We start from the raw sequence: 288358 nt of genomic DNA, 5'->3' as shown, positions 1-288358 counted from the left end.
ACTACTGATGTGGAGGAATGGTTATATGAAGGCAAGCAGTGCAATCAAAATATTGCATTATCAATGCACCCCTACAAAACTTGCTTTCTGACCAGTCTCCTCATGCACCCTGCACCACAGCAGCACCCAGCCTGTTTGCTGAAGCTTGCTAATGCTCAAAGGAAGCAGTTGCTAGTGTTTATATTCCACATTCTTCCATTACTCAATACCCAAATATTTCACAATGTAGAGCCAGTTTCCAAAGTTCATCTAAGAGAGAATTCTTGTTCCAAGCTCAGTTTCCTGTTGCAGTCTGAATCCCAGAGCAGGTCATGTGAAGCAGTTGGCTCATGACTCTCTGGAGATGCTGCACTACTGATTTTATAAACAATATCTTGTAGTAAATGGAGGAATATGTTTCTTATTCAAATAAATTAAATCTGGCAAACGTAATTCACTCCAATGAGAACACCCGTTGCTCATGGTTTCCAGATCATGCTATGTAGCTCTCCCCAGGGAAATCCAGGGACAAATCTGTCTCTACACAAGCAAAACTCCTTTGGACGTCTGCTGGAGTAACACCCAACAGAGGCAAGCATTTGATCCTGGAGACTGATTCCCCACAGACCAGGGATCAAACTCTGCCCCGAATAACAGAAAGCAGAGAGGAGCCTCTGGTGTGACAAAGACATAAAACTTCAGTCCTGACAAGAGCTGCTGCCTGGATTGCCTGGTATGTGAGGGGAAGGTGAGCACGGCCATGCTGATGGTGGTTCAGGAGGAGTTCATGTACCAGATCCTCATGGGAAGACAGAATTAATTCCTGCTGGGGATTCCTCCCAACAGCCTCAGGAGAGTGTGGGATCACATGTGGGTGTACATCCCTGACCATGCTTTGCTGGATGTGGCCTCTGCTCAGTTTTCCACTCCAATACTCCTGACTCTCAAGGGCTCAGTGGGGTAAATCGTCTTGTTGGCCCATGTGATGAATAAATCAAAGTTCAAAGGTCTGTGCTCCAGAGCCCTGAGAACGCAGGTCTTTACCAACTAGCTCACAGTGCCCTGTCTCCAGTACCTGAGGGTGGTTGGGGAGGTGCCCAAATGCATCAGGAGTAAATAGACACTCACATTTCAGAAGAGCATAGTCACTCTCAGCTTCTGCAAGACCCTTCTGCATGGTTAAAGTGGAGTTAAACAGATTTTTAAACAGTTAAACAGTTCTGTTGCCACCTGAGCTCTCTTTGCCCACACTGCTGTATTCCCAGGGGACAAGCAGCTCACTCCCCATCAGTGTGCCTCAATGCCTGCAGGTCTGAACATCCTCCTGACCTCTGGAAGTGAGGAAATCTCCCCAGGCTGAGAATGGCCCCAGATCCAAGCCTCCCACATCCCTGGTGAGTGCACACTCCAGAGAATGTGGGTGGCACCACAGCACTGTGTCAATGGAGATGCCTCAGGGGAAGCCCAGAAATGCCTCTGATTTTATTTTAATTTCCTGGCTTTAGCTTCCTTCACCCTTGGTATGTGAGTGCACTGCGTGGCCTTAAAAGAGGTCTTTGACTCCTTAAGTAGTCAACAGGGAGATGTATGCTGGTCTCCAGCTTCTTTATTATCTTCTTCAGAGATTTTCAGTTATGGAGGAAACTTGTGATTTGTCCAAGTCTGAATTTAACATTGAAAATGGTGGCTAGTATGAAAAAAGGATCATCTGAAATTTCTGCAGGGGTGTGATGTGGTTGATCCAGCCTGGATTTGCTGGGGAGCTTGGATGAATATGCCAGTGCTGGTCATCCAGTGACCCCAAGGGAGTTTCTCCTGAAATGGGTGTAAAAGAGGTCAAAATTAAGAGAATGTCCTACAGCAGCCTCATGCCAGCCAAAGGTCCTTCTGCTGACAGTACTTCCAGCCCTGTCTCTCTCCCCTGACTTTCCCAGGGCTGCCTGTACAACCATGGCCCTTCTGTGGCCACTTGTGATTTGCTTTTAGTGAGCTGCAGAGATTCCCAGCACAGGGTAGGGGGAACAGAAACCTGGAGGCAGCACCTGGACAGCATGGCAGGGCCACCCCTTTTCATGTCAGACTGCTCTGAAAGTAGCTTAAATTTTCCATGGGACTGCACCCCAGCCTCACGAACTCCTAAGGTTTTATTCTTGTTAATTTCCTATTTTTAAATCACCAATACAACATTTCGTGTGTGTACCTGTTTGTGGGTGGGTGAGTGTGGAGGAGGAAGGTTCCAGCTGTATTGCTTGCATGCAGAAACACACACACACACCTACAGACACCCCTGACCCCAGTTATGCCTCAGGATACACCCGTTCATCCCCAGGAGCCCAATTTATCCCTTATTTGTTCACAGGAACACAAATCCATAGCACTGTGACTTCAAATCAGCTGAAGAAAGTTGAACTGGCAAAACCAAACCCAGAGGGTGTTTGTTTTTTGAAGACTGTCTGGAAGAGAATAACTCTTTAATCTTTTAGCAACCCAGCTTTTGGCCTTTGAGCACTGCAGCCTGTGCAACTGCATCACCTCCACTGGGAAATAGAGCTTGCAAAATTTTTGCACTCTTTCCCAGTATTATTTGTTCAGGCATTGAATGATACAGACTTAAGGAATGAGAAATAAAAAAGCAGAGTATCCCAGTTGGCACATCCTGTTGACATCTCAGTCTAGAGAAAGCTGTTGCCTACAGACAGTGGTGGCTTACAGCCAGTGTTAACATGACCTTTTGACTTGCAAGCCTATGGAAATCTTTTTCTGTCTTTCCCAGGAGGTGTCACTATAAAGTATCACTTTACTGCCATACAGTTCAGAGGCCTACAGGGCCTGGCTTGTGGATGAAACCAGCTGCCAGGGACCTGGCATGTCATTTTTCTCCAGCTTTCTGTCTGATGCTCAAAGAAAGAGCGAATGACTGAGAGAAGAGAAGGCCTAAATATTTATCTTGCATTTTGGCCTCAAGAGCCTTGAAGTTCAGCTGGGTTTTCCACATCCAACAACCTCTCTCCACTGAAGAAATACTGTGAGTATCTAAGAGAAAAAGAGGAGTCTATTCAGTATCTGAAACAGTTTGTAAAATCCCCTCAACAGTGATGTGCCTGTACTCCCATACTCCAATTGCTTTACTGGAAAATTAGCCTCTCTTTGCTGCTCTTCTCACCACCTTGTCATTGGATTTCACCTCTCTGCTTCCCCATTTCCCTCGTTCCTCTTGACTCCTGGAGTTCTGCAAGCTGTTTCTCACCACATACCAGTGGTTCTCATCAGATGGCAGTGAACAGCAAAACAGGGCCATGACTGCTGTTGAGATACCAACACCAGCCCAAGTGGTTCTGATACCAAATAGACCAAGTGGTTGCTAGTAACAATGCCTTTAGGGCTGCACCAGCAATATTTCTGAGGAGCAGAACTCAGAAGAAAGCATCTTCCATCAGCATCCAAGTCCCCTTTCAGGTCCTGAGCTACTTTCTTGCTCACAGAAGTAGAAGATTTTGCCTCTCTACTGCTTTTTTTTGCTTCACATAAGGCTACTGAGGGAAAGTTCTGTGTTATTTGAATGCACCATTGTTTATTTATAATTTTGTTCTAGATGTATGACAGATTCAGCATGTGTCACCCTGTAAGAAAACAGCAGTAAGCTGGAGAGGTAACAAATGCACTGCAGTGAAGCCAGATGGCCTGTTTTCATGAAGAGTCTCTGAAAGGTGTTCTGTTACATAGACTTTTCTATTTACCTTTTGGGTCCAGGATTCTCAAGAGCATTTTGACTGCATGTCACCTGACCCCCAGGAGCATCAAGGTTCCACTCTTCAACCTGTATTTTGTCTCACACCCACTGTGTTCAAAAAAACGTGAACTGATGCTCTGAATCAGCCCATCATCCTTTGTCAAGAAGTGGAGCCCATAAATCACAGAATCAGAATTATAGTTGGAAAAGACCTCTAAGATCACTGCATCCAACCATCAACCAAGAAAAAAAACCTAAAACCAAAACCTCCTCCCACTAGAGCATGTCCTGAAGTGTCTCATCTATATGGTTTTTTAATACCACCTTCCTGGGCACCCCATTAAAGAAATTCTTCCTAATATCCAGTCTAAACACCTCCTGGTGCAACTTCAGGCCATTTCATCTCATTCTGTTGTTATTTTCTTGAGAGAAGAGGCCAACACCCACCTCCCTACAACCACCTTTCAGGTAGTTGTAAAGAACAAGGTCTTCCCTCAGCTTCCTCTTCTTCAAACTAAACGTTCCCAATTCCCTCAGTCTCTCCTCACAGGACTTGTTCTCCAGACCCCTCAGCAGCTTGGTTGCCCTTCTCTGCAGGCTCTAGAGGAGCCTCTCAGTTTCAGAGCACCAGGGGCACTGAGGTGAGGACCTCAGGGCTTTTGCTCTGCCATGAGGCCTGTGGGTGCCCAAAGCCTGGATGGGGTCCCTTGCACAGTCAGATCCCCCTCTCCACAGTGGCTGCTGGTGCAGTGCAGCCTCAGATGCTGGCACCAGCCTGCCTGGTTCCCCCTGGGTGTCCCCCTGTCTGCTGAAAATTCCCTGCACACCAAGGGGACTCATTTCATTGCTTATCTCCTGGGAAAAAGCTGACCTGAAAACATCCTCAGAGTCTGAACTAATAAAGACGTTTTCTGCAGAAGTATGTAGCTGCATTTGCATTTTCCCCACAGTACCTTTCCTTTCCTTTCCTTTCCTTTCCTTTCCTTTCCTTTCCTTTCCTTTCCTTTCCTTTCCTTTCCTTTCCTTTCCTTTCCTTTCCTTTCCTTTCCTTTCCTTTCCTTTCCTTTCCTTTTCCTTTCCTTTCCTTTCCTTTCCTTCCTTTCCTTCCTTTCCTTTCCTTTCCCTTCCTCCCTTCCCTTCCTTCCCTTCCCTTCCCTTCCCTTCCCTTCCCTTCCCTTCCCTTCCCTTCCCTTCCCTTCCCTTCCCTTCCCTTCCCTTCCTTCCCTTCCCTTCCCTTCCCTTCCCTTCCCTTCCCTTCCCTTCCCTTCCCTTCCCTTCCCTTCCCTTTTTTCTTTTTCCCCAGGATATCATTACAGAATCCTTAATCTTCTTCCTTATTTTCACATCTCTTCCTCCTCCCCATTGGAATATTTCCCACTTTCACAGAGCTGCATACTGTTTCCTTTGGAAACTGTTAGTACCAGTTTCAAGAACTATCCTTGAAAGAGCTGGGTGAGTTTTTCTTTCATAAACATTTTACAGGCTCATGAAAAATGGGGCAAGATCTGATCTGATTAGGTACTTGCAGCATCATTAGACCAGAAGGCTGGGTAATTGAAGGAGAGGTGGGCAGACTGATTGCTGTTATACATCAGAGAGCAGCTTTTGTTATGATCAGCAAGGAGAAAGTTGATGCTATTGATCAGAAATTACATTAACCATGAACTGATTTATCTGCTCAGCTTTCAATTGCCTGTCTGAATGCAAAGGGTTAAATAAAAGCTCAAAATGGCTTTTTAAAGGACTGAACAGCTAAGTGATTTATTATATGGATGAGACAGCACTAATTGCATCTGTTTGAGGATGCTTTTGTCATCTTTTCCCCATCACTGCTTCAGGAGGAGAAGTTATATGCACCCACTTCAGTCAGCCTAGAAGACATTATTCCTTCCAAGGCCAGACACAGCTAAACCTGAAACTACCAGGAAAAAGGAGAGATTAGTGGTTATCCAGGGGAGATATTGGAAAGCCTGAAACACAGGACAGCAGAGGATTGCAGGGAGGACTTCAGTACAATGCAGAGATAGCAGAGTTAACTTTAAAGGGCTTCATGGGCACTTAAAACAGGTATTCTAGAAATGGAAATAGCTATCTGTGTCAAAGATAACCAATGTGGTGTCAGCACAGACACTACAGGCTCTAGGAGCCACTTCCACTTGTCAGAGGTGAGCTTAGAGAGGCCCAGAGCAGCACACATGGAAACAAACTAGGCTGATTATTTGAGGAAAAAATAAGTAATGTGTTGTTTTGAAGGCATGAGATCTACGTTTCCACAAAGAGATGGTTACATGTTCTTGAAGGAGAGGACTGTGTTGATTTCTTTAAAATTTTTAATTTACCTTGGAGTTTGACAACAAAACATAAAAACAAAAAAAGCGTATGTGTATAAATATATATATATATATATATATATAAAACTTGAGTTTGAAACACAGGGCGAAGCCAGTTAGAGGAGGTGTATTTGGTAACTTGAACTTATTATTGGAAGTTGGCTTTTGTTCAGTCTCAACTTTTAAAAACAAATGCAAAGGAATTAATTCAAAAGGAATTTGGCTGTCATGCACAAAACAAGTGAGGAGGTCAACAGCAGCTGTCAATAGCAATGAAGAGAAGAAGGCCAGAACTGATGCTTATCACTGGAGTCTAGTGGCACCAATTGGCCTCAGTCCACACTGTTTAGGGTTAGTGCTTTCCATAGCAGATTCTTTTTAGAGGGAGGTCATCAGAGACAAAAGAAACCAAGGGACCAAAACAACAATTTAGATTTGTGGATGATCAGAGCTTGGGTTCTTTCCATGGTCTTATTTTATTTGGCAGCAAAGGTGTAGCCACCATTGTTCCCCTGCTTTCATATGAAGCCTTATATTTGATGTGCTTACCTAGGATATATTTAAATTATTTTGCTAATTGCTTGAGAGAAAATGTTGGATATATCCTTATTCAGAAAATACCCCAAATCACTATTGTGGGGTGAACTATTCTCAGTCAGTCCTGCCTTTCTATTGAGGCTGCTCTGTTTTGCATTGCAGACTTGGTTATGTATTGGATATCAAAAATGCACAAAAGAAAAAATGGAAACTACACTGTGACCCAGAGGGAATGGCAAATTGTCAAAATGTTGAGAAACAGGAATTCTTGGTAGTGAGACCCACTTAGACTGAGGCACAGAAAAGAATAGCAATTGGGTCTTCAGGCAAAGATCTTTAATATGTGAATATCAAAAACAGATCTGGAAATGATCAAACCAGGTCTCCTGACATTTCCAAAATGCTGGGGGTGGGGGTGGTTAGTTTTGGTGTTTGGTTTTTGTTGTGTTTTTCTAGTTTGTTTTGATCTTGGTGGTTTTGTTTGTATGTTTGTTCAGATTATTAATAATTTATTCTATTTTGGGGGAGTGATTAAATCTCCATTTAAGCAGAGTTTTAAAATGAAAACCAGATTTTTTTTCCAATTGGTTAAATTATTCACTCTGAGCCCTCTTCTTTCCCACTACATATTTCCCAGCCTTTTTGCTAGATTCAGGGCCCTGGTGGCTTCCAGTTTTTCACTTTAAGATATAGGGACAGAACTACAGTCAAGATATAGCTCCAGGGAGAGGAGAATGTGTTTGAATTGTAAGAAATGGAAGATCCTAAGGGAAAGAAAAGACCCTTTATGCACAGGCATGGGAGCAGCTATTCCAGAAAATTATATACCCAGGTAACTGCAGGTCCAAATCTGCCAATATGGAAGTTATCTGGTCCTTTCTTCACCAGAGAGTGATATCACCCATATGTACCTTTTCCTTGGAAATTTAACAGCTAATAGTTACCTATTTGTTATTTCAACTAGAAACAGTGATTCTATAAAGTATTCCTGTTTCTCTATCTTCTTTTCTTTGGACTAAACAATTTGATTCCCTTCGTTCTCCCCCTAACAGTCTTCTTTTGGATCCTCACCTTCACGGTGTGCAGGATCCAGCAGACACAGCTACTGGCCTTGCCAAGGAGAGTGGGGTAGAAATAATCTTGGCAGCATCTTGGAGCCTACATTCCTGTTTCCCCATCCTTCTTTGTGTTATTTTTCATCCTCTGCAAGACACTGGTGAACCATGTTCAAAGCCTACTATAAACCTCAAGAGAGAACCTATAGCACAGCTTCAAACTGGAAATGCTTAAGCTATGAAAAGCCAAATGTTTAGATGGGCCCTGCATCATATATCTCTCTTAAAGTGCACATTTATGTTCATCTGATTGGTGTAATTGTCGAAGTGTTCTGGAAATGTCTTCAGGGCATTTGTCCAAGTAATGCACATTTATGTGGAAAAAACAGGGGATAGTCCCTAAGTTTTTCAACAGTCTCACATCTCTTTCTGTCTCTGGCAAAGAGGAAGAGATTCAGGAAAATTTGTATAAATGAGAAAAAAATAGAAATATTCATGGTTTTATCATAGGTATGTGAGCTTGAGTACACATTGAAAGTCAAATGAATTTCCCATGATGTCAGAGACAGATAATTAATGTCTAGTTTGTTTCAAAAACAGGCAGCTGCTAAATAAGAATGAAAGAAAACCTAAGACTATTTCTTTTCATGTTCCTTTGTATAAATCTATATGTATGCGTATGTCGACATATATACATGCACACATATGTATTAGTAGAAGGGATCTGGGCTATTCTGTAATGTGTGTTCGTATATGTATTGGCAACATCAAGGATTTGGTTTAGTCAGAAGCTTTCTCCACCTTCACTGTAGGCAATCATTCCACAGTGTATGTATGGCAGCTGTACTGCTATCACAAGGGTGTTTATTGTAAGAGCGGCTGTAGTGTGTCAAGATAGTGTTTCAGGCATGAAATAAACTTAATATAATTCATCCATATGCTTCCAAGTAGAACCAAGGAAGGTTCTTCCTTCTTTGAACCAAGCATCTTCCTGGGAAATACAAAATAAATATTGTTGAGACTGTTGATCGCATTTACAATTACATGGCTTCTATGGGTCATTCCAGAACACCACAGCCATAAAATTATCTGCATAGAGATAAGAAAACTTTGTACAGTTAATACTTATTCATTTTTTTGTGTTGATACCCACCCCCAAATGAATTTTTTTTAAAAAAGTGGTTTTTATCACTTTTTTCTGTATTGACTCTGCTGCTGCATCGGCTCCTTGGAACACCAGGACATGGGAGGAAAACAGTGGCAGACAGTCCTAGCTAGTGTCTAGTTTCAGCTTGTTCCTCATGTTTGTTTGGGGTTTCTTGTTTTTTTGGGTTTTTTTGTGTTTTTTTTTTTGTAACAGTGGAGCTCACAGTTTTAGCCAACAGAACACAGAGCAGATTAACTTTCAATGGTCCCCTGTATTGCCTGCTCAGCTGCACGTGTCTGCGAGGCAAGGAAAGAGAGAGCATCCAAAGGCTGAGACAAGCCACTTGAAAGCTCAGAGGCCATCCCCTACATGTTACTACTTCTGCAAATGAATTGTGAAAGAATTCATCAAGATGGTTTCCTTCCTTTGCCTTCAAAGGGGAGATTCTGCACATTTTGGCTGTGTCTAATGCTGCGTTTGCAGAACAAATAAAGCCATAGAAAGCAACAGAAGGTTCACTGGTATGTTAAGAAACACTTTTGTTATCAAAGTTGGCATGAATGTATCTGTAGTAGGTGCTTAAACATAGCTTCAGCTGGTACTAAAATGCACATCAGAGAAGATGTACCTTTTGCACTGTTCTGAAAAATTCCAGGGAAATAAAAGGTTGAGACAGACAAGGACAACTCGTGTGTCTGATATGACTGGAGTCACTGGTTTCTCTGCCTCCAAAGGCAGCCTGATACCTGTAACTAAGCCTGGTTCCCTTCTTTTTGCATGAATTTGTTTGGCTGTGCTCTTTATTTTCTGCCTTATTTTATTTGAAGATTGCTTTCTTAAATTACTCAGGAAAGAAATAATTGAAGGGGAGTCAACAGTTTCCCTCTTTCAGCTTGTGTAGTCATCCCTGAGTCCAATTGTTCAGGACCTTATTTGTCTCTCTGTCTGTGGACCACACAACTCCCCCTTCTATCTCCATGGAACACCAGAGGTGTGTACATACTGTCCAGAGAAATAGTCTGGGTTATAAGTGGTCAAACACAGAAATTGAATTGCTGCTCACTGCAGGGTGGACAATCACCAAACTGGGAATTCCCAGCCTGGAAATTCTTAAGCCTTGATATACCTGTCTTTGCTTCATTACACTTCTTATAGCCCATGGGCCTGGGAAGTGTACTTTATGTCACAGAACTTGGATTCCAAGACTAAATAACATTCACGACCACGTGGATGGTTGTACTAGCATATAGCATTATATTTCATTTCATTAATTCCTCCGAGGTAGCACAGAATTATCACACAGAAGCAGCATATCTCCAACAGGACTTGGGGTAGTGTACAGTGTTTGTATCTGTTTCAGCAGATGGTGCAAGAAATCTTCATAGATGATAACTGAAGAATAACTGACCCAGGCAGTTTTGTCTCTTCGTTCATCACTTTGTGTACTTACACAGAGATTTCAACTAAACACAAAATCTGGCTGTCAGGGTGTAATTAAGTCTGAAGGCTATGGTGTGATTCAGAGAAGGCATTCAGTCATGAAAGAACAGCATCCTGCTGTTTCATCTTTTTCCTGTTCTTATATTTAAGCTGATCTACTTCCACGTACCATAAAATTCAAATTAAATATTATACCAAGCTAGAGAATATACTCTGTCAACTAGAATTTGGCAGCACTCTTTGTTTTCATAAACTCATTATTTTATGAGACACATTTTTTTGGATGATATTTTGTCCAAACACAGAACTTTGGGTGTATAATTTGAAACAGAGTAGGGGTAGGAAGAAATAATTCAGTAAAGCAGTTCCTCTTCATAAACAACCATTCATTTCTGATGTTCATTTCATTGCTTCCACCTGGAGCAGTTGCGTTTTCTGTAAATAAAGAAATAAGTAATATTAACTAGGTGAGAAAGCAGCTGCCTGCAGAACCTGGAGGCTAGGGCACACATATGGGCTGAGGGAAATGTCCCTATGTCAGTGAATATTTAATTGGTTATGCAAAGTGAAATGAGTCCAAAACACATCAGGAGTTCCTCTGCAGGACTGGAAAAAATCCAAACCAGGAAATTATTAATGAGATACAAAATCTGCTTTCTATATTCCCTGCAATCCGGCTGCTCTCTAATGGCTTTCAAACCTCACAGGTGCTGATAAAAATAGCTACTTTCTGAACTTGGAACCTATAAGATCTTATTTTAGATACAATGCTGCTTTAGAAGTGGTAAGCTATGAACATGCAAAAAAGGATGAACTGCACAGTGTATTTTCTATTTCCATCTTCGAACACTGTAAACTGAATAAAAAAGTACACATGACCACTTAAACAGTTTGAAAATCTGCAGCTTGCTTCAGGCCTCTCCACTCTGCCATAGCTGTCATATTTTTTCTTAACTCCATTTGAATGTCACCACCAGATAGTCCACTAAAGCCATCTCATGTTCACCTGAGGTGTATGAATTGCAACAGGTAGAGCCAAGGAAGCAATACACAAACTGAAGTTGCAGGTCTGGAGTTCCCACCAGGAAGATTGCAGCCCTACACTGCCCAATGCTGTCCCCAGAGTGGGAGGGCAAAGTTCCTGGTGAATCTTTCTGCAAAAAGGTTGAACTGCACAGTGTATTTTCTATTTCCATCTTCTAACACTACAAACTGAATTTAAGGTAAACACGACCACTTAAACATTTTAAAAACCTGCAGCTTACTTCAGGCCTCTCCATTCTGATAGCTGTCATATTTTTTCTTAACTCCACTTGAATGTCACCACCAGATAGTCCACTAAAGCCATCTCATGTTCACCTGAGGTGTATGAATTGCAACAGGTAGTGCCAAGGAAGCAATACACAAACTGAAGTTGCAGGTCTGGAGTTCCCACCAGGAAGGCTGCAGCCCTAAACTGCCCAATGCTGTCCCCAGAGTGGGAAGGCAAAGTTCCTGGTGAATCTTTCTGCCTTGCCAATATAGAAGTGTTACTTTGATGGTACTCAGTTGATTGAGGTTTTACTCCCAACAGGAAGAAATGGCACGTTATGATTCCCAGGAAACCTGCTCCCTCTGAGAATATTGTACCTACAAAAAGGTTTTCTGCTAAAAAATTACATGTTTGGGGTTTTTTACTGAGCATGATGGAAGTCTGCAGCCATGGTATTTCTGGCTGCCAGGTTTAATTTAGGCAAATAGTGCTACTACAAGATTTTTCAAGCTGTTAGCCCTGTAATGCTGCATGAAGGCTTCTGTCAGACTGGATTCCTCCCTATTTGTACCTAATTATCCATAGCAGAGGCTCTATAGCAAGCTCTCCTGTATTTCTGAGGCATCAGTCCTGTCTTGTAGAAGAATAAAGTCAAAGAGAAAAACATATAGCTAACTCTAGACAGTGTCTTCAGTCTCTGCTCAAACAGGTTTTCATCTCTACAGTCTAGCAAAGTGTCTTCACTGCCATAAAACCAAGACACTTAAGACACAAAAGATGTCATGTTGGCTACATAAGTATTATCAAGAGGAGACCGGTTTTTCCAGCTAGCAACTCAGAAGGGACTGGTATTCCACAACACCATCCAGAGAATCTCAGTCTCTAGTTACAAATTTAAAGTTTCTCCAGTGGAAATTGGGCACCAAACCCTATAAGTAACTTCCCCTTGAAAGTGTTCAAGGCCAGGCTGGATGGAGCTTTGAGCGAGCTGGTTTACTGGGAGGTGTCTACATGATTTTTTTTCATGTCTACATGGAAATCAAATCCAAACCATTCTATGATAAATTAGGTGCACAACTAGCTGAATATTCAGGGTAAGATTATGTTCCATTCAGATGGTGAAAGATGTGTATTCCAAATGGGAATCCCTATTGCCTTACAAATTTCTGCTGAACTGTGGGTATCGTGGGTATAAAGGATATGTGTTATACCTTGGATTTAATAATGACTACATATGAAAGATTACATTGAAACATTAGTGGGAGAGGAGTGTTGTCTCTTCTAAAGAGAAGCAACACAATAGGTGTTTATGTCTGTGAAGCTGGGGACAACTTCTGCCTTGTGAAAAAAACCAGGAATATGTCTTGGTGCTGGGAAATGAATGGGATACAAAGGAGGCAATAAGGAAAAGGCATGGGCTGATTGAGTTTTCTTGCAAAGGTGGCATTCATCATACTCCCACAAACAAGAGGTGCTAACTGTGTATCCAGAGGACTTTCTCCTGGACAGCAGACTTCTTAGAAGAAGGGGGCTCATAGTGAGCAAACATCACTCTCCAAAACTAAGGGAAAACAGGATGAATGCAATCCTTCAGTGCATCATTTCAGGACTGACTTGTAAGCACAGGAAGAGAATTTTATCTCTGTAAAGGAGCCTTAAGCTATGGCTTCCTATTTATCTCTATGCTCCTCCTAACCCCAAAGTTTTCCCCATCACTGCAGTAGGGCAAGTCTTACACTCAACATTCAAGAGCTGTGATAGGGCATGTGAATTCCTCTTAGCCACATTATAGAGAACTGCTTGGCAAGTAATCTCTAAGTATCACTAAATTCCTGATAAGCTGCCATACTTAGCCCAAGGACAAGAAACTGTATGGACATTTGCATATCAACTTTCTACCACTGGTTTTTGCAATGGGAGCTGGAGTTGGGCAGCAGCAGCTTAGGTTTATAAAGCTTACAGCTGTGTTTGCTGATAAGATAAGAGATTCTTTTGTAGGGACAACAGCAAAAAGCTTTGTCAGTGGCTGAAATGACACTTTTATCTCATCATGAAAGATGCCCCTTCCAGTGAAAGTTGAGCTGGTGTGACATTATCATTTGAATTGGGGTTTTTTTCCATGGAAATGTGAAGGCAGAATCTTGATCATTTATGAATTAGTCTGTCCTTTCTTGTTATTATTTGTAGCATTAAAAGAAAATTAAGTGCAACATGAATATTTTATATCCATCTATAAACTTTGTTATTAGCATCCCAATATTATTCAATAAATAAATAAAGCACATAACTCCAGAGATGAAAATGGAAGATCTAATATCACTATACCACAGTAGAGATATTCTGGTTATGGCTGAGCAAAAACTTTCATTATAAAGATATTTTTAATTATTACTTTGATGTTTGCTTTTCTTTTTAGAGAAAGACTGGGAAAAATCTGCCTCAGAAAATTACAGAGACACTTGGGTGTTAATTTGTTATGTCCGTGAAGTGTTTCTTATCAAAAAGAAGAATGGAGAAATCACCCCAAAATTGTAAAGTCGTCCATTTAGGAAGGATTTTGTTGTTTTGATATGCCATATAAATTTATTCTTACCCAGCTGCAAAATGGGTATCTAGTTTAAGCTCATCATTCATCTCCAGCACTAGTGACTGACAGACAGGAACCTGAAGAGGACAACTCTCTCCATCCATTCTGTCACCTGTTTTTCAGTCATTTCTGAAGTCTCAATTTTGAGCTCAAATGGGCTGGTGAGTTAATAGATAGTGTGAACTCCATGACATGAATTCCACTCAGAGTTTAAAGAATGATCTTGCTTTCAACTTGCAGGGGAAGGGTCCAGAACTTCTGTCTATATAGTCTGTTGCAGAGACAGCAAACACTGATGCAATCATGTTTTATGTGGGCTCTTAGGGGATGTAACCTTTGATCATGTTTGCTTCAGCCTGTCAGGCAGGCATCTGATGCCTGGAGGGTGTAGCTGAGACAGAATTTTTAATTGTGAGTAATTAAGGAATGGAATGACTTATCAAGAGTGGTGATCAGTTCTTCACTACTGGCAATTTTTGAGCCCTAGTTGAGCTGGGGTTTTTTTTACTGTTTTGTGTTGTTTCTATTTAATTTTAAAAACAATTGAAAGAAGAATTAATTTCAGGAAGAATTTTGGTCTGTTATAATTCATATAATCTGTTATTATATGCTTTCTTTTACCTTATATGAACCCAACATACCCTCCACCTTTGAATTAATGGCCAGGGTTACTTCACTCAGCTAAAACAGCTTCAGGGTTGGTCAATCCATGTTACCTAGGAATAGGTGCTTTCAGATAGATATTTTGAATATAATTTTTGATAGATACAACAACTGCTGATGCAGGTCACTGGGCTCATCTGCCTGGACCTCTGTGGAAACAATAATTCACATGCATAAGCTTTGTAACAACAGAGACTCTAAGGTAAAAGCTTAAAGTCACAGAAATGGTTGAGACCCATTCCCAGGGCACCTTCACATAGTGACAGACCAGCTGGACCACTCCTCAGTGCTGGGTTCCAAAATCACATCCCCTCTGCCTTGGCAGAGCTTTAAGGAGGATCTGCTCCATGATCTTGCCAGGCACAGAGGTGAGACTCAGTGGCTTGCAGTTCCCCAGCTCTTTTTTACCTTTTTGAAAATGGGGGATATGTTTTCCTTTTTCCAGTCAGTGAGAACTTTATCAGATTTCCCTGACTTTTCAAATATGATGGATGGCAGCTTTGCAACTTCATCCACCAGTTCTTTCAGGAGCCATGGATGGATCTTGTCAGGTGTCAGGACTTGGGTACCTCAGCATGGAGCTGACTATTGTGAAATACAAAGGACAAGTAATAGTGTGCCTCATTATTATACTCTTACATTCAGTAACAAGATAATTTACCAACTGTGCTCTTCTTCTGTGGCACTCACAACATAATTAATCTATGTATTAGAAATCAGACCATACCTCTTGACCTTTAATTTCAAGATCTCAGAGTGCTGTTCAAGTAGGTAATACCTCAGTGGGCCAGCTATGGAATTTTCATCCGTAAGGATACAGGAAGAAAAAAAATCCATCTTTGCAGCATATCCAACAGCACAGGCCTGAGGAGCATTGATTTGGCCTCCCTTACTCTGGCAGTAGAATTATTCCCCTCAAAATGATGAGGGGAATACTACTGAGTTCTAGAGTTCACACTTCAGCTAATGGCTGTTTTTTAGAAAGTTATCTACACAAAATTTCAAAACTCCCTCCATTCCCTGGGTGAGTATACTGCCAACTGCAGTCCAGCTAAGCTTACCAGTGAGATTTCATGTTACATATTTATCTGTTCTCAAATAAGCAAAATACCACATGCTTTGCTTCAGCAAAAGTCCTTCAATTGGGTGTGGAAATTTTCCAGAGTAAGGAGAGTGATGTTGCTGAGCAATGGCACTGCACATCAGACACTGAACTAGAGCTTAAGCAAAAAAGGGAATTCCTTTTCCACCAGTTTTGACAATTTCTTCCCCTTTAAATTAGGCCAAAAAGGTGAAAGAGCAGAACAAGTGCTAAAAAAGGATATGAAAACTCCTGAAAGTTTTGGGGTACTTGGTTTTGGGTTTGGTTTTTTAAATTATTTTTAAATTTTCGCTTGTTTGTTTTTGTGGGGTTTTTTGTTTGGTTGGTTGGTTGGTTTTTTGTGTTTCTTTTTTTGTTTTGTTTTGATACATACAATTGCAAGGTTCTGCTGTCTCCAGATTGAAAAGTTTTATTTAAAATTAAGGAGACATTGAAGTGCATCTTCCCAAGGAGCCAACACACACATCATGATTGCAGCTGTGATGCTCATTCTCCCCTTGGATGAAGCTACTTGGCAGATTATTAGCCCTATATACTAAAATGAGATGCAGAGCTCAGTCAGCAAGATTTACACCATGTTTTAACCTCAAACTTCTCATCTCAAAACACTTCAGTGGATCACATTGGTTTTTATTTTTTGAGTAAAATAAATTTTGGCTCTAAGCAAAATATCTGAGGTGTATTTTTTTTCAGGAGAAAATTAGGAAGGCAGAGGAGTTTAGCATGGAAAGCCAGACTTCCTCAGGAAATTATTTATTTTTCTGAAGCAGCATTATCTCTAGAAAAAAATCCTTTCGGTGGAAAATTCACAATATTCAGAACAAGGCAGAATGCCTTTTTTGATGCTCTCTTCCCAGAAAGAAATGAGAGACTAATTCATTCCCAAGAGAACTGAAAAGATTTGTTATTTGTTTTGGTTTAAAAGGAGGATATATATTCAGTCCCCCTGGAATTGAAAGAACATCTCAGACCTGAATAAAGAAGCATTCCAAAAGATGTCAAGAGGAAAGCTTTTGCAGAGCCAGCCTCTTCAAGAGCTTGTTACAGCCAGTGTTTTCTACCAATAGCTTTAATAAGAGCTGAATTTATACATAAACATTTAGAAAGCAAATAAATAAATAAATGAAGGGGAGAAGAGAATTTCTCAGCATTTGGTTTAATATTACGAGCACAGCATTAGAGAAAACCATGCATCTGTTTTATAGTTGGTTTATATTCTTCTCTCGTGTGTGCATTTTATGCACATAAAAATTAACAGCCTTTGACTACCCATTTGTATTTATAACATCTGCAGTACCAATGGGTGTAGTTCTAGTTCCTCTGGCCCAGGCTTGCTAAGCATCCTAATTTGGAAAGAAAATGCCAGATAACTCTCCAGGGGAACATTCGTATTGTCATCGTCACTTGATTCCTAGACATCCTAATGTCACCAATGGGAAGTCTCTAATGAAGGAAATCCCACTGGCAGTGAAGCAGGGTAGAGATAGAAATGCTGGTCTTTGTTTTTTCTGTCTGAATTAATCAAGGTATAACTAACAGCAGTCTGAGATTGGAGGGTTCTTTCTGCTTTGGGTTTTGATTCAGTATTCAGCATATTTTGATTCAGTAAATGAGAAAGATCATTGAACAATATGAACTCAGAAAACTATATTTTAGGCTGTGACTGCTCCAAAATGGTCCTAATCAGGGCTGGGTGGATTACCCCAGAGACCTGTCATTTGTGAGCACCTGGACAGTAAGGGCTCTCGGGTTTCTTCTCTAGGGACATTTGAGTCTACCACTTCCTGGGAAAAAACCCAACAAACATACACACACAAAAATAAAAATAAAATAAACCCACACACCAAATAACTAAGGCCTAGCAAAACTCAACAGCAAAACATCCAAAGGCACAGAAAGCCCTGAATTCAGGTAGCGGAACTATATTGTGATATTTTCAAGAGAAATTTAAAAAAAAGAAAACTGCAATTTCCTGTTCAGCTACAGATTGGTGTAGTGAAAACGTTCCAGGTGGTGTGCAGCTGGTTCAGTTCAACTATTTCCATTTGCAGATAGATTCTTTAGCTGTGATGAATTTGCTAGGTGGTTTTATTTTTATGATAAATTCAAGATTTCTTTTGAGCCTGCTGTGTTGTGGGGGAGCAGGGGAATATCTCCAGAGGGAAAATGGCAAGTTTCTGATGAGCTGCATCCAGTAATGCAGTGAAACTGCATTTGCCTGGGATGGCCAGCATCCACTTTTGACATTAGCCCTTCCTCACCAGAAACAGACAGAAGTGAGCGAGTGGATCATGATGGAAAACTGTTTTCAGAAAAGCAGGGGTCAGGAAAAGGCAGTATTACAAACTTCAGGTGAACAATGCATCAGCTGAGCTGGGAAAGCCTCTTCCCAGTCTGTGGGGAAAGGTCCTGTATGCCCCAAAAGTGCATTGTACAAAACCAGAACATTTGATCAAGTTGTCTGGGGCTGCTGTTGAGACTGAATGTGCCTGAGGTCTGTGCCTGTACTCAGGCACTGGGGAGCATCCTGGGGCTGCCTGGGGAGCACAGAAGGTCTCAGAGAACTCCAGAGGAAAAGCAAACCTGGAGGCAGACCCGCAGTGAGCAATGAGAAAACAGCCAGGGTATCCATGTGACAAAGAAATATGAATTTGGGCAGAATTTCCTTCACTGGAGTCCTTCTTGCTGGCCATGAAAACCTTGCAAGTCTGCTTAGTTGTTACAGAAACTCTCCTCCACAAGACCAATGTCTTCTTTGAAGATTTTACATTAGAGAAATAGGAACTATATTTCATTTAGAAAATATGTTTTGCCATGCAGGAGTTTCTGGTTTTTTATTTGTTTGTTTCAGGAAGATGAACAGCTCCCAATATGAAGCCATAAGCTTCATCTATTTATTTTGTTAATGTTTGCTGCACTGGAGGCTGAGTTTACATCAGCCACCACATGCTCACAGGAAATGAAATAAAAACTGCATGGACAGGAATATCTCCAAAATGAGGAAAGCAGTAGAGATTGTTCTTAGCAGTCAACACTGGTTGTGTGCAGTAGTGGGAAGGATCTAGGACTCACTGCTATTGTGCTTCCTCTTGCCTTTGTCTGACTTACAGTTAATGTTACAGAAAAAAAATGCTGAAAGAAAAAAACAAAGAAAAGGGATTTTTCTCAGAAAGTATAGAAATGGCTGCTCTGTAGAGGTTAAATCTCCCATATTATTAAGAAACAAAGAGAAATGACTGCCAAAGAGACAGAGCTGAGAGGTGATGTAAATTGTCAGTACCTGAATTCAGAGCCCACATATGAGTTCTGAGGGTGCTGGCACTAAAAGCTGCAGTCTCATCCCTCCTTCTAATCCCCTAGTTCACCTCTCTGCAGTTCTTCAGATAAAATGAACAGGTTTTTTTCCTTTCCTTTCCTTTTTGCCACATTAATGTTAAGTTGAAGAAGGTCCTTCCACCCCTCTCAGACCCAGGCTGTAGAAACTGCAGGGCTGGAGTGAGCAGCAAAGCTTTTTTCAGACTGGACCCATCTATGCTGCCTTCAAGCGTTTGTCAAGCACAGCCTCACTTCCAAAGTCTTGCAGGCTTGGACTCTGACTCTTAATTACTCTGTGTCCCCTTCAGGCAATTCTGGCAGCACAGGGCTCCTTTGCAGACTCAGAAAGTTACCAAATGGAGTTTATTCAATGACAGCAATATAGAAGTAATTTTTTTTTCCCAACTCTCAAGAATTCAGGTTTTTCATTATAATGGGGTTATCCATATAACATTAATGCAGAGACTTATGTCTATAAGAACATTAGTTTCTCACTAGACCTTAAGGAAAACTAAATGTTCCTTTACAATAAACTTTAGGAAGCAGGAAACAGTGTTTAAGACACTACTTCATGTTTAAGACAGTACTTCATGATGAGCTCAGCAGCTAGCAAAATGTATACTTTTATAAAGTTATGTATAAAAGAGCAGTTATCAGAATTAACCTTCTCTGTGTTACAAATTACATCTTTTGGAGTGTGCTATTTAAATAACTTGAGAGAAATTCCATGCTCATTTTTCTATTGAAGCGAATGAGGTCAAACTGTACCTGGTATGATTTGTGTTACAAAATTCTGGGAGAACCCCTTGAGAAAACTTTGCCAACTCTGCAGAAATCTTACACACAATTACACAGTGTAACAGCTCTGCTTTTGCACTCTCTGCATTTCTGAACCTTCCTCTTCCAGAAGTACAAAGTTGCATTAATTAGCCAGCAACTTCAATCACATGCATGTAGCTCTTTCAGTGTAATTTTCTTCTGGTGCTTTCAAGATGTTTTATTTAGATTGCAAAATGTTGTATTCTGGTCATCAACCTAGCCAGACAGCCAAAGTCTGCTTTTGGTCCCCAGTTTGAAATATCTAAGCTCCATCATTTTAACCTTTTGTTATCAACTTTTGTTATCAACCTTCTTGACAATAAACTTGAAAAGTTTAAAAGAAGTTGCTTTTACAGTCTGCCCTTTGCATGATAAGCCAGGATTTGGGGGCTGTTGGCAGGAAACCATGAAAGCACCTACAAGGCAATTCAGTGCCACTAAGATTTGTTTCTTGACTTCAGGGTATTTTAGAAATGACGTGCCACTCATATACAACAGAATAAGAAAAATTGATAGCTCTGTATTGCACTTTGAGATCCCACTATTCTGACTGCAATTGAGTTAAAAACTACTTCAGACAACTGAAGTGGATATCAAAAGGATGAACACGAATTTCTGAAGGGAGAATACAGCATATTTTTTAAAAGAACAAGCTTCAAAAGTTCTTCTGTGGAAAACAAGAACCTCTCCTAGGCTTTCCTATATAAACCAGTGCTTTTGAAAAGTCATGCTTTTAGATTTTTTCACCCCAAATCAAAGTTACTTTACTTTGCCAGGCAGGAGTTGGCAACTCCAGCAATTTTCCCCACCCATTGAAGCCAGGAAGTGTGAAAGCTAGGGAATTGTTTCACTTTAAAGTATGTTTTCGACAATTCACATATGTGGTGTTCAAGATATGGGCAGCAGTCTGCTTTGCTTAGCTGAGTATCAGAACTGGGCCTACTGCCACCATCACAGCTTCATTAACTGGTTTGGTTCAAGTTTTAAAATGGAGGAAAAAAAATTGTCCTAATTTTTATGTCCTGTGAATCAATATTTGACCCAGGGTCTTACCTTTGGCCACAACAACCCCAAGCAGCGCTACAGGCTGGGCACAGAGTGGTTGGAGAACAGCCAGACAGAGAGGGACCTTGGAGGATTGACAGGAAGCTGAACATGAGCCAGCAGTGTGCCCAGGTGGCCAAGAAAGCCAATGGCATCCTGGCCTATATCAGGAACAGTGTGGCCAGCAGGTCCAGGGAAGGGATTCTGCCCCTGTACTCAGAGCTGGTGAGGCCACACCTTGAGTACTGTGTCCAGTTCTGGGCCCCTCAGTTTAGGAAGGAGATTGAGGTGCTGGAGTGAGTCCAAAGGAGGGCAACCAGGCTGGTGAAGGGACTCGAGCACAGATCCTATGAAGAGAGGCTGAGGAAGCTGGGGCTGTTCAGCCTGGAGGAGGCTCAGGGGAGACCTCATCACTCTCTACAACTCCAGGGGGGAGGTAGGAGTTGAAAGGAGGGGGTAGCCAGGGGGGTTTGGTCTCTTTTCCCAGGCAACTCTCAGCAAGACAAGAGGGCATGGTCTTAAGTTGTGCCAGGGGAGGTTTAGGTTGGATATTAGAAAGAATTTCTTTACCAAGAGGGTGATCAGACATTGGAATGGGCTGCCCAGGGAAGTAGTGGATTCTCCGTCCCTGGAGGTATTTAAAAAGAGACTGGATGTGGCACTCAGTGCCATGGTCTGGTAACTGCAGCGGTAGTGGATCGGGGGTTGTACTTGATGGTCCCTGAGGTCCCTTCCAACCCAGTCGATTCTATGATTCTATACCACCCTGGGCTGCAAACTGTTTTAAGCACGGAGAAAGATCATTAAAAAAAAACAACTTAATTCCTGGATAGCAATTTAATTATGGCATAATCTTCACTCAGTGACATGAATAAAGTCCAGTGAACATTTTGAGAAGCAAGGTTTTGCCAGTTCTGCCACGTGTTTCTCACATTTTCAGTGACTGCACCATACTCGTGTCAGAAATAACCTTAAGGAATGTGAGTACCTCAGGCAATACAAGACAAGTTTTCACGTGGGTCTACAGTAGCTTTTGGAACAGAAGCATACTCCTAGCTGAGAGCCAGCTAACTAAAAATCACTCCACCTTTCTCTTAAACAGGGTTTTTTTACTACACCAGACTACAGTAGATTCAGCTGAAGTCTTTGAGAAGACACAGCTCTCATGCTTCAGATAATTAAGGCTCAGACCAGAGGCTGAAATCTTACTGGAGCTTGTGTAGACTGAGATCTTGATTCCATACAATTTGGAAGAAACTTTCATGATGTTTCAAAAGCTTCTTCTGTTCTGGCAGCACACCAGACAAGAGAATCCATGAAAGTGAGTGTGTGAATGTTCTGCAATGTACAACAGCGGTGGTAGAGGTGGGTTTTACTATACGAAAAATTCTTTTCAGTACTGCAGTCAAGGGAAGGTCCTTCCAGGCAAGCCATCTTTTTTCTAAAAGAGTGGAAAACAAGCAAGCAAAGCCCTTTTAAACAGAAAAAGAAGAACATTATAAACAGGGGCTGGGCTGATAGGGTGGGATGAGGCATTTGTGGGTAACTCAGCCTCAGAGCTGCTCAGACACTTGCCAGCAGATGCAAAGCTGCTTCACCCAAACTGTGCTCAAGTAAACTCATCTTTTCTGAACATGAAGCTGTCTGTGCTTTATTATTACCATTTTGAATTAAAGTCGAGTGTGGAGACAAACTAGGTTCCAGTTGTACTTTGTTTCCATCTGCTTTCCAGGCCCCTCTCCACTTTGGGCCTCCTGGAGTCATGGTTCCTGTTTTGCAAAAGCCATCCTGGTGTTAATTCATTGTCAGCTTCATTTTTCCAGGACTCTCAGATACTTCTGCAAAGATAGCTGCCTGTTTTTTCTTGTCATGGTTTAACACTGGCCCGACAATTAAACTGAGTAACAAATGCTCTCTATTAATCTCTCTCTCCTCCTTGATAAAGAAAGGAGAGAGAATAAGGGAGAGAGACTTATGAGTTGGAAACTAAACTACACAACTTTAATGAAACAGTAATGATAAATAGGAAAAATTACTAAATATATACAAATATACAGGAAAATGGATACCACATTCCTCCCTCCTTTTCCCCTAGTAACTCTCACATCACCAGTGAGGCTGCAGGGCAGCCCTGGGAAAGTCCAGGCTGGAATCCTGGAGTAGGCAGCAGTCAGGAGCTGGAGGCAGGAACACACAGATATGGGCTGAGATGGATCAGGAACACAGGCAGAGGAATGGACGGAATCCTTCCAGGATGCCGGGTGAAGGAAGGGAAGCAGGAAAGGCAGGAAGGGCAGGCAGATGGAAGTGGAAGCAGGAAATCTGGCTTGGCCCTCGTGATCCCTCAAATTTATACTGAGTATGATGTATATGGGATGGAATACTCTGTTTGGTCAATTCTGGCATCTATCTTGTCCATTCCTCCCCAAAGCAGGGCTGCAGGTGAGACTTCTTTCTTCCTTCTGGAGGGTAAAAGTTTTCCTCAGAGCTGAGCAGTGTCCTTGGCTCTGCACACCAGTCTCTAGCAGTAACTATAAACATCAAGTGTTATCAGTTCTAGAAGCACACACTGTCTGAGAAACTTACTGTTAATTTCAGCAAGTGTAACTACTTACAAGAGACTTAGCTAAAAGCAAAAGTACAAGACAGAAAATCACCTTTATCCTGGTCCAAACCAGGGCATCTGTTCCAGGATTTGCCCCTCTTACTGTGTGAGTAAAGCTTGTCCTTATTTCAGTCCATCAGTTTTATCTCTTTGAACACATTTATCAAAATTTTTGAATGTTAATCTTTAAAATTTTTTTCAGTCCTTCTCAGCTCACCTACAAAATGTCACAGACCTGGTTTATAATCCATCATACAGGTCACCAGTGAAACCTTTGAAGATCTCCTGAGAGGGCTCATTGCAGAGCCCTGGTCACCCTTCCTGACACCGAGCCATTAAAAATGTTGCCTGCACTTCATGGCACACTTTGCTCCCAAACTGCAGGAGGATCTTGCAGTCTATATTCAGTAGCTTTTCTTTTAGAGTTGAGAACAGGTAGCTCTGATATCTCAGTTCCTTTTTTTTTAATTCTGACCTGTGACCAAGATAAAGCCTTTAACTATATTTGTCTCACCCACTGTCAGAGAAACGTGGGCATGTTCTGTGCCTCACAGTTGTGCTGCAGAGCTTTGGCACTTGAACGTAAGATGCTCTGAATAGAACTTCATCAGGAAGTGCCCCAAATTTATATAGGTCCTATATCAAATGGAAAGCATCCATCTATGCAGAGGGAGAGAGCATGATTCATCTTTCACCTCCTATGAAAGCTGAACTGTTTCACTTCATTACTTCAGGAAGTACCAGCAAGAAAACAAACACTAAAGAAATTTTTAAATCAAGGCAATATTCATGCCCTCCCTATCAGCCACAATTCAGTTCAGCTGCAGGGACTGCAGAAATTCTAAATGCTTTCCTTTGCCTCAAAACTCCACTTCTTTATCAATTTTATCTCTCAGAACTTTAAGATACTCCCCCTCAGTGCACTGGCAAAGACTTTGCACTGGACTACTCTGTCCCCCTCTGTCACTGATTTAGAGCATAACTTCATGAGTGACAAGCAATGACCTCTCTCTTGCTTCCTCGATGGGCTGCTCTCAGCTGGCTTGTTCAGCACAGTTATGGCCTTTATTGCATAGTGCTTCATCTTTATAGCTGTTTTCAGACATTTATATCACTTTCCTTGTATGCTGGGTATTATTGGCAGAGGGTCCATTGTACAATGCATCAAACATATCCTGGAAAATTGCTTTTGGCAATGGCAATGATTTTGCTGGGTTTTTGTTTATTTTTTTTTTGTGGGTTTTTTTTTTTTTTTAGTGGTGGTGGTGGTGTTTTTTGGGGTTTTTTTGGTTTATGTTTTTTTGTTTTGATTCAGCAGTCAGGCTATAACAGACACGATTTCTCCTTGCTGCTTTACATGGGCTTGGGACTCAAAATGCAGAAAGAGAACCATACTTTTTAAAACAGAAATCTGGAGTTACTCCTTAGTGCTACAATCTTAGGTTGGTATGACTCAGAATGGGATCAGATGTATAGAGATCTGCACTTCCCAAAATATGTGTTGTCTAGATGACAGTTTTCATACACATAAGGAAACTTTCTTAAAATATAGGTCCTTATCCCCTTGTAAATCAAAAATCAAACTACCAAAATGATACCTGCTCCTTTAGCACAGCTATCACCTGCACCAAGGAGCTTACCAACCTGTTTCTTTCTGCTCCCTTTGCCACACTGAGGATTAAGAGGATATGTACATAACATCACCATGGGCACTCGAGAACACTTTCAGTGCAGATTGGACTCCTTCCTCTCAAACACTTTTCTGTAGCAGAAAACAGTACCAGAATCTTAGACAGTGACATTGGAAGGAACCTAGGAAGTGATGTGGCTAAACCTTTTGAGCAAGGCATGGATTATCCTTCAATTCCCTGCCCATGTTAAATCCACCCCACAGTCTTACTGAGCCTTGCTTTAGATCAAAAGACCCTTGATGAAGTCAAAGGCAGATGAAGTCAGTTTGTTCTAGCAATTAATCTAAAAATCCATATTTGACTCTTAACTTGAATTTGATTGGCATTAACAGCTTTACATCGCTTTTTATCATGTCTTTTTCTGACAGGTTTAGAAAAATAATAAGAATAACTTGAGAATTTCCTTGTCATAGTAGAATGTAGGCTGCCTCTTGATGTTGTCTGCTAAGAGCAAAGGGATGCCCTTGCAGCCTCCTGGTGGTGTCTGCAAAGAGCAAAGGGATGTCCTTGCACCTCTCATTATAAGACATTTCTCTATTCTTCAAAAATTGTTGTCACTGTTATCTGAGTTTTTACAAGTCTTCACAGATTCTTTAATATATGAGCTACTTACATGGGTATTTGTTTCTGAGAAGCATTGATGGTACCTCAAGCATTTTTTTTATATTCACATCATCCTCATTGTTGAGAGTTGAGGACTGGTAACTGTTAAGGAGCAGATCATAACTTAGTTGGGAGACTTCATGCATCTGGGCTTTATGGACAGCCCAGAAGAATTAGGAAGGACAAAGGTGTCCTTCCATAGGTCTCCATCATCTTCCTCTTCCAACAGGTCAGGCATAGAGACAGAAATGAGACACTGACATTTTCCCATACTCTCTGCCCTTTCATCGTGAGGGAAAGAACTTTGGATCCCTGTCCCACCTGAGATGCTTAGCTGCCATGCCCAAAGGGTACAAAGTATGAAGCCTCCATCACAAAAGACCAATACCCACCATGCCTGTTTTTCCAATACTTCACTCTACAAAAGAGATAGTGTCACAAAATTTTGGCTTCCAACATTACATTTCAAACAGTGCACGAAGGCAATACATCTAAAATATTCTACTAAAATGTGTCTCAGTCTGGTCCCTGTTCCCTGTCCTTTCCTTGCTCCTTCCATTGCTTTGCCTACTCTAAATTCTGGTTGTGAAGTCTTTGGGAGAGGTGCTTTTTATGTCTTTTTTAGAGGAGCTGGCACAATAGATCTGTCTGATCTAAACAAGGCTTTGAGTGATACTGCAAGGCTCATGAATAGTGATTATTTCTTCCAACCACTGGAGAACTCAGCAGATTTTCCAGGGAAGTTGACCTACTTAAATTGTATATCCAGGTAGTGCTTCCAGCATTTTATTGAACTGCTCTAACAAACAGTAAGAGAGAGAAACAGGGAGGATACCCAACTAATCTGCAGGTCAAGATGTGCACCAAATAAATGCCTGCAGTTACAGCACGGGATCTGAATATTACTGAGAGCTTGAGGCTACCCTTACAGGAGCAGAGGACTCAAAGGTGAAGTACTAACACTGAAACTCATGCCCAAGACAGTGACTGGTTTGCTGGACTAAAATAGCTGGGAAATTAACTATTCAGGGCATGTCTATCTTGTCAAGCATTGTTAATATGGCCTAGATCTAACATAAGTCCACATGGTTTGACAAGGATTTGGCTTCAGCTCAGTATTTCTCTGACCCTCTGTCATTCATTCCAAGGATTTCAGTCTCCCAGTTCATCTTCAAGGCCCCGAAAGGAGCTTCTGAGATTTTTGGAAAAAATTATACAGTGGTCTAGATCTAGGGTTTTTAAATGCTGATAGACAGCAAATCCACTTATGGTCTTTCAATCTGCTTTTCCATTCCTGAATTATATCAGAAGACACACGCACAGACACACACACACACACACAAAAAAGGATAAATAGTAACCAATAAAAAATTCAGATGCTAAAGAACCCTCTTTTATGAATTAGGAAATTTTCAGAAAGGTAGATGTAAAAAACAAGTAAGAAAAAAAATAGCCAAACACTTGCTTTCCCTCAAAACATAGAGTATAAATTAATCATTCTTGTGAATGTGTTATATAAACTCAGTGGAAGAAAGAAAAGAGACAGATGTCATAAGGAAAAATAAACCACTTGGGTGCTTATCAAAAGTGACAATACTCCTACAGAAAAATATTGCTGCTCTGCTGCAACAGACAGTAGACTGTATTTCATAAGTAAAAATAATTGTCTTGATATTTAATGTCAACAACTTACTACCTCCTACAGAAATGTCAGCAAAACGTTTTTCATATGAAACACAAAAAATATAAGTTAGAAAAAGAAGTATTTAGCCAGATGAAATGGAATGTCTAAAATGCTGTGTTAGAAAAAAGCTATTGTTGAACCAAACAACTACACTTATAATCACAGGATGGGATGCATAGGCTGCATCTATGCATTTAAATAGAACAGGGCAGGAAGACAAGGTCATGGGGACAAAAGGGATGACACCCTTAGTATTTATGTGACTGCAATCCTTTCCTCTCCTAAATCAGTAGGTCCCATCCACTCTGTGGATTATATAGAATTATTATAAAGAATTCTTTATGGTCTGTGCTGTTTCCCAAGATGTGTCTCAATGCTTCCTGGGACAGTATGAGTTGGTAGGCTCAAAGATGGGCCAGGGAGTGTGGTATCCATCAACAGCAGTTATACATACTCAGGCATTCCTGACATATTAAACTTCATATGGAATCCACAATCAAGCCAGAGCTGGCCACCAATATCTTCATTATTATGCAGTAAGAATTGTGGGTGCAAAAGACCCATAAGCACAGAAGTGAAGGTCACCTGTGAGAGCTCTCTCTCCAGACTGTAGTTATAATGCATGCATCTTCCTCTGGGCTGGATTTTCAGGGTTCCATTCTCAGTCAAACTGAATCAGACATGCTGAGCCCAGGTGGTCATGTGAATGGAGGTGGTGTTGGTGAAGCCATTTCTTTGCAGAGATTTAAACAGGGACTCCACATACAACTGCTTTGGATGTTTATCTGTGTGCCTGAAGGGAGATGATAAAACTATTATATTAACCCAAGATATCAAAAAATTAAAAATGAGAAAGGGAGATTTCTGGTAGCCTGTTTCTAAAATATGAAAAAAATCATGATTCTGGAAAAAATGTCTCTTCAGAGGTTTAACACATAGTAAGCATTATTCTGTCACTCAACAAAGCAAGAAACCACAAACAATGTTAAGCAAGTTTATTTTAAAATAACAGTGTCCTGAATATACTCAGCCCCTTTCCTGCCAAAAAGTGGACTATAATTGGCCGTGAACAGTTTAAAAATAAATTTTTCACAAGACAATAACAATTTCCTAAGTACTCAGGATTAAAAAGAAGAAAAATATCTGCATGATTGCTGTGGAGCACAAGTTCAAGTGAATCACACTTCTGTCCATACTGTTGCAGTAAGGGAAGCTCAGGTTAGGGTGTGGTGGTAACTGGAGATACTGGAAAAATTAAATCATACTTGATGCTCAGCTGAAGAGTTTATTCTGCTAAAAAAAAAAAAAAAAAAAAAAAAAAGCAGACCTTCAAGACATAGATATCTGCAATACGATTTTGTTTCCCTCACTTCTTTAGTGTCCAATGTTTTATTTCACAGGGGTAGGGTATTTTTGCATATTAGCAAAAACCTGAGAGATAAAACGTGGAAAAATTTTCTTGCTTCTAAAAACTGTACTTCAAAGCTGCAAGTGAAATGCCTCTCTTGAGTATAACAGGGCTCCTGTGTTTCCATACTGTGAAAAAAAGTCAGACCTATCTTTCTATTTACAATAATTTGGCTGTATTAAATATGTGGTGATATGGCTGAGCAATTTTTTTTTTGTGGTGTTTTTGTTACAGAAAAATTGAAAACCATAATCAACAGCAAGAGATAGAAAATATTAAAGGCAGGAAGAGGGGCTCTGCAGAATGGGAATCTTCTACCTTCTCAGTATGCAGCCAACGTATTAATCACAAGGCTACGTGGCCTTTGGCCAGGATCCAAGGATGAAAGATGCATCCCATTTACCAACAGGGGCTCTCCACCTCTCCTGGCTGGGAATACATTAAAAAGAAGCTGAGGATGGGTCTAAGAGTATTAAAAGCAACACGACTGTACTAGATTTAACATATAAACATGACCATCCATGGCACACACCAATGCTTCACAGTAAATATTATGGTTTATTTTCAAAAAGTGATTAAAGTATTTAACTATGTGCAGAGCATTTGTTACAAAGAAAAAATGATTAACTGTTAGGAACACAGTGATCTATTTTGCACACAGATAATAAAAGACATGGATTTTTTCCAATGACACTGCAGATTTTGGTGTAATTTGGATTTACTTTGACTGCAAACAGTTTAAACTCTAATGCTGGGGGGGGATGGGCAGGCTTTTCTCCTCTGTTAAAGAAATCTGTCAGAATGAATGGAATTGCTCTGGATTTCCCCCAGATTCAGTTAGAGCAAGACCTAGTCCATGAAGTTCAATATGGCCATTTATACAAGTTTAAAAAGAAGCTTCAGGAAGATATCTGTATTTTCTTCTATTTTATTATAAAACTATATGAAACTGAGAAAAGCTACAGCTAGGTTTTCACTGGAGACTAGAGATTTTAAGAGAAGAGCTGTTCATTTGTATGTTTTAGACTCTCATGTTCAAATCCAATCAACTTTAATTTAATTGTAATTGTTTTTTAAGTTTCATTAAGCAACAAAGCAAAACCAGCACTGGTCTAAAAGCTCTCCAGATTTATCCTTCTACTACGCAGGTCAATATCCATTTTTCTCCAGAGACAACAAGGACAGTGGGAAAAAGCCAAATCTCTGTCTCTGCAGCCCCAGAATTTCTCAGCTTTAGTTTCTGATTAAAATCCCTCAGATCCAATTTTAGGTCTTCTTTGGAGGAGCTGAAGGATGAAAAAATGCTAATTGATAGCCAATGACTTCTGTAAGATTTTTTTGCTTCTATCCAGAGCTCATCTTTCATAGGACCTGACTGTCTTTGGAGAACACGACTCTTGTAAGAAATGTGTTGGGGGGGGAAGGCTTTCCTTCACAGATTTGGACACTCATCTCTCTTATTGTGTTATTTGGGATGTCTGCCACCAAAAGATGGCAGGAGAGAGGGAGAGATCCTGCTGAGACCTTGGCCATTTCCTTCAGCTGAGGATAATTGTTATGTGTACCCTGCCTATGTGGCATCTACCCTAGAAACTGCCTACTGGAGCATTACAGAAAATTTACAGTAAAAAAAAATTAAATATAATGATCAGATTTGGCTCTGGAACTCTTTTGGAATGGATCTGGATGGCAATGTGATGTGACACCATCTGGGTTTTGCTCCTGTTTGGACATAGAGTGGGTGGATGCTTTGGCATTTACAAAATAAGAATGTTATCAGAGCAGTCCATGCTGACACTTCCTCAGTGAAAGCTGCTGCCAAATTTCGCTGGGTGCAATCCTGGCCCTCTTGACATCAACAGGATTTTTGCCATCAGTTTCAGGATGGCACACATTTTCTTTCTATCTTGAGTTAGCATAAGCTCAAACCTCCTATTTGGACTAATGTCACAGGACAGAACCTGATGGCTCAAGATAGAGCTTTTTACATAGTTTTCTGGCACAGGTAAGACAGCAAGAAGCACTGTTCTCTAAAAAAGCACAGGTGTAAACCACTTATTTGAAATAAACTTACTGTATAGCCTTTCTGCTAAGCAGTTGATTTTGTGCACTAACTTGAAAACAATTGAAACCAGACACTGAAATGTACATATTTGGGTTAATTTTCTTCATCAAGACTGGTGAGCCAATAAAGAAAAGTAAAAGAAAAAAAAAAGAAAAAAAGAAAAAGAAAAAAAAAGAAAGAAAAAGGGAGAAAAGAAGAAAAAGAGAAAAAAGGAAAAAAAGGAAAAATAAAAAGTAAAGAAGAAAAGAAAAAAGAGAAAAAAAAGAAAAAAGAAAAAAAGAAAAAGAAAGAAAAAAGGAAAAAAAGAAAAGAGAAAGAAGAAAAAAAGAAAAAGAAAAGAAGGAAAAAAAAGAAAAAAAAGGAAAAAAGAAAAAGAAAAGAAGAAAAAAAAGAACAAAATGCCCTTAGTTGGCATAACAGCTGACAGAGTAATCTCAAAAAAAGATGAAACCAATGAGTAGTGCAGTGTATTCTACTTTTCCAGTTACATTTGCCATTTACTTTGGCTACAGGCACTCAGCACCAATGAAGGTATGACAGAGAAGCAGTGATGAGTGATGGATGCTATGGCAGGTGGGATACATTTGAACTTTCCAGACATCAGGCAATAATCTCTCACACAGAGCTGTGGAAAAGATGATAAAAAAGAAAATCTGTCAGGTCAGAAGGTGCAAAGCTCTTAAATTTGAAGAAAAAACTGCAAAACACACACACACACACACAAAGAAGATTAATGTGGGTCTCATTCTGGTAATAAATCTGCAGATGTGAACTCTGAATATGTCACCAGCTAATTAGCTACATCACAGCAGTGCAAATCATCTGCTGCAAAGTAATGCTTGAGAAATCTCTTGCTGTATCATGGGAGTTGTAAAAGCATATATAGCTAGTGAAGGAAATCCCAGATTTGTGTTCCTCAGTGGCTTCTATTGTCATTAAGAACACACCATTAATTCTGGCACAAAGGAAAGGAAAAAAAGACTGAAATATTTAGATGAGTATATTCTTACAACAACAAACCTTGGTCAGATCATTTAATTGAAAACATCAGCCACTTTTCCATGGGACTGGAAAAGAGAAGGCACTGCATACATTTTAAAACTGACTCCAGAAATGCTCCAAGAAACTACATTTAATGATTCAGATGTGGGAATTTGGTTCAGCTGATCATAAAGCACAGAAGGCCACAATTCCTCACTGTCCATACAAAAGGCAGCAGCAGATAATGTCTTACAGCTCTTGTTGCCCTCAAAATGTTGCCCCAGCACTGGATAAAAACGTATAATATAACAATTGACATAGTGCCATACTTTCTATTCCTAGTGCTTCATGATGCAACGAATACAGATCAAGGAAAATAACATGTGAGAAATTAAAAATTGCTTCTTTACACATATTTGAAAAGACTGCCCTGGGAATTTGCTGAGGCCAGGACAACTCAGAGGATCCATTGTACTCAAAGAGCAGGAAGAGTTGGACCATTCCAAATTAATAGCACTGCAGCATTTGTAAGGTGCATTGGCATCCTTCAAAACTGAAGCTGATAGCCAAGCTTGAGAGACAAGTACAAATGAGATTTATGCTGGCAGACAGTGACCATTTGCCTCTTTCAGTGACCATTTAGTGCCTCTTGCTGAAGACTCCATGTGCAAAGCCAGGGTTGGAGACTGATCAAGGGTGGTCAATGGTCAGATCCACTGCAGTGCTGTAGCTGTGTGCCATACACACCCAGCAGAGCCTTGGGATGCCAGCTGCCAGCATCTGCTTTTGGCATTGCTCAGGTGATAGTGAGTTGAGGAAAGGGGGATGGGTCACTACTTTTCTTGAACAAGCATGGCCTAAAAGACCCCTCACAGGAATGCAGAGTTGACCATATCCAACCCAATCAGAAGGAGGGCTGCTACAGTTTCATCCACATTTCCAAGAAATCTAAGTACATAAAAAGACAGTTCTAAGCCCCAAAGTAAAAAGATCTGAAGTATACATGGGCGCTGAGCTCATGATATGCCCATGTCCATGTCAGTTCTCTCTTTGCTTCACTAAAGCTCTCTTATCCCCATATCAATCCTCCCAGTGCCAGCATTCCTTCACCCATGTCAGTCCCAGAATCCTACCTGGGTAAAGAGCAGGAAATTGCAGGCTGGCACAAACCAAAACCACACCAAGGAGCCTGCTAAGAAAGGGCACAGGCAGACCCCTATCAGAACCTGGGGAGGTGGCCTGGCTGAGGTTTTTTCACATGTGCAGGTGGAGGGGCTGTGACCAGGTGGAGAGGTTATCTGATAAACACAGTCAATTTTTTTTAGAAACATCCAGTCTCCAGGGGGATAGATGAGGTAATATTTCATGTCAGCCTAAGGTAATGACTTAAATTAGGACCTAGTCCTTGAAAAGCCTATTTCTCTTCACTCACATAGAAGCAAGTAAATAATTACTCAGAAGTAAATATTTATAACTCAGACACTTAAGAGTTTAGCAACATGAATGTGACTGTATGAACCAAAGGTCCATGATTTTTCAGACTTGGCTCCAGTGTTGATGTCACCTCACTCTGCTTTGCTTCCTCACTTAACCTGCCTGCAGATGCAGTTAGGAAGGGCTACATCCTTCTGAAGCATTGGACCATAATAAAGATTTGTTAGTGCCTGTGGCTAATGATAGGTTTGCAGAGCAAAGAGGTTATTAACCAAGTCTGATACTTGATGCAAGTCTCTTCTTTGGCTTTAAATACAGGAAAGCACACAAGCAACAAAATGTGGGAGCTGCAGACATGAAATCAGCAACTACCAGTAGACATTTGCTCTATGTGCTCTCTTATTGTGACTTCCTCTACCCCTGATATGTGCATTTGTTTTAGAGGTTTATGTGGCCACCAGTATTGGATTGACAAGGTTCAGGCTCCTTCCTCTAAGTGAAGGCATCCACTCCTTTTAACCTGACCTCACCCATCCACATAGTTGTTGGCACTTCCTAATGAACCCATCCATCTTTCTCAGTGAGAATTCAATCATGCCAGTTCTTTGAATGGGAGGAAAGACCTTTAAAACATTTAGGATTGAATGCAAAGCAGTAGGGTAGCTTTGCTAGGCTAATAAATAACCAGCTGATTTTACAAAAGAATGGGAGGAAAGGGAAATACACAAATGCAGTCAGTGACAGCTCCAGTTTTTTACAACATTGGGTAGAAATAGTATTATTTATTTAGCACTTTAGTTCAGAATTATTCTAAAACATTTCTGGCTGCTGGAAAAAGGGAGTAATCACCATGAAAAAAATTGATGAAATATTTTTCCCTTGTCTGGCTCTTGACACATATGGCCCATGAGCATGAAGCAGGTGATAGCACTGGGGAGGAGTGGCAGAAGTATTGCATTTTTCAAGTCCACTGAATAGTCCAGTTGTTAGGATTTGGAGGGTGTTCATTCACAGCTATTTGCAGAATGCTGCCACTTGTCCCAAGGCAAGGAGCCTCGGTCAAAAAGCAGAGAAGAAAACTGGCCTGGTGTTACATTAATAAAATTTTTAGAAAGGCTTCACTGGGGAAAGGCAGAAAAAAGACAGAGAGATGCTGGTTTAGAAGGGATATGAGAATAGTTTGAGAATGATATGATTTGTAAAATTTTTAGCAGCACTAGCTAAAGGAATTGGATGATCAAGATTCTGTGTATTGTTTTGAGCATGGATGCTTTAGGTACAATTCTCCAAGAGATGCAACTTGTCCTGAAAATGGAGGGTCCTAACTATAGTCACCACCAATAGGGATATGTACTTCCATAGGTTGCTTGCATTGCCAGTGAAACTTCTGTGGCAAAAATTTCCTCCTAAGGTACCTCTACTTCACTGCAGTATTATAAAGAGATGTTTTCTTCTGCAGGATGATGTGTTAATGTACAGAAACTTCAATGAAAAACACAAATCTATGAGCAATCTGATGGCTCAGAAGAACACGTTTTTTCTGTGTCTTAAAGTACTGTAGGACTCTGTAAACTTTACTGATATTTCTGAAGTCATGAAGAATAAAGGAAATATTTTATTAAGTCATTTGAAAGCTAAAAATATCTTTTTATTATCTAGTACCCACAGAGAGGAGGAATCTTAATGGATACATTCTTTTATCTATTCATTATTATTACTCCTGCTGTTTTTATTGCCCTTAATGTTGTATTGCTATTCCTGTGTCTATTTTAAACCACAGTCAGGACTGAGGTTTCACTGTAATTTGTATAAATGATCCATAAAATCTACATAATAGATTACTGGTACTGCAATACATCAGAGTATGCACAAAGGGAGGTGGGGGAGCTTTTCACAGTGGATGTTCTCTCAAAGGACTCTGAGAGAGGTCCCATGAATGAAGTGTGAGCAAGCCTCCTGCTCTCATTGCACAGCTTTATGGTCCTGGAGGACAGCTTGTTGGGCAATGCTTTATTCCAATTTTTTCCAGTCATTAACAAGGCTGTGTTTAGTGTACACTTGTAAGAAGGTGGGAAAACAGACATCTCTGCCTGCCTGAACACAGATCAAGATAGTAGGGCCTGAGATTTCAGTGAGAGCAGGGTCTTTTCAAGGGCTTAACTCTTTTTGTACTGGTTGTAAAATCCCCTTTCATCAAGATGGGCTGGGTTGCTGCTACATAAATCATAGAATCATAGAACTGATGTGGCTGGAAAAGACCTTCAAGATCATCAGGTCCAACCTCATCCTAACTGTGTCCCCAAGTACCACATCCAGATGATTTTTAAACCTATTTAGGGATGGAGACTGAACCACCTCCCTGGGGAGCCTGTTCCAGTGCCTAACAACCCTTTCTGTAAAGACTTTTCTCCTGATATCCAATTTAAATCTCCCCTGATGCAGCTTGAAGCCATTTCCCCTTGTCCTCTCAGCTGTCACCAGTGAGAAGAGACCAACCCCTAATGTCTCCTCAACCTCCTTTTCCTCAGACTAAACAGCCCCAACACCCTCAGTCACTCCTCATAGGGGATGTTTTCCAAACCTTTCACCAGCTTTGTTGCCCTTCTTTGGACCTGCTCCAACACCTCAATGTCCTTTTTGTATTGAGGTGCCCAAAACTGAACACAGTACTCAAGGTGGGGCCTCTCCAGTGCTGGGTACACGGTCAGGATCACTTCCCCAGTCCTGCTGGTCACACAATTTCTGATACAAGCCAGAATGCCATTGGTCTTCTTAGCCACCTGTGCTCATATGCAGCAGACTGTCAATCAATACACCCAGGTCTTTTTCTGCCAGGCAGCTTTTCAGACACTCTTCTCCAAGCCTGGAGCATTGCCTGGGGTTGTTGTGACCAAAGTTCAGGACCTGACACTTGGCCTTATTGAATGTCATACAGTTGGTCTCAGCCCAATGATCCAGTCTGTCCAGGGCCCTCTGTAAAGCCTTTCTACCAGCCAGCAGATCCACATTCCCTCCCAGCTTGGTGTCATTTTTGAACTTACTGAGGGTGCGTTCAATGCCCTCATCAAGATCATTAATAAAGATATTAAACAGGAGTGGCCCCAGCACTGAGCCCTGGGGGGATACCACTCATGTCTGGTAACCATCTGGACCCATCCATCCATCCAGTGTTTAACTTAGCAGAGTACATGCCCACCCAAGCCATGGGCAGCCAGCATTTCTATGAGGATGTTCTGGGAGACAGTGTCAAAGGTGTTACTGAAGGCCAGACAGACTGCATAAACAGCCTTTCCTTCATCCACTAAAAGGGCCCAAGTCCTCCTGTCCCAGCCTAAGGCTGGCAGCTGGTCAGCATGTGTTGTGGCTCCTGCTTGGAGGCTTGTGTGAATTCTTTTGTGTGGAAATCAAAATGTATTGCAGCAGGGGAAAGGGAGAAACGTGCCTGTCCTTGCCCCAGTAAAGACACATCTGGGACATCTATGTGGAAGGGAAGATGCTCCCAGGTACTGCAGTGGAGACAGCCACTTTGCTAAGTTATTCACCAAAAAACATTCTGATAGGTGACTTCTTTCCACAAACCAATTCTCTTTCTATGCAAAACAGGCCACACCAAAGCAAAGCAGGGCAAAGCACTTGGCTCTTACCTTACTGCTAAACTTCTGGTGCCCATGCACTGAGTGTGTTTCTTTCTCTGGTGGGAGGATACAGAACAATCAAACTCCTTTCACTCAGGGGTAGGCCAGGACCATTAGCCTCCACAGCAAGAAAAAAACGAGGTAAAAAATTTGTTTCTAAAACATCATGTCTTTGATGACACTATTTTAAATGGGAACACATAGCAAGACCAGTTTAATTTTGTGTATTGTTCAGCCTTAGGCCATTTAAACCCCCTTGCACCTAGGTCATATAAAAGTGCCAAATCCCTGTTAATCCTCAGGAACAACTCTCAGAGACAGGTGAATAATATTGCTAGGTCCTAAGTGGAAAAGCTATAGTATGGAGATGAATTCATAACCACTCAAACAGAGCAAGGAAAGATTAAAACTGCAGTGGCTTTTAGAGCCTACCCATCTCTTTGAAGTCCAGAATCCATGGGATACCTAATCCCTGGACTACCTACTGCCACGAATTCAAAATATCTGCAGTGCTGGTCTAGCACCCTTTGACCTCCTGTGTGTGACAAATGAATCTCCATTGCCTGTATGATAGTTTTGAATGAGATTTTGTGTCTGGTTTATCTGCAACTTGGTACTGAAGCCTCCATGGCACTTGCTATGGTTTCCTGCCTTGTCCAGATTTCACTCCCTTCTGTGTGCATCAACAAACTGGCAGGAAAACTTGAGACAGACTGAGAGACCCTCACTGACTTGCCAGGGCTGGAGAGCAGCCAGTCCTGGAGCTGTACACAGAGGCAGGACAAGCTCTGCCATGGCCATGCAGTCCTGGACTCACCTGACTTCAAGGAATGATAGAGAGGAGAGCTTGTGGTCCTCTCTGAGCACAAACCCATGCATGATCATAAGATGAGCTATTGTTGCTTTCATGGGTGACCAGGGGCAGAAAGGAAAACAAAAAAAAGGAGATATTACAATACTTGCCCTCAAGATTTTTTTAACAACATGTTCTTTATACAGCTTAAGAAAAGTCACGTTGAAGCTGGAGATACAGATGTGTTTCCTGACAAATGCAGAAAAAATATTTAAAGCATAGCCCAGCATCCAGCTGGTATATTGGAAATGTTTGACAGACATCACTGTCACATCCTTCTTGTTTCATCATAAGGCCTTGGCAATTCTGTCCATGTCTGAAATCCTGAGTGTCCTCAAAAAGAAAAAAAAAAAAAAAGACCAGAAGGATGATAGTCCCTGCTCAAGCCACTGTGAGAAGTACCTCATTTTTCAGTCCTTGGACACTAACACCAGAGTAGACTGGAAGCTCTCTATTGATAGCTACAACCCCACACTCTTTGCAGGTCCTCAGTTTACCTCTGTTCCCCTCTCCTCACTGGTCCTCTTTCAGTAGTTTTCCCTCCTGGTTTTTGACAGGGAAGAAATTCCAGGAAACCCAGTCTGCCGATGCATTTCTGCTGAATTGGAAGCTCTGATCAAAACTACCAGCACAAAAAATATTCAGTAAAATACGCACAAATCCATTGCTGGCTATGTGGGTCACAATATAGGCAGAGCATTCACTCCTTGCAAAGACAGTATATTGGGTCTGACCCTCACCAGACCCAGAGGCAAAGAAACCTGATCAGCATTGATGACACAGAGCTAATCAAACATATCAGCTGAGGTTTAAACAGGACTCACCTTCACTTGGGAGCCAGCCACCAGGAACCAGAACTCCATGGACCCACTTCTTACTTACATGGACCTCTTCCTCCCATATAAAAATAAGCAAGTTTATAATATCCATAGAATCACAGAATTGGTTTGGTTGGAAGGGACCTTGAAGATCATCTAGTTCCAACCGTCTTGCATGGGTAGGGACACAATATTCAGCAATAAACCTTCAGCATGGAAGTTTTGCTGTTTGGAACCTGGCTAGACCAGACATGGGAAATTGTTGCCAGTGGCACCTGAATTGCAATGAATTCTGAGCAAAAAAATGATCTGAGAGAGAGCTGACAGTAGATGGAGGAAAGGGCAAAGAATCACAGTCCCTGTATTTGCTGGCAGCTGAAAAGGCATCAGAAGTCTTCATAAAACAGCTTTCCCTCTCCTGGTTGACACAGCGCTGTCAGATCCAAAGGGCACAAACGCTGACGGCGCTGCCTGACATGCACCAGCAGGGAGAAATGCTGCAGCCTTCCTTTGGCAGGGTGATTTACTGTCAGAGAATTTCATCTCCTTGGGGTGCAATTATCAAAAGCTCTGGCTCCTGCCATGTTCAATCTGTGTTTAGGTCCAGGGGAAAGGCGGGTACCCAAGGAGTGCCCAGTGAGAGCAGGGAGGGCGGGATGGTGAGAGCATGGGATGCCCATCCTGCCCCATGCAGAGGGAGTGAAGTCAGCACCAGAATGGGAACATGGGCTTGTGGAGAGGCAGTTTTTACAGGTAGTGATAGGACAAAGGGTAATGAATTCAAACTGAAAGAGGGTAGATTTCTGTCAGATATTAGGAAGGGAATCTTTGTTGTGAGGGTGGTGAGACAGGTTGCCCAGGGAAGTTGGGGCTGCCCCCTCCCTGGAAGTGTTCAAGACCATGTTGGATGGAGCTTTGGGCATCATGGTCTAGTGGGAGGTTTCCCTGACCGTGGTGGGAGGATTGGAACTAGATGATCTTTAAGGTCCTTTCCAACCCACCATTCTATGGTCCTATGGTGCAGGGGTCATGGAGCAGGCAAGGGAAGCACTGGGCCATGTTTGACCCAGGTTGGCTGCTAAGCCTCAGCAGCTGCCTGAAGGCTGAGAGAGTAGGGCTGAATAATGAAAACATGGAAAAAAGACAATCTGAAGAAGAAAGAGAAATGGATGAACAGTGCAGGGCCTGGCAACCTTCCAAAGAAAAGGGGTTTAATATGGAGCTTTGTTTTTTTCAAATGGCTTTGATCCTTTGGTGGGAAACACATAAGGGGGCCTCAAGGCTTCCCAGGGGTGCTAGACATGTGGAACAAGTTGTCAGCCCATCCATCTCATCTGCTGTTCTGGGCTGGCTTGCTGCCTGCTGTCCACAAATGGAATGAAGAAGCTGTAGCTGTGCTTACCTTAGCCTGGTTTATCACTGAGTTTTAACAACATGAGGCTTGGCAAAGTGTCTTTGCTTTAAGCTGGTCAGACACAGCTGATCCACCAAGGTCCTATCAGCAACCTTGGCCTTTACAGGTGTAAGGACTCCTAGAAAGACATGAAGACAATGCTTTGTTTTTTAGACAAAGCTGCCACAAAACTTGTTTTTCTTTTACATTCTATGAGGCTGCCTCTGGATGAAGCTAGCACTCTGTCCTGTGTTCAAGTTCTCAGTTCCACTGCACACTATCCTAATCTCATGTAAAATCACTAAGCAAATAACATATCAGAACATGTGTCCAATATTTTTTTAATACGAGGGTCTGAAAAATTTAGACAAAATCAAAAAGAAAAAAAATAAAAGTGAAGAAAAGTCATCAATCAATTACGAAACCTCAGGAGATTATTTTTGCCTGTGGAATATGCATAGAAAAAAACAGGAGCAGCTGACAATCATTTTTAGACTTCCTTTACTGAACAAATCCTGCACTGATGAGTGATGTTACTAAATATAAAAGTGGATCTCCACAGTGGCCACATTAACAGATTGCTAAATATTTTGAAGCAAAAGTGTCAGTACAGAGTTGCAAAGAGCAAAATACAATGAAAACTTTGGAATCAGACAGAGATGACCAGCGGGACCATGAGTCAGTTGTCACAGTACATGAAGTCAGAGCCAGCACAATCTGGAGGAACCAAAACAAACACTGCAGTATTTTTGGAAGGGGAAGGCTGGCAAGCGTAGCTTTACCTGGGCAAGATGAAATGGAGCAGATGGGAAGATCCTGAGGGGGAGAGAAATTCAAAGGTGGGAAATTAAGCCTCATGGTCTTTGGCAGTCAACCAGGATGCTGAGAAAACTGAATTGAAACCATATGACAACAGCTGCAGTTTCCCTCCACATATGCACCCTCTGAAGTCGTGCCCTGAGCTGATGCAGCAGTGAGAAGAGATGCAAGGCACAGCCTCAGCAGAGCAGTAGCTGCCCCTTCCTCACAGAACTTGCTGTGGCAGGCAGCCATCCCTCTCTTCCTTGGCACTGGGAAGCTCCTCCCTACAAGGAGCTCTGCTCACTGTGATACAGTGTGAGGCCAAAAATGAGAGTCATGGGAGAGACTTCTGTTTTTTCCAAGACTTAAACCATCCACACGGCTTGCCAGAGGCTACGATGAATGATCCTTGCATAGCTGACTGGTTACTTGCAGGGCAAAGCTGTTGGTTTAGAGGAGCCAGTTTTGCCTTATGGCTTCTGGAAAGGATAGAAGTAGGTGAATGGCTATTTCTAGTTTGGTCATTATCTCAGCTGGCTTCCCCAGTAAAGATGAGCTGAGATCTACCCTGAAATCAAACCTCTGTTGAAAGTGAGGAGGGGAGAGCTACAGGGAGCTGTGGTAGTCTTGAGAGTTCAGGGATGGGAAAAATATAAAAGAGCAGTGACAGTACTTGAGTCAGATATCAAAAAACAGGGACCTGAGAAGGGAAGATAAGCAAAGCAGCATCCTTTACACCCTGGTGGCCATCCAAAATATCTAAGGAGATAGTTAGCTTTGCCCAACATGTCTACGCCCAGAGAAATGGCAATGGTAATAAAAGCAAACAAACATCAGAGTTACCAGGATGAACTGGACTCCTTTCTCTCCTCCATCCACCTTGCATCAGTTTCATCCCCTTGCTGTGAGCTGAGGGCAAGGAACTCAGTCAAAATCACTGTGGAAAGCAAATCAAGCAGAGGGTAGAACAAACTGACTGGAGGAAGGAAAGCTATTAACATGCAAATCAATGTAGATAAGTTGGGGGGCAAAGGGAATCTGAGTTTAATTCATTTAACAGAGCAGAGATGTGAATACCAGATCTGACCAGAATTTTAAGAGAGAGAAAATTACTATGTGAGTGTTATGTGTGTTTGTGTGCTTAAAACTGGCAACAGGGGATGGTGAAAGAATATATATCCCTATGGGCTATAACATTTTCTAAAATGACTTTTCTCAACACCTCTCAGTGCCCACTCCTGCACATGCATGCATTTTCCCAGCCTATCCCAGTTCACATAATGGGAAAATTACCCAGCAGATTTTTTAGGAGGAAGGTTTATTGCAACTACATCCAGTTAAGAGCACTTAAGCTACATTTATTTGCCAAGTAGTGTTGACTTCCTGATTTTTATGTGAAAGAGCTTTTATTTCAAAGGCAGGTCATAAAAGTAGATTCCCCAGTCTCTCTTCCCAGCAGCCAAAGCAGTACAGCACTACAAATCTGTTGTAGAATGAGGTGGGGCTATTTTTTCTGAAAACCTGTTGTTCATATATTGGCAGCACAAGGCTGCTTTAGCATCACTGATTCCAAAGAAAAGGAAACGCAGGCATGAGAAGATTACAAGACTAAAAACAGAAGCATACTTTGATTTCCTGGAAACTACGTGATATGCAAGAGTTGTATTTGTGGAGGATTGGCAGGACAAGGATTCACTCAACTGGGAGCAGCTGTCATGGCAACCATATCCAGGCAAAGAACTGGTGTCAAGTCAGATGTCACCTGGAAGGAAATTTCCCCACCCAGAGGAGCACTGAAAACTTTGGAAGCTGTTGGCTAAGGCAAAGATGAAGGCGAAGGGCTCCCTTCCAAAAGGTAGTGATGCTACCTCCACAAGAAGGGCAATGATTAGAAAAGGCAACCTGGCTTTCTCTGCCTTTCTCTGCTTGCATAAGCAGCTCTAAGCAAGACAACAGGAATGTCTGCCTCATTTTTCCTATCTCCGAAACAGGGAGAGCCATATACCACCTTTGCAGAGCCCGCTGAGGCCTGCCAATAGAAAAATGCTGTGTATGCTGACATGAGCACCAGGAAAGATGCTCAGGTCTTTCATTAATGACTTCTGGTTTTTTACCAGGTATACACAAAGATATAGTCAGCAGTGTCTTTTGCCTCCCTTGTGAGGTGGCTTTTGCACTGTCCCACAGTGCAGTGATGCTCAGAGATACTCACCCGTGACTGCAAAATAGGTTTCCTTGCTGCACTTCCTCTTTTCTCTAATGGTACAGGGCATTTCTAGAGCCTCAGCAGAGCTGTTTTCAGCATGGACTGCCTGGACTAAGTAAGGCAGAAGGAAAGCCATGAGCTGGACAGCAGCCCCCATTCCCCATGTGCACTAAACCCACAGGAGTCCCATGGCCTGGAAGAGGGGAGGGCAGAGGCTGAGCCTGGGTGGCTCTGGTGACAAGCACTGTAGTGAAGCATCCCCCTGGCATCAGAGCCTGGCATTGGGCTCACCAAGTGGGGGAAAGAACCCACTGGGTATGGCTGTTTACCCTAGGAACAAAACCAGCCCCAAATAAGCTCCAGCCATGCAAAAACTCACATTTACCCATCCTGCCTTGGCTGTGCTTGTAGTGGTGTGTATATCCTGATACCACTGTGGGTTGTATCACCCACCTCCACAGATTCACTTTCAATTTGCATGCTCTGGTCCCCTTGGAATGCCAAACAAGAAACAGATCTGAATGGTACTTTATCTCAATTCTCAGAGTGCACGTGTCCAAGGCCCTGAGTCACTGTTCAGCCATGTCTTGGTATTGTTCATTTAATGCATTTAACTAAGCATAGCTGAGTGTATAAGATAGAGTATTATGAGGAATCTGGTTTCCTTTAAGTTCAACACATGAAGAACAAAAATGTTTTAATTATGCTCAACTGTAGGATGCTAAGAATAGGTACTTTGTCACCAGCAGTAATACTGTGGAAGTCAGTCCAATCTTCCTCTTGCCTCCTTCAGGTTTCTTCTCCACTGCTAAAGCTCCCCAGTCTGTCCTTTCATCATGTTCTGCTATTCTTAGAAGCCACTTCTCCCCAGGCAATTGATCCACAAATCAAACAAAGCTATGGAGGCTCCCAGTGTTATGGAGATTTTCAGAGGTTTAGTCCTGAACTGAGATCAGACAGCTGAGAATTCCTTGACTTTTTTTCATTAGGCATGGCTCACAAGAGGGAGCCCATGCTGTGCCCATAATCCAAAACCTCCTTAAGAAACCTCAAGATCTGTCATATCCCAAAAAAGAAACAACCTCAGACCTGAGGAATAATAATGTCATGGGGCCCGTCATACTAAAGCCAACTTTTGTATTTTGTACAGAAAGTGTGCGAAGAATCAACCAGATTCTGATTTTAATACTGGTAAAGTCAACAGCTACATACTCAAAACACAGTATCACGTGTAACATTTTTACAGCAATTTTCTGTTTCACTTGTATTAATTTTTGATGCAGCAGTGTAGTAATAAGGAGCCAAGGAACACAATGGCAGACTGACAGTGTGGGAAAGTCATTCAGATATCCTTCAGCTACTTGAGGAGACATTGTTTTCCTACAAAGCAAATTGCTTATCACAGACTCCATTACTCAGGAGACAGTAAACAGGTTCCACAATGCATATATCTTAGGCACTAAAAGGATCTTGAAGAGCAGTCAGCTTTGCTTGATTTTTGGGGGGAACCCTTTTTATGCTGGTAAGCATAACTTCATAGAATATATGGAGAGACATAAATGAGTTTCTGCTTCTTTTTTTAACCCATTAAAAAACCACAGGTGGCAAGTGGATACTGGTGGGGGCTGGATTAGTAAGGAGATCGGAGAGGGGTAAACAGGTCCAAAGCTAGAGGTAAGCAGACTGGGAAAAAAGTAGTGTTAATAGGGAAAACATACCCTTCTTATTTGGAAGGTGACCTCTTTTTGCTGTGTCCTGGAGATCAGGTGGTACTCAAGGAAGTTAGGGTGGCAGACAGGGTTCAAATCTATTGCCTTAGTAGCTTAGCTGCTGGCACTGGCAGAAATGCTGTTCAGGATGTGCAGAAAAAATTCTCAATCATCTATTTTACTGGCTTATCTCACATGCCATATTAATGCTTGGCAGTCATAGGTGCCAGGGACTTGGTTTCTCCTCAAGCCCATGATGTCAAAAGCCCAAGATAAATATCTATTTTACCACCATTCCTGAGATCTCTCCCACCCATAGCTGATTAAGGCTTCATGAGAAAGTCAGCATGAAGGAGCAAGTCCTGTGCTACCTAAAACAATGGACAGCTTAAAACCACCTCCCCAGAAGCTGTGTTCTGAATTGCTGTATTTCTTAAGCAATGCATTTAAGGTCTTTCAGCACCTTCACTCTGCATTGCTATGAAAGGAAATAAATGTTCAGATTGACTGAAATGGTTCCAAGCAGCTCAGAATATTTTATAATTGTGCTGAAGGCAGCTCTGAATGGTCCTGCTGTCTTAGTGGCAATGAAAAAGGAACAGCATGCTTTGGTTCTGAGTACATTCACTTCTTGACTGTTGAAATAATCTGTCTGAACAAGGCTCAGGCAGCAATGTTTCCTAATTATGAAGGCCAGTGAAGTACCCTGCACCGACTGCTGCATTCACAGGAGCTTTACTGTGGCTCCCAAAGGAAACTGCATGTGAAGTAGTCAGCTGAGTCTTCTGTGAAAAGCATTTGCCTATTTTAATAGCCTTGAAATATCTACATAGAGACTAATGGTATTAATGGCATTGGATATGATGGCTTCCACCACGAAGATCAGTATCTTGTAGGTGTAGAATTAGGGAAGAAGGGGAAAGGGTGACAAATAACAAATACTTAATAAGACCTCAATCTTGTTAATATTGGATAAGATGGAGCTCTACTTCCTGGAACAGATATTACTGAAAAGAAAACAAGCAGCAGCCATATTCTGCTTGTGCAGATGAGTCTTCTGATGAGGCTTTGGGGAGTTCAATATCAATTCTTTCCATTCAAGTTGTGTTATCAATATTGCTTAAAAAACAATATTTCAGCAATCTTATTAGCAAACCCCTATCATTTTCCAGCAGTTTCTACCTAGTCATCTTTTAGGTTGTGTCTTTCTGTTTGTCTTTTTGATTGCTTGTTCGATAGCTGCAAGTTAAGCAGAGCTACCCAGCTGGCCACAGGTCACATAAAATCAGCTCCTCAAAAGTTATGCTTCAGTGATCTGACATCATTAGCTAAAATCTCTTTCAGATTCCCCTTGAGAGATAGATAGCTTGGCCTAGAAAGCTGCCCTATAATTCACATTGCTCAGTGTTTATGGTATGTGCGGGCATAACAACCTACAGAGTGAGGGGAAGTGAAACTGCTCACCAGTACCTGATAAAACCAGAATCATTCTTCAGAGAGGTGAATGCCACTATCTATATGTTGATAAAAAATGCTCAGCATTTCATTACAGATCTGAGGAGTTAATGTGCCTCTGTGGAATGTCACTGCACATCTGAGCATGGCTGGCTTTATTTTTGACATGCTGCTACCTTGTAAAAAGGTAATGCCTTCCTTCTTACCATAGATGGGTCTGGCACCTGCAGTGTGCCTCTTCTTGTTATTTTTGCCCTCAGGACTTGAAAGAAAAAAAAGTAAAAGTATGAGCTATGACTACTGCTACACTGATGTTGTTGCATGGTCTGCAAGAGAGTGGGATGTTAACAAGAAGGTTGGAAATGAAACAATTCACTGTGGTGTACTGTGGCATCACTGATAATGGATTATCCTGAAATGAGGTACTCAGATAGTTAGTAAGAAACAGCTTGAAACCTTCCAGCTGTGACTGCCACGCTCTGCAGCATCAAGTTGTAACAAAGGGCTGGAAAATGTGATGTGGGGAACAGAAGCAGATATTCTACTCACAACAGGATTTTGAGAATAGTCAGGGTCAGGAATTTTCTAGGCTGGCTGTAAGGAACACAGATTTGCTGAAGTCAATGTGCAGGAACAGAATGAAATGGTGTCTGTGGAAAAGGAATTCTCATTTTAGCCAGAGAGAGGTAGCTGTAGTAATGCACTCAGTCTTTTTAATTCCTGTGTCACCATAATTAGGTATTTATCTCAGAAATGTAGAAAACAAATGATATGTTGATAGCTACTTGAAAACATGCATCTCACACTGTAACTCTTAATACGGCCACTGAGCTCCAGGAAACAAGTATTTTATCCTTTCAAATGTATTGTCCTAAATACAGCTTGTGTTTTAACTGAGATTTCCTTTCTCTACCCAAAAGATACTACCATTCAGTAAAGGTTCTTTACTAATCCTTAGTCTTCCCATAAAGTTGAGTTACTTTACAATGGGATAGGACATGGAAGAGAATAACCCAAATAATTCATATGGAGAGGTACTGAGGCACGATGAGTGACAGGTGCAGAGCACCCACTACCACCCTGTAGTGGGGTTTCTCAGCAACCCTCCCAGCACATGGCCTCATTTCTACATTCTGGTTTTTGTCCTTTTCATATGGTAGTAGAAAGAGTCCCTTTGGACCCACTCAGCCTGGTTATATCAGCTATGAAACTCAGCCTTACATCATAAAACAGATTTTACTTTATATCCTTTGAAATGTTTATTATATTGGTTAATCCACTTTTCATTTTCTTCCCCTGGAACAGGCAAGATAAGGATGCACAGCTGCCTTGCTTCACAGAAAAAGTGCTTTATTGTCCAAATCCATTTGCTTTTTTGTCTGCACAGGCAATACAAAACATTTTTTTAAAAAGTTTCTAATCTTTGAAGACATAACTCCTAAATAAACACTACTTGCCAATATTACATGCAACATAGAGTTTGCATTTGTAGGATCTTGTTTTAGTTAATTCTCAGATGACAAGAACATTTAGATATGTACAAAACCAAGAAAAATATAGGGTGGGTTTTTTGCTTATACAATGTGTGTATGTGTGTATACATGTGGTTTTTTTCCACAGGAAAAAAGATGGACAGTTTACAGGAGCATAATTTATGGCTGGATATAGAATAGTTATATATGGCATTTTGCCCACTGAATCTGTGCCTGACTTAAGTCAGTGGACTTTTTGCCATTGGCTCCTGTAATTTTTGGATCAGGCTCATGGAGTTTGGTCCAAACCCATGGAAGTGACTGGGATTCCTAACAGAAAATAAAGTAATTACATGAACTATTTGCTTTCCCTTTAGTAGCCACCACATTTTGAAAAACCCAAGGTTTTGAAAACCAGTTACATTTGACAGAGGCTTAGGGGGCTGAATAAAATTATTGGGCTGAGGAATTGTAGGGAACAGCCAATTCAGGAGTCCTGTGTAGGAAGATGCCATCCATTACTTAATGAAACATTCGATTCTTTGATGATGAGCTGGAGCCAAAGTGCTTTGCAGTATGACTCTCTCTACACAGTCCAACAACTTTTATTTATTAAGTGTACTTAAATATTGATTTTTCTGGCCAATGAAAAGAGAGCAAAAGTTACCTGTAGCTTAGGAGAATGAAAGGAGGATGAAGACATTTTCTTATGCAGAGCAGGGCCACAGGCAGTGTTCAAATGCACATGAAGCATCTTGGTTGCTGCTGTTGTCTTTACCTTCTGCTTCCAGAGCTGAGGCTTGGTGCAGGGGTCTCACACATCAGGGATGCTGCAGAAGTTATACATGAGTTTTAACTCTGCCCCAGGTGGGACTGCTTGTCAGTGGGACAAGAAAGTCTCAGTCTTTAATGTGCTTTCTTTGGGAGTTCAGGCTGTGGCTTTGGTAAGTATCATGTAAGAACAATGTTTGGAAAATTAGCTGAGTGTTTACAGATTTACAGCCTCACTCCTAGGGCTGCTAAGTCATGCTGCAGACAGGAGCTGACAGCTGCTTTCCATGGTGACAGGAAACTTCTCTCTCATTCCTGTAGATAGGGTGAGGCAGCAGCTTTCTGACTGGTATTGTAGAGCTGTAGGCTTCTGGTGAGAGGTGTCTTCCCTTTGGTCCAGCATTGCTTTACCATTCCCACTCTGAAAAGCCAAACTGATTTATCACCACCGAGGTGACAATCATGCTTGGAGATGATTTTACTCCTAGTGATGCTCAGTATGGCTCACAGTGCCTGTTAGGGAGGCATCTGAGGGCCACAAGATAACCCTTTATGATGGAGGACACTTGAAGCAGAGCTATATTTTCCTTTCAGGTCATCATATTCCCTGTGGTGGTGAGATTTAATATGCTCAGCATAACATAGAATACCCCTAACATACTGATGTTCTTAGCAAATAGTTCTAGCAGACCAAAAGGTCACAAAATTGTCAATGAAAGTTCAGTTAAAACATCCATATAAATTTAAATGAACATATTGCTTCTTGGTAAGAAACATGAGGAAAAAAAGGCTATCTATTTATATTTAACCCAACAATAATCCTTTCTGGCACTATAAGAACTGGACCTGAAACTGTTTTAGAATTTTCTTAATTTTCTCTGATTCATCTTTATTTAAATAATAGTAGTAAAAACACTTATGTTTACTTGAAAGCATATATGTAAAATCTTTTCTGTTTAAGGGATTACACTAAAATGTCACTTCTAAAAAAAGACATCTAATTCCACCATTGTCTTCCTGAAAGGTTAAATATGTAGAATAGAATTAATGCTTATGTTGATGTACAGATTATATGTCTTGTCATTCCATTTGATATTTTTCATAGACAATTTCAAACTCTGATGACAGACAAATTGCAGTTGTAACTAATTTCTGAATTTTCTATCATGAAAAAAAAAAAAGGATGGGTTGAACCACCTCAAGAGCTATCAAATTCTCAAGCCATTTTTAAAGTTTGGGTTTTTTTTCACATATATTTACTTGCATTTTGGGGAGGGAACAAAATCTACAGCATGTAGTGAAAATTAAAGTCGTTTGTTAGCATGTAAGTCTTAAAAAGTAATGATTGTTTTTCCTTTTCTTTTTTTTTTTTTTTTTTTTTTTTACAGGAATAGCATAATGCCTTCACGTACTCCAGACAGTCCCTTCACATGTCTCATATTTATGCATAAAAGCTTCTCACTGACTTAATTTTTGAATGACAGAATCTGCATTTTCCCTCTCAGGTAATACTGTGTTGTTTCTCAGGACAAGAATCCTGGCACTGCACATTGCAAAAGAAATTCCCAGTTTTTTGGGCTTTCAGCTGAAGATACTTGGAGTGTTTCAAGACCTGATGAGATAAAACCCAGAGCAATATGTTGTGGCCTCTCATCTGACCATGCCTGGGGCTGGAGGGTAGACTACAGACTTCTTGAGATTCCCTTCCCACCTGAATTCTCCAGTGGTGCTTAGACAGTTTCTTATAATGAAGAGTAGTCTGTGACCATATGATCTGAAGCACAAATACAGGCTGGGAGGGGAATGGATTGAGAACACCTGGAAGGAGAAGGACTTGTGGGTGTTTGTTGATGAGAAGCTCACCATAAGCTAGCAACGTGCACCAAAAGCAGCATGGTCAGTAGGCTGAGGGAGGTGATCCACCCCTCTGCTTCACCCTCATGAGACCTCACCTGGGGCACTGTATCCAACTCTGGGACCCTCAACAGAAGGACATGAAACTGTTCGAGCAAGTCCAGAAGGTCAAAAAGATTGTCAGAAGGCTGGAGCATCTCTCCTGTGAACACAAGCTGAGAGAGTTGAGGTTGTTCAGCCTGCAGTAGAGAAGGCTCCAAGGAGACCTTAGAGCAGCCTCCCAGTACCTGAAGTTGGCTTCTATGAAATCTGGGTAGCACTTTTTACAAAGGCATGGCATGATATGACAAGGGACATAGTTTTAAGCTGAAAGACGGCACATTCATATTAGACACTAGGACAAATTTCTTTAGTGTGAGGGTGGTGAGACACTGGCACACGTTGCCCAGAGAAGCTGTGGGTGGACCCATCCTGTCCCAGGAAGTCTTTGGGGACAGGTTTGATGGGCTTTGAGAAAACTGGCCTAGTGGAAAGTGTCCATGCCCATGGCAGGGAGTTTGGAACTAGATGATTTTATGGTCTCTTCCAACTCAGACCATTCTTTGATTCTATGGCTAGATGGTTTGTTTCTATATAACTCCTGCATTAGGAGTGATGGATTAATCCTGCCACACCCCGAGTATCTGCTGGAAGTGGACTGTGACCTCTGACATATGTGTTGACAATAATCTCCAGAATACATGGTTGTCCAAAACTTAGGAAGTGTTCAAACACCCAAAGAGTGAGATTTTTGAGTAAATTTCCCAATGCAGTTGTAGGGGGAAAACTGCTTAAATAAAATACAGCTTGATAAATTTATGAACAGGATTGTGTGATATGATTGCCAGCAATGGCAAGGATAGAATTCAGTCACCTGGGAGCCTGTGCAAGCTTATGCCTTTTGTTTTGACAAATGGAAGGCCAAGCTCCCTATCTTCAAGAATAAATAAGTGGAAAATTAAACATAGCAAATATTGTAAATATCTCATTGACAGTTCATATTGTGAAATTTAAAGCAATCTTTTGCCCGGTTCAAAGCTATTAGAGTTTGTGGCTGTTAGGCTTGATAACCACGATAATAAATGATATTTATATTGTAGTGCAAAATGGATATCAGAACCAAACTGCACAAATATGGACAAAGCCAGTCAAGCTGTGATTGCTTTATTCATATCACTGCAGCTGAAGGCTATATGATAAACAGCTACAAAGCAGATGTAGCATATATCATTGGCTTAATTATTAAAAATTGACATTTTTTTCAATTCAAAAGTAAAAAAACATACAAACTTAGTCAGTCATGTTATAATTGCATTGTATCATAGCAAAAGTCTGATTTTCTTCATGAAGAAATCACGTAGTTCCAATTTGTGATGATAAATCAAGCCCGTAGTGAAATAAGGCAACCAGGTGCCACTAATTGCCAGGGAGTGAGCATGATCTTGTGTCAAGCCCACCTGTGCCTAATTAGGGCGGGCCCCCACTGCGCATGAGCAGGACCAAGGGGCCAATAAAAGGTGAGTCCAGAAGCACAGGCTCAGCTCAGTCCTGAGCATGTCTGCAGAGAGGTCAGTTGCTCTTGGAGCACTGTATTACCTTCATTGTGCCACTAGCGCTCATCACCCTCAGGGTGAGGCTCTGAGGAGTCTCAAACATGGGGCCTTGGCATTGCAGTACTGGGTCTTAGCCGGCTGCACCACTCAAGCCTCACCCTGAGGGCAATGAGCGCTAGCGGCGCAATGAAGGTAATACAGTACTCCAAGAGCGACTGGCCTCTCTGCAGACATACTCAGGACTGAGCTGAGCCTGTGCTTCAGGACTCACCTTTTATTGGCCCCCTGGTCCTGCTCATGCGCAGTGGGGGCCTGCCCTAATTAGGCACAGGTGGGCTTGACACAAGCTCATGCCCACTCCCTGGCAATTAGCGGCACCTGGTTGCCTTATTTCACTACACAAGCCTGAACCTAAGAAGAGCAAAATCTAAAAAAAGTCAAAATTTTCTCTGTGATGCATGGGGCAGGATGCAATCTACAGCGGCTCAAATTTAGAAAAATAACATTTATATTTTTATAGTCTAGTCACTGAATACAGCAAACTGCAGTTTCAGGGGAAGGATAGGCATGTTTCCACAGTAGCATACTATACAAAGGCAGCATTTTTCTGTTGAGATACCTGCCAAAGATTTTACTGGAGTCAGGGGAACCACAGCCAAAGTTGTGTTTATGACTCCTTTGGTTTTAATCAAGCAGCAATCCATAACTCTATATTCCCACTTACTGTGAAGGTATATATGGAATGCCACTGACTTCTCTCAGGGGGTTTGGGTATGGTCCTGAGTGCTGATGAGAAGAGACAAGCCCTGAAACCTGAAAGCAGGAGCTAAGAGTTTCACATTCTGCTGCTGGTGGAGCATGCAGGGAGGCAAAGCCCCCACAGCATCCTTGATGTGCTTCTCACCAGAGTTGCAGTCAGATCCATTAGGGCTATTATGGACTAATTTGGGATGGGTAGGGTACAATTTTGTTTTCGCTGCACAGCACTATAAAGCAAATAAATAGTGCTCAGTCTGTAATGAAACTCAACAAAATTCAGTTCAGTGATATCAGGACTGATCACTTTAAAATGATACTGATGTTTCCACATGCCTCAAAAACACTGCCCAGCGTAATGTACAAAGTAACTACAGAATTTCAGAGTTGCAATATCTGTGTTATTAACCAGCAGAACCAGAAACAGATGAACACTTAGATGATAACATGACAGAAATACCAAGAACAGAAAAACAAATCTGAAAAGGAGTAACATCAGTAATGCCACAGTTGAAAACCTTTCCGAAGTTTCGATGTTCAAAGTTCAAATTTTAATTCTTAAGGAAAATAAAAGATTGTTTTTTGAGTTGTGTGTGTGTGCAGGACCAGTGCTTTGTGTAGGATACACTGCCTGGTAGGTATCTGATCAATGTTGGTGCTATTAAGAAAGGAAGGGGCTGAATTCAGTTGCCTAAACAGGAATATCCAGTGCTGTGTGAGATGACCAGTCAGCAGCAGCTGGGCTAGAATGGGGAAGGTCTCCCTGAAGTCATGCAGGACACAAAAAAAAACAAACCATGGGATAAGCTAGAATGCCTCAAATGACATAAGATGTCTATCCTCAGGCAATGTAATTGAACCTCAATGTGTGGATTTTATTGGGAGAAAGGACACAGTGTGGTTAAAAAAGTCATGATTATTTCTGAGGATTTGTCCAAGGGGGATCTGGGAAAGGAACTTCTTCATCTGGTGACACACTCAGGCATTGCAAGTATTGATCAAGGAAAATTTATTTACAGTGATTTTTCAAATACAAACATAAAATAGCACATATTATATATATTTATTTTTTTTTTACAAAAATGAATATTGAAATAGTAAACATGGTACAGCACAATACAACATCAATGAGCTAAACATAACAGCAACAGAAATCTATGTCTGGAATAAGTTTCCTGTTAGTCGTACATAACCAACAGAGCTCTACAGTACCATGAGTGGAATTTCCAATGGACAGAAAAACGTCCATTAACTGCACTTAATAAAAGTACTATAAGGAAAGGCTACATATGCCAAGTAATTATGTTGCATTTCTGTAATAATGCTGAAAACACAGAGGCTTAATAAAAGTTATATAGGGATGAATAAGCAGTGGCTAAATGTTTGGGAAAGAAAAAATGTGTAGAGGATATACAAAATACTGATAAAGTGGCTTATTGGTCCTTTTATTAAGTTCAACGTATAGATTAAAAAGTGTTGCAACACTGAATTTTAAACCACTAGAGAGAAGTAAAAAATAAAAAGGAAAGGAAAAGAAAGAAGAATCGCATGAAAAAATGTTTCCTCTCTACTTATTTTGTGCCATGGTCAACATCTGTGTGTGCTTTTGGGAGTGCTGTGCCAAGGGGCTGCCAGGCACTACCCCAACCCCCCGGCACTCCCACCCCCTCATCAACCTCTCAATTAACCGGTGCACGTGGGATTTCACCATTTCCCAAAGTGGCATTTTCCTTAAAAAATAATTTTGAGGAGCAGGCAGTGGGTGGGCATAGCTGAGAAAGCCTCTCCCTGTCCAGCCTGGCCTGGTAGCTTTGCACCTCCATTCACCCACCTCCCTGCCCTCCCTGGGACTACCCGCTGTCCCACCCCACACCCACTCCAGAGAAGAAGCACTTCAAAGTTTTCTTTGTTCCTTTTCGTTATCCAGAAGATGCCAGCAAGAAGGTGTCTGGCAGTGCCCGCTCCCTGGGGTCATCTCAGTAAGGGTATTGCTTCTGCTTCTTGCCCGAGAAGCAGGCCAGCCAGGTGCACACCAGCATGGCTGCCGCCGCGCCCCCGCCCGTGCAGTAGTAGGCCCAGCCGATGTGGCAGGTCCCTGCCAGGGAAACAGAGAGACATGGCACAGAGTTAACCAGGGGAGGAAATGCTGCTGCCACCCTCCTTTCCTGCCCTTTCCAAATCCCTGCCCACTTGGACATTCTCCTAATACAACAAAGTTGGTGTGTAACCCATGCTGTTAGAGAGGCCAAGCTGTTTGAATGGCTCCCCTTAATTTTCTGTAGGGCTGAGCGGAGAGGCCTCTGCTCTGCCTTGCTTGGCTGGTGGTTGCTGTTGTTGCTGTTTTCTACACAGGTGAAAATTCCCCCAGGAGCTGGAGCAGAGGCACACACACACCATGAGTGTGCCAGCCATGGGGTGGGTGTCCATCTGCCCATCCAGCCCACGCAGTACCCACCACACCACGCCACACCGCAGATGCAGCAGGAGGAGGGTTTTCCCCACCCTTCTCTTTACTATCGTCCTCAAGGCAGTGTCTGAGGATTTATTTTTTATTATTATTGACAGATTTTGAGGGTTTGCACATAACATGGGACAGGGCCTGCTCCCTCCAGGAAGAGCTGGCTGGGTCCACCTCTGCCATCTCTGTGACAGGAATCCAAACTGGACCTGTCGGCCAGCCACTGTGTCACCCTACCCAAGGATGTGGCTGCAGGGAACTCGTTCATGTCCTTCTCACACTGTTTGGCAGTTTATCAGGAGTCATTCTGGTTGGCATTTTGATGAGATTAGTCTTGATACATTTAAGGACTGTCAACAGGGAAAAGGTGGTGCTGGTGTGGAGGGTGATTTTGGTGATGGAAGTAAGTTTGATACATTTTAAACAGAGTAAACTATGCCGGCACCACCTCATGCTAGATTGGATATAATTTTGCTGATTCAAGAGGCAATTTTTTATTTTTAATGTATCCACATTACAGAGGATCCTGGTGGCTAAGGATGATGGTTGTTGGCGGTCCACCTGCACAGAAGCTACCATGAGAACAAAGTTTACAAATGCAGAAAAGGGGAAATTTCTCTATCCTTGCGCAAGGTCTCGACTCATTGCTTGAAAGTTCATTGATCTTTTGTCTAAATGTGTTTCATAGTGTCACAGCATGGTCTTGAGTACATTTAATGGCCAGAGTGTCACTATACAGCTAAACTCATCACCAGAGAATGGCATTGGGGAATCTCATGGTGTGCCACAAAGAGGCTACTCCCTTCAGGCCCCGCTGTGTTTGCAGGAGCAGGAGAGAACAGGCAAAGAGCATCTGCAGCAGGGAGTGATATAAACAGAGTGATATCCAAAAGCAAGGAGATGGCTGCTGTGGCTCCTCAGTGCCTCCCTCATTTGGGTTTCATCATCTTAGTCATTTTGATCTTGAGTGCCGAGGACCCAATGTCACCATCTTGGGTGATATGTCCCTGCTCTGAGCAATGAGGACTCTCAGTAAGGCACACACAGCACTACAACACTTCCTTCTCACCCTGTGGAAAAATCAGAAAAAACCAAAAACATTCTCCCCTCCAGAGAACAGAAGGTAACATCAGAGTTTCCATCTAGAAAGACAGAGCTGGAACAGGTGGCATGTCCGTACTCTGTCCCAATGGAATCCGGCTTCCTGTTCAGGCAGTCATCAACTTGGATAATCCTGCCTCAGGCACAAGACATACAAGGTGTCTGTACATCTCAACATGTCCAAAGCATTAGCATGCCTCAAGGCAAACAGCACATCCATTGACTGTCTGTGGGATATTGTCAGGCCATCTCTCAGGCTGACACCACAGCAGGAAGCATCGTACTTGTTTCATTTTTTTCTTCAGAACCCCCAAAATTTTAATGTAAAACAACTCCCACTGAAATAAAGATCCTGACGAGATGAACCAGAGGAGTTGAAGAGCTGAGGCCTTGGCTTGAGCTCATTGAACTCTCTCCTTAATGTGGTGGAGCAGAATGTTTGACTTGGTTTTGTAATGTGATTGTGTTCTGTATTAAAAAACACCACTCTTGGCTCCCTTACAGAAGACCACAAAGAGGGCCTGACTTCCTAAAGGGAAGGCCATCAGAAACCATGGAGAGATGACAAGTGCTTGGCAATGCCACTGACCTTGATCCTTGCCCATTTGCACAGCAAAATCAACCCTGGAGAGACCTGTCTCTGGGCTGCCTGTTGCTTTGTCTGTGTACACACATTGTGCACTGTACACAGTGTACACTGTAGCTTCAAAGCAAGACACAATCATACACCAAGTGTCCAAAACCATTTAGTTGCTTTGAAAATGATCCCATTTATAGCAGGGTGGGGTGTGCTACAGCATTTCTTGTGACAACATGGACTCCATCTGATAGGTCTTTTTTAATTGCTAAGTCTTCCTCAGAGTACTAGAGAACTGTAGTTGTGGCTTGAAAAATCTCAGCATTATACTTCCAGGTAGAGAAAATAAATGTAAAAATGATACTTTAGACAGAATTTAAACATTCATGTGACAGCACTGCCCAAAGCTGTGATCTAAGTGGGACAGAATGAAGTAAATTTGAACTTTCATGTAGTGTGATTTCAAGTTTTGTGCCTTGGCAGTAGGAGAGAGGGAGAGTGTACCTGATACATATTAAGAAGACAGAACTGTTAAATCAGTGTCAGAGTTGTACTCAACAGATACGACACATACATTCAGTCTTGGCAGAAGAGAATAACATTTATTTCTCCATACCATGCTCCATTTACCCTAAGGACCACTGCCCTACTTAGTTCTCTGAGGCACGGCAGGCAGCCTCTTGATCTGACAAATGCAATGTAGTTCACAAGTGTGAGCTGGGTCAAGATGAACAAATGAAAGAATGGGAGAGTGCAGGAGAATGGATGAAAGAACCAGGAGCCTGACCTTAGAGCAATAATAACACAGCAATAAACCTGGCCATTATTTCCAGTCTGTGTCAGGATCAATGGGAAGCCTTGGATAAAATAGCTTGATTTGTACTCGGATGATGCTGAGCAGAGCAGCATTTCAAGCTATTGTGCTGAAGAAGAGCCTGCAGAGGGGAAGGTATCTGAGGGTATAGGACTTAGCTGTACTTTTCATTGTAAATATGGATAAGTCCTAGACCCATAGCCAACTATAGCTCTAAGGCCAGAGATAATCCACCCCAAAGGTACCTGATGCAATGAATGCCTACACCACACAGCCCCATGTCAAAATGAAAAAAAAAATGCTTCCCCTTTTATAATCCTGCACTGAAGAAGGAAATAAATGTTTTGTAGTTAATGTTTCTGCTCTGGTGTTCTCGTTTTACTACATGAATGAGCTATTTTAATACACTGCACCCTGAAGAAAGATTGTTGATTGTCAATAATTGGGTATTTTAGATGCAATTTAATTTGTAACATTACTTCTGCTTCACTTTGATATTAAACACTCATATTACAAGGAACGGGAAGCCTTAAAAATATCAGGGTTGATGACTAATGAAATGTAACATCAAGTGAAAAGAAATACACCTACAGAAACGTTGTATGTTAGAGACTGTTTTCTAGCTCTATATTTTTGTATTACAATGATGGGTACCATAGAAGAAACCTTTACCATGTTCAAATTTTATTATACTGACATCAGTGGGACAAGTCATGTATTCAGAGGTAAGCAAATGGTTAAGAGTGAAGAACAAGACCACCTGATTACTTGCTAGAAATAGAACAACTAGTGAAAACATAGCAGTTTTCACACACACACAAAGACATAAAAGTTGTTTTCCTTAGGGATGCACAAGAATACACACATAAGGTAGAAGTGTGCCAGTCTATTGAGGGCATGGAGATGTGTGCAAGAACGCAGGACATGTTCTTGTACATATCATGGTCTGAATCTGGTTTCATGCAAAACTAAATTCCCCATCACTGAAGTGTTCTTCCAGCTGATAGAGATGACATGCATCACAACAACCTCCATCTCTGCCCAGAATTGGTGCTGCTTTTAACAAATCAGTATGGAGGGAGAAGCTTTGGTTATAGTGATTTATTAGTTCCAGATTATTTTTTATTTATTTAATTGGGGTATTTTTTTGGTCAAGGAAAATTCAAATAATTGGAGCTCCTGGTTGCTGGGTGAAGAAGGACTATCCAAGTTGGCTCAGGTAGATTTGTAGGTAGCCACTGAGAATTTTGTTTTCACATTTGTTTTATGGGGATTGGCAGCAAGAGAGTATCTGGATAAACTCTGAAATCATAGAAGAACAGACTTTGAAGCTATAGGGATAGATGAACATTTTCTGAGCAAACAAAAGATGAAAGAATGGAAACACTACATTCCTCTCTTTTGTAAGAAGTTTGAAGGAAATTACAATTCCTGAGGACGAAGGATAAAAGAAAGGTGAGTGAGGACACTATCAAAAAGAACATTCAGCAGAAGAGCATGACATAGAACATAAGAAAATATTTGCTAAATCAAAAAAAAAAAAAAAAAAAAAAAAAGGGTAATTTGGCTTAAGCTTATTTGAAAACACTTCCAGACTTTTTCCGGATTTCTAACATGATCTTTAAGGCTGTGATAGCTGTCCCCTAGCTCCCCCCTCCTCTTCAATATATAAAGCAAATGAAGATTAAGAAAAATTTGGCAGTGAGTGAAATCTGGCAACAGAAAATCTGCAGATCTTGAGTGGAGCTGTGCCAGGATCCAGTTGCCAAAACAGGGTTTTACCAGGATTTCTACTCATTATACCTTATAAGTAATTAACACATGTAATTATCAAGGTCCTGGGAATAACATATGAGTTTCATCTAAAATAACCGATAATTGACACTTATGCAAAAAAAATATCCAGAATATGAAAACATCTTGCATGCAATCCTGTTAATGGCAAGACTTAGTATCTTAAATATTTGTACTGTCTTTGCTGTTAATATTAAGGCTACACTGGGCTTGCAGCCTGGAGCATTTGGGAAACTCTAATAATTTAACCCTAAGTATAGCCTATTTTCCCAGATGAAGGGAAAAAAGGTTTCAGAATTAGCTGAGCTGAAGAATACAAATAATATATTCTCAAAAATAAAAACTACAATTCTAACTTGCAAAAAGTTGTGCAGGAACTCTAATTAGAAGCTTCACGTGAAAGACCAGTACTACAGGGAATGTGAATTCATGTAATCAATCAGGGTGTTGGAAGAGTAATCAGAGAAGAAAAGTAAGGAGTGTGCTGCTAAGGGATGTACAGGGATTTGGAGATATGAAAGCCACAAATGAATGTAAAAGATAATCTGCTAATTAATAAGAAGGAACAATTATTTTGAAACAAAGCCAAGATACATTAAATAGCTAAAGATTTTTTCATTACATGGTTGCACTGAAAAACCATCATGTGAAATCAGCTACAAAAGCACGAAAAGAAATTAAAACTTGGAACATATCCAGGAAGGATTAAAGTAGTTTTGTGAAACAAAGAAAGAGCACTATGTAAGTTAAAACTGCAGCTAAACACATAGCTTGATACCAAACAATGAATTTAGCGATGCTGGTTTCTTTGTCTGCTGCATGGATATGACTTTTACAATACTTTTCTCTTTTTAAAAAATGTATTCTTTCATATGCATGCACAGATGAAGCTATTTTGGTTACTTAATGGTCAAAGAAATTGCATGGGTATTTTGGCCAGTCATTAATAAATGCATAAAATCTCATAAAGTTCAGAAGTGTAAAACAGAAGCAGAAAAAGAAGTGCCAACTCGAAATTCTTCATTTCTCCTGAATATTGGGACTCACTCATTGGTCAGGATGCTTCTTTCTTTGGAGGATCACATACTTCTGTTTAATCTAACCTCAAATTTCTGTAGGTATACATTTGTCACAGAACAATGAAGGAGAAAGCAATAGTTAGTGCCATTTACAATGCTCAAATTCCAAGAGCAAATGGCTTATATCCAGCTAGCAATGAGCTCTCCCTGCCTTCTGGAAGAAGTCAGCAGAAAGCTCACCTATAGCAAGAAGTGACATTAATTTCACCTCTGTTTGGACATCCACAGTGCAGAGATCCACAATGGACTAGACTGCCAGACTCCCTCTGGAGACAACAAGAATAAAAAGTCACTAATAAAAGTCAGTTGTATTTCATCTTAAAGCAGACATCTAAAGCACAGCAGGTGAACCCTGCTCCAGTAGCACTTCTTTTTCTCCCTTTACCTATGAAAGGGATTTCAAACCACCAGTTTCCCTGCCCTTTTTGAGTGATAAAGAGCATGAGCTACTTGCTCCCAGGAGGTCTTAGTCCCTTTCCAAATTCTCCTGGTTATCTCCATCTGGTACAGAGGATCCTGGCATGACCATGTTTTAACTGGCAACAAAGGTACTGCCTTATGTGAGACAGAACAAATGTGGACCTTGATATTGTCACCAAAGGCTAACAAAGATTTAACAAAGGAAGTTATCTGAATAACACTAAAGAGGAAACGTTTCTTGATCAAACACTTTCTTTACTAGCATGTAGGCTGATTCATTCAGAGATCTGAAAAGTCAGAAGCTGCAGCTCAGGTGCACTCATAAGAGATTCTGCTCAGCCCCAGTCAAAAAACCTGAACTGCTAAAATCTCTGAGCTGCTTGCAGAGGATCTGTGAAGAAAAAAAAAAAAAAACAACCCTGGTCCTGTCAGCTAGATTTCTCATAGAAAAATACACCTTTGAAGTCTTTGCCTTTAATAGGATTCTAATAAATTGTCCTACCCTCTAAATCCTTTTCTTGATGGTTTTGGCACTGTATGTCAACACTCAGCCAGATGCTGAAATGTTGCCACCTAAGGCCAATTATCTAGTTGACAAAACTTTTTTAATATTCACTGCTTTCTGAGGGGGTTTTATATTGATGTTTTAGTGACTGCACTGTTTGCTTTTCAAGTGCTTTAAAGGTCACTTACTTCGATATTTTTACAGTAAAAGTGATTATCAATTCAACAGGTCTCTATAAGATACTTCAAGCTCTCTAAAAGTGGCTAAGGGGAACCTTAATAATAATGATCTTGTGAATCAAATATCCCCCAACAGAGAAGTTTCTGAGAGCTTCTGAGGGAAATTCAGCTGCTTGTTCAGTTCAGGGTGGGATCCAACCTTCTAAGTCACTCTCCAGAAAGCCACTTTGGCCAGGAGAGCCCTTTCACAGGGGTGCACAGATGGATGGAGGACAAATCCCTGGAGGACAAATGAAGGTGAGTATTTCAAGCCATCTGCCTTGGCTGCTGCTGCAGCTGGACCCTTAGACCTAGGAAGTCTCTGTGTGTCACAGCCAGAGAACACAACTGGACAGGATCTAGGAGGACCTGCAGAAAAAGAGGGCAGGAGGCTGTTTCCAGCCTCACAAGGATGGCACAAACTCAAACAAGAACAGAATGCATTTTGTGGGTAGGCAGGGCACAGTATGCCAATGGCCACACCTGAACCATGCAAGCCCTTACTGTCAGATCTAGGATTTTCATTACCTTTAACAGCAAAGAAAAGCATCATGAAAGTCAAATATGAGCCTTGATGGCAGCTGCATACAGCTAACACTGAGGCAAGTTTGCAGGATGTTTCTTAGCACAAACGAACAACCAGGAGAATAACAAAAGTAGGTCCTAAGGAGGAAATGCATGACATAACAAGTAATCTCTCACAAAAAAGGGTAGGACTGAAAAATTCCAGAATATTGATCATTCAGGCTGAGCTCTGACTGTCCAAACACACCATCATCTCCTCAAGGAAGACAACTTTTTTTTCCAAGTAAAAAATAAAAAATTTGAGTTTATCTTAAATCTCATTCTTCCAGGTTAAAAGATCAATATGTAATACCATTTCATACATCTAGTGGCAGAGAAGTGGAAGTTGAAGGCCAGATGAAATTTCCTAGGGCACCTGCAATGGCATGAGTTACCTATGTTTAGATAAATGAATCTTACTCTACATAACTATTTTGCTGTTCAGACTCCTGTGCTGTTTCACCAGATGCCAACTGAGGCCTGACTTTGTGAGTTAAAATGATCTTCCAGGGGATTTTGCTGCTTCCACACCCACCACAACAGATTTGAGCATGCAATGACTGAGCAGCCTCCACATGCACATCTGGGGACACCTGTGACTTAAAATGAAGGTTCTTACTGAACTAATTTTAATGTATTTATATGCATACACTCACATTGCCCTTTAGAAAAGATGTGCAAGTTCAGAAGGTTTCTTCACAAGGTTTTACAAAATGTGGAAGTTTTTGCAAACATCTGGTGCAGTCTTCACTTTAATGCACAATTTCATTTTAGTGCAATGTGCCTCACTTTAATTAATTCCCTGCTAAAATCCTAATTTTTCAGCTGCTGTTCTTGTGGGGTATGTTTAAAAATGAAAATAAAAGCATATTGGTGCTTCTAGCTCAACAAAACTGAATGTGTGCTATATGGTATGCTACAAAGATACTGGCTTTTGGCAAATTGCCTGATAATTCCTTTTGCAGACCTTGGGATTGTGTAGATATCACTCATTTTCACACCCTTCAGTCAGTAGCTCTGTACTGCTGTGCCATATCAGGGCTGTCCTGAGTGGGCCCAAAGGCAACTCCATAGTATAAATAATGCAGCATAACAATAACAGCTTGTGCAGTGATAAGAGAATAAGATGCTTTTGATCCATCCTCAGATATTTGGTAAAAGGGAAAGGGAGTCCCTTGGAGTACTTCTGGTTTGTAATTCCAGTCCCCACATCAGGCATTTGCCTGCGGCCAAATTACACCAAGGACTTTGACTTGGTCACTTGGGCAAAGAACAGCACTAGTTTAAAACATATGCATCTCTTTTCTCTTGCCCTCATTTATTTATACTGCCCTACTTCTAGGAGTTAACACCCTAAAAACAGTGGCAGAAAACTGTTCTACTTCATAGTCAAGAGTTCTGGTGGGAACTTTGCTCCATCTCTGATCTGAGATGGGACACTGCAACATGGAGCAGAGCCCCAGAACCTCCATACAGACCCTGCTGACTGCTGGGGACCTGGGAACCATAAGTGAAGGAACATGGCATAGACCTGTCATGGCCTTCCCCCCCCAGCCAGATTTGTCAGAGGTTGTTTGTCAAAGCCCAAATCTATCACATCTATGCTTTTGTTTCATAATGGCAACAGGTTGGTAGAGAAGAGCTGACAGCAGGTCCCCCTACAGGTGTACCAGTCTCTCTGTCTGCCTATTTAGGGAAGCTACTCCCCATCCTCACTTGAAAAACAGCTCATCTATTAAACTCAATCTGATCAACAAGCAGGGCTGTCCTTGGCAGGGTATCTTCAGTTGAAGGATGACTTCTCTTTGTAGGGATCGAGTTGTACGAACACTTTCATTTGATTGAAAAAAGAATTAGCCCAATTAAATAGATAAATGTTTAAGTAAACCCTTTGGATATAGCTCACTTAATAAAAACCAAATAAATATCCAATTTAAAAAGAGCAGCAAACTGCTGGGCTTTTCACAATGTCAGCTCAGGTTTTCTAAAAATAATATCCAAATCCACTTATACGTAAATTAAAGGCATGGTTATTTTTCCTGCAGCCTTTTTAAATATTTCTTTGCAATGTACACAGAAATGTGTGTGTCTGGTGGGGGCAGAGGAAGGGGGTCTCCTCTTCACAATATGGGTTATCTCAGCACTATTTGGAGTGCCTATTAGTCTAATGCCTTTTCAGACCGCCTGAAGACATAGAGAAGCACTTCTTATCTAGCAGAGCCACTAAGGATTAGGCTTTTTTATGGGTTCTTAGGAATGCTATTTTTTTATTCTGTCTAGCTCTGAGCATGTTGTGGGATGGAGATTTCTCTTGTTTTGGTAAAAAAAAAAAATTAATTTAATTGCTAATTCTGGAATATTTCCAGGTAGCATTACATTTCATGGTGCACAATTCAGCTGCTTCTCAAGTGAGATTTTGCTGTCTCTTCTCTGCACCTGCCTCTTGTCCTTCTCATTCTCCTAAAATGTAGATTTCACTTCCTGGCTTATCTTTTCTATCTCCAACCTCAACCATTTTTCCCCCTCACCTTTGGCAAGTTCAGAACAAATCTCAGTGCTGGACCTCCACCTTTGCTACCTCTGTGATCAAAACTGGTGTGGCTCTGACCCTTCTTTCCTAACCACACATGTTCCCTGTTGCCCAAGCTGCAGGACTTGCTCTGCCATCCTCGAAGAAGAGGCTGAATGCTGTCTGCTGATCACCATCCCTTGGAACACCCTCTCCTTTGAGAGCAACCACATCTGCTGCTTTAGGCTTTCAGAGTCACCTTCTCCAGCACCCACAGAGCAGCAGGAGGTGCAGGACCAGCACTCCCACCATCACTATTCCTCCTACCAGCAGCTCAGCTTTTCTGAGGGCAGATTTTGAATGGAGCATATATATGTGTGATTCTTGAGATAATTCATTTCACAGGCTCCAGGAATAGAGAGCATATCATTACAGCTTAATCAAATTAACTATTCAAATGCAAGAAATAATGACTTAAATTTGTCTTGAGACTCAGTGAGATTAAGTCTTTGAAACATCATTTTTGGCCTGTAGGCTATAATGAGTAAGCCAGTCTCTAATGATTCTGAAAAGACTATAGGGTTCGGGTCATCAGCAACAAAGAGGTATTTGTGACAGATGATGAGTGGTGTGGTTATTAAATGGCCTTTGGATAGGACCTCTTCAGTACAGATAACTTCATGAACACAGCATCAACCAGGCAGCGACATCAAGTGAAAAAGAAATAAATCCTAGCCAAGCATTGAAATTCACTGACAATGTATGTGGAAAAGAGACATTTAGTGACAGAACAGCCTGGTAGAAATTACTACTGCAAATTTCAGCTCTCGTTATAATCTGTTAATTAATGTGTTAGCATATGATCGAGCAGATCGGCTAGACCAGCACTCCTGTCAAGTCTAGACATGCATAACACATACCCTGCGTGCTCTGTGTCCAGAAAACACATTAAGAGTCCATGCTTTCACACTCACTGTAATATATCTCATGGCCCTTATGTCTACCTGGAAGGAAAGCTGTCAGCTGAATCTTTTTGCCTGAGTTTCTTCACTGACTGTAATGGCAGAATGATTAAATTCATGCACATTCATGAGTCAAGACTGGGATGGTGAAGTTGGTCTCAGAGACTCTGCTCTGACATTGCAAAGTGCCACTGTGAGTTTCCAGGGAGATAGCCTGGAGAGGTAACAATTTTTTGCATCCTGGGGGGAGCACCAACTGAAGCCTGGGAAGAAGCAGGCTGTCAGGAGACACCATCAGGAATCACAGGAGCAGAGCTGCTCACATGCTTGGTGTGGAAGAGCAGGGATCAGCATGCACCAGGAAGGGGTTAGCCAGCCTTTTCAATGGGGGTGCTTCTAAATGGGCTGGCTAGGAATTACCTCTGGCTTCAGCTGAAAGCACAGGCTTGACCATGGGCAGTGATGAACCTGACAGTCACTGCAGTGTCTTGTCAAAGCTTCCTACTACATCCTTTGAGATGCCTTTCCTTGCAGCTGGGGATCTTAGTTCTGGGACATATTTTTCTGCTAGTTAACTATACAATTCTGTTCCCATTGCTACCTCTCTCCTAGTTCATATCTTTCAATTATTAAGTGAATAAAACAAGCCACAGGATCTTTTTATACTTCATTGAAAATAAAATTTAATATCAGTAGCACAGAAAGATGATACAGATCAGAACAGCAAGGCAAAGCTTCTACAGCATGTTACATGGCCCTTGGGCAACACCCTCAGTGACTGCTGATACCATCAGTGGCCATGATAGAGATAGGTGCTGATACTGGTAGCAACTGCTTGGTCCCACGTCAGATCAAATGCACTCCAAAACACCACAGGAATGGTGTAAGGGAGGGTGACCTAGAGCACTTCTGGTAAAGCAATATTATTTTACCTTTCAACCTCAATTCATTTGCATATTTTCACAGGAAACATTTCTAAGATGAAATCAAAACTCCTTGCTCCCGAAGCCTGAGAGAATGATCAGTATAAAATTAAAAGATATTGCAGTAGGTTTGTGTTTAACACTAGGAGACCATTTTGTCCACTGTTCTTTGCACTGGGATTACTGCCAAGCTACCTTATGTCCTGCACACACAGCTATAATGGAAACTAACAGAAATATTTAGCTCAAAGGGGCTAGAAATGGGGAGCTGTAACTCCCTGTTCTTGGGAGTGGGTGCTCTCAAGCCTGTGGAGGGTCAGGGTGCTCAGTCTCTCCTACACTTTCCTTTCTTTTCCTAGACTTTTTCTCCTACACCTCAGTCTCTCCTTCTCTTCAGAAGGATTCCAGATCCTCCTCTTCTCAGAGCACTTATAGAATATGGTATCAGCAGCTGCATAGATACTTCTAGAAAGCAAGGACCTGGATGTGCATTCAGACATCAGATCCTGATCATCCACACTGCTTAATCCTCAAGTTACTGCTGTGCCCTTGGAGGTCTCTCCAGAGGTGGTTTGCCCACACTGCATGGGTGTGAGCCTGGCTCAGCCACATCCCTGGCTCTCATTCAGCACTCAGTGAGGTCATCAACAGTAGCTTGTTTGAGAGAAGGCTGACATAGGGATTAAGTGTTATTTACTAGCTTCCCAAGGATGTAAGTAACCAAAACCACACTCTTTAGTCTTTGGTTAGAAGGCCATAAACATGCCAGACTTCAAAGACAGCTAATTGCACTCATTGTGAACTACCCCAAACTGCACTGTGATGTGTTGCCTCTGCCTACCTTATCAAGATCTCCAGGAATGTTACTTCAAGTCTCTTAAATCTGATGTTTTGAATACATATATGCATATATAGATACATTCCTTCACTTTCTTTTATAATGTTCTTCTGTAACATATTTCCACCTGAAATCTCCTGCCTTAGCAAGATGAACAGCACACACAACTGGGCTGCTTCTCCAAGTGTGTGCTCATGTCTTCCTTTGCTTTTATGGACAGCAAATTAAAGAGTCTAATGTGGCTGAGATGCTCTAGTAACAACTCACCCAATTCAAACTGGCTGGAAAGGTTACCACAGGTTTGTCTGACTTCTTCACTGTCCCAGCCAAGAGGATAGAGGGCACAACCAGAGCCGATCAACAAACCTATGGAGAGAAAAGAAAGCAGTTGCCATTAGTTTAAAAACAGGCTGCCATTTGGGAATTAAAAGTGTCAAACTGCCAGTTTGGAATCTCAGATAAAAAAATTAAAATCTACCTCTCCTAAAACCAGTAGAAAATGATTTGGACTTCTACTGTTGCAGTCTACTTCTCTGTTTTACAGCTGGTCTGTGGGCTGGAAGCAGCCTTGGTGGTTCAGTACCAGAAGCCATCCGCAGCCTCTGGAGCTTCTACCTGAGAGCTTTTAGACTTCCCTGCTACTCTGCAGAACTGTTACATGCACTGTTTGGAAAACTCACTGTGGGGTTAAATAGAAGCTGTGTTAATCACAGCATTTACAAGCTGATTGCTTCTGATTAATTAAAACGACAATCAACCAGCATTTGTCAAGGAGAAATAAACTGACAGTTGTGCTAATCCACTGCCAATTTTCCTTTGTTTTTCACCCTCTCAAAAGCCAGGGAAGAATAGTGCCATGTCACCTGATCAATTCATACCCCAAGTACACATCCTGCAAAGTTTTCTCAGATCATTTCAGCTAAAACAACTGAGGTCTTGAGGCATTTTCCTATTATTGTGCTTGGTTTAACATTCACAACATCCTTTGCTCTTCGCAGACCTCATGCTGCCCCAAAACAGATGAGTTTTGGCAAAGTCTTTCTTTTCACAAGATCTTGCTGGGAATCACCAAATGGCCCATGATTATTTTGCAGAAGTGGCATTTTTATCATATTGCATTCTCAGCTGTCACAGCAGCAGCTGCCAAAAAGCGGGTGTAGCTGGCAATGCTTCTCACACAGGCAGCCTAGAGAGAATGTTTTAATGCATGCTACAGCATTTAAATGTTACCTCCTTTGTGTCAGATCTTATTTATAAGGTTGGAAATTAATCGTTACGTAGATAATGGGCTGGGCATGCCTGAGACTTTCAATCTGTAAAGGCAAACAAGTCCTCAAAAAGTTTGCAGTGTGGGATTTTGGCGGAGCCTTTTAAACCATTACACAGAGCACAGGACTGGGACAAAGTTTCAAACCCTATAGCTGTCACTGGCTGACTTTGGGCATCTCCCTTGACCTCTCACCACCTGGTTTTTCCTCTCTTGACAATGAGAATAAGGCCAATATGCTGCCTGGCAAAGCACTTCTGCTGCCATGCACCAAGTGCAGGAAAGCCCTGGGACTGTGGATATTGCACAGCAATCCTGAGAATGATTCTGAACTGGGGCCTGGAGCTTGCTGTTCATTTCTGCCATCTCCATCCTCAAGATCTCTATTTTCTTGTATTTCTGACACACCTGTAAGACACAGAAGCCACCTTAGTATGTTCTCGTTTGAAGACATCCCTTAGCAAGACACTGAACTGCAGAAGTATCTCATCTTTCTCCAGAAGATGTTTAATGCTTTTAGGATCTCAGCTGTTAGCAAAGTAGCTCAATAACTCCTCTGCTGCTCCTGCAAGCACATCTAGCCTAAAAGGTTTTAGGCAGCAGATATTAGCTCCTTAGATCTTCCTTCACTAAGTTCAAATTTCTTCCTCCTGCTCAAGTCTATTTTTTCCTTTCCTTGTTGAGCAGTCACTGACTGCTCCTCTCTCCATATCTACACCACATAATGAAAAAGAAATCCCTGAGGCAGTCCTCTCTTATGGTAAGTTCACCCAACAGCTGTAAGGGGAGAAAAACAATTAAGGGCACATGAATGCTAGGTATTTTCATAATTTTGCCTGACCTGGATATACTTTCTTTTAATGTCCTCACTAATGGCTCTCACAGTTCATCTGATTTTTTCCCCCTAGGGCCATAGAGCTGATGGGAGCTGGCAGAATCTATGTAAATCAGAGTTGCTTCTAATTTAAATTCTCAGAAAGGATGTTTCTCACAGAAGAGACCTTAGGCCAAAACTGGGTCTACATTTGTTAAAGACAGCTTAAGACTCTGAAAAGAATCCGACGGATTCTCACTTGAATTGTTAAAGCAAGAAGGGCACTGTGAGGTGCTGACAGTGCAGATAATGCTCTAGGAATGGGCAGGACTCCATGGGGCAGGGAGGACCATCACCACAGATGATGACAGTGGCAAGGGAAGGGAGAAAAAGCACCTAAATGCCAGAGACAGACTTACAGACCAGTGAGTCGTGGCAGCCTTGGCCAGTCCTGGATGTGGTTCTGGCCCTTTCTAACACTGGGCACTGTGATGCTCATGGCCAGTCAGTCCAGGCAGACCACAGCTCAGAAGCTGCTGAGGCCACACATGAATCACCTTGTCTGGGATGGTTTCAATCAACTTCTGTCTTTGAACAGAGTCTCTGGGAGACCTTGCAAATGTTTAAGGAGCTCCACTGTGAGGGGCAGGGAGGCGCATGCAGGGGTTAGGAGGTTAAGCAGGCTTGAAGCCACCAGTGTTGGACCAGTTGAAACAGCAGGCAGCCCTTCCTCACAAATAGCTCCTGGGAAACCTCCTGCCCCATTCTTCTGGCTTGTGGAAGGTCCAATACCATAATATCACTGCCCCTTCAAACCCACAACAAGCTCTTACTCAGCACTTGCCCATTGCTCTCCTTAGGTAGCAAGAGTGCCTTAGTGCCCACTGTCTTCACACAGAACTGTTTGTTTTCACTTTCTTTAGGTTTTCATTCAGTAACAAATTGTTTAGGTTTTTTTCCCCTGAATATTGCTCAAGATAATTTCTACTCCCATGCTCCAAACACAGCTCATCCTTTTCCAAACACAGGTACCTGTTCACTCTTCTGATGCTATGCTGGATACAGTGGCTCCAAGTCTTGGCAACTTCCTTCCTTAGCCAGACCACTTCATCCCCATCACACCCTCTTTCCCATTTCTATACATCCATCTTTGCAAGTCTGAATCAAAACAAATTCTGAGGTTCAGTCAAAAATTCATTATCAATGCAATATACTGGAATGTTAAATTGCTCCAAAGGAGCAGCTGCTTCACTCATAGATGGGTGCTTGCCTTTAAGTCCAGTCCACACTGCCCAGTAACCATCTCACAACACCCACCACTGAGCCTCACCATTATCTGGGTCTCCTACATAGAAATAAACCAAATAAGGGGAAAATAGTGTGCTAGGTCAGAAAAACTCCCTACCCTGGCAACAGCTGGGTCTCCAGTTGGGCATGGCCTTTAGCAGCACTGATTTCACTTATGGAGTACCAGTCATAGAGCACTGTGGTGTCTTCTCTCCTCATGTGACAATGAGATCAAATGGAAAACTGCTGCCCAAAGCTGATGCAGCCACATGGCCCCAAAGCATGAGCAGCAGTATGGTTATATGTGAGGGACAGGGTATAAAGCCATCAGCAAGCTCAAAAGTGCTTCCAGGAGCATGGAGCTAGGCAAAAAGGCTCACTCTTATAAACACCAATTTTGTCACAGGCACCAGCTCACCACAAGTCCAAAACTGTTGATTTGACATCTCCTTTGATATCACTGGTTTTCTGCTGGTTTTGACTCACCTTCAAATGTTTCCCCATAGTGGTGCATATGTGTCTGTTGTGAATTTAGCTCTACAGAAAATGCAGTTGTGTTCCCCAGTTCTTCCTGCAGGCAAGGTGTGGGCCAAACTCAGGGATTTAGTGTCAGTGTTAAGACATCCACAAAGACTTAGAGCCATCTTCTCAGTAAGAAAAAATTTCTCATGACCTGAGGTCTGTATATATATATATGTATATATATATATATATGATTCAGTGTATGTAACATCCCATTGCTTTCAGCAGGATTCTGCACGACTGCAACTGGACTGACACTACCTCAGTCTGGATGGGTAGTGAAGCTGGGAATTGGCATTTCAGCTCCCTTATTTTATTCAGTAAAAGTGTGGAGTGTTACTCAAAGCCCAGGGTGTTAATAGGACTTGGACAAAAGCCCCCCAGCACCTTTTTCCCTGATTAGAATCCATCCACCTCTACTTGAAAGCAACTGTATGTGTGGATCAGACCCTGCAAAAGTAAAAAGACTACCTACTATTACTGCTAATAATTCATACATGTTCACAGCAATTTGTTTAATCACAGATAATGTAGATCCTGCTGAACAGCTGCAACCTCCATTTCAACATCCAAATTCAATCCACAGGCTGCAAACCCAACAGAAACCCTTACACTAATTCTGCAGCTTCAGTAGAGAGCAGCTACTGGTTTAGCTCAAGGGTCACATCCCGGCCTGCTCCATAGTTACTGTATTTAGCCAGCTATGTTACTCAGGGCACCACACCCATCTTTACAGCTGCTTAAAATGCCTAAGATGCCTGGAACATCTCTTAAGAAAGTAAAGAAACACAGCACCCACCCACCCCCAAACTTTAATTACTATAATCTGTCCTCTTCCATTATGCACTACAGTTGTTAGAAGAAATAGAAAGGGGAAGGAAATGTGCAGGTTTATTAAAGGCACTGTCACAAAAGAAGTTGCAGCTTTGAGGTACAAAGGAGGTGGTCAGCAGGACAGGGCAGCCAGCAGCTGAGGGACAGGGACAGAGCAGAGGGGCTGACTGAAGGCAAAGCTGGATTCAAATGCTTGGCTTCTGTACTTAACAGGGTCCCATTTAGCCACTAGGCTCTTTGCAAAGTCCGTGAAGAGCCCTGGATACCTTCAAGAAGTGAGGTAAAACCAGGCAATGTGCTAAGTGAGGACGTCCCCAGACTTACAAGTTGCAAAACTGCAAACCTGAAAGTTGCAAAACTAGAAACCAGGGGGCAGAGGGTGGATGCTTCACTACTTAACTACCCACAGTAATCCTTGTCCCTCTTGCCCACTTGAAAGATGATCTTGCCTGTCTGGAGTGAAGCTTGTGATTGTAATAATTGCATTTAACAGGTTCTGCATATGGCAGATGTGGCAGGAAAGGGACAGTAATTACATTAGTGGCTTGGCACAGATCTAGGTTTCATCTTTGAGATGACAAAGAAATGATTTGTGGCATGCAGCAATCAGCTTAGTCCAAGAGGTAAACCATTAACAATTATTAATATCTCCAAGAACAGCTTGGATATAGGCAAGACTCAAACAATAAATACAGAATGATTAATAAACCAAGGGACATTATAACCAGATTTTGCTGTGGGCAAAATGTCTGCATGCAGAAAGACCACGATGGATCTGCAGAAGTCAGTGCCAAAAGAAAGAAACTTGCAAATTTCCATGGTGGGCAGTCCTCAGACTGCTGTTATGGCTTTAATGGAAACCTTCACACAAAAACCTGATGTGCCTTAAATAACTCATGTAGACATCACACCATAAATTAATTGTAACAGTCCTGACAGTTCACAGCTAGCAAGTCCTGTTTTACAGACTCAGCTCTTCCTCTCCCTTGTTGAGATCACAGCATGCCCCTGATTGCTATATGGTTAATTCCTGTTTTGTTGTCAGCCCATTTGATCATTGCATCCTCAAAAGTCTGTTAAATAAAGCCAAATGTTCTCAGTGTCTTTCCTGCTCCCTTGCACCTAAGTATACGATTCAGATACCCTCAATGAGAAGGCCATCGTTTGGATTAATAAAGAGAGGTAGTGGTGGCAGTAAGTGAGACACAGCTGTGGATTCAGCATCTGAGTCTTAATGCTAGAAAATGCATTTTCAAATGTGTACTAAACCAGTGGTGGCTGTCCTGGTTTGGGCCAGGATAAAGGTGATTTTCTGTCTGGTAATTTTACTTTCAGATAAGTTTCTTTTAGGTAGCTGCACTTGTTGAAATTAACAGCAAGTTAATTTAGTTAGTTTAGTTTCCAACCCATAAGTCTCACTCCCTTATTCTCTCTCCTTTCTTTATCAGGGAGGGGGATTAAAAGAGAGCATCTGTTACTCGGTTTAATTGCCAGCCTAGTGCTAAATCGTGGCAGTGGCTTTCCTTGATTATGGGCTTTTTAAGACCCTTCTACATGGGCACGGGAAACTATTCCTTTTTTGCACATCCTCAGCTCCAGTTGCAGTTATAAATGCAATGAAACCACTGCCCAGGCACCATAAAGGGCCTCCTTGGCCAGTGGTGAAAACCCATTTTGTACTTCCACTTCGAAAAACAGAAGAAATGGGTCAGGCTTGATATATGCAATGCACAGAAAATAAAACAAGATGTGAATGCTGCCTTCTGTATAGTCACTGTTTAGTGCAAAAAATCTTCTTCAAAATATCTTCCTCCTTTCTTTTCCCTCATCTTCTACTTTTTTCCCTTTCATTTACAGACATGATAGAAAAGAAACCTTGCCTTTTTTTTTTTTTTTCTTTTTCTTTCTTCTTTTTCCTAGGTATTTGTAGTGAATACTGTTCATCTGACAGATATTCAGGCCATCTGGAGAAGCTGACAGACAATGATTTAGAAGTCATCCCTTTCAAGACCATTTTAATGATGATTTTTCCTTTGACATTTTTTCTCTATTAGCCCATCTGAGTCTTCAAGGATGATAGAAATTTTTCACATTCCCATCTGCCACTTGAAGGTAATCTCTACAAGCAAAACAAAACCAATTTTTAAATGCAGCCTCGACTTTGACTCTCCGGTCCTTATGATTTAAAAACTCTCCTTGCTGTAGTGGGCTTAAAGTATTTAACAGCAATAAAAGTGAGCCTGCAGTGTGAAAGTAAAATTGAGCTGGCACTTGAAGTTGTCTGCTGCTTTCAGGCATCCCATAGCCAAGATACAGTAGGGTTAAAAGAAGAATTGGTTAAAAACTGTGGTGTGAAATACTACAGTAGACACAGCTTATAAAATCCCTGTTCAAGAAACTCTCCAGGAGCTGCAACCAAGCAACAACTGCAGAGTGACAGAAGTTGGTCTTAGCAGCTTCACACAAACAACAGGGCCTGGGCAAAGCAGCAGGACCCAAAGAAGCAACAGGAGGAGCAGAAGCCATCCTGGCTGCAAGGAGCCTGGCTCCTGTGTCCACAGGAGTCCACCCTGGACTCAGTTGGGAAGGTAAAATGCTTTTGTACTGGCAGCTCTTGGCAATTCACCCAGAAGCATCCCTTCCTGAAGGTCACACTCCTACTGTTTCTCATGATATCATCACCCTTTTTTGGTTTCTCTTTTGTTCTTTCATGAGGGAAACATTATCTAACTGGTCTCTTCCATAACTTTGTACCTGACCCTCAAGAAGCACAGGCATGCACCTGACCTGGGCTCTTATTAGGCTTAAACATGAAACAGCACTTTGGGCAAAAGTTCGCTGTCGAGTTAGAGGTCACTAAACATGGGGCATTTGACTGGTTCCTTAGTAACCTGAACTGAAAGTGCATCATTTGAGAGAGGGTAGAGTTGCCTACAATGTGAATAAATGCAATAAGGGACTCCCTTGTGCAAGTTCCCAGGCGCACACAGACAGAAATTGCATTTATGATGCATTTATTCCTTCCACTGCTCCTTGCAACGGTCAGGGATGGGAGGCAGCAAGTCAGTTCAAGGCTCTGATCAAGGTTAAGGTGTTTCTGCCACAGGCTGCTAGACCAGAAGTTAGAGGGACTCTCGAGGCAAAGCAAAATGAAAGAAAAACAACAGAAAAGAGAGAGGAAAAAATGCTACAACCTTCAGCTTTGTAGACTTTGCCTTCACTAATGCTGCTTCATCTGGAGTGTGATAGAAGTAGTACTCACAGGTTTTCAGCCCCACCACCTGCTACCTTCTGGTTCTTATCTCAGGGTTTTAAGTCAATGCATTTGGCTTTGCTTAACTCCCCTCTTTCTGACTCTGAAGCCCAATCCCTCAAATGAGACTTTTTTGTGTTATTTTGGGTTACTCCACATCATAAGCACTCAGTGCCTGGCACCTGCTTGGCTCTGAACCTCAGTGAGCAGCCACAGCCAGGACATGCCACCTGCTTGCTATGGTGGCAGAGGAAGCCTGGAAAAGGCACTGCAAATGCCTGCCAGCATCCAGCACAACAAAAGGATGTGTCAGGGGAGAGTCACAGTCCTTGCTTTCTCCCTGACTGTGGGCACAGTGGAGGTTTGTAGGTGGGATTTAGCCACTCAAATATGTCACCTTCTACCAGTTTAAGCACTCTTCAGTATCTTGCTGGGACACCAGCTGCCTCTCCAACATCACCAGTTTCCTCCAAGTCCTCTGTCCTCTGTCAGACCACAAAGAGGTCTGCGGACCCTGGGTTATCTCTAAGAGTGCAAAGTATCTTAATTTAGGCTAATGAGTTTCACCCTAGCTATCTTTTGATCTTAATGTAAGCTTAGAAACCTACCTCAAGGGCAAATACATAATTGTAAACAACTTCAAAAAGTGTATGAATCTGTAATTGAATCTGTCCAAAAGTTACCTACACTTTAATTTATCCCTTATTTTCTGTCCTTCTGCTCTCATTCTGCCCTTAAGCTGCAAATGTCTCAATTCCAGTCACAGATTCTGACTTTTCTTGTGATAAAAGACCTGAACGTTCAGGAAAAAGAGAAAATCAAAGGAAAAATTTTCTTGCTTCTGAGTGTAAACCTGTATACTCTACCTTAAAACAAAGTTATTTCTATGGAAACAAGTTGCTGCTTTAAAATGCCCTTAATCTGCCTCAGGTACTACCACAGAGCTCTACCACTCAGGACGAGCTTTGGTGAGTCTGTGTTTGTTTGTGTCCCAGAATTTGTAGCACGATTAGATTATCGACATAACTTGTTCTGAAAAGGATGTGACATGGTCCAATTAAAGGTAGAGTGAATCTGCAGAGTGGAACTGAAATGCTTGAAGAACTCCAGAAAATACTCTGGAATCTGACTGCCAGCTCATTTTTGTTTGGCAAGCCATGATCACTGCTTGTACATTATAAGCTTTGTGGGGGAAAAAAAAAAAAAAAAAAAAAAAAAAGCCCAAGTGTTATCACATGCCATCAGACTTCTTTACGTGACAACCCATCTGTGTGCTCACTCCATCATTTTGTGGCTCAGAATCAAATGCCTGACAGTTCAAAGAGTCTAGAGCAGCATATGGCATATGACACAGTGTATTTAAATAGAAATCGCTCCATTAGAAACACAAGGGTGCCTACTGTAATTAATAGTAGGTAGTTTAATAACTAACTTCCCAAAATACATAATTCTCCATGTAGTCATAGCAGATAAGGCATATTCCTTTTCATTACATTGAATTTGAATAGCAACTGCAGACTGGATGAAACTAGCCAGAGCCTTTACAGAAGCTCCATGCTTGAAGGATTTCTCAGTATGTGAACTGATTTCATCAGAGGCCACAAGGAGGAAATGAAGGAAAGATATTCTGTGTCAGTGAAGATGCCTAAGCAGAAAAATGAAGAAAAAGGACAGGCACTGCCTTATCTTTCCAATACAAACTGGACAAGCTAAGGTTGTTATAAGCCTTAAGAAGTCTGCAGCAGCAGCCCAGCTCCTGAGCATCAGTCCAGTGATTTCACCACTAGATTGTCCCAACCTTTGGAAATACTGAGATATGGATTAAATACCAAAGGATTGCTTTTTCATGACTGTTATTTCACTGATCTGTGAACAAACAGTAGTTTATAGATGCTGGGTAAAGGAACAAGGATGTCCAACCAATTCCTTCACTTTGGTGGCATTTACCCAAAGTGACAGGGGAATTGGAACTGATGCAGCACATACATCCAGTGGGCAATCTTATCCTGCATATGAGGCTTGCCTTTTGTTTTTTGTTGTGGTTTTTTTTTTTTTCCAGTTTATTTTACTTAAGTCGAGCTGTTCAGGTATTAACAGATCAGCCACTGCACATCTCAGTAAAACCAACCATACTTAAGACTTCTGCAGAGGGATCTGGACAGGTTGAATCAATAGCTCAAGGTCAGGTGTATGAGGTTTAACAAGACCAAGTGCTGGGTCCTGCATTTCAGTCACAACAGCCCAGGCAACACTGAAGGCTTGAGGAGGAGTGGTTGGAGCTGCCCAGCAGAAAAGCACCTGGGGGTGCTGAATATGAGCACAAATATGCTGAATATGAGCCAGCAGTTGCCCAGGTGGCCAAGAAGGCCAACAGCATCCTGGCTTGTATCAAGAATAGTGTGGACAGCAGGAGGAGGGAAGTGATGGTGCCCCTGTACCCAGCACTGGTGAGGCTGAATCTCAAATACTGTGTTCTGTTTGGGCCCCTCACTACAAGAAAGACATCGAGGTGGAGTGAGTTCAGAGAAGGGCAACCAAGCTGGTGAAGGGTCTGGAGAGCAAGTCCTGTGAGGAGAGGTTGAGGGAACTGGGAATGTTTAGTTTGGAGAAGAGGAGGCTGAGAGGAGACCTTGTTGTTCTCTACAACTACCTGGAAGGAGGTTGTAGGGAGGTGGGTGTTGGCCTCTTCTCTCAAGTAAATAATGATAGAAATAGAGGAAATAGCCTGAAATTGCATCAATGGGGGTGTAGACTAGATATTAGGAAGTATTTAGTTACTGAGGGACTAGTTAAGCATTGGAGTGGTCTGCCCAGGGAAGTGGTGGAATCACCATCCCTGGAGGTATTTAAAAACTGTGTAGGTAAGGCACTTCAGGACACTTCAGTGGGCATCATGATATATATAAATATATATATAAAAGAATAACTAAATAAATAAAATAAACCATATATATATGGGAGTCTATTTTTTTAATTCTTTTAAAAATTTATTTATTAAAAGAAAACAAGAATTATTTTACTGTGGGAGGGGGAGGATATTGATGGTTGGACACAGTGATCTGTAAGAGGTCTTTCCTAGCTCTGACAATTCAGTGATTCTGGGAATCAAAGTAGCATTTTTCAGTACCTGATCTGCAGACACTCAATCAAGTGAAAAAGTACTTCCAAGAAAGTATACACATGTAATTAGGTAAGCTGGAAAATAGACTGAAGGGTCCACGTTTGTACTAGAGAGTCTGTAAATCCCCTCAAATCAAATGTGTTTGGAAAACACTTCTCTAGATAGAAAATATAGTAAGATAAACTGCTAGAATTTTGTAAAAGTGAGTTGCAGTCACCAAATACAGCTGAGAACCACTTTTCCCTTTATACTATTTTCACTTGTGCTTCATGGGTTTAAACCTTCCTCTGCTCTGCAAAAAGATGTTCACAGCAGCTGGGTTGATGCACAGGCCTGCAGCCATCCCTCTCTGTACAATGTAGAGCTCCCTGATGGTTAATTCATGGGCAGCTAAGTGCTGTGAAACACATGGGAAGTGATGAAGGAGAGGCAAATTTAATTTATTGTTTGCTGCTGTAGCTGCAGGACTTTTTAGCATCTTCCAAAATACCCTCTGCATCCACAAGGCTACTTGCAGAACATGCACATGAATTATTTTATGCATGAACAAAGGTGTATGCAGTGCAGCTTGACTTTGTGCTGCCTTAAAGTGTAAAATCAAAAGAAATGGAGTCAAATCTGAGCAATCACAGGCTCTACATGACATTGTTTATTCACATGGCTTTCTCAGTTAAAGTGAAATTAACTTATACCCGATTCCTGGCTACTTTATTTTCAGAAAGAGAGATGATAAGATATGATAAGAGATATGATAAGGCACAGCTGCAGTGAGAACTGTGTGACACTCAAAATACTGTTTCCATGCTGTCAGACTGTCTGTATTTTGTTTTACATGATTTTTACACACTCTAAAGTTTGCTTTGTGCGATACACTCAACAATAGGGTATTAAAAAAACAAACAAAAAAACCCAAAACAAAAACCAAAAAACACCTCACTCACAAACAAAACAAAACAAAAAAACCAACACAAAAAAAGAATTTTCTGTGCTTTCTATCCAAAGGCACTAAAACTCAATAACTGACCCAATTTGCAGAGGAAAACAATACTCTATCAAGTCAATTTCCCTCAAGTAGGTCCCATTTTTCACTTTGCCACAAAATGGGATAAATCATAATTTTGGATAGGAGCTGCAGTTTGTTACAAATATACTGCACATCTGCAGCTCAGAAAAATTTGGCATGGCCCCTTATCCTCTCCAGAGAGAATCCATATGGACAACCTTACCAACATCTCAAACACACTTAACTCTTTCTGGTAATGAAGACTGGTGTGTGCAAGGGAAAAACTGAGTTGAAAGGTATCCTCCTCCCATGATCAGCTCATGAGCCCAACTCTGATCTCATTTGCATCTCTGATCTCATCTGCAATCCTCCTCTCCTCAATCACCTGTGTGCTATCCTGAAGCAATGCCTCAGCACCATCCAGCTTTTTATGTTAAGAGTCTTTTGTTTCAAATCTTCCTCCTCTGTCTTTTAAAATTTTTTTTCTTTATGCAGAGAGAATGGTTCAAAGACAAAAAGAAGTCTCAGCAACCTGGGTTGGAAGGGACATCAAGAATCCATCCTTCAGTCTCAAAGTCACGATAAGCTCTACTTGTACCTTTCAAGAGCAATAGCTGTTTAATCTGTTCTTAAAAAGCCTCTCACAATGAAGATCCCACCACCTTCTAACACAATCTCTTCTTGTGGCTCTACCTCTGCAACAGAAGGTTTTCATGTTGTCTCTCCTATACCTTCCTTGTGTTTATTTAAGTTCGCTCCTTAAACCATGGACTTTGCTTAGCCCCCAACAGGGTCTGACAGAAGAGCTTATTTTCTTCCCCCTTTGCAACATTTTTCTATCCAATGGATTAAGGCATCCAAATTTATTCAGGTTTTCCTGCTAGATTTGGCAATTCCATACTGCCTTTCTATCCAGAGGATTTCTGTGGTTGCTGGCTTTGGCAATCTGTTGGAATTTTTCCTTTAAAAAACAAAAAGCAATGCCAAAATACTATCAGAGCAGCTGAGTAATGAATCAAACCCATTGCTTTCAGCTGAGAGAGAGGAGGGAGAGTTAAATCAAGCTAAACAAAGACCTCAAAGGTGGTGGTGACACTAGCTTGCAAAACCCTAAAATGCACTGTGTGACTCCTGGAGCTCATTGCTGTTGTATCTTCCTAGAAACTTTTCAGAAATTATGTTTTATGAGCAACAGAAGACTCTTCAAGTACATCTTTGCTATAAAAGGCAGTTGTTGAAAAAAGCCCATCAGTGCCTTAATGCCATCCCCAGCACCTAATATTTCTGCTCCAATTTACGAGATCATTGGCTTAATGGATTAATATTTGGTGACTGCTGGATACAAGAATGAATTCTTATCTGGACCTTATAAGGTGCAATAGTAGCACTCGCTGGACCACCTACAAGGACTGAGAGAATGTAAGCGAAAAATGGAAACAAACAGAAAATGAACAAGCTATGAGATGAATGTCAGATGGCTGAAAGCAATCAGAAAAGGCACTTATAAAGCCTTCAAAGAGGAAAAGTCACTGATTTTCAAATCTCCTGGTACACTAATTGTTATTTGCATTCTTCACTCAGAACCAGCTGACTGCTTTGACACATGCAGCTCCTCACTGGTCACTTGTGCCACTGATCCCTTCTTGAAACCCTTCAACTTATACTTTAGGTATGAAATGAATGCCCTGTGTTTGCTGTGAGGCAAATAAAACCACCAGCAATTTTTACTAAGCCAAAGTTCCCAATGCCCCTTACAGAGGCTGCAGTCCCTCCATTGCTCTTGATCCTTGCAGTTGCCTCCTGCTATAGTTTTCACACCACTCTGTCCATACAAACTGTTGATTTCATGATGTATTCCAAAACATGAATCACAGAATCACAGTTCACTTTATGGCTCAGGCAGAGGCTGATGCAACTATGGCAGCATAAGGGCTATGGGATGTATTTTCCCCTTGTGAAAGCATTACACTTGAAAGTATTACACTTAATATGCAAAAGCCCAGGTGATCTTGCAGGCCCAGTCTTGTAACCTTCCTCATTAGAGTAGATCTAATGGGGGACAACTGCCCCTTGCAAAATCAATCAGTTTTGTCACTGATTTCAGTGAGGTCAGAGCTTTAACCTGTCTTGAGCTTGCTATTTCTGCAGGTAATATCTTACGCTGGAAATTATTCAAAACCGAGTATATTGTACCATGAATGAATCTGTCTTTTCTTACTTTCTACTTAAGCAGAGAATAACACCCAATAACTGCTTTAAGGTAAGGGTTATTCCTCCTCCTAGATCTGAAAAGACTTTACCTTGTCTAAGTTATATACTACAGGGCCACATCCATTGTAGCACAAATTATATCCAGAAGCATTAGAAGAGCCCTATAAGTAAGTCAGAAACATGGAGGTCCCTTTCATCCTGGCTTTTCTGAAATGTAAATGTTCATTTTAAAATTATAGTATCACAGTTTTCAGGACCAGCTGTTCATCCTTTTTCTCTTTGTATTTTGCTGCCACTGAATCCTCGTTCTGAATTACCAGAACAATAATTAGATTCAGGAAAAGGAGGGGCAGGCATTCATATCCCCCTGAGAAAAAGACATAAAAGTTTCATTTCTGAAAGCTGATGTGCCAACAGTGGATAGTGGAGAACTGGGATTCCTTCTTAACTGCATGGGAGAGTTCAGTAAAGTTTATAATTAAAACAATTTAGATAAACTGCATTTATGCATTATTTGTACAAGTATCTTGGCAACTGCTTATTTAGCATCTCGAACACATCAGGAATTTTAAAGAGGACTGAAATCTTGCCCCAAAGTGTAAAAGCTTTGACAGAAGTGGATCTGGGAAGTAATGAGAGTTTTTTTCTTCTGCTGCTTCTCCTTCTTTTTCTTCCTCCAACTAAAAACAATTTTCTAACATCTTTGGCATAACTACTATAATGAAGCATAATTTATTTGATCCTTACACAGCCCCCTTAGGATTGCTTCTTGCAGATAGCCAATTATAAACTCTTACATACTTTATAGCCCTCATTATGTGTGACAGAGGCACACTAATAAATAATGCAAAACCCCTTTTATACTCAGTCTACCTTGCGAGAAAACAGGGGTCTGGTATGGAGGGAAAAAGCACATTGTAATGCATTCTGATTTCCAAATGGACTGGAAAGGTTTCCAGCTTCAGTTTGCTTCCTTGGGACACTTCCTTTTTTTCCCAGACTGGACTCCTGTGGCTTGATTCATTACTAGACAAAAATCAAGTTCAAATAGAAGTGGACCATGACACACAAACTGTCACTGCCCTGTCACTTCCTCGTGACATCCTGTCAGCTGCAGACAAGAAAGGAGGTCTGGAAGCAGAACAGCCAGGTTGAATACAAATGAATTGAAATTCAGTTGTATGCTTTTCAGGGTAATGAAGCAGAAAGGGACAAGACCCAAAAAGCACATTTCACTCTGCCTGCTCTGCCTTTCTGGTGCAACTTCCAGGCACTGCTTGTGCTCAGGTCAAGGCTCTGGAGGAAAGCAAAGCAGATCTGACTGTCTCTCAGCAGTAGGATTCAAAGAGCAGAGGGAGCAACTCAGGGAGGACATAAGGTTAGATATGCACATATAAGGTGCTGATGGGCTGCTTTCTTTTTGTCTTTAATTGACACGATTCTTTTTGAAGCAAAAAAGCTAAAACTATAAGGACTGAGAAATGTTAGTAAGATTTCTATGGAGACCTGAGCAGTCACAAAGGCTACAGCTGACTTTTGTCCCCACCAGAGAATTCTGTACAACCATTACATTGCTCATATTGTCCCTTGAAGCCTTCTCTTTCCTACATGAAGATGAGGAGATAATAGCTCCAGAAGCTACAGGGATTTCTTGCATCTGTGTGGTGCTTGGAGACCTTTATGGACTGAGGGTAGGAGCAGGAAAAGCACTCATGCAAGGTTTGAAATATTGCAACCCAGAACAAAGGTAAAACAAACAACTGGATGAATCATGTAATTTTATTGGCAGACTTAGTCTAGTCTCAAACTCATTCAATTTTTTTCCCTTCTATTTAACAGGGAAGGGAAGTACTTTATAAAGGAAAAGCAACAAGCAAATAAACAAGCCCAACTTTTCCAAAGGCACAGCCCTCAGCCCAGGAGAAGAGGACACAGCTATTTTCACAGTCTCTGGAAGCTTGAATGTAACTGTTGGAACCAAAATTAAGCACTATTCACTAAATGACACATCTCCCCAGCTAGCTTGTAGATAGCTGCAGCTCATTACCCTGTCTGAGATTCCAACAGACATATGAGCCTTCAGCATCTTCCAACATCACCCTGTGGCTTAACACAGAGGTGGAACAAGTTCACAGAAAGAAGGCAGAAGGATAGAGGAGTGGCTGTATAACCTTAGATATGATTAAGTTAAAGCCCTACATAGCTAGCTGTGGGAATGGCAATGAACAAAGGAAACATTTGCCTTTGTGTTCAGCTACAAAGAAATTACCTGGCATTTTAACTACAGGGTTTGTACACTGAAGCACTCACCTTCAATTAGCCATTTAATACAGCAGATCAAGCTGTGATATGAAAAGGCTGAGATTTAGGTCAGTAATCCTCTTGCAGAAGTCATGAGGACTGGGCAGAGGATGGAATAAGCAGGTATAATCCAACAGGCTGACAAATCAGATTGGGTAGAGAATGGATAGAGAACAGCCCTGAAGAAGAGGACTTGGTGGTGTTGGTTGATGAGAAGTTCAACAAGAGCTGGCAATATGCCCGGAAAACCAACCATATCCTGGGCTGCACCAAAAGAAGTATGAGCAGCAACTCAAGGGAACTGATTCTACCATTTACTTCTCTCTCATGAGACCCAACCTGGAGTACTGTGTCCAGTTCTGGAGCCCCTGACAAAAGAAGGACATGTTACTGCTGGAGCAAGTACAGTGGAGGACCATGAAAACGATCAAGGGGTTGGAGCACCTCTCCTGTGAATACAGGCTGAGAGAGTTGGGTTTTTCAGCCTGGAGAAGAGAAGGCTCAGGGGAGACCTTGTAGTGGACTTAAAATACCTGTAGGGGTCTGCAGGGAATCTGGAAAGGAACTTTTTACAAGGGCATATAGAGATAGGAAGAGGAGGAATGGCTATAAACTTCCTTGCCCAGGGAAGTTGTGGCTTTCACCTCCCTTAAAATGTTCAAGGCCAGGTTGGATGGGGCTTTGAGCAACCTGGTCTGGTGGGAGGTGTCCCCTGACCATGCAGAGAGGTTGGAACTAAATGTTCTTTAAGGTCCCTTCCAACCCAAACTGTTCTATGATTGTATGATCCTAAGTCATGACCCAGGAATGAACAAAACCCACACTACCTTTTCCATTTTGTACACTCCTCTAGTTACAATAATCTCAGTGCCTAACTACCTCAGTTGGGAACGAAATGTCTCTGGAAAGCAATGCAAAAGAATCAGTTAAAGATATGATACTCAACCTAATGTTTTATGAATGCATCTTTTTTGGGGTTTTTTTTTTTGCTTTCAAATAAGTGAAATAAGCATAAATTAAATATGAGATACTTTTTGCAGTTTGCAGGCAGCAACAGCAACAAAACTTTACAGTGTAAACATCTGCTATTTTTTGTTAAAATGTCCCTGGAAATCAGCTTTTACGTAAAACAAGACAAGGTTTTAGTGTCTACAGTTGGAGGCTGAATCTTTCCCCTGAAAAATATGTTAGAAGTGTCAGGATAACTTCAACAAGGTCAGCAAGAGGAAGGAGAATAAGAGCATCTTCCCACCTGGCTGTCATTGAGGGATGGTTTGAGAGGCTTCCTTCTCCTTGTATGTACCCTTCTGCCCACAACTCTCCCATCATCATTTCTTCCTGAACTGCCCCAGCAGGATATTGCCATGAGCATTTATGTGGCTGCTTGGGAACTGATACAGTAGAAAATAAGCATTTTTTCCTTTTCAGGGGCAGCATAGAGGGAGGAATGAGAGGTTGGGAAGTGATAAATACTTAAAGCAACCTATGCTATCAAAAAATAAAAACAAAAAATTGGTACCACTGTACTCTGCAGCAGATAATTGCGTTCCAGGTCTCTGAGTCTAACAGATCCAGCAGAGCTGCACATATTGGAGATGGAAAAGGACAATTTGCACCCATTCCCCTGCTCAGGAGGGGCTCTTCATTCCCTGAGGCAGAGTGTTGTACTTTGCTCCCTGAAGCACACTGCTTTCATCTGTGCTGAACACCATGGTGTGTCCAGTCCAATTTCAAAGGTCTCCAAGCAATAAAGGTTTATGACTTTCCTGGGGCAACTGTTCCAAATAGATCACTCTGCTCTGACTGCAGGGGAGCAGTTAAATGGAGGCTTATATCTATGTCTCACCAGGAAAACACATCTGGTCTTAAGTGCTTCTCTAGAACAATTTGAGATATATATATATATATGAAGATAGTGTTGCCTCCCAGTGCTGCATGGTCATTTTCTGTCCCATCACATTAACCTTCATTCTCTTTGAGGTTACAAAGACTCAGCTTTCCCCCATCCTCACATTCACCAAACACCACACTGTGAGGACTGGCAGCACAAAATGACACAGAGGGTATCCCCAAGCATAGCAGCCTCTAGAGCACAACACCTCACCCCTGCCTTTGGAAAATTTTCAGTGCCACTTGCCATGATCCCATGGAAAACTGAGTAATAGGCCTTCTCCTTTCCTTGGGCTGACTTCCAGGTGCTCCAGCTCACCACACGCAGTGTGTGATCAGCTGCACCAAGAGGGAGAGAGGGAACCCAACAAGACCACTCCTTCCCGAAGCAGCTTTCTTATGTTGGTCAGTGGGCTCCAAAATATGACTTTGGGATGAGTTTCATGTCACAGTTGAGTAGATCTGTGCCACCTCTGAAAGGGATGGTCAGACACTCTATACATTCCCATCTACGTCTTCTTGCCTCTTCCTTCATGCAATTTCAGGCTAACAAGAACCAATGCAGGGAGCTACAATGGCCAAAAAAAAAAAACCCAGTGCTTTTTATAGGGTTATTATTCTGCTGGCATTAGCTCTTCAGATTTGCATACTGATGAGTAACATAAGTGGCATATCAAGGGCAAAGGGCCACCACTTCCCAAGGAGCCAGTAAATCAGCTTGGGCAAATTCAGGTTGTTTCAAGGGTAATGTCCTCCACACAATGATCCAAATGGGTCAGAAGTGCAGCCTAGACACAGCAAGGGAACCAGGGGCATTCAAACAGTGGAATGGCACCTGGAGAAGTGGGCAGAGCTGAGGGGACCTGCTGTGCTGACCATGGCTGACAGGGACTGTGGAGCAATGTGAGAAGCAGGGCTGAGGATAAAGGGTTGGAGATAACTGCAAAGAAATTAGACAGCCAGGGAACTGAGCTCTGCAAATGTGATATTGAGAGGCATTCAGAGACCTATAAAATAGGAGCAGGATGAAAGGTGAAAGCTAAAGAAGCACAAACTTTCAAGATGATGGGAATAGCTTCTATATTAAAGGCAATTAAAAGCCCAAGGAAGAAAAGATTGTGATAGGAGCCATAAACTCAGATTACTAGCATCAATAAGGAGAATAAGCTGTTGTGTAATACAAAGGGGCCCTGCAGTCAAAAGGCAATTGGTATTGGAGGTTTCTTAAGAGATTACCCCTTCTCAGTTCTCTGATATACAGCCTTGCTGCTACTGTACATCTCACGTTCATTCATTGCAGGGATCTGCCTAACCACCTCCTAAGCATCATCCCGTCTGTCATCAGAAAAGGAGTTCACAACTGCAATAAAAAGCTTGGATGCAATTCAGCACTCGAAAATGCCAGGGCTCTAATTTATTCATTCATTTAGTTTTCAGTGGTGCAATGACACTGGCCACAATAGTATTACACGAAGCTGGTTTAAGTATCCAGGAGAGCTCAGGGAGCAGAAAATTCAATTCCCATTGCCATGGTGAGCAATGCATGCCACCAAAGGGAGCTTAACTCCCAGGACAAGAAGGGTGGTCTCCCTGCAATATTCCTTGGGAGCACAGGCACTGGATTCACAAAGAGCATTATCAAAACTCAGAACTCATTACTCTGACTGAGGGTGAAGATCTCTCTGAATCTCATTTGGGTGAAAGCTAATCCCAGACAGCAGCAGAACAGCAGAAAATATGCTGCTGGCAATCATCAAATAGATTTACTGGATCACACATTGAAAAAGTCCTCTACAAAGCTGTCCAAAGGCTGCATTTTCTAATTCCTTATGAGCTATCTCAAGATGGGCCTTCCAAGGACTCCCCTGTCATTACCCTCATTACACTTTGCTGACAACAATTCAGATGATTTGGGATACATCCCAAAGGCAGAATGGCGTAGACCAGAAACAACTTTCTTTATTGACTCTTCACACCAGTAAAAGGATTTGGGTGGAGAGTATGCAATTCAAAGTCCCCGTGGTAGGTACAGCTTTGTCTTCCCATTGATAAAAGGTGTCTTTCCCATCCACCTTCCTGTGTTCATTGTGATGAGATGACCCTGGAAGCAAGGGTGCACCAGACAACACTGGGACTCACTGCATTCCCAGAGCCTGTGTTGTCATGAATCAAGGGGGAGCTGCTTTGTACCCAGCTTTACACAGCTCCTGACAGGCCTGTGAGCACAAGTCAAGAGGATGTTATTCATATAATTGTAAAAATAGCAGCGGCTTGCAAATGTTTACATGTTCAATTATATATAAGCCTTCCCCAGTGAGTACATCTGTCTCTTTTGGCTTTTCTCTGTCAGCCAAAATGTCTGCTGAATGCAGAAGATGAATGCTGGAAATGAGTGAGGAAGATGGATGTAGGTAAAATTCTCCTTCTAGCAGCATCCGTGAAAAGTGAGGACAGAAAAATTGGGATTTCTGTTGTCTCCTGCAGGGTTCTCTGGGCTGGAATTGCCCTGGCTTGCAGCTTGCCCTTTTTCAGAAGCTCTTTTTCTTTGGTGATTTTTGTTTTCTTACAGCATTAGAAATCAGGGACACTCCTTGGTCTGTTATCACTACCTAGAGCCAGACCTCTTACCTCAGGCAGATGCTTTTACAGGCAGAGTCAGAATGCTGATGCTTTTTGATGGGAGTGGAAAGAGAGAAAGGTTTTTCTTGACTAAAATACCAGCTTGAATCAGAAGGTAGGAGTGAGCTGCTAGCAGGAACAATCTGCCTCATCCCACCAGGAGAGACCATCAGAGGAGGTCAAGGTAAGGGAAACTGTTTTGCATTTGTGGCAGGTGAAGGGCTCATCATGGGTCTGCTGCAGCTCAGCTGATAAGAGGGCACCTAAAGCCCTGCAGATTTAATAGTTGGTTGATGCAGTTCCTGCATTTTATGGGTTTGTCCAGCAAGTTCATTCTGTAGCCTCTGGGATCACAAGAAAGGGGCTAACAACACCCAAAGCCTGAAACAGACAAGAGATTTCTATGTCCCCTTGTGCCTGCTCATTTTTCACTCATCTACCCCAGCTATGAAGAGAACATGGGAAACTGCATAATCTATGTAACAGTATTTTCTAGATGAAATTTCAAGGTGCAGGTGTCCAAGAACAGGCTGACTTAGTCCTCGCATGGCAGGGAAGGTAAGGGGGTCATATCTGCTACTGGCAGCTACTACTTGTCAACAAGAAATGAAATGCTTAAGACATTTGCTTATCAGAGAGTAATGAAAAATTCAAATTTTGCCCACAGTAGAAGAAAACCAAAATCATCACAATGTTTCTTGCCTTAAACTGTCATTTTTATTTTAATAATGATAGTTTTTCCTGAGTTTCAGTGCAGGAAGATCTTAGCTGACACATTTCAGGTCAGCTAGTGCGACTGATTTAATAGAGATGGAGGAAGCTAGAGATGAAGAGGAGAAAAAAATAAGACATTAATATACAGTAAACCCTATTTCAGGTCCTGGGAAGAATATTGCTTTCTCCAAGTAGCAAATGAAATGCTTATGTCAGAAAAAGAAGACCCAAAAATTTATTCATGGGTCTCCTTTCTCACCTCACCAGCAAAAAAAAAAAAGAGTTAACACTGCTGCTTGGCATCACCTTTATAGTTATTATCATGATCCTCTTATGGCTGTGCAGCACAGCAGCACCTTTCCTGAAAGGCAGGGATCTGGAGGTAGTGCCAGGATGGGACAATCTTGGTGAGCAGCCCTGCACTCTGCTTTGTGAAACCATGGCCAGCCATTTGATGGACAGAGCCAAATTAGGTCAGATCACTGCACCAAAGCCAGGCAAGAAAAAAGAGTGCAAATGAGGAGCAGTGGCTGTGTGACCAATTTCAGGGGGTGTTGCAGTGTGTGCAGGGGTGGGGTTAGATTTTTGCTTACACTCTTGGAAGAAATACATTGTTTATTGGTATTATTTAAGAATTACTTTAATACCATATTTATCACTGCATTAAGCAATAAGCCTAAGATCTGTGTAATGGAAGAGGAAGACACTTGCCTGGTCTCAGGCAGAACATCCAAGCACGGCCAGGTCCTGCTTCTCCTCCCCAGAAGTTCATTAGTGAATGAATTGCTCCCAACAGCTCTCCCTCCCTCTTTCTTCCCCACCCTCCCCCTTTCCAGTCTTGAACTTCCAGCAGAGAATTGAGTCTTTGTTATCAGTCAGGCTGTTGGTGAACTATAACCCTCTCCAGCAGCCTCCTGTGCCCTATGGACCACTCCCCTGCCCAGCACTGGGAGAAAAGAGCTGCCCCTCCATCCTTCCAGCAGGACCAGGACCCAGGACAGGACTGTGCCTAGGTTTGGGGATGTTTCAGGGATCTTCAGGACAGGAATGGGCTGGGGATCTCCACCCATTAAAATGGTATCATCAGAAGATTTAACTCATTACTAGGAAGAAGAATGAATTTAATGGATGTTCCTTTGTTTCCAGGCTCTCCATCATAGGGCAGCCCAGCCTTGGGCACACTGGCAACGAAATTGTGGGAAGAAGTGGAAGAAGCTTTGGTGACACTGAGGTTTTTCATTAATGGAGGTTGTTTGTTTTCTTGTGGTTTCCGCCTCTGATCTTCTAAAGGGCATTAAAAAATTACATTGGATCCTAATTTCCTTTTCTAGATGTGGAAACTGGTGTGAGGGGTACCTGCCATGCAACCAAATTACACTCCTAATGCATCTGTGGAGTCTAATTCAAAGACACATTTTCACATACAAGTCAGAAGGATCAAAATGCAGTTTATTAAAGCTGTTAAGGTGAAGATATTGTGGGGTCAGTTTGTACACTGTAGTAGCTTCAAGGGTTCAGTAGCAATGAGCTGGACTACAAGGATGGAGAAGCTTTTGTCAGATTTCAATGTACTTTGGATCATGCCTGCATTAAAAAAAGAGATCACAATGGTTCTCATCAATGGTTGTGGAAGCCAGATGCCACTGTTTGGTTATTGAGGTTTTATTTCCAGGAAGCATGTAAATCCTCTGTTTTATCAATGCATCTCCTTTTAATAATATGAGTGACAGATGGAGTAAGTGGGAATTGCATAGTAAAATGAGCAGAAGCAGATATCAGTTTGAATTTGTTCAGACACTGATGATTATCTCGTGCTTTGAATAAGACATCTGCACGCCTCTCATTGGAGTGGGAGTCTTTGAGCTACCATGTCACAGCTGTGAGTTTTCCTAAGTTTTCCAAATAAAATAACTGGTTTAACCACCAAAAGCTCAGTGTTGTGGCTTCTCAATAAAATGAAACAGCCTTGCTTTTTCAGGACTCACCAGCTTCTTTCCATTAACATCAAAGTCCCACAAAGGCAAAACCCACTGTGGGATTTATAGCATGTAAACAGTCAGATTAATCCGGAGCTGGGTGAGAGATTAACACAAAAGGTGCAAAGCACATTTTAATTAGATCATTATATTCCACAATGACCAGCACATGCATTACAAAGATTCAGCTTTATTAAAGTCCTGGACTATGCTTAGTTTGGGAGAGAGCTGATACTCCCATGTAATATCAAGTTCACTGAGTAATAATAGCTTTTATTCATAGAATCATAGAATCATAGAATTGGCTGGGTTGGAAGGGACCTCAGAGATCATCGAGTCCAACCCTTGAACCACCGTTGCGGTTGCTAGACCATGGCACTGAGTGCCACATCCAGTCTCTTTTTAAATATCTCCAGGGACAGAGAATCCACCACTTCCCTGGGCAGCCCATTCCAATGACGGATCACTCGGGAGTCCCCATGTTTTACATTTCCAAGCACTCAAAAACATTGAGTATAAATAATTCAGCTAAAGTAAGAGCTAGTGTTTGGAGATGGGAGAGAGAGAGAAACACTCCTGAACACCATCAGAGAGATCCAGTGGTAAATCAGATCTGCTTACAGGTGATGTGGGCCCATGTTGTTATTATCCATGAAATCCAGCTGGGGCTGTGATCAGTGGCTGATAGGCAATGAGCTTAATGATAGAATCATAGAATGGTTTAGGTTGGAAGAGTACATAAAGATCACCTAATCCCAATCCCCCTGCCATGGGTAGGGACACCTTCCCCTAGAATCTTACTTTCTTCACCTCTTGAGGGCTGCTGGGGCCAGTCAGTCATGCCAGACTGCTAGCTAGATGGGCTTCTTGAGCAATTTTAAGAACAAAGCTTTTCTTCAGAATAGCTTTAACCAAACGTATTAAAAGTCACAAAAAACAGGTGCAGTTTGAGATGGAGTTATGGGCACAAAACCCAAAGGGATGGATGAAATCAGAATACTCGTAAGCTAGGAAATGCACCTTCCATGAGCCAAATGGTAATGTGATGTGAGATAACTGGTGTGAGCTAGCAAGGACATGGAGTGATGGAGAGGAGAATTCATATGGGAACTTTCAGTGAGGAAATGGAAACAAAGGATGGGCACAAACCAAGTGTCCACTCAGTAGATTAATGAAAAGCCAGGAAAGTAAAAAGCAAAGGATGCTTTTTTTTCCTCAGAGAGATAAAATAAAATGCAGTTGCCCCACAGGTGTATTTACAGGCCTAATCATGCTAGTTAATAAATCCCATGTCAGGATGCATGGTGGGTGTCCACACTGTCCACCACTCCATAGCTTTAAACCTTTCCACCTGGGCCATGTTGCTTCCCTTATCACCAGCTCTGTACAGTCCTTAGGGGAACTATCCAGAAGCCTGTCCAACAACCTCTTAGAACTCTGGTGGTACTTCTATGTGATCATACAGGACCTTTATGCCTAACTGGCTGTTCCTTAACTCCATCAAAACGGAGGGAAATATTTCTAATGCATGTAAAATTCAGGCCCTGAGCTGCTGCTTCAAAGACCCCAGTAGCTTGGTTGCTATGAATCACCCTGTTATGAGTCAGTATGAAACCTGAAAGGCTGCTTTTTGTTTATCTAAGAACAATCAAAACCTTCATCACAGGACTCTCTTTGTGCAGGATCTGTTGGTGTATTGAGCAGCTGCATATTGTGACATGAAAATTTTTTCTGAGAATGCTTTTTCTTGTAATAGAGTATTAACTGCATTTGTACAATACAGAAGTACATTATTTTCTGCATGTTTTTTTTTCCAGACACATTACCAGGCAGAAAAAAATACTTACCATTCACAAATATCAGTTCTGAAAAATAGTTTTAAAGCACAATAAATCATACAATGAAAATGCTGTAAGAAGGCCCCTTACTGCTTCATTCATTCCCTGGAACTTGCTGATCATTACAGATAAAACACATGCTTATTCTAATAAAATGCATTAAGATTTTATGGCACAGTGTCTTGAAATCACTCAGAAACAACCCAGAAATGTCATTAGTGACATAGTTATGACTGTGCCATGTGAATTACAGCTTTTGCCCAGTGTATTAATTCATACTCTGAGAAATTTGATTGACTCAAATAATAATTATTTTCATTTTCATCTGAACATTAACCCTGCTCCATCTATGGGTGAGTGACTAACCTGGCTGCAAGTTCATTCCCCTTGGAGAACAGAGCACATGCCAGCACATAGGAAAACAAAGAGCCAGAATCTGTTTCATGTTAAGCTGAAAACATCTGGCAAAACACTTCTTTTTATAGTTGGTACAACCTGAAAGGCTACTTTGAGATAGGGCGAGCACCAATATCTCAGAGGAAAAAGGGTAATAATGTTTTATTTTCTCACTTGACAAAGAAGATGCTAAATAAATCATGCAAATTATTCGGTGCTGAGGGACACGTTATATTTAATATTTCTGCTCTCTGCTCTGTTTGACACGACTTTAGTACACGTAGAGGTGAGAGAAAAAAGCTTTTCTTTCTCTCTAAAGTGTGGCTTCCTTAACACTGATTGCAAATTGGGTTCTTATGGTGAACTGTCAGAATCTGGGGCAGCTGGAGCAAGGGTGAGGAATGACAACACAAGGTTAAAGCAACATCACCCTAAAGCCTTCTTTACAACTGGACAGCTCTTCCTCATTTTCCTTCTTCCTTCCCACGTCTTCCTGAACAGTATCCTAAGCTGAATGCTTGTGTTGGGAAATCTCTTTACACCTTTATGTCACTCCAGAAGTCCCAGTGGGAACAGTTGCTGTGCTTATGTGCAGCCAAATCCCACTGGAAAGAGCATGTGGAGCTTGTGCAGCACAAGCAGCCTTCTCTGGGATATTTATGCCTCCCTACTCAGAGCTCATTTCTGACAAGAATTATGAGAGCAGCAAACGCTCTATCAGAATAGCAATAAACATTCACTTATGCAACAGAGTGCCCGACTTCCATGCAGCCTTTCTTCACAGGCACTTTAAACAGAGGATTACGGTCCCCTTGACGTAGCATAAATCCCGGGTGACACGTTGGATGCCATGAATCAAATCCCCACTCCAAAAGCAGCCTCCAGGCAGCAGCTGGCTCCTGAAGGCAAGGAGTGAGGAACACGGGAGGAACGCCCCTTCGCTGCCTCTCAGTGCTCATTCAGTGCAGGAGCTACAAGGCCACTGAGCTAATCACCATCATAAAAACATCACTTCAATGTCCCCAACATGTGATGATAATCTTTGCTATGCTGCCCTGCTAATTTGTCTCAGCTGCCTTCTTCATTCTTCCACACTGTCAGGCATACTAGATCCATGCTCAGCATCTCGGTTAAATCAATGCCCTTTTGTCCTGGGACACGTGTCTGTCACCAGCTGAGCCAACCCAGTGACTCCATTCACATCTGTCCACAGATCCACACTTTGGCCATGGGATGGTGAGGACTTTCCAGCTTTCCCCTCCTCTGAGTGTGACTTCTGCTGTGTCCTGAGAAGGATGCTGGGATGAGGATGGGTAGGCACATCCCTTTGCTTGATCCAGGGGCACAGGTAGGAAGGGTAATCATGGGGCCAGGACCTGACAGTGCATTGGAAACACCACTGCTCTGCTCATAAGAGAGGCTAATCTCAAAGAGCTGAGGGGCACTGAGGAGGGAACCAGGTGGGGGTTTGGTCTCTTTTCCCAGACGACTTTCAACAAGACAAGAGGGCACAGTCTTAAGTTGTGCCAGGGGAAGTTTAGGTTAGATATTAAAAAGAATTTCTTTATGGAGAGGGTGATCAGACATTGGAATGGGCTGCCCAGGGAAGTAGTGGATTCTCCATCCCTGGAGATATTTAAAAAGAGACTGGATGTGGCACTCAGTGCCATGGTCTGGCAACCACAACGGTGGTTCAAGGGGTGGACTCGATGATCTCTGAGGTCCCTTCCAACCCAGCCAATTCTATGATTCTATGATTCTATGATTTTTATTATTTCACTGACATTTATTGTTTTCTCAAATGTACCCAACCACACTCACAAACACATACTGAGTTGTGTTCAGGGAAGGACTCAGCCTCTCCTCAAAGGTAAGAGTTTTGTCTTACATGCAGTACACACTTTGAGATGGATGTTGCTTCGAATGCAAGCTAGGCCAGATGTAAACTGGACCAGAAATTGCAATGTCAACTGAGAAAATTTCAGGTGTTGTCACTGCTCCTTATTTGGTTACCTGGATACCTGGATGCCGCTTCTTTGGCAATGACAGCAAAGCAGAGTATTTGCAATAGATAAACAGAAATAATTCCATATAACACAAATTCAGGTTGGTCAAATGTAAGTAAATCAAAATGAACAGCTACTTGCGTTTTGGGAAAGGCTGCTTGTCCTTTCTAAGAGGTTGGACAGAGTATCAGCCAGATTCAGCCTTCTTCCTTGAAGTCTGGTTGACAAAGAATTGAATAATGGCTCAAAATACAGCTAAATGCTATACTCATATTGTTTCTCTCTACATTATAAGCTTAAAAATTTGAGACATCACACAGGTACCATACACTGTTGGTGGGAAATAAAAACTTGTTTAGTCCATGTGGACATTGGCAAAGAATTTTTATTTTTCAAAGGTATAAAGCCTTTCTATACATCCTACATGATGTTGCATAGACATAAAAAAACCCCTCACCTAATAAACTAAAAAGAAAGAAAATATTTTAAGGAAAATTTAAACGGAGGAAAAGATTCAAAGACCTGTCAGGAAATAAGTAATCTAGACACCTCTAGGATCACAAATGCAAAAAATAATTTCAGACATGAGAGAAACATGGTCTCCAATCATAGCTATGCAGCTGCATAGATATAAAAATGTAGAGATACAGAATTCATATTCTAGTGTCTTTTCCACTTGGAAAGATGCAGTTAACTTCTGTCATATTTCTTTCATTAGAAGAATGAAAGTAAAAAACCACAAAAATATGTCTCTAGGGAAAAGTAGTACTTAAATATTATCAGCTTAGGTGAAAACTAAGTAAGAAAAAAGTAAAGAAGTGATGATGAAGGGCAGAAAAGATGATAGAAGAGCAGAATAAGTTTAATTCAGCAATAATGGTAGGCTCATATTGGTCTGGAAATAAGAAATCTGTCATTCAGTCCTTCTGTGGTGATGGTACTCTTGATGATACAATAACCTTGGAGCAACCAAGACCTGGCACTCAATTACAAACACTAGAGTAAAACAGATTGAAGGAAATGGTTTTCTATTGGAATCTGTAATTTCTCAAAAAATAAAGGGTTTTTTCTCCTCTTTCATTCTAAAATATTTCTTAGACTGAAGATGGAACCACTGCTCTAAAATGAGGGTGAAAGGCTGTCCTCTGCAAGGAATGTCCCATGGTAAATTTATAGAACACGTGAACCCCAAAAGTTTAAATCATCTTTCTCAGGGATAAGCATCCCATTAGTCAGATTACAGACTCATACCAGACTGATTTCTCTCCTTTTAGCATTGCTTGATCTTTCTGATCTACAACATAAAAATTTCAAAGCATCACCCAATGCTCACAGCTCATTCGCCTTTCATTTAACCCGTGTTCTTCTTGTTTTTGCAAAATCTCAAAAAACTCTTATAATTCAAAGCATGAGAATTATTTTGAATTCTCAGAAATGGAAATTAGGAACCTATGTTGCAAAACAGGAAGCTTTCTTCCCTAAACACAGCAGCATGTCAGAATAAGTCCCAACAGACTGAAGTCAATTTAAACTCCTTTTACATTTTTTATCAGACATGTATTTCTGGGCTTTCTAAAGCAGATATTGCTTAATCTTCCTAGTTCTTGCTTCCAGGCTGCCATAGGGGTTATTGTGCTAAAATTCTTGTGGATTCCTCACTATTAGGTAGAAAAGCTCATTTTTCTCTTTATTGAATTACCTACAGAAAAGACAGAAAATCTTTTACACTTAACAATTTATAGTCAAATGCAGTGAGATGCCATTTTATAGAGCATCCTTTACTAAATGAAATCCTAACAAATGAAAGTCCTAACAAATCCTAACAAATGCATCTGTTCAAACTGTCATGTGAAAGCTTTTGCCTTTGTCTTCTGTTTTATCAAAGTTCCCTCTTATATCTAGAGCTACAAAGATTGATCACCCATGTTAGAAATGGACGAGTCCTTTAAAAGCCTTCTCTTTTAAAATCATTTTATGTAGTCTTCAAAGCAATAACAGCAGAGATATTAGCAGCCCTGGAGGCTTTATTTTAAAGACCACATAGAAAAAAGGAAATATTTTAATATTAAAAAGTCTTTTACATAACCCTCCCCAGTCAGGCAGTGGGGGGAGAATCTCTGCTAAACCTTTTCAAAGGACTCGTGATTCAGCTTTTACTGCAGATCCTGGAGTCTCTCAGGCTGAGTGTCAAATTGCATTAGCTCCCCTTCCCTTGTTCCATCCATGAGGAGGGAAGCTGAGGATGTTACTGCTGATGCCCTATGGACTGAGACAGCACCAGTACAGGAAGGTCCATCTTGGAAAGTGCAGCAGCCAATATGCAAAATATAGATCGATTACATTTCTTTGTAGCTTTAGTAGCTGTTCTCTGCCAGACTGAAGCTGCTCAGACTTGGTTATGCACTCCTGATAGCACCTGGGTGATGTAGTAGGACTTGCTTTCCATAGGCATTACCTGTCCTCTGTCAAACCACTCTTCACCTTCCTGAGAAGCTGTTCACATGGCTTCACTCCCAGTAGCCACAAGCTTTTGTGAGGAAGCACACTACCTTGTTGCAGGTGAACTTCCAAAAAGAAGTATTTCTCCATGACTAAAGAGTTATGCAGTACCCAAAGCAATGCCAAAGTCTGAGAATACTGAAAGATTCCCAGAGCACTCCTTAAGACTCACTGGTGGGGACATTTGCTGTTTTTTCAATGTTGCGCAGGGCAAAAGCTCAAGGGTCCCAGATCCTGAACTTGAAGTAAGCTCTAACTCAGCCACGTTTTCCTTGATGACAGGATGGGAGCTCTGATGTGTTGGAAGTTACTTCAACTTTCAAGTATTTTCAAGAAAAAGATAGTGAACTAGTGAGAATCAAAGCAAACAGTTCCACCAATAGTGGCCTGAGAAAATTAAAAGGGCGGTTATACTGATTTCCTTCCATTAAATCAGGTAGCCTTTCCTAGGCTTTTTTTTTCTTTTTTATTTTTTTTTATTTTTTCCTTTTGTTTTAATGCCAGACAATGTCACAAAACACCTGCAAGTCAGATATAGTAAACAAATTTGTAGAAATGCTCAGTTAAAGTTTCTCTCTAGCAAGTTAATTGGTTACTGCTGAAGAAAGAAGGAAAGCATCTTCTTTGCCCCACCTCACCTGGTGTTTAATATATGTATAGTTTAATATGTGTATAGTCCATGCACTGGGAGTAAATATCACAAAAGCAGTAGGAGCTGGGGTGAGTAAAATGTTTTGTCATGGACATTCCCCAAACAGAGGGAATTGGTTCAAAATTATTCAAGTCAATCTGCAGGCCTTCCCAGCCTCTTCAACTTTGTAACAGATGCAAACATTACTCTAAAAAAAATGTATTCTAAAAAGGATTTGAAATATAATAAACTTCTATGAACAGCTTTAAAGTTAGATTCTACATTTACGACACTTTAAATACAACAGATGGATCCACATAATTAGCATCCTATCTGCATATATTTGTAGATAAGAAAAGAATTCTTGTAATAAGCAAGAGGGGAGACTATATTTCCCTAATACTCCAAAGTCTTTGGGCCACAGCTCTGTCTTTGCACCAAATATAAAATTTCTGTTGACACCAGAAGCAGCAGTGCAGCTGGAGCGTGCCTTAATCCTTTGAAAGTGAAGGCAGCTTTTAGATGCCCTGGCTCCCTCACCACCCCACCCCCTCACTTTCTATAATTCAAAATGTAAAAGGAAAAGCCAGAACAACTTTAGGAAAGAACTAACTTCACTTCAAACACTGATAGAGTTAATCAAGAGATTATATGTGCTTATAAAAAATGCATAAAGGAGAATTTATCCTTGATTCTTGAATATTCAAATTTTTCTGCTTTAAACTGACCAGAGTTTGAGCTCCCATATTAACAGCATTCATACACTGACAAAATGACCCTATAGTTCATTAACTTTCATTTACCCCACCTTGAACTATTTATGCAACTGAACAAAAAGTCATAAATCAATAACAAGCTGGTGGAGTGATAAGAAATAGCTATAATGTTGTCCTGTCCTTACTCAAACAGGAAGAATATCTACCTGAATGGTGGTTTAGGTCACTGTTCCTGAATTACCTCCCCATAAGCACTGTGAAAGCCCAAAGTATTGAGAAGGCACTGGAGGACATGAGAACTGTGAACTGGTGAGCAACTTCCATGAGTGAAAGACATGAAGGAAACACTCCTAATAGCTGGGAAAAGATGTGGAAAGAAACAAGTGGAACCAATTAAAAATTAAGATTTATCACTCTTGTAAAATCTTGTAATGCTCTTTAGATGTGTTTTGGGTTTTGTTTGTGTGTTTTTTGTTGTTTGTTTTTGTTTTGTTTGTTTGTTTTGTGGTTTTTTGTTCAGGATTTTTGGGTTTTTTGTTATTGTTTTTTCTGTATTGTCTCTTCATATTTTGACTTGGAAACTGGACTAAGTTTTTAGCTGACGATTTAGTAAAAATTAATTTATATTTGACATGGTGAGTTTGATTGTTTCTGACAAACTTTAGAAGGAAAGTCAGATGTAAAGTTCAAAGTTGAATAATGCAAGTACTGAGCAGCAGGGACAAGCAGTTACAGACATAATGTGTTGAAGACAATAAAAGTCAGAAAGATGAGCCTGCAGCTTCAGCATGGCAATTCTTTTGCCATTTCTTCCTCTGAAGAAAATTAAAGTAGGCACCACATGTATTCTTTCCTTCCTTCCTTCCTTCCTTCCTTCCTTCCTTCCTTCCTTCCTTCCTTCCTTCCTTCCTTCCTTCCTTCCTTCCTTCCTTCCTTCCTTCCTTCCTTCCTTCCTTCCTTCCTTCCTTCCTTCCTTCCTTCCTTCCTTCCTTCCTTCCTTCCTTCCTTCCTTCCCTTCCTTCCCTTCTTTCCCTTCCTTCCCTTCCTTCCCTTCCTTCTCTTTCTCTCTTTCTTTCTTCCTCTTTTTCTTTTCCTTTTTCTTTCTTCTTTCCTTCTCTACTTCTTTTGCTTCCCTTCTTTTCCCCTTTCATTCTCTTTCTTTCTTCCCTTCTTTTCTTTCCTCTCACTCTCCTCCTTTCTTGTACTCTCTCTTTCTCTTTCCCCCCTCGCTGGTTTTTCTCAAAAATCCCTCTAACTAAGAAGTTGTTCCGAAGGAGCAACTGAACAAAAGGAAATACCATGCCCAAAGTATATCATGAAGTTTGATGGTTCTTGTTATTGATTCAGCAGCACTTGAATCTATGCACAATCTGTGAGTTTCAATCTATTAAAATTCTATAGGATTAAAAAATCAGAAATTTTTGCTTGTTTTACCTTCATCTCTGATTTTCTTTCAAGGCATAAAAGATAACGATTATCTTTTGCATCCAAAATGAATTAATTTTACAGGGGGACTAAGCATATTGACATGCCTTTCCCAGGGAACAGAAGAAACCAGAGCTAACCCACCACAAGAACCCGCAGCACTTAACAGGGGTATCAGCTAACACTTGATAAGGCAGCGGGTGCTGTGTCTGCCAGAATAAAACCAAGGCATGTGTTTTGAATGAAAACTTTTTGACAAAACCATGAATATGGAGTGCAAACCTATGTCTGGCCTGTGCCATGCTGCACCTTTCCGTTGGTGCTGAGCAGACAGAGCCCAGTGATGGGAACACAGGAGCTCTCATGGGGCTCCCACTCAGTACCAGTGATACCACCACCTGCATGGCCTTGCCTTTATCTAACAGTGCAGAAAGTTCTCATGCAAACATCCTCTCTCTTAGTAAAAACAACAAATAGAATTGTTTTCTTGTAAGAAAACCCTGTGAGGGGTCAAATGACCAAAATGACCCTGTTTCAAAATGACTTGCAACTAGTGAAAAGATCACATATTTCACCCTCTGCTCTACAGCCCTATCAGCTTTTCTTATCTTTTTGCAAACAAAAAAATAAAAAAACAAAAAACAAAACAAACAAACAAAACAAAAAAACAAAACAAAACAAAACCAAAAAAAAAAAAAAAAAGAAAAAAAGAAAGGAGATGAAAACTAATGTAAAGAAAATGGAGAGAAAAAGTCCTTTTCCAGAAAAAATAGCAGAGACCAAGCTGCTGGGAAAAAACCCACATCTGCTGCTGGGTTTCATGTTGACATTTCTTCCCACAGGAAAAGTTAAATTCTTTCTGCCAGGACCAGGTGAGACACAAATAATGGTTAGAGGAAAGGGGAGACACACTGCACTATTTCATTTGGCATTAACAGTTGTGTTACCCTCCCCAGTGACAGTAAAACACCTGGAAAGAGATTTGCAGCAGAAGAGAGACCTGGGCTGAGCTGCCCTGCAGCTGTGTGTACAGGTTTTTAGGGTTCCAGAGGGGGTGGATTTGGTGGTAATTCCTCAGGATTGGGTTACAGCCTCCACAGCTCTACTTACCTCAGGGGATCTCAAATCAACAAATGTCCATGGCATAAGTAGAGAGCTGGCAGATTTCACTGGCAGGCTTGTCAGGGTAGGGAAATAAACATTAAAAAACCTTATAAAGTGCCTTATTCTGCTGGTGAATGTTCAAGCAGGGCCATAGAGCTGACATCTCAAGCCCACCATCCGTGTTGCTGCCCCACAGCTGCCACCTCTAAGCCTTGGACCTTGCTTGTTTCCCTATATATCCTTTTTTTCCTTATGTATGGACAGGCTGTGACATAGAAGGTAGAAGTTCTCAGCTGATGGCTGCTTTAACCACATCTCCTGGTGACTCTGCATATCTCATGTGAGTTGATTATATGGGGGCAGTTTCAGGAGAGCTCTGTTCCAGCAATACCAAATGCCTCTGAAGATATTCTGATCCTCTCAAGGATGCTGACACCTTCATACACTGATGACTCCATATAAAAGTGACCTAATTCACCAGGCTCAAAATCACCTGTAATCAGAGTTCATCTAAAACCTTCCATTTACTTCACTGACAACTTTCTACCCTAGTAGTCACTGAGTGACCCTGTATCATTCACACAGTATCTCCATCATTCATGAAAAATCTGATAGATAAAAGTTTGCCACTAAACAGGAAAGAGGTCAGATTCACCTGATATTTCATCTACAACACAGATGAAGTGCATCTACGAAGAAAAACTCTAACGAGACACAGTAAGCAACTTCCAGGGTTTCTATATTTCATTACATCTTCCAGCTGGTCTGAGTCAAGTTCAAGAGGCACAAATGACTTGCCAGAGGGGTCAGACATAAAGGAAATCAGTAACTCAGGCAAGACCAAGAACCAGCTCATGGAGAATCAGAGTATTTTCCTCTGGTCAGTTAAGAAGACTTGGCTTGTGAAATATTGATGTGGATTCATGAAAAAGAGGAGTTCCTACATGAAATATGCAGAATAAAGATTTTCCAGTTGTCCAGAATATTTAGCATGCATAAACCCTCAAAAACTAGAGATGCTGACAATGATGTTTGAACAAGTACAAAGAGAGTTTTAGTTCTCTCTTGCTGACTGATGTATTTTCCTTTCAGCATTCAGTTTCAACAAAGACTGGAGAGCCATTAAATGTCAGCAGAGATCCTGTTTTGGAAATGAAGATGTCTGTGTGGGTGTAAGATTAAATGTTCCCCCCACCTTTCAAATGACTCAATGTCTGAAAGACCCAAATGCAATATTTTGGTTGAAACACTGCTTAATCCAAGCCTAGCCATAATTTTAACCATTCATAAAGGTCTACAAAAGGGCAAAGTATGCTACCTGTCATTATACTGAATTAGGAGATTTTATATCCATTCTGTTCAGTGCTTGGTTCTCTTGTCTCTGTTGCCAGGATCAAGCAAAACAACACAGAACAGCAGGATTCTATAATATCCTTGACATGGCTGCTACCACCTCTAGTTATTATTGGAAAGTTATTTGTCTGAAGTTACAATCTGTTCAGCAAATGACAGAAACACAGAGACATAAGAGAGGAAGGCAGGATAATTTTTGACGAAGAACAAGAATTGTGGCTCTGGGGTGCAACTTGTACATTCAGAATCTGAAGTATTCTGTGGGATTAAATGTGGGCATGAGTCCATAAGACTCTATCCTGTTTTAAAGCATCAGAGTGAAAACTGCAACAGCCCCATGAGATAAAGTACTGAAGAGGTAAAACCTCACTACAATTATACAAATTTGATAAAAATTTTGAAAGCATTACATTTTCCTCAATGACTTTGTTTCAAAAGATCTAAATCACTTAAACTTCAGGCTGGACCACCTGATACCTGTTGCCCAAAAGCCAGAACAAAACTCAATGCACACCTTGGCAAATTCAACAGGAATATGACTGTGATTTAGTGCCTGTCCTGGATCCCTCTGGTACAGCCACATGATTTTTAAGTGCAAAGATCAAGAATTAATGAATGCAGAATGACGACCTGATTTCTGCCCTGATAACTAATTGGTGATGAGCAGGGCTGTTCCCCCAGAGCACACAGGGACACATGCTGCAGCAGGTATCACTAATGAAATGAGCAGGGCTTAACACGCTTCAGTTGAGTTTATCCCTGGCATTAAGCACTCAACTTCTGAAATTCAACCTTCTGTAAGAAGATCTCCACCCTCAGTGAGCCCATATAATCACTGGATACTTTTGAAATTATTGACCATGAGTTATGCCCTCTGGATTATAGGAGAAAACCCAAAACAACCTGTGACTGTGATTTGTGGTGAGCTGCCTTCTCTAAAACCACTGCAGGCCCTGAAGATTAAAGCTGCCTCAGGAACTCAGCAATTCACCCTCGAGTTAATCTGATGGATGGAGTGTATTCTTCTGACTGCAGGATGGTGTTGAGTCACATTCACCAAACTCCAGCAGCTACTACCTGGAGTAGGTGAGAAGGAGGGACTGTGGAAGTGGGGTGAGATTTTCCTCAGAGTAGAGGAAAGCCCTGAAGATGATATCCCAACCCCCTTGACAGTCACAGCTCTCCGTGAACTGGTGTAGGGCTTTCAGACAACACTGCTGCCCCAGTAAAAGACCCAGGGAGCTGCCACCACCCAGCTGTGAAGTCACAGCCCATCCCAATGGGTAGAGCCAAGTCACAGCTCCAGGGTTCAGCTATGACTCCCTTTTCCTCTCTGGGAATGCAGAGTTGTGCTTCAGAGTTTCCTTGGGGCTGTGGGAAGGCAGTGGGGAGAAGGAGCTCAATCCCACAGACTGTGAACCTCAAAAGTCATCAGGCAGTCAGATTATGGAAACAATTTGTTTCCTTTCTCCAGGGAACAAGGCTCTCAAGTATTATATTACCTTTCTTCTAGCAAACCCCATAGTATTTATTTTCTGTTACATAGTGTATACATTATCTGCATTAATCATTAGTGCTAAACATCATTACAAAATGAGAAAGCAGATGACAGTGTTGTTTAACAACATTAAGCTATAAAATGAAGGCTGCTTGTCAAGTGAGTAAAACACCAGAGCTGAAACTGAAACAATACAGCAATGAAAATATTGAGAGAACTAATTATTGAGTAATCTCCTGTATTATTTCTAGCAGGGCTACATCATAATTGGCCCCTACATCTAAAATGAAAACAACACTGGCTTGGAAAAAAATATTAAAAAATCAGATTAAGCCAAAAATATGTTTCATTTTTTCAGTATTTGTCAATTAATCAAAACCTCAGAGATTCACTTCTCTGGCAGCACTTTGAACAACAGCAAAAGCCATGAAAAGCTCATTTTTGGCGTATTTGCACCAGGGCAGTGCCAACAGCCCATCAGCTCATGCATCCGCCCAGGGTGTCCCAGCAGCAAATTCTGTTCCCTCACCACCTCCCCTGCCCCACACTGGGGCCATCCCAGCCAAGTCCTGGAGCTTGGACTTGCCCCTCCTTGCATGGAAGAAATATCTGTTCTGTGAGACAGAGTGAGGAGACTTGTACTCTGCTTGGGAAGGGGAACTCCTATTTTTTCCATCCCAGTGTAATGACTGTTTAAGTAGTTTATACTTAATAAAACAGCTTCCACAAGTAGGGACAAAACCAGACCCCCAGACAAATTTCAGCTGCCAGAGGGGACAGCGAGGGCAGAGCCTTGCTCGAGGTCTCAGCTCCTTTCAGAGAACTGCGTCTCCTCACCACCCCCCTTGGTGACCCTCATCCTGAAAACACATTCAGCAATTTCAGTGTAAGCTCCCAAATACTTTCCAGATGACTAAAAGCCCTGCTTTTCAACACAGCAGCAAAGGGGAAGGGGTAGGAGGAATGCTGCTTGATGCAGAGGCTTGCACCAACCGGAGCGAGTGCTTTTCCAGCCTGGTTTTGTCATCGACTGCTTCACTGGCTGCTGGGGTTTCATTAAGCAACAAAAAATATCACCCTTGGCTAATTTGGAAAAGTCGATCTGTTATGAGCTTTCACTTGCTAGAAATGAGGCTGGATTAAGAGATCAGAGTGGATAGATTGAGTTTTAAAAAAACAATCCTTGGGCAGCAACCTACACTGTCAGGTGTCAGACAGCAGAGGAGTCCCCTGCTACTGCATCTCACAACTAAATCTTCTCCTGACCCCCCCCCACACTGCCCTCACTGTGACATTTATCTACATCACTGTTACTGTTTTCCTGACAATTCCTCTAGCCGTCCAAAAAGAGAATTTAAATGTGCTACTGTTCCTCTGATAGTTTGTCCTTTGAAGCACATTAAATCTTACTCAGCTGTGTGTACCTTAGAGAAAATAAACTGCTCTGCCATGATTAATCATCTCGGATCCAGATATATTTGTGAGGTGGAGATGCACTGAGAATGACAGAGGATGTTGAAGGCTATTAGAGCAAATTGAAAGAGAAAGAAAAAAATGAAAGCCTTTGTGCACTAACTAGAAGGGAAAAGGAATAAACAACCAAAAACCATGATTAAGGAAAAAAAAACAAAATACAGAAGCACAACCCAAACAAAATCTCTTCCTGCTGCTTGCAAAATGATTTAATTGAACATCTACTGCTCTTAAGGAGAGGGGTGAAATGAAAACACATGACAATGATTAATCACTACAGTGATGACTGCTGTGCCAGGAAGGGAAGAACGTGGAGCTTCTATGTAAAAAAGTAAAGGAGAAAGTGATATGATAATAAGGAAGAGACTAAAAGAGTACTGGAGTACTAAAGAGTACTAAAAGAAAGAGGGAGCACTAACTATAAAGATCAGATTCTTCTCCTTTTAAAAAAAGATCTTGGTTTGATTGTGCCTGGCTTTTAAATATCCTGGGTCCAAACCACTATCATCCCAATTGACATTGAAATTGCATTTTCCAAGCAAAACCCACTGCAGGAACAGCTGCTTCTGGAAAATATATGTGCCTGAAATGTCATATACCTGCTATGCTGATCCAGTGGCAGTGACTTAGCAGAGAGGCCACTGTGGAGTGAGACAAGATAATATAAAAATAGGAAGTTTGTGTGCTTTGGAGGTTTTTTTGGGGGGAGAGGGTTGGTTGTTTGTTTGGGGGTTTTTTGTTTGTTTGTTTTTGATTGGTTATTTTTTTTTAATAAAAACTGAAGGAAAGCAGAGAAAGCTAGGGAAAGGGAAGGGAGGGAAGGAGGGAAGGAGGAAGGGAGGAAGGGAGGGAGGGAGAGAGGGAGGGAGGGAGGGAGGGAGGGAGGGAGGGAGGGAGGGAGGGAGGAAGGAAGGAAGGAAGGAAGGAAGGAAGGAAGGAAGGAAGGAAGGAAGGAGGAAGGAAGGAAGGAAGGAAGGAAGGAAGGAAGGAAGGAAGGGAAGGAAGGAAGGAAGGAAGGAAGGAAGGAAGGAAGGAAGGAAGGAAGGAAGGAAGGAAGGAAGGAAGGAAGGAAGGAAGGAAGGAAGGAGGAAGGAAGGAAGGAAGGAAGAAGGAAGGAAGGAAGGAAGGAAGGAAGGAAGGAAGGAAGGAAGGAAGGAAGGAAGGAAGGAAGGAAGGAAGGAAGGAAGGAAAATCAGAGCAACCTGGAATCAAGGTAATCCTATTCTGCACACAAATAAAACATTCCCTGCTGATAACATGGACATCAAAGGCATACTCTACTTTTTGCAGTTTACATGGGTTTGTTAGCACAGGTTACTTCATACAGTGACTTTTCCTCAGTTTGACTTCTCAGACGACATCGTATGGCTTTACTACCAGGTATCTGAAATGAGAAATCACTAAATCCTACTTTTCAGTTGTAAGGTTTCTCTCACCCTTTCTTCCTTGTTAGGCAGTTTTCATACACAGGTTTCACTCCCACAAGGAGTGCTGCTACCAAATAATTTAAAGAGTTTTCTATACAACCAAGGCCCAAACATATTTTCCCACAATCATTATCAATTCTATGGTGTTATCCCAGAAGCAGATAGAGTCCACATCAGACCAAAAAGTCAAGAATGATCTAAAGTCAAATACAAACCTCCTCCAAGCCACGACCTTGTTCTCTTAAATCTTGTTGTTTTCCCTCTTCTTTAGGGAGAGACCACCACAGCCTCTCTTATGTATTTTTTAAAGTGGCCTGAAAGAATCCCAAGTCCAACCAAACCCATGCTGCCTCTGGTCCCAGTGTGGGCAGCAGCTGTGAGGATTGCTGACAGCCACTGATCATGCTGTCTGGCACAGGACCAGCACCTTTTGTCTGGTTCTGTTCATAACTTCACAAAGGGCCTGGGTGCCTCTGGGACACAGAATCACATCAGAAAATAAGATCAGACTAAAAGGGTCAGGGTTGGTGCCAAAGTGAGATGCAAACTATTCTTGAATACCTGCAATCGGCTTAAATATTATAAATCAGCAAGCTGCATCCTAATCTCCAACCTCTCTCCCACTCCATTTATTTTACATTAAGCAATAAATTCCTTCAGTTACTACCACAATCCTTTCTCTGAGCGCCATAACTAATTAATCCCTCTGCAAATGGATAGTGTTGTTCCAGAGAAACTGCAAATACGGTGCTTGTCAGTTCATTTGATAGTGCTTGATACATGTGGCAAAGCCTCAACTTCATGATCAAAGTTGTTTCGACACTTATCCAAATGAAAGCCCTCTTAGAGCTACAGAGGAAATATGTCCAAGGCTATAAGCAAGAAGATGAAAATGACTCTGTATGTATTGATTTCCCAAGCTGACACTCAGTTCCACCTCTCTCACAGACATGCTACCATTGCACATGACAAAGATTCTTCTTCTTCGGTTCCACCTTTCGCTCAACAACAGCCTCCTTGGCAGTAAACAGAGGATGTAAAACATGAATCCTATCACGCATATATCAGGAAAAAGGCATTGTCCCCACTGGCCATCATGCTGCAACTTTCAAGAAGTCCCAGGAACGCCAGGATTTTGAGGCCAAGAATTGCTAAATGATTAAAACTCAACCAGATGCACCGTACAGAAACAGCAGCCCTGTGGAAAATTCACGAAGGTTATCCTTTGAAAATGCTAATCAAAAGAAAAATTATTCGCTTTGGTACCAGCCACTCTTTAAAATAACAAAGAGTGTGCTCATTTGGATTGCAAGACTATTTGTGTAAAGACAGGAAGTACATGGGTTTAGCATAATGATGAGGTCATGTTGTCAGAAGCCAACCCAGGCAAATGTGTCCCAAGGGGCAACAGAAAGAATCATCATCCTGGGCTGCAGGGATCATGGTTTTTTTTCCACTCTGAAAACAGCATGCTTCATTCTGCTTCACTCTGCATTAGTGACAACTAAGGTACAGAGTGCTTTTTCACAATTCAGCAGTATGTTAGCTTTGGTATTGCAGAGTCCATACAATTTGCTAAAGCCCAATGAATTTATTGATAGGCATTACAAGAAGGACAAGTGCACCATTTCAACCAAATGTATTTGGTTTTGAGATCCAGGACTGTATCTGAGAACACATCCCAAAACATTTAAAACATTATCTTTGTTTTCTAGTTGTTAACCAAGAAATTCCCAACTTTTTCCATGCTTCTTATTCTTATAGTTGGATGGAATGGACTGGAAAAGAAGAAAAACCCTGCTCACAGATCACAGCTTGACCAATATTTGGAAATTACTTTTAATACAGAGCTGTCATAGAGGTCATGGGTTGGTAATTCCTTAGGTTGTACCTACAGAGGCATGAGACAGCCAAGAACAACTTCACTGATTGTCCAAGGATGCACAGCAGATTAAGTCTGAAACTATTAAAATATGATACTGTATGAACAAATATTGCTGAGAGAGTGCAGTTTTCATAAATAAATCTTTGCAGAGATGGAGCAATGTCAACTCAAGATGCCCAGAGAAGATGTGGGCTATCCATTCTTGGAGGTATTCAAATTCACCAGGACATATTCTGAACAACTTGCTGAATCTGCTTTGAGCACAGACTTGGACTAAAAACCTCCAGAAGTCCCTTACTAGCCATATAAGCCTGTGACTCTTAAGCACAGGAAGAATGGGCTGCAAGCCTCTGTACTTGTGCAAATACATCTGTTTTATATAGGAAAAAAGAGAAGAAGACACCGTTTCAAACAGGAAAACCCTCACAACCTCACCTTTCTGATTCCACTCGAGCCAGGTAGGTATTGGCTACACTTTACAATTCAGGGAGCTGAGTCACAGAGGACTAATGTACCCAAACCCCCACAGTAAATCATTGGACAGTCCAGGGTCTGAGGGAATTTCAACTGGTGACCTTGCCCTTCATCTTTTATCCCATGCTATTTCTCAGAAGAATGTGCCAGTTAAACAGAAAAAGGTTCATATTTTGACCTCATTCAAAAGAGTTCTTTGAAGTGATTAATTTGTTTGTGCATTATAATTTCATTTACACACAGTTCAAAGGTGGAGCATTCTCCTTTTTTTATGGAAGCAATTAGAGCCTGTGCTTTTTTTCCAATTAAGTGACCCCCCGTCTCTTTCTACAGGATTATAAACCAAAATTAAGATGATTCTAGGGGGAAAAAATCTATAATAGTAATTCATGCTAGTTGGCCCCTGATGAGGTACTGAATTCAGATGATGAAGTGAATTCCCCTAAAAAAGGGTCTTATTCAGCTGAGGTGTGGGAATACTCTCCTGTGATAAAAGCACATATTAGTCAAGAAATAGCTTTCAAGGATGGCTGCCGCCAACCAGCATAAATGAAGGACTGCAATTGATTAACTAATTTAAACACTAAAGACAGCTTTGGTTGCTATGACAATAAAAGAAAGGTCAGGACCCTGATGACCTTGGAGGCTCATGATCCTCTGGAGATTTCAGAAACGAAAGTCTGGAAATATATTAAAAGATATAATGGTAGCCAGATTGCCTTGTAATGGCATGGCTGGTTTGTCAGCTGGAAGACAGACTTCACAGCATGTTTCACACTCGTCTCCCAGTGTGCAGCTCTCTCTGACTATCTGGTATCTTTTCAGCACAAAAAATCAGCTGGGACATCTGAGAGTCTCAAACATTTCCTTTGAGCTCCACTGTTGGCCTGTTAGTCTCAAAGATCAGATCCCTTTCTCATCAAGCACTTGTTTAGCAAGTCCTTACCGCTAAGTGATCTTCCTAGGTAACTGCTCCTAAATTCACTGTACTTTTCATCCTATGTAGGGATTTGATTCAGAGCCTTTTGATGCATAAAAAGCCACTTTAAAAAGTGGCAGAAAAGCAGTGCTTGAATGTCCCAAGAGAAACCAACACAGCCCACAGAGCTCAGTGGAGCCTCACCAGTCTGAGCATCTGAGGATGTGGTCGGTGAGATATGCTGAATATCTGGCACAGTGTTACACCCATCTTGTCTGCCTTCAGCAGAACTTCATTAGGATCCTCCTGCTTTTCCCTACCTGATGCTGAGAGCAGCAGGGGACTCAGAAACTGTGCCTGTATCAGGTCTGAATTCAGCTGTCATGTTTTATTGAAAAATATGTGCGAGAGGCAAATGAAAATATGACATCTGTGTGACTGCAGCAGCCCAGTTGTGTAAAGCATTTGATAAAAATGCTTCAAATTTCAATAACTACATGGGCCAGTCTGTTCTCCTTTTTTGGAAAGCGGGATCTTCATTTTGAGACACAGAAAACAGTCACAGAATCACAGCAAGCTAGAGGTTGGAAGGGACCCTGAAAAATCATCAAGTCCAGCCGCCCTGCCAGAGCAGGGTCACCTCCAGCAGGTCACACAGGGATGTGTCCAGGTGGGCTTTGAATGTCTCCAGGGAAAGAGACTCCACAACCTCCCTGGGCAGACTGTGCCAGTGCTCTGTCACCCTTGCAGTGAAAAAGTTTTTCCTTCTTTTTATGTGGAACCTCCTATGCTCCAGCTTCTACACGTTGGACATATTATTGGACATAACTGAGAAAGCCTGACTCCATCCTCCTGGCACTCACCCTTTACATATTTATAAACATTAATGAGGTCACCCCTCATGCTCCTCTTCTCCAAGCTGAAGAGCTCCAGCTCGCTCAGCCTTATCTCATAAGGGAGATGTTCCACTCCTTTAATCATCTTGGTGGCTCTGTGCCAAGTCATACGTCTTGTGTTTGTGTACAAGCTTTGATTTCTTTTGTCCACGTGGTAGGCAGTTCCTCTGAAAAGAGGACCACTCCTGTGTAGAAGGGCTTCTTTGTTTTCTGTTTGAAAATAAATGCTGTTTCCAAGTTAAAAGCCTCAGAACATCAAGATTATGTGTTATTCCCCGTTGCATTCATAAAGATTCAGTTGGCATTCCAATCTTACTTTCTAGAAAATATCTAAGCATGTTTTCCTCAGTTTTTAATTAAGATCCTTATCTATAATTGGCATTACATTAGTATTGTATTGTACATTAACCAGGGTAGCATCCATGCTTGTTCTGCCCAAAACCACAGCTGCCAAAATTACCTGCAAATTGGCAAAAACCTTGAAATAAATGTATTCTCAAGCACTTGCTTTGTCTTTGGATTAGCCCTTTGGGCTTGTCTTTTTCCTCATTTTAAAATATTTTGAAAACTGACCATAAAATTGGAGGCACATGCTTCTTACCTACCAGGGGATTTTACAGACTTCATGAAGTCCACAGAAAAAGTAATTTTTGCCTGGGTATCACAGAGGACAAGAGGATGAGAAGGAATCAGTCAGTTCACTGGCTTAAAGGTGATAAAGATACATGGACTGAGGACAGTGCTTTAAATTTTGTGTTACAATGACACTTTGGACAGTGCCTGATTCACCTTCAGCACAGCAGTTACAGGGCACCAGAGAGCATCAGTTCAGCTACAGTGGTCCCTTACTTAGCAGAAAGGAAAGCATCCAGTTGGCTGGGTGTTCTTTTCCTAAGAACACACTCTGGGTCAGCTCCATAGGACATCAGGCTCATTTGAATATTAAATATTTTAATTGCCACGTATCTTTATCTTCTCTTTTTTTCCTTGCCCTGAATCCATAAAAGCTTTTGTGACAGCTGCATGCTGTTTATTTATGTGCAAGCAGATTAGGGCCCACTTGGGAATGTCAGTCTTGATGCACAGAGCTCCCTCTGCCTTGTTCCAGCAAGAGGAGGGGGACTCATCCTTCCACTACAGAATTGGAGGGTGCTGGAAAGAGTTTCACCTGTAAACTTCATAGCTATCAGCATATCTACAGCCTTTAACCTCACTGTACAGCACTGATAAGTTATAAATCTCAACCTCCAAGCACAGGAAAGCTGTTGCCATGCAGATGGCCACCTCCTTTCCCTCCTTGGAGAAGAAGGTTTCTGAGAAGGAGCAGCAGACAGTCCTGGTCCACCTCTGCATGCATGGCACATGCATCCAAACTCAGTCTCATTTCACTGCCAAACTGTGGCAATAACCAGGCTTTTCACTGGAAAAGCTGAAATTCTCACAAGAAAAAATGCCAAATGGGAAATTCTCAGGGAACTAGGTCCCTGAATTCCCTATGCTCTTCAAAGTTCCCAGCCCTGGATTCTTCTCCCTCTAATATTTCACAATCCCCAGCTAAAATCAAATAAAATAACTCCTGGGTCTTTTTTGCAACATTTCTAAATCTTGTCTTTTTTCCCCCATCAGGAGGGAGACAGAGTGGAGGCAGGGAAATGGGCTTCAGGGGGAGGAAATCATCGAAGTGCCATCCCACCTGCCTCCCTGCCTTACCCATCTGGGGCTGTTGGAATGGCTTCAGCCCTTCTATTTGAAGCCTTCCTCAGGCTGTGGGAACATGAGGCAGAATGTCACCCTCACAAACGACTGTATCTGAAACTGGGGGGATATAATGACAGAAAACTTGAACCTGATGACCTTAGAGGTCCTTTCCAACCTTAAAGATTCTATGAATATGTACACGAGCTTGAAGTGAACTGTGTCTCCTCAGCATTCCCTCTCCTCTGCTTTCCCCAATCCAAAATTTTTCTTCTCTTGACTTTGGTCTCCCCCCACCCCCTACCAGCAGCAGATGATGTCCCAGCCAGCACAGGCTGCTGTACCACCACAAAATAATGAGTCTGGCTTCCTCCCTCTCCTCTTTCCACCTCCCTGCCTATGCGGCGCTCGCCCAAGGTTTACGATGAAGGAATGTTAATAGGAAAACCCGACTGAACTAGGCAGACATTCAGCAGATTTTCCACTCTGTGCTGCTGGCAGGGCTGAACGTGGAGCTGTCAGAGCGTGGGCTGTGGGTCAGAGCTCACGGGGCAGTCTCCATGCTGAATGTTTTATCTCCTTGCCCAGGTGTGCAGTGGGAGGAAGCCAGGGCTGCTGCCCAGCCACTGCCCACAGGAGCTGGATGGGTGCTCCAGGACTTCTCTACCAGGCTGCTATTCTGCACTCTGCATCCTCTGCATATTATCCATGGACAAAAGTGCTCCAAGAAGTTCAAAAAAGAGAGTTTTGCCAAGTAAAATTTGAGCTTGCATATTCTTTCTGTGGCTTTAGTGAACTTCTTTAGTCTTTCTTACACTCGCTCACTCTAACTGGTGACCTGGAAACCACTGAGTTTCATGAAGAGCCTCGGTTGTAATTTAATTAATTTTGCTTAATATTCCAGAGGTATTCCCTCAGCCAAAGTTTGCATCCACTTCAATGAGAGCATCATCTGAGGGCTGAAGTCACCGAGAGGGTGATCTGGCATTGAAATGGGCTGCCCAGGGAAGCAGTGGATTCTCCATCCCTGGAGATATTTAAAAAGAAACTGGATGTGGCACTCAGTGCCATGGTCTGGTAACCACAGCGGTAGTGGATCAAGGGTTGGACTTGATGATCTCTGAGGTCCCTTCCAACCCAGCCAATTCTATGATTCTATGATTCTGTGGTGGCCACAGTGAGGATGGGTACTCGAAGCCACTGCACCTGAGTAGGTGCTCAAAGAAATGGGGAAGAAAGTCCAGGTCATATCTCATAAACCTTTCTCTGACTCATCCTTACGAAGGCAGAATGGGTTGACTCTTGTCTCACTGTCATCCTACCCCTCTCCTAAGCTTGGGCCAAATAAGAGGCTTTTCCAAAAGGCCCAAGAGGAAACACTGGGGGAAAACAGGGAGACACTTCTTACAGTGAACTGGGAGACAAGGAAAATGTTATGACAGGGGAGGACAAGGGCAGGTTGGCCCGGGCTCCAACGTTAAGGAGCAACTGATTTTTTTCTGAAAGTTTTATTTTTTGCAGTTTTCTTCCCCTCAGGGTTTTTTCTTCTCTCTATCCTGTATGGAAAAGCTAAAAATGCTGGGTATTATCATGGATCACCTGATCACTTTTATTTGGCAAACACTCTGCCTTCTCAGGAAGTCAGACCCAGGAGGGAATAACACTCAGTTTTTTCCCAGTGTTTAAAAGAGCCTATGGTTTGATGAAGGAAATACCAGTGCCATAAAGCCTGCTTTTATCCAGCACACTGCCTCAATCCCACCAGCAAAACTGGTTCATGCATATTATTCTTCACTCCATAATTTCCTGACATGCCTCAGTAACCCTAAGCAAGGGCAACATTTGATAATCCACTACGAGCCTCTTTCCCATCAATGCCAAATTGTTATAATTTATCACTCTCCCCAGGCAGTCCAAGTTTATTCTGTTTGATATGTAGACTGACATTCACAGTCCTGGGATATTTAATGCTATTTGCCTGAGTTTCCCATTTTCAGAGTACATGTGGGCTACATTTTTAGCTGACAAACACAGTAATACTATTAAGACAGAAGTAATCTTATCCAGTTTAGGTACAGGCAAGTTTTTACAGCAGAATCTGATGTGCTTAAGCCTTGACTAATGCTCTTCACTTAAACTCCCCCTGCTAATTAACCTGGAGTAATAACTCTCAGCCATGCTTAGGAGACCACCCTCTTGCTGTCCCCAGCTAGAGTCATCATTTAAAGTCAAATGTCTTAGTGGTTGTTCCTGGCAGGATGGGGAGGAATAAAAGCACAAACACATCTGAGAGGGAAGGTGGGGAGGAGGGAAATCACACATCAGTGGGTTCCTACTTGATATTTCTGGAAGGATGCATTGTCTTGGTCATTTTGCTGATGTGAAATAGGCAAGTGGATTCAGCATGCTGAGAATGCTGAGGATGATGATGATGATAACGAAGGAATTCCAAGTGACAGAGGAAAAAAGAGCTCTGGAAACCTCTGGACCCATGTTCAATTTGCCTGCAGAAGTCTATCAAGCCTGATTCTACCTTATGCTCAGGATTTCATCCTACTCTGACAAACTAAAGTGAGCTTAGCTCACCAGCAACACGTTGCACTTTCACAAATATGAAAATCGAAGAAGAAAGAGAAATCCCAAAGATATTTAAAACTAAGAGAAATGACCCTCATACTACCTATGCAGTACTTCCCTCCCTGCCTCCCCCTCTCCTTTTTGCTGTTCCTTCTCACAAAGCAGACAGAATAAAAGCTGTCACACTTATGGTCCTCAGGATAAGGAGTGTATCAAGGGCATAATTGGAGCGTGCTGCTCTCCTGCTACTTGTTTCCCAAAGCCTATAGAAAGATAAGCATAAATTAGAGCAGCTCTGAAGTAGCTATCTTCATATCAGGAGCTGGCAGGCCTTGCAATACACTCTGGAAAACAGTGGACCCAAGAATTCCCCACGGTAGCTTATGTTATCTTTACCTTTCCATGTGTTTCCCTAGCACAGAAATAGACAATTAAGCCCAGTGCACTTTGCTCATCAGTATACAGCTGTGTTTTTATGATTGGGAAAAAAAAAGAAAAACCATGCTTTAAAAAGTGCTCCAAGAACATTTTAAAAAAGATAGCAAAGGATTTTGTTGCTTTCTGCACACCAGTCTCATAGGCTGTAGCTACAGTAACGTGCAACCAAATGGTTAAACCAGCAAGAACAGATGAGCCTGTGGATGAACAAGAACAGCTTTAAAAATGTTTCAAGCTGACCCTCCTACAGACAGGTCTTTGGAGCAGAGACAGAGGGACAGAAACTCTTCCTGAACTGTAAGATTACAATCGTGGATTTACTGGGACAGGTCAAAGATCATTCTAGCTCCCTATCTGGCCATCTGAAGAACAGAGCAAGCACATCCAAACACTTTTTCCAGATCATTCCACCAGGCTTGCAGGCTTTGCAGCTCAAGGACTTTCCCAGCCAGAGACAGTGCCCTTATGCTCAATAGCCCTTTGGGGAATTTTTCTATCATGAATACTCTTAAAAACCAGGCAGTTCAGCAGTTTCAGCAGTTGCTATGGACATTGCTCACTACCTATGTGAAGAAACACCTCCTTTTGTTTGTTATGAAATCACAGCCTGCTGATATTCTTTGATGCCCTTTAAGTTTTTATAATGAGTAGGAGACTCTGCTATTCACTTTTCCTTATAACTCACTATTTTAAAAGTCTTTCACATAACCTTTTCAATAAAGTCTTTTCCAGTAATCCTACCTACTTAGACTAAGGTCTAAATTAAGTAAAAGCTATTCTATAGCTTTTAGCAAATGCTATTATACTCTTTTTTATTATATTTTCTTTTTTTCTCCTCCTATTACATCTTTTTAGAGAAGGAGGGCAAAGAGAACCAGTATTAAACACGACATCCACAACCTATAGAAACCACAGTGTAAGTGAGGGTCTGGTATGCCTGGAATCTTGCTCCTGGGCAAAATCTGGACAGGGCTACCACAGATCCTGCATTGTAATTATGCTCCAAGGACCTCAACAGTCAACAGTTCTTAATGAAAAAGAATATTCCCATATCTTGCAGAGATTTAATCCACCTCCCTTTTGGTTCCAAACAACTTTCTGGTACCCTTGCTGGGTTACCTCTAGTGCAGCTGAACTGTCTCTCCTCCAGACACCAACCACCAAGCCCATGTCTCTTCCACACGTGTCTACCACCCAGGCAGATTTACAGTGTTTAAGGGATGAGCAGCATGAAGCAGTGAGGTTTTTGACTTCCAGGTCAATTTATCAGTGAGCATGAAGATGAAGACAGAGTTCCTGATAACATAGAATTAAAAGTAAAAAGGAAGATCACCCCTAAAGAATGTTTCCTGTCTCTGCACCAGAATGTAACACCTGCCCCTCTAGTTTTGTAAAGATTAAAAAATTTGTTTTATTATACTGTTCTATACTACACTCATATTATATTATGTTAAACTATATTACATTATTTCTACCAATATTATGTTTCAGGATGCTTCATAACAATGACATGATGGTTTCCATGAGATCTTTCCTGTGTCTGCCTACACGTTGCCCCTCTCTTGCCTTCAGTCCATACAGGTGGAATTGCTGAGGCAATCTTCCTTATGGATCTGTGAATGTCTGCTGAAGCTGTTCCACAGCATGAAGAGTAATCAGGGATTAATGAAAACAGAAAGTCCAATAAATCAGAATATACAGCATTTGGAATGGAAATACTGGTCATGGAGCTGAGGTTAAAATATTTAAAAACTATGTTCTTTCTCTGCTTGGAATTGCTCCACATCTAATTTTGATCAAAGCTTTTGTTAAATATCCCAGTTCACCTTTCTTTTTGCTGCTTGTGATCAGCAATTTATGCTTATGTTTGACTTACTGCTGGCTTTCAACAACAGGGATAAAAGCCCATTGGAGCAATATTATTACTTAGCACTGTGGTTGTAGAAAGAGCTTTGAAGGCCCTGGGTTTGCTGAGGTTTTTGCATTTAATAGTGTTCACCTTGAGAAGGAGAGTTACACAACTATTCCACTGCCATGAAGATGGGATTTCTTACTTATGAGCAGGAACTAGCACTTTTGGTGCCTTCATTGCATAAAGTCTAATTAATGACAGCAAAATCATTTGGTCAGAAAACTGACATTCTAATGAAAGGAAATTTGGGTTTTAAGTGATGCGGATTCTATATTGCTAAATCACCCACCTTCTTTCTTATTGATTAAGCACTGTATTTAAAAGCCATGGACTGCCTCTTTTTTTCTTATTTTTTCTTTTTTTTCTCTTTTTTTTTTTTTTTTTTTTTTTTTTTTTTTTTTTTAACTGGGCTGTAATGATTTACAACTGCTTTTTTATTTCCTTTAACACAGTGCCCTGGAGCTGCCTCCAACCTTTTCCCCATAAGCATTAAGAATTCAGATCCTTTGTTCCAGGGGAATAAATGTAATATTCACTGTCCAGTGGTGTGTTCACTTGCAGGAGGCCATCAGGACAGGGTTTCCTCATCTGCATCAGCAGTTTGCACTGCGGGAATCAAATCATCCCTGCCTCCAAGGGACTGCTCTCTCCTCAATCACAAAGAAACCAGGAGGTGCTGGGAAGTGCCCTGGGAGCATTAATAAGTTGCTGCCCTATTAATTCATTAGGAGAACTGGGGAACTGACAGTGGATGGGCACAGGCATCTGGGAGGTAGATGCTCTCTTTTTTTCAGCAGCTGAGGGAAAGGCAGCCTCCTCCCCGGGGACCCTTGGGGGATCTGAGTTGAAAAATGACCTCCTGCTGCCATGGCTGGTAAGGGAACATGGAACATGGATCAAACCCACTGATGTCTTTTGAGCCTGAATTCTGGTAGGAGCTCCAGCTGGAAGTCAGGTGGCAAGTTCTGACCCAAAAGAGAGTGGCGAAGCTTTTCTCACTCCTTTTAACAGGCACCTGTCCACACCTCACTTCTAAGAAGCCTCCATGAAATCCCTTTTGTAATTGAACAAAACAAGGCCTTAATCATGGAATTATAACAGACAGGGAAGAAGAAATGATTGCTTTAATTTGCATCAGTCCCTCATCCTACCTCTCCATCCCATCACTGAAGTCAACAAACCTATCACTGTTAGAAGCCAAACTGTTAAAAATATCATACATTTAACTCCACATTAAAACCCAAATTAAGAGACTTGACTTTGCTGTAGGAACAGGAACAGGAATCAGAGGGAGGTGAAGCAGGCTTACAGACCTGAATTTCAATGATGTCTTTGATTTTTGGATATGAGGAAATGTCAGATTCTGGATTAAAGGTGCTTCTGCTAATAAACTCTGCAGATGGAATATTCTCACTGGCAAACAAAACAGATGCAATGGAAGAGACCCTGCATTCACCTGCACAGTGAAAGAACCTTGCCTTCCCCTAGATTTCAACCCTGATCCAGTATTCCAGTGGTAAATAACTGTAAAATCTCAAAAGCATACTGCTCAAGATAGGAAAACCCTACACTTTTACCAGAAGGAAAACCATATTCAGCTCTTAAATGACTGAGTGTGGAATTGTTCCACAACATTGAGTTTGCAATGTTGAAAACAAGTTAATCTCACGTAGAAAAGACAAAGCTACAGGAAAGCAACTCATCCCTGTGCTGCTACTAATGATAAATGTGTGTGCTCTCAGCCTTGGCAATACAATGCACTCTCCCCAGATGAGTAATATGCTCAGACAACCAGCCCTGGAGACAGAAAATGGGGCAATTTATTTCGTCTTTATTTAATGGTCAGCGAACAACACATTATAATTAAAGCAGGTCCCATCTTCCATGGCATGCCCAAGGATTTTAATCACATGGTCCTTCCATGGAAACACTGTAAAGCAAGAGGGAAATTTCTGAGAAAGTTCATTATAAAAAAATGACCTTTAATAAACGAATAAACTGTATTTGCCCAGGCTGAGCCTACAGCTTTGACCACATGCTCTTGAAGGGAATAAGAAACTCCTCCACTCCTCATTTTCCTCCTGTGGCTTAAGTAGGCACAGAATAAAAGATACACCCTCACTTCACAGGGCTGGTAGACAGCCAAGAACGGAAACAGGTGAAGTTTTCTGGCTTACTAGCCAGTAACATGAGGTGTTTTACTGCTGGTTCAGAGTGGCAGCAAAGTGCTTCCCAAGTGCACAAGTAGAATAATTGCTTTTTCTGGGGGATGCTGCTGGAAGCCACAGGCACATGCTCACAATACCATGGGCAATGTCCAGACCAAGGGTAGCACAGAAAACAGAAGTGCAAGGCCATGTGTCCTCCTCAGCACTGGCATTTAGGGTCTGTACTTCCCTTGGAAATTGTGTCTTTATTTTATTGTATAGCCACTAAAAAGTATCTTATTTCAAGGATAATTTTATCTCTTCTCCCTTTCTTCCAGCCACTAGAACAAAAACCAGGGATGGTTTATCAGTTAGCTTTGGCTGCACTGTTTTCACATTTGGTTTAACCTTTGCTCCCCAAAACTCACTGGGTAAGACACAGGATGAGCCCTCCTGCACACAGCCCCACACGTGCAGTCTTTGCATGTACACACTGAAAAGAGATCTTCACACAGTTAACTGGAGTTTACTCTGACTAAAGTCAAACTTTTAGAGCAATTCAGATGCCCAGACACACACATCTAGTGGCAGTTCAGACATAGAATCACAGAATCATCGAATCATAGAATCGACTGGGTTAGAAGGGACCTCAGAGATCATCAAGTCCAACCCTTGATCCACTACCACAGGTACTAGACCATACATCTTCATAGAGTCAAGATACCTGTACAGGCCTGGAAGCTACCAAACAGGACTCACCCTTAGAAGTGTTGACCAGAGGCCAAGAATATCCTAAAACACACCATGGGGAGGAGGCACCTATGCTTTGGCATCTGAACAGCTTCCTTCATCTAAGTTACTTGTTTAGCTTGTATATATGGTCAACAGATAGAGACAGGCACCTCTGGAAGGGGATTCATCCCATGCTACGAGATGTGTATCTTAAAGAGAAGTTTACAGTTTTTGCATTGGCATCACACAGCACCTTCCACCCCCTCTCCTTTCTCCCCAGATTTCACTGCTCCTCAGAGATGTTGTCCCACTTCTTTGAGAGGACACTCTGAATCAGCTTACAGAACTAGTCCAGCTGAAAAACAATGGGGAAAATAAATACAAAGGTTGTTTCCCCCTTCCCTTGAATGCATTTCAGTGCATAGACACATGAAGAGAAGTATTGATCCATCAGAAGGAGAAACACAGGAGCAGGAATGAGCAGCCAGAGCAGGAAGTACTTTAAAGCAGCACTAGAGAGGCACTAAAGCAGCCAAGAGAAGTATTCAAGGAGCCACAGGGAAGATGCATGACCTACAGAGACCTGAAGTCACCTGAGACAAAGCTGATCACTCATTTCAGGGAGCCTCAATAATCCAGACACTTTGGACCATATAACCATTGTTTTGCTACTCACAGTGAGGGCTTTTCTGATATATTTTACAAAAAAAATAAAATCTACAAAGCACAGCTTTTCCTGTGGCAGCAATGGGAGTTGAGGCTTTCCAAGCTATCTGAATGGTTGTTCTAGACAGGAGAGTTTCTAGTGTCATTTGTCACCAAACTACAGCTTTTGGCCCATATTGCTATTCATCAAGGAAAACATGAGCTTCCTCAGTGATGCCTCAGAAATCCCAATTCCTTCAGCACCAGAGGCTGATAAAGTCTGACCACGTCACCTTGGATTCTACCTATACTTCCCACCAGTATACACTTCTCTTCCTGCTCCATAAGAGGTCACTGAAAGTTTGCATAAGTGGGGTGTCTAGGATGTAATTTTTTATCTTAAAGTAAGAAAATTACATCAGCAAGTACTGACAGGCTTGCAACTTTTTTGAGAACATTTCTCTAGTCTTTGATAAAATGCAAATGATTTTGATAACCTGCTGTACCACAGTCCACAGCACCTATGGGCTGTTTTCTCACACAAGCTCATTATGGGAGACTAAAATTAAATTTCTCACAGTAGCATTTTTCATAGCAAGTTTACACACAGCAGTACTATAGGTACAATATTGCCACCTCAGGTGTAAATGAAACCTTGATTCCATTTATACAAATGGTGCCACTGACAGTGACTTCAGAAGAAAAAAAAGGTGATAAGAAAATTCCACTAGACTGCTGTTTTCTGCAGAATTTGCTGATTCATCATTTACGAAAAATGTTCCATTTAGGTAAAACTTTAAAGAGGTTTAAGACACTCTGAACAGGTGTCCGAGAATGTGGGACTTTTGGTCACCAGCTCCTCTATGGTCTGCCATGGGAAAAGTCAGAAGGTAAGAGCCCTTTGAGATTCCAGTATCAATAGTAAAAACACATGGTGAATAGTTAAAGTGTATTCTTTTGTTTGTTATGGGTGGCTGAAGGCAGCAAACCTTGCCTGAAAATATCGTGGTTTGTGAAAGCATGGAAGACTTGCATTGGCACAAAACATAGCAGTTATTTGATTTTATTTCAATTTATTCTGACAATGGAAACCAGAGGCTGTTTGCTTTTGATATTGTTCCATATTAAGACCGAATGCAATATTTCTAGCACTTGTGCAAAGCAACTGGTCCTTCAAAATCCCACAGAAACTAAAGAGGTACCTCGAGCCTATTTCCTTTGATTTCCTGTTTATTACAATTTTTCAGTTTTTCTCAGATACCTGCACAGCATAACAACAAAGACCACGCACAGAATACATCTAGTGATATTTACAGTAGAAAATAACCCAGAAACATATTTCAAACCTCCTCTAAGGTTTATGCACAGGACTTCAGGTCTTTAGCAGTGGGCCACCACCATTCTACAGAGAAAGCAGACCTCATCACACTGATGACAGCTTTCATTTAGGCCTTTTAAGTAACAGTCATTATTAAAAAGAAAAAAAAAAAAAAAAAGTGTTTGATATCACAAGCACATCTCTCAGCTCAGCAGAGTAGATGCTGATGTTTGTGATGTCTCCAGCTCTCCAAGTCAGTCAGATATCACCTGGAAGCTATGTAGCTCTATTAGTCTGGCACAGTGCTTAAACTAATTATGTGCAGAGCCATGGAAGTTGTGCAGTTTCCAAGTACAGATGGAGAATCTTCGGTTGGCTCAAGGCTGCACCTCCTGACCTTTCTGTACATCAGTAATTTACTTTGAAAAAGTGGAGAGTGTCATGACACATACAAACAGGAGAGAGGAACGTGAGTTTCAATGGCTCCACACTGTGTAGAAACAAAAGCCAGTATCTCACCTGGCAAGGGGTCTGCATTTTCTAGCAAAATGCTCACAGCAACAACAGGCTGGACCTATTTTCCAGGAGTTTAAGGAACAGGCCAGCAGTTTTATGTTTGTCTTGGTGCTTTTAAACGAGTAAAGTCTCCTCCTTTATGTTCTTCCTCCAGCCACACACTGATTTTCTCATTTCCTGAAAGGCAACAGAACTTAAGTTTTTATTACCTTTGCTGAGTTCCAGCAGCCCAGTTTAAATGGAGGAGTCTTACATTTCCCACACACAGATAGGTAGGTAGACTACACACCACTGTGTGTGCTGTGGTTGGTACAAACTAAAAGAGGACTCATTGTACCTCTATGTTTATGTCCTCTTCTGATCTGCTCACCTGATTTTCCTTTATAATCAACTCCTTCATAAGGTTCTGCACCAAAGTGAGAGATTTCAAACTGGCTAGATGCATCACAGCCCAGAAGTGCCTACTTCTTCCTTTTGAGTACAAAGAGCATCTAGACAACCATTGCAGTCACAATCTTTATGCTGTAAGCATTCAAAGTGGGGATGATGAGTCCCAACTGTGATGTTTCAGCCCTAATTTTTTGTAACTTACACTGTTTCTAGGGCCATTGGTTATCAGTTTGATTCCACATCATAAATATGTGACGCATTCTACCTCTCTCTGGTATTAGATACATTGAGCACAAGTAAAGAAATCTGTGACTAGTTTTATGTCATTAGAAAGCAATGCATGGATGAAATTCTAATATGTCTCTTGTATGACAAAAAAACCAAACCAAAACAAAACAAAACCAAACAAAAAACCAAAAAACAAACAAACAAACAAAAAAAACCACAAAACAAGAAAAATGGTGATTAAGACCTCTATAGATAAAGAAGGGAAGGGTGCCACTTCTTGGATGTTCTTTTACTGTGGTTCTCCACGTCTGCAATCTCTCTAAGGAGGTTCTGTCTTATGGAAATACCCTGGAGGCCAGCAAGTCATGCAGGTGGTGTGGAGAAGCCAGGCTCTAAGTCCTGTTCTCTCCTGGACACTGGTCTAGGGACACAGTTCATCTCTAAAGATGTAATTAAAAGTAAGCTATGTAGAAGGTCAGTTAGCTACCTCTGGCCTCCCTCACTGAAGAGTTATGTACATCTGTGCATCTCAGGATGTAGAGGAATTTATGTAGGTTTTGGTGCCCCCCGAAAATAGCCACTACTGCAACTTGGAAAGAGCTTACAAAGCTGTCAAAGTTTGGAAACCTTTCTTTTTGAAAGACCCTTTGAAACAATCTTTAGAAAGTGTCATCCACAAACTCTATTTCCTTGATCATGATACGTCTGCTTGCAACAGCATCTATCACAGTGCTTCCTTAAGTGCTACCAATAAATAATGGATGGCTTGCCCATTGCCTTTGTTCTTCTTAAATAAGTGAAGAGGCTCTGAGCATACCAATTTACCACATCATTTGTAATGTCCTAATGGAGTCCCCACTTAAATAAGTTAGAGGCAGGAAATCAGGAAAGTGCAGTGATCAGCTGAGGTTTCTAAGCATAACATTAACATCAAAAAAGCAGACCCAGGAGTGCAATGATGTTACCATATTATGAAAGGCTTTCCCTGAGCCCTCTGAGACTACACCAGCAAACCTTTCACAATGGCTTTATTCTGAGCACTAATATGTACCAGCTTACAACCACACTCCTCTTGCCAAACTTCAGTCATTTGAATGTTAGCCACTTAAGCTAAGCTTCCACCAAGGCTTCCCCTACATTCAGTTGCATGCAATAGTGAACAAAATTACCTCAAATTATATAAAATCTTGCTCAACAAGATGCTGACTGCAGCAGCAAGAATTGCTTATGAAATTTCTATTTCTTAATACCCTCAGTCAAGTTTTCTCACTCTCATGGTCCAGTTTGCCACTTCTCAGTTGTGCCATTATAGTTGTTTTGGAGGTCAGGTGTAACGGGAGGAGCCATTCTTGCTCCTGAGGCTCGACGAGCTACTGGTCTCTTCCAGGACTCCAGCCACCACACAGCGCTTCCAGGGTAGAAGTGTAGCGGGAAGAGCCTTTCTTGCTCCAGAGGCTTGACGAGCTGCTGGCCTCTTCATGCCTCACATCAGAGTGAGCTGAGGTGCCTTCTGTGGGTGTGTGTCCCACCTTTATTGGCCCCCTGGTCTTGCTCATGCCCATTAGGGGCCTGTCCTAATCAGGCACAGGTGGACTCACACCCACTCTTTGGCAATTCAAGGCACCTGGTTGACAATGTCTCTCTACAGTCAGGCTTTAAAGCCTTACCACTGATGTGGCAAGCATAAAAAAGAACCTTCATGAGGGGCAGTCTCTAATCATGGAATCACAGTACTGTTGCTGTTGGGACCTCTTGGGATCATTTAGTTCAGATGCTCTGTTCAGTCAGGATCAGCTAGAGCAGGACTGTGTCTACTCAGGTTTGAACATCTGGAGAACCTGCTTTAAAGCATGACCTAGCCCAATCTCTCACCCAATGAGTATGTAGTACCTGGTTTCATCTGGTATCTGTGGAAATATGCAGTATGACCAAGTGGTCTGCCCACCCTCCTCCTCACTCTCTTTCCTTACTACCAGCGCTATCATTTCTGTGGGTGCAACAACAGCAAAATAAAAGATATGATGTAGGAAAAACAAAAATATTTGTAATGTTCATTTACTGCTTGATTATTTCCCTGACAAGGTCATCATGCGAGGACAGGAGCATCATGCAGACACTGAGAGAGAACAGAAGGAAGGAAGGAAGGCCTACCCCAACCTGTCAAAGAGGAGTCGTTCACCTTTCAGTGTTATTTAGCCATTAAATCAGCTCAGCTGAATGTGAAACCATATCCTTAATTTTCCTAAGAGTGTCTTTCCCTCTTCTAGCATGGTCCCAGAAACAGTTGTACCAACACACCCTTGAATTGCAAGTCCAGGAGCAGAAGCCACTTAAGCCAGCTTTGCCATTGAAGTCAGAATCTCAGCAAATGAAACCTTTAAGCATGCTTTGATAGGATGCAATGAGTTGCCCTTTGGAGATACCCCTTTCTCTCTACTGTGGCCAAAGACTAGGATAACTATCTTGGATTAGACAGCTGGCATGTAGACAGCTACAGGCAGCTGAGATGAACCCCCCTCCTGTGGTCATATATTGCTGGTAAGAGAACTTGGCCTTCAAATATTCTTGCATTTCACACATTTCACATGGAGTGCTGAAACACACCCCATCCCTTAGCAACCACCAGAGGCCATTTATTTAAAGCTGCAAAAGCTTTTGACTAAGTCCCTAACTAGAGACTATTATGAAAAATGAGTAGTCATGGGATGAGAGGTAGCATTTTGTCATGCATTGGAAAGTGGCTAAGAGACAGAGATCAAAGAACAAAACCAGTCAGCTTGCTTTTACTGTGGCAAAAGATTAGCAGCAGGATGCCCACAAATTCCATGCTAGTTCTGTTGGATATTGCATTTATTAATGAGACAGAGGCAAGAGCAACAGTTAGCATTGGTAAAATTATTTCTGCTTAACCTTTCAGCAGCAGCCAGGCTATGGGAAGGAAAAGCATAAGGCAATTTGTGTCACATACACCCTCCCAAGTGATACAGTTTTGAAAGTGATCTTGCCATTAGCACCAACACGGAGCATCCAGAACTGTTTTCAGGTGCACTAATCAATCCTGAGAAGAAAATAGGTTTAAATCACAGACAGCATAAGAACAGATAGTTGTTTGCTCCTGTGTAATGTTGAAATGGACCATCAGACAAAGACCTAAGCCTTTGTCATTTGGAAGGTAACAAGAAGCACCCCACAGGCTCTCATTCTAGTGTTTATAATGGATCATCATTAAATTAAGTAATATTGCAAAGTCTCATGAGAAAGCCAAACTGTTTTGCCTTCTGCTGATTTGCCATCTATACTAGGTGACTGTCATCCAAAACTACATCCTGCATCTTTTTTTTCTTTTATTGGCTCAGAAGGTTTACCTGCTCTGGAAGAAATAATTTTTGGTGCTGTTCATAGGCTGGGTTACTTTCTAGGCTTATAATATGCCCAAGACCCCAGAATGCAATTTTTACAGATGAAATAGCCCATCACAAGCTAAAATTCACCTGCAATTCCTGAAGCTGAACCATCACTACATACCAATGGCCAGTTTATTGCTGAAATATGGCAAAGTAATAATGTAGAGAATGCTTTCCTCCCTTAATGTGGTTGGACACTGCTAAAGCATTTCTTTCAGAAGTGAAGACAAAAACTGTAGAGTTGCCTATAGGGTATAATTAATCCTTCATCATATTCAACCACAGGTGTAAAAAACTTGTCCCAGAATCCAGAACAAAAAACTTCCAGGCTTTTAAAATACAGGCTGCAGGTGGCTACATGAAATCTTTGCAGTAAAATGACAGGGCTTTGCCATCTGAAATGCATAAGCCTATACAAAATCTAACTACCTGCTGTAAATTGAAGCACTATAAAAATAAAATTGAACAATTACCTTTTGTTGGCAGTGTAGATTGAGCTATATATCAGTTTTAACGGGAGTCCAAAGCAGTAAAGTCCCACTAAATGCAGCTGAAAGGGCTCCACCAATCCCCTGTTTAAACTTTGGGCTGGGGGTACAAATGAGATTCAGGAAACAGAATCCCCAGAGGGATCGTGGCAGTGGCAGGGGGCAGGGAAAGCCATTGTGTCACCAGAGCTATTTAAATGCTTGAAATGGCCTGAGAAATTTCACAATGAAGAAAACTACAGAGAAGCCACAAATTATGAGACCCAATTCTGCTGACAGAGGCATGCACAAGACTCCTAGAGATTTCAGTGTTCTGTATGAAGGGAAATGAAGGTGTTCATGCTTATAATAGCTCTTCTTGCTTTCACTCCTGCCTTTGATATCTCTCCCTACGCAAAGCTGGGACTGAACAAAATCATTCTTCTGGGAACAATGACAGGACTTTAGAGATGGTTCTCTATTGTTAGCCAGCTCCCCACTAATTCAGAAGGTGTCTGAGTTTGTTCTTTATCTTGGTTGGTAAATTATAGTGGCAATCCTGCTGAAGTGGAGTCAGTTGTGGTGGGGAGTGGTGGAGGAGTTTTAGGGGGGGTTAGTATTTCAGCTTTGGGGCTCTGGGAGAGTCTCCTTGGCATCTCACCTAGGTTCTTAAGAGTTTTTTGTCACTTCAAAAGCACACATCTTCCAAGGCAGTGACGTTATCTGTTGTCCAATCATTACCTGGGTTACAAGCTGAGCAGACTCTTGCCTACTCTGATCTACAAGCCTTACAGACACAAGGCTCAAATAATGTGCTTAAGCTCAATCTCTTTGCAGGCCTTGGAGTGAACATGCTATGAAACAAAGAACGTTAAACTCAAACACAACCTGGAACTAGAGCAGCTTGACAGATCCTGAAGCCATCCAAACCAGAGTGAAAACACCAAACCTCACCTCAGCCTTCTCTAGATGATATGGAAACAGTCTCTCTATCCACTGAAAACCAATGAGACTGAAAAACAATTAGCCCAAGGAAGGCTTCCTGGTGGGAGTAAAGCTTGGCAGAAAGAGGCCTTGTGAAGTTGAGATGGCAGCATCTCTATCTCATGTCAGCATGGATTTATTTTCATCTTGGCTCTGAGAGTCTACCTCCAGCTGGGAAAGCCCCTGATCCCCAAAGGATTTTGTCTAAGACAACCACCACAAAATAAACAAAAGCTACCACCCATAGTCAGCTGCAGGCAACCTCAGCTTCTGCCCACATTTATGGAATTATTTCCATGCCAAAGTATGCAGTAAATTCTTCTGTTATATCTCTTGGCCAAAGCTAACCAAAGATGAGGAAAATAAAATCAATCTGTGCATGTTACCACTTCTCATTGCTTACACCCTCGTGGCACATAAAATTCCTAGTCCTCCCCAAGCCCTTGGCTGTTCAGGATTAGGTTGATCTGGAAAGATCATGAAATACAAACACAAAATCCCTAAACATCCTTTCCCTAGAGTAAGCAGCAGAAAGGTTGGTTAGAGCTTCTCTCTTGGTTTGAAGGTTGAAACTGGTATCCCAAAATCAAATTACATAGAACAAAGACCCAAGCCAGAGCTTCTCACATCCAATTCTGATGAAATGAACGTTTGTTTCCTCAGGAAGCCCCAGGTCACTTCTGCTTACTATGCTTTTCATGTCATGATGGGGGTTGGCAAGTGTTTTTACATCAGTTTTATGAATGAATCAGCCAAGATGAAAGATCTGAGCTTTAGCTTCTCTAGGGTCATCTTGGAAGATAATGTAAGGAATCCTCCCAGTTAGAAAGATGCTAAATATGACTTTGTGACCCCTTTAGAGACAATTAGAGACAGTGACCTCCAGCTGACCTGTCATCAAGCCCAATTTGACTAGGTCTCCATGCCTGAAAAAGCTCTGTTGAAGCTCTGAGTCCAACTCTGGGAATTTATGCTCTAACATGGCCACTGAAAACTGTGCCATCATTGAAGGGCTTCACCCTGAGAATGGGGACAGGCAACCTGTAGCAATGTCATTTCAGACAATGGGCAGCAGTGACTTGTGTCTGACACACTGAGAACAAATGCTGGGAATCCAATTACCTTTCTTTTTTCCCTCCTCCCCTGTTATTTTTTTTTCAGCCATAGCAGTTCCCTGGCTCTATTCACCGTGCAGTTGCACAGGGCCACCCATACCTCTGGATGGCAACTGCTCCATGCCAGTGAAAAAGGCTTAAGTGAAAGAGTTGGGCCTGGAGAGCATTTAGCACAAAAAAAAAGATGTTCAAGACTGATAACAAAACCTTTTCTACAGCCTATCTTTTCAAATGTTTTTGAGGCACTTAGAGACAGAAGAGTTATTATTTCTCAGGAACAGGGTAGACTCTGCAATACAGTAGACTGGCATCAGGTTTGGCTTTGGAAGTTGGATGTTTTCTGTTAGAACAATCCTCTAAAAGCCATTAAATCTAGTAAATGGTGGTAGAACCTATTCCCTGCTCTTCAAAGAATAGGGTGCTTAATAAAGGTTGTCTGAGGTGCTATCTTACTTTTTATGAGTTTAGGTAGTAACTCACAGACCTATAATCAATACATTCCAGTGATTGTTCCCTATCACAGTTTGAAGATACTTTTACAAGAATTACTAGGTTTCAATATCATGACAACTATTTAAGATTATGTTTAAATGCCTCAAGGTCAGGTCTGAACTTCTTCTCCCATGTAGGAATGTAAGACTCAATCACACCCCAGTGACAGAATGCACTTTTTTCCCCCTCTACTTAAAAATCCATAATGGCATTAAAAATGAATAAGTTGTTGTTAAATAAATGTATGAAGCTCAGATTAAAACTGTTCGTATTTCCTGCCTTCTGTCAATTATTAATATTGCCCATAATAGAGAGATTAATACCTACATAGTGGGGGGATATCAATCTAGAAAACAATACAAGCTTTTTCTTTGGAAAGAGAGTTATTTGCTCAGGTTTCACACCCAACAGGAAACAATTCTGAAGCAAGGAGCCTGCTTTTACACCGGTTGACACATTACTGAGAAGTACAAGTTGCTGCTCAAAGTCTGGCCACAAGAACACTGGCAAGGGCATGGCCCATTGGTGGATAAAACCTATGTGTTTGTATCCACAGAGTCAATGTGGGAGGATGAGTGTGTTTTTGAGGACAAGAACTGGAGTCAGAAGCTAAGCAATTAACATTGCTTTCATGCCCTTCTGTAATTAATGCAGATCAAAGAAGACCTGAAACCATTGATTTCACCAGAAACAGGAGACAGCAGCAGAAGCCCCACCACAAGTAACTCCACAGCAGGAACAAAACCACCTATGGCAGCCACAGTCATGAGGCTCTAACACTAATACAAAGCACCCAGAAAAAAAAAAATACTGAAATGAAAGAACTGAATTTTAACACACTGAGGTTTGTCAACATATGGGCATTGTATCAGAAAAGCTGTTGTTTTACAAACAAAGCTAGCAAGTAAGGTTTATGCTAATGCAACTTGTATTTGTTATTCAAGGATGTGATGAGCAAGAAAACAATATGAGATGCTCGTTCTATGGGCAAAGACAGTAAGTACCAAATTTTTATATTCATAGAGAGAAGGAAGGAGAAAAAGAAAATAGGCTGTAGTGGGTTTTTTTGATTGCGTGTTTACAAGATGATTTTCTTTATTTGCATGCCTTAGCTCAGTTTTTAGTTTCTCCAAAGAGCATTACATTTAAATCCAGGAGTGATGAGTTGTGTGCTTGGCACCACCAGGTGAATGTGTTTTGATTTTCCAGTTGTTTGCCCATGAGAAACAAACAAATACAGGGTGCTTGGCAATTACAAAGCATGAAACTCAGGAATTACCAGGAAAACAAAGCAGAAGGCATTGAGTAGAACACAGCTAATGAGAGACAAAGACTGACTGAAAACCATGACAGGGACATGCAATGGCCACAATTCTTTAAAGATGAGAATAAAAAGAAGCACTTGTCCACTGCATTCTTTCATTTCCACAATTGTATATGAAAAATGATGCCTGTGTGAGCTACGCTCATGGGTGATATTAAGGGTAACAGAAGTGCCACAACTACAAATCAACAAACCAGTATAGTTTATGTGAACCTCAGGAGGGAATTATACAGCAGGAAAAATTCTCACCAGGAGATAAAGGACAATAAAACACAAAACTGCTTTTGCTTGTATCTGTTGTTCTTCTGTTGGTATCGTTTCCTGGTGTCACTTTATCTTTCTGCCCTTTTTGATCAGCAAGGGGAAATTCTCATCTGGTCTGTGACATTTTTCCCCTGACTCCACAGAATGACTGGGTTGGAAAGGATGAAGGATACAATCCAGCCTTTGTTCTGAGGCAGAATCAAACATATTTTAGGTTAATTCCAGAAGACTTTGGATTGGTACGTAACTTCTCTGCTGAACTTTGATTCCACCTTTTTATGTATGGTAGGTAGAATACGTGGGGATTTTTGCTATACCCAAAGAATGATAATGGGTATCTATCTTTACTGCGATCATTTAATTTCAAGGGTCATTATTAGGATCTACTAGTATGGATTCACATTTGCTGCTGTATACCTCATATTGGGTCAAGCTTTGATGGCTTGTTCCCAGAAGATCTGCCCATTAACTGTACACACCAGAAGATATGTATATAGTTATCCTGACAATAGGGTTTATATTAAGTAAATAATATGCTGCTTGGAACATCCATGGATTTTCATGTACAATAAATAAACATCATAGCAGTAAATGATAAATCAGTTGGATTAATCCTGTGCTTTGCTCAAGCATCTTGCCACAGATGATACTAATAAACTAGATAAGAAATAAAAAGATATTTAAAGCCTGTTGAAATAATTCCTACTCACTGGGCTTTACAAAAGACTGCAATCACTAACAAAACTGAATTTTTATCTACTTAGCCACCAATAGTAATTTCCTTTTGATCACTCTATCTACAAATGAATTCAGAATCACTGAGAGGCTTCAGTAGTAAAGCTCCTGAACCATCCATTGTTTGCTGCTACTGAATGTTTGCATGTATCTGATCAAAAATTACCATGAAATATTTCTGATAAGTGTTTACCATTAAAAGCTGGAGCATGGTAAATTGCTAAGCACAGTAGCTTAAAGCAGTTTATGCAGAATATGGCTTCTTGTCACAATGATACATTCAAGCAGCTATTCCAGATGAAGAGACCTGCATAACCAGAGAGTTTCAGAATCAGAGAACAACCAGTTGTGTCACATAACCTCTGCACTCCTGTCTGGGCTAAAGACAAATGCACAGCACTCAGTGTGTGCTTGCTCCTGCCAATGGCCAATGCTTTAACTATCAAACACTCAGCCACTATTTTTCCCATTAAACAGTGTTTCTCTTTACTCAGAACAATGTGGCCTACTTTTGTGAAAAGCTTGAAAGAGGCTTCATCAGATAAAGCATAGTGAAAGTGCAGCTGGTTCATTCTCGAAAAGAGGCAATTTTAAGGCTGCAGTAAAGAGTCAATTTAACCTGGCTTAAATCCAGACTGCACAGAAGAGGTCTCCTGGCACTCCCCCAGCCCTTCTTTCCTGCAGTACCATGGTTCTAGCTCTAATATTCATATAGCTGCATGATGGGGCTCATCAAGTCAGATAATCTTCTTTTTATCTTTTTTTTTTTTATGGCCAAGTTAGCTTCCAGCAACATCACCTACCTAGTCTGCCTAGCAATGCAGGTGTATGAAAGCTTCCACTGCTAAAGTGAGATGGCAATAAAGAGCCACCTGAGACAGAGAAGAGGAGATCCCACCACTCTCAGAGGCAACGCTTCCTCCATGATGCATTTTCCTAATTTAAGGAGGCAATCGTCTGTCTCAATAGAAAATAATCTGCCTTTTAGGTAAGGGTGTTGTATGATTTGACCATCTGCAGTAAAAGGCGGCAAAACTCAGTGATACAGGAGCTTCATTTCAATTGTATAACCTCATTATTAGCTAATAATAATATACCATGCCTGACTTCAGGATCAGTGCTTCATTCTAGTAACTACTGTACAGTCACACAAAGACCAAACATAATTGCAACCCAATAAAAAATAGAGGGGCAGGGGCTAAGCTGAAGCTCTGGACCCCTGGTTGTCCCCTTAACTGCTGAAGTTAACACATCTCCCAGCTCTGTTTTTGCCAGCTCCAAACAGTTTTCTCAAAAATAAACCTGCTCTAGAAATCCTGAGTATCACAGATGCAACCACTCAACACCATTTAGCCTGAGGGCCATGGATTTAGCAGACACAGAGCCAGAAAATATCTGCCTGATAAAACTACTGCTTGGGGTCCCCATTAGCTGAGAGCATCTCTGAAGTCCTGGGAGTCTTGTGGGGGTACCATAAGGTGCAGATTTTGGATCAAAACTGGGAACTAGGCACTCAGAGTAGGCCAGAAGATGAATGGCCTTTCAATCTTTGGTGACTGACAGACTACTTCACAAGGAACATTTGAAGGAAAAAGGAATTAAGATGTATGGGAGAGAAAGGAAGGGGGAGAAAGTGCCAAGAAGTAAAAAACAAAGAGGCAGGAAGATAAGGTGTAAAATACAGGAATGAAAAAAGAAAAGGCTTAGGGGGAGAATAAAAAGAAGGATTTAAGCCAAAATGTTTGTCAAGCACTCTGAGGAGCAGCAAGACTTGACAGTAGTTTGTAAGAGCATAATGCAGCAACGTGGCAGGGCGGATCTGAGAGCAGCACTGAGATCCCAAAGAGGGTGAGCATCTGCCAGAGTCACTCTCTGTCCAATTTCATGCTCCAGAGAGAGTAAGGAAGCTCAAGCCCCCTCATTTTCCACCCAGCCACATCAGGCTGACACCCTGTGGCATGAAACTTTCCATGTTGTAGGCATTTATTCCTTGAGCTTGTCACCTCATAATGAACAAGGACCACAGCTACTCATCTGCTTATATGAGGGAGTGCAGGGATCCTGACAGCCTGTTAAGCAAATGGCAAAGTTAGGGAGGAGTGGAAAAGGTGTGGAAAGCAACGTGAGAGATCTCACAGATAATGTGGAGCGGAGGCAGGGATGTAATTAAAAACCTAGTTTTATTTTCACTTGATGGCATGAAAAAGGAAGGTGAGGAGAAGCTTTTAAATGAAACATGACATTCTTTTATTAAAGTCTGATTTAGACTTCAGCAGTCTTGCTGCTTCATATACGTTCCGGTGCTCCCACACCATGGGTTGCCAAACAGCAGAGGTTTAATAAAATAAATTTAAATGGTAATTTCCTGAACAATGAGGGATTGTTTTCTGAGCAAACAATCCTTTTGGTGTTGTTATCAGAGATGACAGAGCTAGCCATGTTGTAAATATGGGAAGAGACACGGTCTCATTTATAGACTTAAAAGTCCTGTTACACATCTTGTTTCCTGAACAAACAAATCTCTTGTGGGGACTGCATGAAAAAATCTCATTATCCAGTTATGTGTGGGTTGCCCTCACTGGAAATGACTCTGTTGACACCCCTTTGTCAAAAGCATCATTGTCCAGCATGGTCCCACTGTGGCCCCACTGAGGTCCCAGTATTCATTGTTGTGGTCTGATCTAAGCAGCTTCCATTCATGATCAGAGTGCAGGCAGCAGGCTCTGCCCCATCTTGGGCTGAAGGTAGGTGGTGAATCTGCTGTATTTCTGGCTGATAAACTTGGGAGTCACAGGGTTTGTTTGAGTCTAGAGACAGAAGTAAGTAATCCCTTTCAATTGTTCATAGTAATCTCTCTTACACACCATGAAGGACATCCCAAGCAGACCATTTGTATTAAATAGGACATATGGCAGGTAGCCTTACATTTTAGAAAAACTAGAAAATAACTGAGCAACACACAGGAACATTATTAATAATGCTTTCAGACGAGGAAGTGTGGGTTCCTCTATCTCATCAGCGTGCCCTTGCAGTCACAGTTTGCCATAATAGGATTCAGGCTCCTCCCGAGATTCTATCTGCCCTCAAGGGTAAATAAAGTCAGATCTGGAACTTTCTGACACATCTTTGTCACTAGCTTATTAATATTGGCAGACAGTGACCGGAGAATGGGCAACACCAGCAGCATAGCAATTTTAAGGTAACATTTTCTATAATGAAAGCAGCAGCAGCAGACAACAATTGCACAGCTGCTGTTGGGAAGCTTTCTCCATCACTTCTCTACAGACCTCACTTTTCTCAACAATGCACGGTGAGAGACTGCTTTGTTCTTGTTTGTGTCACAAAGTTGCCACATCATTTTATTTCATATAAATTTAGAGTCTGATCCAAAGTTGACATCAATTGCAGCACTCCTATTGTAACTAGTAAGGACTGTGTTTTGGGCTCTCCCAGTGAGTTGTTCCCAAGCATAAAGCCTTACAGAAGATTATCAACTAATTAACAACAGCACCAGAGGGCTGCTGTTTGGAAGGCAACACTATGCTTTCACTATTACTCACTTTAAAAACTGGGGTTTGGTTCAGGTTTGCAAGTCAGCCTCTACCTAAGGAGAGCTATGAGTATTCTTTAATCCTTATAATCCCTTCTGACTCACATGCTTTTCTGAGGATGCTATTCTGGTCTCTCCTGAGGGAAATTTTTGGGCTTCTTCCAATACTGCAACACAGAAAGATCACCGCTTTGAAAAAAAATCTCAGAGGTCATGAGTTTATGCCTAGGTGTTTTTAAATGCCTCATTATTCAGTCCTGCAGTAAAAAAAATCTGATGGCTGCCAAACTAAGAACACAGCACAGGGTTTATAATGTTACCTGGGGCACGGATTAAAGACTCTTAAGTCCCAAGCCACCTCTCCAGCTGTAGCAGTCTCTCCATATGCTATTCTTTCCATGGCAATAACCTGAGGTGTTTAAGAATATTTTGATTCTCAGGCACAAAACAAGGTACCTCAATGTCATAGTCAGGTACAGAAGTAAACACAAGTCTGCCACAAGTCTCAGACTGGGACCAACTTTTCTTCTGGGTGACCAGCCATGGAGATGAGAAGGCAGGACAGTACTGTAGCATCCAATGGGATGAAGACTTGTACATTACAATGTCTTTCACAAAATCCACTGGAACAAACAAGCCCTTTCCAGAGCAAATGCTTTGAAAATCAGCAAAATGAATAATTTAATATGCTGAGATATGGCAGCTTTTTTATTAGCACCCTGATAAGAAAATTATTTAATATAGATATACAGTTGCATCCTTTGAATTCTCATATACTCTTCAGGCAACTCAGGTCAAGCAGAAAGCCTGCTTGAAGCCTAACTGCACTAAAGACCTTGAATAGTTCTTACCTTTTGTCTTTTTAGGTCCTGGCAATGTGTTTGGAATTAAATGCTAGTTTTATGTGAGGGGCTTTGAGGATACACAGGGACTGGCTTGAATGTCAAATTACTCCCAGTGTGGAACCCTTTTGGAATGGCTAAATATGAACATTTAGCATGGTTGTGCCTGAAATAAACCAAAGATCTCCTGAAAGATTTCTTTACTAAAATAGATATCATCAGTGTATAACATGGTCATGTGATGCCATAAAACCCTCTGTGCAATGCAGTTCTTAAAGGGTTGTGCAAGGACTTTGAAGGAAAGTGAACCAGTCATTTAACACTGGTCTTCCTTGAAAAGTGCAGCTCCATCAAACTGCTCTACAAGCTCCATCATTTAATTCTGCCACTGTAGCCACAAGATTTGAGGGCCACAAAGACAGAGGCCTTTTCCAGAAAACTTTGCAGGGAAGTTTGCATGGATACTGATGGCAGAGCTGCAGAGACATGAGATCTGCTGCAGCCTCTTCCATGGATTTAGGTACCCAGCAGCCTTGCAAGCTGCATCCTCCTGAACTGCTGCAACTTTTTTTTTAAGAGACTGGGAGGTTTCTGCTTCCACAAAGATACAGAGGAAGGAGGTATATGCTCTTCACTGAATGACTGAATTTAATTTGGGGACAAAACATCTGTTAATCCATATTATTGATGAACATCAGCTTTTTAAATAGAAAACCTACCAGTAGTGTCAATCATTCATACACATACCTGCACATTCTATACAAAGAATGGAAGAACAGACTTCCACTGTCTATCAGAACCATAACTGGTAGAATAACTTTTGAACTGTGGGCTTAGGTTTAATAGATTTAAAATATTGTTTTGTATCCGTCTCACTTCCTATTTTATCTCTATCAGGCATCAAGGCAGGCTTAGAGGTATATTATTTCTCTGATTAACTAGCTTGCAGTTTATCTGTGTATTAACATCAAATCTGTGATAGTTTTCCATTGCCATGCTATGTAGAGAAGCAGAAAAATAAGATTAGTTGATCATAGATTATTAAGGGCAAAATTCAATAATAGATGGATTGCATATCTGATGGCAAGAACAAGCTGTTTGCCCACATGTCCCTTGCACATAAATTGCAGCAATTGCTGTGATTCAGCAGTTCAAAACTTTCCTCCTCCCAGCTGTGAGAAACTACTGTGCTTGAGGGCTCTGCCCCAGAATCCAGTGGTATGTATCAGGGTCTATGGGGTGGAGGAAGTGGCAGGGATGCATCTGAGTCCCAGTGAGCAGCTGTCCTGCCCCAGTAAAACCTCTGCACCCCGGGTCCTTTACCCTCCTGTGCCATGCTGAGGAACCAGCATTGCCCAAGGATGCTACAGGGATATTAAAAGAACGACTTCCCTTGGTGCTGGTGTCATCTCATCACACCATAGGGGCAGATCTGATGATCCAGTTTCCCTTTTGTTCTTATATAAGAGAGCAACTGACTATCACTGATTGAGAAGAACATCTTGGCTGGCTAAATACTTTATTTTAAAATGCATAAATAAATCTAAGAAGTTCCACAATGTAGAGGTTCCTGAGGAACTAATTACAATCTCTTCTTTGTTCACTGTAGGTTTTTTTCCATTAAAGTTGAAGCAAGTTTTCCCTGTGTTAATGTGCATGCCCCAAAAGCTCAAATTCTGTGGAGGCTTAATTACAGTTTCACGCTGCCAAATTCCTTTGGTGCTTTTTCTTGTAAGTTGCACTTAACTTATGTTATCAGCAAACTTAAAGCCCTGAAGCAGTGACAACAACAACAACAAGGATGCTGAGCAACGATTCTGCACACCTAGGAGCCTCCAGGAAAGGAATACAAAACATTTCCATCCAGATTTCATACCATCCAAATGATGTAATTTATTTACAAGCCACCTTGCATTCCTCTGAGCCTGCCACAGATACCAGGCTACAGAGAGGAGGTATCAGCCCAGCAATATGCACCAAGTAAGGACTCCACCGCATCAGACTATGCATTCCTTGGGTATCCATCTGCTATGTTACCAGCCATGTGACTTACAAATGTTTCTCACTTTCAGATAAAACAAAGTGCAAAGCTACAGCATGTTGAGACAGTTTTTCTACAGAAAGAGCAGCTCATGTGCTCTTTCACAGACTGAAGTATCCATAATGTCTCTGCACCCATTGGGACCACAGATCTCAGGAAAGTTGACGTGTTGGGTCTCTGTGCTGCCTTGGCAAAGACATCTGACCTCCTTAAAACTTAGTAAACCAAGCCACAGAATGAGCAGAAAGATTTATTTTTTTTTTAATCATATAATAATAGAATTGGCTGGGTTGGAAGGGACCTCAGAGATCATCAAGTCCAACCCTTGAACCACCGTTGCGGTTGCTAGACCATGGCACTGAGTGCCACATCCAGTCTCTAATAAACCAGATATGATTCTAAGTTAATCCAAGCAAGCTTTCTTGCACAATTTAATAATTTCCACACAAGGTGCAGAATGACACAGCTGGGAAGGAAAACACCTACGTGAAACAGAGAATAGCTCTTCTGAGATGGCCAGCCCTTCGGGAGAGACCTGGAAGGTCGATATGGTACCAGACCACCCTTCATTTTTGTTATCAAGTTGAAGAGGAGAAAAAAAATATGGTTACACAGGCAATCAATTGAAAAGTTCCTTTGTAGCGGCTGAAGGTGGATCCTGACCAACTGGAGCACTACTCTTATACCATATGACCTCCTAATACAATTTTGACTAATGGTTGTTAACATGAATACCTATCTTTAAGTTTTATAAATCATCCATCATGGGGATTTCAAAGCAGCATAGCTCAAGGGGAGTGAGTAATTCTGAAGTCTCAATGTGCAGTAAGAAGTAAGTTTCCTTCCTAGAAAGTTAATTTCAGAAATCCCACAGTGAGGTTAACGGGATTAGTTCTCCAGTTGCCACTGACTTTGCAAGAATAATACCAGATGAAGACTGGAGGGAGAGAAGGAGGGGGGGGTGATGGAACTGAGACTCTTCAAAATGCTGGTTATTTGCAAAGAATCTGCTACTGCTTAAGATGTGACTTGCTGACAGGGAGAAAAATATATCAAAGCACAGAGGAGATACATCAAAATAGCAAAATTCAGCAGAATAAATCTCAAGGGATGACAAAGGATTCATTGCTTAAAACTCATCTAAAAGGATTTCTCATCCTGCTTGCCTTAAGCAGACCTTTTTCTTCTGTTTTTGCTGTTGGGTTTTTTGGGTTTTTTTAATTGGGGTGGGGTGTTTCAGTGGTTTGGTTTGGTTTTTGGGTTTTTTTGTGCAGTTGAGTCCTATTCAAAGAAGGTGTGAACAGGTTTTTTCAAGACCTATCAGAAAATCTGCCATACAGACCAGGAGCTGGGTCTTGGCACAAGACACATTGGTGCAGATAACATATCCATGAAAATAAAATTAGGGATTTGCATACCCAGTAGGGATGGGAGGTGGCCAGTTGCCTACCCTTGGAAGTGCACTACATTTATCCACGGTAATTACTACTCTGAAGGCAGATGAACTTCAGCAGTCCAGACGTAGTTGCTTTAACAATATGAATATATCATGTTCTTTCATTTCCTGATTTGAAGGCTGATCCCATCCTGTGAACTCCCTGCCTGAGGCTAGGGTGAGGCAGCAGGCTCATGAAAACCTGCTCCAGAGACCAAGGGAAAGAGAGGCTGAGACGTTTTCCCTAGGGAACTGCCTTTGCCAAAGGAGTACCCAGCTAAACATTAGCTAGGAAATTTCCACTGGCTCAGGTGGCACTTCCAATAACGTGAATCAGCTCAATTTCTCCACACAAAGTCTGAGTTCAGCCTCCTCATTAGCCATCAGCAGAAATCAATACTCTGCATTGGCAACTGACTTCCTCTATCCAAAGGACAAAACTGTCATCGCTGTGTTGGCTCGGTGGCATCTGAGGTGACAGCAACAAAGAAGCTGATGGCATAAAGGAAAGCTTGTTCATCTACAATTGCTGCCAAAAAAGCCTCTTTTTAAATAATGGCAGGGGAGTGCTGGGCTCAGGATTGCTGCAGAAGGGCATTTGATACCTGCCCCCCCACACTCATTCCCCTTCCCAGGCAAGAATCTGCATGAAAGAAAGCCACCTTGTCCTCAGGAGGAAGAAACATGGAAAAAGCTGGCAGGGAAGAGTAAACAACAGCACTGTCCCTTATCAAAGGAACTGATTTACACCCCAAAAGCCTCACTCAGTTCCTGGGGGCAGCAAAACCTATGAAGCATATCCCCCTAACGCCCCTATTTGTACAACACTCTGGGGGCTTGTGCACAGCTGTGTGGTCCTTCTCCTTCTAAATGTCCCTGCCAGAGAACACCTGGGGAGGACAGTTTGTCACATCACCGTAGGCTTACAGCAGTCTCAGCCCAAGTGACAATTCAGAGACTCAGCAGAATTCAGATAGACCCAGAGTCAGCCACCTGGTGAAATTCATAAAACAGTGGCACAAGGATTGATTGGTTTTACTGTTTAGCTTTACTATTTAAGTCTGTTTCCTTCAAGAAAGCAGCTTATGATATGCTGAAAAACACCTGTGTCTTTCTACCTCGATGGCTTTTGCTTGAAAAGCCAACTTGAAAATACATCTTACTCTGTTTGCACAGATACCTGGTTTTGTGGTGAAGGCACCTAGTACACACCACCTCTCCCTCCATTCTCTACCTCTCCTTGTCCATTCTGGGGGCTACCACCAGTTTAGGTTATGCAAATTCTTACTTTTACCACCCTTGCCACCCTGTGGCCCAATGCCACAATCCCACTCTGTAACTATTTTGGCACCAAAGGAGAGCAATGTGCAGGTGCATTCCCCACTCAGCCTCCTCATTACTACCGAAACTTGGCATGCTGTGTCCCACCCACTTGGAAGAAGTGTCCTGAGGTTACTCCTGAACTTAAATGCCATGATCTGGAAATACAAAGAAGAAAAAAGGTTTGCACGCTTTTTCATTTAAAACAAGTTTCCTCAGTTTTCCATTCCTACTTCCCGCTGTCAAATCCCAAAGATCTCCCTGACCTGCAACTGCCTGTTCCCTTAAGGGTGCTCATACAGCACCCCCCAAGCCTCCCACAGTCTACCAGGGAAATCTGCCTGCTTAAGATCTGCCCTGCTTCCTCCTCCCAGTCCTCTGGAGCAGCCACCAGCTTTGAACAAAGAGTTCTTTGTTTGATCAAGCTGCATTTATCAGAACTTTAAAAAAAGAATCATAAAAATTCCCCACCAACTTCATTACAGGCTTTCTCCTAAGGCCTTCCAGGGTCCTTTCCCCTTGCTCTACCAGACACAAGCTTCTGCAAGCTCTCCCCAGAAGAAGGACTAAATTCTGTTCTCTTTACACCTCCAGAAGACTGCAACAGCTGAAAATGTGGAAATCCAAGGAAACGGGAGAAGGCGCCACTCACATCCTGCTTCTCCTCTCCCTGACCACAGCCCATCTGATGAAAGCAATTCTCCTACACCAAAGATCGACTGCTGTGGTCAGGTATCTTAACAGCTTCTCAGGTTTGGATTCATTTCCTGGAAACTGCTTTCTCGAATGCTCAATTCTTCTGGTAAACCAGGCAACTACTATTCCATGGGCTTGCTTTGTGAGCTGTTCTCATTAGCTTTCACGTTTTTACCTATCATTTTCTTTATATTTCCACATTAAATTTCATTTGCTGTGCAGTGACCCAGTTTCACAGTACATCTGACGTCCCTTTGATTTCTTTTTGCTGCCTGCTCTTCACTTACAGGTAAGAGCAAGTGTAAGAAGTCTGCAGCTGGTTTCTTTGTGCAGGTCATTTAGAGGGATTAAAAACACTGAAGGAAGCACTAACTCCTCTTCTGGCTTCAATCAATACTTCCTTTGAGTTTGACACAAGTCCTCTCTATTTTTAAGCTACATGATACGTTGACTGCCTGATCCCTTCGGGTTGAATAAGAACCTGGCAAGTGGCACTTCAGTAGGTTGCTGCATAACCCAAATAGCATGTCATGCCAAGTCTCATCATTACCCAGCCTTCTTTTTTATGTATGTGTATATGTACTTGTTATGACAGAGGCACTAGGAGGGAGAATAAAGCTAACAGAAGGGAGAGGATGTGTCAGCCTTAACCACACTTTCCCTGGCGGTAACAATTGAACAGTTTCCAGCAAAAATATTTGGTTAGTGCAGGTTTCAGTGCCATATAGTCTCCACATTTTTGCTAAAGTCACCACAGTAAGTGGATGCATCTGCGCATTTATTCATTTCAGCTGAAACGTTCAGGAGACTCAAGCACTACTGCTGACCCCAAGGATGCAAAACACACCTCCTTTGTTTCCTTTCCACTGCCTGGGGAGAGGTAGGAGCCTCAGAGGCAGCAGCAGTGCACACAACCCAGCTATCCCCATCAAATCAGCCCTGTGGCAGGGGAAGATAACAGGCTCAGCCATCTCAGGGCAAAGGTGCAGCTGGTGCAAAATGACTGATGCTGGAAACAGGAGACAAGTGCAGCTACCTTGACCGTGATGAGCTTGGTAACCTCCCTCAGCTGGGCTTCGCTCGATCTGTGAGTGCTGTTTTGGAGGTTCCTGCACTTGCCTGACATGTTACAGCAGTTTTGTCACCTGCAGAGCAGTCCCAAACAGTTGGGCTGCCCCCCATGCCTGCCACCCTGAGCCCCTCCGTGCTCATCTCTGCACATTCGCATGGGCAGCACATCCCTAAGCGATCCAGGGACCAGTTGCCTTGGGTGTCTCTCCTCTTCCTCTCCTTTATCTCAGACCGAAGCAGTGACTGTAAGGGTGCTTTAAGTTCTACCTCACCACCATATATATGTTTCCACACAGCCCTATGCATGCTGTCCTTCTCCTGGACTACTTTGAGCCACGGGGTGTCTGGAGCGACTCTTTCTGCACTTTGCAGAATAGCATTCATGGGGACCAGGATCATGCAGGCAGGATAACACCACATCACAACAGAAAACACCTCTGGCCTTCCAAGCATTTTCTCCTTTCTCTGCTTTCAGGATCTCTCATCTCCTAAAAACCCCAGGGCTCTTTTCTCCCATAGCTCTGTACTCTCCCCACTGTTAATATGTGAGTCAAATTCCGGTTTTTGTCACTCCCATCTCTAGACCCAGAGTCACAGAAGAGATGAATAAAGCCACACTGGATTTAAACTCAGAAAATGAGAACAAAAAATTGTCCCTTTGTCTTTGTATTTTAACTTTTTCCCATAATTTTTTTTATTTGTGGCAGTATCATTGTTAGATTTACTTTGATGTGCCAGTTTGAAAATCATTAATCTACAGCACACTCTAGGAAAGCTCTTTATATTTGTTCTCTACTTAGAATATAAAATTACTTTGCTTTACAAAGTTTATGATAATGTTCTAAATTTATGACATTGCCATTATCTGAGGCATCTCCATCTATTCATACATATTCCCCCTTTGTTTCAAGCCCTTCAAAGTTAGTACAGCTAATTCTACATTTTCTTTGCTTGGCATCAATTGCACATTATAATAAATGCTATTAAATTATGGATCCTCACTGCTTTTCCTGGAAACTTGCTAGTTGGCAGAGTAAGATTAGATCTGGATATTATATGCAAGGTTTTTTTCACAGCTTATGTTGAAGATGCTGATAATAGATGAACCTTCAGTGTGATGATATCCTTAAAAACATTTTAAAAATTACGATAAGCTAAATCATGTCACTTCTAATCAGAATTTTATCCCTTTCTTTCCTGATTAGTGTAGCCTGTGCAGATTTACTAAATATGACTGCTAGCTCCAATGTCTTCACCTCGTGGCATCTTGAGTCAGCATTTATGGCAGGAAGCACTATTGTCAAATGAAATTCATAATGAAAATCACCATTCAGCACTGGGATGAAGAAAGTCATCAGCAAATGACCTGTGGCAATCCCACCTCCTCAACAGTTCTGATGTAGGAAAAATCTAAGCATAGAATCATAGAATAGTTTGGGTTGGGAGAGACCCCTTAAATATCATCTAATTCCAACCCCACTGCCATGGGCAGGGATACTTCCCACTAGACCACGTTGCTCTAAGTCCCACTCACCCTAGCCATGAACTCTCCCAGGCAGGGGCCATCCACAGCTTCTCCGGGCAAGCTCTTGAGAGTGTCTCACCACCCTCACATTAAAGAATTTCTTCCTACTATGTAATCTAAACCTACCCTCTTTCATCTTTAAATTATTCTCCCTCACCCTATCACTACATTTCCTTGTAAAATATCCTCGCTAGATTTCCTGTAGTTCTCTTTCAGATACTGAAAGGCTGCTACAACATCTCCCTGGAGCCTTCTCTTCTCCAGGCTGAACCACCTCAACTCTGTCAGTCTCTCTTCACAGGAAAGGTGTTTCAGCCCTCTGATCATCTTTGTGGACTCGCTCCAACAGCTCCATGTCCTTCTTGTGCTGAGGATTCCAGAACTAGACACACTACTCCAAGGGGGTGTCTCACAAAAGTAGAGTAGAAGGAGAGAATCACCTTCTTCGACCTTCTGGCCACTCTTAATGCAGCCCAGGATGTGGTTGCCTTTCTGGGCTGCAAGCACACATTGTCAGCTCATGTTGACACCAACCAACACTCCCAAATTGTTTTCTTCTGGGATGTTCTCAGTCCACTTTCCACTCAGTCTGTATTTGTGCTTGGGGTTGCATGGATCTTAATTATTGCTGGGGGAGTGGAGGGGGCAAAGGGCTTCCTTGTGTTCAGCTGGAGAAGATCATAGAATCAAAGAACTGGCTGGGTTGGAAAGCACCTCAGAGATCATCAAGTCCAACCCTTGATCCACTACTGCTGCAGTTACCAGACCATGGCACTGAGTGCCACATCCAGTCTCTTTTTAAATATCTCCAGGGGCAGAGAATCCACTACTTCCCTGGGCAGCCCATTCCAATGCCTGATCACCCTCTTGGTAAAGAAATTCTTTCTAATATCCAACCTAAACCTCCCCTGGCACAACTTGAGACCATGCCCTCTTGTCTTGGTCAGAAGCAAAAGCAGCAGCCATGCTGTGATGTGCTGGGCAGGGTGATGCCCGCTCTGGTACATCCCAATGAGGGCTACATTTGAGTTTCTCCATACCCAGAGGTCCCTGTGACAGCAATCCAGGCAGTCCCACAGCCACCACAAAGGGCACTTCTTAGACCCACATCCTGCAGAAAAGCAAAGGCTGATGCCTCCCACCCATTCCCCATCAGAAAGAAGCCAGACAACTCCACATGTCCTTTGTTCTTTTCCTAACTCAGTAGTGGAATACACTTAATATAGATTATAGCATATTTTGTGGTAATTCAGCTATACAAGTGTGACCTCATGCATTTGTTCATTATTGGACTTCTGAGAGTTTTCTCACTAATTTCACACGTGTACACCTGTGTTTGCCCATGTCAAAGCTCTTGTTACCTAACTGATAAAATCAATACAAACCCTGTCTACAAACTTGCAGGATATGAATTCATTCTCTCAGAGTTTCTCCTGTAAAGTATATGCAGCTGCTTTCACAATTTTATTTCCTTTGGAAGAAATATGATACTTTTTATTTATATGTAATTATATACATTTGGATAATTTTTTTTTTAAATGCCTTTTGAAACATTTAATTTCAAAAGGGAGCTGATTAGCTATTAATTGTTTTGCTGGGAAATGCCAGGGGAAGAGCAAACTGTTACTCCTCACCCAGCAATCCCAGAGAGTGAAGGTTCATCGAGGGCTCGTTCAGCTCAGCAAAAGAGAATACTGACAGACTGGTATCACTTCATAGAAAACATGTAGAGATATCTAGGCAGCAAATATTTCTTTATCCTGTAAGAAGAGGTTGAAGCTCAGGGATTTTGTGAGTCAGAGAGAGTGCTAATGGGAGGGTTTACAATAACTTTTTTCAGCATCCCCTTGCCTCCTCTGGTCAGCCCACGCTGCCTAGAAGAGCAGGTGCCAGCAAGTTCAGACCCTAAAAGGGTAGGCAAGAGAGAAGATGAGTGGGATTTATCACAGGACAAACTAAGACAGATCAGAGCTCACTTGCCCTGCCAAACTGATGGCAGCTCTGCCTCAGTGATGGTGCCTGGTGCCAAGGGAAGACTCTCCCATTGTGAATAAAAAATTCTCTCTGCCTACCAGCAGCAATTCCTTCAAGGTGGCCTCACTGAAGAGCCATCCTAGAAGCTGTGAGCTTCCAAAGCAGCTGCAGTGGTGGTGGTGAGGAGACATGGCTGCTGGCTCCCCTTCCATGCTGAGCATCCCCACACCTCACCGCTGCTATCACCATGGGAGGTGCTCTCCCCAGGGCTTCTCATTTGCAAGGATGGGGATGAATGCAGATATAAGTTTGGAGGCTTCAACCATCACCCTCATTTGAAGCCCGTGCCAGCCAGGGGCGTGGAAGCTGTGCAGGAGGCAGGCAGTGGTTAAGGATGGATTTTGAATCAGAGGGATTCCTCCTCCTCTCATCCTCCACTCCAACCTAAGCCCTGGGACTGCGTTCCCAGAGCAGAGATAAATGGGCTAATTCCCTTCTCTGAGTTTATGAAACAAATCTCAAAGGTGTAGGACAGGACCAGTGGTGGTGTGGAGCTGCCAGGTTGCAGGGGCTGGCTTCAGATCTCCCACACATGCTGCCTGTCCATCTGTGCTCCTCCAATATGTCTCCAATGTGTGTGCAGGATGGACTTGGAGCCTCTCTCCCTCCTGAGAAACATCAAAAGGACTTGCTGCCCACCTACCCATAGGGCAGGCAAGAGGCTGCACACCCTCTAGCACTACCTGCTACCCTACAGTCAGGATACAGGATGCAAAATATTGTCCCAGTCCTAATTAAATGCAGAAATTGTACAGAATGATGCATAATGTGCCTGTGGCTTTGAAAGACCATGACAATTTCAGGCAGATGGCATGATAGGAACTAACACTTCTTTCAGCACTCAGCCAGAACAGATGCAACACATAGCAAGGGTCAGACAGCAATGCACAGAATTATTCCCTCTGCTTTCCCAGCAAATACTGAGATGTTAAGTCACTGTGTCACTACAGATTTTGTTGCTGGAAACATGACGAGTGTCAATTGCCAAGGTAAATTAGAAAAGCTGCATAAACAGAAGCTGGACAATGAAAGAGAGCTGTGAAAGAGGCAGTTCTAGTGGCACAACACTTCTAAAAGCAGTTTCTCTAAACTCTTTCTTCTTCCAAAAGCAGTTTCTCTAAACTCTTTCTTCTTCCATATGCATACTGCTGTTTGTAAGGGGTCCACAAAGTCAATAACTCCCTCTAAAACAGCCGTTTGTTTTGAACTGCTGATAGGAAATATAGAAAGTTAATTAAAATTGTTATAAGGGCAGTGATTCATGAGGCAGCTGACTGCAGAAGAATAATGCACCTGCCTGGGTACCTGTCTCATTGGTCCATTTCTTTGTGAATTACAGTATTTTAGCTCATGAAATAGTAAGACATCAGAGTAAAGCAATGGAAAGTTACTCCACACTGAACTGTCCTCGAATTGTATTCAGGAAGAAAAAAGAGTGGGAATAATTTGTCAGCAGGTATAAAAATACATCTTCTTGAGGCATTATCTGAACTTGGGAAGTTTAATTGGCTGCCTGGGGCCCTCTAGTATTTTCATTTTTCTAAATGAATTATAGTATATTCATTATACAATAGGTGGCTACAAGTATGGAAGTGTTCAGCAGTTCATTCACAATTTGAAAAACAAAGCAGACCAGGTGTAATGAGGAATCTCTGTTTAGGTGGTTGGGTTCCTTCTTTGTTCTGCCTTTTCTGATGGCAGTATTCAAAACCCAAATTTGCATGAGTGAAAATCTTCCTTGGGAAAGCTAACTTGCAAATTAGGGTTCTGCTGCCATGCCAAATAATTCAAGCTGCTTAAATGGATTTGCAAGGTGGATGCTCAAATGCAGATTAAACCGTGAATCCACTTCCCAGAAAATCATCTAATTTATAAACGATGAACCTTCAGACCTTGAGGTAGCCAAAGTGACTTGGCTTTTAACGAGATTACTTACAAAAGGCTCTGGCTACCAATCTGCTGGAGACTGTCTGCACAAGTCTTAAAACCTCAGAACAAAAGATCAAAGACCGCCGCAGCCAAGCATAATATTTCACTGCTAGGTGAGTAACTTTTGCTCTGCAAACAGCATTTTCCCAAATCCATATCATAATTCAGATCTTCTGACGGGTGCAAACAGAGGCTGGAGAAGTGTGAGAAAATGTGGCCAGTGACCCACCAACTTGTGAGAAGGAGTTGATAAACTGAGCATAATCAGCACTTTTGGAAACCGCGTTACACAGAGGCCATAAAACTTCTGAGAGCACAGGCAGAACCTTAATGTGGGGTGGAGTTAATTAATGGCAACAATTTCAAGGCAAGAGCCCTCAAGATGGAGCTTTCAGCTGTCCAACCACCACCCAACCCTCAAGGGCCAGCTCAGTACCCCCTAACCATGCCCCTGAAAACTGAATCTCCATCCACTCACCCAGTCCCACGCTGCTACACTGGAGGTTGTGTGGATAGAGGAGGAGGGGGAAGGCAAGGAAATAGGTACTCAAAGGTCTCACTGTCTGCAAAGGCTGTAGCAGGGGCTTTGTACTTTCCTACATCACCCCATGAGTGTACAGACCTCAGAGAGCAGATTCCCACCACGCTCAGTGGTGTGGTCATTTTTTGCTGTGTCAAATGAGTGCCAGGGCAAGTGCAATTGAAAATAGACCAAGAAGGCAAAAGGGAGATTGCAACATCTGGCCACTCATCTTCCATCTCTATCAAGTGCCAGATATAATTATGAGGACAGGTAATAAATAGACATGAGTAATAAGAGAGGAAGGGAAATCTTTTGAAAACAGAATATGAAACCACAGTGTCTTCATCTGTCAGAGGCCCAGGTGGTCCAGTAAAAAAAAAGCCACATCCAGGAAGCTTTGAATCTGTCTCTTGTGACATGTGCTATCAGCTTAGTATGGAGCAGAAGTGTTTAACATGGAAAACAATTACTTCCCCAGAAATCACCACCAAATCGCTGTGGGGAAAGGACTGGAGATTTTTCACCAAATAACATTAACTGGAGAGCTAAATCATAAACCCTGCAGTGTTGACACAGTCATCTTGCAACCCCTGAAAAGCATATTTTGCATTCCAGCTGACTCCAGGCATGTCCTGGGTAGTGGATAAGAATACTCACTCAGCATGCCACGATGAAGCCTGACTTGAAACAGCAAGCTCCAGTACTCACTGGAGAACTAACACACGTCCCCAGAAGAATGAGCATGATGAGGCCTTTCTGCACTACGCTGCTTTTTCCCTCCTGCCTACTAGTGATCACAGCTGTGAGGGAGGAAGGAAAAAAGAAAGAAGAATTTCAAGAAATTAATTAAATAAAAGGCAGTCAGCCCTGCAGTATAACCCTCACATCTTATAACAAAACCTTGAGATGTGGCTCAAAACAAAAGCAATTGGGTCCGCTGTACCTGCTGCTTTTGCCTTGGTCCGTATCCTTAAGGAGAAAAGAGAGTAAGAGTGCTTAAAGAAGCATGGCTTACAGACAGGTGTACAGGAATGGGTTAAATCATAAAGTAAAATAGTGCTAGTGCAGTGGGTGCACATTATAATGATTTTTTTTCTGTGTTTTTCTGCTGTCATTTGCAATGCGTTCCCTTGGGAAATCATTTCATCACCTATGTGAGGGTGGGATGAATGAAGACTGACCCTTGCCTAGGAAGCCAGATTTATTCATGTTAGGTGACTGCATCTATAAAATAAAAGACATCTTTTCCCAGGATTCCTGCATGTCACAGTTTTATTCCCTTGTATTACTTGTATATTTTTTTCTGTCAAAACCCTAGTAAAATAATATGCACTTTACCTTTTATTTTATTGGAGGTTTTTATATAAATCTGTCTAATTTTCAGACTGCATCTCTGTGGATGCCAGAATTTTATCTTTATAATAAGTAAATAATAATAATTATATATAAATAATCTATAATTAGTATAATAAGTAACCTTTGGCTATTACAGGCCAAATAGCTCTTTTGAGTTACTCCTATGCAAATCCAGAATAATCCTTCCATTAGTTAAATGTGGCCCCTAGACTATGCACATCTGAAAAACCTTTGGTGTGAAATAGTTTTCTTAGATGCAGTGTAGAAAAGGCTGCCTTTTCCAGAAGGTGAAATTCATTTCTCCTACACTTAGGTAGCAATAAGTTTTGCCTCTGTAGGCCCCCTATGTAGGGATGAAGGTGTGCAGCATCACAGGGCAATTATCTCCTCTCTCCTATCATGGAGGTGCCCATTTGTCCTCTTTGGCTGTCAAGGGAGTCTGTACTAAACAAGATATTTATTTTTGTATCTGCAATACATCCCACCAGGAAAGAGACTGTGTGGAAAGTTAGTACAGAGCAGTGAGAGCACTGTAGATTTGTGCCTGAGCCTTATCTTACCTGGGAAGACAAAAGATTTTATTATAACCTCTGTTCCACTGGTAAGGCTTGCCTATAAGTATTAGTCACACAGTACAGAAGAATCAATTTATATGATGATGACAAACTAAAGTGCAAATTTGAGCATTTATATGCAGGTTGCCTTTTGGCCATTTGATGATCCACCAATTAGTCTTGAACCTCCAGGATCTAACTTCAAATATTTTGCTTCACATGTTTCTACTGTTTCAAGGGTCCTTTAATATACTGGAATTTGATCTGCCTAGTGCTAGGAAATTATATAACATAGCCTCTGAGTACAGAAAAACAGATGTTTTCAAGAACAGATTCTTTTAGTTCCTGTATTCACAGGAGAAAGATTTGCTTAATTTAGTTGAATGTTGTGGGGCCAGATTCCTTCACTTCTATTGAGACTTGGTAGTCCTTTATTTTCCAAGTAGCTCAGCTAAAATCAAAGGTTTCCTTTCTTTCCTCTGGTTTAAACAGAAGCACAATGCATAAGCTGAATTATCTTGGTTTCACATACAGCTGTTCCTTCGAATGGCATAATATGATTCTTCCCTTTGTAGTAACTCACTCTGCTTAGAACCATTGATGTTATACTGGAGTTCAAGATATATCATCTTAAGTATTATGCTTTTTGCTGGAAACAAAATCTGTTACCCTGACTTAGTTATAGGATGTTCTGAATGGCTCTTCAGCAGGTATGAGACATCTTTGAAAACAGTTGCAGCTTCTCTGGGTTTCACAGTTTGGCATAAAATAGACACAGATTTGATATTTGTATTTCTTTTAGTGAGATGCAGCCCCTTTCCCTTCTCTTTCCTCCACAAAGCTGGGCAAGTGCAAAGAGATTTTTAACACATGCTTGGGAACAAAAGATTATCAAGGAATATTTTTTTTAGATTTTTTGCTAAAAGCTTTGTTTCCAGAAGTACAGGCATTTGGGATATGCCTGAAAGCTTCTTCATGTTCACTCTTGGTAAGTATGATAACTTTCAACCATTGGATCATGAGTTCATTCCCTAATCAGGGCTACAGCACGTGTCAAGCTGTTTGAATGAGAAGCTGTTCAAGACTGAAAACTCAATTTACCCCTGTTAGTGGCATTAAGATAAGCAGTTCCTCAAGGGGTCTCTGTCCTTATCTGATACACTGTGTTCTGCACAGGCAGAAATTAAGTGGAGTTTCATGTATACACATTTGGGACATGTGTACCCTATTGAACAGGGCCTTTCATTTGCACATCAAATGAAGCTCTCCAGTAGCTCAGTTGAGCCCCAGCCACTCTCTGAAGATCCCCTCTGTTACAATAGCCTATGATAATGGCATGCCAATACATCATAAAGACAAAAGATGACTGCACTGTAGGAGGTGACTATCAATCCATTGCCTATCATTCTGTGTAATGAGTTCCCTATACAAAAATGATACTTTTTATATCTTTTTTTGACAAATGAGTTATGCCCCAAGAAAGCTTCGTTAGATGCCCTTCATAGCCTCCCATCTCAATGCTGGTGTCAATTATTGCTGTTAGCAGCACCTAGGAATCTGAGGTAGGATGCTCTGGATACCCAGAACATGGATGTATGCACACTATGCTGCTGTATACCTCACTGGTCTGTGCCTCCTACTTGCTCCTTCCTTTCCAGCTATTTAACCTGATCCAGTCCTTCTTTTGCCCTCATGCTACAAAGATGCACACTGCTAAGTCTGAAAAAAGTCTTCCTGAAGGCTTTTGCTGGAATCAAATGTAGGCATTTCCATATGAGGGTAAGATTTCCACTCACAGGAAGCAATTAAGAACATTAATACAAGTATCTAAAATTGATCATTGACATTGAAGTCATTAAACTAAATTAAACATATATGTAGGAGCTGCCCTTTAGGCTGGAAATGGCCTTCTTTCCATTTAAAGGAGAATTAGCTGTGAAAGCTATCTTCTAACACAGCAAGGAAACCAAGAGTTCAGAGAACATTACACTTAGAAGGGTTTTAAAGCTCTTAATAGGGGATTTCTGCTTTGAAACTAATGACACCTACACAGTGTTGTTCCAACTCACCTCCAGCACGTATTACTAGAAACATTTAGAAAATATAAGAGAAAACAACATTTTTCAGTGGATTTTTCAATAACCTCTCTGCACTGAGATTGACATAAGTCTCGCAGCATGATGCAAAATGGTTCAAATTGATTTTAAAAAGGGTATTTTCGTTCCCTAAAATACTCTGCCAATTTTAGAATAATTTTTGTAGAATCCTATTAGACAGCCTGTGAGAGTCTTACCTTCATCCCTACAGAAAGTTGTGTACATCTCACATAAGGAGGTGAGGTCAAATGTTGTGTCAAAGCTGAGCTTGGCTCTACATTAAGAGTAAGTATTCCTGACAGTGGTGGAAGTCAACGTCCTTTTTGATGGAAGAAATGATTGCTCTAGGACTGGATAATTTGCATTCACTTGGCCATGGGAAATCACGGGCTCACTCTCCAGGTGATTTGTCTCTTGAGCTCAAAATGTGCACTATAGATCATGACAGCTCCTGTTGGAAGAGTTTCTGAGTAATGGAAGGAACACAATGGGTTTCCTAGGTAATCAGGAGGAGACAGAAGTAGTAAAGGATTGAACCACTGTAGAAGCAGCAGAGAAAATGAAATTCTTATTCAAGATGAGCAAGGACTCCTCTAGATCAATGTCGGATTATTATATATGCTAGATCAAGCTTTATGACAACTGTGATGGGGATCAGTAACAATCCTATCTCAGAGAGTTCCAGTGTTTCTCTGCTGGTTTTACTTACACAGCCAGATGCTGTGCTACATTTCTCAGAATAACAGAATGCAGTATTTTCGTACTAGAGGAGAATATCATAAATCCACATGAAGCTGGGAAAATACATACAGGATCTACTTCTTCTACAAAATGTCCCAGTATAGTTAACAAAGTGCCTCTTCAGGGTGTGAGAGAGGCCTCCCCAAAATCAAATCATCTCCCAGTCTTTTCCATAACCTATCAAATCTCCTGAGGAATGTCAGTGGCATGACAGCTATGGAAAGGGAAGCTGAAGAACAGAGTTAAGAGATTTCATAAGGGACATCCAGGAATTGATTAGAAAAGCAAGAGAAAAGCAGAGAGGTACCTGGGGGTGCTGAACATGAGCCAACAGTGTGTCCAGGTTGCCACGAGGGCAAACACCATCCTTCCTGTATCAGGCACAGTGTGACTAGCAGGGCAGCCAGGGAGGTGTGATCTTACCCTTGTACTCAGCCTTGGGGAGGCCGAACTTAAGTGCTGTGTTTTGTGCACAGTTTTGGGCACCATGGTATAGGAAGGACATTGAGGTGTTGGAGAGGGTGCAGAGAAGGGCAACAAGGATGATTAGGGGTCTGGAGAACAGGTCTTATGAGGAGAAACTGAAGGAGCTGGGGCTGTTGAGCCTGGAAAAGAGGAGGCTGAAGGGAGACCTTACTGATCTCTACAGTTACCAGAAAGGAGGCTGTAGTCAAGTAGGTGTTGGCCTCTTCTCCCCAGTGACCAGCAATAGGACAAGAGGTAATGGGTTCAAGTTGCACCACAGGAGGTTCAGATGAGATATTAGGAAAAAATTCTTCACCAAAAGAGTGGTGAAGCATTGGAACAGGTTGCCCAGGGAAGCGGTGGAGTCACCATCCCTGTAGGTATTCAAAATAAAGGGTAGATGAGGTGCTTCAGGAGATGATTTAGTGGTTGAGGTGGTGTGGGACTGATGGTTGGACTCGATGACTTTGAAAGTCCTTTCCAACCATGATGATTCTATGATTCTAAATCCTGATTTCCAGGCAAGCCTTTTCTCAGTCCTTGGGCTTGTATCCCAAGCACCTAGCTATACATGCTAACGGAATGGAAGGGAAAAGTAATCGACAGTGCATTTTTGAAGCTTTCATTTAAGCCTGTGTTTTTGCCTTCCTCTGAGTTCACATCTAATTAACGAGAGCATCCAAGAGATGTTCAAAGTGCTCTTATTAGCTAAATGGGTTAGCCTACAGTGACAAAAAAAATCAGTTGTTCTTCCTTCATAAAAACCTAAGGGCTATATTCATACTGCCTACAACAAACTTCAGATTTCCCTCATCTAGGTTTACTCTCCCAGCATCTGGGACTCCAGTTAATTAAAGCTTGAGTCAGTTGCCTAAACATGAACATTTGGTGCCATCTGAAATTCTCTAGGGTGTCTTCAGACGTCTGCACAAGCCTGGCATGTGTGACAACAGATCTACAGGAAACCTGTACAATTCTGGAGTGGCAGCTGGAGGCCAGGTAAGAATTCTTTGGGCAACTCAAATGATGCCAAACACCTGTCTTAAAGCAACTGAATGGAGCTTTTTAGACTGGAGCGAGGCAGGGCTACCTGCAGATATTGATTCAGCACACATCCCCACCTCCCAGAGATATGAGAAAAGGCACCATGAAGAGTAAAATTGTTGAGTCAGATTAAATTTACCATGTCTGCAAAATTTTCTATTAAAAGGTTACCTTTGATATAATGCTTCAGCCTGCAGACTTTTGCTTCCCAGCCATTAAATTCTGTTGTAATAAACTTTTACAATATGCATCATTATAGGAAACTTAAATAGGCTTAACTCCTGAGTGAGACTGAGAGACACAGTACAATAGAAAGAAGAAATGCGAGGTGTCTGGGTTCTTCAATATTTAAGAAAAGGTTCTTATTAAATAATGCATATGAGGAGATGAATTTGGAATTCCAAATTTTCAAGGTCAGGGTGGAAGGAAATATGTTTGGAGAGCCATGAATTCCTGATCTCAGCTCCAGCCTCTGCCTCTGCCCTTGCCACATGGCTCTGTGCAAAGCAGAGCACTACCCAAGGACTGAACCCTTAGCTCCAGCTGGGATTGAACCCTTAGGGCCAATGTGCTATTAATACGCACCCCCCTCCAAAAAGAGTCATGGCACTTGCTCTTTTTATTCTTCACAGTATTGTTCTCAATGTGGAAAGGCTTAGAATATATAAATGGGTCAGTGTTATAGCAAAATGGTTGCTGGTGGTTTAAAAGTAAAATCCAGGGCCTCTCTTCTGCTTATAATGAGCACTGCAGTGCAGAGTGGTCAGCTGCAGAGACAAGTAGATGACGTGGTTTATGGAGACATTTGGCCTCAGGTATATTCTCCTTCCTATTCAGCTGGTAATTCATTTGTTTAAAGTAATTTATACTCTAATATAATTGTCCACAGAGATCAAAGTACACTCCTATCTAAAACTCTAAGCATTCTGACTATTTAATAGACCAACTGTCACACATAGGTGAAATGAAAATTCCTTTCTTACAGAAGAGTTACAGTACTTTGTGTAGCTGTTTAGAAAGAAGAGGGGATTTATATTCTATTTGGTTCTTCGTGTACTCTTGGAACATCAGCTATCAGCCATAGGATGGCAAGGGAACATACATCAGCTAATGTTACATTTCATGGCCAGGTATAAACACAGAGAATGATAGCTAATCCTCACCATGTATAATGTAGAACTAGACAGGGGCTGAAATTTGTCCATGCTCTTAAAATAGCAAATCCTTCATTCTGCCTGTACAAGAAATGGAGCAGAGACACTGCATCACCCCCAAAATATTCTGAGAGGCAGAAGAAGGGGAAGGAGGGGAATGATTGGAAAGAAAAAATGCCCTGGTATACTCCTTTTGCAATTATTAGTCTGCTTTCCATCCAGCCTACAGAGGGTTGCCTTAAAAAGCAATCCCCTACAATCATAAGGTATGGCATTCCCCAGGATTTTCTCTGTTCCTGTTGCTCAGCAGATTTCAGCTACTCAGGAATCTGGGGGCAGGCATCTGGCTTGGCTGCTCGGGCCAATCTCTGGGGGACCTGATTCCTTCTCTTGATTAAGTAAGCACAAAGAGATCCCTGGAGTGGCAAGAGGCAAACAGAATAGCCTGAAACATCAGCTCATGATTTGCATTGCAGCATCATTTGCAATCAACAAGAGACTCCAGTGCCCTCTGTTTAAGACACTGGCTTTCTTCCCACAAGACTCAATAATACACTTAATTCTCCCAACTCCCTGACACTTTATTTTATTTTTGGCAGTGCTTATTCAAAAGGTCGAAGGCCTTGCTAGCTTTCTTAATTGGCAACACTATTTTATTTAATTATTTTTAACTGCAGAAGGCACACCTCTCATCTGTCCTGAGGAATTTTTGCAGAAACAAAGGGACTGCAGTCTGCAGGACAACCCCTGTTAGTGAGTGCCAACAGGGATTCCCCAAATTAGTCCTTCATAAAAAGCGGTAGTAAATGAACAGACCTGCTTGTCAAGATACTCCAACTGTGACTCAGATGCAGGAGCTAAGAGTCCCACAAGTTCCCACCCAGGAGGCAAAACTATATAAATTTGTAGGGTGAAAGATATTTAACAGGTTTGGCCCTGATTAAGGGAAACAAAAACAAGAAGAAATGTTTGTTAAGGACTTCACTCTGGCAGCTTCACTTTGCATTCAAAACATTGCCTGTTAATAAACAGGGAAGGAGACTTATTGAAAGGTGGACTGTGCCATGTCCTTAGATAGATATGAAGTGCTGACACTGGAGCCAACAGAGGTCAGAATCTGGCTTTATAAATCCGGGAAGGTCCTAGACAGACATATAATTTATTGTGAAAGGAAAGCTCCATTTTCCCCTTAGGTCTGGAAAAGGATTAAGGGCTGGTGGCCATTGCAGATCCACTTGCCCCTAATGGTGAGATCCAGCTGACTTTGGTCCATGCTCATCATTGCCTATGCTTATTGCAGACCTCAGTTTTTATGGTTTCTGGCACTGATTCACCTGAGAAGGGTAATAACCATTCACAGAATCTGTACACTGCAATAAAACATAAGCCAGTCAAAACCCTAGTTTACTCAGGCAAATAAAGTAGCCTTGGCTTATTATAATGTATTTCCTCTCTCCCTCCTCAGAACATTACCAAGAATGATGCTCTAAAAACTGAGGCTGGGGATGAAGTACCCTCAGTACAATATAAAATACCCCCTGTATAAGGAGGTAAGGTTCCCCCAAGTCACTCTATGCCCCCATGGCCTCATTGTTTGGCAGCCTTTTCCAGGACTATTGCTTCAAAATGGAGCACAGTGGAGGTGCTGTCCCCAGCAAAGGGAGGGGAAGCTCTTTTCTGAGGGAGGAAACGGTTCCCTGTCCTCAGCCAGCTCTGCAAACCAGTTCAGTGTTTACTTTTGGTAAGGGAGGAAAGGAAGAGTGTTTGCAAGCCCCTGTTTTAGTACGTTTGCCTTCCTTGCTGTTGGGAGGTGCAGACTTTGTTCAGACTGTGGGCTGGGCAGTAGGGTACAGGTTTGAATGCCTTTTTTGTTGGCCAAAAAAGGCTGTTTGGAAGCCTGTTCGGAAGCCGTCAGCTGCTGTAATTGCTGTAATTGCTGAGTTTATTGCTGCCCAAAGCAAATGAATGAGTAGGAGGAAAAGCTGGAGGAACAGAAAATGCCATTAATCTACTCTTTGCTGAGTTTGTGGGGAAAAAAAGAAAAAGAGACAAGCATAATTTCGATAGGCACTCAGTATGGTGATAAGCACAGTGAAAGCAGTTGGGTATTATGTCCCATTAGTAGGATGAAGAAGGCAAAGGAGGTCTCATGTCTTCTCATCCTGGGAAGTCTCTCACCAGACTGTTCTTCACAAGGGATCTCAGTCAGGGTTGCACTGACTCCATGTCACATTGCAGCTCCTGGCCCCACACTTACTCCATCATAAAGGCAGAATGTGGCCCTGCCTCCCTGCAAAGGTAGAGCTGCCTTCTGCAAAGCACAGTGGGTCATGTCTAAAATACATATATCAAATAAAAGGAAGAAGTTTGTAGGAACTGCCTTAACTGTAATCATCATTGCTCACAGAAATGTTTGCCCAGAAAGTAAGAGGTATATTTTGATCTCAAATTATTTTCTTAGACAACCAGCACTCTCTGCAAGAAATAAAATGCAAAATGTAGAAATCTATCTTTTACTGTAAGGCCACCAAAAGTTATTTTTCGAATGAAACAAAGTTCATAAAAATAGGAACTCATTCTAAGATCAAAATACTTTATGGAAGTGTTCTTTAATAAACCATTGATAGTTTTCCTGTTGCACTGGCCATTTTTCAACATACTTCTACTTTAGCAGAGTCCATTGAAGGATAACAGAAAGGCAAAGTATGCAGGAAAAAAATTCTTTATTTTCTTATAAATAACCAACTGCTAACCAACAACCAAGTCATTTCCAGAGAAAAGCAGCACAGCAGTTGGAACCCTACGTGATAAAAAGTTGATTCATTTGTGAGTGAAAATCTGTGCTGATTAATGTGGAAGGGAGCTCATGGCCTGCTATAAAGTCATTCAGCAATGGAAATTACAAAAGACAAGGTGGGGGAGCAGGGGGGATGCCAGGGGTAATTTTTTTTGCTTCAAGGGAAGCAAGTGATAGGTAGAACTTTCTAATCCAACAGGTTTTAGTCTCCTATCTCTATGTAACTTGTAATTACATGATTTATTAAGGAGTTTTTTCTTGTTTAAGTTGACAGAAGACGATAAGCCAGGTCATTGAAAATCCACAGCCACTTCATACTCTGGGAGCATGTCGGGAGTTGTGGCACAGGAGTCCAGGCAGAGAAGAAGGAGAGCTCTTTGTTTATGTTGCTGCTGATTGAATCTGCTGCTGGGATCACCGTTTAAAGTTGGAAGTGTATTTGAAGTGGAATTGACTCAACCAAAACATTCAGCAAATCCTCCCAGATACAGATGCAGAACAACAGTGGCAAACTTCCAGCCTGCCACGGCAAGCGTTCAAAATCCCTTGGAAATAAATGACTTCAAGGCTTTAAAAGGATAAGAAAGAGCCAAGCCAGACAGATCACAGGGCCTGTTTCTGAAAGTCCCAGACATGCATAACTTCAACTGATTTCCAATGGTGTCATCTTGCCAGGATGGGCATTAAAAGAGTGCACAGAGAGGATGAACGTGATTGCTTTCAACCCCAACTCTGTGGTTTATATGAGGATGTATGAGTGGACATTGAGTTCAAACAAAGGGTCTATATTGTTCAGTTCCAGCCTCCAGCAGTGGCCATAAGGCCATGCCCAGTGAAAAATAAGAAACAGGCAAATGTTTATAGTATTTCCCCCACGTATTATTTCAGCCTTTGACTACTGTCAAAAAAGAAGATTTTCTAAGCCTCATGTGCTGTGTCTGGTTTAATGAAACTTTGTAAACCTCTTCCAAGTTCTTTCTTGATCTCCCCTTGAACTTTTGCATATATAAGATCCTTTGCCAGGATGGGTTCATTACCTGTGACACAGAGAACTGCTGCCTTCTGTTGCTTTTGAACCTGTCTACCAATTAGCTCTGTCAGATGGACCTTCATCTTTGCTCAGAATGAAACAATAAAATGCTCAGCATTTATCCACCCCTTCCATACCCAAAATTTTGTAGTTCTTTATCCCACCTATGTTCACTTTTCCAGGCTAAGAGTCCTAGTCTTAACAGCTTCCCTGCCATTCCTTGGCCCCAAAGCTAATCAGAGGCAGTTATTTTGCCAGATAGGTACAGGTGATGGAGTGGAGCTTAGAGATTGAAAGAGGCCTCAACATTGGGCTGCTGCAAGGAGGAATGATCAAGCACATCCCTGTGCTTAAAAAATCCCTGCTAGATGGCACATACATCAGGTACAACCCAGCTCTTGGTCATTCCTGGTCCAAGGACACAGAACCAAACATCTCCTGCCTTCTGATGGAGGAAGCAAAAGCTGGGTCACTGCAGTATGACCCAGTGTGACCCTTCTCCACATGGCTGAAGAGCTTTCAGTGATGAGGCACAGGGCAGCAGCAACCTCTAAGGGGACTGGGAGTGCTCTGAGATGCTGCTGAGACACGGAATGGTGGGATGGTTGCTTGTCCTGAAGACTGTACAGGTTGAAGTGACAATAGATGATGGGTTGTAGTTTAGAACTGAGTCAACGATGTTGGCTAGGTGATTTATATGAGATTTGTATGACATAAGTCATATAGAAATGTCTCATACATTTCACAGATACATTTTGCATACAGAACTATTCTAAACACTTCTGCCTTAGCGTTGTCACATGTTTGTCCCATGCTATGTTTTCTTTCCATAATTCTTAAGAAAATGAGACAGAAAACTATTTTTATTGAACCAATTGGCATTTTACATTTAAAAACAAGGCATGTATTTTCTATAATACGTTTCCAGAATAATTCTGTCTGCCATTTGTGAAATTACTGTATTTTCATTAGACAAGACAAATTAACTAGAGCCCCAGGAAAAATTAATTTCATGGGTGTGTGAAAGATCGAAGACCTATTGGTAGAGTACAATATATGCTTGGCAGATGTCCCCTGCCTAAGGCATGAAATGGCCTGACTGTTATCTTCTCTGTGGTTCAAAAGTAATTGTACATATTGCACACAGATCAACACATGCTCACAGAGCAAACACACAGTGATGACGAATATCACTATTGATACAATTTGCATCCAAAAGCCATAAGGGCTGGAAAAAATACTATAAAGTTTTAAAGGTAGCATGAATTCATTAAATGCAAAGAACACACACATTTACTTTCAAGAGGTAAAGCTATGACAGTAATTGTGGAAAAGAATATTTTGAAAAAGCCCTTTTGTTCTTATTGGCATCAAAGCTATTGTTGAACTGTGCTGTGCTGTCAGCAATGTGAATATTAGGGGTTTAGATCCATGCATGCAAAAGATCAAAAGCAGTGCTGAAGGATTCTGTAATTATTAGTAATTGCTTCCCAAGTGGCCATTTTTTAATAAAGATTCTTTATAACAAACTGTTCACTAAAGAATATGGGCTGAATTCTTATTATCTTAACAAGAACATGAGCCCATTGAAACTACTTCACATGCTATCAACATATCTGGAAACTACCATTAGTAAGAAATACAAATGCTACATAAAACTGGATACCCTAATTATGATTAATAATATTTTAATGCAGATTATAATGTTACTTTTCAATTAAAAGAAAAGAATTCAAAGAATTTAAAGACTCTCAAAAAAAAAGTCAGTTAAACTAGTTTCAGGTTGAGCAAAGTCTTTGTTTCTCTAATTCCATGTTCAGAATTGCTTCATTCTATTAAAATATAAATGATGCATCAGCTCTGAACAACGCCTGACTTGTAAAAAGTGCATTCTAGACTCCAGTCTCCATCTACTTAAAAGGTTGTAAATCCTTACATGGACACATAACTACAAGCACAGACACCCAAATTATTACAACTAAGCCAAAAAAAAAGGTGCAAAAGCTGAGCCATGCCCTCTTCTCACATACCAGCACCCATCCCACTGCCAAATCACATTATATGTGTAACCTCAGAGCCTCACTTCATATTTGATCGTAAGGTTTTCCTTGGAGCTGCTCTTGCTTATTCCAGGACTGAATTTGTCTTGAATAAATAAAAATCAAAAACATGGCACCATTAAAAATAACTCATCCATGAGAATAATAGTCGACTATGTCTCATTGGAAAATATTCAAAACGTTTATGGAACTGTGGTGTTCTGCTGTCCAGATGTAGAATGAGGCAGCGTTCTTCTGTCCTCTGTGGAGGATGGAGCTGACCCACCCAAGAGCTGCATGTCAGTCAAGACAAGCACCAGGAGGGAAAACCTCCACCATGAGCTTGTAACTCTTGTGTGTTACAGGGTGTTTTGTAGTGCACAACTGCAGCTCTACAGCTCTGGAAGATGTCACAGCCCATGTGGTCAACAGACCACAGAGAACATAGGATGCTGACAGGGGATGAAAGGACCACGGGAGAGGAGATACCACGGTACCACCACCTCTTCTCTAGGTCTGATTCTAGAAAAAAGTGCTTGAAATGGTCTGTTTAATTTTAATTTTAATTGCTTGCAATGGTCTGTTAAAAAGAGTGCTAGGATTAATTACACTCCTCTGCTCCTCAGGGAAAAAACCTTGCTGTGTCTGTCTGCAAAGTGCCTGTTTGGATGCTGCATAAATTAATAAAGAATAATAACAGTGATGCCAGCATGAAAAGCCATCCCTTTATGAATTTACTTCATTCTCCTGAAACCAATGGGACAATTCAGAGCCTTCCACTGCATGCAAAAAACCAATATTTTTATGTGGTTTGTTTATAACCTCTGAAGAAAAACACATAGAAACTCCCTTCCAGCTATCCTTTAATGTGGCCCAGGTTTTTTTGTTTCATTTAAGTAGCTTTTTTTCAATATACTAAAGCATCCTACTGGAGTCATCATGTGGCACTGCCAGTGCTTTTATTAAAATCTGTTATCTCTCACAATATAGCCTCCTTTACCATGTCAAATGGCTTAATTCCCTTGCGGGTTCCCTTCTGTCATGGTTCAGTCTCCCATCTCACTCATAAGACACATGGATACCATAATATATATATCTGCTGCAGGATAAATACTAATTTATCATACAGGGAAAGTGTGAGTTCTGCCCTGACATACACAAGGCTGTAATAGAAGACTTTAAACAGTCAGCCCAATAGCTTCATTATTCTCCAACTACTCCCTCAGTATCATCTGTGAAAATCAAGCCAATTTTTCTTCACTTTCATCAGTACGAATCAGAAGTAATTCCACTGAACTCGATCCTTCCCTTCTGGTATGGAAAAGGCAGAGATGGTGTCTCCTATTCATGAGATAAGTGTGGAAACAAATCATGTCACTGTTTTATTTATGTTTCATCTAATTATTCAAGGCACAGCTCGCATTCATCCTCCTTAGTGACTGTATTCTGCATACCCCCACCCTAAATTAACCACTCTTCAATATGGATTTTGATATCTGTTTAATGTGCTGTGACTTGTGCCACATTTTCCCTGCAAGTTGCATATTCTCAGCCAAGAGATGAGGGAAAAACTCAAAGGAGAAGCACCAAGAAAGCCCACCAGGATGGCATCTTAGGCCACAAAAAAACCCACAGACGGTCATTCTCCTTTCAGTGTAAGGGAGATTCACACACAGTTCCCATTACTATTGATGGTAGTTATGCATATAATTTGTCCCCTGTACTGAGAGGAAAATAAACTTGAAAGAGGAGAAATAGAGGGTATTCAAGGGGAAAATGCTTAATATGTAAAGCTTGTGGCTGCCAGTTGGTAATGAATGTGGCAGGCATAATAATGGTAATAATAGGAAAAGACACCTACACACGTGAATTAGGGTTATTGTAATATGGCAAATGTACAGAGAACGAAACCATCAGGGAAACCACTAAATATAATTTTGAGAAGACAGCAATAAAATATAGTCAAGACTACAGAGAAAATTAGGAGAGAGCAAAAGCAGGACTTGGAACAAGGCAGCAAAGCCAGCAGAGAAATCAGGGAAGAGCAGCTACCAGGACTGGGAAAGGGGCAGCAATAGAAGGGATGACAGCAGTGTTGAGGCAGAAGGCACAAAGGTATTTCCACCCATCAGAAGACAAAAGCAAACACATTCAGAAGAGACTGGAATAAATTAGTTTACAGGATGATAAGTGACTCAGACTGTTCAATGCAAGAGTGTTGAGGTAATGAGATTATGGGCCAGAAATAATCACAGAGGGTAAAGCTTACAAATCAGTATTAAAGTGGGACTCTCAAGTGTTGGATCTTCCAATACTCTCCTGGCTCAGAAAGTATGAAACAGCAGCTGGGATATCACTGATACTGAAGACAGACAGAGAGACATCATTTGGGAAATCATATGCACAATGTGCCACCTTTTGATTCCCCTTGTGCCAAACTCCCTACTATTTACTGGTCATTGTCCCTTTATATAGGACTAGCAGCATACATATGGAAATATAGATAAAATGCAACTGCAGCTGTGGCAGGAGCTACCACGACACAAATATCATTGGTTTACACACAAAAAAAAGTGTATTTAAAATGGCTTGAGAGGAAATTGTCAGTGGGAAACACCACAAAAGCAGGGTTGCTTTCAGGCAAGTTCTTGACATTCATGCAGGAGCACCATGCAGCAGGAGCACCAAACACTGGGGAGCAGACAAATGATCAAGCTTTTGTCACCTAGAACAACCATTTTAGGGTAGAATTAATAACCTCTGATAAATGAACTGCTTTCTCCTTTGACTGCAGAGAGAGACCAGGTAAGCAGCTTAAGGCAGAAATCACATCTGTAGGTGGATAAATCCCACCCTGAGTGACTTGGTCAGGAACACCAGGGAAATCCCTGGTCTGAATCATGATCTCAGGCATCTGCACAGCTGCCTTGTTCTGCCCCTGATCTGTTACAAACCTCTTTTACATGAATGGGACTACATGAATATTAAGCAGGAACTGGGCCCATTGTATGCAAAACAGATAGAAAATAAATCATGTATAATTATTCTAGTGCAAAATGGAGACCTCATTTAAAATACTGACGGATCTTGGTTCTGTAGAAGAAATATGGCTGAGTGCAAAGCCTCTAGCTGAGGAAGAGCAAAGTAAATCTAGGTTTTGGAAAGTATAAATTATGAGAAAACACTGATCAGATGTTGCTTCTATAAATAATAACAGCTCATTAATTCTCACTTTGCTAATCTACACATATTTAAAGAACTCACCAACCCATTTACCCCCAAGGGGACTCAACCCACTCCTTAGCAGAGCTTTAATTTATGTTTGTAGCAAGATCTCATATTTCTAAGAATTCATTACTTTTAAAAAACCCATTACAGTATGTTTATTGGCAGGCTAGAAGATACTATCATAAATAGTTGAAACCCAACTACAGTTGTTCAAGCCACTAACAAACTACACTGGCAAGGCATCACACAAGTCTTTTTTTTAGAGCACACCCTTTCATTCATTGCACAATTTCATGCCTACAGAGTGAGTCTTGAAAAAGGTTTACTTAATGCAGGATAGGGACTTACATGCTGCAGAGTGTTACGATTGGTCTACTATGCAGACAGAATTTTCACATTTAATTGCCAAGCTTAATTAGTAAACCAAAGGATGCTGTCATTATCCATGCAAGCAAATGCACAGTCTCCCATCATTTAAACATCCAGACATGGGGTCATCCAGTGACAAACTTGAAGCCTGCATAAGAACATTGGTAATGTGGGCCCCGATGTTAAGCCAGGCACAACCTGTAGTGCCAGCGTTAGCATTCATCAGGCAGAATTCTCTAATGCAGGGATGATCTCAAGTGTGAAATGCAGCTGGATAATCAATCAGGGAAACGGGCCTTCCACATGGATGGCAGGCGACCACTTCCTTCCAGAGTTGTCCTGTGGGATGTACTCAGTGCAGCAGAGCATAACAGATGATAAAGGATTATGCTGTGGTGTCATTGAACTGATACTAAAAAGCATTGCGAGGTGTTTTCATGTCCTACAAAGCCAGTTTGAAGGAGGAGAACCACATCAATATGTGTCATAGCTCATCTCCTAGTTCTACAGTCTGCAGAGAGGGTGGGATTCATCTTATCAAACTTTAGTCTCCTAATAGTTAAGAATCTTATCTGAGCTAATTGTCCAGACTGTCTCCACACTGACCAGAGACACCTCCAGCAGATTATTTATTCTCTCTTAATATAGATGGAAACTAACACAGGCAGGATCAGGCTCCTACTGGAGGTGCCTGTCTCCCTTCACTGAACACAGAGAACCCTGGCAGCTGGTGAGACCACATAGCTGAAGAACTGTGGGATTAAAAGGTGACTCAGACAACTGCAAACTATCTTATAAGAGGAGGTAAAGCAACTGAAGATTCTAAAAAAGAAATACAATGGAATTTAAGTCTGAGTGGAGATTGCTGCCTATATAAATACATCAGAGAAACTTACAGCAGAAAGATAAAACAGCTGCTTAAGCAAAGGGTCAACACTGGCCCAAGATCAAATAAGTACATAATAACAATACATAAATTCATCCTGGAGATCAGAAGAAGACATCCAAACATCAAAGGACTGAGGATCTGGAACAGCCTTTCAGGGTAGTGAGATTTCCTATTTTTGGAATGTCATTGCTTGTAGAGAAGCTGCTCTGCTGCATTGAGTGCATGCTTGAAGATGTTATCATGAAGCATTTAAATCTGCTTGTGTAACCCTTTTTGTAGTATGGGACACATAAATATCAACTCTGAAACAAGAAATCACCCACTCCAGTGTGAGAGACCATGCACATGTCACAAACAACTCCATATTTTATCCTCAGTGTTACCATAATTTAGCATGGAGGAATAAAACTGGGCTCTTTTTGTTTGGCTGCCAAGTTTCAACCCCAGCATCCCTGCATGTCAGGATCTGACTCTGCTTTGTCACCACTGTCACCAATGTCACAAGCCTCCCCTCGTGCCCCACTGGCACTTGATCATGGGCATCAGTTTCACAATGGGCAGCCATGCAGTACAGGCTCACTTCAGCAGAACACTGCAAATTAGAGATGGGAGGAGAAGGCTAAAATAGAGCATGCTGAGCTTCTGCTATAATTTTGGCATTGTGGTTTTGCTATTTATCTTCATCTTAAAATTACATAGAGACTTGGAACTGTCAGACACCAGACTGGACTTCAGGCAAGCAAATATACAGCATATCAAAGGGAGACATGTGTAAAGAAATAACATTTCAATGCACTTTAAAGGAGAGATTTGAAACCCACTGGGTGTCTGGAAAGGGATCTCATGTTTGCAGACAATCAGAGAGCAGTGGTCCTAATTGGTGGTGCTTAGTAACACACACTGCCTGGATGCAGTTCACTCTGGGATACCAATGCAGTTCTTTGTTGCTTGTTAAAACTTCTCTAGCCTCTGACGCCTTCTGTTCCAGTATTCGGAAACCAAAAGCTTCCAGAGGATCAAAGTCCCTGAGAACACAGACACCTCTGCCATTCTCCCTTCTGTAAATAAAAAATCTTCAATAGTGCAGTCCTCAGTAAACTTGTGCTTTGTGAGTTTTACGGCCAGAAAGAGAAGATGGTTACATTTGGAGGACTGTGCCATAAGTTTAAAATACAAAATAAAGAATGCTAGGCAGATACAGTAGTGAAGCTACTAACATGACATGATGGATCAGTTTGGTTTAGCATATAAAGAAGATGCTAACAGCTTCATAAAGCAACCAAGCACAATAACAAAAACACTTCAGCTGACAGAGCTCTGAGAAACGCCTTTTTTATGAATGTGTACTTTGCAGAGAAAAAGCCTCAAATTTTCACAACCTGGTTGCAGGCATTAAGTAACAACCAGCTCTCAGAGAAAAGTGCTGTGATGTATTACAGCATTAAGTCTTGCTGAGGAAGACAGACTGCATCATGATTACATGCAAAATTAAACCTGAAAAACTGTATTAGAAATATCCACGACTTTGAGTTTCAAATCCATTTTCTTCCCTCCAGAAAGTACTGTTTAAATGTTAGGTACAGGAATCCCACTGACAAGCTGAGTACAAGCTTCATGCCATCCTGGAAATAAACAATACAATTGCTTCACGGGGCTCATTAAAAATACAGTGCATAAACTCTGGCTTTGGAAATCTCATCAGCAGGAGGTTTCTTTTTTTCTTTCTTCTTTCTTTTTTTCCTCCTCATCCTTTGAGGTTTACTGCAAACTCAGTGCATTATGCACTGAACAATGAAAATGCTCTGCAGCATTGAGCCGTGGCTAAGGATCTGATCATAGATGCTACAAGGCAAGGAACCTAGAGGCTGCCATTGCAAAAATGAACTATAATAAAAGTTATTTCTTTTCTAAATAATTAGGTGCCCAACCTCGATTATTGCATGCACTTCTCACTTGCTGAAAAGCCTGGCTATGAGAAACAAAGTGATGTTTTGGTGATGATACTGTTACACTCATTGAGAAAAACCCTCAAAGGTTCAGCAAGGCTCTGTTAAAACTTCTTTCTCTCCAGCTTCTCAGACTGCTCTGGCTGCCTCACTTTCCACATTCATCACCACCTGCACTTGGATCTCCTCTTACTCTTCAATATTAGTTCTTTCAGGACTCCATGGATATTCTCATCGAGTTCAGTCAGGGTCAAGCCTCAAGGCTATGAGTGCATGGACTTTTTCTTGGTGATGCATACAGTTCCTGCCTTCCTCCTCCTTGTACCTGTGACTACTCATTCCTGACCCCACAACATCCTTTCAACTGTGCCAGCACAAACATTGGTGCAGCCCTTCTGGCAACTGGATAGGGGAAATGCTCCAGCTGAAAATAACTGGTTATTTGTTGGTGTTTTTCTCAAGTCAGTTTTCAGGCACAGCAGTCCCTGATGCAGGTCCCTTGTGGCAAGGCAGTGAAAAGCCGGGGTGGCAGCAGGATCAGGAGGTGAGGTTGGGAAGGCCAGACAGCTTCCTGGCACCCCAGCATCTGGTTATGCTGGCTTAAACTAACTGGGACATAAGTTATGAGTTTTTCAGGATTGTAGTAAGAATACTAGAATGCCTCTCAAGCCTGATCTCCAAGAGCTCTTCTGTGCTCCTCTTTTGTGCCCTGGTCCACCCACACTCGCAGAATACAAACACAGAAACTGGCAGAAGAACTCAGGACTGATGCAGGCACCTCAAATGCCTTCAACAACAAAACTACATCCAGTGCTGAGTCTCATCAAGGGAGCAGAGGGGCTCAGCAGCAAGTTACCACATGAGATGAGACCTTCCTGCAGGATTTCTTGAGTGTGGACTTTGTTTTGTCCTGCAATGCTCTGCCATGATGTGGTGATCCCAATGTTTTTTTAGCCTTGACAAGAACACAGGCATCTTCACACAACCACTCCTTGCAAGACAAATTTTTTATGTATGACATTGATTTCACTGGTGCTTCAAGCAATAAATGGTTTTAATTAAAAAAATAAAAATCAGAACATGAGAACTACCAGATGCCTGCAATGACTTTCTGAGGCATTAAAAAGTGTATTCAGCAACACAGGTGTGGCCTGAGGTGCTTACTTCTTAAAAAAAAAAAGACAGAAAATAATTAAACATATGGAACAATCTGGAGCATGTGGGTACAAAAAAAAGCAAGTGACATTGCTGATCAGTACAAAGAAAGGGGAAGAAATAATATCAAAGAGAAGCAGCTTTTAAATACCTAAGAAAAGACTTAAAAGAAATATCAGAAGTAGAGCAGATAGTGGATGAAAGACAGAGGAAGTAAAATGGAGATGGAAAATGACCAAGGCAATAGTAAGCAACATTGCAGATGTTGGAAAATGTTCCAGCAATGGTGGGAGGTGAGGGTTTGGTGAGTAGATGTGGTGCCAACACTTCCAGGCTAAATGTCTCGCACAAGGTTGGTGGAAATGGGCTCAAGTAATTAAATGGTTTCTCATCCTATCCTGTGATCTCAAGTGCAAACTGTAGAAGTAAAAACCTAAAGAGACAGGTAAGTATTAAAGGAAGGATTTCAAAATCAGCCTTGAGCAGTAAAAAAAAAAAAAAAAAAAAAAAGCTGAGGTCCTCAGATACCAACAGACCTGCAGTATGCCAAGGATTCTACAGACACTCTTATGATAGAGCACACTTCCTTCATTATGAGTCCTGGGCTTATCCTGACCACCAGTTGCTAAACAATGTTCAAAGATGCCAAAAAAACTATCAACATGTTTTGACTTATTTCTCTTTAGTAGGAGGATGTTGCAGTGCTGTGAATTGGTCCACTGGCTCAAGAAGAGGAGAAGTAGGTGTCTGTGTAAAGAAGTTGACTGTAGTCCTGTAGTCTGGAAACTTGAAACAAACCTGAAAGCACAAGTACTCCAAAGCAAAGGAGCAAGACAAAGACATCAGACAAATTGTTTCAAGAGCACTGCTTTGTCTCAATGGAGTATATTTTGATGGAGTATCAAAATATAATTTCAGGAATCCTTTCACTACTGGCATACTTCCTGGGTTTCATCTAATAGTTCATGCAGGAGGAACATGAGAGGGCAGGAACATGAGAGGGCAGCTTGGCTGTCAGGAGCTCAAACCCCATGTCCTGCAGTTGGGTCTTTCTCTCACATGTGTCCCTTTGCTAAACCAATGGTCTTCTTGCCCCAGCTCCTTGGTCAAAGGGGTCTGTTTCTCAGTAAACTTTTAGCAACAGGGTAACTACAAGAGTCATAGAGAAGCCAGACGAAACCACGTGGGCATCAGAAAATGTAAGAACTCGCTAAAAAGCATCCAGAAGAGCAGAGAAAATCCTGCCAACCTGCAAAAAACCTTCCAAAGGAGTGCATCCCTTCAGCCAGCAGCTTGCACAAGGCCCTTGTGCAGCCTTCTTGGATTCCTTTGGATCTGGGCTGAAATTCTTAATGGGTTGAGAGAGGCAGCACTGGTTTGTTAATAAACGCACCAGAAGAATGTAACCAAGAAGAAAGAAGCTTTAATGTTCCAGAAAATTTATTATTTCTTATAAAATATAAAAAAATACCAAGACTTTAAGGCAATTTTTGCTATCTTTCCCTCTGGGAGCTGCCCTTTTTATATCCCAGCAGGTGGCTGAGTGGTATCATAGCAGTTTCAAGTCATATTAGAGACCACTGAGAAACCAAGCTGGATCCTCTTTGTTTAAGGGTAAGTTCAAGGAGTTTTAATATTGTTTTGATCAAAATGACCAAATTTTAGCCTTCTATTAAATCAATGACTATGTTTGCTTCTTTAAATGACAAACTAAGCACACTGTTGGAAATGGTTAATGTCTCAAAGTTACAGTACTGATTTAAAGTACATTGCTCACAGAAGGTATGCTAATAAAAACAGAAACAAAAAATTAACAAAAAAAAGGAAAAGGGTTTATGGACATGAAGTACAGATATTTTAGTAATAAAACTGTCAATAAACTCTTAATTTTAGATTTTATTTCCATTGAGCACAGTAATTCTGTACATCCAAGTCATTTCCTCAGAGAGTTAGGATACACACAACTCTAAGGAAAAAAAACCCAGATGGGTAAAATTTCTTTCCTTGTAAAGGGAATTTGGGCTGTTCCTGTACACCTCAAAAACCAGGCAGGTGCTTATCTGGCTTTCAGTTACACAAAGCATGAACCTAGAGAAGTCCCACAGGAATCAATGGCATTGTCCCAGACATTGTATGAGTGTATAAGTACAGTTCTAGCTCACAGGTGTACACAGACTCCAGTCACTCCATCACTTTTTACAGCATCAAACAGGTTGCATTAAATACAGCACAGTGATAAGGAATACCTTTATTCTGTAAAAAAAAACCCTGCCTTAGAGAGGAAGTAGAAAGCAATTCTTGAATTTTAAGCAGAAAAAACTTCAGTAGGAGGTTCTCTCTGGCAACAGTTGAAAAGGCTGAAGAAGACATTCACAGAAAAATGCATCAAATCCCAGAAACTTGACAAGACTGGGCTATAAAGCTGAACAGGCTTTTTTAAAGCAGTTGGCAACTCCATAATTTATTTCACCTGTACTTTTTATACTGCCAGGCAAAGTCTGCCATGCACATGAGAGCCAAGATACATCACTGGATGCCTGATACCACACCAGCCCTCGTGAATAGCAACAAAAAATTCTATTCCATTTAATAGCCAGGTGTCAATCAAACTCAGTACAGTGCATGAAAAGGGCTCTGTGCAACCAAAGAGATCTATCTTTGTGGCTGCTGTCTATACAGTCACAATTAAATAAAAGCAGATAGAGGAGGCACTAAATAATTATGATTGCAAGATAAATAGAACACTGGGTGACTTCAGAAGTACAATTTAAGCATCTTACATAAACAGAAAGCATCAGCATCTTCTGTGACATGTTTTCACACTGAGGTAGTTCAGAAAATTAAAATCAAAAAAACAATAAAGTGAAGTATTAAACTAAAAATATCAAACACGTGTGACACATGCATAATAGGCAACAGGTAAAAAGTCATTCTGACTCATTCTTCCCACATGCAAATGCAAATTTTCCCTGTGTCCTCTGCTCATTGAGTGTGCCAATAAATCTTGCAGCCACATTATCACAAAACTCTGTTGTTTGGCACTTTTTCTTCTTTCCCACTTAAAGGAACAAAGAAGCTGCCCCAGTTCTTCACAAGCACAACTCCATAGAGACCCCATCACTGGGACATGCCAGAGGCCTGCGTTAGCTGTGCTACATCTTGCTTGACAGGCTCAGCTATTCAGGATTTCCTGCAATTTCTGCAGTGAGGTTTTTCAATGCCTTGGTTCTTCTTCAGGTATCAGATGTAGACCCCAAATCACTGTGCTGCATACTGTACTGAGGTTCCACTCCTACAGATGGTTGATGTCCAAGCACTGCTGCTCCTCACCAGGCACCACAAGTGCAGGCACTAAGCCCTGGTGATCGATTGTGCTACCATGCACCACACAAAGAAACTCTTGAGTGCTACAGGGGCTGCACCCTGGCTGTCAAGCACCTGTGCTAACCTGCTGCCCCCCACAATGCTGTGAGGGAGAAAATTTGCTGCTGTTTGCACTGGCAGGGAGATACAGGGACATATTTCAATGAGATTTCTCAGTCAGCTGGGGTACCCAGCTGAGCATCCTTTCTGATATCAGAAGCTATGAAAGAAAGAAAGGAGAACTTCTCAGATTCCTGCAGCCTGAAGGTTAAAATGCAGGAAGACAGTCTGTAGAGGAAGCTTTGTGCAATGTTTTGTACATATGTTCCCCTAACATAAGTACATGTCAAGAGTAGTCAAGAACTCGTAGAGTTTGAAGTAGCTGTGGTGCCAACCTAAAAAGCATGTTCAGTCCACCACTTGTCATAGATGTTTCCTTATTTGTGAATATGAAGTTGTGTGGCCTGCTGCAAAGTACTGTTCGTTCAGTGCATGTAATCTGCAGAGCTGTTAATTAATCACAGAATCATCAGGGTTGGAAAAGACCTCTAAGATCATCAGTCCAACTTTCCACTTTACAGCCCCTAACTACTAAACCATCCCTGTAGCATCTCATCTATCTGTCTTTTGAACACCTCAGGAATGGTGCCCCCACCACTTCCCTGGGCAGTCTGTTCCAATGTTTCACCACTCTTTCTGTGAGGAAATTTTTTCCAGTATCCAACCTGAACTTCCCCTGGTGGAGCTTGACCCCATTTCCTTTTGTCCTATCACTGGTCACCAGGCAGAAAAGGCCAACATCTGTCTCACTACAGACCCCTTTCAGATGGTTGTAGAGAGCAATGAGGTCTCCCCTCACCCTCCTCTTCTCCAACCTCAACAGCCTCGCTTCCCTCAGCCTCTCCTCATAAAACCTGTTCTCCAGACCCCTTATCAGCCTCATTGCCCTTCTCTGCACCCTCTCCAACACCTCGATGTCCTCCTTATACTGCAGTCCCCAAAACCGCACACAGTACTCAAGGTGTGGCCTCACTAAGGCAGAATATAGGGGCAGGATCACCTCCCTGGTCCTGCTGGTCACACTGTTCCTGGTGCAGGCCAGGATGCTGTTGGCCTTTCTGGCCACCTGGGCATTCCTGGGCTCATGTTATCCGACTGTCAATCAATTGCTCGTGTGAAAGACACAGTTAGAAAGTGTGGCAAAAAAACCACTAATAAATCTTTTGAAAGAATATATAACACACTTTTCATTAATCTAAATATGTATTTGCACAACAGACAAAAAGTGCAGGAATTAAGTACCTTACATATGCAAAAGAGGACAACATAATCTAAAAATCCCCTTTCTGATCTGTGTGGCAGATTTATTCCTTGTTTGCTTGCTTGCTTTTCTGGCCAGAAGCATACAGAGTTATTGTTCTTTGTACACAGAGAGAACAAAATGTCTTGAATAAAACTTATCAAACAGAACACAGCAGCTCTAAGATACAAAGCTATCAATGGAAAAGATTTTTACAGTGGTCTTTGAGTGGGTTTCAGCCTGTGACCCAAGACCATAGGAGGTGTAGTGGACTTTTGTGAAGGGTCCACAAATGATAACTTAGTACACCAAGCTTAGCCTTGCCTTTCAGCAGTCTGAGGAGTCAAATAGTAAGGAAAGGTTGAAAAACAGTAATCTAAATAAGCATATATAATCTCTGTACATAAAAGAAGCTCTGACCTCTTTTGAACCATGGGATACCACTTATTATTACAAGGAGAGCTTCACAAAGAAAAGAAAATTAGCTGTGTCTTTCAGTTAGGACGTGCCTTTGCACAACTAGACTAAAAAAGCCATTTAATTATGTCAGCAGGGAGCTCAATAGGGTGAATTGCCTTGAGAAAAGGTATGTGTGAGCTTATGACCAACACTGTCATCACAGTTAGCCATCAGCTCAGGCTGCACACAGTATAAATTTCTATCTGCCTCAAAAATGCCAGGGAGATAATCTTGTAGTTGTAATTTAGTGTAAGGAAGAGGCACATTATTATACATGTATATTTTAATACAGTTTCCATATGACAGCTGGTTCAGTGGCTGCTCATGAATCTAAGACTTGGAAGGCCTCTACTCAATACTTCTTTAAATATAAGTTTTATATGCAACCTTCAGTAAGTTTCTAGCCTCCTATCTTTAAAATGAAAATAAGGAATATTTCAGTACTAAGAGGCAATGTGAAGATAAAGATTTTACAGAAAGGTACTTTTATAACTTAGAATATTGAATCCTGTCAGTCAGCTTTGCCAGAGATGACATCAAATTGTGTACTTATATAGAGTAGCGAAAAAAAAATTAAAAATTATGCAGCTTTAAACTCCCTCAAATCTTCCCTTTTTGCCATCCTATTTTGCCCTCATTATTCATCTCAAAGACTGATTAGCTTTATTAAAGATGCACCTGCCTTCTCAGTTTGACTTCTGAGTATTTGGAGATGGACTGCAATGAAAAACCTGATTGTTACTTGTGAATTAGCATTTGAACCTGCTGAGACCATAGGCATGTGTCAACACTTGCTTCCCATTCTTGTTTATGTGCTGTTCAAGATCACTGAAAACCACACCACCCTCCCTTTGGTTTACAGCAGTTCTACTCTATTTTCAGAGCAAACTCGTGTTCTCGATCTGGAAGCAGCACCCCTCACCATCTGTTTGCAAGACTGAAGATTCTCCATTGTCCTCGTATCTTTAGAGGTTAAGAAAAAATCTCTGATACTTTAGAAAGAATCTGAGCGGTCCGTATTTAAATGTAAAAAACTACTGCCATGACAACTAAGGAATTCTTCCTGGCATAAAGTACTTCAAAGAGTATCCTGGAAGAGAAGGGCAAAAGTGTGAAAAGGAATCAAAGAGATTTCATGAGAGAGACGAAAATGGTTTCCAGATGTAAGATCAAATCCAGGTTGTTGTGTCAATGGATCACCACGTAGGTCACCAGGTACCTAAACCAGAGGTTAGTGGAAGCACTGGAGGCTGTTATACCCTTGTCAATGTCTAAATTACTCACAATGAGTAAGCAGAATATTATGAAAAGGTAGGGGAAAGAAAATAATGCAGTCCCACTCCCCTTGCACTACAAACATCTTTCCCATGTAGGCCTTATCCAGCTACCTCAGCTTCAGTGAGGTAGCAGCAGCAGCAGCAGCTGATGTTACGCAGTTTCTCTTTATTCACTTTTGCCCTGTTTACTAGGTTGTTTCTTCTAGACTGAAAATAAGGCAAAAGATTTGCAGTTTCAAAACTGACTTAACAATTAGCTTATGCTCCCACTCCACCTAAAAATGCCATCCAAACCCACCACACCAAGAAGGCCTACGCTGTCCCAATGAAAGATGGAGACCCATCTACAGACACGCAGCACCTCGTATCTTCCTACAGATACTCCATGCTATTGAAAAAACCCTACCGTATATCTCCCATTTATAGTTTTATTTTAAAGAACAAACAAAAAGCATAATTTCTTAAAAGGCATAGAATTTGATCTGATCCAGTTCAAACTGGATCCTAGAGGCTTTCATTGCAGTTGAATGAATTACAGTCTTTTGAAATGCAAAAAGACTATTGCTGACCTATTTAAAATGAACATAAACAAATAACTAAAAACCCTCTCCATGACAAATTCATTCTGCTTTCTTATTTTTACTACAAAGACAGACAGCCATACAGCTTAAAATCACAACCAAGTATAAATTTTGCCTGCTCTCGTGAGGGCCTATTGAAATAAAAGCATTTGCTCGCTGAGCTTCATTGACTGAGAAACATCTTGATTGGGTACATTTGAAAATGCTGTTTATCTGAACTGTTTCATGAGATTAATCTGCATATTTAAATTTATCAGTGTTTCACAAGTAATAAGATTTCCAAGTGACTTACTGCAGGACATACAACTTGTCAGAGCCCTGAGTAATTTAAGCTGGTACCTGAGTCAGTAAATGCCAGCTACAGCACAGCACACTGCCTCAGTGTCTGCCCATGGCAGCAAGCCAGTCTTGCAGATCCCCTTCCAAAAATCCAGGTTAGATTCTGTCTTTTAACAGGGTATTTCTCAGCAGTTTATATTTTCACTGTCACTGACATGTCAGTAAGACTGCATATCTTTGCAGCTCTGATTAATTTTGCCTTGACACTTTGAAATGCCAAGTATAAACCTTAACTCAGGTTCAGAAATGTTAATCAGTTCTGAAATACCCATGGATTGCATATATATATCAAGGCCCATAAATACTGAGGGATGTCTGCCAGGACCCAGGTGGCATTAGCAGTCTTGTTTCTTTCTAGGTGAAGGTCCACCAAGTCAGCTGTCCATCAGTATTGATCAAGAAATACATCATCTTGAAACAAAAGGACACAGTCTTGTATCAGAGTCTTTTAACATATAAAATATGAAGATATAAAACTTCTAGGATTTACATTTACTTTTATTCTCAAATAGCCTTTTGAGTATTTACTCTTTCAGCACTGACACCGGCCACGTTGGTAAAAAATTTCTGTAAATAATCCTGTGTATCAGGTATCTGCATAATTAGATAATCATAATAATAATATGATTGTTGTAACCTCTACCATTACACTAGGTATCAAATTTAAAGGAATCTCCAGACTTCAGGATATAAACCAATCATTAATTATGTGAAAGAGGAAGAAACTTCCCCCTGAGCAATTTTATTGCTGAGCAGACTGCTCTATTAGGTCTGCTACTTACAGAGGAGGATTTTGTTCTGGAAACACCAAGTAAAGACCCTGAACTTTTTGCCATCATCTAAGACAAAGAATAATCTGTATTCTTACAGTGGGGAAAAAAGCTCACAGAAACTATGACTTATGCCTTCGTCCATAAACCAATGTGCTCAGACAATCTGGAAAAAAAAAGCAAGATTGCAGTTATCTGCCAGAGGTCTACACACTGAAAATGTGCTTTGGAAAGATGTTTTCCATCCTCAGAAGAAAGGGTGAGGCCACCTTTCCAGCAAGATATGAGCCAGAGCAGATTTCAGTGACATCAGGACAATTGCACTGGCTGAGTACCTGCCTTGCTCTTCACAAGTGGCACCTGGAGCAAAAAGCTCCTGCAGCAGCCACCGCCCCCCAGAGACATGGGAGACTTTGGGAGACATGGTTAGGAGACAAGCAAGGAGACATCCTTGCTTTTTTGGCACAACTAAGCCTCTTCCCTCCCAATAAATTCATAGAATTCATAGAATTGGCTGGGTTGGAAGGGACCTCAGAGATCATCGAGTCCAACCCTTGATCCACTACTGCTGCAGTTACCAGACCATGGCACTGAGTGCCACATCCAGTCTCTTTTTAAATATCTCCAGGGATGGAGAATCCACTACTTCCCTGGGCAGCCCATTCCAATGCCTGATTACCCTCTCCGTAAAGAAATTATTTCTAATATCCAACCTAAACCTCCCCCAGCACAACTTAAGACCATGCCCTCTTGTCTTGCTGAGAGTTGCCTGGGAAAAGAGACCAACCCCCCCCTGGCTCCAACCTCCTTTCAGGTAGTTGTAGAGAGTGATGAGGTCTCCCCTGAGCTTCCTCTTCTCCAGGCTGAACAGCCCCAGCTCCCTCAGCCTCTCCTCATAGGATCTGTGCTCGAGTCCCTTCACCAGCCTGGTTGCCCTCCTTTGGCCTGCTCCAGGACCTCGATATCCTTCCTAAACTGAGGGGCCCAGAACTGGACACAGGACTCGAGGTTTGGCCTCACCAGCGCTGAGTACAGGGGCAGAATCACTTCCTTGGACTTGCTGGCCATGCTGACACCACTGCCCAAGGTGTAAATTACAATCAGACTATTCACCAAGACTGTTACATGTGTGTATGCAGAGGGCCAGTCTCATCCCATGGGAATCCTCCAAGGAAGAAGGGCTCCTTGAGGAAAATCCTCAGTGGGTCTTGTCCCACTAAAAGCTCCAAAACACAAAGGTCCTTCCTGAGAAGGAGGTGGGGAGCTGTCTGGAACTTCCAGCATTCATGAGGTGTCTCAGGTCCTGCTCAAGGTTGAGTGCATTTGGAAGCATTTTGTCTAAGATGGGAAGAGGAAGGCAAGAGGCAGCATTAGTTAAACCGAAAGGACTTCAACTACATTCTAAAGGGCATTAGGGAAAGTTCCAGTCACCAGAAGTCTCATTCTGAACATGATTTGCAGTCTCCCAAGCCCGGCTGTTCTTGGCTTGCCGTGAAGCAGGCACAGGTCTGTCAGTCTCTGAGCGACCCTTGAATGCAGACCTCACTTTTAAGAACTTTTTAAGCTTCATTTTCAATTAATTTTTAATAAGGTAGTTCTTAAAATTTTACTGAGAAACCATAACACATTATTTTTGCATGTCCTAATTATCCCAGCAGACTGAAAAAAAGGGCCAGCATTTCAGAAGGGCTGGCACTCTGCAAATAAAATCCTTTCAGAGTGCACCTCAAAACCACTTATATTTACATGAAACCAATTATACTTGCACAAATCTGCCCAGCATCTGCCTTAGACACAGACTTGAGAAAAAGCTGCTCTGCACTGCAGATGAGGTAGCAGTGATGCCAGAGCCATGCTGGGATGCTTTCATTCCCTTGCTCCACCTACCAGAGACTGAGTATCAGATATTAAAAGGAAAACAACCACATTTGCTCTCTGCACCCCTGTATGCATACACACATACACGTTTCCCTAAAAACCAGATTTCTTATCTGGTTTTGAAAAGAAAACTCAGCTGGACTTGCTAAGCATCCCAGGTTGCAGAAGACTTGCCTTGCAACTTTGGGTTGTCAATCCAGCAGCAGGCCACCAGCTCTGCTTTTAAAATAAACCTCTGATTAGCATGAAGGGAATAAAATTTGCCTCTTACAGCAAGTTCTTTTACTGCACTTTTGATAGTCTTCAATGATACCACCAGAGAAGGAAGGGAAGCAGTTCGTTTTTGTTATCATCACCTGCAAAAAAACCCACAAACACTTGCAAGATGAGCTGGCTTCCCATACATTAGGTTTCTACATGGATTTGCTATGGTTTCTGAATCATCTTCCCAACCTGCTCTGCCAAATTATCATGGTACAAGCACTACACAAAAAAAGCACAATTGCTTGAAATTACACTAGACTCAAATGTTGATAAAACGGTGTCACAGAGGGAATGAAAACTAACTGCTGTGAAATTTAATGAAACCCACTGTGTGCCAAGGGCACAGGCAGCCAAATTGAATTTAAAAAGGTGCCAAGCAGAGAAGCTTGTAATCAGACTAGCCACTATGTTAGATGAGATAAGCAGAATGACTTTTCTCTATCAGAAGATCAAAATAGACTGCAATTCTCATGCATGAGATGAAAAGTTACAGTATTTATTCTCCAGGCTTCCTGTGTTCTTAGCACCGGATCTCCAGCTTACTGGTCTGAAATGGAATTTGCCATCTCCAGCGGAAGGCTTGTCCCAACCCTAGCAGGTCACTGACCTCCTTCCTGACACAGTTTTTATTGCAAGTTGTTTGAAATGAGGGACAATCTAAACAGAGTTGTGAGTGGCTAAGCAAAAAATACCTTCAGACACAGTGTCCCCTTCCCCAGACTGGAGAATGAACTGAAGTCAATGGAAAGAAAAAATTAAAGATAATGCTAACATAGGAGAAGAAGGAAACAACAAACTCACTTCCAAAAATAACTCTGTGCTTACAACAGTTTTCAAAGCATCACTCCACTTTAGCCTGTTAAAAATCATTTTAATCCTTAATTATTAGAACAGTATTAGTTTGAAACAGTGCTAAGAAAGCCTGATTTTGCAGAAACAACTGTGCTCACATTCATTTATATGAGGAGACACTCAAACTCTGGTAGGGCAATAAAGGCATGCAGCCCATCTTCTTTGTTGGAAATAGTTCTGGCTATAATAACTATTTCAGTGTCTTGAGGAGTTATGAGTAGTTTGGGGGACAGATGGGAAGGGCACATTGGTATTTGCCTTGGCCCTGGGCCACGCAGAGAGGCTCAGGGTCTTCATCTTTGCTTTGCTGATGGGTTTCATCATCACAAACTGAACAAGTTTGCAGGCTGGACCAAAAGGCTGGATTTTGCTCTCTGTCTGCCTGTGACCCTGGAATAATTTCCAGAAAGAACATTTCTAGTTAGAGAGATTTCTGGTACTGAACAAAGCTTTGCAGAGCTGGCCATTAAGTTTCTTGTAAAATGACATTTGTAAAAATGTCCTGACTTCTGTAACAACCTCTTGATTTTGCAGAATGTGCCTGTAATGATGTGGGGGTTTGTGTTGGCTGTAAAGAGCTTTATCCCATTATTTAGTGCCATTCATCATGTTTTTACTACTGTAGCAGAAAAACGACTTGAAAATTAACAGAGTACCTTGAAATCTAAACTATGATACAACACAGGAGTCTTAAGTTTTGTATTTTCCTGCATGTAACCCACACAACATCTGAAAGACCCCCTGGCAGTCAGCAGCAGAAGAGGTGAATGTCTGCAGGTCCAGCAAACGGAGCCTTACAGAGGGTGAAGTTCTTCTCCCTTAACAGTCCTCTCCTTTGCCTCCTTCCTTCCCCTGCAGCACCCTGCTCTCCTTGGCCACCTTTGCCTGCTGTAACCCCAGCCCCTGACTGCTCCTACCTCTGCTCACACCTTTCTGAGGATGCAGTTAAAGAGCTTTTAGAGGGGAGCAGGTTATCTGAAAAGGAAACTACCCATGAAAGTAAAGCACACGTCGTTTGTTACTAAGACAACATTTAAAGGTTTCCTTTTACCTGCTCCTCTACAAAGTGCACAACAAATCAGTCAGCACCATTCTTACTTTACTAGAAATGCAGTAAATTCAAAGCACCCTCAATTTCCCATTCTGACTGTTTCACTTAGGACGGCTTTAGAGAGACAGATGCCTCTGCCTCTTCCCCCAGAAGGGTGGGTTTCTAGAATTTCCTACACTGTAACAACCTCAAAAAAAGTAGGAACTGAGGCTGTTTGTCCAAAGTTGCCATGCAGATGTACTAAGCTCATGACATTTAAAGCTTGTAGTCATGCAGCACCACCTGAGCTGAGTCAGAGGAAAGCTGGAAACGAAGCACAGAGAAATTTCCTCTCCCACATATGCTCACAAATGTCCCTCAGCATCACACTACCCCAGTTTCTAATAGATTCCTAAAACTAAGCACTTTTTGGAATGTCCTGGTAACTGGCATTCAGCTGTATTGTGCCTGACCTGAACTACTGGTGATGCTCTGAATATCAAGTTAATTCTGTTTTCAAAAAAGAATAATTAAAAAAATGTGTTTATAAATAGGCTTTCAGTTAGCTGCAGACTCAGAGGAAAGGCTGCACTTGTGTGAAGAAGTCAGGCAGCACACTCCTCAGAAGCCCTAAGACTATTTCTTACACTCAGCCATGTTAGCAGGTTTCATGTCCTTTCACAGGGCACTGTATTTCAGAGGCAGCTTTTGTTATTCCAGATTGATCATTCATGGCTTTATCTCAAATCCTTTCTCCTCAATGCAAGAGACAAACTCTGTATCCCTTCGCATAAATTAGAAAACTTTCTTCTCAAATCAACAATGCCACTTTGTATTACAAAGGAATCTTTACTGGGAGACAATGCAAGACAACTGAGATGTCAGATCACAAAGGAAAGAGTCAAATCTTTACATTACTACAGAAATGATACTGTGTTTATCAGAACTCTGCATTTTCTGCTTCACTCTCTCTGGAGCCTTTTGGGCTATGTTACCAGATAACATTAATGATGATTTGTAACAGGTAATTGTTTAGACTTTCTTTCATTAACATTGTCTTTATATTCCTTGAAACTACTGCCAAGCTTATTTAAAAGTCTGGCGGCCCAGTAAAGAATGGTACCTGCAAATCAATTAAAAATAATCAGTTCTTATGGATGACTGAGGTTTATCAGGATTACGCAGGAACATGTGGTACAGCAACCCTCTCAAGGAACAATTTTCCTCAAAAACACTAGTCTTGCTGCAAGGAATATTCCATCCCTGGACAAGTAGGTAGGATCTAGCATCCCATGAAGGTCTCTACACTGTTGTCACACAGCAGCAACCTCTTTAAAATCCCACTAGGCTCACAACAACAGCACTGAGCTCCAGATCCTGCCCTCCCCTAGGTCCTGTGGAGGAATATTGCTGTTGATTTCAGCAGGTCAGCCTCAAAGAACAAGCCAGTTTGGGGAGGGGGAGGGGGAAGTCTGCCTCTGTTCTCAGATGTACCGGTTACATCAGGGAACTGACAGTGGAACAAACAATGTAAATGAGATATAATCAAGCCTAGTGATTCGGCCTTATCACCAGCATTGTCAGGGTGCATTGACCATGCCCAGTTTTTCAAGCCTGAGTAGATACAGGACAGCTACTAGGAGGGATCTGTCAAACGCAATATTGCCCCTCTGACCTGTGATGTCTTGTGGTGGCAGGACAAAGGGGAGGATGTCCTTCTTGGTGCCCTGTGACTTACGGCCATATCCCTGTGGTACAAATGCCACTCAGGACCTTGCACTTGGGCAACAGAAAAAGCTGAACATCACTGAAGTCAGAGATGCTCCAAAAACTAAAGGAAAGCATTGAGTCAACGTGATGGCCACCACAAGGCAAGAAGCTTAAGGGTGGACTTTTGGTTGTACTAATACATCCCATGTTTGTTAATTACATCATGCTCCCTCCTACTCTCAATGCATGGAAACAATACATTGGTTGCCCTCAAGCTCTATGCTTGACTTCATCAAAATAATGAGATTTAAAACTGTGATACTGTACTTTATAAAGCCAAAGTTAGAGAGCTTAAAAAGTAAAAATTGCATTGGAAAAGGATGGGAGCAAGGAGAAGAAAATCCAGGATGAATACAGTGCAAAAATTCCAAGTGGAATGTTGCGTAGGCTCCGTTTCCTTAACACAGAGAAATGACAAAAAAGCCCCACACTGCATAGATATTTAACCAGACTGGACAAGACCTTGGAAAAATATTTCATTAGGAACTATACTTTGCTGTCTGTAGGGCATATGACCTCATCTGCATTGGAAAATACTGAAACATTTTGATGCCTAAATGAAATACCCAGCAATATTCAAATATCTCATGGAGCTCAGGAAGCACAATCTAGATCTTTCAATACAGAAACAAAATTGCTAACTCTAGCCCAGATTCTGCTCCAATCAATACAAATGCAAAGGATCTGAAGTGAAGTTACTCTGAATTTACTTAGACTCTACACCAGCAAAATAGATTATTTGCTCCCCTGCCTCATGTTTTCTGAAGTTTCATTAGGTTATGCAAGCAAAGCTTTTTGAAATGAAAAGCATCACAGAAGTGCTGAGCATCATTGTTCCTTTCTAATAAAAGAAAGGGGAAAAAAGCAAGAAGCCTGAACTTCAATTTACAGATAAATAAAACAGCACTCCAGGACTGCCTTAGATCAAAAATTCTGTTCTTCATGCAAAATTCTGCTTAAACCCAACATAGCTGCAGCAGTATTCAGAACATCACTTTTATATTCAACATCAATAGGAAAACAAAGAGAAATAAAGTGATTCTTTCCAATACTTTAGCAGCATCTTTTTTCTTTTTCCTAATACATCAGCATTTCAATTTTAAACATGCTTCCAAGACACCTAAAATCTAACTCGCAGAATTTGCTCCAGGCTGCAATTCCACATGGTCCCCCCCTACACCCTTGTATTTAGCCAAATTTTGTATTAGTTGTAAATATATTTGGAAAAAAAAATGTGTGTTTTGAAGCACAGCTCAGTATAAACAAGCTAAGTCACTTGGGCAACTCTTCAAGAAGAAACTCTGCCTTGGAATCACACCCATTTTAGGCTCATGTCAGAATCAAATAATCTTACCCCTGGGAGAAATATTGATGTAATTTTGTAGTAAGTATCATTGGCTTTAAAGGACACACATAAAATATGCAGTCTGTAAGGGTCCTGCTTTTTTTTTTTTTTTTTTTTTTTTGGCTGGCATCAGAAAGAAAAATACTAAGACATCTAAATATGAAGGCTACTCTCAGCATCATTTGTCTTCTTTGAGTTGCATCTCTGCTATTCCACTAGCATTACAACTCCCTGCTTGCCCTGTGATGCTTGTGACCTTGCTGGCAGGGATGGCCTGCTCTGAGCTACTGATTCTGCACTTTATGATCAGTAATGTTTATTACTGGCTCTTCTTTTCTAACCTGCTCTGTTAGAATTGTTAGTGTTAGCTTAAGGAGCAAATCTTTGCTACCTCAGGTCTCCTTCAGCAGAACTCCTTGGGGGACAATCACACAAAAAGCTGTGCTGTGAGGTCTGTCAGGGCAGGGCTGCAATGAGGACTGTGTGAGCAAGATGAAGGCAGTCATGGGAAACAGGATCCTCTCTTAAAAATATACAGAGTCTAAGCCTGTACCTTTTTTTTGTTGTTCATAAGCACCTGCTAACTCTGATTCCCCTCCAGTCAAACTTGATGCCCTAACTGTATAGGATTTAAGCAATACAGGCTACATCTGATTAAAAGGGTAGGAATCTAAGTAATGTAATTTATGAACTGAAAGTGACAAAGGACACATATTGCATGAGTTCAGTCTCAGTCTTGAATTTGTCATATATTTTAGCTCCTGTCTGATTACAGCAGAGAGATAGCTAATCTTCAACAAAACAAATACTACAAAATCTGTTAAAGGTAGCAACATTGTCTAAATCCCCTTGGTCTTAACATCTTCCCAAACAGTAACACTTCCCTGCCCAACTCATCTGGACTCAAATCCAAGAGTTTGGTTCTGTGTTGTACCATAATATGCGAAGCAACCTTGTTGTGCTGGGAAGTACACAGCAAACACTGGCACTAGAAGTCACAGGATGCAGTTTAGCAAGTCCAAGTCAAACTGAAAAGGAATGAAGCTGCAAAACTATACCCTGCATTTAATCTTTTGGAGGATGCCTGTAGAAAATTGGAGAAATAACTGGCATGAAACAGAGCAGCTGTGAAACTATATACAGCTTTTTCTGGTAAAGAAACTATAACACAGCAGATCTTAAATGGATCAAAAGCAACCTAACAGTTGGATCTTTAGCAAAAAAAAATTATAATGATCCTCAAGAAAATATAATTTTACAACAATATATTAATGATACTACTTTTTTAATATTTGCATTAATGATCTGGAAGAAAAGCAGTCAGGGTAATTCACCACTAGAACAACTTACGAAGACACTGCCTTTCTCAAAGTTAGTTAAATTCAGACTAAAAGTTGTTTTTTTCCTCAGACATATACTCCTGTTCAAACCAAAATTATAGGAAGGCTGTCCTATGACCCATGCTACAGCAGACCTCAGACTAAATAGTCACAGTATTCTCTGCTGACCTTATTATTGCTGGAAATATGAGCCTATGACATGACACACAATCACTCACTAGTAGCACTTAGCAGTGCCATGTTCCTTATTTGCTCTTCCACTCCTACCTCCTGGTGATGTATCAGTTGCTTTCATATGCCCCTCTTTCAGTGTCTTTCTATGTCCAAATACACACTGGATTAATACCTAATTAATACTGTATTAATACCTAGCCTGCAGCTTATCTTTGTCTAGGGTGAGAATTGCCCTGCCACATGTCTGCATGAGCACAGCAAAACTGCTGAAGCTTTGCATCTGACACGAGGAGAGAGGATGATGTGGCAAAACAGCCCAAACCTAAAGGCTATTTTTGCATTATTTTATGCCTGGGGTTTGGTTTTTTTCAGGTACAAATTTCAGGAGGAATTGGGAAGAATGTATATAGATGGGGGAAATGGATGAGACAGGCTTGGGAGAACTGTAAGAGTTTGGGATAGCTGTTTCCTTCCTCCAAGTCTTTTGATCATCTCAGATCTTCCCTTTCCCCAGCAAAGCTCTGTGCAGTTATGTTTTCTCCCTATAGGCAGAAGAGGATCCTGACTTTAGTATTCCGGGCAGAAAGAAGAGTTTCACTCCAGCTGTCAGACAAAATAATAGTTGCTGGTCACTGCCTACAGTTCACAGGAGTCTCTAGTCCCTGTTGTCAACTGGAACTACTCTTACCAGAGCCCCTAATGACTTTGTCTTGAAACAGGACTGTTCTGAGGTTCAGTGACTCCACCTCTCCCAAGAGCTCCTCTGACTTCTTTAATTGTTGCCCCAAGCACTTCCTCTAAGGGACAGCTTCTCTACACACTCCCACAGTGCTGTGATTTTAGGGCTCTTCCCTCTGCCACCTACACTTTAGATGTTTATTGTCTCATCTGAAAAGTGACATTCAGACATTAATATGCTACCAACTTGGAGATCTCCTTTGTACCTGTCTGCCTTTTGGATCTCAAAGGCTTTCTCTAAGATTTCCTCACAGACACAGAGCCATCACCCCACACTCAATGGTCCCATCCTGATGGAGCTCTCCATATTCTTTGGCCCTCTATACCCAGGAAACTCTTGTGCTAAGCAGCCCAAAAGTGATGGAAACTATTAAGGCCACTATTGGCATAGGATAAGAAATAAAGGATTTTGCAGCAATTTTGTGTGGTAATGACAGTTTTTTCCAGAAAGTTACTTTTTTTCTATTTTCTTTTTTATTTTCCTGAGACAAATTCAGAAGTTGTTAGGATCTGTGCTGCCTTTTCCTCAAATAATCAAATGCTCCCCAACTCAAGAATGCTCCAGATTTTCTAACCACCAATACAAGGACCATAGTTACAAGAGTTTTAGCAGCCCATGACATACAAGGGAAACAAGACAAAGAAATGAGAGAAAGAGAAGGCATTGCTGAATATTTCAGTCTTTTACTGAAGGGAGAAAAAAACCTTGTGCATTTACTGAGTGCAATCAATGAGCAGTCCATACTAAAGATGGAAGTACTACACAGATACTTTGTTAATCATGGAAAGAGCTCCTTACATGCCACTGAGAATCAAGACCAAAGTCTCAGGTTCAGAGAGGTGTCTAAGTCAGCAAGGTGTTTCATCCTGTGTTCCCTTGGTCTCATGCACATCTAAGCTTGGCTTATCTGTCCTACACATCCACAGGGAGTTAGTGTAGATTTCATCTGTAAGTCCCACACACTGACCATTTTAATGGAAAGCTTCATCTTGCCAGAATAACAGCCTTTAAAATGACCATCCTTGCAATACTTGTCTTTTGATCCACTGTCTCTCATAAAACTGGCTAACCTTTCAGTTCATTATGTTCTTAAAATTATTGCTATGTTCTTAAGATCATTGCTCTACATTCAGAGACTGAAACTGCTCACCAAATTAGTATGTCATATCTGAGCTACTTACCTGCAAATTTCTAGTCTCCCCATTTAAGTGGAATTGACTTACCATGGCACAATGGAAAGAAAATCAATAATTGCAGGCTGCAATTTCCCATGGATTTGTTAAACTTCACTTCCTGCTATCATGCCCTCAGTAGGTACAGTAAACGATGCATCCTTGCAATCTGTTCTAACTACATTATAAATGCCTCAGTCCTCCAAACATCCAAAGGAAACCAGCAGGAAGCACTGCACTTACTGTCATCAGTGAAGATTGTATCCATCTACCTAACTGTGCCCTCAAGAGGTTACAGACAGCATAACTTTCACCTCTCTTGTCAGTTCTTAGAAGCAACCCAACAGAAATGTCCATGACACATGTGCTGAGACACTGCAGCAAAGGTTTGCTGGATGTGGACTGCTGACCACTGACAGCCACTGCAGACATGGCTGGCCTTGGGGTCTTCACGGCTTCTTGTCACCCATTACCCAAGTGCCTTAGAAAAAGCTAAAAATAGCATTGTTTTCCATGCAAGCAATTGCTGTAGTGGCTACAGAGCTGCCATGTGATCATGCATGGGAAAGGAAGCGGTTCCCCTAATTGCAAATGAGAGAAAAATTCCATGAGGCAATCTTCCTCCTAGGAACAGAAGCTTGGCGTGTATCATCCCAGAGCCATCTTAAAATACACGTCTGCTTTGTAGCCAGGATTATCTGAAATAGCAAATATAGACTAAGTATGGAAGATCAACCTGTACCTAAAGTCTTTCTGACTCTGCATGTATCTGCAGTTTCTTGTGGGTTCTGCCATTCAATTTTTATGAGAAAGCAGATTTATGGTATAAGCACTCATGAATAATTCACTCCCCTGGGCTGCCACATAAAACTTGGGGAAATCCCAGCTGTAGAAATCTGGCACAGTGCAGCTAGTGCAAGCTGCACTACTTTCATACAGGTGTTATTCCACTGACCTACTTGGAGTTCCTCTTCTTTTGCACTGCTAGAAGAGCAGGATCAGGCTGTTTGCTTACCACCTCTGCTAAGCAAACCTCCCTGCCATCTCTTCACAGCAATAAAGATGTTTCCAGTGTTGGAGTAAGGTAGTTTTAGCAACCTTAGTGCTTTGGCTCACCACAACTTCAGCAGCTTTTACATCTCATATGCTCTTGGGCCTCCCATAATATTTAATTTATTTCCTCATCAAGTGTATGTTTTTAAATCATGTTGAGAAAATTACTTTGTTTCTAGATTAATGGACCACCACCAAAGTCACGAAGTAGATACACCAAGCATGTATTAATGCTGTTTTCAAACTTCCAAAGAAATAGAGCTAATCCCAACACTCATTCTTCACCACTGAAAGAAGACCTATGGCAGGGTATGGATGCAGGTGATTCAGACAAAAAAGAAGTGAAACTGCCTGGCCATCTCCATGCCCTGACACAGAGAATAGCATCACTCAGTGGGCTGCTTATTGCCCTAGGCTTTTTTTTCATATAAAGATAAGAGGGTAATTTTTCTCTAATTAAAAAAAAACAAACATCTGTTTGGTTAGATCTCCAAGTGGAGGCCACTTAAAATGACAGTCACTGTACTGACACTAAGACATATTTAAATCACACACTGCAGTATGTAACTAAACCTATAACTATATTATAGGGAACAAAGAGCTGGCGTCCCAGGTTAGTAAATAAATTGAACAGCTTGTGGCTATCTTTACATAAAACAAACTGATAATTATAGTGCCTAAGTTAGACATCTGACTAAATGCAGTCATGTCATTTAAACAATTAAGCTATACTGACTTATAGGAGCTAAGGATTTGATTAAGGATATAAGGACCTGATCTTTACCCTAATATCTCCCTTCACTCCATCCAAATTACTGGCTTTCACCACCTGGCCTCTCCCTCCTGTCCCCACAGCTGGGTTTTAAGCAGGTTAAGAAATGACAGATTTTCACTTTGTGCATTTCTTACTCAATTCCAGCAGTGCTCAGTGAAATGAGAGACAACCATAAAAGCCAGTAGAGGGGAAAATTAGACGTGCTGTGTAACTAATTTCTGAACTGTAAGCAAAGTTGCTGGCAATTTTCATTTCGTATCACAAGTTCACATTTCTTTGACTTGCCACCTATTGAAGACAACCACTGCCTGTTCACGCCCTTCCTGGTGGGATGGGACGCTGCTTGCCCAGCTGGGACAAGCTCTAGGGATGGCCAGAGTGTGGTCTGAAAGGAACCCCTCACCTCTTCCCACAGGAGTCACCATCCCACCTGGGAGAAGAGTGCACACCTTCAGCCCAAACCATTGCCATGGCGGAGACAGGTTCCTACTGCATCCCCTGCTTGGTTGCCCACTGCTAGAGCCACTGTGTTTGCTGGGGTGGCTATAGGCAGACCCAGGCACAGTGGGCCCAGCTCTGTGGGCAGTCAGGGAAGCTTGGCCATGAGAAAGGAAGGGGCCAAATGCAAATTAAGACCAGATGAGACAAGCCAGCAGTTGGAAAGAGGAGGGGTGGCTAAAACACAAGCCTGTGATGGCTTGAAGTGAAAATAGCCAGACCAGGGAGGCTTGCAGATTGCCACCAAACCCAAAACCCCTTCCACCCTCTGGTTGCCTGGAGGGAACTGTGTAATGAAGCAGGTTTCAAGAAGCCACAGCTCCCAGCAGAGTTAACTCTCCAGCAGCTGCTGCACATTCAAATTGTCAGCCAGATTAAACACAGGAATGCCTGTGGGTCGCCAAAGCTGTGGAAAGGGTGAAGCCACAGAGCAGGCTTGCTCTAAGGTGCAAAAAGTACTCCAAAAGCTGGAGGCACATTCCCTGTGGCCAGAAGAGAGCTGCACTGGCATTGCCTGGCACGGGGCCTTTTCCTTGCCTTGGCTGTCTGTCCCAAGCTGGATGCTAGCATGGGGTTTGTCTTCTGCCTCGTTAGGGCTGCAGACCTGGGATGTATCCAGACTGTTTCTGTTCTGGTGGGGACCCCACTGCAGCCCACTCCTTTGGTGTGAGCCAGGGTGCTGCAGGGCACCCGAAATGCCGGCGCCTGCCTGCATTGCCCTGGCACCTGGATCTCGGAGAAACGCGTTCCCTGAGGGGGACAGGCACGCGGGCACTTGTACCAGGCGAAAGTGAGTGCCACTGAGCTGCATGACACTGATGACAAGAGAGTGATGATTTACTGGGAAAACTGCTCTATAAAAAACACACTTGAGGATCCTGTTTATTGTCTCGTACCCTTCAAATACTCCACAGTTACAAATACTCCATACAATTACAAGCTAAAAAAAAAAGGAGGGAAGGTAATCCTCCCACACGCTGTCTACCCCATAGACTCAACAAACCCATGGCCCATCAGCAGGAAGCATGGGTCAGACATCCCGCAAGGCTCCTCCTGGGAGATGGTGAGCCACCTCCAGCCAGCAATAAACAATCCCCATTTCAAACCTGGGCTGCAGACTTCTTGCCAGATCCACACAGCTGCAGAGAGCAGAGGTGGAAGGAGCTGTGCTGGGGCTAGAAAGGAGAAAGAAGTGAGGTTGCTCCCACATAATACAGTCCCTCCTCTGCAAAACTGCTATGCTCCATGGGGCTGTGCAGCTCCCAGGCTTCTCCAAGTCCCTCTATCCCAGCTGAGCTCCGTTGGAAACTACAGTCCACAAAACCGCAGTGAAGATGCTGGTCCACAAAAGTCAACTTTCTGTGCGGCTCCCAAAGGTTGCACAACAACCAAGCAGGAACTAAGTACAAGAGAGTGACCACAGGCGGCTGCATCTTTGGGCCACATTCAGGCTCCCAGACAACCAGCTCAACTGAGGGAGCCAAGTGGTCTCCCTCACTAGAAGAAATTTGATTTATCCCCCCTCCTGCTTCCAAAGCACTAGAGGTGTCTACACACACGTAAGCCGACAGCATGGATGTCCCCATCCCCACCCCGCATAAGCACTTACCCCCCAGGAACTGGATGCCTCCTGCCACCCTGCCCACGGTCCTGGAAATAAGCTCGGACACACAGCAGCCCATGAGCGCTGTCAGGGCCACCAAGAGGAGCAGCCCGCAGCCCAGGCCTGTCACCACCGTGCAGATCCTCCACTCGGCACTGGGGATGGCCTGGAAGGAGGCATAGCGGCCACACTGCTCCACCATCACGGTCGTCTGGCGGCTCTCATCCCGCACTGGGTAAGAACACCTCCGGAAAGTGCCAAAGGAAACCGACTTCTCCAGCTGAGAGCCCAAGAGCCAGTAGGGCATGAAGAAACCCACACAGGAGGTGGCAGCACAGAGGAAGGAGAGAAGGGCCCAGACCACACCGGTGCAGGTGAGGCTGGAGGCCATTTTTGTATCTGCTCCAAGATCCCTCGCAATGTGGAGATGGAAAAGCAGCTGTGTGTTTTAGAGGATTCTATGGATAATCCAGAGTCTCTCAGCCTTGAAAAATCCTCGCACTGGAAGAAGCACGGATCCTAACAGCCAGGGGAATGTTTCCTCCCATCATGAAGACAAAGGTCCCTAATTATAAAAAAAAACACATATACACACACACATAAATAAAAAAAAAAAAAAAAAAAAAAAAAAGTTCAGTAATACTGACATTAGAAAAAATATTTATCTGTCAACGTGTTTTTCCTTCCTACAGGACTTTTCAGTAAGACATTTAACTTTTCTGTCCCATCCTTGCTATCAGCTGCCAGAACTGCTGTCAGTGATACCAGCTGCTGGGAAGGGCAGAGGGAGGCAGCCCGGCCAGCACAGGCTGCTCTGCACATCCAAGAACGCTCTGCAGCCACCTTCAGGGACTCCCTGTGTACTTTCCTATTCACGTTTCTCTACCATAATGTCTTGATCCAGCTCATACTAATAGAGAAAAAAAAAAGGCAAGATCTTATTCATCCATACCTAATGGAGCCTTCTTCGTGCAACATCAAGGGAATTCACCTCACACTATACATGGTCCTGAAGCTTCAAGTGCAAAGCTACTCACAGTGCCTAAAGCTTTTTAAGATCAGACCCCTGTGGCAGAAGTAAACCTCCTTACCACACTCCCCAAAGAAGTGCTATGAGGTGATTTCTATTTAACTCCTTTAAGCTGTTGGCATCCCTGTGCAAAAGCAGCCCTTTATCACTCTATATCCAGAAGTACCAGAAGCACCCAACTCCAGGTGGGCCCCTGGTAGGCGAAGACTTTTCTGTATCTTTTGGATTTACTCTCAAGCAACTGCTAGCAGCACATGATTAAAAAACAGGGGTCTCTCTTAATATTCCTGCTCACACTCAGCCCAGCTCCTTCTCTTCTCCATCTTTCAGCTCAAACCCAGGAGCTTTAACCCTTCTGCATCCTTCCTGGACAACTCCCTGCTCAGTACCAGTGTAACCAAGTGCTTTTGAGTGTCATAGAAACTTACACACTGCTTCCCAGAGGCTGGGGGTGTATTATGGTCATTTCTCACAGTTGCTTCCAAATTAAGTCTGATAGCTATTTATGGGGGCTGCTTGGTTTTTTTTGGCTTTCTTTTTTTTTTTTTTTTTTTTTTTTTGGGGGGGGGGGTTGGTAAGCATGATTATATTCCAATAAGTGAATTCAATTCATGTACAGGCAATAAGATTAATACTACTTCAGTACAAGGAAGGAATGTACAGAAAGAGCCTGAAAGTGAAATTAAGCATGTGCACTACTCAAAAGTTTTGTTTACTTTTAAAACACTAAGAAAATGAAGTGTCTTCTGTAGTGCTAAAAAGGCCTATGTTGCTTCTCAAGAATTACATCTATATCTCCCCATAGCCTAACCACAGAAATGCTTTTCAACCTGCAGAACACCAAACCCCCGGGGACAAAAGTTGGGCGAATGGCATAGGGTGCCTCCATCCCTCCAGAGGCGTGTTCTGGAGAAGGATCTGCCTGTGTCTTGGCGTGGCACCAGATTTCTAAGGCAAAGTGGGTCACGGCACTTGGGGAAGATATTCGTGAATGAGGGGAGGAGGTACAGATGGCAATGGGGGACAACACAAAGGTTTTTCCTGGAACAGGACCGCACAATCCCACCGGCTCCGGCGGGGCAGCAGCTTTACCCCCCGCGCCGGAGGCTGCCAGCCCACAGCCGGGGAGCTCTGTGGGGAGGCGGACTCGCCCTCCGGCCCCGAAACCCCGCTCCCTTCCCTCCGGGAGTAGGAGGGGGCGGCGGAGAGATCCGGCTCCCCCCTAGGGAAGGCGGCGGCCGGGAACCAAAACTCGCCGGGGTGATGAGAGGGGAAGGCTGCGGGACGAGAGGGCACCGTGCCCGCGGGGCCGGGAGTGTAGAAGGGGTGCAGGGTGTCAAGGGCAGGGGGCTCCGGGAGGAGAAGCTAGAAAAGCTCCGGGAGGTCCGGGAGGGCAGGAGATCCGGGGAGCCAGGAAGACGGGGAGGCAGGAGGGCCACACGGGGAGAGGGAAGGGAGAGCGGTCCAGGGTGGCAGGGAGATCCGGGAAGGACGGGGGCCCGGGAGGGGAAGGATGCGGGAAGGCAGGGGAATGAGAGGACTGGAGATCCGCGAGGGTGAGGGAGTCCGGAGGGTTCGATAGAACGGGCAAGGGAGATAGCCGGGAAGAGTGTCGGAGCGGAGGAGGGGATCCGGGAGCAGAAGAGGGTCAGGGGGGTACAAGGGATGTGGCCATGCAGGGTGGGGAAGGAGGTTCTGAGGGCTCGGGGATCTGGAGTCACGCAGGAGACGCGGTGTACAGGGAGTGCGGGAGGACAGGGGTCCGGGAGCAGAAGGGGGTGCAGAGTGTCCGGGAGGGGCAAGGGGATGCAGCATCGCAGGGAATGCGGGAGGACAGAAGTCCGGGAGGCGGGGGCTGGGGGGTGCCGGTATGGGGCTGGGCAGGGTGCCGGGAGAGCGAAGAGCTACTTACTGAGACGCCAGTGACGGGGACTGCCCGCCGCGGCTGCCGGGAGCACATGGGCGCGGAGCCGGAGGGTGGGTGGTAGCCGCTCCAAGAGACTCTGCCCGCGGTCCCAACGCGGAGGCGACGCGGGAGCTCCGAGGCGGGCGGGACTGGGACCGAGACCCTCCCCAGCCCGGCCCGTCCTTCCTTCTCTTCCTCCGCACGTTCTTCTCTCCTTTGGTTTGATTCCTCTGGAAGGCAATGCACTCTACTGCCTCTCCTCCCCTTTCCCCCGCCACCGCCTCCCCGGGCGGGACCCGCCGCCGCCGACGGCGCAGTTGCGGGGCCGCTGCCGGGGCCGGGGGCGAGGGGCTGGGGAGCGGCGGCGGGGGAGGAACGGCGGGGGAGAGGGTGGCTGGGGGGGCGTTAGAGTGGGGAGGCTCCTCCCCGAGCCCTCCCGGGGCAGGGCGGGGGTTCATGGCTCCCCGGAGCTTAGGGTCCCGGGTGCCCGAGCCAGCCCGGGTCAGAATCGGTCCGGGGGCGGTGGGGAGCTCTGCGGGGGAGGTGGGCTCCGCTCCGCCCGCTGCGGCTTCACGGATGTTTGCGGGGTTTGGGGGGCGGCGGAGGGGAAAAAAGGGCAGAAGAGGAAAGGAGAGAAGGGGAAAAAGTGTTAGAGGGAAAGGGGGAGGCTGTACCCCTTACATGAGGAAATAGGAGCTAATCGCCTGATGGTGTACATGTGATAAGAGTGTGTGTGTGTGTCTGCATGTGTGTGTCTGCGTGTGTGTGTGTGTGTGTGTGTGTGTGTGTCTGCGTGTGTGTCTCTGCATGCGAGCTGCTGATCCAGCATTTTGATCGCAACAGTTCGGGAGCTTGTCTACTGCGAAAGTAAATGTGACCAGAGTAGCAAGCAGCTCATCCTGGCTGGGTTAGGTCAAACAGAGACAGGAGCTCCAGCCCTTTCCCAGGGTGTCTTAAGTGGGAAAGTTTTGGAGAGATTGCCTTGCCTTCTGAGGGCGAGGAGTGATGGTGCACACAGAGCCTGTGGGAGAAAGAGAGGTTTCCTTTTCTTCTTTTTCCTCTCCACCCTGCAGCTTGAATAAATTCCATCAGACAGAAGACAATATTATACCAGGTTTAAATTATGTCAGCACTAGACATGCAAAATCTCTCTGGTGATTTCTTTTACAGTCCTGGAGCATGGCATGTGATTTAAGCACTGATCATTAAGATTATTAATACTAAATGGAAGGGAGGTTTATTGCACTCGGTGTTTACACCATTTAATACTTACAACAGTCATGTTCAGGACTAAATTATGAAGCTATGTTATTGTTAGTTTGTATGGTTTCTTTTTTAATAACTTTCCATTTTTTCTCCATAATGCATAGGCTTTAAATCAGAACATTACTGAAAATGTGTATTTTCTCAAGGGGTAAAAAATGCATTGGAAACACTGTAGCAAGATTGAGGTTTCCACCCTAGCATTTCAAGCATATGCTTTAGTGAAAATTGTTTCAAATAAAAGAAGTAGGTTAAATACAGGCTGAGGGCTAGAATATATACAGTAATGTGCTTCACAAGGAAGACAATGAACCTCCAGAACAGTCACAGCCCCTTGACTATCTTTAGGCTACATCTACCTAGTAGACATCTATATTAGCAAATTACACGGATCAGTCTGGTCCATTGGTGTTGAGGATCTGAACAAATTTCACATATTTCAGAGGGCATTTTATTCAGATTCACCCCAGCCTGTGTGTATGGCCCAAGGGCCTGATGAGCACTCATAACACATCAGATGCACTTCTGGCGCCCGTCTTCTGCTGTAGTGCCATCTGCATCCACTCTGCACACCACTGCTGAGTAAACTAAAATGTGGTGAGGATGATCTGGAGGTTCATTCCAAAAGCGTGGGCCTTGATCCACACCAAAACATGAATGTGGATGTGCCCATAGGGTGTCTGACAGAAAGGGAGCTGGTGTGACTATCCCAAGGCTGAGAGCTGGAGCCTGCTCTGCAGCATGCCATTCTAGCACTCTCCCCTCAAATCACCTTTCTGCTGGTGCCAAACCTCCACCCCTGAGAGTGCAACTCCACTTCTGCAAGGAGCTCTGCACTTCTTGATGCAGGCTCTCTTCGTTTTACTGCTCTCGTGCCTTCACTTGGCTCAGTCAGGTGTTTTACCACCTGCTCTTCGTTTGTCCAACACCAGAAAGGATGGTGATACTTGGCTAGCATTGTGACATTTGAACTCTTCTCTTGGTGTAAAGAAAAAGAATCGAGTCATTGTCATTAAACCTGAAATTGTCTAAAGCCTTGTGTTCTTTCCTTAGCCAAGGGCCTCAGTTATAATGAAACTGTGATAAATGTGTCTAAATTAAGCATGCATTGGGGATTAGACATGGGTAGAAATTGCTTGGCATTAAAATGACTGTGGAAAGACTTCTGTTTCACACATGTAAACAGTTTCTCAGCTAAAACTGGCTTTGTACAACTAGGGAGAAGCAAACAAGGATGCATTTATTCATGCAATTTATCTCTTCCATGGTATATGCCAAGGTCCCCAACCCAGTGTTTGCTTTGCTAATGGCCTCTCTACAGCAGTTCATTTACTTCCCTTATATGGCCTTTATATTCACTCCCTGAGCTGCTGCCATTCTGCATTCCCTCATGGAAGCTGTACACTGAATTCTGCATCTCTCCTGAAGCATCTTATCTTGCCAACTGTCTCTGAATGCCCCCGCAAGCTGGCTGCATGACTTAGTCACTTGGAGGGAAATAGGCTTTATTTTGCAATCCATTTTCTGTCAGAGAAGGAGTTCTGTTTTGATTAGAAACAAATTAAACACATTATGTGTGTAAGTTAACATCCAAATACTTCAATTTGTTCCTAATGTTTACAATTCAACATGCTTCAACTGTTGTCAACATTTGCTGCCCCTTTTAGGGAACATAGTGCTTAAAAGTGTTTTTACTGGGAAAGTTAGCCAAAATATTTCCATCCACATCTAGCCTGCCTGCCTGAAAGAAAAAAGAGGAGTTGTTACACAGTGTTTCAGGATCCACCTTCCATCTCTCTTGTAATCACAAAAGGAGAGAGCACTCCTCAGAGCAGAGTGATAAAAAAAGTCCCAGTCCCCAGTGTCTTGTCTATATTGAAAGAGCATCTGGTTTTAAAATTGGTTCTGACAGTCTGAAATTTAAGAGAATTTGCTCTTGTGAAAGCTTCAGAGTTTGTTGAGGGAACCTGAGCTGCAGATTCACCGCTGCTGGACTCTGTCAGACTGGATCAAACACCCATAAATATGCTGTCAGAAAACTACCCTGGCAAGAAGATGGCAAAATATGCCTATAGATTTTGCCATTTCTCTTCTCCCTGATCCATTGCTAAGCTGCTGTTACAGCTGGGGCCCTACAGACTCAATGGAGCTAATCAGCACAGCAGAATAAGAAGAGAAATTCCAGTCACTGTACCTAAATGAACCCCAGCTAATACATCATAGGCTCGGCCACAAACTCTCTCATTACAATATATCCTGTAAGACAGTCCACTGTCATATAAAATGCCATAGAGGAGTACATATGTTTCTGAAACCCAAGGAAAACAAAGTGGCTAGCTAGCCCCCATCTCATTCTTCAGCCTTTGACAAGAGAAACAAGATGTTTCTGTCTTGCAGGTCACCATCTGGTTTTCTCTTGTGTGGTCCACAGGAGTGTGATCATGCTGACATGGTTCCGAGCATCTTACAAAACTGGATCTTCAGGTCGTGTCTATACTTGATTTTAGATGAAAAAGAAAGGTATAGGCACAAAAATAGACTTGAGGCTATGTACTGGGAATAACATAAAGTCAACCCAATTATTCAAATAGTCACTAAAAACCAAACAGACAGGTACGGTTAGGGAAGTTATCTGATAATTAATACATATGTCTGGAAATATGTCCAATCCACAGCAGACAGAAAAAAATTAAGCAACTAAACAAGAAGGAAAAAGAGAACCCCAAGTCTTAACATCTCCATATTTCTCAGAGAATGGTAAGAAAACAATTTGAAGCCAATAGATCACAATATGTCCACATGGTGCCTCTGCCAAATCAAATGCATCACATATTTTCTACCATGGGAGGAACTACACTCCTGAGATTTTGGACTGTCACATCTGAAACTGAACCCTGGCCTAAAAACTTAGCTCTAAACAAAACAGCCTTTCTCCAGTCCCATTCCAGTACCACATTATGATTAGTGTTTGTTTTTATGGTAGTTCTTATGTGGTAGATTTTACAAATCCTACTACCCACAGCTGATGAACAGAACTTAACACATTTCTGAAGGACTGTTGTCTTACCAGATATAATGCTGTTGTTCCTCACAGCAGTCTTTTAATGTCTGGGCACATACAAATTACGTGTCTATGAAAAATAAAAAAGGGAAGCATCTTTTATTATTTGCCATAAACCCACCTTATGTTCTTTCATCCTTGCAAAGTTATTGCTTATCATCTATCATGTAAAAGCCACCAGGTGGTCTGCATTTTGAGAGGCTCTAAAATAGTAGCTGCAGAAAATCAAGCTACTGATTATCTCTTCTGTGTCCTGTTGCTGACAAGCCTGGTGGCTGTGGCAGAGGCCAAAGAGTTTTTATTCTGCACCAGCCCTGCAGCTGAGGGGACAAATGCCTGCTCTGCCGTCATTAACACTGCCAAGGTTTAGAGACAGAGCTCTGGGATGACAGGTCCCAGACCCATTCTCCTCCTTTGATGGGGGGTTGGCTAGTCCTACACAAATCAGAAAAAGCATGGATGATTCCAGGGCTAAATTTCTAAGCAGACTTAGAAAAGTAAGGAACGTCCGGATGATAGATGAGTGATTTCCCTGTAAGAAATGCTCATTTACCAGCAGTCGTTTTTCTGTGTATACAGAACCAATACAAATAATTTAATCGTGGCATCTTATTTACCAGGGGAGCATCTGTCTGTCTTCCCTAGATGCTGTTAAAATGTACAAAGTCCGGGTCTTGCCATCTTGTGCTCTTGCACTTCGTGGCATGCACTTTCGGAGAAATTAGATTGTTCAATGATGCATGCAACAGGAAGAAGATTTTTCTTTTTACTGTAAAGCCTCATTTAAGGATCGGCTTTGAGTTGAGAGCCATATTTTCAAAATAGGGCCAGAAGCCCTATTTTGAAGCCAAAATAGGGCCAGAAGCGCAGGGGCAGGGTCTGCGCAGGGTATGGGACTGCGGCTTGGACTGGAGGAGAGGGGGAAGCGGAGCTCTGCGCTGCTCGACAGTGACACTCGCTGGGAAGGGAGGGGAGGGCGGGCTGGGTCGGGCCTGGCCGGAGGATTCTGCACATCCCGATGCCCCTGGAAACCACACGGCTCCAATCCATGCCCCTTGGACAAGCGTTTAGTACGGGATGCATATAGAGAAGGGTGTGTCATAGAATCATAGAATCATAGAATCATAGAATCCTAGGGGTTGGAAGGGACCTCGAAAGATCATCTAGTCCAACCCCCCCTGCCAGAGCAGGGCCACCTAGAGTACATCGCGCAGGAACGTGTCCAAGCGGGTTTTGAATGTCTCCAGTGAAGGAGACTCCACAACCTCCCTGGGCAGCCTGTTCCAGGGCTCTGTCACCCTTACAGTAAAAAAATTTTTTCGAATATTCAACTTGAACCTCCTATGCTCCAATTTACACCCATTACCCCTTGTCCTATCACTGGTAATCACTGAGAAAAGCCTAACTCCATCTCCCTGACACTCGCTCCTTACATATTTGAAAACATTGATGAGGTCACCCCTCAGTCTCCTTTTCTCCAAACTAAAGAGACCCAGCTCCCTCAGCCTTTCCTCATAAGGGAGATGTTCCACTCCCTTAATCATCTTCGTAGCTCTGCGCTGGACTCTTTCAAGCACTTCCCTGTCCTTCTTGAACTGAGGGGCCCAGAACTGGACACAATACTCCAGGTGTGGCCTCACTAATGCAGAATAGAGGGGGAGGAGAACCTCTCTTGACCTACTAACCACACCCTTCCTAATGCACCCCAGGATGCCATTGGCCTTCTTGGCCACAAGGGCACATTGCTGGCTCATGGTCATTCTCTTGTCTACCAGGACCCCCAGGTCTCTTTCACCTACACTGCTCTCCAGCAGGTCAGCCCCCAACCTATACTGGGACATCGTGTTGTTCTTCCCCAAATGCAAAACTCTACACTTCCCCTTGTTGAACTTCATCATGTTTCTCTCTGCCCAACTCTCTAGCCTGTCTAAGTCTCTCTGAATGGCCGCACGGCCTTCCGGTGTGTCAGCCACTCCTCCCAGCTTAGTGTCATCAGCAAACTTGCTGAGGGTACACTCTATACCCTCATCCAAGTCGTTGATGAAGATATTGAACAACACCGGTCCCAGTACCGACCCCTGAGGGACTCCACTAGTCACACACCTCCAACCAGATTCTGCCCCATTGACTACAACTCTCTGACTCCTTCCTTTCAACCAGTTCCTGATCCACCTCACTACCTGATCACCAAACCCATACTTGGTCAACTTATCTACAAGGATGCTGTGAGAGACGGTGCGGGAAAAGTGTGGGCTGAGAGCGGAGCTTGTTGCTGTTATCCACAACATTTGTGCTATTCGTAAACCACGGCCTTGAGGTTCATGAGGTTGCATTTGCAGAGCATGCAAGGGTGACTTTTGTGGCAGTCTGCATGTAATGTGTGTGTCTGTGTGAATGGGATGCAAGGCAGCACCGTGTCCCTCCCCCCGGCCTTTTGGCACAGAACTGGAGCTGAGCTGCCTCTCCCCCTGAGCTCCAGCAACCATTTGCATCTAGGTCACCGTATTAGATCATATTCCCAAGGATGAGGCTGATGATTTCTGTGGTTTTTAGAACTGAAATCTGGAAATCCTCTTGCTGGGGGCAAAGGCCAGTTCATTTTACAAGTGGAAGCTCATTTCCTCTCCATGATACCCTGAGGTATTTATATTTATATATAAAAAGCGCCTATCACCATATTGATAAACATTCTGTGGAACCACTCTGACAGCAGAGGTAAGAACAGGAGTCAGTCAGCTTGTTAGTGCCTGAGCACCTCTGTCTCCAACCAATTTTTTTTAAAAAAGCCACAAGACTTTGCTGTGAATTTGACTTTCCATTCTGTGAAGCTGCAACCTCTGAAAACTCTCACAATTCATTCATGGACAAAATGTAACAGTCCCTGAGAGCTGAAACCCAAACAGTACTCATTTTTTGTGTACCAGCTTCCAAAACATAGGAGATGTTCTCAGCAGGAGAAGATCCAAGCTTATTTTTTGGTAAAACTCTCTAAAAGGCTTTCCAATAAAAAATCCAGTACATACGTATTTATAGCACTTATATACCTGTTTGTGGATGCATTTATGTAATAAATGTATCTACCTATATGACCACAGGGAGTACCTAAGACACAGACTGGACTGTAGAGCCCAGGCCACCTGTCTACATTAATCTTTGGCTTTGGCACATGTTATCCTTCCAAATTTAGCTGTTCTTCCTATGTTGTCCAAATGCATCATTTCTTGTTGCCTCCAAAACCTGCATGTTCTAGAAAGAGCTCTTAACTGCATGTAAAAGGGTTCTCTCTATATTATGTTGTAGCAAAATAACCTAGTCGTAGATTATGCTTTGGCAATATAACTAAATATTTCAATATTCCTTTTCTCAATAAAAAAGCTAATTAGTAAGGTTGTTACAGTTGCCACTTATAAGGGGAAAGACAGTAATTCCATTAATGTGCTCACAGGAACTCCATTTAAACCTTTACAGGAACCTCTTAACCTTTACAAGAATATTATCATTTCAATAATTAATTGCTTTTTGCCATTTAATTTGCAGTTTACTATTTTCAAGGGAAATTACCCATTAAACTGAGGACTCTTTTTTCTTTTTTAAAAAAATAATCTTGCATTCAAATATACACCATAAGCTGTCCTTAGAGAAGCTACATATTTGCTAAGCCACTTTCACATTTGAGAAGAGAGGACTCTAGTAGCTCAGCATATTAAAGAAAAGCCCATCACTTGGGCCTTTAACTATCTGAGGAAAATGAGGTAGAGTGAAGCTGATAGGGGGGGTATTCATTCTTAACGTCTTCCTCAAAACTCCGGAAGGCAATGCATCCTTCCTTTCTGATGGATTCAGTGAGTGTTCTTCCCTTTTTCTTCGTACCCATTTTGTTTCTTCAGCTGAAGTTAATTTATGCTGCAGTACTCATCCAGGAGTGCTTCCATTAGCTTCAGGCTGAAAAAAAAAAAAAGATAGGAAATTTGGCTCAATCTTGTAAAACACAGAAACTCTGGCCATGAATCACCAAGGACTTAAGCACATCTTCAAGCCAATGCCTGACTCTTTGATGAAGGGAGTTCAACACACATATTGCTGCTCATGCTCAGATCTCTATTAGAACAACAATTCATTTTGATAAATCAAACACAAGCCAATATCCCTGTGGTGGTGTGCTGGCACAATATCCTCACTGCTGATAACAGAAAGTGTGTCCAAATCTCATCATGCTAAAAGAAAATGGGATTAATATTGGTATCTGAGAAGGTGAGTAATGCATTCCGAATAGGCCTATCTCTGATAAAGTGAAATACATACCTGTAAGAGATGGATTTGTATGGGAAGATGGAGAGGAGGTGACAAATGAATAAAGAAAGGAAACACAGGAAAAAACAGAAGCTGTAGGTGCAAACTAGACTGCACCATTGATTTATGAATTAAAATCTAAAAGCTTTTTCTGATTCAGATTCAAAAATTAAACTAGCCCTTGGGCACTTCTTCCTTTGCAACTGGCAGGTCCATGATACATCACCCAAAGTATCTGGATGATATGTCATATGCCTGTGGGCACCAAGTGGATCATTTTACTGAGAAAATATGACATTTTGTAATTCTAAAAGAGAACATGCTGCAGGTTTTAACCCCTCCCCATGGGTATAAGGAGAGTCTGGCATTCAAACACAGTATTTCATTTCTGCAGCACTGAATCTGGAGCATCCTCTGAGCATTATTTGCAGAGAAGTCAAAAGCCACAGATGGGGGGGAGGGTTGGAAATTAAGTGTCTAACCAATGAACCATCATGTAACTTTTCTACACAGCCAGTGGAGAGGACTAGGAAGGAATCTTAGGGTAAATTGCCTTCTGAAAGCACAGATTTTTTTATTCCTCTGATGAGAGTTTTAGCTGTGGACTTCACCTCTGACTTTTAGATGGCAGAAGACTGGTGAGATGTAACCCACCACAAGTATGTAATTGTGTCTTCAAGTCTTGAGGTATCCATGCCAAAGAGAATGAGAAGATATTCAGGTCACTTAATATTCAGAGCTCTTTACATCAGCAGTGCATCAACAACCACACATATCAATAAAGCAGCAAAACAGTTTGTTTTTTGACTAGTAAAAGGAAAACCTAGCTCCATGCTAGCATGGGCGTTTCTTGTCATAAGCTTTCCATAGTGAAGCACAAATATTGCTTGAAGACAGTCTGCTAATTTCTGCCAGTTAGCACTGCAGTCTGCCATCAGGTTAAGACACCTGATGCTTCTCTTTAAGATGTTACTGGGCCTATATTGTTAAGGCTCAGGACTTTATTGCATAAAAGGCCATGTACAGAGCAAAAGTACTAAGAAGCCACTAATCATCCAAATTAACATTAAAATATCCTTTCAAAACCTCCAGTCTGGCAGATCACTCGACAAGGCATTTGCTTTTTGAAAGGCATGTGTTTTGCAAGCAAAACAATGTTTCAAGGTGTCATTGTTTAAGGGAAGTGGGGAGTGATGAGTGATGTGTAAACAGACTGATGATATTCTGAGGAGAGATCTACCTGCACGGACAAGAAAGCCCCTGCTATTTTGCATGCAAAAGGCAGCTTGGGGCCTATTCTGGGGAACTTGATAGTCTCTTGTAATTAATACTGTAATTGGAGGTTGCTGGGAATGCTCCTTGAGTTCCTCCCAAGAAATGTGAGTGCTTCACAAGGCTGGTGATACCGTGCTGTACACCAGCTGAACCAACCCACTCGGCTGCAGGAGATGCTGACACAGAACTTCTATGCTGGCAAAACCTTCCCCTGAGCAGCGAAAGGCTCAATACCTTTTCCTCCCAGTGCAATCAGAATGACATCACTGCCATCCAGCAACCTGAGAGCTGTGTCACCCAGGGTGGCAAGGCTGAGCTGCCCTCCCTCTGCTTCCGAGAGCAGGCAGCCCATCACCATGCTGCCTCCTGCCCGGCCTACACCCAGCAGGCCCAGGACAGACCAAGCCACTACCACTCTTCCCCTTCTTGACAGAGCTGCCCATACTCATGCCAGGCTCACTATTACAGATTGCAAATGGGGCATAATTATATGCACCAGAGATGACAAAGTTTAGAAAAAAAATTTGCTTCCTACAACTTCTGCCGTGCTCTATGCATAGAATTATTGGCTTGTGGTGCACTGCTCATGGGGATGCCAGCCCTTTAACATTGCCATGAAGGCAGAAATGATCACCAGAGGGGATGGCAGGTAATTTTAGCAAGAAACTACATAGATAGTTCTTCTGAAGAAGACAAATTATTTGCAACTCATCTGCAATGACTGCAACCAGTGTCAGCTGTTAAGTAATATGTTATTTTTATCCACTGCAGCTCTCCAGCATCACTGAGGATGATGGCATCTCTCCAAGGTTTGAAAAGGCTGCATGAGCTGACACAAAAAGATTAATAGTTGAGGCAAGCTCGGGGGGCACTTCTGAGTCAGCTTTACAGAAGGAATCAAATCCAGACATACCAGGTAGCTCCACATTGGGGTTGCTGAGATGTTTTTGTGCTTCCATCCTGATAGATGACAGAGTGTTACTTATCCTGGCATTTTTGAGGCCTTTATTTTTAGCAATAAAATTCCACCCCAAACAGAATTGCTATGAGCACTAAGAAAATGTGATTGACACCTGTAAATGTAAAATTAGGTTGTTGCTGTATGAAAACTGTTGTGTTTGTCAACATTTTTATGTGACTTGCACTAGTACGATTGCAAAGGTGCAGTTTCACAAGATGATGGCTGTTGTGGTGACGTTTCCCCACTTTTCTTCCCTTGCCACACCACTGCTTTTCCCCTCAAGAGTTCCATCATGCTTCCAGATTCACTTTTGCTTGAGAAAATTGTTACCTGACATTTAAAAGGGAAGTCCTATCCCTCAGGTGTCTCTTGACACTCACTCTTGTCCCTCCTGTACCAATATGAACACTTGTGCAGGATTTGCTGGGTTGGCAACGTGAGAAATCTATCAGTGTCCAGTTCTGGGCCCCTCAGTTCGGGAAGGAGATTGAGGTGCTGGAGCAGATCCAGAGAAGAGCAAGGAGGCTGTGAAAGGATCCAGCACAAGTCCTGTGAGGAAGGGCTGAGGGAGCTGGGGCTTTTCAGTCTGGAGAAGAGGAGGCTCAGGGGAGACCTCATCACTCTCTACAACTCCCTGAAAGGAGGGGGGAGGTCAGTCTCTTCTCCCATCAGTAGGACAAGAGGGCATGGACTTAAGCTCTGCATGGGGAGGTTTAGGTTGGATATTAGGAAGAAATTATTTACAAAGAGAGTGATCAGGCATTGGAATGGGCTGCCCAGGGGGGTGGTGGATTCTCTGTCCCTGGAGGTTTTTAAAAAGATACTGAATGTGGCACTTAGTGCCATGGTCTGGTAATCATGGTGGCAGTGGATTAGGGGCTGGACTTAATGATCTCAGAGGTCCTTTCCAACCTGGCTGATTCTGTGATTTTTATGCAACTACATGTCAGATTAAGTATAGCAGCTATTAACTCCAAGGACTGTACTTTGAATAGTGACCATAGTTAGGGAATTGGCTGGAGCTGAGAGAAACCAGTCATACTACCCTGCTCCCACAGCAGAAGTGCATCAGGTGGTAGATGTGAAAAGAAGAGCAAAAGGTACACAGCAAATTTAAGAGGAAGCATTGGAAAAAACCCTAGACTTCAAAACAGAAACCAGACAATAAATGCAATAGAGAAAATGAAATGAAAATGCTGCAAAAACACACTTCATTATACATTTTATTACTGTGGGGTTTTTTATGCATCTCTTGTTCTGCCAAAAAAAAAATAATAGTATCTGGGAATCCTTTATGACTCCTGAATGACAACAATATATGTTACACTTACCACTTGTCTCCAGTGACTTGATCTGCAAACACAAAGCAAGCATCATGGTTGGGTTCTGGAGGGGGGAAAATAAATTAAAAATTGCCTAAGCTGTGCAAGTATTTCAGTGATAGAAAAGTGATGGTTCATTACTAGCTGGGGGGCTTTAAGGCAGCAGTCTGCATTTCCATCAATGGATCACATCACTGGAAACATGCCAGAAAAATTAATGCAAGAAAAAAAACAAGAGATTCGACTGAGAGCCCTAAGTCATGGACATTTGATGCACTGGTCTGGATTAAAACACAACAGTTGGAGGAGCTGTTGAAAAAGGGAACCCTGCCAACTTTGTTGCAATTGTGGTTTATGTTCAAACTTGTGTTACTGCTGTACTTACTCAAAAGGCATTTTTTCTAATGCCATCATTTCCATGATTTATTGCATTTACCTTTGGCTTCCTGTGATCCATGTCACAGCTATGTCATGATCCCATAGGTGGCCTTGTGAGAAGGCACTGTCCAGTAACACAGGTATCATTCTCTAGAATTTCTTTGCTAGACACTGACCTCAGCTGAGATCAGAACGTAGTACAGGGTTTGGTTACTTTGCCTGATGGTGCATAGTTGTATTTTTTTGTTCAGATGTCTGGGTAGAACAGAACACATTACAGTTCCTTCTTGTCAGCAGGACATAGACAGCCATTGATGAAGAGAAAGGACAGCAGGTGTAGCACCATTAGCATTATATCATGTGTGACTCATGTCTTGCTTCTCCTTTTTTTTTTTTTTTGTAAAAATATTCCCTTTCATTTCTATTTTCTTTCTCTCAGTGATCTCCTACATTGCAGATCCCATGGCCATACCAAAAGGCATATGCAAAGATAAGCTTTACCCTTGAGACCCAGAGACACAGTGTTACAGAGGTGATGAAGCTCATCAGCCACAAGCAGATACCAGTTTCCCTGGCTCCTCCAGCTAAGTCATTCATTTCTTCTTTTCTAGGCCAAATTTGGACCCTCACTGAAGTGAGTGACAGCACCATTAGTCATGGTGCTGACCTTGACAGGGATGTGGCTATGTAGTTTAGATAACCATTTCTTTAGAGAAGTCCTGTATTCTTCACAGTTCTAGAGCCAAATATACTTAGACCAAACCCTATTAGTTTTGCTGACACAGTACTTCCCTTGAAATCAATGGCTGGTTTGTTTTTTTTTTTTTTAACAGGAGATGAGCAGGAAGATTTCATGGGTTTGGTATGCATTAAAGTGCATACTGTACTGCTAGTGTTATCTTTTTGGAGAGTTATAAAAACCAGGAGTTTTACAGCTCCTCAACCAGGCAGCTGATTCAGCATCACATACATTATAGTCACTGCTGCTGACTGTGAGGCATGATAATAAATCCTCAAGTGAGCTAGCATGAACTAACCCAAAACTTCAGAACTGCACATTCTTCTGGAGCTTCAAGGGACACAGACAGGATTCACTACACGAGTACAGGTTGCTGTCATGGTGACCTTTGGCTAAATCACTTGTGGAGCTTTTGAAAAACTGTCAGCTCAAGGAACAGGCTGATTTGCTGTGGTGTAAAGTATCTACAGTATTAACCTTTCAGAAAATAAACCACCAAGAAATTCAATTCTAATTAATCTAAAGACACAGAACATTTTCCTGTGCTCCTGCATGTAAGCTGGATTTTCTAGCCCAATCACAGCACAAAGTTCCATCAAAATGCTGGACAAGCAGATGAATAGTTCCATGGCAGAGAGCAAATGAAGAACATAGGGCAGTGATGGATTTCTTTTGGGGTGTGTTGTGTGCAGTCAAGAATCTGGCAGAGCTGAGTTCCACCCTTTGTATCTTCTCTAGTGGCTGCAACAGAAGAAGCTATTCTTACTTTCACAGGCTTGGGGTAGTTGAGCAGCAAGTTATTACAGCCACCTTCCTGCAGATGCTCTTTGCTGCATCTGACAGCACGGGGTCTACAAACTGTGTGTGACAGCATTGTCAAATTCTTTTAATCTATTACACTGTAAGAAAATAAAATTAATTATGAGCATTTATTATATGACCTTCCACCTCCCTAACGCCATAATCTTTCCTGTTCCTGTGTCTTCTGTGCATCAACCTTCCTTCCTTCCTTCCTTCCTTCCTTCCTTCCTTCCTTCCTTCCTTCCTTCCTTCCTCCTTCCTTCCTTCCTTCCTTCCTTCCTTCCTTCCTTCCTTCCTTCCTTCCTTCCTTCCTTCCTTCCTTCCTTCCTTCCTTCCTTCCTTCCTTCCTTCCTTCCTTCCTTCCTTCCTTCCTTCCTTCCTTCCTTCCTTCCTTCCTTCCTTCCTTCCTTCCTTCCTTCCTTCCTTCCTTCCTTCCTTCCTTCCTTCCTTCCTTCCTTCCTTCCTTCCTTCCTTCCTTCCCTCCCTCCCTCCCTCCCTCCCTCCCTCCCTCCCTCCCTCCTTTCCTTCTCCTTTTCTCCTTTCCTCCCTTCTTCTTTTACTTCCTCCCTCCCTCCTCCATTTCCTTCATTTTTTTCTTTCCTTCCTCCTTCAACACATCATTTGCCTGTGGTGACACCCACAGCAAGGGCTATTCCCCATTCTCTGTATTTAAGGAAGCATTCCCTTTATGTCCTGCTCTGTCACACCTCTTTTGTACCAGGACAGGAAAATACTAGGTCCAGCCATTTCTCTGACCCCATTCAACCTCTTAATCCACTGGAATTTTATTCTTACCCTTTTGAGGAATGGAATCAAGTGACTACTACAAACCTTTTTGTCTTTGACTTCAAAAAGTACGTGTACCTCTGAGCATTTGAAAGTACAATGACCTTGGTAGCTTGGGCTCTGTAGACAGCAGGTGTCATTCCACAGACCAGACACACCTTGTCCTGCAGGCTAAACTGTGGTCCTGTATGTAGTGCACCAAATGAGTGTTTTGTGAACATTTTCACCAGTTGCATAATAGTTCTTTGGCTGTCTCTTCCTGGAAAATTAAAGCAAACCAACCAAAACAAACAAACAAAAACATAAAAGCCCCAAAACCACCAAAAAACCCAAAACAAATCCCAAAGCCCTCAACATAATGAGGAACTGAGTTAAGACAATCAACAGAAAACACCACATGCCAGACATTCCTTTGCTGACACCTGTAGTTTTGTTTTGGTAAGGGAACTGATGCTTGACTAAATTAGACACAGTACACAAACTCTTCCACTGATACACAGACACTGATATCTGAAATCAAAGCCCTTTCTGACAGACACAGATCACGAATTCCCAATTGTTTTTTCCATCAGTGTACATCCAGTTGACTTAACAGGACACTGTTAGCTGGTAGACAAGCAAACTAGTAAGAATGCCATGTCATACCCACCTTTGTGACACACTCAAGCCATAGCAGAGCAGCTGAGTTTTATACTGTGATCTCACTGCATGATCACAATTGCATTTCTGTTTAAAAAAATCTGTCTGGGTAGAAAATCTAGCCAGCAAATCTGTATCAGAAAAAGAGAGGTGTTTGGGGGTTTTTTTGTTTTTGTTTGTTTGTTTGGTTGGTTTGTTTTGGTTTTGGGGTTTTTTTGTTTTGTTTTTGGTTTTTGGTTTTTTTGGGGTTTTTTGTTTGGGGTTTTTTTGGGTTTTTTTGTTTGTTTGTTTTGTTTGGGTTTGTTTGTTTGTTTGGGGGTTTTTTGTGTCTAACATTCCTAAAAGAAGAAGAAAAGATAAACCCTGGTGCCCTCATAAAAACACTCCTTCAGTTGCAGAAGATTAAGAAGTGCTCCCCTGATTATTTCATCTCATTTTTCTGGCAGAACACATGCACAATACACACATGCTGTTTCAAAATCCTATCTGTTCCTGCCAGCCAATGTGTAATGTTAGTTAGAAGCATTCTGGCTCAAGAAGCACATTCTTGAAAAAATGCACACCCAACAAGGAGGCATCTGAAAGCAGAAATGAATGCTTCAAAAGAAAATGCATGTACCAACTGATAGAGGAAAAACTCTGTGGCTCCTTGTATGTTTGAGGTATAACTTGCTGGAGGAGACTTGGCAATGGTTGTGACTTATCTGACATTTGTGGCTCAGATGTTGAAGTCTTTCTGACTTCAAGGTAAGCCCTCACTCCATCAACTCATCCAACAGGATAATAGCATTTGAAACTTTCAAACTGCTAACAACATCAAACTTATATTTAGGAGAGGATCTTTCTAATAATAGGATTTTCTTGCCATGCTTAAATACTAATTGCACCCACCTGTGATGGCTGCATGCTGTGTTATCTCTTTTGACTTGGCGAACGGAGATCATGGCTCCTAAAAGTTTAGTCAGAAAGACATCGAGGAGGAGATAACATCAGTGAAAAAGGGTGGAGGAATAGAAAGGAGGAAGGGAAACAGAGGTGTCTGGAAATACTTAAAGAACCTGCTTTATGACTAGCCAGGAGCAGAAACAAGGCACTTCACAAGCTTTTCAGAAAAGCTGGACTTTCACATAGAGCATACATGAGAGGAAGCAAACAAACAAACAAATAAAAGTTGAAAAATATCCTATAATTGTCCTTGTCATGTTAGACTTCAGGACAGGGGGCTCTGGTCATATAATTTTTCTTGAGACAAATGACTCGAAGAAAAGTTAATTAGAACACTCAGAACAGTGATTCACGTACGGTACAAAGGCAAAAGCTACAAAATTTCTTCTCAGTCTTTTTTTTTTTCAGGAAGAGCCTTCATTAGAGCAACACGAAATCCCCTGAGAAATTACTCTATCAGATGAGCCTTTGCTTTTGATCCATCAGACACACAGAAGCAGACTTTGAATTGCATCTGCAGGGCACTGTTGTTTTCTGAGCTAACACCCTGGGGGGACACTTGCCTTCTGAAACAACAGCTGTGTGCTGTACATAGCCATCTTCTTCCCATGGCATCTTACCTCTGTTTCTGTTGCCTTCTGGAAAAGCTGAGGGGAATCCATTTGTCTTTTGCCCACTGGAAAAGCTGAGGGGAATCCCTCCGTTTCACCTCAGAGCCTGCCAGGGGAGGTATCATGGCTGGGGAACAGGAGCAGGCTGCTGAGATGGGCACCTGGGCTTGTTTGCCTCCATTCCACCAGAGCAGCAGCTCCCCAGGTCTCTGGCCAGCCTGGTGGGAATCTCTGGGGAGCCGAGGCCATAGTGGGGTTGTCTGGAGGGCGAAGGCCATGGTGGGGCTGTCTGCGGATCAAGTCCATGGTGGAGCTGTCTGGGGAGCTGAGGCCATGGTGGAGCTGTCTGGGGAGCTGAGGCCATGGTGGGGCTGTCTGGGGGGTCAAATCCATGGTGGGGCTGTCTGGGGGGTCAAGTCCATGGTGGGGCTGTCTGGGGAGCCGAGGCCATGGTGGGGCTTTCTGGGGAGATCAAAGGCCATGGTGGGGCTTTCTGGGGAGATCAAAGGCCATGGTGGGGCTGTCTGGGGAGCTGAGGCCATGGTGGGGCTGTCTGGAGGGCCAAGGCCATGGTGGGTGAGAGGGTTTCCCCCCATCCCTGCTGACACAGCCATGGAGCTGCTCCGGAGGTGCAAGGAGAAGAACTTGGGCGTAAAACCTCCGCGTCAGGACACGAAGAGCTGAAAGTGCTTGGTTTCACACGCTTTTGCTGACATTGCAACTCACTTCTGTGATAAAATGTCAGCTTATTTTTCCTGCCTCAGTTATTCTCATAACTAAAGCACTTATTTAATGAAAGGAACACCTCAGGGAAAGACCTCCCTTCCTTAACACAGCCCCAAATTTCCCAATTATTCCTGGGAGCACAATCTGTACCTCCCAACACACGCCCAAGCCTCACACCCAGCTGCCGTAGGTCTCGGCTCCTGGGCCGGCCCGGAACCAAAGCCCGGGGCTCGCGTTTCCGCCGGAGCCCGAACGCCACCGCGCCGCTGGGGAGGGCCGCAGCCATGGCCGACACCGCCGCTCCGCCGCCGGCCGCCGCTCCCGCCTCGGGCCTCCCGGCTGCCCCCGGCAGCAACCCCCTGTCCCGCAAGCTCAACAAGATCCTGGAGACGCGGCTGGACAATGACAAGGTGGGGCGGGAGGCGGCCGGGGGCTTGGGGGGAGCAGGGGCCAGGGCCGGCCCGGCGGGGAGCGCCCTGCGGCGAAGCGGCCGGATGAGCCGTCAGGGGCTGCGAGCCCCCGATAGGCTCCGGGAGTGGGAAGCGAGCCCTGTCATCCCCTCAGTTCCGCTGCGGAGTCGCAAGCTGACGTTTGCAGTCTTAAGTGAAGATAACAATTAATTTTTCCTTCTCCAGGGACATGCCGCGCACCTGTTCGTTCCCTTCAGGTCGCAGGGAGGTTTGTGTTATTTAGCTCGAAGGACACCTCTCGGGGGTTTTCTGATATAAGTGTTTTATAGCTGGGGATAGGTGATGCTTTAACCCAATGTCATGTTACTGATTGAAGCTGTTTTAAAATACGAGGTCTAGTTGGATGTTGTCCAAACCCAAGGAAGGCTCAGCCGTTATTTAAGTTCTTTAGCACCTGGTCTGGAGTGTGTTTTAGCAATTTTTGTCCCTAAAACCACGTAGTACTTAGGTTTGTTTTTTCCTAAAACCATCAGCTTGCGATGGTTGCAGACTGTAACTTGCTTCTTTTTAATTGTGTGCAAAGGTAAGGTCTCCTTTTTATTTCCTAGGAAATGCTGGAAGCACTCAAGGCTCTCTCGACCTTTTTTGTTGAGAACAGTTTGCGCACCCGAAGAAACCTCCGTGGAGACATCGAACGACGAAGCTTAGCCATAAATGAAGAGTTTGTCCACATATTCAAGCAAGTTAAAGAGGTAATGTTTTCAGAGTTTGACTAGCTGGAGTCAAGAGTACTCCTATGTAATTTGGAGTTTTAAAAAAGAAGGAATAATTAAGAGAGATTTTGGCTTTTCAGGACAAAAATGCTTCACAGGACAAATTTTTCAGCATGTATTCAATTTGATGAAAATCCTGCACAGAGAGGAATGGTGTTACAAACAGATAGAAATACCAAGTGAATATTGTTCTTTAGAGGTGCATTCTCTCCATTGATATACAGGGACCCTAGAGCAACTGTGTTCCTTGTAACTTGGGCATATCATTTCAGTGGGATGAAGCTGGGTCTGGTGTTTCTGCCTCTAAACACAGTCACTGTTATTTGAACTTATTTAGGAGCTTGAGAGTATAAATGAAGATGTGCAAGCAATGAGCAGCAGCTGTGAAGATATGTCCAGTCGTCTGAAGGTAATATATAAATAGATGTGCTTTGTGTGTTTTTCCTTTTGAGGTGCCACTGTTTTCCTTTAAAAGGATAAATAATTATTTTGGAGGATTAACAGTGACACTAAGATGTTTGCATAGTATGCATATTATGTTACCTTAGGGTATTACAATCTTTTGTTACTTTTCAAAGCATTGAGATAGTTTTAATTTCTTTCAAGTTTGAGAATATCAGTGCCATACCCATTTGTGAGAGAAAATACTAGGTTTTATGTGTGTTAGATTAAAGGGTTAATTACATTTGTGTATTTCTGTTTAGAATTTGTGCCTTTTGCATTGAGCACATCTCTTAAGTTCTGTTTTCATATAAATACTTCACAGAATAGTAGAATGCACTGGGCTGGAAGGGGCCTTTGAAGGTCATTTAATCCACCCCCCCCCCCTGGAGTGAGCAGGGCCATCTTTAAGTAGATCAGATTGCTCAGAGCCCCATCAAGTCTGGCCTTGAATGTCTCCAGGGGTGGGGGGCTTTACCACCCCTCTGGGCAACCTAATCCAGCGTTTCACCACCCTCATAGTAAAGAACTTCTTCATAATATCCAATCTAAATCTACCCTGCTTTAGTTTAAGACCACTGCCCCTCATCCTGTCACTCTATGCTCTTGCAAAGTTTCTCCCCAGCTTTCCTGCAGGCCCCCTTCAGGAACTGGAAGGTTGTTAAAACTTCTCCCCAGAGCCTTCTCTCCAGGCTGAACAATCCCAACTCTCTCAGCCCATCTTTATAGGTGAGGTGCTCCAGTCCTCTGATCATTTTTATGGCCCTCCTCTGGACTCACTCCAACAGATCCACATCCCCTCTTGTGTTGAGAGCTCTAGAGCTGGACACTGGGTCCTCTGGGTGAGGTCTCAAAAGGAGAATAGAGAGGCAGAATTATCTCTCTTGATCTGCTGGCCATGTTCCTTTGAAGCAATACTTCCAAGTGTTTTCCTAACAAAGTATCCTGGAATCGAAAGAGGGAGGCAGACCTAGTGTGCTACCTTCATTCTTTTGGTTTTGTTTCATAATATTGTCTTGAAAAGCTGATACACAACTAAACCTATTGTATTTCATATTAATCCCAAATCCATAATGTTCCAGGAGGGGGTAAAATAAAGTTGTGTTTTATAATGCAGCATATAATCTAGGCTTGGGTTTAGTGTACAAGCTCAATACAGTGATGAGTTTAAAAGGTTTATGGATATTGAAGTGGAAATGTTTTGCCAAACCAAATCTGCTTTGACTATAGCACATCTGTTATAACCCCTGAATGAGAATTCTGCACTAAAAACAATCCTGTGAAAACAGTCTCTTTTTTACCTTCCTAATGTGTGTGTGGGGATTTTAGATGTCCCCCTGCTTATATGAATAGGTTTCGTAGTCGTTGTATGTCATTCCCATAAGAATGCTTGTGGTTTGATGAACTCATTTCAAAAGGTGTGAGAGCACAGTGCAGTGCACTGCAGTACTTCAGTTTCAGTTTTGGAAGGCAATGGGTAATGCACCTCAGGGGTCTCAGATCTCTTTGAACGCTGCTAATGTGGATGTATTCCCTAGTGCAGTTCAGAACTGTTTGATTGAACTCTTGGATGTGAAAATGAATCAAGTGTCCGTGCAGATTTTTGCTCTTTTCTGCCTTTAGACCATGAAGTGTAACTGTTCTCTGTGATACTTTTTTTTTTCCCCAGACTAGAGCCACCCTGCAGTGATTTCTTTTTCTATTAAAATTGGTAGATAGTTTTGTTCTGTGCCCCACAGGAGGTTTCCTCTAGAGCCTTGTAGAACTTGTAACTTGTCTCAATTCTACCCATGTTTTCTTTGTCTGTATGAACATAAGTTATTAAGTCCATGGACTAGCAGTCAGCTGTCAAATACTCTGGTGTTTTATCTGTAATAATAGGACATGAAGACTTGCAAGCTTGTGCTCAAGCTGAATAAGAAGACAAAAATGAACTGAGAGTAGAACAAATAGAAGATATAAAGAGGAGTATCAATAGCATATGAGAAGTTTGCTAAGATAACAGTGCATTAAGGGAGCAGAAGAAATGCAAGAAAGGGACTGTGTATTGATAAACTACAAAGCTTTTTCTGTTTTTATTTTGTAAGGTTATAATACCTTCCATTCCTGATGACTAGATACTGTCAGGATGTGATTTCAGGACACTGACTTGATAAATGCAGAGGCTGAAAAGGAGAGAAGGAAGCAAGTACTGCAATGGACTAAAGTGCAGTTAAAGGATAATGAATGTTTTAATTAGTATACTGTGATGGGGAGGAAGAGAAAAATATTTCTGTTTTGGATCTTCAAGGAACATCAAATATCAGCTTTCTGATTTTCCAGGCATGTTGGACTCCTTTCTCCTGGTTACCAGGTTTTACTTAGATGTGAGCTCGTGTTACATACATACAATAGTAACAGAATCTGGCATGTATTTAAACGAAACTTGCTTTCTCATATATCTAGTTAAATTCAGAAAAAAACTGCTTTTCCTTCTTTTCTGCTGTTAACATTCTTCTTGGCAATTGGTACTTCTGTCCAGAAGGTATTGGAAGAGAAGCAAATTTCTTCTTTTTGGTTTATTAATATCTGCAATTCTGAAGGGGGGGGGGGGGATCAGGACTTAGTATATTGCCATACTGAAAAATTTGGGTCCAGTTCTTTGTTGTAACAGTCTTTTTTTTTTTTTTCTAGGCTGAAGCACTGAAAAATCAATTCTATTTAAAAAAGTTTAAAGCACAAATATATTAAAAATCTAAATACTATTATTTATATAAGAAACCTTAAATTATTTTGGAACTAGTAAATCTTCAGTAAATTCTAATGTTTTTTAATAAAATTTCCATGCTAGTCTATAATAATTTACTTTAGAAAATTCAAAAACTGGCACTTCAGTGATGCCTGCTGTCTACATTCACGAAACAGCCCAGGCTCCTGAAGGTGTACTTGAGTTGCTGCAGTCCTTGTTACAACTTCTGAGGTGTTCCTGTACCTCACCTGGTCTTTTGTTGTAGCTAATGTAGTGTGACAGATAGGCTGAAATGAATTGGTATCCATATCTACTTGAATTAGACATCTCAAAGGTTTCAAGACTGGCATCTTCATTTTCCAAACACTGTAATTTAGACCTATTACAGTCCTGAAATTATTAATGCAGAATACCCTTACAGCTCTTTCCAACTCTTTGCCTGCAATATTATTCCATACTAAATGCATTTAGATTTCAGGTTGTGTTGTTTTTGTTTGTTTTTTTTTTCTAAATTCTTTTTCTTTCCTGCCTAAATGATCACTGGTGGTATCCAGTGGTAAACCAACTATTTTGGATGCCTTTTGCCTTCAGGTTGAATTGTGAACTTCAGAACTCTTTAACTTCAGTTTCAGCAATCCTTTTAGTCATGCAGCTGCTGTCTGTAGCAGAATGGTTTTTGCATGGATTCCCTTGCAGTGTCATCACTGAACATTTAGTGCTGTGATGAAGTTCTTAAATGCTTTGCACTTGCTTCTTTACTCCCCTGTAAACCGCTTGGACTGCAGAGCTTAACTTGTTAACAAATACTTTTCTTTTCCTCCCCATCTGTAAAATGTGCAACTGTATTCAAATTGTCCAGAATGGATGGATGAGTACTGGTACAGGATCTTTAAAATTTTGTTACAGGAAACAATTTGCAGTCTGTGGTCAATCAAAAAAAATCAGAACTATTTATAATGTTTTCCCTTACATTCAGTAATGTTGTCACTAAAATTAACTGTGTGTAAATTCAGGTGTATATAAAGGTGAAAATATAAGTTGATAAGTTTATTAATTTTTTTTCACGTCTGAAAAAAAGAGGTAATGACTTCAAGAAGTCCTTTTGTTTCAAGGAGTACTCTTTAAATTTCTCATAGATGGTTTCAAAACTATTACATGTTCTAAAGGTTTGTGTAATACATTTGATATGTTTGTTTATCATATGCTTAACCATTCTAATTGTTTTCTAGGCAGCAAAGGAACAAACCCAGGACTTGATAGTTAAAACCACAAAACTCCAGGCAGAAAAGTATGTATTACTTACTCATTTCTTGAAGGCATGGCAGTACTGATGGATTTTTTCTTTCTAATCTATCTGCTACTCTTATTATTTAATAATGACTTCAGGGGGTTTTGTATTTGTCCTTTTTTTTTTTTTTAACACTATCTATGTTTCTAGCACAACTGGGAAAAAAATCCTGAACTCTTAGTTAATTACTAGAGGATACAAAAAGGTAAGAATGTGTGTTAAGACTTGTCATTAAAATTGACCTTCTAGGGAAAAGAATGAGTTGTAGTGGTAGCATGCTGAATATGGATGTGCTTTACCTAGTGTCAGTTGACACAGTAAGTTCTGTTGTTCTGTAACAGTTGTGGACCTTCTCAGTGTCTCATCACTTTCACAGGCTTCGTGTTGTTAATCTTTCATATCCAGTGGAACTGGTGCCTTGTTCAGAGACTGTAGGTAGGAACAGAAAGCTGGCTTATAACCTGCTCTGCCATGTTTAAAGCTAACTATGAAATATGTAAGTGCTGTTTAATAAGCCAGGCATAGACCACTTTTCCCCTTGGTTCTTCAATCTCTTGTGGAAGAAGATATTTGTATTTTGCTCTTTGCAGTAGTTTTATTCATGGGAAAGGGATAATAGCCTATGACAAATCAAGTAATCTTTTTTATGTCTGGGGCATCTGTTTTTAACAGCTTTAGCCTTTGACAGTATTGCAGAATGAATCTCCTTGCTTTTCAAGCTTTTTTTCCTGACAATTATATACAGTTCACTGGAGATTAGAAAGAATTATTTCTAGTCATCAGTTTCCAGTTAAAAATATGACTTTGGATATCTCTGTGGTTTTGAAATCTGTAGATTCATGTTGTGAACTGAAGCAGGAAGTGGATTATGTCCTGTGAGGATGTGAATGTGAGGTTAAAGTGCGTATTTTAAAAGTTGAATGTAGAAAAACTGCATAAAATACAATACTGGTTGATAGAAAATGAAGGGTTTAGTGAAGTCACTGTTTAAGTAAGTGAGCAGAAGTCAAATTGTAGAAAATTTGGTAATTTAAATACAGATATATGAAGTAGTAGGAGAGAAGTGGTTGCCTTTTTTGTAGTCTGAAGAAAAGGAAAGCTGCTTTGATTTCTTGTTCTGAAGCAGAGTAGAAGATATGAAGACCAATCCCAAATGATGTATGTCTAATTGGCCTTAAATTCCATTAAAGGAGATTATGCAGACTGTACATTAGTACTTCTACAATATAGTCCTTACTCACACAATAGTTTACTGAAAAGACTTTCTGCTAATTCCTTTAAGAGACAGAACATCCCCCTAGTGAGGAGGAAAAAAGGTCTGGGAAGAAGCCTGCCCTTCTCAGGGTCTGTGTGACCTCAGAGTGCACACATGGACAAAATATCTATTTTGAAAGGCTGTTCTGTAAGTAGTCATGAAGTACCTGCTAGCAGAAGTAAAACAATATTTGTGATCTTGCTGTATGATGCTTATGGAAGAATTCTACTGCCATTTATTAAGAAAATTAACACTCTGGCTAAACTCATGAAAAATGTAAACAGATTTTTAAATTTTTTTTTCCTGTGTGGGGCATGGGAGTCACCTTTTGTCTCATTAAATGACTTTCTTCTAATGCATCACTTTGGTCAGCATCAGGAATGAGAGGAGGCCTTTGCTACTAAATGTCAGGGGTTTCTTGGAAAGCTGAAATCTTGCCAGCAGTAAGACACAATGCCAGTTTCTTTAATGTAAGACATTTCTGAGCCAATGAAGGAGTAAATAGTGAAACTGGGAGAACATGGCTTCTCTGTCTTCTGAGATGTCCTAAAATGCTGATTGAAGCAGAGATGAAAGCTGGACCCATTCAAAAAGAAGGCAACTGAAACAATGACTGTAAAGCAAGGGCAGTCAGTCTAGAATAAGGCAGTAATTGTTGAGCATAACAAGATTTTTAGAGTTCTTCCTATAAAAAGATGTCTCTCTCATAATGAAAGGCAGAAGCCATCTTGAGATTTCATCAGTTCCAATTTCTGTTTATGCTCTGTGGTTCTACCAGCTGTTTTATTCTGTGATAGGCTTTTCACAAGAAAATATGAGTGAGGTAGAATTTTCTCAAAGTTTAGGATGAGAGGAATTTCAGAATATAGTAGGATTCTCTGTGTAATTTTACTTTTTGTAATGGAGGTAATATTACATTCTGTCATTTTGCTGAACCAGTTGTTTACATTGTCTTTAAGGGAAGTTATCTTGACTCTGACCTTCTCCCTGAGTACTCCATTAAGTCCTGTTCTCATGGGTTTTAGCCATTGGTAAAAAGTAAATGCACAAATTATTTTGTTTTGCAGAAAATGATTTGCTGCACTAGCTATTGGTCAAAAAAGCATCTCCTGTTATTTTTAGCTATTATGCCTAGCATTTGTCTGATTTGCTATAGCTGACCATTTTCTTGTAGAAGGAAAATTATGGTTTCATTCAGTGTTCTAAAACTTAAGGAAGACAGCTTTCAGATGCATGACATACAATTATGGTAATTAGGAACCTATAGTTTTGAAATATTTAATATTTGTATTTAGAATTTGAGGGAAAATAGCTTGCTGTTTTCACTTGGAGAATATGAGGATAGAATGTTATTTAGGCAAATAGTTGAGTATTTCACAGCTTTTTATTTACTTCCCTTCATTTTCTAATAGATGTTACCTCTGGTGTTGAAAAATGTCTAATTGTCTTTCTATAATAGTTTTAAAACAGTTTTTAGTAAATGGCAGATGATACCTTTGGCTTAGGTAAACCATCTTCATGTCTGGTCAGTTCTTGTGAAAAGTTAATTTTCTCAAAAAATGTTACAATTAGTATCAATTTTAAAGTAAACTGCAGTTAAAAGTAGAAAAACATTCAATCCTAAACCAGAGAAAGGTAAGTCAATAGTATTGTACTACTAAGTTGTAATGCTAATTATAAAATGAAATAAGAGCAGTTATGTGAGTGGATGTGTGTGCTCAGGGACATCACAGAAAATAGGCCTACAGAAATAGAAAATTGGTGAGAGTCAAAAGTAGTTCTGTGGACGTAAAGACCACCTTACTCTGAAAATTATGAAAAAATGGAAATAGAAATAGCTGGGACAGCTATTTTGAGTCGTTACAGTTTCAGAGCTTTAACTGAGCTTAACACTTGAACACCCTTACATGTCTTGTTTTGCTAATTTCTTTTCATTGTGTTCTTAAACAGTAAAATGTGTGCTTTGATGTCAGAATCATTATAAAAAGTTGATTCTGAAGAGTCAGTTTCTGTAGTACTGGGATTTTTTCACTTTTAAAAATAGTTAAATCTGGTTCACAAACATATTTTGGAATGCAGCACTCTGTACTTCAGTTTATTTTAGTTTAATTACATTCAGGCTTGGTCTTTATTTAAATTCAGCAGCCTGTAGGGTTCAGTGAATGATTTGTCAGTCACCTCCTTGATCAATACAAGGTCAAAAGTCTTAGGAAAATGGTTCCCTGTGAACATCTGCTGCTTTAGTAGTGCTACACTACAAATCTGTCATGTTTTTCTCCTGGTGATACTTTTTAATTTTGTTTTTAAAGAAATATATTTTTTGTCTTAGTTGGAAATGATGCAGAAAGTTCAGTATTTGTAGCAGGTTAGAGAGGTTGAGTTTCATCAGTGTATGCTGGAAAAAGTGGTGATGTGGTGGTTTGCACTGATGAGCTGTATTTCATGTCTTGACCTTTTGAGACTTGTAATTACATTTATTCCTGTGGTGGATATGCTTCATGAGCAAAAGCAGAGATTGCCTAAACTGAATGGTGATTTGATGTGGGGGAGGGTGAAGGTTCCAAGGCTAATTTTCTTTTCCTGAGTTGCACCAAATTAAAGAATAGGTAACAGAGTATATATACACAGGAATCAAGAGAGCTGAAGTGGATCTGAAGAAAAAAACCAAAAGAATCCACCTAATTTGCCATATCCTAGCAATGACCAGCAGAGAAAGCACAAGCCTTATGTTCTGCAAGCTTTTCTACCTAGCAGCCATGTACTCTGTTGAAACATGAAGTACTCTTGATCAATATGAAATGAGGCATGGTCTTACAGATTGAGCAAAAAATCATCATCAGTGCAGAATCAGTTACATGATACCATTCCTGATTGATGTTTGTCTGATCTGCTCTTAGAAGAAAAGCCCAGAAACAGAGAGCCCATGGTCTTCTCTGGAAATGCATTGCTGCTTTATTGTTTTCCTACTAGCTGATGTAGTTCTCCTTTTGCTGCTGGTTAAGCTCATTCATTCTCATCTTATTCCAGGTGGAGCTAGAGAACAATGTGTTATATTCATGCCTTTGGCAACATTTTTTGATTTTATGGCAAATTTGAAACTAGACCAGGCAGTCCCCTTTCAAATGTCTTTAGATTGTATTAAAGATATGCTGAATATATCAGTCTGGTATGACACTATCAGCTAGCTCACCTCTGCAAGCAATACAGTGGGAATACACTCCTTTTTAACATATCTCTGTTTGTAAATTAGAAAACATATCTTGTATCTTATCCAGTGCTTAATGCTGATTTACCTACTAAGTATATGTATATATCTCACATGAGTGCTGTGAAGAGTTGGATGTGAAAATAGTTTATCTAGACTATTTTCCAGATACCTACCAACAATATTTTTAGGAATCCTGATTGGTGTGTAAGAATTAACTGAATTTTGTGTATTTATTTACAGCATATAAGCTCTTTTAAAAAAATTTTTAAAAACATTATTCTCAAGTTTAGTAAGTTGTTTGGAAAGTTTTGAATCATATCAGTGCAGTTAATATTCTCTGTTGCTTAACTGTGGATTTAGCCTTTATCATTTTGCCTACTTATTTTTAGAGCAGAATGTATTACATGGCAGAGCTGCAGCCTAGCAGGTTAGCTGTCTTTTAGATTGGGGTTACCTTCCATGTTTAAGTCCAGTCTTCTGCTGCCAGACATGATTTGCATGATGACTTTGATAAACTCATAAACTGCTCAACATATAAGTAGTTAATTATTTCTGCATTTTGGTGTGTTGCTGTTCCTGGAACATTTACCTAGATTGTTTGTTCTTTCCAGTAAAAGCCTTTCCTTAATTTCCAACTTATTTCTTGGATAGAAATCATCTTTTCTCATCCTTTGTCACAAGAGTTCCCTTCATCTCCTCTCATAAATGAGGTTCTTCATTCCTATGATCTTGTCTAATGGGAGTCTGTTACTCTTGAACACAGATGATCAGGACTGTGATCTGATTTTGAGATGAGGTCTCACTAAAGCCGTCTGTAGTATTACTGCTATATTCCTGTATCCTGGGAACGTTAATCAATTCACTGATTTTTGTTGGCTTCCTATTTTTTAATTAAGGAGAGAATGTTATATTTACTTATGCTGTATTTACTGATTACCTTCCCACGGTATTTCACTTTCTCTTTAATAAAGATGTGTTTGACATACAAAATGTAGAATTAAAACACTTTTTCTGGGCATTTACAAATGAATTTTTCTACCTGGTACTTATTCTTAAGGAATAGTTCCTGACAATGACTTGTGTGTAGATACTTTGTTATATAGTCTTGCATATTTTCCTTCCACAAAAACCACTACAGAAACAGGATTTTTCCCATTGCTGCTGGAACACATTTATAGATGCCTTTTAAAGATGGCTGTTATTTTTTTATAAGTTAGAAATACTCCATCTTTTTGAGGCTGTAAAAATGTGTTGAATCCTCAGAACCACAAATGGAAAGTCATTTCAGAACGTGCTGCTGCATCTCATCCTAGGCAAAGGAAGCTAGTAGATTTTTTTTGTGTTGTACTTTGTGGCAAGATAAAATTAAGCTTTGGAAAAGCCTGTTTCTTCTCCACCTCATTTTTTGAGCTGTCTAGGTGATAATCCCAACAAACAATGCACATTTGTCTTTGGTTCAAGGGAAAAGTGCATGAAGTGCATAGTTTTCCTGGCCTTTTGAGTTCTCTTGCAAAAGAATTCTGTCTCCCTGGTAACGATTAAAACTGGGGAAATCGCTCTTTGTTGAAGTCTTGTCCCCCACCCAAGCTCAAAAGTCTACCAGCACTTGGCACTTTCTGCTTTGCATTGAAGCAGTGTTCCCATGATCTGTTAGTTTTGTTCCTTTTATGCAGGGATAACTTCAGTGTTATCCCAAAGCTTTTTTTTTTTTTAACCAAAATTAGATGTTTCCTCTGCTGTAATTCACATGCTTAGCACACAATTTCAAAAAGCCCATGTTTACAGAAAGAGCAGTGGGTCTTGAAATGTGCCAAGCATCTGCACAGGTACTGGTTGCTTTGGGTTTTATGTAGGATGACCCTACTCTAGCTTTTGTTGTTGCCTGCAGTGTGTTTTGCATAGCACTTACTGCAGTGAAATAATTATAGCAAACTTAATTGATATTTTAATCCAATTTCCTGTTTCAATAGGATTGATTAATTTCTAGTTAAATAGCTTTTAGCTTATGTTTGAGGAAATATACATATATTTTAAATTAAATGCCTATGCAAATGTATTGGTCTTATTAATACTGTGTAGTGCCAGGTAGCAGTCAAGACTACATAGCACTTAACGTTTTTGTTCCACATCCATCATTTAGGATATAGTATCCGCAGTGATGGCTAACCTGGATTTTGAAACAAAGGAGCTTGTTGAAATCCCACGGCCTTTGTGAAGAGCCCCAGGGAAAGAGCTCTATCAACATTCAGAGTTGTGCTTTTATTTAGGCTTAGGTTAGGTGTTGCTCCCTGATTCCGGATCATTATCTTGGGAGAGATAGATGAAACATTGCTGCCACCTTGAGGTTATTGCTTTGCCTTCACATTGTGAAACTTTAAGCTTGCCAGTAGTTAAATGTGATTTACTTGGGAGTGTGCGGCGTGAGTCAGTGAGCAATTATGGCAAGTGTGAGCCAAAGACAGGCAGAGATGGGAATGGCTTTAAGCATGATGTTTGATTGAACCCTTTTTTCTGTAGCAGCAAAAAAGTGATGGGGGGGGCCTTGGGCAGAGTGAGGACTTGCAGCTGGAGAGATCCTCTGCAAGATCTTCTGCCATTGTTCATTTTTACAACCCTGGGAGTGAAGGGATACAGAATTCCAGCTTGGACTAAAGAGCATGCTGTTTGTACCATTTGTGACTCTGGCCCTTGTTCTTGGAATGTCTGCAGCCCTAATTCCAAGAAATCTGCAAAGCAAGCTGAAAAAAACCCGGTTATTCCTGGTATGTTGCACTTCCTAAAATCAGACTTCCCTTTACCTCTGGTTTGGTGAAATTTTGCATTCAAAAAAATCTGAAGAACAGGAGATGATAGTAAATGGAAATCTTCTGTAAAAACACTTAAAACTTTCAACAAGACAAGAGGGCATGGTCTTAAGTTGTGTCAGGGGAAATTTAGGTTAGATATTAGAAAGAATTTCTTTACGGAGAGAGTGATCAAGCATTGGAATGGGCTGCCCAGGGAAGTAGTGGATTCTCCATCCCTGGAGATATTTAAAAAGAGACTGGATGTGGCACTCAGTGCCATGGTCTAGCAACCGCAATGGTGGTAAAAGGGTTGGACTCGATGATCTCTGAGGTCCCTTCCAACCCAGCCAATTCTATGATTCTATGATTCTATGAAAAGTTTATGTGCTCTGGAGATTCACACATTCAAAGAACAGATAAGTTTCTCGACATCCCTACTACGCCTGTGATCTTGTTTCAGTTGAAACTAAAGGTCTTACATTTGGTTTCTGCAGTCTCCTTGCTACCTTTCTTCATTTCCCTAAAGATAGGGATAATCCAGTGTAAGTCTTTTTGGCTTTGTGGTCTCATATTAAATTGAGGTTTCCAACAAAAGAGGAGAGACTTGGAGCAACTATTAAATGAAATTAATTTGCCCACATCCACATGATGGTTTCAACCACATCCAGTGATGGTGAAGTTGATAAATTAGATTTTGTCAGCACCATTGTGTGGAAAAGGAAGGAACACACTGTTGAATGCACCATCGTTTGGTGCATTTGAAATTTTTAAGTATTCTTCCCTGATTTTCAATTTGAGTAGTTATGGTTTTTTAATTATTGTAATTACTACTTTGTTCCCTGGTGTGATTAATTTCATGATAGTATAAAGAGTTCCTGGCACAGTGGAAAGGGCAGTAGAGGGCAGCATGGCTCAACCATCTTAGCAGTGGTGGAATCTATTACTACAGAACAGACCTGATTCATCTTTCAGCTGTGTTGTGAGAATGATGTAGTTACCATGAGAAGATCTCTGACAAGTCAAATATTTAATTAAGAAATACTCTTTTTTATTACACTGCTGTCTGTTAGTTCTTGGGAGCATGGTTTGTATGTATATTTTCTGAACCCTCTCTTTTTAGATTTAGGTGATCTAGATTTAGATGAACTGCTATCAGATTGATTGAAAGTGATTTGTCATGGATGCATCTACTGTCATTGCTGGTTCAGTTGGCCAGAATTATTCTCCATCACTCTCATTCCTTCCCTGAGGAAGATTCAGCTTCATGAACATTCTGAATTTGCAATTGTAGAGTTAAGTTGGAGAAAACCAAATAGACAGGTGGATTTTGAAGCCTTGGAAAACTGTCAGTGTGTAAAGTCCAAACAGCCACATCTGCCTAGGACCCTGGCTGACATGTCAGTTAAAGATGTGCTATTAAATCAGATGAGTTTTTTTGGTTTTCTTATTATTTAGGTGTGACTTAAAAGTACTGGGTTGGTTTCCCCTTTGATTTTAATCAATTTTACTGTAAAAACACTGTTGGATTTTATATCCCTTTCATTCTCACTGTTCACTATGCTAGAGTAGTGGTGACTGTGAAACATTTCACCTGATCTCTAAAGTAGTTTGTGGAACTGCAGATGGGAAGGCCATTCATGTCTACAGAGAGAACCCAGTTTTCTGTGCTTCTTCAGCTGACTACAGTCTAGATTCTATTTAGAGAGTAGAGAAGTGGTAAATAAGTGAATGCATACTTTTCAAGCTTTGATCTTGCAATGAAATTTAATTATGGCAGTCAGAAGTGTATTGCCTGCCTTACCACCCTGTAAAAACAGTGTATTTGTCTTGCAGTAATCACTTTGGCAGATGAAATGGTCTTAAAGTAATTGAGCCTTGTTCTACAAATAACTAAGTAGTGTCTTCTCAATGTCCTAAAAAAGTCTATTTCCTGGAATACTGCATGCTCAAACCACAATTTGAGCATTTTCCCATTGCTACAGGAATTCCAGTCCCTTCCTGTGGAATATAACTATTCATTAGGGTCCTTTTGTGGTCGTAAGGTGTGTGATAAAACTTGTGCAAAAAGATGCTGCCCAAGAGATGGTGGTGTTTTGGGTTGTTTTTTTTTTTTTTTGCATATTACCTCCCTGCTGTGTTTATTTTGAGGAGGATAATCAACAAGAGAATTAGGCAATAAATTGTTTGTTTGTTTGTTTGTTTTTAAAATTAGTAAACTTGTATCCCAAATGTGTGTTGTTAAAAAGAATCTTTTCCACACAAAAAAAGTGGATTAATCTGGTGACCATTTTCTCATTTTGGGTGGTACAGCTTGTTGTGTCTCTCTGAAAACATGAGCTGAAGCCCCATTCTTTCCTTGATGGGTTGGAAAGGAAATAACTGCAAGCACTACAACTGCACAAATTATCTGGATTTGATAACTTTAAAAAAATATTCTTTTAACTACTATATTAAAAGAACTTGCTAGTTTTTAAATGTGCTAACTTACCTTTGCATTGTCTATACATAGAAATCTATGTAAGCATAGTAAAAATTGTATGTGATGATGCAACTCAAGTGTTTAATATAATATTAGGTGTATTACTAGAATTTAATAACACTGATTTCTAATGCTAACATTTGCAGAAGTATGAATATGCAAAATAAGTCTGAGAAACATAAGAGGTAATGTCTTCTTCATTTTGTTTTATCTCAGTCAGAGACTAGAAATGAAAGCACAAGTTGCAGATGCGTTCATAGCAAAATTCCAGCTGACACCAGATGAAATGAACCTCCTTCGAGGAACAAAAGATGAGCCAATTACTGAGGTAACTCAATGATCATTAAAGCTTTGCCCTGAACTAAAATGTAGAAGTGTCCTAGCTGAATTGTACATGAGATCTTCTTATTAGTGAGTAATGTAATTCTTTATGGATGAATGTACCTTTTAACAGGAAGATGAATTTCTGATGAGTTGGAAATGTGTGATGAAAGATTCAAGTAACAAGAAAGAAAATCAGAATTGAATTCTAGTTTGTATAATGAGTTTAAGGGGCAAATGAGCTATCATGTGGTTCTACACTTCAAAAAGACCTTTATAAAGCCTTAATTTTCAGTGCTGATTTTTTTAAAGTGTCATCACACTCAAATTAAGCAAACGAGAAATTTGCAGTTCTTTAATAATGCATAGTACTACCCCTGTGCATGTGTGTGTGTGTGTGTGCATTTTGCATATGCATGTATATAGTATTCAGTGACTTGAAACAATATAATCTGACTCTCATTCATTATTATTTGGTGGTGATTCACTTTTAGGCACCTTCCAAAACAAATTTTGGAATTATGCTTATGGTTTGGATAAGAAGGCATATTGTTCTCAAGTAAAAGCACACTGAATAATGAGACAATTGAATGCACTTAGTAGATGTTTATTATTGTAGTTGCATAGAAACCTCCACTTAAATGTGGACTACCTGCTGAGAAATACTATCTTATTTCAACAGGCATCCTGTTTGCAGTTAAAGCATTATTAAAGACATGGAACAGATAACCATAAACAGTGCTAATGAAAGCATAAACGAAATGTGTTAAATGATTGTGCACTTGGCTAATTGCTATATGCTTTTGTACTATTACCATTAAAGAACATTCAGGTTTCTAAAAAGCACATGTTACAGAGAACAATGAAGGCAATGCTGTGCCATTTATAGTGCTTTTTTTTTTCAGCAGAACAAGGATTAATCTATTTGATAAGAGTTGTGGTGAATGGAGTTATATTCAGTTGGTGGCTGGTCACAAGTGGTGTTCCCCAGGGCTCCCTACTGGGCCAGTTCTCTTTAATATCTTAATCAGTGATCTGGACAAGGAGTCTTGGTGCACCCTCAGTAGGTTTGTGGATACCAAGTGTTGATCTGCCTGATGGTAGGAAGACTTTGCAGAATGATCTGAACAGTCTGGATAGATGGGCCAAGGCCAGTGAAATGGGATTTAGTAAGGCCAAGTGCTGAGTCCTGCACTTGGGTCACAACCACCCCATGAAGGGCTGCAGGCTTGGGGAAGCTGCCCAGAGGAAAAGAACCTGGGGGTGCTGGTTGACACCTGGCTGAGTATGAGCCAGCAGTTGCCCAGGTGGCTAAGAAGGCCAACAGCATCCTGGCTTGTATCAAGAATAGCGTGGCCAGCAGGAGAAGGGAAGTGATCGTCCTCCTGCACTGGTGAGGCTGCACCTTGAGTACTGTGTTCAGTTTTGAGCCCCTCACTACAAGAAGGACGTGGAGCTACTGGAGGGTGTCTTAAGGGTGATGAAGCTGGCAGAAGGCTGAGGGAACTGGGGTTATTCAGTCTGGAGGAGATTCAGGGTAGACCTTCTGACTCTCTAAAACTACCTGAGAAAAGGTTTTAGTGAGCTGGATGTTGGTCTCTTCTCCCAAGTAGCTAGCACGTGGACAAAAGGAAAATGGTCTCAATTTGTGCCAGGGGAGATTTAGATTGGATGTTAGGAAAAATTTCTCATTATTAAGGGTTGTCAAGCATTGGAACAAGCTGCCCAAGGAAGTGGTGGAGTCACCATCACTGGAGGTATTTAAAAGACATGTAGATGTATGTGGTCCTAAGGCTATTCAGGTGGATTGAAGGGTGAGAATGTGGAACTGGTATTTTCAGAGCAGCAGTTGGAACTCAGACCTGCAAGGAACAGAAATACAGATTATTGAAATGGGGAGTACAGATTGCTCAGAATGCTAGAGGTTTGAATGAGAAGTTAGTGGTTTTAAACACTGCTTTTTTTTTCCTTTTTAAGTTTGTTTTGTTTTGTTTTTAGGATTTTTTCAAGGCTTTAGGAAGAGTAAAGCAAATTCATGATGATGTCAAGATTCTCCTCCGGACAAATCAGCAGAGGGCAGGGTGAGTGTTACTTAAAATAGTGCAAAAATAACTATGTGATAGTTAAAAGGAGAAGTTACAGGAAAGTTCTGTTCTTTACTTCATATGACATACAGAGTATTTCACATCAAAACAGAGAGTAGAAGTATATTTCAAATTTTCAAAATATTCATAGTGGTATATCTTATTTAATGTGTATATGCCTTTGCTAGTACTACCTAAAATAGTATTTACAAATAAAATCTTTTTGTCTTGTAGCTTGGAAATTATGGAACAGATGGCTTTACTGCAGGAGACATCTTATGAACGGCTTTACAGATGGACTCAAAGTAGGGCTAAGAATGTTTTTATGTTTATGAATATCATTATGATGATTCCTTTAATTCCCTGATATGAACTTGGCAAAAACCCTTTCCAATATTCCTTACTAAGGCTTTGGGTTTCTTTCTTAGTGAAAGGTTTGTCCAAAAGCAAGCTTCTGTGAATGGAATGGTCGATTGAAATTCTCTCCTGTTTTGGATCTGTGTCATCTCTGTAAAACTATAATAATTATTGTATTGTTATGTATTGTCAAATGGTTTTCCACAGAGAACAGCAGCTACAGCTTCATGGCCTAAGGGAAGTGTTAAGTGCATTGCATTTTATTTTCTTGCAGGTCTCAGGGAAGTTCTTGTTTCTGTCAATCTAGTAGTAAGATCTGGTTTAGTGTGAAGAGTGGCTTATTACCTGAAAATAAGGCTTTTTTTCTTTTTCAGAATGCTCTTCTGAATAATAATAATAGGTGATTAGTTTTCCACGTATGTGCTCTGGATCTAAGTGTCAGCATTCAGTGTAGCATCTTGATAATATAGAATGTTGATGCTCTTGTACTAATGTTCTCCTAAGACATTGACAGAAAGATATGGAAAAAAAAAGCTGCTGCAATATGATCTGTTGTTCATTAACTATTCTTCAGTGGATGATGAAGCCTCAAATAATAGTTGTGTTTCCACTCTCATCAAGCACTCAGTGTTCATATGATTTCCACATTCTTGCACAGAATAGACAAGATTACATTGTTAATAGAACTGAAATAATGAAAAAAAACAACCCAAACAAACACCAGAAAACCCTTAAAAATAAACCCACAAATTACTCAAGTAATTGCTTCCTTTTTTCTGAGTAGTTTACCTGAAACATGGTGAAGTTATAAAGGAAAGTGGCAGAATGTGGCTTTCATGCTCATACATGGGTGCAACCAGATACTAAGCTTCCTTTAATTTTTAATATTGATGAGATTTGTGATGGACATTTAATTTAATTACATATAATTTGACATTCAATTAGTTAATTGAGGGAATTACTTTAACACAAACTAGACCAAGTAACTAAACAAACTGTGAATTTCCATTGCTCTTCAGTTCGAGAAGGCTTCAGTCCAAAACCAAAAACGTTTGAATTTTTGGCTCACATTCTTGTTTAACAGCTTGTTATAAAAGGTATTACACTGGAAAGAATCCATTTTAATCTTCTGGTATTTTATAGATGAATGTAGGGCTTTGACGCAAGAGTCGTGTGACATTTCTCCTGTTCTCGCTCAAGCCATGGAAGCCTTACAAGATAGACCTGTCCTGTATAAGTAAGTAAATGTTTGTAGTAATCTAGAACAGAAATTAGTATTTCCAGCCTATGAGATTTAAAGATTGGCATGAATTACTGTGCCAGAAGTGATAGCAATTTAGTCTTTAATCAGATTTTTTTTTTTAAATAGATTTCATCTTCTTAAAATTTTAGAAGTATTTTTGACATAATTATGGTACAGTAAATGTCACTGGACTTTTTCCAGCTTACTGGTTTCTAATTGAAGTAAAATGTCAGACTGTTTTTATTTTAATCTAAACGAATTGTGAATTTCTACTGCTCTTGTGAGATTTTTCTGAAGAAGAAAAAACACTGTCCAAAGCATGTGATTGTCTCATTTAAATTCCCACAATAGAAATTGATATGGCTAATTATCTCTTACTGAAGTGCTCCTGGTAATAAGAAAGTCTTCAATTATACGCTGTACAGTAATCTGTTAAGAACAATCTATTACAAATGGACTTCTAAAGCACAGGAGTATTTTTATAAATATATATGTATCATATATGCTACTCGTTAGTTCTTCTTCAGAATTTGCTGAAGGGACTTAACATAAATGAAATGGTAGTGGCTAGAGACGACTTAACCACAAGGTGGCACTGTAAGAACTGTTTTAATTTGATCGACCATACCTGAGGAGGTGGTGGTACTTTTCTTTTTAGTTTTTGGCTTGGATATTGGTTTTTTTGCTTGTTTGTCTCATGACATTTTGCAACTATGGCAAATTACTTTTAGCTGCAGGTATCCAGGGCAGCAGAGTACTAGGCTGTCTTTCAAAAGCTGGGCTTGTCTTTAGGAGTGTCAAGTGTACAAAAGTGTGAATCTCTGTGAAGCAGCTCATGGGGAGAATGCACAGTCCAAGTGTTTCTTACATTCTGTCCTCCAGGCCTTCTTTTACAACTGAAAAGGATCAGATACCACTGTGCTCACAACATTTTATAAGATTGTTTTCAGATACAGTTGTGTTCTGCAATAAATATTTTGTTATTTTACCATCAAATGTTATAAAACAATTGCTTTCCTTTCCTAACATTTATGGGGAAAGTAAACCACACCTTACATATAAACCCACAGTTGGCTAGTCTGAAATTAATCTGGAGAGAAACCTTTATATTTTTTCACACATCTCTCTCACAAACAGCAGTACTAGTATTATTGAAGGTACAGTTTGGTAGGTAGTTTGTTTTTTTTTCCTACCAAAAAGGCAAAAATAAACATTACTGTAGAAGATGTAACCATATATCTCTCATTATTCATGCATTATTACTTGATATAGCAGTATTGTAAAAATTGCAGTACTGAGGCTTTGCATTTTAAAACTTGAGGTTTAGTTTACTCCTTTCCATAAATTTTTGTATACCTCTAGTGTATAGCAAACTACTGAGTTCAAAATGTAAAATTTGGGTCATAGAAAAAGTAGTTCTATCTTGTTTGTTACCTATATAAGCACTGCTGTGTGAACTAAGCACTCTTCTTCCAAATCACTGCCCTTGCAGCTGATAAATAGTGTGATTTGACTGTATGAAGGGCAGTAAGATGGAGAAGGGCAAGAGTTCATAAACAAAAACAGAAATTCTTGTCTTCCTATGTTAATCAATGTCTTGGTAACTGCAAGATGACAGAAAGATTGCACCATGGATGGACTGCTGGGAACTGGAGTCAGTAGAGATCTGAAATAAAGGCTTGCTTGATTTTCACTTCCTGTTTCTAACAGAAAAATTGAGAAGTGTTTTGTAGAAAATATGGAGAGTAATAGCTCAGAGCTCTTCTTCTTCAGTCCTACACTCTTGATTTTTTTTTTTCAAAGCTTTTTCTCCGCCTCCTTCCTTTCCTCCCCAGTGATCATTCCTTTACTGGGTTTTTGAAAAATTGCAGCTGGACTGAAAGTAGTCCAAATGTTGTTTACTTCCCTTAACATGAATGCATGTAATAATGCAGCAGTAAGCACTGTGTTTCCAGTGTAAATAATAGTTATTATAGAGTTTTTCTGTGATGCAGGATTTTCTCGTAGCTGTACCCTGTTCTGCTTAGAGCAAGGGAAGAATGAGTAGTTTTCTCTTGAAACAAAATTATCATTCTTTAATGCTGGTTTCAAAACTAATAACAAGATCACAAGATTTTTTTTCTGCTGTATTTTTAATCATATATAGCTGTTTATTGGAGGGGAAAAAAGACTTCTTTGGTTTCTAAAAACACTTGAGATTTTTCACTACAATGCTGCTGTTCCTGGACTGTGGGTAGTCAGCAGATCCCAGATCTCTACCACTTTTAATTGCATCATTTTTTCCAAATAGTAATGTATTAAATACTTTTTTCATAATTTTTTTTAGTTGCAGATATTTGCTCTCTGAGTGAGTGAGTTCAGTGTATGAAGAAAAAGGTTTAAACAGAAATTTAGGATTTTTCAGTGTATTTTTTCCCCTCTCGGTCATGTAGGTTGAAAGGAGCAAAACTGAAAGATCCCTTGGACTCATTACAGCAAATAGAAATCTAATTGAACTTAATTAGGAACATTTTTGAAACAGTATTGTTTTCTTTTGCATTTTTTTTTCCACATCCTGCTTAATTGTGAATGGAATGCACGTTTAACTTTAGTCAGTGAGTAACATGCTTTGTATTATTATTTTTATATCTGTTCAGATGTTGGGTGTATTGCTAAGTGACATAATGCTTACTGTCTGCCATACCTTTGATTTTATTAGAAAAATAAAACGTCCTGTGTATTTTTTCTCCTTTTCAATTTATGTCTTCTGTTAAAAATGCTTAACTTTGGATTGTGTTTTTTTGGTTGGTTTTTTTTTTCTTTCCTAAATAAGTAGAGGTGTTCTTTGGTTTGAAAAAGCCCTGTTTCTAAGCAGCTGTAGCAGGTTGTTAGCAGTGATAATTTCCCATCCTTCACTTGCTATCATGCTTAAGCCCTGACAGGAAGCTCCAAATATGAGCTGCTGTGTGTATACTCTTGATATTTCCTCTATTGTGAGCAAGCCATTTGAGATTATGCACTGAGCTGTAATTGTCCCTCCATTAAATATCTAACTAAGAATTACTTGAGTGAGCATCTATCAAATGAAAATAACTCTTTTTACTGCTCATCATGTGGTAGCCTAGAAGAAGGCTGCAGTGCAGTTGCTTCTCTTGTAAGTTAACTGGACCACGTGTGAACAGGATTCCTAGACCAGTCAATACTTGTCTATATGGACAAAAATGGAAAGCCTGATATATTTATTTGTCTGTTTATTTGTATGGTAAGTGATTGGGAGGTTCAAGGCAAAGTTGTATTTTGTATCTGTTTGGAGGAGTCAAAAAAAAATCAGGTTTTGAATTCTTCATAGTAGAAGTATTGATGCAAGATTTCTGAAACTAAAAATGGTTAAATGTATTAAAGTTGAGCCAATAAGTTATGATGAGGTGAACTGTTTTGTTTTACCCATTGTGATGTTTCAATAACAGGTACACTTTGGATGAGTTTGGAACAGCCAGGAGGAGTGCTGTAGTCCGTGGCTTTATAGATGCTCTTACTCGAGGAGGTCTGGGAGGTACCCCACGCCCTATTGAAATGCACTCCCACGATCCTCTGAGGTACAGTACAACCCTTCTTTTGCCTCTTGGCACTTTGAATACCTGACACTGTGAATTGCTGATTTATACAGAATTTTCTGTCTTTGTTTAGGTATGTAGGAGACATGCTAGCCTGGTTGCATCAAGCTACAGCTTCTGAAAAAGAACACCTGGAAGCTATGTTAAAGCTTGTAACTATTCAAGGTAGTACTAGATTTTAAAAAATACGTTGGGAAGTGATAGAAAGTAAGCCAGAAAGTGTCATTAATTTCTTAGAGTGGGCTTTGGTTATGGGAGTCTAAGATTAGATTTTCCTGGAAATAAATTCAGAATAGCTGGTTGTTGCATTTTGCCAGAAGAAGGTCCTTAATGAAGAAGAGTGTTTAAAAATGCACTCTTCATTTTACCAGCTTATAATAGATTTACATTAAATTTGCAAAGGGACATTTTATGCTGTGGTTGGTAGTTAAGAATTGTCTCTAATAGTTGTGAATATTTTCTCTAATGTATGTGAACACATAACCTCCCTGAAAACAGTGCTGTAGTGTAGTTTGTTGATATGTTGAGGATTCCTGTTATCCCTTGCTCATTTGTTTAGTAAATGTAAAAAATATAATTCCTTCTTCCTGTAATACTCTTCCTTCTGTGCTGCATGTAAAAGGGAATTCTTTTCTGTCATATAATGTATCATTATAGGTTTATGAAGGTCAAAGGAGACATGTAAAGCTGCTTAACATTGAGGCTTCTTCATTAACAGAACTACAGATTTCTATGCTTATTCTTCAGGCCTTTTGCTCCCTTTTAAGTACTTTAGACCTATATTTTCAGGCCCTGTAGAAGCTGTGGTATGATTTACCTCCATGGCTTCAGCTAAAGGCTCAATTAATAAATTAACCATGTGTACTGAGTCTTAACAAACTTGGTGTAAGAACTTATATCTGATCTGTATCTGGTGAGCTCTTTAGACTGTACATCCTAATTGAATCCTGCTCTGGGATTTAAAGTTAATATGCATTCTCATTTTCCTTAACTGCTGGAAGTATAAATTGGCTTTCCTAATTAACAGTATATGAGCCAGGAGGCTACTTAGAAACTGTTGTAAATAAAACTGAAGGAATGTTGTTTTTTAACTGCAATTAAAGCATACTATAGAAGTGAATTTAATATTATTTACTGACTGTATCTCAGGGAGGTAGGAAAGCAGGCCTCATGATGATTTTATGGTAGGGAAAAAGACAATTTTTTGTTGATTAGGACCTGATGCTTGTAGTGTAATTGGAGAGTCTTTCAAGAAAAGCTGGCCCCGTGGAGAGTGGTACTGTATCCAGTTCTGCTGTAGCCTGTGTTGCTGCTGCTCTCCAGGCTTCAGTTCTGTTCCAAAATAGCCCCACCTCTGTGCCATGCCCTATTTAACTGCTGCTTCCCTTGACACTGGCACAAGTCAAGCTGAGTTTCTGTGACCACATAATTTTATACGTTTAGAGTATTTCAGTCACAGATCAGAGTAAACTATTTGAAATATGGAGAATATAAAAGTTTTGGGGAAAATTAAAGAAAAAATCACCAGGCCAAAACTTTTTTTCCCAAGACAGGTGTAAATGAGAGTTGAATATTGCTCTCTGGAACATCTGCTTTCCTAGGCTCTCCAAGAGTGGGTTTGCTATCACTGATGTGTAGTTTTCAAGAAACATGAAGAAGGATTCTTAGCTTCATACTGTAGAAGCAACAAAGCCTGGGAGATGGTGTCATGTTAGCTATCCCTCTGCATCATTGGGAGGTTTTTTTGGATTACAATGATGGTTATGTGATAAAATCTATAAGACAAAACAGTACTTAATGGGATACTTACAGGTTCTTGTAAAACCAGCTTGACAAGAACCATATATGAGTAGTGCAGCCTTATGAAATCCCTTGAGATTCTATGCTCCATATAAAATTTAGTTCCTGAGTTGGTAATTAATTAGTGAGTACAGTGTCTGGTTGCTCAGGCTACATATGAGCATTAATATCACTTAGCCATTTAAAAAGTGGACCTCCTTTTTATTGTGCAGTAATGGCAGAAATTTTCATCTCCAGAAGGCAGATCTTCCCAATGAAAGTTTGCTCTAACATAGGCATTTCTGGGGAATTTTATCACAACTGTTCGGGGATTTTTTCTGCTCCCTATAGAGGGAGCCCAAGCAACAAGTATGGAGGAGGTGCCTAACTGGGCACCTAAAGTTAGATAATAGGGATCTTTCCCTATAGTAGGCCAGTCAAATATTGTAACTTCAGTATCCAGTTGAGTAGCAGGTGGAAGTGACTTTGTTATTTTAATTCAGGAGTCTCTGTTCTGAGACTCTATTCAAGTTTTTATTTAATTTTTCCTGTATGCTCCATGTAATATCAAACTATGGATAATGGAGTAAAATGCAACTACACACAAAACTTATCTTAAATAAACCCAACAACAACAACAAGCCCCCCACCAAAAAAAACCCAACCAAACAAACAAAAGCAGAAGTGACACACATAGAGCTCTTGGGTGACATAGAGGTGGATTTGGTCCCAGTGGAAGAAAAATTGTGTAAATACCACATTTTTTGTTTATTCCAGAATAATTTTGTCAGTCTGACATACTAATAGTTGCATCAGTTATGTAACCCAATGTGTCTTTTTATTGTTTGCTGAATTGAAAATATTCTAATTGGACATGAAAGTATATGTGTAGGCACAAGCATGTGGCATATCAAGATTGCACTTCCAAGTCCTTTGTTATCTGAACTTGTATATTTTTGCAGATAAAACCTTCAGATGCAAGAATCTGTAAAGTCAATCCAGTCCAGATACACTTGCAAATATGTGCTAGGTGCTTGTTATATTGATGAACAGTAAAAGTGTGACTGTTCCCACTAAAAAAATGTGTAAATTGTTAGCATGTATCTGGGAGCTGATCGTTACATAAAAGACCATGCATCTTGCAGCTTATAATCTTGCTTTCTTCCTTGATATCAGGACTGAAATATATAATCATATTTTGATTATCTTACCAAGTTAGTATGCTGAAATTCTTACAAAAACCACACTGAATTTAGTTGTTTCTGCTTATATGGCTTTTGACATATCTTGGTGTAAAGAGACACTGGCACAGATCTCTGATCTTTTGTAATTTTTACTCTCGGAGGTAATCTCTTTAAATTTGAAATAAGATCTTCAAAATATAGCTTCAGTTCACCTGATTTCTATCACATGTCATAGTCAGTTTGTTTACTGTTCATTGCATGGGTCCCATCTGAAGATGAACTCCTGTTGACAAGTTTTAAATTAGAATTAAAGTATTGCTGTCTCCATAAATCTATTCCGAGTTGTTACTGAAGTGAGAGCTTGAAGATCTGTTGCTTTCAGTTTGATTGATTTATGACAGTGCTGGTTGCCATGCAACAATTCATTTGTGTTCCATGATAAGATAGAGCAATATTCTCTTTTGTAGATAGTTCTGTGAAAGATGAGGTTCAATTGCTGCTGGGGAGGCAGCGTTTGCTAATGCTGCAGCACACAGCAGTGTGGAGGTACAGAGATGATTTAAATTGTGACAATGCTGTGAGTGTGGCAGCACTGGACCCTGACAGATGTATAGCTGCTGTTCAGGCCTTTCAAACTGGTATGTACTGGTGTTCCTTGAGCATCTCACTGGCCTTATTTTTCCTGTTTAATTTCAAGAAGTGCTAAAACTGAGCCTTTCTGTGACAGTTTCTTGCTAGAGCGTTTATTCTTCCCCTTGCTCCTCTCCCTCAAATCCCCAGGCACTGTGTTGTGCTGAGAAACAATTGCATAGCATGAGCTAATGGCTCTCCAGGACTTGGTGTTGTCATGCAGCTATTTCTTAATGGGTAGATTTGAAGTTCAGTGGAGGTGTAAACTACTCTTGTGCAGAAAAGAACATACAGTTCATAATGCTTTTTTATGGAGGAGTAGCTCCTACATTTGTTTGTGTTATGGTCTTGAAGAAAAGAGAGTTATGTTTGCATAATCTTACCATGTGTTTGCATTAACTGTAGGTGTGGAAGAAAATATTCAAGAAGTAGTGGGGCATATCACAGAAGGTGTCTGCAGGCCTCTGAAGGTGAGGTATTTTATTAGCATTCTAAATATAAAAGTTGTTCTGTCATGTTTTTCCAGAACCTGTGTCCCCATCTCTACAATGTTTTCATCACTCTTGTTTGAGAGTTAGATTCTCAACTTACCCCTTCAAAAGTAAAGATTCTATTGTTCGTAGATGTCTGGTTTAAGTAGTCATGTGGTGAGAGAAGTTAGGATACTAAATCTGTATCTCCCTTTTCTTTCACTTTTTCTAAAGATCAGGAACCCTTACGTTCAAAAATTTAGCTTTTGGATAAGAATAAAGGAATGACTGTAGTGGGTCAAAAAGAAAAATCAGTTTAACTTACTACCTTCTTTTTCTTCTTAGGGAAGAGCATACAGGTTGTGCAGTTGTTTCATGATACTTCTGTAGAATAGTTTCTTCACCTGTTTATGGATTCACCTAAAGACTTACTAAGTCATAGCTACTGTCTTTGTATTTAATAGACCTTGATACATTTTCCTTACATGAGCATGTCAAACTCATATAAATTGTTGATGCTCATCCTGCAGAAGGAAAGGGCACAGTCTGACTATATGCTGTGTGAAAAGCCAGCTTCTCTTGGTTTGTTTTTTTTTTGTTTTTTTTTTTTTAACAACTCCTGCTCTTGTATTGGAAGAGACCATGAAAGATTCTTTTCTATGTACAATCTTTATGCTACCTTGATATACTGTATTCCTGTTGCATCCCTCCACAGTTGTTTTTTATTCAGACTAGAGCCTTGGTCAGTCTAGGGGACCCATTCAATAGAAATCATTATTAATGATCCATCAAATGATTGAATATCTTTTTGTTGGATGGGCTTCACATAATCACAAGCAAAAATAATCAACAAAATTTAGCTTATAGCAATAATTGCCTGTTGGATTTCAGTTTATAAATTCAATTTTTAAAGATTGGATTGTAATATATTAAATACTATTCCAATAAATTTCTTTCAGCATGCTGGAACTATAACAACTGTGTCCAGTCACCAAATAGTCTTAAATGTTAACAGGTTGGTTCTGAATACTATGCAAGAGTTCCTGATAAGAAAGAGCTAAGGTCTGAAGAGAGGTAAAAATCAAAGTGCCATATGGAATAGCACAGAATTACAGAGGAAGTGATCACAGTAGGCAGGGACTTCTGGAGTTATCTAGTCCAAAACTGCTGCTCAAGCAGGGCCACCTAAAGCTGGTAGCCTGGGACAGTTTTGAAAATCTTCAAGGATGGAGACTCATCAGCCTCTCTAGACAATTTAAGCCAGTGCTTTGACACACTTGACAATAACAAAGCGTTTCCTGATGTTCAGAAGGAACCTCCTGTGTTTCAGTTTGTGCCTGTTACTGTATAATTATGATGATTTTCCAGAACTTTAGGTTTTGACCTGTTGAAAAGGACCTGCCATGTTAGACGAACTATTATCACAGTTTTTGTTTATTTTTCCTCTCCAAACTCTGTTCTTCCTTGCTTTAGATCTGTTAACATAGACAGCCATACTCAGCATTTTAATAGAATGCATCTTATGTTAATTCACTGCCAGTCTAGACTTTTCAATGTAAAATATGCAATACTCATTGTTTCCCCTGGGGAGTTTCTCCACAGTGAAAACAGAAAAAAAAACAGAAGCAGAAGTGCAATGCAGTTAGATAGTTGCAAGCATCATGTTGATGGGGAACAACTAAAGTAGACTCAGTTTGGAGGAGTCTTTTCTACAATATACTTTCTGCAGTTCTGCTTTCTGTGATTCTATGGGTATGTTGTTCTTTCTGAAGATTGTCCACAGGAAGGAATGTAACTGCAGTAAATTCAGGGAAAACACTTTTTCTGTAGTTGTATGGCACCACAGTGTACTGGTTTGCTAGTGGATTTCTGCTGATGTTTGCAAACCCATTACTTTGATTCAAATGGATGCTGAAGTATAAAATAACCTGATAAAAACCTAGTTGTAGAGTTCCCATAAGAACTTTTTAATACTTACATAATTATGTAGAATTTTCTTACTGTCTTCTGTCTTACTGTTTTATGACTTTCCATGAGAATGTATAATATGATACAGTTTCCTTACTTTTGCTGAAGGGTTATGCTAGTATGCAGTATAAATTGTCCATATTTCTTACTGATAGTTGGTTTGAGTTTTAGGTATCCAAGTGAATCTTGTGTACCCAGAAGTGGTAGATCTTGGAAAAAAAACCCAACTCAAATCATTTAAATTCAGGCCCTAATTTTTTCCATAGCACTTAAGATGAGGTCAAAAGTAACAAAATGTATTTTTAATGCCTCGGTAGACTTCAGATGGTCGTTTATTGTCAGCTGACTACAGGACACATAGGATTAGGAAATGGTAAGAGATGTAAATCCAAGACTTCCCTGAACAGATTAGGTTTAGTGACTTCCAGATTTTGATTTTCCTGTGCAGTGAAGACTTATGTATGAGAAGCAACCATGCTTCCTTTCTTGTTGTGTTGTTTAATTCTCATTTTTGTTCCCTAACCCCGAAGTCTTTAGCTTATTTTCCTCTCTTTCTGCCTGTTCTGTATTTTTCTATTTCTTAATTCTTTATGTTCAGTTATTGCTATTTTTCACCAGTATTTTGATTTTCCTCTTTTTCTCTTGCCTTTCTTACTCTCTTCTGCTGTACACTTATGGTATACTCAGTATCCTTACATAAAGGACCTCCTAGGCAACAACAAAGATAGATATTATCATAGAATCCTAGGGGTTAGAAGGGACCTCGAAAGAGTATTAGTATACATACCTCTGTATATGTATATGCAATGAGGAGCAAAGTTCACCCAAGTGCTGAAATTAGCTTTGTGCACTGAGCATTGTGAATAAAGGAGCAGCTAATAATAAAGTGCGAATAAAGGAGGAGTTATTCTTTGTTTTTGGTCTCTGACCAAGATGCAAAGAGAGATGATTAAGGAGGTTGTCTTAGTTAATTCTGCCAGCAATTGGCTGTGGTGAGAAGTCACTGCTGCACACCTTGTTCCATTGAGCAGCAGATAAATCACTTGGGAGAGCTGGTGGCAGCTGCTGGTCTGTGTGTATCCCATCCACACAGAGACACATGGGAGAACAGTGTAGTAAAAAGTCACTGTCTGTCACTGCTTGGTGAGTGCCTGAAGACTGGCCCTGGGAAGCTTTTATGAGTGGATTGAGCCTGCGTGCCATGGAGATTCCAACTATAAAGGCAGTCAGCACTGGTTTGGTCTGTGTAGCAAGTTACCTCCAGGCTGAGATCAAGAGTAAGCATTGCTGGTCATTATAGAATCATAGAATCATAGAATCATAGAATCATAGAATTGGCTGGGTTGGAAGGGACCTCAGAGATCATCGAGTCCAACCCTTGAACCACCGTTGCGGTTGCTAGACCATGGCACTGAGTGCCACATCCAGTCTTTTTTTAAATATCTCCAGGGACGGAGAATCCACCACTTCAGTGGGCAGCCCATTCCAATGACGGATCACTCTTTCCGTAAAGAAATTCTTTCTAATATCTAACCTAAACTTCCCCTGGCACAACTTAAGTCCATGCCCTCTTGTCTTGTTGAAAGTCGTTTGGTAAAAGAGCCCAACCCCCACCTGGCTACACCCTCCTTTCAGGTAGTTGTAGAGAGCGATGAGGTCTCCCCTGAGCCGCCTCTTCTTTAGGCTGAACAACCCCAGTTCTCTCAGCCTCTCCTCGTAGGGTCTATGCTCGAGTCCCTTCACCAGCCTGGTTGCCCTCCTTTGGACCTGCTCCAGGACCTCGATATCCTTCCTGAACTGGGGGGCCCAGAACTGGACACAGTACTCCAGGTGTGGCCTCACGAGGGCTGAGTACAGGGGCAGAATCACTTCCTTGGACCTGCTGGCAATGCTGTTCCGGATACAGGCCAGGATGCCATTGGCTTTCTTGGCCACCTGGGCACACTGCTGGCTCATGTTCAGCTTCTTGTCGATCCAGACTCCCAGGTCCTTTTCTGCCTGGCTGCTCTCCAGCCACTCTGTCCCCAGCCTGTAGCGCTGCATGGGGTTGTTGTGGCCAAAGTGCAGGACCCGGCACTTGGCCGTGTTAAACCTCATCCCGTTGGAATCAGCCCAACTCTCCAGTCTGTCCAGGTCCCTCTGCAGAGCCCTCCTGCCTTCTAGTTGATCAACACTCCCCCCCAGCTTAGTGTCGTCTGCAAACTTGCTGATGATGGACTCAATCCCCTCATCTAAATCATCAATGAAGATGTTGAACAGAACTGGGCCCAACACTGATCCCTGGGGGACACCACTAGTGACCGGCCGCCAACTGGATGCAGCCCCGTTCAGCACCACTCTCTGGGCCCGGCCCTCCAGCCAGTTCCTAACCCAGCACAGGGTGCTCCTGTCCAAGCTGCGGGCTGACAGTTTTTTCAGGAGGTTGCTGTGGGAGACGGTGTCAAAGGCTTTGCTGAAGTCTAGGTAGACCACATCCACAGCCCTCCCCTCATCCACCAGTCGGGTCACCTGATCATAAAAGGAGATCAGGTTGGTCAGGCATGACCTGCCCTTCCTAAAACCGTGCTGGCTGGGTCTGATCCCTTGCCCATCCTGCAGGTGCTGTGTGATTGCACCGAGGATGATCTGTTCCATGACCCTGCCAGGCACTGAGGTCAGGCTGACGGGCCTGTAGTTTCCTGGGTCCTCTTTCTGGCCCTTTTTGTGGATTGGCGTGACATTCGCCAATTTCCAATCATCTGGGATGTCCCCAGTGAGCCAGGACTGTTGATAGATGATAGCGAGAGGCTTGGCGAGCTCTTCTGCCAGCTCCTTCATTACCCTTGGGTGGATCCCATCTGGTCCCATAGACTTGTGGGGATCCAAGCATCGCAGTAGGTCACAGACTGTGTCCTTCAGGATTACAGGGGGGCTGTTTAGATTCATGTCACTTTCTATGAGCTCCAGAAGCCATCCGTCTTCAGGGTAACCTGTCTTTCCGCTGAAAACTGAGGTAAAGAAGGTGTTAAATACCTCAGCCTTTTCTTCATCTTTAACAACTATATTCCCACTCGTGTCTAGTATAGAATGGATATTTTCCTTGCCCCTTCTTTTGCTGCTAATGTATCTGTAGAAGGACTTTTTGTTATCCTTCACAGAGGTAGCGAGATTCCGTTCGCATTGTGCTTTTGTGTCTCTGATTTTCTTTCGACATGACTTAACAATATTCCTAAATTCCTCCTCAGTAGTTATCCCTTTTTTCCATAATTGGTAGGCCCTCCTCTTAACCCTAATTTCTTTCAGAGTCTCCCAATTCAGCCAGGCCGGTCGTCTTCCCCGCCGGCTCGCTTTTCGGCATATTGGGACAGCTTGCTCCTGTGCTTTCAGAACTTGTTCCTTGAAGTACGACCAACCCTCCTGTACCCCTCTGTTTTCAAGGTCTGTTTCCCAGGGTATACTCCGAACAAGTCTTCTGAAGAGGTCAAAATCTGCCCTTCGGAAGTCCAGCGTAGAGGTCTTATTGACGACCCTCCTTGTATCCCTGAATATTGAAAACTTTATTATTTCATGGTCACTAAGTCCCAGGCGACCACCGACCACCACATCTCCCACCAGCTCCTCTCTGTTTGTGAAAAGAAGGTCAATATAACTAATTAAATACTGGTGGGAAGTATATAATCCCTTCTTCAATTGAAGGAGAGATTAATTCAGGTGAAATTTTGTCTTTTGGGTAACATACCTAATACTTTGGATGTTCTGAATTACTGCATGATGCTAATGATAGACTCGTGGTTTAGGGATTTTGCAGCTTTGCAGCTGTTTTTGCTATTCAGTGCCGGAGGGAATTCCAGTATCTACTGGTATCAATGCATCAATAATGTCATTATGTTGAAATTTTCAGTAACAGGTTTTAATACAAATCTAAAGCTTCTTTCTGATTAAATTTATTTTTCAAAAAATCAGACATTATTGCATATGAAATCATACAGTTTGGCTATTGGAACATATCACCTGAAGGGTGCTTTTATTCTTTATTCTGCAGGTTAGAATTGAGCAAGTGATTGTTGCTGAGCCAGGAGCAGTTTTGCTGTACAAAATTTCCAATCTTCTCAAGTTCTACCACCATACAATCAGGTATGCAAAATTGTTAAAGATACCTTTTTTAAAAAAAACTGTAACTAAAGAAGAATATAGTATGATAGAGACAGTGTTTTCATGGTTTAGTTTTTGCTGTATGCTATGGAATTAAGGATTTTGATGCAATGAATTTTTACTACCATTTTTGTATCTTCAAAGCACTTTTACTTTAGATAGAAGGTTTATTTGCAAGAAGAGCATAGTCATGTAGCGCCTTTTAAATTGTGTGTGGCATTCATGCTAAGTAAAATAGCTTGACACTTGGAATAGCAATGCATGAATTCTTGAATTTTTGGAGATGCCTAATATCACAATGAAGAAGGAAGAGAGATGATGCTATTCTTTAAGAACAGTATGACAGAATAGTTATCAACCTTTTTTGTTTACATAGTATGATTTCTGTAACAGAAGTAGACTTACAGAATAGCAAACTGAAAATCCAGTAAATTCCAGAATTCTACTAAAGAGTTTGTGTCAAACTGCAGATATCCTGTACTTATTATCTGCTTTGGTGACATAGTTGATAATGCTTGTTCTCACAGTTGTATGACTGAATCTCTCAGCTAATATGAAGAACTGTTCCCTGTAATTATTTCTTGTAAATTTTCAATGTTCAAAAAATTGTATTTGAAGTGCTGTCTACAGTATCTGACCCTGTCATGTTCTCTCTCCTCTTCAGTCTGTTTAATTACTCTTGTTTTTTGTTTCAGTGGTATTGTAGGAAACAGTGCAGCCACACTGTTGACAACAATTGAAGAAATGCATTTGTTGAGCAAAAAGATATTCTTTAACAGCCTGAGTCTTCATGCAAGTAAACTCATGGACAAGGTTTGTTTAAAAATCATACAGCTTTCCTGTTTCAAAACATATTTTCATTTCCCTCTTGTCTAGTAAAATTTTTAGATGAACAGATATTTTATATGTCAGCTTTTCTTAAAACTCAAGTTTTGTTTTTCTATATTTGAAATAAGGAACTACATAAAAACTTCCTGTCTATACCTTATATCTCTTAATAGTTTTATTTTTGTAAAAATATGGCTAAAATAATCTTGTTAGCAGTATTTGTTTACAAAGCAGTTTATAGACTTTTAAAATTTATGAGAAGTAAAAAAAATAAAAATTTCTCTAAATGCACTATAGCAAAAGTAGCTGAGTGAGCTAAATACTTATTATTAATGCATCATCAGATTCTTAATTAATTATGCATGCACATAATTCTTTCTTGAAGTTATGAGGTGTATCCCAAAGACTGTAAGCGAAGTAAAATCAAAACTTGGGGTTTTGATTATATATATATATAAATATATATATTTATAAAAATAGTTTTACCACATGAACATTGCTGCTGTTAAAAGTGTAATATACATTTATTATGTATATTACACTAAGCCAGCATCACTTTCCTGGTATCATTTCTACCCCTGTTGATCACTTTGACATGTTCTTCAGTGAACTTCCCATAGTTCAGTAACTAGTAAAGTTTTTTTCCTTTCTCCCTGCTGTATTTGTATTGTGTTGCTGTTTGTGAGTCTGCCCATTAAATTTAATAGGCACCTTTCTAAAGTCTAAGCAGAGTCAAAGAAAATTGTTAGGCTCTGTGTCCCTTTCTGTTTCCCTGGATCTGTTCTTCATCCAGCATCCATGTCTGAGATGTGATGAGTTGCCTATGCCTTAAAACCAAAGAGAAATGCCTTTCTTTATTTCTAATTGTTACACAACTGCAGAGTTCAACAAGGACCTCACATTACTTTTTTTTTCCATTTAGCAAAGGAAAAGTTTGAAAGTGGAAAACAGTTTTCACAGTGTATTTCTAAATTATTTATACTTTAGCGACAAGAAAACAAATAAAAAAGTAGCAAATGTTCTTTATGCAAAGCCTTGTAGTTCACCACCATTCAGTGAGATCTTCTGAGTTTAGTCAGTATTCTGTGGTCTCAAAGTATTTTTCTCATTCTACACAGCTTGTGTCTGATTCCAGTTGCCTTTCTGCAAGGGCTGAGGAATTACTTTCTCAAAGGAACAGTTGTTCCTCTCCCTCTTTTCTGTAAATCCCAGTAACTCCTTTAAGTGGTTTTGTTAACTCACGTGTGTCTCTTTAGTTGTTAACACCTACAGTCCATACTGCTGAAATCCACTTAGTACTTATTTTGTTGTCATAGGGTATTTTCCTTTGAATGCAATGTCACCAGAATGGTAGCTCCTCTGCTAGCTACACTTCTTTGAGAGTCAGTTAAATGTTGAGTTCATAAAACAAAAAATGGACAGGGACAGTATGAATTTACCAAAAAATATTAAATAAAGCTTATGCCTTGCTATGGGCATATGGCAGCTGTGCAGGAATACCTCAGAACATTCTATTTTTTAATATGTTAAGCTAAAAGAAGAAATCTGTCTATGTTTTCCTTTTATGAAGAGAAATCAGTGATGGTCCTTAGCAAAAATACGTAACTACTCTTCACTTGCAAAGAATGTGCAAACAAAGTAGTGCTAAAGGAAAGAAAATGTCTTGGCTTGAAACTGAAACACAGCTCTTTATTAATCTCTGTCATATTTAGTTCTGTTGTATTTATCCTTCTGGGTCTTACATCTGTACTCAAACAGGATCCAGCATAATTTTTCCACTCACACAACTGAACTTTTTCAACTATTTATTTTGGATGATGAACTCTTCACAGTTTGGAGATGAATAAAATTCAGAAGGGGAAGAAGGAGTGATAAAAGTAGTTGCGATCCCCCAATTTCTTTGTGAGTTCTTTGTATTGTCACTATGGGAAGGCTGTGTGATCCTCTGCTTTCTTAGTTCCCTTTCCCTCAGCCCCCAGCCTGGATGTATCTGGCTCTGGATGCTGCTTTTGTTTTGTAAAGGAGTTGAATTGGGTTTCACTGATGTTAAATGAAGGCAGTGGTTGCACAGCCATCCTCAGTGGCACCTTACTATGAATAATGAATGGCATACCAAGGATAACATGTGATGTAAAAAATTACAGTAGAGCTCTTTCTTATAAACACAGTTTGTAAGTTAGATGTGAAACTGAAAATTCTACATTGTATTCGTGCCCTATGAAGATCTTTCCTCAGGATATAACTGAAGTCAAAAGCTTAAAGACACTCAGAAGAGGATTAGACATGAATAACAAAGATATCCACCTTTATTTATTAATTGCTGTGCATCAGGAGTTAACATCAATGTGACTCTGCAAGTGAGGAGTCTTTCTGTACTGATGTGTAGCTCCTGTGAATGAGAGGTTTAGACAGTCCTTTGAAGCATCTGATGTCCCTGTATGAGTGGACTGATGAACTGATAAAATGTCTTATCTCCTTGAGACTGAAATTAGGTTTACTTCACAAAAAATACAAAAGCAACAGGCTGAATTACACTCAGAGAAACATTAGTTTCCGTGAGATAAAGACCATATTTTATCATAAATTTAATTCTCCTATTACTTAGTTTATTGTGTGATAATATACAAATAGTCAGCTTTTATGCCTTTTCATATGTCTTTAACTTAGTAATGAATGTCACAATACTTTAATGTTTTGAAGAGTCTAAAGGTTGCTTTTTATCATCACTTTTTAAACATGTGCTTAGACCACATATGTCTGTGTGTATATGTGGGAATAGGATCCTCTTCCCAACCTTTTTACCAGCTTTTTGCTAACTATGGATGCACTGCAACTGCTTCCAGAAATTTATTATCAAGGAAGATAAAAGCACTGGAAAATAGACCCTTTGTGCTGGCATATGCAACTGCAAAGGCTTTGTTGCTGCTGCTGTTATGCACAAAGATAATACTCACTAGTAAAATTAGTAAATTACTTTTCACTTCAACAACCTGGAAATTATAGTTCTATATTTCCACTTACATTTTGCATCTTAAGGCACTGATGAGCCTGGTTTGAAGAATATCAGCTGTCCATTACTGTGATTAAGGCAATTTAAATCCCTTTGAGGTAGATTAAAGTACAAATGGGATGTTCTTAAAAATATTTTTATTTCTATAAACTTAAAATGCATCTTTTGATAGTTAGAAAGTTGTGATGATAACCTGTGTGAGTTACACCATCTTAATGATAGAATTCCATCAGAATTATCAGTTGCTGACAATCTGAGAATCATAAGCAAGATATTCTGAATGGAAATAACTTCTACAATTTTTATTTAATTTAACGGGAATTTAAGTGTTTAATTTGTTTGTAGCTACAAAATTCCAGAAGACAGTCATAATTAGCAGTGACTTTGTAACTGGATACAAGCCTCTTGAACCCTGCCTTAGTTCTTTTGTGGTGTAGTGGGGACAACTCTTTAGAAACAGTGGTGTGTAGTGTGTCTTGCTATGGTATGCTTTTTCAATATCTACATTCTATCTAATAGTTGATAGGCAACAATAGTATTTAAGGAAATCTTTCTTTTAAGTCTGGCTAGTTGGGACCCTTTTTTTTTTTTCTTTTTCTTTTTTTTTTTTTTTTTTTTTTTTCAGACAAAGTAGGTCTCATTAAATATGCCAGCTCCTCAAGACTTCTTCCTTTGGATGTGGAGGAATGAGAGGATGGTACTTTAACTCTGATGTCCTCATCACCACAGACAATTCCCTAGGTTATTGATTATCCCTGAATTGAGCACTGCCTTCAAACTGCCTGGGATTTGATTTCTGAAGTGCGGTGGGAAACTGAGACTTTGGGCTGTTCTTTAAAGGACAAGAAAGTAGCTGACTCTTCACATCTGTTTTTCAGAAGAGTCCCATATTACATAAGGAGTGTCACAAGCACAGAGCTGTGTGGAAACTTAAAAGACAGTTTTTAGATCAGGATTCTCCCTCTTGGTTGTCAAGCTGTCAGTGTAAATAATACAAGGAAATTCCTGGTTACTTCAGAGTACTTACTGGCTTATTCAGAAGCACTTTTCTGTGAACTTTTTTTTCATTACATTACAAAAACTCCTGGGTGTAATCTGAAAGTACAGTTGTCAGCAGTTCTTCCTACAGTGTGAGAAACTGTTTTTATGGTGTTCTCATTTACACTGCTCAGGTGGCTCTTTACCCTCTGAAATCTGTGTGACAGAAATATGCCACACATATGTCTGAAAGTAAGCCCATTGTTATTAAAGAAAGGCAATACACAAGGTTTCCAGAAAGACTCCAATAGGCCCTTCAAAAAGACAGCAGAGTTTTGTTTCACTCTGAGCAGTGCTTTATCTGAGGAGTTCTGTGATTTAAATTACTGCTTTTTCTTTTTGTTTGGGTTTTGGTTTTTTGTGGTTTTTTTTTTTTTTTAATAGTACTGTCACAGAATTGCAGAACTGGTGAGGTCAGCTGAAACCTCTGGAGATGGTATAGTCAAGCCATCTTTCTCAGTGTTGGCTACAGCAGGCTGCCCAGGACTGGTTCCACAACCTTACTGTACCACTGCTTCCAGTGTTTGACCATCCTCACAGTAAAAAATGGCTTTTTTGTGTTTCAGTCTGTGCTCATGGTCTCTTGACCTGTCACTGGGCAGTCAATGGACTGAGAAGAAGCAGTCTGTCTCTCTCTTCTGTATCCCTCCCATAACATATTTGTACACACAAATGTAACACCCTCCCTCTGAGCTTTCTCTTCTCCAGGCTGAACTCAGCCTCTCTTTATGTAGGAGATACTCCAGTCCCTTCATGAACTTTGTGGCATTACTCTACTCACTCCAGTATGTCCATGTCTTTCTCTACTGTTAACTTTCTAATGTTCAAGTAGGATAGTACATAAATAGTTGTGACTGATTGCCTGTACAGTGTTTTCAGTATTTGCAGGTGACAGAAGCTTTTAATGAAGCTGCTCTGCTTAATATCTGATCCAGTCCTTAATAGAATTAGCTGTTTTTAATAGCAATAAAAAAATCACACACACTTTTTGGCATCTAACCTTCTTTGTAAACAAGAAAGGGAAACATACGCATTCCAGATTCTTGATTGTTAATACTCCCGTTTTCATTTTCCATTTTTTTTTTGTTAAATCAATCAAGGCGTCCTTTCAGCTAATTTCTCTCACAATGAGACAATTCTGCCCTAGACTGGGAGGAAGATGACCAGCTTAGCAATTATTCCCTACTGATGGATATGTAGACCTTTAAATGAAGATACTTATGTACTACACTTTATGTGCAGCTTTTGATGTCCATTGTAATTTTAGAATAGTTCCGTTCATTTTTATATACTGGATTTCTAAAATGGGGAACTTACCATTTTCTTTGAAGGGCTAAACAGCTGGTTGGCCTTATTTATTTTTGACTGAACTGCTGGTTATAATTGATAAGACACTTAATACTTAGAGCATGTTTTAATGCTGTTGAATTAGCTGCTACAGAGCTTCTCTAATAGTTGGTTAGCTCCTATCTGGCTTGCATGTGAAGCAGGTACTTCAAAAGTAGGATTCAGCATGTATTTCAGATCTGTTTTTCTAGAAATAGGTTCTGTTTTAATACTCCTTTAGTGCACCTAAAACATTCAGGCATCGATTTCTTTTATTAGAATAGTGATTTAACTGCCATGAATTGAAGCCTGTAGGTTCCTCTAAAAATACATAGGTTCAGTTTTAAATGTTCTTTTTTAAAATATGAAACTAAGAAAAACCAACAATCTACATTCATGTGCAAAAAGTTAGAACTTTCAAAATGAATTGAGCAGTACTTTAATTGTCCTTCCACTTACTGATAATTCTGCCTCTGTTGCATTAGTCAGGAATTTCAAGCTAACCCAAATAGAACCTAATGAGCTGAAGCTTTTTACCATAATGCTGTTCCTTGCTCCTATCTAGAAGACAGTGGACTTTAAAAGAACACGTTATATGAAAAATGAATCTAGTTTAGAAGCTTCCAACCATCAGCTCCTTCAGGACCCAAATACTCTGTGCAAAGAGGCCTGAAATTATCATTGCCATGATCTAAATGTGTGTTGGAAGTGAAAGCCCCCTCAAACTCTAGTCTCAAATTAATGCCTTAAAAATATCCTTCAACACGGTCCAGCTCAAGTCTGAGAACAGTGTGTTCAGGACACAATCAATACCCCTAATAGTAACAATAAACAAGAGGACAGTCACTCAGTGCTGTAAATTTCAGTAAACTTCTCTACTAGTCAGCACCTCTTTATGAGTTACTGTTATTTCCATTGATAGAATATTTGGTTTATGCTTTCAGAATTGTTTAGGCTGAACATCAGTTGTACTCTGGACCTATTAAATTTAGTTTCCCATTAGTTCCTTAACTTGGTATGCTCTCTCTTGGAAAGTGAGAATAGAGGAACACTGTATTCAGAAGGATGCAAAAAAGTTTGTTTAATCTGTCTTGGTAACTGTGTGGGGACATGTATGGTATCTTGCATGTTTTGAAACACACAATGTAAAAGCTAGGCCTAACTCCAAAGAGAGAGCTGTTTCTTCTTTCCCTAGTGGCTCATTCATAAAGTACAGATTGATTTCTGAAATGCTGTACTCTGAAAATGCCTATTATGCTCTCCTCTTTGGTTTCTTTGGCCATCAGTCTCTTCCCCTTTGGTGGTTTTTTTTCTATCTTGGAGACTCAGACATGTACATTACTGCACTATTAATCAGCATTTCTCATTTGGGAAGGGATGGAGCATGTTGCCTGTGTATCTTGAGAGTCCATGCCAAGCTGCATGGTTGTTTTGTTCATCTAGAGCCTTGAGAGCATTGCAGCAGTGCATTCTGCCTTGCTCTGCTGCACCCAAACATCTCCAGTTGGACTCACAAGCCAGTTCCAGACCAGGGCAAATTTAGTTCTCCCTGCATCCTTCTAGAAAGACATTATGCCTTGAAGTTCACTTACTTTGTGTTGCTGGGTGCCTCCTGATTTCCCTGTGATCCAGCCAGATCAGTGCTTACCCTCAGGTAGGAAAGCAGACAGGAAGGTGGGAAGAGGGTTGTTGGCAGAAGGGTAAAAGGCCACCAGCTTGGATTGTAGTAAGGGTATTGAGGCAGCAGGAAGACAGTTTGAGGCAGCATTGAAGCAACTACATTTGGAGAGAAGCCTGAGCAACGTGGGTTTAGAAAGAGAGATGTATTAGGTTTTATATTATATATTCTGTGGAGGATTTGGTAGGTATTTGCCTGCTACAAAGAAGGGCCAGAGTATGTGAGCCTATGTTAAAAACAGCAAAGAATTTCAGTACATTTTAGGTGCTTGAACTTTTCATAATTTGACCCTGAAAGTATTTTTTTTTCTATATTATTTGCAAACTTTTATTCCTTCAGGGTTTTAATCATCTGCAATCCCTACCTCTTTTCTTTGCATGAGCCCTGCATTCCAGTACTTGCAGTACTGCAGTTTATCTAGGCATGCTCAAGTTAGCTTGTCCACAGTTCATTTGTATACTGGTAATTAAAAGTTAAAACTTGCTAGGGATTAAGACTGATGCATCTGTAACTGCAGCTTTCACACTCAACATGACAGGGGCTGTGCAGCCTTGTCAAGAAGATGACTCCATTCAGGTGTTGCAGTATGGCCCTGATATCCCAGACCTCTGCCTGCAGTAGATTTTGGGTATTTACAGATCCTGCTCAAAGTGAACTCAGTGGTGATAACAATGTGGCTGTTCACTGGCACCTAATCAAGAAAATGTATTATTTTTACTACCAAAAGTGGTAGTTGTTGAGTTTCTTTAAAACTGGACGTTATGTGTAGTCTGAGAGAAAGGAGAAATTCAATTTTGTTTGTTTGTCACTGAATGGGATGGTTACATTGAAAGTTGCAGGCAATTATTATCTGAAAGGTGCTAGAGTTGTCCAGTGTCAAACTGACATTCTTTGCATGGCTACATGTAGTTTTATTATTAGTGGCTTGCATTTGTACTAACAGATTGGATGAAATTTAAAAACTCACCATGAACAGATCATCTTGTTCTTCAGGTTGAACTCCCACCTCCTGATCTTGGCCCAAGCTCTGCACTAAATCAGACACTTAACTTGCTGCGGGAGGTTCTGGCCTCTCATGATTCATCTGTTGTGCCACTGGATGCCCGTCAAGCTGACTTTGTGCAGGTATAAGGAACTTTGACTGCTCTGAGGAGGAGGGGAGGAAAAAAAAAATATGTGCAAGGCTCAGTACACAAAAGATGAGTGAAACATTAATCTTTTCTGTCTGGTCCCATTTTAGAGCTTTCTACCAATCCCGAGTTTTTAATGCGAATAAGGTGGTGACTAACAAAGTGGATAATTACAGTACAGTATGGAGTGCTACTCTTAACACAGTATCTAAATTCTGTTATCCAATTACTACTCCATTAAGTAAATACACCTTCAAGATTATGCAATTACCAATTATCTAATCTGGGTTATTCTTCCTCCTGCTAGGAGGAATCTGTTCTTCTCAGGTTTTTATACTTTTCCCATCACTGTGGTAGCTGATCACCTGCTGACAAATCCAGTGGAAAACGGCTTTCACAGTTGGAAACTCTCATTTCTCTTTATTCTACTTAGGGAATTAAATACCTTATAAGAGACAGAATGTGCTTAGAAGCCTTGTGTGACATGATTTCCCTCCCCCATCTTTTCTGTGTTTTCTGTTTTAGGTTCTGTCTTGTGTGCTAGATCCATTGTTACAGATGTGTACTATGTCTGCTAGTAATTTGGGCACAGCTGATATGGCAACCTTCATGGTAAATTCACTTTACATGATGAAGACCACTTTGGCTCTCTTTGAATTCACTGACAAACGTCTAGAAATGTTACAGTTTCAGGTAAGCTTTGACAGCAGCAAAAGAAAATTAATTTATTGCTGATTTTTTTGCAGACCATGAGTTGTGATGAGAATTTATCTTTGATTTGGCTTTGGCTCATTTCTCAAAAACAAGGTAATAGGGGTTTCTATCAGACACCATAAGCAAACAGGAGGTATCAGGGCTTGCGGTACACAGCATCTTTTATTTTAACAGACAAAAAAAATACTACAAGATTTGGTTTGGTTTCATTGTAGATGAGTCCATATCAGTAAATATTTTCATAATCCTAATTGTTCTAAACTTTGAGAAAAGGGAAGTTGAAAGCTCAGTCAAATGGCTGACTATATTCCATCATGCAGTTAATAGACCATCATCATTTAGTTCATACCAGAATATAGTGTAGCTTAAGTTCCTACCTTAGTCCTTACCACTTTCCTCATTTGTTTGGTTTCACCTAACATTAACAGAGAGTAGTTCATATGTGGAACCATTTTGAAATGGAAATGTAGTTCATAAGCCATTGACTTGGGAAAGTGTAGGTACTGCCCTGTTCTAGTTTTCCTCCATGAACATCTCTGCATTGTACCTCAGGAGAGTCTTTGGAGCTGGGATCTTGGGAAAAAGTTGTAACTTCGTATATGAAGGCATCAGTAAAGATTTACTGTGAAACATTTTTCACTTTGTACTCCTAATTAGAATATCTAGCACCTTTTTAGCTCTGAAACAGACAACCCCACCAAACTGAGCATTACTGATTTCCATCATCAGAGTTTATTTTTCACAGTTAAATGTGACAATTGATTTATTCCTCAAATAAGCAGTAGAACTGAAGGTTGTACATTTAGTAACATTTACTTTCTTCAAACGTTTTAGAAATACAGAAACGGACTGAAAAATATCTTTAAGATTACACATAAGTAGGTTATTAAAGTGGAGTTAGAATGGCATATTTAATAAGGGAAACATTTTTCATAGAAAGAAAGAACTCTCTAAGACAGTTAAATTTCCAAATTGAAATATTAAGATTTCCCTTATGATTTAAAAAGAAAAGTGCATTTTTCTAAAGAACTTTAGGAAGTAAAATAGTGAATTCTTAAAATACCAGGCATGAAAGTCTTCCATTTTACTGGAGTTTTGTATATTATAGATTTTTTGCTTTTCTTTAGGATTGAAAGAAAAAGAAAAGAAATGTGGGTAGGTATCTGTAAAAATAAGATAGTAATGTATATATACCCAAATACCTTTCAAGGCTATTCAGACTAAAAATGATTGCTTCTGCTGTGAATGAATTTATTGATTAGGTTTCTTTACAAAGTGAAGATTATATTAAGAATGTAAAATACTTCTATGACTTTTTTCATATGAAAGTATAATTAATAGCACTAATTTCATTGTCTATTGTTCTTTCAGTTAGCGTTTTCAAATAAGTGTTTATAGAATTTAAAAGTATTACTGGTTATATTTAGTTTCAATTTTATTTTCCTTGTGAAAGACAATCTCTCCATTATAAAACTGCCATACTATAGTTACATTTTCAGCATGAGTTGGGTGATTTTTATCGCATATTTTCAAAGAATTATCACATGTTCAAAGAACTATGGCAAAATAAAATTACATAGTGATTTTTAAGATTACAGCTTTGGTATTAATTTTTGGTCCTGTTGAATTTAGAAATAGAATAAAACCAGGTTGTTCTGTTAGATGTGAAAGAATTATCAGTATATTTATTATTTTCTTACACTATGGCAGATATGAATGGATAACATAATCATGCTGTATGTATTTGTGTTTTTTTCTTGTTTGTTGATTACTTGCCTTTTCTTACTATTTTTTTCATCTTATTTCTGTTTCTAGACATTTTAACCCCATACCTTACTCTGTTTAATATTCTCATGCCCATTTTATAAATACCTTATTCTTGGCTTTCAGATTGAAGCTCATTTGGATACACTCATAAATGAGCAAGCCTCCTACGTGTTAACCAGAGCTGGTCTAAGTTACATATATAATGCTTTGCAGCAACACAAACCAGAACAGGTAAGCTTATATAATGTACATATTGAGGAGGTATTGCATTCCTGCCACCTAGAAGAATTTTGAGAAGATTTGTGCAAATTAAGCTTCTTCTGAAAGCAAAAACTCAGTAATACCAGTGGATTTTTTTTTTTATTGCAAAGATCAGGACTACAAAGGCACCTCATAAGTACAGGTGCACACTCACACTGTATATACAGCAACCCTGGCAGGTTTGGGATGTAACAGTTCAACAGGCTCCATACACCACAGACATCCTCTGTGTTCTCCAAATAAATGTATAGGTAGTTTAATATGACTCAAAATGTCAGAGTCAGGCTGGCTTTATAGCACAAATACTACGTGTCTGTAACACTTCCATGACATCTAGAACAGTACTGGACCTACAGTGCATGCAGCATTCAGGTGTCTCCCACTGCACACTCCACGTGGAGTGGAGGCACTGCGTGCATTAGAGAGTTACTGCTTTCTTCTCCCATGAAAAATTGGCAGAGGAGTTTAATAGTACTTTGAAATAGTTTCTTCTTTTGTCCTTATTTATTGCTCCAATTATTCTAATGCTAACAGATTCTAAAAAGTGAAAATTTCAGATTTCTTAAAGTGAGCTGAAAACTGGAATTCAGAGCTCATGCTCTTGTTATATGATAGGTGTTAATACACCTCCTCTTCCCTTCATCTGTCCATGTGTCCTTTTGTGATCTTTTGTGAAGTCAGAGAACAGTGTTTTCTGGAGAAAGCAGAACTCTGTTGGAGTGCTGTGTTGTTACTTCAGCCAATAATTTTGCATAAAATGCCCAGATGCAACACTTTTTAATGTTTAAAAATGAATAAATAAATGTATGAATAATCTGATGGGAAACTTAGCTTGGTTTCCTATTCATGAGTCTCCTGATCTAAAACCAATTTCAAATAAACTAGAGTAGATTGTTTAATGGAATTTAGCAATTTTCATTTGTATCTGTCCTGCTGCCTGGCTGCAGAGGTGTTGACATCACAGGATTTGCAAGGGGTTAGGCAGCATGTATACATTGTAATTCCATACCAGCACAGAAGATTTACTGGGAAGCAGGCTTGAGTTCTGCACACCAGTAAAGCTAAGTTGTTTGCTGGAGTTCTAGAATACCACATGGGTGTTGCTGGTTTGCAGTTCAGTTTTCATCTGAGACTGTAGAAAGCTTTTCGGGGTGTTTATGATTTTATAGTGCAGAAGAAAGAAAAGGAATTGAAAGGTCACATTAACTTGGTATTCTGAGTTTTTAGTTTAAAAGAGTGGCAGAGTACAAATGAACTGCTACAGCATTTCAGCATTGACGTGGTGATTCAGTTTCCAAACATTTAAGATTTGGTAGCAAGACCCAATAACAAGTTATGACTGAACTGATTGTAGAATTATTTAATATTTCTTCTCTTTTTCCATCTTTTAATTTTTATTTTCTTTCCATCCCCATTTGACAACTGATTCTTAGGGTCCTCTTTCAAATTTGTCAAGCATGGATTCTGTGTCCCTGAAGGTTGCAATGGTAAGCATTGTACAATTTCATAAAATGATGATGCTGCTGTAACATGACAAAGACTCTTGGCCAGCAATTAAATGAATGACAATGCTATTGATGATGTGATGTAGTGGATATTCATCTAACCAGTCCTAGTCTTTAAGAACAGCTAAACTACATGTCTGGGAATACTTTCTTCATGTGCAGTAATTTGACCACTTGAATACATACATAAATTATCTGAACTAGTGGGAAAAAAATACTAGTTTCTAAGCCTTGAGAAACAGAACTTTGCTTACAACAATGTTATCCCATGAGTCATCTTAAATTGCTAAAAGCAAATACTTAGCTCTAATTAGTTTTAATCACCAAAGGTGTTTTTTTTCCCCTGTATGCTTTGAAATATAGTTCTGCTATCATTTATAATTTTAGTCCTAAGGCTTTGATTTTATGCAAATAGTTCAGCTAAACTCAGAAGCTAGGTGCTAGGCATATGTGACAGTTAAATTTTTTTAGGTTGAAAGCTACAATAGATTTTTTAAAAAATTAGCAGCTGATCTTTTAGAGTGTGTGAAGGCTATTTTGCATACTTATAGCAATATCACTCTTCAGTAGGCAATAATCTATGATCTGTCAGTCTTCTTGCTTAGAGAAGTTTAGTTTTATTCTGAAAATAAAGTTTTATTCTGAAAGCTTAGCTGTAGATAAGACCTGCTCATCCCACAGTACATATACTTCATATACATACTACATACACTTTCTTTGAAAGAATTTAAAAAAAAAAAGTTCTTAAAAATTGTATGTTGAATCCTTACTGATTGTGTCAGTGTGTCCCATTTTCCTCTTGAAGATTTAAATGACTGACTCCTGAGCTGATTGGATGAACAGAGCTCTGACATAGAGGAATCAGTGGTTTACCACTGATCAGTGTGCATGCTTACCAGTATTTCAAAATTTTGCATTCAAAATATCTTCTTTTTGTCATGGCCTTGTAAACCACTAAGGAATTTAAAGACTGCAGCTTTGGGACCATCTCTTTAAAGTATTTAGGTACATAACCTTGTTAGCTATAGAGGTAATTTTTCAATTTAACTTGGATAGGAAGGGAGTGATCCACCTGTTTTATTTTCTTCGTTACTTTGTTTATTATCTGCCTGTGTGAACATCAGCCAGAATGGAAACCAGTGTAGTGAAATCAAACCCATGTAAATCCCATCCATCAGCCTAATCTGTTTGCTTCCCAGGATTTAAACTGTCTGGAAGGAGTACTTGCAGGCAGATTCATTGCCCCCCCAGCTTCACCTGAAAGTTTTCTAGGTTCCAGCCTTTTAAGTTCATATATGCTTATAAGTGCTGTCCTAGTAAAGTACACATCCTTCAGCTAAAGTTCCACTGTTTTCCAAACTGAGGGCACTTAATCCCAGAAAGTTAGTTTTTGAGACCTGTGAGTGATTTCATTAGTCATTTGTGCCCACTTTTTACACGTTATGGATGTTAACAAGTTATAGATGGATATGGATTTTAGGGTTTACCAAATAGAGAAGATAAACCCAGTGTTTGGGAACATTGCCATTGTTAGATGAGAGTTACCTAAGACCTTGTCTGAGTGAGTAATTCTTGAGGATGGTTCTGGGTAGCATGTTCAGTGTTTGGTAATCCTGGAAAGAATTTTTTCACTTACTATCTAATCAGAATTTTCCTTAGTGTAAGGTGTTCAGTATTCCTCATGTTTTCATCTGTGAGAAGGCCTTACTCCATTTTCTCTATAGTCATTTGATAATAGAACTGTTTGGATTGGAAGTGTCATTTGAAGATCATCTAGTGCTGCCTTCTTGCCATGAACAGGGACAACTTCTACATCAGCTTCCTCAGAGCCCCATCCAACCTGACTCTGAACACTTTCAGGGATGTCTGATAAATAGTTGAAGACAGCAGTAATTCATAGTGTTTTCCTCCAGACTACTAAAATCAAAGTACTATAGTTTTTTTCACTATATTATAAGGAGGAGAAGCAAGCATAGAAGCAGTTGGAGGAATCTGAGCAAGGCCCCTTGCTCTTGGCTTTTCCCAACGTAAGTGCTCATTAGATAGATGATTAAGCAGTGACTCTGCCAAAAAGTAAAAAGAAACATGTATAAAGAAATGTGCAACGTGTCTAACCTGGACAGACTAGATTTCTGTCTGGAGGTCACTGTATTCTCTATGCACTGAACAGACTAAGTCTGGCATTCAAAGGTGCCTGCAGACATGCACCAGCTGCATAGGAAACTGTTGGATAATCATGGAAGCTAGATTCTCATTACAAAAGCACAGAATGATCAGGGTTGGAAGGGACCTTTGAGATCACCAAGTCCAACCATACACTCATAGACAAAAAAAAATCAAACCAAACCAAAAAAAGAAAAAAAAACAAAAAACCAAAAAACCAAAGAAAACCCCCCAAACCCTACAGTCTTGGCCACTAGAGCAGGCCCTGAAGTGCCATGTGCACACATTTCTTAAATGCCTCCAGGGATGGTGACTCAACCACCTCCCTGGGCAACCTGTTCCAGTGCCTGACCACTCTTTCAGTAAAGAAATTCTTCCTAATATCTAGTCTAAACCTCTCCTGCTGCAATGCCAGCCCATTACTTGCCTCTCCATCTCTACTTCTCAGTCAGAAACTTAAAAATTTAGTGACATAGGTGCTGAAGGTGGTCATAAGGTTAAGTTCTACCTTAAACATCTGTATAGTGTTTCGGGCACTCTCTTAAAGATATGAAAAAGAATTTATATCAAATTAGAAAGTGCCATTTTAATGTAATCACTTTTTAGAGATGTGGTTTTACCTATTTTCATCTAGCAGCAAAGTTTTAATATGTTTATCTCATTCTTTTCTTTTTCTTCCCCACACCCAGGCTCAGTTTGATCGCTATCTCTCTGCTCCAGATAGTCTGTTAATGTCCCAGCTGAATTTCCTTCTGAGTGCCACTGTGAAGTAAGTACCTTACCTTTGAATTTCTATTATGCCTGCATAATGATAAGAAAGATGAATTTGATTAGGTTTTAGTGAATCATGATGAGAATTCAAGTTATCATCTGTGATCATATCTGCATTGTCCTTCAGGTCACAATTCAGTTTTGTTCTGACTCTCCTCTTTTTGAAGAAGTAGTGAGGAATATGAAATTCTGTAAATTTCTTGAAGTAGTTACTCTTGGTTTAACAAACACCATCAAAATGAATTGCATTCATGGATTTTGAACATGTTCTGCTGTGTCAGCAGTTGCTTGTTAAATTAGATACTTATTGTTTCAGAACTATTTTGTAAGTATTCTAAATGAAATACAGAGTATGTGTACTGCTTGGGATTTCTTGTGTCATCACTGTCCATTTAGGTCTAGGATTTTGAGCTTTGTTGTCTTCTGCTGTAGAGTATTGGCATTCTGTCTCATTGAATATTGTGCTGAGGTTACTTCACAAAAGTGCCACGAATTTCTTTCCAGTTAAACGTGAACCATGTGAAGAAGACATTCTATAGTACTTTAACTCAGAGAATTACATGCTGCACTGATCCAAACTTCTTGACATTATTTTTCACACTTCTGTGAAGAATGGAGGTTACAGAATAAATTTTTGTAATTAAAAATGGCATATTTCAAGGGAAAAATATTTATTGTTGAGACGTTCTGAGAATAAAATATTTCAGTTGGAAGGGACCTAGAGAGATTAGGTAGCCACACTGCCATGTTCTCCTGCTGTATTGCTCAGGTTCTCCTCATTCAAAGACTTCCAGTTTTGTGCCATATACCTGGGGCATGGCTTGGCACTGGGAATGTTGGTGCTTGTTAGTATTTTGCTGGGTCTCTGCCAGGTTTACCATTGGTGCAGCTCAGCCAGCAGAGCTGACCCTCTTGTGAGAGCTGTTCTACTCAGTACATACCAAACAGGGTAGCTTGAGCAGTAAGATCAGTGAAGTATTGCAACTTCTAGGTATCAAGGTATTAAACCTATGGTTTAGCTCTTGATTTGAATTTTTTTTTAATGTAGATCTATTTAAAAATCATAATTAACATTAAATGTATTTTAAAAGCCTCAGTTTTTCACTGATAACACAGTAGAAATTTTTCAGAGATAGACTTTATAATACCATAAGGATTCAGGCACTGTAAAATTACTTTGACTTATTATTAGAAATTATTATTTCTTCTGTCAGATGAACCAAGATAAACTGGGCATTATGCACTTTTAGCTTTATCCCATTGATAAGCTTTTTAAACATCTTTTAGCACAATTTAAGCTGAGTTCATGATCTCTTGCAGCAGCAGGCAGCTGAGATGTGAGAGATGAGCCTGTGTGAGGATGGTTGTTATAGCTGTTACAGCTAAGCTGGCATCCAGGAGTTTATTAGCCTGCTCTAACTCAATGCTCTAGTTCAGGTTCTGGTCTGAATTGGAAAAAGACAAACAAACAAACAAAAACACTCCAAACAAACAAACCCCCCACAAATGTCTGTTAGCCCTTAAGGTTCCAACATGTAGCTTTAAATTAAGGCTAGGTTGGATGAGGCATCCTAGTCTAGTGGCAGGTGTCCCTCCCCATGGCAGGGTTGGTAGTAAGAAGGTCTTTAAGTTATCTTCCCACACCATTCTGTGATTCTGTGGTAAATATAAGCTTTGCAGAGATACATGCTTGTAGAATTAGGGTTTTAATAGCCAAGGTTTTGTGTAGTAAATAAACCATCAAAATGTAAAAGTTTATCACAATTCAAGAAAAGTATTTAAACTATTCTAATTTTAATCTCTGGCTGTAGCAGTTGAAAATTTGAAGTTAGTTTTGGGGATGTTTTATGTCAATTCTGAACGTGTCTTCCCTCAATCATATAATTGATCCAATGTTCCAGTGGTTGAGCTGGATCCAAGAACTGTTTGGTTCTCAAAATCAGACCATGTACTTTTGATAAGAGATAAGTGCGTAATATACTCACTGACAATGTCATTGAAGCTTTACAACTCTGAAGAACAACATTTTCATTTTTCATTTGTGTTGGATCAGAAATACTGAATGCTGGAATTACTATTTATAGAAAGTGCTGCCATTTGTGTTAGTGATAAAATATATCATGTTGTTATGGTAACAAATCTGTACTAATGTAGTGATAAATGACACTGACATTATGTGATGGAACAGCATCATTTGATCATGGTCAATTCTCTGGAATATTTTAATGAATTTTTTCTTTTAGTTTAATATTATTAGGTGCAATGTAATTTTGTGCAAGTTCTGTGTGCAATACTTTCTTAACAGAATGTTATGCTATGGCAGTTTAGTGATCCTGGGCTGTGTTCAGTGACAGCTTTTTTACTGGAAAACTCTGAATATATTTCCCTTACAACAGCATTTCTAAATTTGCTATTATAAAGCCAGTCTGCTTCTCAGGTATGCTAATAATCTAGTGATACTGGCAGCTGAACCTGTATATAGAAAAATTGGACACTTTGAATCAGAATAAAATGCAAGTTTTGTCTCTTTAATTTTCTTTCTCATAGGTTCTGCTTCTTAAAGTTTCCTGAAAAAAGGAGGTTCTTTGCATTTGGTCTTTAAGATTTTTTTTAAGTTGTCCATTCTCAACATCTGGTAAATTCAGCCCTCATTTTAGTAGATGTAGTTTTATTGTCTTTATTCTTTTGCTGCACGTTACAGCAGGGCTGAATCTGGATTCGTGGTTACCTTGGTTTCCTCAGCTTCTCTTGATGTTCCAGTTGCACAGGATTAGCTGTAAAATAGTTGTAACTACTATTTTATGATAGATAAAAATGCATGCACAACTGTAAAAGCATCACCATGGTGATTAAACTGATTCAATAGGCAATGTAAGATTAAAATATTAGTTTGTCTTAAAAGATACCAAGCTTTCTAGTTAAATTTAGCATCCAGTCTGTGCGTTTTTACTCATTTAGATATAGAAAAATAACAGGATACAGACTTAATAGGATTGTTGGTAAAAGAGTGTGCCAAGTTTTAAGTCTCTGACCACTATCAGTTTGAGCTTTTCCTTTTTGGCAGATTATGGAATCAGGTGCTATCAATAGAAAGCAAATAGAATATATTTGCTGGTAGATTAAAAAAAAAAAGTGTATTTACAAAGGACAGTGAGAAGCCAAAGAAGGGAGAATGTCTTAAGATTCATCAGTCTTTTAAAAGATGCACGAGAGTGCAGGTGAAAAAATAATATATGCAAATTGATTCCTTCTATAATTTTTTTCCTGATTGCAGAAATAAAGAAGCTAATTTCTTGCTTATCAGGATAATTTCTGTGAGTGGTATCTATGTACAATACAAAGATATGAAGAAGTCTTCTTTTGTTTTAAAACTTTGAGCTGTTTTCACAGTTGAAATAAAAGAGTTTCTTAATGTAACTGTCACTGATTTTTAATATGTATTTAACATATGTCTAATTCCTTTTATGTATGAAAGTTCTGTTCCCTACAATTTGCAAGTTACATTTTTGTTTTGTTTTTTCAGGGAGCAGATAATAAAGCAGTCAACAGAATTGGTCTGCAGAGCTTACAGTGAGTTATACGCAGCTGTGATGGATCCTTCAAATGAATATAAAGATCCAGAAACCATACTTCACAGATCTCCTCATCAAGTTCAGGCACTCCTTTCATAGTCTTGCTACCTTCAGATTTGTCAGAATCCATAATCCTGTATTTGTTGAGTATTTGCATTGTTATTTTTCTGTTTTGCATTTTGATGTGTAGCTGTATAGTTAAATATGTAGGAATGTGGTTTTGTTTAATCTGCTTGGCAGAAGTGTAGTCTTTCCTGTGTCTTTGAATACCTCCTATAGGCCAGAAAATAGAATGTAGAGTTAAGATTTATTTTAATGTATTCCTCTAATGGAAATGGACCTTGACAATATGCAATCCCTTTGAAAAAGGGAGTAAAGGAAAAAGAAGCTTTTTTCCTTGCTGTACATAATCATTTCAACTCAAGATTGAACCAGTGTCTCGTATGACCTTACCAGTATTTTTATTTACTCCTTTCCCAGTTCTTACCCTCTTTTCTCAGCCTATCATCAGTAAGTTCTGATAACTGATTTTAATACAACTGATATATTTTGACTATCTCAAGTCCCTCGCTTTTACAGCTCATAAATAAATTCAGATTATTAGTGCAGTTTTTAAAAGTCAGTTGATTAAATCTTTAAAGCAAAATCTGTGTTCTTTTTAGGAATTCATTATTGGTTTTGCTAGTTCTGGTGTTTTCTGTAAGAAGAAGAAATAATTGAGCTGCATACATGTCCATAACCTAGTACTCAATGCTTTAAATTATTTGTGTAGGTTTTTTTCACTGGAAGGATTCAGTTTTAGTGCAGTTATTGTTCTGTAGGAGCCCTCATATCAGTTGAAATTTGCTGATCTTTTAAGGCTGGGACCAATAACAATGTAGGTTAGGAAAGTGTTTTGCACAGCGGTATGGCCAATCCTCCTTCACATGTATATATTTATTTCTTGTTGGTTTTTTTACAGACAGAAAAAGTCTTATCTGCTCATGTACAAACTTTTACACAGTTGTTAATCCACCAAGGGATTTTCATGGATTAAATGCTTGCAATGGTGCTCCTAAACCTGATAGTTAAATTCATAGTTTAGTTCACCTGTGGCAGCCACAGGTTCTGGGAATTACGTGGAAGAGCTTGGGTGTGTAGTTGTTCTAGGCTGGTATGTAGAAAGCCAGGAGGGAGGGTTTAACTTCCTTCCTGCTTCAGTGCAAAGCTGAACCTGCTTTGTGTAGAAACCCAAACTATACAAAGAGATTTACAGGTTAGGGGACCTTTGCTTCCAATAAAAGAGGAGAATTGTTCTCTGTTGCACCTCAATTTTCTGTAAATTCCTTAAACATACTCTTCTTTTAGGGAAGCCTCATTACAGAGAAACCTTCAGAAAACAAAGTTAGTAAAAGGAATTTGGGGTTATGTTTTTTGTTTGTTTTTTGTAGGATAACTTAAGCTAACTTTTATTGAAAGCATTTCATTTTTTCATCTCTGTTGTATGTGTGCCATAGAGTTATTACAGTTGCCTGAGCTTACACTCCTACTAGTGTGGCTTATCTGTATACATCAAGGAGGAGATGAGCAATCATTCATATTGAATAACTTACATATTTTATTTTTATCTGTAATAATATTTCCCATATAAAACATATACTTAATGCCACCTGAGTCTGCAGTTCAGTGTATGCTTGCAAAAGAGCAAGAAATAGAGAAGAGCAGCAGCAATACATTTTGGTCTTTTGGAAAAAAGTCCTTGCACAAGAAATACCCAGTGTGCTCAGAAATCAGCTTCCTTGCTAGTACCACAATAAAGGAATAGCTTCTTTTCCAAATGAGAATATTTTTTGGTATTATAGAAAAAGACTTAAAAGTTTAAATATCCCTGGAATTCCAGGATCGGATATAAGTTCTTCTGTAAATATGAATGTTAGATTTATTCTATTTAAAAACTCCTGACCTGTAAGACAAAAATTCTGTAAGCTTTGAAAAGCTCTATGTGAAAATCATGATGTTTTGCTAAGTAAGACACTTTAAGTTACTCAGCTTTTGCATTATCATAGTATGTATTCAGAAGGCTGTTCATTGTTGTTTAATAATGTTAATATTGCTTAATATGCCTATAATTATTATCTAATATGTGAAAATTGCATCACTTGTGAAAGGATTGTAAATTAGCTTGTTATTAGATTAACATACTCATAAGAATGAACTTCTTCCTGAAATTACACTCAACCTCAGTCTCCAATAATCAGTCAGTAGTTTGCATGAGGGTTAGTAAGAAGTTGCTTCCTATCTTTCAGTCCATGCAGAGGCCTATCCATGGTTTCACCTTCTCTTAAAAAATTGCCAAAGCCATAATAGTTGCAACTTATAAAAATTGAAGTCAATCACTAATTTTGATCTGTGCAGTTAAAGTAAATAACAAGGGGTCACAAATGAGTATGAATGTCAATAAAAGCATTTTATTTACGGACTTCTGTCTTCTGTGTTATTTCCTCTTGCTTACCTTCCAACAAGGAGGAAGGAAAGGGTGAGCAGATTTTGACCTTCCTTTTCTAGCTTGGTATTTCTGACCCTTTTATATTACATATTCCCTGGATATCCACACCAGGAACTCTGAAGCTGCAGCCTTTGAATTGCTCAGTTAGATGGGTGACCCATAAGCGTCGCAGTAAATGGAGTCATTCTGGTGTCCATACTGGTTCCCTGTTCAGACCAGTTACTGCAGGTCTGACTGGAGTATCACAGTGCATCAATACTTGCTCACCAGGCTGGGCTGAGCTGGTTAGAAATTCTGACCCTTAAACACTTGGTATGGAGGGACATAGCTTCAAAGAATGAGACCACCGTTCCTTGCTGGGGGAAACTGGGTAGAGAGAGGTAGAATTCTGCCCATAGTAGGAAGTGCTCCTGGCATTTGAATGCTCAGATGACCCAATCCTGAGAACAGATGTGTAAAAGGCCTCTTCTTGCATCACCATCTGATGCAAAGAGAACTTGTCGTGGGAAGTGGGAGAGCTGGGTTCTGGGCCAAAGGAATTTGGAATTGACACCTCCCACCTTCCTGGAGGGCACTCAAGCCCTTGGCTGTTGTGCAGCATGAGATGGGGCAGCTCTGTTTCTTCTCTTTTGAATGTAGCAGCTGTACATAAATCAATGCAAAATACGGGAGGAATGAGAAACATAAAATAAGCAAGGAGGAGTTGGGCCATGTGGCATGTATATGAGGGCTCTCATGAGGACTTCAAGGTCTAGATCTTCCTCTGGATGTTATGTAGGGACCTTATCTTTGACCTCAAATAGATGAGTCCCCGAAACACAATTGGCATCCCAGTACTTTCTTCCCCACACAATATCCAGCAAACAGTGAGCTACAGAACTGAGTTTTGCTTGCACCCAAGGTGGTTCGTCCTCACTGGTTACAGAGCCTCTGTGTTGAGTTCTGTGGGTACAATTTTCTCCTCTCCTATTTCTAATTAGGCACACCACCATGGAAATAAAATATAAAAGTTGTTTTAATTATAGTGAGCCCAGCCACAGTGATTTTATTGTTTTTGTTTTGTTTTCTAGTATGGGAAAAGAGATGCTTAAGGAGGTTTTGCAAGGTGATAATACATTTGTTTTTCAGCATTCTGGAGTCTCCTTCCCTATTCTCTGAGATTTATGACTCGAGCCCTGTATTTCGTCTGTTAATAGACTCAACTGTAATTATTTTTATTAAAGTTTTTGAAATATGTGTTAGAGGAACATACTTTCATAACTGGTAAACTTTTCCATTCCTTAAAAAAAACCCTAGCTGTTCTTTGATCCCTTTGCTTGCCTTGCTGAGTCACTTTGCAGACAACCCAGGGGGTGGGAAGCATATAAAATTTTGAAAACTAATTGAAGGAGTTAGACATATTTCCAAGAGGAAAACACACCCTCCAGAAGCAACAGAGACATGGGTGTGGGTTTGTTTGAAATCTACTGCCACCTGCTTCTGAGGAAAAATATAGAAAAAGAGCCATTTGCTCATGATGAGGGCAGCAGTCCAAAACATCCAGGGTAGGGTTAGATGCCACCAACTGATGTTTCGTTTGAAGAGTTTATGAGAAATTTCAAAGTGCAGATTAGGAGAAACTGGCAGTGGAAGCAAGTAATATGTCATATAACTGAATTCCCTCATGTATTAAATTTACTTCTTAAAAGTTCCAGAATCCAATCCGTGTCTTTTCCCCACCAATCTTAAGAGCTTTGCAAACTAAATTTCAAGACTGAACTGCAACAGTTCTAGCCAGTGGGAAATTCAGAGTAAAATGAGCTGCATTGAGTCAGCCAGTGGCATACAAAGCAACAGTTGAACTCAGAGTCAGTTTGTTTCTTGAAAGAATTTCAAAAAATGAGAAATGAATGCAACTTGAACTTGGATTTTTGTTCTGAAGGGTAAGCGAGGCAATGCCCTCCATACGGCATGGCAGGTGTCCCCAGCCATCCGCTCCATGGTAGGAAGCCAAATGCAGCTTTTCAGAATTTAACTACTGCTTCAGAAGTTTTTAAAAGACATTTTAAAGGTGAGCATGTCCTCCTGTGCTGTACCTGAACAAGGTGTTTGCTGGTCAGCTAGGTTTCAGGGCTGCACCTCCAGTGGGGAAGTTCACTACCCCAATAGTTGTGGTTACCAGATGCTCAAAGGGTAGGTGAACCTCTTCTCACACAAAGGTCCAGTTTACTGTGTCCAGTTCTGGGCCCCTCAGTTTAAGAAGGATGTAGAGGTCCTGGAGCAGGTCCAAAGGAGGGCAACCAGGATGGTGAAGGGACTCGAGCACAGGCCCTATGAGGAGAGGCTGAGAGAGCTGGGGCTGTTCAGCCTGAAGAAGAGGAGGCTCAGGGGAGACCTCATTGCTGCCTACAACTACCTGAAAGGAGGCTGTAGCGAGGTGGGAACAGGACTCTTTTCACAGACGACCTTCAACAAGACAAGAGGACACAGTCTTAAGTTGTGCCAGGGGAGGTTTAGGTTGGATATTAGAAAGAATTTCTTCACGGAGAGGGTGATTAGGCTATGGAATGGACTGCCCGGTGAGGTGGTAGATTCTCCGTCCCTGAAGACATTTAAAAAAAAGACTGGATGTGGCACTCAGTGCCATGGTCTAGCAACTGCTCCGGTGGGTCAAGGGTTGGACTAGATGATCTCTGAGGTCCCTTCCAACCCGGCTAATTCTATGATTCTATGATTCTATGAAGGTCTTTTTCCGCTACCCCAACTGGCTACATCCCTGAGTAAAGAGCCACTTTATCTGAAGCTGGTGTGGGGCTGAAGTAAACCCAAGACATTGCTTCTGTCTTTGTCCTTGACCTTGAGGGGTTCAACCCCTCAAAGATAATGTGGGTAAATTTTCAGTTATCTGTGAGATCCTCTAGTGCAAAGCTATGGAAAGAAAAAAATGCAAAGGAGCCTTTTACACCTGAAAATTTAAACTTACGTACATTAATGTATATAGCTTATGTACAGTAATTTCTAATTCAAGATATGACCTCCTCACACTAAGTTACCACACTGACTTTGCATACAATGAGAAGATTAAGTTTAAAAGTTCATTGTGACTACTTTAGCAGCATGGAAGCCTTGATCAAGCAAGATACATCTGAAAGGTGTTTGATAGATTACTGCAGAGCAGATGGCAAAAAAGAAAGAGGCTGTTGCATGTTTCATATTCAGACAATGAAGCTTTCATTTGCTGCCTAGTTCACAGATGTGGTATTGTCAAATTGCAGGAAAATGCCTGGCAGACTGTATCATTGACTATATTTAGGGAGAAAAAAAAAATCAGAACACTCTATTTATAGAAGCCACACAAATAAGCACAGGGTTCTTATCAGCCAAAGATAACATTAGTCGTGATTTATCAAAGTAATCTTTATTTTATGGAAAATGGATAATAGGGTGTAATTTAATCCTTTGTGAATGTAATGTATATTTCAAAGGGTTCTTTTTTTGTCAATAAAACCATTTGTTGTACTTGTTAAACTAATTAGTCTTGTTGCTGCTGCTTAGGTCAGGATAAAAGATGCCGGTTAATGAAAAAGAGGAGGAGAAGACAGGTTTGAAAGTTTGTGAAATGTTTTTTACTCCTTTCAAGCCAGTTTTCTGATCAAAACAGGTTTTCTCTTTTCCGCTGCAAGCCCGCATTAACCAAATTTGTGCAAACGGTAGATTTTCCTTTTTTGACTCCCAAAGTTGATCACCCCCAAAATTCAGCTCACCCCTAGGCAGTTTACCTGCCCCAGACATCAGGGGCTTCTCTGACTTCCCTGGGTACCCACGCTGGCACAAGCCACTGTGACCACCAGCCCCAGGGCTGAGCCCTGAAAGGGAAGGTGATGTTCCTGGCCACTTTTCCCTGCATTTTTTCCACCATGTGCAAACACATTCCAGGAGTCACGGAGAAAGTGAAAAGAGAAGAAAACAGAGCTGCCTGTGTTCATCTCATGGAGGCCCCTGGCTGGCTGGGCATCTTTTAGTAGGTGAGGGCAGGTTGCACAGGGCAGAGCATGGGGCTGATGCTGTGCTGAGTCCTGGCTCTGCAAGAGGCCCTGGCAGCAATGCCAGGCTGCAGAGGCAGGACATGAGCTCATTCTCTGGATCTGCAGTTGACCTTGAAAGATCAGAGTCAGAAGTAGGCAAGAGTCAGAAGAGGACACATATTTTATGATTTTATTTATTTTTTTCCCTTAGTGCTTTTGGTGTTCTTGTTTGTAGCCTAGCAGCCTCATGAACTTTAAAAGGAATTTATGAATGATTTTCAGAAGATGACTCTTAGATGACTGGCTCAGCTCATAAAGGTCCTTCTCCCTTATAAAATTCTCAGAAAATGCCACTCAGAAGGACCAAGCTATGCAGAAATCCTTAAATAGCAGTCTTGTTCCTACTGTCTCTATCAGTTCTGCATGGCCATCCCAGTTGCTTGATTCTCTGTACCCTCCATAGTACAAACTGTCCATATAAAAGTTTTTAATCCTGAATTACTGCATCCAGATGTGTCACAGGTCTTCAAATCTCCTGGACACAGAGAAAAAGAGCAGCCTTAGTCATGCTTCCAGCACCTGTGGCCCCACTGGAGAGATCATGGGGCAGATCTGCCTTCTCCAGCCATTCCCCAGTTTTCTTTGAGGACATCTGCCTATTTCAGGAGGAGACCCTTGCCCCTGTTCAAGAAGGACCATGCTGCTTCTGCCTGTTACCACTGTCCTGAGCACAAGGCAGTGGGCTTTACAGCTTGGGGTTGGAACATCTGCCTCCTTCTTGGCTGCAAAGAACATGCAAATTACCAGACAAGCCACTTTGTGTAGATGAAATACAGCTTTTACTTCATCAAACACTAAAGCAGGAATGTGAATGGCAGGGCCAACCATTCTGCCTTTGGGCTGCCGCTCCATAGCTACATTACTATGGGCATGAAAAACTTTTATCTCTAAAAGGATCCATCCCCATCTGTGTCTCAGTGAGAAACTCCTGCCTTGGGTCTGATGTGCCAGCAGAATGGACTTTGTGCCTTCTTACAGCAGCCCTGATAATGCTGTGAGGAGGAGACTGGGTACCCCAGGGATTTCCAGGACAACAACCCAAGCAAATACCAGGAGAAGATCAGTTTGCCAGCACTTTGACTTGGAAAGGGCTCTGAATCTGAGGATATCACAGCAGTGCTAGTCCTCTCTTCAGTTTCACTAATAATTTATACTTGAACACACTGTGTGCTACTTGGTTTGTTTATAAAATACACTGATTTATCAGGATTCCTTTCCCCAGACCCTCTTGACAACATGCAGGAGTATCACAGCACTGATAAAAATGTGTCATCAAATGGGATCAGTTTAGTCTACCCTTTGAGTTTTATTTTTTTATACCTAGAAGGACAGAAGGACTGAAAATTGACTCACAAAAATTGTGTGAATTAGATTGCCATTTGAGGAATGCTACCGGTTTAGTCTTTGGTTTTTTTTTATGAGAAAGGATGTCAGGCTATTCTCAAACCACCTGTTTTGGGTGTATGGCCCCAGTGTGGTAGCACCTGAGCATAAAGCTGTGGCTTGGGGTGAGGCAGAGCACTCCTAGAGTGGATTCTGGCATCTTACTGAGTCTGGAGAGAGCTGAGTGGCTCCAGGAGGCCTCTGAAAGGTGATGCTGTGGGTCTTCAAAATGACAAATCCATTCTTTGAATATCAGTGTTACATCAGAGCCCTGGTGTTTGCACAATGAGAAACTTTGTACAAAACACAAACTTCTGCCACCAGTCCAGATTTAGCTTCAGATTAACCAGAAGGGTGTGGAGGGGTTATTTTGCTGTAGCAGATTTTGTACAGGTTCAGGTTATTCTAATGCCTCCAAAGGTTTTACTGGATGGCTTTTCCTCACCTAGACAAAAAGCTCCTTGAAAAAGTGTGCCTTTTCAAAATCTTTATAAAACATCATGTTCCCAAGATTTTTTGGTGCATCCCAGAAAGTCCAATAGAGGACTAAACTGAGACCACAGAGCAGCAGTGACAAAGATGATCTGTCTGGATCTGACAGCATGGTGGATACAGCAAGAACAATGCCCAGGTCACCACCTAAACCCCCACTGCTGCTGTGTGGCCAAGGTCAAGGAGGCTGCAGGAGGACACAGGCTTGGGATGCTGGCTGGTTGCTGGTGTTTTGCCTTTCCCTTTGGTTCCTCTTTGCCTTGTAAAGCTTTGTAAAGGTGACACTCTGCTGAAGCAAGTGACTAAATCCAAGATGCTGGTTGTCAGTCAGCTGCATGGGTCCATCTGAAGCCTGGATTGCTGAGGCAGAGCAGAGAGAGGGAGGCAATCACCACACATGGGGGGGCAGGATCTGCTCCAGTAATCCCTGCTGGGTGGAGGAAAAGTGACCTACCTCCCCCCTTAGCTTTCATTTTTCTTTGAACACTGAACAATGTGGCTTTTATTTCAGGGAATTGATACGGATGGAGGAAATTGCAGACAGGTGAGATGCAGTATTTTTTTCTGGTTTTTTTGTATTTGTTCTGCAGAACCTATGTTGTCTTCTGTAAACAGGTGAGGAGGTGTTTGTGATTGTGAACATGTTCTTCCTATTTCTTCTTGGAAATCCACTCTCAGTTAGTCCGGAACATTGGATAAACTAGTGCTAATGAAATAAAAGGGTTTATTAGGTTACACAACGGTATGTGGTGGCTTAGGGGACAAAGTCAAATATTTACTCAGGCTAGCTTTAGGAGAGAAAACAGCCTGGCGAGCCACAACTAAAACAGCTGAAAATCAAAATTTCCTCTATCAAGCAGATAGAAGAACCCTGAGTCCTGCTTTATTCTCCTAGTTATGTAAGGAAAATGCAGAACCAGAGAAAAGCAAATTAATTGAGCGTAGCACCACACAGAACTACCTGGAAATGGAGCTCGTTGTGTTGCCATAGCCTTAAGTACCTAGAGACCCCAGCCTGGCCTAAAATATCTTTAAATGCCACAGTCACAACAGAAAGAAAATAATTCAATGGGCACCTAACCAGCCAGATACTTAAAAATACTGCTGCTTGTCATTTCCTGGACAGAAAGTGTAGGTTGTGACCTCACCAAGACCTTTTTGAGCACTATCTTTCTTGGTACATCCAGGACCTGAACCCTGCTCCCAGAGAGCCCCTGCTCCACACTCCTTGTTCAACAGGTGCCCTGTGAGCATGTGATGCCAAAAATGAGGCTGAGACACTAATTACTGCTCTCATCACCATCTGAAGAGCTCGGCAGCCAGTGTAAATCCCAAAGTCCTCAGTAGAGGATGCTTGGGTTGGATTTACTAGGTATCATTTCTCCCATTCCCTGGAGTCCTGTTTTCTCATCAGGTAAGTACACATGGCTGGGAAATGAGGATGGGCCAAGTGCCAGCACCTCTGAGATTGATTGTACTTATTTTTCTGGATGCAGAAATGCAGTGGGTTCAAAATGTGTTGTTAGTGTCCTAAGATACAGAAACACATTTGATATAGCTCTCCAAGTAAGCTTACTTACCCTGGATCCAACTCCTGGAGTCATGATGTTCTTGGTCTTGAAAAGTTCCTAAAACTGTTACCTCAGTGGAAACCAGAGCCACCCCAGAGCTCTCTTACAGATGTCTCTGAGCTGGGTGGGATGGCAGAAGATGAAGGGTGGGAGTGCCTGATTTCTTAATAGATTATTTCTTCAGCAAGTTTCTGATGCTGTAGAAACTTAGCCACACATGTCAGCACATGAGTAATCCTATTGCAAATTAAGTGGGTGATTTCAAAGGAAGGGGGCATCTATGTATATATGTTCTCCTGAACTCCACTACACGCAGATGTGTAAGGCTGCAGCTCTTTAAGTCTGATCCCTCAGAAGATGTAGGTACAATCTTGGAATATCTTCCAAGAGAGTATCTTCCAGCCCTTTTGGATTATTTCTAACCACAACTGAAGATGGAGAAACAATTATTTTTCTGATCAAGGACTGAATCTAACAAAAGTAATTTAGAGAAAACTCCCAATCCAGCTCTCTCCATGGAGAAGCTAAGTGACAGGTCAAGTTTTTAACAAGCCAGCAGAAAAAAATCATTATTTCTGGATTTAGTTGTGTTAAAATATGAGCAAAATTTAGGAAGTGTATTGGCCAGTATTTACACTTTTGAAGAATCTCTCATTAACCTTGGTTAAAACTAATCTATTTATTGCATTATTTTTTTATCCCCTCCTAAGAGGAAAAAGTGTAAAATTTCATAATAAATTATTTTAACTTGGATCTTGATGCTTGCTTGGTGTTAAACAAATGAGCACACAACATGGAAATCCTCAATTATGGTTCTTTTCAATATATCTACTTTCCAATACATACTTTATAATGGTCTATGTATTCAAAGCATAATCTTTACCAAATGTCCTTATTTCTCCTAAGCAAATGCAAATGTATAGAGTACTATGAATTTTGATCCATATTTTTAAAGCGATGCCCACTTTTTCTAGTTTCAGGACATAATAGAGAGAACATCTGCAACTTGTTTTAAAGTCTCCTATATACACCTGATTATTTAACAGTGAGGCTGTTAAAAACAGTGCTTGTAACTGGTTTCTGGTGAAAAGTCTTAACTGCAGCAGTCATCAAGTGCAAGTTTGATTCTGGTGACCAAAAAAAAACAAACCAAGCAACAAACCATGAGGAGAAAGAGGGCAACAGAGAAAAGGTAACTTAAATAATTTAATAAGAGGTCAAAAGCAGATTGGTTTGGCAGTTGATATTGCATTGCCTGAAGATTTTGGTTCCTGAGAACAGGAAACCCTAAAATCACAAGTCAGTAAAGAGGAGATTCAGTAGGATGGGAGGAAGCGTGAGGGACGGGAGCAAAGAGAGATGTATGGTCTGCAGAAAGGCATGATATGGGAAATGCTCACCAGAGGCAGAGATTACTTCAGGCAGAAGTTAAGATACAAGTGGCACAGAAAATATTACAGGAAGCTGCTCTAGGCCGTGATGGCAGAGCGAAAGGACAGAGGAAGGGCTGGTGAGCACAGATAAAGGAGGCAGTTGCAGCCCTGGCAGCGAGGACAGGGACTGTGCTGGGGCTGCCTGGGGTGTGGGGCAGGAGGGAAGGGTGTTTCTGCAGATAGCAGGAGGCTGTTTCTTCCACAGTTTTGTTGGGTTTTTTTGTTTTGTTTTTTTTCTTTTTGGTGGGGGGTTATGGGGAAGCGGCAAGATCAGAGGCTGCTCACAGAAAGCCATTCTGAGCAATGAAACAGAGTGGAGAAATTAATGGGGAGCTAGTGATTATTCCTGAGCGAAGGATCATGCCATGCATTAAGAATAGACCCTGGCATGCCACAAATAAAAGCTTGTCAGGTTTCAAGTAATGACATTTTAGACAGGCCCATCTATATCAGAAACCAGAAACATCAATATACTGTTCTACAGGTGTTTACATGCCAGACACAAACAGAAATACCCAGAAATCAAGCATTCACTTAGAAAACACTGGAGTTAAATTCACCTTTGCATAAGCCTCAAAACCATGCAGCCTCTCTGATGCAGGCTGCCAGTGATGGAGACACATGGGGTCTGTGCCAGCCCCTGTGCAATAGGTGGGAAGGCTCTGGAGAGCCTGGGGATGTGCTGGGGAGAGGCAGTAGGGATGCACAGTGCCAGCACAACCCTTTCTGCTTTGGGCACAGGCAGCTGATATTTGTGAGCTCTGTGGGAAAAGAAAAGGAAAAGTGTAGAGAAACAAGATAAACCAGGTGCCTCGAGTTGCCAAAGAGTGGGTGTGAGTCCACCTGTGCCTGGTTAGGGCAGGCCCCCTATTACCAGGGGGGCAATAAAGGTGGGACACACACCCACAGAAGCTCACTCTGGTGCGAGGCATGGAGAGGCCAGCAGCTCATTGAGCCTCTGGAGCAAGAAAGGCTCTTCCCGCTACACTTCTACCCTGGAAGTGCTGTGTGGTGGCTGGAGTCCTGGAAGAGACCAGCAGCTCGTCGAGCTTCAGGAGCAAGAATGGCTCCTCCCGCTACAGAAAAGACAGAGGCAAGTAGACTAAACATGATGCCTGAGCATCCCTACAGCAGTTGGTTGTTCATGATGTGGATCAGTTTGCTTGGACCAGGGGGACAAAGCAAAGGAGAGGTTTGCACAGAAGTTCCTGGTTAAAGTCCAAGATGGCAAAGCAGGAAATCTGGGTTTCTTTCCTGGTTGTCACTGCTGAGGGGGAAGTCACTTAATCTTTGTGCTTCAGTTCCCCCTCTCTGGGTGTCATGAATATCTCATCCAGAGTCAAGAGCAGCCACCCACCCCCTCCTCAGTGGGGTGAGAGGAGGCTGCACACAGGCATGTGTGAGGAAAGAGCCTCTTCACTCTCTTTTCCCATCTGAAACCACAGCACTGAATAAGCAGATATTTTACTACCCTGATGAGGGTTTAATCTAAATCTTTCCACCCTGCTTGTGCCCTTATCTGGCCAAAGCCTGCAGAAGGACAGCAAGGAGGAGGCTCTGCTTAGTCCTCTCCATGCATCCCCTAACATCCTCTTGCAGCAGGAGATGAAATCTGCTTATCTGCCCTCATTGCTCTGCCACTCCAGCAAGTGTCATAGATGGATGCCAGATCACTGCCCTCATTTGAAATGCCATTTAGCAAAGACTGTGAGGTAATAAGCCAGTAAGGGTGGTTGTATAGTTAAATGCCAGGTCAGGTCTTAAAGACAAAAAAAAAAATCCCACAGACTAACAAATTGTACAGAAGGTAGCTCAGGTCTAAAATTTGGGTGTGTTCCTCTTGTGGATCACAACTCCACTGGTAAAATCACCAACAGGGGCAGAGATCTGGCCCTACCTAAACATACACCTGAGGTGATTGCAGCTCCAAGGCTTTGCTTATTTTTCTGATGGTGTTCATGCTTATTGAAAGAGATTATTTCTTCCTTTTCCATCTAGCCAGATGAAAGCTTTCTCTGCAAACTGTGTCTAAGGTCTAAAGGATTGTTTCTTATACATTAGAGGAAGAGATGGCTTTCTCCAGCTTCAAATACTGTAGGTCCACCCTACAAAGATACTGTTAAGCTGGCCTTGGGGAGTACAGATGGGGCACATTGCACAGATATTTGCCCTCACCTTTGTTGTCTTAATAAATCCTTAAGATTTTTTGCTTAATGACTGAGGATTTGTTCTGCATTAAAACGCTATTTTCCTCTTTTCTTATCTTCTTCTAGCCTTATCTTTTCTCTATCAGAATTACCTGACTCTTGTATCTTTAGCTCTCTTTATTTGTTGCTGATGCAGTTTTCCTGTCAAATCTCAGTTCTCTTATAAAGCTTCTTTGCCTTTGTGCTCTGCTCCGGAAGCTCTGTCTTCTGTCATAAACTGGAGATTGTATCTTTTAGCCTTCTCCTGTAGTGGTTGATTTTAATCCTTAGTCGTAGTCATTTGTGACTAATTAGATTGCTTTCATAAAATCGTAGATATTTGCACTGGGATTTTACCCTGTGGTAATGTGAATTTAAGTAGCTCCACTTTTGCTGTTACTACTTTCAACCAGATTCTTTTTACTGTGAAAAATTAGGTTCAGGGTGAATTTTACTCCAGGTTCTTTACTTTGCAAACCATTAAGGTATATTTTCTATAGCTGGGAGTATTTGCTTGTTTGTGGGTTTGTTTTTTTTGTTTGTTTGTTTAGCTCCTTTGTTTGGTTTTAACAGCCATGAATCCTAGGAGAGAAAGTTTTGAGTTATTTTCCCTCTCCTTTTGCACTCAGCAGTTGCTCAGATCCTTTCTCCTGTTTCCCATCTGTTGGCACCTTGCCTACAAGAGCTGCTTGTGATTTTTTTACCACGCTGCACTGCATCTTCATCAAATAGTTCAGCTTTCCCTTCTAGCCTGAGGCCTGAGCATCCCATCTCTAATTACCTTAATCACCATGTTCTTCCTGTGCTCACTGGGTTGTAACTTCTCTGCTTTTCATTGCCTGCCTTACTTCTTGCCTCATTCTTTTTACCCATACACATTTTGGAACATTTTATACTCTTCTCAGCCTCCCTGTACTGGTTGCATTCTCCATTTTGTTTTTGTTTAAATTGTGGGGTTTTTTATATACACAACATACTTGTAGAACTATCCACACTATAAAACCTTGTGAACCCATGGACCTTGAGTACTGTGTGCAACTCTGGTCTGAATCTGAAGGATGATATGGTAGAATCAAAAGAGCCATAGAGAATGCCAAATAAAATGTTGAAGGTAATGATGGGCACTGCTTAGGAAGAGAGATGGAGAAGGCTGCATTGCTTCAGTTTGGAGAGGAGAAAGCAGAGGAAGCATATGATGCAGACTTAGAAAACATGGAGGCAATAGTAAGGTGAATGTAGAGAAATTGTTCACCTGATTCTTCAATAGCAGAAGTGTGGGTACTCAATGAAATATGAATGAACTTACAAGAGATGGTAGCAGGAAAAATTCTGCATGGCAAATAGAGAAATTTGAGGATTTTTTGCCACTGGGAGTTTGGGAGGCAGACAGGTCCATACACAGATCCTAAAGACAAGAAGGCAGGACATACAATTGAAGATCCCTAATCCTACATCTGCTGGTGGAACACTATGAGGACAATGGACCCTGGGTAGAAACAATGTTTGTGTGCTGTCCCCAGAGCACCAGGACAGACGGACACTGATCTGACATGGGAAGGCATTTCCTGCACTGTCCTGGCTTTCCCATTTATTGCTAGTGCTCATCAAGCAACAGAACTCTCACTGTTCAAAGAAATAAGAGCAAGAGCATGACCCTTCAGGATGGATGAAAATTCAGAGGTTGGAAGACTTACTGAGAGTCAGTAGAATTTTGGAGGGCTCGGGTGAGACCAAGATGCCAGGATGGAAATGTGGAGAAGGCAGAGGGAGGATCTGATGATCAGAGACTGGAGCCTGTGGGTGCTGAGAGCAAACGTGACTCCTTCCACACCAAGCTATCTTGTTAGATAAAAACTTCAAGCCAGGAACAACTGATTTACAGTTTTTCCCCATTATAGCTCCCTGTGGGCTGCAATGATAATAAAAATAATCCAGAAAGGAAATAGATATGATATTCCTAACCAAACTGTTAACAAACAGAATTGCTGTGTGGTAAAGGGAAAATTTGTTGCACACAAAAGGATAATTTGTGGTCAAAGCCAGGTCCTGTTTTTTCCCAGCCTTCCCACAGGGTCTGAGGAGGGCTGCTCATCTCTTGATGCTGAATCTCTGCCCATTGAGTGCAGACAATGCAAAACTGGGGGAGTGGCTGATACACCTGGAGTTTGTGCAGCCATACAGAGGACTGGAGAAGTGGGTTAAAAAAAAAGAAATTCAAAGTCCTGTACCAGTACAAGCTTGGGAATGATCATCTGGAAGGAGCCTGGCAAGGGACCTGCAGGTGGACATGAAGAAACCATGTACCCTCATGTACCAATGCACCATGTATCCAGTGCCCAGTATCTTGTATCATGTATCATGTACCCAGTATCTTGGGCTACCTTAGGAGTTTTTCCAGGAGGACATGGGAAGTGATCTTTCCCTCTGTTCAGCACGGATGGGTCTCACCTGGAGTGCTGGGTCCAAGTGTGGGCTTCCCAGTACAGGAGAGGTGTGGGCATATTGGAATGAGTCCAGAGAAGGAACGCAGAGATGATGAAGGGTCTGGAGCACCTGACATAGAGAGGCTGAATCCATGCTGTGACACTGTTAGATAATATTTTTTTCCCTTTGTCTTTAGCCTTGTCTGTTGAAACTGTGAGCATTTACAGCCAGGGACCATCTCTTTGTATCTAGTACCTGAGAAACATGATCTAAATTGGGTATATAATAATATGGTAGAAGCAATTGTTTGTTTGAATTGATGTGCTGTAGTGTAAGAGCATGGTATTCCTTAAATACCTTCATTGATGTTAAAATGTGGGAAAATCATAAGTGGAGAGAAGTATTTTTATGTTGTGTGTAATTAAGTCCTGGAAATCAGAAACACAAAAGTGTCCTGACCCAGTATCTTGGCAAGTTTTAAAGCACCATCAGGCATGTATAAAGGAAACAAGAATACCAGAATTTTGTCATGGTGAATAAAAGTTGTGCAATCCTTATTATACTGCATGTCTAGACAAGCTCCATCCCAAAATGGGGCTGGGGACCTTGTGTGAAGGTGTTCACCCTACTGCTTCCCTCTGTGAAAAGTTCTGCTTGGCTCTTCTCCCAGGCCACTGTAATTGGCTCAGCTTTAAGACTGGTCCAGGATGGCAGATTTGCAACCTCTGCTTATTCATAACAAAAAGAACATCAAAACAAGAAAGCATAAAATTGGTAACTGAAGAATAATATTTTTAAAAACAAAGAACTATTTTTTAAAAAAGCCTCTTTCTAGTGTCAGCATGATTCATGTTTACCTTTTGCTGGGGACTAATTTCACAATCAGTTTCAGATAGTTCGTTTTCCAGAAACCCAAACTGAAGTTTAAAAATAAAACTGACTTGAAAAAACAATGCCAAAATATGCACAGAATAGGAAAAAAAAAAAAAAAAAAAAAAAAAAAGAGGGAAAGGTTTGCCTTGAGTCCTGATAAAGAGGTGAAGTGTAATACTGCCTGTTCTCTATTTACCCAGTCCAGCAGGCAGCTGCTTTTGGTCCTGCCAAGTAAAGGCAGAAGCAAAATGTTCCTGTTTATATTGGTATCTGTTTTGGTGGCTGTTTGCTTAGCTCTAATTCATGAAGAAAGAGACACCAGGAAAGAGTGGTGAGGAAAGAGAGGAAAACCTTGAGGCTGGGATCTTTCCTGGCATCAGCAGTGCTGAATGAAGTTGTTCAAAAAGCCTTTTTGGGTCTCAACCAGAACAGATCATTGCTAAGTGTTGCATGCTCTGTTGGTAGGGAATGGAGAGGTTAAAGTCTGGACAGAAGCCAGAGATTGTAAAAACAGAACATTTGACTCCTTTGCTGCAGCAGCTTGCATTAGCATCTTCCTCTTTCCCAGAAACCTCCCATCCATTTGTGTTACTTAAGGCCCACCAAGAGCTACACTGGTCCCAGCAACTTGTCCCTCTCTGTAGCAGCTCTTCTACAGTTCAAAGCTAGAGGGGTCTTTTAAAATGCAATTTCAAGTCTCATGCAGGCAGGAAAAAAGCAAAACCAACAGCAAAAAAAGGCAACTCTTATCCTTGCTCCTTGCTGTTTGAGCTGTCAGAACATCAGCCCTGGAGAAACTGGATACTTCTCACTTCAGCAATGGGGCTGGGGAGGAACTGGGGAGAGGAGGGCACATTTATCACCTCCTCAAATCATTATGGAGTATTAAAAAAAAAGAAAAAAAAGACAAATACTTCAAGTTGAATGAGTCCTCTGGAGGTGCTGCTATTTTTCAGATTAGATCAAGGTTTTCTGAAATTTTTGAAGTATCTTCAGATTAAAGGCTTTCTAGGACATCCACACAGGACTGTAAATTATAGCCTGAATGTCATTGTATCTGGACAACAGGGAAAGAAATCACCACCCCAGGATGTCATTGTCCTTTCACCTGCAGCTTATAGCACCCAGGACTACATATATTTGTTGGGATAAAGTTGCCAGCTAACCTTTGTGCTTTCAGACAGTCTATTTTGTTTCTGGGTTGCTAATTCCTGGCTGGCATAGCCAAATATAGCTGTTCATAGTACTGTGATTGCTACCTGCATGGCCTCTGTGATTTCAGATGATCTGAAGAGCACCGTGCTATTGAGATACTGCTCAAAAATGTAAATATGTGCTGTGGGAATGCCCAGAAAAGACAGTTTCCCATCTGAATTTTATTTTTGCAAAAGAAGCTAAACATTAAACAGTGGAAAAAGCACAACCATGATGGGGGTTGTGAGCAAGAGGCAATAGAAGATAGGGAAGTTCTCCAGATGAAGGCTTTTTGAAAACAACAAATACACTTGCCTTGAAAGTCACAGCCATTGTTTTCAGGTGAAAATCTCTCACATGGTCCTTGGGATTAATGCAATCTTACAAGGTATTTTTAGACCAGGGTGGCTATTGCTCCCATCACAGTGTCTAACCTCAAATATTTATCAGTGTGCCAATTGCTTGCTTACTTTCTAAGTCTCTTGCCATGGCCTTCAGTGACAGCTTGGATATCTGAGTCTGGCTGTGGGCACACAGGAACAGTGCAGTCTGCAGAGGGAAAGAAAGCCTGTGAGTTCAAAACAAAGTTTAGGCAACACTGATCCATGCAAACTCAGAGATAAAAGAAAACTTGGAAAACATTTAGAAGTCATAACTATGATAAGGTGAACAATTCACTACTACTTCTCTGCTGGTTTTGAATGAGTCAGACAATGCAGGCACTGTCAACAAGGAGATGTTTTAGGTACATGTGTATTTAAGCCCATCATTCTCTTCAAGTGACTGGGAGCTGTGGGCATGAAGGGTTGTGGTACTTCACCTAAAAGCTACTTTGCAAAGCATTTTGATGCAGAAAAAAATTGGGGATGAAGAAGAAAAGATGTCAGACCTGAGAGAATGTCAGTGTGACAAGTCTGCACTTGGAAATAATTTCCAGCCAATGCAATGATGCTCATTTACAGGCATGGGACTAGGGTTTGGAAAGCAAAATAATGTGCTCAGTGAAGCACAAGTGACCCAAAGTGAAGAGGGGGGGTGAGGCAGTGTGGCAGTATGAGTTCTTAGAAGGCCCTTGATGAGGCAGACTGGAGAGCAGCTTTGACCATAAATCCTGAAGCCATTCTATCTATAAAAGGTGTCACCAGAATGATGGACAATTGATAGCTGATAATACCTTTTCTCTTATACTGCATGAGTCGCTACAAGAAGTACACCAGGAGCAGTGTCTATGTGAATCAGGAGTGTAATTGACCTACGATGTACCCTACAGTCAAGGAAGAGAAGAAAGAAACTCCAAAATCCTCCCCGGTCTCCTTCCAGAGGTCTGACTCCCTTTCCTGGACTGCTGGTAATGAGGGGTCCAGTACTCAAGGTGTAGCCTCATGGTGTCTGAGTACAGGGACAAGATCACTCCCTGCTTCTGCTGGCCACACCATTCCTGATACAAGCCAGGATGCTGTTGGCCTCCTTGGCCACCTGGGCACACTGCTGGCTCATGTTGAGCTGCCTGTCCACCAGCCCCTCCAGGTCCTTTTCTGCCTGGCAGCTTTCCAGCCAGTCTTCCCCAGTCCTGTAGCATTGCCTGGGGTTGCTGTGACCAAGACGCAGGACCTGGCACTTGGCCTTATTGAACCTCATACATTTGGCCTTGGCCCATTGATCCAGACTGTCCGGATCCCTCTGTAAAGCCTTCCTACCCTGAAGTAGATCAACACTCCCACCCAATTTGGCATTTTCTGCATGGCAGCCCAGCTCCTTCAGACCCTCCAAGGCTCTGGAGAACTGCTGCCAAGAAAAAAGTGGAGGTAAAATGTATCTGATGCCAGTGATTCTTGAAGACAAGGATGGTTTGCCTTTTCTTTCCAAGAAAACTGGGGCATCGCTTTCCACTGCTAATCTCAGAGCTTTGTGACATCCTTCTTGATTCCTGTAATATTTCAAAATGTGTGAGGAGTGTTGGGGATAGCTTAAAATGGATACGTTTTTATTCTTTTCCATAGCATCAGTACATCAGAAACAGGATCTCTGGGCTGCACAGATCTGTCAATTCTTGGTTTCTTATCATGCTTGTATTTATTTCTATGCCAATATTTTCCTCTAGATGAAAGAGCTTTTTGGTATTTTGCTCGAATATATTCACAGGGAACAAACATATCTCCTTTCTGTCATTGATTTGCAAGATTAAGGAAGCTGACGACATTCCCTGTCCACTCACAGGAAAGATCTCCTTTCCCTTGAGCATCCCACACACTGAGAATGTGTCATTCTTGGAGAAGCAAAGGAATTCCTACGAGTACACTGATGTGCAGTGACAATTATCAGGCATGAAACGTTTCTGAGAAGTAGTGGATTTTAAGACAGCTTTTCACCAGCTTTTTTTTTTATTATTTTTCCTTCTTAACACACTGAAGCTATCTAATAAAATGGACAGATGCCCTAAAAATACTATTCCAAAATTATAAATAATTTTGAGAAATAGTAAATCTATAAAGTATTTGTAACATTTTAACATATAAATATTTGCAGTAAATTATATAAAATATATAACTTTATGCTACAAGTCAAAGCAGCATTGGTAGTTTCTAGGGTGCTTTAAATTAAGCTGATTTATCCCTGTGTTGTTTAATATCTCTAAACAATATTTACCTCACTTAATATAGATTTCAAGTTCCTTTTGGCAGTTTATAGTGACTAGCTCCTTAACATGTCCGTGAATCTGATTAATTCACGATGTTTATGACAAGTTAATATGTTGCTATAACTAGCAATGATGCTAAAGCTCTCCTAAAGCATGGCAGTTACAGATGCAAGCATTATAAAGACTAAACAGTATGTATCATCTCATAAATGTGTCCTTTGAGATAATGCAAAATGAGGCACAGTCAGTTAAGATATGAACCGTGTGTGTTTAAAGTCCCTGACAATGAAACTATTT

At 41.2% G+C, this 288358-nt stretch overlaps 2 protein-coding genes across 3 annotated transcripts; one reads left to right on the top strand and one right to left on the bottom strand.

Moving 5' to 3' along the window:
- Positions 1-53771: 53771 nt before the first annotated feature.
- On the bottom strand, positions 53772-196956 carry LHFPL6 (LHFPL tetraspan subfamily member 6). The gene is made up of 4 exons (XM_030469447.1): positions 196637-196956; positions 193701-194259; positions 67816-67914; positions 53772-54881 (listed from the first exon to the last, which is right to left on the bottom strand). The coding sequence occupies exons 2-4, from the start codon at positions 194083-194085 to the stop codon at positions 54763-54765; spliced, it is 603 nt and encodes a 200-aa protein (XP_030325307.1). The 5' UTR covers positions 194086-194259; positions 196637-196956; the 3' UTR covers positions 53772-54762.
- Positions 196957-214683: 17727 nt separating this feature from the next.
- On the top strand, positions 214684-269774 carry COG6 (component of oligomeric golgi complex 6). Of its 2 annotated transcripts, none has more exons than XM_030468137.1 (19): positions 214684-214837; positions 215446-215589; positions 215948-216019; positions 220009-220067; positions 230012-230123; positions 232115-232197; positions 232435-232505; positions 233701-233794; positions 237247-237375; positions 237467-237558; positions 241392-241456; positions 247446-247537; positions 248251-248368; positions 256429-256560; positions 257091-257258; positions 259170-259277; positions 260741-260794; positions 263665-263744; positions 267270-269770. In XM_030468137.1, exons 1-19 carry the CDS (start codon positions 214712-214714, stop codon positions 267415-267417), a joined length of 1947 nt encoding a protein of 648 aa, XP_030323997.1. In that variant the 5' UTR covers positions 214684-214711; the 3' UTR covers positions 267418-269770. The 2 variants fall into 2 exon arrangements, with proteins under 2 accessions (XP_030323997.1, XP_030324005.1); XM_030468145.1 differs by having other exon boundaries at positions 214749-214793; positions 267270-269774.
- The last annotated feature ends 18584 nt before the right edge of the window (positions 269775-288358 follow it).

Source organism: Calypte anna, chromosome 1 (assembly GCF_003957555.1).
Source record: "Calypte anna isolate BGI_N300 chromosome 1, bCalAnn1_v1.p, whole genome shotgun sequence".
NCBI lineage: Eukaryota > Metazoa > Chordata > Aves > Apodiformes > Trochilidae > Calypte > Calypte anna.
Note: the sequence above shows the minus strand (reverse complement) of the source record. Positions and strands in the feature narration are given on the sequence as shown.

What these genes read in the sequence shown, in the direction of transcription:
- LHFPL6 (XM_030469447.1), bottom strand. Translation starts at nt 194,085, where the DNA reads ATGGCCTCCAGCCTCACCTGCACCGGTGTGGTCTGGGCCCTTCTCTCC. An exon ending in AGGCATCCAGTTCCTGGGGG is followed by an intron (nt 67,915 to 193,700) that starts GTAAGTGCTTAT and finishes TTCTCTCCATAG; the next exon opens with GTTTGTTGATCGGCTCTGGT. An exon ending in TTCCAGCCAGTTTGAATTGG is followed by an intron (nt 54,882 to 67,815) that starts GTGAGTTGTTAC and finishes TTTCCCTGGCAG; the next exon opens with GGACCTGCCACATCGGCTGG.
- COG6 (XM_030468137.1), top strand. Translation starts at nt 214,712, where the DNA reads ATGGCCGACACCGCCGCTCCGCCGCCGGCCGCCGCTCCCGCCTCGGGC. An exon ending in ACAAAACTCCAGGCAGAAAA is followed by an intron (nt 220,068 to 230,011) that starts GTATGTATTACT and finishes GTTTTATCTCAG; the next exon opens with TCAGAGACTAGAAATGAAAG. An exon ending in TGTCCCTGAAGGTTGCAATG is followed by an intron (nt 260,795 to 263,664) that starts GTAAGCATTGTA and finishes CCCCACACCCAG; the next exon opens with GCTCAGTTTGATCGCTATCT.